We start from the raw sequence: 287,649 nt of genomic DNA on the forward strand, positions 1-287,649 counted from the left end.
CCTCAAAAGCATTTGATTTATCTGAAATATATAATCAGAGGTGTGTTTCAAAGTTTGTTTTGTTTTCCACCTTCCTTTCTCTCCAGAAACACTTTCACCATCTCCCACTGGCCTAAGCGCATTGGATTCAGTAGTTTATTTCTTCATTCAGTAATAGTCCTAAAGAGAGCCACTCATTCTGTGTTTTCTGATGGCAAGGACTCCCAAGAGATTGATTTTTCAAATATACACTAAATGAAGCAGGCATGATGACGGTATAAAGGTGTGAAGTGAGAGCTTTTAGAAAGGTGCGAATCATTGTCCGGCTCCAACTACACCATTGAGATATTGGTGTAACTACACTCTTCCCTGGGGATTAACACATTTTGGTGCATTAAAAGCTGTAATGACAACACCCTCAAAAGAAAGTGGTAGTGTCTAAATGTGCTGAACATGACAGAATTACCAGAGCAAAACTGACATACAAAAATATAAGCTAATTTATACAAAAAAAAGCTATTTATGAGTTCTCGCAATTATTATTATTATTATTATTTTCTTTTTGCAATTGTGAGCTTGTACCAATCCTAAAATTCTAAATGTTTCAGTTTTGTGAGAATGTCTCAGAATTGTGAGAAAAAGTTTGAATTGTGCACTAAAAAGTCACAAATAGTTTAGCACTTTGTCCTACTATTAACATTTAATTCTGTAGCTATCAATTCTGAATGTCACTGCATGTGACTTTCATCTAAATTACTATTTAAATTAAAATGACTCTTTTCTTAAGTCAGCAAACCCAGACAAGTCTGTCTATTTTCTACATTATCTCTAAGTTTTTTCACAAAAACCATGTACATCTAGAGGTTAATTCAAATGAAATTTCCAAATGCTAAACCAGTGAAAAAGTGCTTTTCCCTCAAGAGAGCCCAAATTCTCTTACATAAGACAACATTGGCATGTTTTTGAAGCAGGGCACAATTCTTTGCTGCCTGTTTATTGAAACGGTCTGAGCTTAGCCTGAATCAGTAAGATTAGTATTGATCCTTGCGAGGCAGAGTGGCAGTTAACTAAGAGTGGTCTGACTTGCCTGAAGACTAACTGCACTTTTATCATCGCTGGACAAACCTCAAGAGCAACTCACAGACAATGTGTTTCATCTAAGCCTAATTAATGATTGTTTGCTTCATTTACAAGGCTTTGCATAAGCAAGCTCTTCTTTAATTACACCAAGTGATCAATGCAGGAACCAGAAGAGGCCTGACAAGACCAGCACCTGCTAACGATTGTCATGTCATGCTGCTCGCTGTATTCTCTAGTCTATATCTTGTTCATTAAATGAATAACTATGAATATTATGAAGTCAAGCCAGTTCATTGCAGCAGTCTGAACAAAGCATAAAATGGCTAAAAATAAAAAATGCCCTGAATTTTTTAACTTGTGCAATATCATATTTAACAGAGAGGTGCTGAACCTTTAATACTGTTGTCGCTGCCCTAATATTTGTTTCACTTCCAAATGCTTGAAAATTGGTTTGAACTTTACACATTTAAACAGGAGGTGAACACATGCATGCACAATAAGGTCATTCACTTCTGGTCTATTTCCAAAGCAATAGTAAAGCCATTTTTTTGTGATTACAGAGATTAAATCTCTGAATAAATGTGTTTTGGCCGTTTCATCAGAGTTGGTCTTATGGGAGAATTATGAGTGTCTAAGAGGGCCTTCAAACGGCATGCTTGCTGTACAAAATCGTCATGTTCTCTTCTAATGGAATTTCACAGTATTAAATGAACTCATTTCCCACTGCAGCCTGAGAACGCAGAGGAGCGGCATACATGCCCACTGGATTTATTGTTATTTGGTCATGCACACTTTTTCCGCTCTCTTTGGTCTTTTTTTTATCCCTTCTCTTCATCTACAGTATTTTCTGTCTTCCTTGAACTATATCTCGAGACACTAGTGAGCCAGAATGCCTGAGCTGTTGTAACTGTTCCTCTTATCATGTTAATATGATCAAATAATGCTATAGGTTTAAAAAAAAAAAAAAGTCGTCTGGTCTGGTAACAAAAGGTTGTAGGCTCAAACCCCAATAAATGTATAATATTTACAGGGTGGGTTTCAATGATTTGCTATAATACATAAATAATATTTATTATAAATAATAAATAAAATATTATATATATATATAAAAACACATACACACAACATACATTATGAAAACATATATCGAGATGGATAAAAAAAAAAAAGAAGTCAGATAAATGAGGTTAGCAGTGTTTTCTTTACCCTCAGCAATGTGGCTGGCAGGATTACACGAATATCATCCTCCCAGAGTTAGCTTGGGAACACCATATAAAGATACCAGACATCTGAAACATTCACAGGGACTCTGGATCCCCTCGGGTAACCTCACCTGATGGAATAATAGGTTGCGATGAGAAAAGTCACGGCTGCATAAGAGCAAATGAAGATAATGCCAGGGGAAAATTATTCTTTGGGAGAGCAGTAATCTCCATCTCAAATGCTGGGTTTTACCATGCGGAGAGCCAAAAGAAAAGTGGCTCCATCCAAGCCTGTGCTGCAATCCAGAATCTATGATATTGCACAACAGAAGAGCCAAATTGGAGGGGGAAAATGTAATGTGATTTCCCATTAGCAGATTAAAATGTCTTTTGAGGCTGCCGTTGCTCTTAAATCTATAGCTACACTTAAACCACAGCATCTCAACCCAACCTAAAAACGTCTGGAAAATGCCATACGAATGTGGTTTCCTTTTCCTCTGTGATGCAGATGGTTTAAAAGTGATTTTCCCATGTAAACACCACCCTCTCTGAAACACAATATGTATTTTTAAATAAGGATGATTTAAAAAGAAAAATAATAATACAATGTTACAAAGTACATTGGACACTGTCATTAATGCACTAAGAACAATACTATACAATGGATTTAAAGGAATAGTCAACGTTAAAAAATGGAAAATTTGCTGAAAATTGGGGGGGGGGGGGGGGTTGATTTCAGCAAAAAAGCACAGCAAGCAGCATCAAAGTTCATATGGTTTGAGTGCTTTTTGAAGCTTTGCAGATTCAATTGTATATTGATATTCTCTGAATTTTTTTTTTTTTGAATATGTGCATATTTAAATTCAGTGCATTTGTGATGGGTTACAAATCAAGGACCATCAACATTTGGAATTATACATTATAGTCATATCAGCAGAACATTTACAATGATGTTTCTCAAGAGTCTTTAAAGTTTATTTAAGGTGGATATTCTTAAATATTGTGGTTCTCACTGTTATACAATTCTAGAAAAATTATCTTAGGTAAAATAAGATAGCTTGTGATTTATAGAGTTGTCTGCTGCTTAAGGGTTTAGTTTTAGAAACAATAGAGCATAGGTCACACAATGTGGAGAACCATAAAATAATAGAGTTTAGTTAAATGGGGAAAACAGAGTATTGTATAAAGTTCACTCAATGGTCATATTTTATTATCTCTAAGTGATTAGCTAATTAGCTATCCGAAAACAAACCAAAGAACACACCTAAGGCTGAACTTCTACTTCTCCGGTCACCTTACAGCAGCGCTGAGCATCTTTTTGTACCCACTTGAGGTTTCAGACCTATTACCAGGGTGATTACATTTGGCAGCTCCAGCCTCAGCTTTTTGATCAAGATGGATGGAATTTTTTTTATTTATTCTGGGCAGACACAGGCTTAACGTTGGCTCTGGGTTTGCCCACAGAGGTCGAGTCTAATTAAGAGATGGAAAGAAAGTGATAAGGAAAAAGCAGCAATTGTCCTTTTCTGACTCAGCAGAGAAAGATGGAGAGAAACTTCTGGCTCATCAAGAGAAGGAAAGACAAAGCAGACAAGGAGGGATTGAGACAAAAGTACATAATTGAAGTGAATATGATAGCTGTAGCAATAGTAGTATCATTTCATCAAAAAGCACATTTATTAAAACACAAACCAAATAAACTAAAATGTGTAATTCACATTAAGATTCAACTAAATTAATAAACTGAAAAAAGAATGCACAAAATGTCATACTGACTACATATAAAGGTTAATTTTAATAGAATTTCCACTGCTTCATCTCATCTAGAGCTCATCTAAAGCGCAAAGTGTCACATTATACTTCAGAAATCATTCCAATAAAATAAAAATTTACTAAATATATACAGAGAGAGAGAGAGAGAGAGAGTGTTACTTCCATCATTTTGGGCCTCACCCTTCAGCTCAGCTAATGCTAACCAAGGCAATTTTCCTGACATGACACACAATAACACATCAGATAAAAGGATAACACAACAGATATTGTAAAGAGCAAATATCAAGGGGACAGAAAAAATGTAATAATGCACTTACACAATTTGAGTGCATCCCATCCACAGAAATTATTCATTACAAGTTTGCACGGTTCCTGGAAACACACTATAGCTGCAATTGGAGCCTGACAGGATTAACTGCGGACACAGTAAATGACACATTATTGTGGATGGTGAAGCTGGGATTCAGCATTTTAGTTTCAGCTGTGAGCTGAGCAGAGAATGACGTGGAAGAGACTTGAGCAGATAACGTCCATCATCTGATGCAGCTAAAATCTGCTCTCTAGCCTGAGGGCATTAGTGTGGTGGGGTTTGGACTTCCTGACTGCTGGCTGTTGCCTTCAGGCTGGGGGAAGTGAGGGCTTTTCTGTGGTGCTCTGCTCCTGTGGCCCTTCGACTGGGGTCTAACCTGAAAAAGCTGGCCTGGGAGGAAAGAACAGGGTGTAATTGATCCAAAACTTGCCCTCTGGATTAAAAAAAAAACAAAAAAAAAAACGACTTGCTGTGATGTACTCTTTAACGTCTGATGCAGGTCTAGCTTACAACATTTATCCCATTACAAGCTCTTGATTGTACTGCATACCATGCATTCAGATAAAACCACTTATATGTCAAATGTAATTGTTATTATTACTATTTTTATTTGTAGACTGCCCAAGCTCTGCTATGCATTTCATTTACATTTACACATATTCAAACTTCATACATTGTGATCAGATCAGCATGATCAATGTCAATGCAATTTTTATTTTAAATGTTTAAATATGGTGTCATGGAGCATTTTCAGTAAATATTGACTTAAATTCAAGGTCACACAGGATCATCATTTGAGTTTGAATGATCTATAGAATCAGGGATATTATTTTTAAACCTAAAAACTTAGCACTTAAAACATTGACTGAAATACTGTATAATATTTCAGGACGCTGACAGGGCAGCATTCCTTATTTTCATTTACTTTATATTTAAAGTATTAAAAATAACTAAAACAAAATAAACCTAAACTAAACTAGAACATTATAATAACAAAAATAATAAAGACATTACAAAAAAAAGACAACACCACAACAAAATAACTAATGGAAAAATAAAACAGAAAATATATAAATAAAATCTAATATTTCAAAATATTAAAACCATAAGTGTATAAATGATACTAAAATAAACAATTTATCTGTACAGAACTGAGAAGCGTTAACGTTATTCAAACTTTTCTCTGTTGTGTTCCACATAAAAATATGTTTTCATTCACTGATTAATTAATTCAGTGTGACTCAAATTTGACACAATAAAACACAAGATAAAAATGGAAACCCACAAACAAACACAAAAAATAAAAACACTCCCATTTATTGATCTGGCATGACATATAAACCACAGTTTCACTCAAAAAAAAAAAAAGTCCCAAAATAAATAACTTATATTCTTTATGTTATTCTGTAACTGCTGTATTAAAATGTTTGATATGTTCGAAAATCGAAAGGAATGTAAAATGAAGACTTTCCATAAAATTCCGCATAGACGTGATGTGCACATGGCAGCTGTGCACATGCAAAAGTCTGAGATGCTGCATGACACAAACCTACTTACAGTACTGTGAAAAATATAATTTGGTTACTTTAAAAGAAACTAAACGTGCATGAAGCATTTGCTCACACATACTGATCACATGACTAATTAATCACATGATCAGTCAACTTTCATGACAATGGCTGTTAAGTGTGGCTGCCTGTTAAGTAAAAAAAAGAAGACTTTTACTTTCAGCTCCTATTAAAAACAGTCCATGATCAACCCACAATGCACTTGGCAGTGTGTTGAGTTCAGTACAGAGGGCGTAATGGCTTGGTTACGGCTCTCAGGTTGTGTTGGGTAGGCAGTTGAGGAGGTAACAGACCCATCTGGCCAGCGCGGAGCTGCGGAGCCACTGCACAAGTTCATACAGATCTATCTGACACAGAGACCAACCCTCAGACAGAGAGATCTGCAGTCGCCTGGTCCGAGATTTGGTTTTACTCCTCTTGTGTCTAAAAGAAAGGCACAGAAACACAGAGAAAGATAAGAAAGACTAAGATCCAGTAGACGATAGGTGAGATTACACTGGTTAAAGTAAATGATTCAGATTGTGTTGGCTCAGGCTTCGTGGTATAATTGAGGACTTTAGAAAGACCACACTAGGTCATGTAATATTAACAGTGTGTGTGTGTGTGTGTGTGTGTGTGTGTATGTGTGTGTGTGAGAGAGAGAGAGAGCAGTGTCAAGGCCGTAGTAAGTGGGATGTCCTTGGGGGGAAAACAATGACTCCTCCACTCTCCTGAATGCATCTCACAATGTCACGGCGAACAGCTTTGAACTGACAAACAGTAAGTGAAAATCGCATTAATTTCCTTACACGTTCCTTTGGGGAAAAAAAAGACGAGGTGAGTGAGAAATAAGAAAAGGGCAATGGTGAAATGCGGTCTAATTTCTGAGTATTCAAACTGTACAAATCTTTTTGAGGTGGACAAGTTTGACTTTTCATACAATAGGTGCAGTGTCAGGTTGGAGATGTCACGCTGATATCATTTCCACTATGTGACAGGAGCACAGCGACAGCATGAACAGAATACAGGCTGAAAACAGAAAGCAGGGACTGATGGGAACCCAGGAGTCAGTCATGAATCGACACCCGTCCTATTTGGCCAGAAATCTTGCAAAAATGTCAACAGTAACTTGTTGCATGCTCGGCACACAGGGTCTAAAGGTTTTTGCCAGACCTGCCAAATCTAGAAGAATTGAGCTGAGAAAATGTTACACAAAATATTTCTTACTAGTCATAGATTTAGTATTATTTAATAAATATTCATATAATACACACACACACACACACACACACACTCTTAAGTTGCAGGTTTTTACAAAATGTAATGAATTGCACAACTAATCAAAAGTTTCAAGTCAGTAAGATTTTTTTTAAGCTTTTTGCTGCAAAAGGCTGCATTATTTGAGTATAAATACACTAAAACTATAGCCTGTTCCCACCTTGGGATTAAAAAAAATAGTAAATGCAGTCTTTTATCTCACATTTCTGCAACCCCCCCTGAATTTCCCCTTTGCAATTCTAAAATATAAACTCAGAAATGTGAGATATACTCATAATTCTGAGATAGAGTCAGAATCACAATTAGGGCTGGGCGATATATCGAACGATATGATCATGCACATTTAGTCAGTAAATCTGGTTCCATGATTACCGCTAAATCACCAGCACCTGCTTTCAAATGGAGTGGCATTTAATAGACAGAGCCGAAGATCACTGACAAGCTACGCAGTATTGCGTTTATTATTGCAAAGGAATCACCTTTGATAATGAACGCGATATCGCGTAGCTTGTCAGTCATCTACGGCTCTGTCTATTAAGTGCTACTCCATTTGAAAGCAGGTGCTGGTGATTTAGCGGTAATCATGGAACCAGATTTACTGACTAGACTTGCATGATCATATCGTTAGATATATCACCCAGCCCTAATCACAATTACCCTTTTTTATTTAATGGCAGTAACTGAACTGTAAACTCAGAATTAAAAGAAAAAGTCAGCATTATAAAATATCAACTCACAATTATGAGAAATGTCAGAAATGTGTGATAAAAAGTCACAATTTATTTTACTCCATGGTGGAAACAAACTTCCAATAATAAAAAATGTAATAATGTGAAATATAATTACAATGTAACCCTGCTTTCTATTTTACATTTTTTAAAATGTCACTTATTCTTCTGATGGCAAAGCCGAGTATGCATGTATATATTTCTATTTATTCATGTATTTTATTATTATGATTTTTTTTTTCGTAAACAGACATTCTTTTTTTTTCAGGATTCTATTATGAGTGTAAAGTATAAACAGCATTTATTTGAAATGTAAATCTTTTACAACATTATAATGTCCCTACTTTTACTTTTTATCAACTTGATCCATCCTTCCTTGTATTAATCTTTTTCTAAAAAAGATCTTACTGACCCCAAACGTTTGAATAGTAGTGCAATGTAAGTAATTCCATAGCCAAATTTCACATGTGGCTCTATAGTTAATTTTAGATCCTGCAAGTATATATTTATAGTATTACTTGGTGAATCTTGTGAATTATCATATTTAATATATCAAAATGAGATATAGTGGATGTTGTCACAGCTGAGCGGGAGATGAATTATTAACCCTGCTCAGCGAGAGGCCTTTCAGTTTGTCTGTCCCTGCCAGCAGACAGAGAATGACAGAAAGAGTGAACCCAGCATGCACCTCCAGTCCTCCTCATTTCTCATTACCATGGATGTGCCCGAAACCTGAAAACGACTACTTTCACAGGATGCAGAGGCATTAATGCACATTTAAAACTGATATATCATAACATCCTCCCTTCATCGGCTGGATTTTCGAGAGCTGCATAAATGCTTCTTCACTGGGTACGATATCCAGCAATCCTATGTGGGCGGCTCAGTGGTTGGTAGAAAGAATAAAAACAGAGTCTGATGGAGGGGTTGTAAAAACTTAACATCAATCATCTAAACCTAGAAATAAGTCTTGAGTTGTCTTAAACTATTTGCTTGGTTATGGCTAAAGCTCACTCGAAGTTGCATTGATATTATGTCAGAATTACAGCAATTATAGAACCGCAAATCAGAGATTTTCCTTCTGTTCAAATACTCTTTCTTGGAAAGTATTTATTTCTAGGGAAGCGATCACAATGCCAAAGTACATCGCAAATAGATTTTTACAAAAAAAAAATCCTTTCAAGTGGGTCACTGTTTACTTAAAAAAAAAAAAAAAAAAAATTGGAAGCAAGCAAATTCTGAGCTTAAAATAACTTTAAATAAGAATGCCAAAAATCATTAAATTATATGTTTAAAAGATTGTTAATGCACATATAGTAGTTAGAATTGTCATTAAACTGTCATTTATATTTTAATAAACATGCAATACAGATATGTTAATCAATATACAGGCTAATAGTTGGAATTATTAAAAGTAAGATATTACAAAATGTCACTCGAAATGCTAAATTTAGGACTTTTGTGAATTGTAATTGTGAATTCTGTATTAAAGTTGTTGGACAGAGTGGCTTACTGCATATTACCCATCACCAAATGCATGCACTGATTAAAAAAAGGTTAATCAGACATGCAAAAGGACAAGAAAAGATGCTTTTTTTCTTTCTAATTTTCTCCAGACACCTTTAAGTATTTTGAAAAGCGTAGGGACACCTCCAGAACCGTGATCACATGGATTGCATTAGTCACTTGTACAGTTAGGCTGAATATAATACTTAACAGTGTGAGGCTACAGAATGACTGCTAATGTCACTTTGCTTTCATGGGGAGACTTAAGAAAAAATATCCTCATTTATTCATGACGTTATTTCACAGTGTCTGTTTCAAAGAAAAGTGAGTGGGTTGTGTAGACTACAAAGAAAGAACAAGACTCGTGTTTCTGTTCTTTAAAGGAATAGTTCATTTAAAAATTTTAATTCTGTCATTACTTACTCATCTTCATATCGTTCCAAACAATAACGCTGTTAGTTTTATCTGCGAGACAAGTTTAAGTCATTTTATAGAGAGTTCATAGTCAGCAGAGCTCCAAAAAATGATAAAAACACCATAAAAGCACTGTTTTCCAAGCTATCTGATAGATTTTTAGCAAGCAATTTTTGAATTCTGGATGCAGACACAGGTTAGATGCAAGCTTGTTTTATTTTTACTTTTTTATGAAGAAAAAAAAACATAAAAAAAAAAAAAAAAAAATATATATATATATATATATATATATATATATATATATATATATTTTTTTTTTTTTTTTTTTTTTTTTTTTAATCTTTATTTCAAGCTTTTCAGTGATATTGTTGTATGACAAGTCTTGGAAAGCAATTGTCTACTTTTGTGATCCACAAAAAAACAAAAACAAAAGCCTTACAGGTCTAAGGTTGAGTAAATTATGGCAGAATTTTCATTTTTGGATGAACTATTCCTACAGCTTTAAAATCCTAACTCGTCGTAATAGATGATACTGCAAACATTTCAGCTCACATCAAACTAAATCAGTGTGTGATGGTCCAGTTACTTCTCTAGGTCTGTCTTTCTCTTTTTGCTGTTTCTGTGAGCACAGCAATTGGTAATGGATTTTAGATTCTGCATTCTGCACTTTGCTGCCATTTGGTTTTAATAAAGAGGCGCTGAGGCAGATGACATTGAGTTTCATGTCTGGGTGCTTCTTTCTTTCTGTATCGCGCTGAAATCCTTTACGAGCAGACGTGAGTGTCTTTGCGCTGACAAACGTCAGGAGCCCTCCTTCAAATCTGAACGATTTTCTCCTCCAATCATCGTGTTCTTCATTAGAATGGTGAGAATAAATCAATATGATCACCGCTCAATGCTGTGGAAAGTACAATGTAGTACAATATAGTGACATTCCTTTCAGGGTGGGGGAGGCTGGACCGAGGGGCTGTGTGTCTAGAGTGCATTTAAATGCTCTGTGAGGTCCCACAGAGTCCGCTTAAATGAACGAGAGTTCCTGCGGCGCATGGGATAGTGTCTGTGGGTTACTGGTGTGAGAGAGATGACACTGTCTTTGAGCATTGAGATTACATCAGGGACTTGAGCTCCACAGCAGATCATGCAGAGATGAGCCAATGAGAGCCCACTGAACAGAGAGAATGAGGCATTTAAGAGCAGACACACTCCTAATGTGTGGGAACCGGTTCGTTCGGCTGCTGAAACTCTAACCTTGTGACTATTCAAGAAATGTGGCATTGAATATGGCAGAACCTTACTATTGTAGAGAAGAGACTTAAAAGAAAGAAAGGATTAATATATCTGTGAATAGTTCATTTGCAAAATGATTTTTTTTTGTCATTGTGCATTCCAATTTATCTTAATCAAACTGCAGTAAGATTATTTTGATTAGGTTAAAAAAATAACAAAAAATACAGATAACTAACACACAAAAAACATGATAATAATAAAAAACATGATTTTTTCTGCTTTTGCAAATAAACTCCTCTATAAATTTAATTTATATTATTAATATTTAAAATCAGTATTAAATAATTATTAGACAACATTTATTTGAAGAAAAAAATGCAATATGACATTTTATAAGTATAATTATGATTTAAAATAACAATTATAAAATTCATTTAAAAATAAAAAAAACTAATTCTTGAGATGTTAAAACTAAGTTTTCAAAATCATTACATTCTTTAATCTATCTATCTATCTATCTATCTATCTATCTATCTATCTATCTATCTATCTATCTATCTATACAGGGTTTCCCATACATTCATTAATTTGTGGCGGCCCGCCACAGTATCAACGCTGACCGCCACGGATTGATTCAGATTTTTCAACTATTTAATATGGGTACAATTGTATTTTATTGTAGAGCTGCGCGCTGCTTGCTCCCTCCCTCTCACAAACTGACAACAGAGGCACGCACGACTAGCCCCTCCTCTTCGAACACGATCTGTATCAAAACATGAGCATGCGTTAGTTAGAGGACGGATTGTTGCCGGTGCTTAAAGCTTATTCCCCCAGCGAAGATTCCAGAATCAATCTTCGATCAAGAGTTGAATGGTTAGTAATGAACAATGTTGCTCAACATAACTCTGAGAAGTTAGTCTATGTTAAGCGCTGTCGCGTTTCCATTACAGATTCACGCAAAACTTTTGTGTTTTTTTTCTAAATATCGATAAACAACTATTGCGATATGACGGCGTTTCCATTAACCGATGTTATGCGACTAAAACGTCATTCTTTTCCTCTTGCGATCAGTCATTCCAAAAATCATGGCAACGGACGTTGGTAGGTTTATATATATCACAGCCACCAGACTAGACATTATATTATTATTATCTCCAGGTTCAGGTTGGTGTGTGTTGGTGTTTGTCCACCTCAATCTCCAGGTTTGTGTGTGTGTGTCAGAGTCTGTGTGTGTCCACCTCCAGGTCCAGTTTGGTGTGTGTGTGACCCTGTGTGTGTCTGAGTCTGTGTGTGTGAGTCTTTTTGAATGTTGAGTGTGTGAGCCTGTGTTTGAGTGTGTCAGTAAGTTTGTGAGTTTGAGTGTGTCTGTGTGTGTGTGTGTGTTTCCATCTCCAGGTCCAGGTTTGTGTGTGTGTGAGCAAAATTTGCAACAAGAAGTCTGTGGAACAGTCATAGCATAGAAAGTGTAGCAATGGCATAGCAATGTAGCAATAGCAATGTCTTTAAAGGGAAAGTTCACCCAAAAATGAAAATTCTATCATCGTTTACTCACCCTCAAGTTGTTCCAAACCTGTATGAGTTTCTTTGTTCTGCTGAACACAAAGGAAGATATTTGGAAGAATGTTTGTAACCAGACAGATGTCGGTCCGCATTGACTACCATAGTATATATTTTTTCCTACTATGGAAGTCAATGGGGACCGAGATCTGTTTGATTCTGTCATTCTTCCAAATATCTTCCTTTGTGTTCAACAGAACAAAGAAACAAAAAATACAGGTTTGGAACAACTTGAGGGTGAATAAATGATGATAGAATTTTAATTTTTGGGTGAACTATCCCTTTGAGGTATCTGGCACTAAGTGTTGGCAATGGAAATGTGTACTTGTCACTAAAAATATGATATATTTAGATCTATCTATCTATCTATCTATCTATCTATCTATCTATCTATCTATCTATCTTATCTTGAGAAATGAAATGGCAACCACTTTATTGTCGCTGATGTCTTACCTGGCAATGGCACGAGTACAGCAGCGGGACATATTGATGAAGGAGCTGGAGCTGGCTCTAGTCTGCAGGATAGTCTCGATGCCTCTCAGCAGGTCGTTGGTTTTCAGAAGCAGCAGCATCTGTCGGGGAACCCGGTTCAGCAGCTCACTGATCTGAGGGAGGTACAGCGCTGCATTCGTTTGGATCTCCACATCCTGGGAGGCAAAACAAAACAGTGTTATTAGAAGGTTACACTATTTTAAGAGTATATTAATTTGATTATACTGAACAGAATGAACAGGATATTCTTAAAAAATGTGCCTTGATGAAAGTCACTCAAAGGGTTTTGTAATATTTAAATAAATAATGAGAGAATTTTATTTTGGTGCTAGTCTTTTAAGTAGACTACATAAGAGATGATCTCTAGCCTTGCTTTTCTAAAGGTATGCCCACCTAAATAAGTTATTAAAATATTCAGTATTAGGGGGCAGAGTGCAGAGAAGTGTGTGTGTGTGTGTGTGTGTGTGTGTGTGTGTGTGTGTGTGTGTGTGTGTGTGAGAGAGAGAGAGAGAGAGAGAGAGAGAGAGAGAGAGAGAGAGAGAGAGAGAGAGAGAGAGAGAGAGAGAAAGCAGGGTGCAGGGAAATGGAGTAGCTTATTTCACAGACAACTGAGAAACTAAGTGCTTGAAACTGCGACTGTGAAGATTAGCTATTTTGGCTCTGTCACTTCGGCAACATCAGCCCCCGAGTTGCTACTCCCGGCAAATTTTTATTAGTAATCAGGCATGAAGACCTCCCTTCCTTCTCCTGCTCGACTGGAAAAATAAGATTCCACAAGATGTTAACAGTAGCCACATTTAAGTCCAGTCTGTAAGCAGATCCTTATACATGTGCAGTCTCTGACTAAGCAGTATGCTGTAATTTACCTTACTCGATGCATTATATATATATATATATATATATATATCAAATAAATGCCACTTTAGTGAGCATAATAAAACGTAAAAAAATATTTTCAAAAAATTGACCACAGATGTAATATATGTATATAAAATGGCACATGCTACATGGAAAATAGCTGAAAATGAATAATAATGGACAACTCAACATACACACTGACAGTACAGACAAAAATTATTTACTGTTATGAAAATCTGTGGACTCTAGTTCAGCTGAGGTTTGATAACAGCGTTAATTTGCATTAACAGCTATTAATTCCACTGTCCAGCAGACCAAGTGATTAAAAAACACAATTAACAATCACAAACCTCGATTAAGGCAATTAAACTTCATTTAGTCTTTGCAAAAGCACAAGCCTATAGTACCACAAAATTACAACTTTGTAGGACAAGAAGCACAAAGAGCTGTATGACTGCAAGATTTGATTTAGATTTACCCAGAATGCAAAATATGCTTCATTTTAAAAGGCCCAGTGACATAAATTCCAATAATGTCTCACTTTAATTTCAAGAGCCTATGAGCAAAAACCAAAAGTGATACTTTGTTGTATGAATCGGCATCCCAGTGGTTAAATATCTTGACTAGTAACTAAATGGCTGCATGTTGAAACCCCACAAGAACCCGGGGTTGTTCCAGATAATGTTCTTTTGAAACATGTTTGAAGTCTCTATAAACCAAGATGATAGGGTTACACTACATATGGGTTGTGATGGCACTGAAGTATTTTTTGCTCTCGGCTGTGCTGGGGTGTGGTGTGAAGAGCAGCCGAGATGAATGTGACAGTAGGTGGGTTCGACTGAACATTTCAGACACCCTGTGTCCTGTCCTGAAATAACCCCACTTCTCAGAGTATACACATACTCGAAAGAATCACAAGGATGGAAGGGACCAACTACCTGAGAGGGCCCTATTTTAATGATTTAAATGCAAAGTGTAAAGCGCACAGCGCAGGTGCACTCAGGGCGTGTCCGAATCCACTTTTGCTATTTTAGCAATGGAAAAATGGTCCATGCGCTGGGGCGCATTTTTGAAATGGGTTGTCCCTGTTCTCTTAATGAGTAATGGGCGTAACGTTCAATTCACCAATAAGAGTGTCATCTCCTATTCCCTTTAAGAGAAAGATGCGATTGCGCCAGGGCGGATTGCTATTTACATGGCAGAATTTGTTGGCGGAAAAGTTTGAATGCTTCTCAAGCGAAGGAACCTATTAGCTCGTGCGTGAGCAGATCATTTTCGGGACAAGCAGGAATCCACAAAAGCTCAGTGCGATGAGTCAGTTAATATATATGTGTGTGTATTGGCACGATTGTTCAATTAATTAAGCCAATTTCATTCATCATTATAAGCAGTAATATGCTGAATTGCAAATAGGTAGCCTAATTCTAATACACGCAATGACTATCCATCATTACATTTTTATATTTATGTAGCCTACACAATAATATTCTTTTACATTGTAATCCTTTTGTTTTTAATATTTGGCATGTTTGTGTGATGCGCATCCCTGTGTGTAATAAGCCAACACACACTGTGGACCCGCCCAGAGGCGCATTTTTCTACCAACGCGCTCTTTAAATAACCAAAAAAAATATTGCGCCATTGACTTTAGACCAGGTTAGAGTTGGTCTATGGCGCAGTCTATTTTCAGCTCCTTAAAATAGCAATGTGCCAGCGATGCGCCTGAACACACCTCTTTTTTAGACCAGCACGCCCATGGGCGCACAAATGGGCGCAAACGCAAAAATGCGAATGTTGCCAGACTGAAACTAGCAAACAAACTTGCGCTGCGCCTTGCGCCGTGTGTATGATAGGGCCCTTAGTGTTCTTCAAAATTAGATCATACTACCAATATATAATAATAACGTATTATATTAAGATCCAATTGTTAATGCAAGCAGCCCCTGATGGTATCACATGGGCGTGGCTCCCAAGTTGGCATCGACCTGGTTGTATCTGGCTCTATTTTACCTCAGGGCTAATCAATCCTGAGAGGGCCAGGAGCCAAGAGACATGTCTGGGGCCTGCAGAGACCCATGAAGACCCCCAGCAGTCCAGGACCCACAACAAGCTGCTGCAACAGCCAGGACAGGTGTAGAGCTGCCTCAATGCCAAACGCATGTCTCTGGAATAATGGAAGTGTACCAGCAAGATGAGAAAACAGGCCCAGAGGAACAGAATAATCAAGACATAATAAAGGATAGATAACACATAAAATCCACCCAGACCAAATACAGAATCAAAGCTGAAAACCAAGTCATTCTGAACCATGAGTGCATTTACACATCAATGCCCATATTTATATATGAGCCTATTAGGAATGGAAATCATAATTTAATAATTTTAGTTCCTTTTAGCCAAATAAGTTTATTTCAGTAATAAATACACAAAAAGTCTTGCAAAATTTGTATTGATGCTATTGAGACAACTTAAAGGAAATGCAATAATTGGCCTTAACTACTGACTATATTAGACACCAATACTAAAACAAAAATGTGAACACTATTCATTCATTTTTATATCAAATCTTTAGCAACACAAAGCCATACAAACAATCACTCAAATAAAAATAACTCTTACAATATGTGCAGCATCACTGTAAATTGGTTTTAATTCACTCAAAAGAACCAACTCGGAGTCATATGTTCAGAAATTGGAATGCACTGATTGCACTGTATAGCTTTGATTCACTAAAACAAACCGATTCATAAGTGTCACTTGTTTGGGAATTGGGCTAAACTGTTCAGACTGTATGTTTTTTATTAACTAAAAAGATCTGTGGACTCTAGTTCAGCTGAGGTTTGACAACAGCAGTCATTTGCATTAACAGCTATTAATTCCACTGTCCAGCAGACCAAGTGATTAAAATCACAGTTCACAATTAACAATCACAAACCTCGATTAAGGCAATTAAACTTAATTTACTCTTTGCAAAAGTATAAGCTTATAGTACCACAAAGTGACAACATTGTAGGAAACAAAGCACAAAGAACTGTATGATTGCAAGTTTAGATTTAGATTTACCCAGAACGTATGTTTTGGTAACACTGATTCCCTAAAAAGAACCGATTCATAACAGACACTTGTTTGGGAACCGGACTGCACTGTTCGCACTAAATAGTTTTTGATAGACTAAAAAGAACTGGTTCCTAGAAGTCATTAATATAGGGATCATTTGGACTATACTAGCTGCACTTGATGGTTTTGAATCACTAAAGAAACCATCCCAGAGTCTATAAAGAGTCTTACCACACTAGGCAGCGCCTGCTCTGCACTGTAGATTCAGTAGCGGTTAAACACCATTTTACATTGTTTTGTCCAAACTTAATGCATGAATGAGAACCATTAATGAACACATGCTGGTCTGATAAACAACAGCAACAAGAACACTAGAACACAGAATGTTAGCTTATCATAACAGAAACTGTTTATATCTTGAAGAATATTACACAGATGATATAAACTGGTCATGCAAATATTGATTCAGACCGCTTTGGGCATAAGAAACTAATGTATTAAGTGGATATCAAGGAAAAACTGCTATGAAAGTGTATAATATAGCCTCTTTGAGAAAATAAATTGAGCATTTTTATATCAAGTAACGTGTGACATGACTCAATCTTTGGATTAAGTTCAGACGGAAGCCTGACATAAAGGTTAAATCCTTTTCTAGAAAATCAAAATGAGTGATGAAGTGCAAACTGTACAACCACAGTCTAGATACACAGCCATTGGTCAGAGAACATCTGAAAGGATTTTCATCACACATTGGCAATCACCTAAAGTAAGCAGCAAAGCAGGTCAGGGTGTCAAACATGTTCTGTTGTAAAAGGGAAGTCAATGCAAAGACAATTTCCCAAAAGAGAGTTCCCAGAAATTACTCTGGCTCCTTGGCAGGATAAAAAGTATGGTCATCCAAGTGCATTCCAGCAGCAACAGTATTTTAATAACTGATTGCTGTGCTATGACTTGAGCTTGAAAAACATGTGCAAGCTCCATTTTCCTGTCCATTTATCTGCTAATCCTTAAATCTCAATCTCTACAATTTCGTCGGAGGGGTGGGGGGGATTAGGTGCTAAATTAAGTGGATTTAAATTTGCTATCGCTTGGGTGGGATTTACAGGCGCCGGCAGCAGCAGCCGGCAGAAGTGAGGGGTTCGGATTAAAATAGGACACTGAACACTTGGTCTATGACCTCAAGCTACTGCTCCAACATCCAACCCATATGCCCCCACATCTCTCTGCATATATATCCCACCACTTGCGGCAACAATAAGACAGCGACACATGCGCTCCATCCATGTGCACACATTCTCTTTAAAGAAAGACTAACTTGACAGGCTCACTGCTTTGTTTCCTGTGGTGCAGCATAGCTGGTTATAGTCCAAGACTGACTATGTGCCTGTTCCAATGTTCCCCATCTCTGGACTGAGTCAGTTCGGATTAAAAGCCTTCTAAGAGATTGCCACCCCTCATTTTTTGGACAAATGTAAAGCCCATACCCTAGAGTTTTCTTTGAACTGTGCAGATTTTGTTCATTTTACATGCATAAATATATATATATATATATATATATATATATTAAAGAATTAATAAAAAATTACCTTTTCAACTAGCATTCTCTATTCATTTTCTATTCTTTCAACTTGTTTATTTATTTTAAAAAAATTAACCCTCTAACACTATATATATTTGGTCACACTTTATTTTAGGGTCCAATTCTCACTATTAAATAACCATTAACTATGACTTTTGCCTCAATTAACCCCTTATTTGCTGCTTATTAATAGTTTATAAGGTAGTTGTTAAGTTTAGGGTATTGGGTAGGATTATGGATGTCATGCATTATATGTACTTTATTAGCACTAATAAACAGCCAATATGTTAATAATAGACATGCTAATAAGCAAGTAGTTATTAGTGTGAATTGGACCCTATGCTAAAGTGTTACCATATTTTTTATATATATATATATATATATATATATATATATATATATATATATATATATATATATATATATATATATATATTACTATAAAACTTTCCATGACTTCTGCAGGCCTGGAAAACACCATTTAAAAATTTTCCTATATTTCCAGGTTTTTCATGACCGTGAAATGCATGGTAATTGTGTTGCGTGTGAAGTTTCACAATAATTTAGCAAATTCCAAAATCTGTCATAAAGCTTAATCTTCATGCCTTTCAACTTAAGTTGTAATTTCTTTTTAATTTTATTAGTTTAATTTACTTGAAGAGTAACTCAATGTAACATCACACATTATATTTCTTGTCCGTATTTTTCACATGCCTGATGACGCATTCTGCCTTTCAGCAGCCGGGCACAATATCTCTGCTTTCGCCTTCTGCTTTTGAAGTTAGTCTGCACATCAAAATTCAACTACAAGGCATCTCTCCACTTTAAAGACGAGGGGTAATCATGAGGTAAGTCACCCTGCTGCTCAGTTCATGCGCCATTGTCCCCTGATGACTCTTGGGTGGACGCGGTGCACTGCATAAAAGGGTCAATCGCTCTATGTGGACATGAATTGGACAAAATCAGAGACAGATTGACTGTGTTGTTCTACCAGCTCAGACAGCTGGAGAGAGACAGTCCTGATTAGCCATGCCTTTCTCTATCTCTGCCTGTTCAGTACAAGCAGAAGTTGAGAATATGGTCATGTCCTAGCGGCCCTCCCTCTGGGGATCTTGGTGAGCAGTAAGAGAAGGCCCAGGACTGCACATAACTAACCGGCCAACGGAGTCACTACCCATCAAATCAGTCAGCATTCAGGAGCATTGAGATTGATAGTCAGGCCTCAGTCGAATACTTAATGAAGAAAAATTCACAGCTGGCCCTAGGAGGAAATAAGGGAGAGGAAGTTAAAATAACAATGCAACAGTCCTTCTGCATATTCAAGAGTGCTTCAAATACACATTCCATTTCATCCCCGTGAGGAGTCAAAATCACTACATAAAAGGATTAACCGCTTAGTGCTCTCAGCTCTGCAGCTTTCTGTATCAAGGCACTGAGGAAATGGGTCAGTCTGATCAAGAGGATGGAGGGCCATTGGGAGATTTGGAGAAATGTTGGCGAAAGCCACCTTCTGATCTGAGTAAAGGCCTATATACGGCACAAATAAGCAAGAAACATGCACAAAAAGATTTTAAAACAATGCATTTCTATCAATCTTTTAAAAATATTGCAATAGGATTATCAGTTATTCAGACATTACGTTGATATTTAAGAGAGAAATAAAGGTTCTTGGCATCTAAACTTTTTCAAAAGAATGGCAAAAATCTGAAAAGTTAATAGTTTGTAAATATAATACATTAATGCATTTACATCAACTAATCAACATAGTACCAGAACTGTTTATTGTAAAGAAGTAACAAATATGCCACATAAAATTTTTTTGGCAAAATATGCAAAATGACATTTCAGAGATATATAAAAATGTAAATGTTTATTGACATTTCTAAATGCAAAACTGCATAAACACTGGGCCGCTAACATATACTAAAACTGGATGATGCAGAAACAACACATTTTTAATGACTTCAAAGTAGTAACTGTGTCTGAATGCTTTAAAGAATAGAAAAAAGAAGAAGAAATTACTTGAAAGTTTGAAGAGAGACGAGGTACTTTTCTATTTTGCAAAATGGCCCAGAGGTACAATAAATACCAAGCTGACTTGGCAAATGTGACACTGGTTTCTTGTGGCCAAATGCTGACAAAGTGCAAACAGACCTTGTTCACTTTAAAAAAATAAGATACATTTCAAAACAAAAGGCTAAACCAACAAACCTTGAAGTAAATTTGTTCCACATTGAGACAATATGCCTGAGACCTTTCAAGCATTAATACCAAGAAAAGCTATGGAAAATATCTGGGTTATGATTTGATTTAACTGTGACCATCCGACTGCACAGACCATAAAAGAAACCTCTACTGTAAATGGAATTAAAATGTCACGTCTTTACTCATCCACTGAGAACGTACGCAAGCATGATGCTTTTAATGCATGTATACGAGAGCTGCGGCTTTTAATGACGTCTGTGGGGTTAGTAGTAGTCAAGATTTATGATTTACTTCATACATGAAGGGAGGCTGGTAACTATTAAATTTTTTACACATCTAAAAATGATTTAACTGCTTAAATGCAAGCTCGCTGGATGAAGGGCTATTTAGAACTCAGCTTTCTGACAGTAAGCCACACCAGGACAACCCAACTTTCTACAGCTGTCCGCCAAATAAAAAGGCCAGAGCCACTCAGAGGAGAGCTTAAGCTCTTTCTTTTAGCTGAGTGTGTGCCCCTGTCACAAAGCCTGAGGCTCAACATTACGTACTGAAGGGTACTTCAGAAACAGAGGCCCAGACAGAAACAAGCACACTCAGGATTTTGTTTGTTTGTTTGTTTTCCCACTCTTTCTCTAAAGTGGGAAAAAAGGTGAGACTGGCAGGTCTGAAACCATGTAGGGATAGACTTTCAAAACCTTTGTTTTATAAAACCTGTTGGTTATAAAACTTTGTTAACCCTTCTGTTAACTCTGAATCTCCTCATCTCTGATGGACAAATAAAAACAACTGACCACGGGAGACCTGGACATGCTAGCATATAGGTTTATATAGCAGACAGGTCAAACACTCTCTCTCTCAACCATATGCTGCTGCGGGGCAGACATTATGAGACACGGGTCTGATCAGCAAGGACAGTGCTATGAACAGCCAAAAAAACTCTCCCTTGGGATGAACACAAAACCAATTGCACAGGAGGGAGGCTATTCGTCCTGCCCCCACAATTCATCATTCACATAAAGGGCTCTATGCAAACTGAGTATTATTAGCAGGGGTTAAGAGTCCACGCTTTCCAAAAGAAAAAGCTTAAACTTACTAACTACTACTAACTTAAACAAAGCTGTATAAAAATTTAATAAAATGTATTTTTTTAATTGTATGTAAGCCTATGTGTGTTTATACATATATATTTATATACATATATATACATATATTTATATACATATGTATATGTATATGTATATATATATATATATATATATATATATATATATATATATATATATATATGTATATATATATGTATATATATATATATATATATATATATATATATATATATATATGTATATATATATATATATATATATATATATATATATATATATATATATATATATATATATATATATATATATATATATATATATATATATATATGTGTGTATATGTATATATATGTGTGTATATGTATATATATATATATATATATATATATATATATATATATATATATATATATATATATATATATATATATATACACATACACACATATATACAGTACAGACCAAAAAAAACACCTTCTCATTCAAAGAGTTTTCTTTATTTTCATGACTATGAAAATTGTAGAGTCACACTGAAGGCATCAAGGGCTATTTGACCAAGAAGGAGAGTGATGGGGTGCTGCGCCAGATGACCTGGCCTCCACAGTCACCGGACCTGAACCCAATCGAGATGGTTTAGGGGTGAGCTGGACCGCAGACAGAAGGCAAAAGGGCCAACAAGTGCTAAACATCTCTCGGGGAACTCCTTCAAGACTGTTGGAAGACCATTTCAGGAGACTACCTCTTGAAGCTCATCAAATAATGAAGCTCACCATTAAAATAATAGTTTTCTATTTGAATATACTTAAAAAAAATAATTTATTCCTGTGATGCAAAGCTGAATTTTCAGCATCATTACTCCTGCCTTCAGTGTCACATGTAACATCCAGTCTATCACATGATCATTTAGAAATCATTCTAATATTCTGATTTATTATAAGTGTTGGAAACAGTCCTGCTGTCTAATATATTCTAATAATATATTTTCTTTACTATCACTTTTTATCAATTTAACACATCCTTGCTGAATAAAAGTATTGATTTTATTTAAAAAGAAGAAAGAGAAAAAAAATTACTGACCCCAAATTACTGACCAGTAGTGTGTATTGTTATTACAAAATATTAATATTTTAAAAACATAGCTTCTTTTTTTTTTTTTTACTTTTTATTCATCAAAGTATCCTAAAAAAGTATCACATGTTCTGACAAAATATTAAGCAGCAGAACTGTTTCCAACTTTGATAATGAATCATCATATTAGAATGATTTCTAAAGGATCATGTGATAATGATCCTAAAAATTCAGCTTTGCATCACAGAAATAAATGATAATTTAAAGTATAATAAATTTAAAAACAATTATTTTAAATTGTAATAATATATCACAATATAAATTTTTTTCTGTATTTTTGATCAAATAAATGCAGGCTTGATGAGCAGAAGAAACTTCTTTCAAAAACATTAAAAATAGTAATGTTTCCAAACTTTTGGTCTGTACTGTATATATATACATATATATACATATACATATATAATACATTTATTTTTATGAAATTACATTTTTAATCAATATGTTTATATGAAATTTAGTTTACAAAGTTTAATTTTCTTATCTATCCATTTGTACATCCTCTCTGTCTATCCGTCTTCACTTTAAGGAAAATTGTAATATTTAGCCAAGATGATAAATCTTGGCTAAATATATTTATATACAGTATTAATATAAACTATACATGTCTCATCTTCTTTCCATCTTAACAGTTACAGTTAAATACTTGAAATAAGTGATGTACATGAACATAAATTGTCAAAATAAAAACTTTTGGATTTCTTACAAAATAATAATTAATAATTATTTTGATTGACAGTTCATGCATGTATAAAGCTCATTGCCCTGACTCTCCTAACTTCTGAGCTCTATAGATGTCCTGAGCTCTAGCCACACACTAAAACTTTCAGATTTCAAGGAAACAGTAGTTTTTCAGTTGCTTTTCTCTGCTGTCAAGAACTGAAAAACACAGTCAGACAAAACAATCCATTTAAAGATGGAGAAAGAATGTCAGAAAAGACAAAGACTTTAGCACATACTAGATGAACAATGCAGGAACTTGCATTTAGGCAGTCATATCGTTTCTGAGAAGTTTAAAGGGCAAAGCTATTATGTTCAATTCCATGTTCTCAGCAACATTTGAGAGGGTCAGCTTTGTCAGCCACATTTTCCATCACATACAACTCATCGCTCATTCTACAAAATGACTGTCACACAAAGAAAAAAATAACTAAATAAAATGTGTCTTGGATATTCGAAAAGTGATCATGATATTTATTATTATTATTATTAAAATAAATTATTAAAAAATAAATATTAAAAAATCTAAATATATAATAAAAATAAACTATCTTTAGAGTTGTGATGCCAGGCAGTGTGATGCCAGGCAGACTGGTAGTGCACTCACATTCACTGCTCAAGATGCCCTCTGGGTCTTTGTTTTCACTTAGAATTCTCTGGTTCAAAGCTCAGTAGTTACTTTTCCATTTTAGCATAAACCCAATTTCAGATAACAGACCCAAAGCCAACAAAAAACTTTGATTAGGACTGAGGAGAAACCTCTGGAGACAGAGGTGTTTGCAGAGGAGGCCTCTCTTCATCCGCCGGAGGAGATCGATTTAAAGGAGATTTTTTTTTGTTTCACCTCACTAATCAAAATCGTAGGTCACCCCGACTACATTCACGCGATAAGCTTCATGTTTACGTACAGAAAAATGCTTCACTCATCACAAGGCATCTATATAAAAGTCCTTCCATGCTAGTTTTTGGTCTTGAAAGATCTTGATGTTTTGGTGGAGTAGCGTAAATGTCTTCCACTGGATCTACCTTGGCTTTAACCCCTTTTTTTTTTTTTTTTTGTTAACTCCTTCACTCATCCCTCTTCCTATGGCTCTATTCAGCCCATATCTATGATCTACAGACAGGTTATGTCTCTAGCTCTCACTTCCTCTCAATCTTTTCCATCTCTTTGCCCCTCCTTGCCGTCTTTCTCCAGAAATGTTTCAGCTCTCAATTCATCCACAAAGCGAGCATTTCACCAGCACAATGAACGTAAATTGCATTCATTTCAATTTCAGCACTAATGTTCTTGATGTTTGTTCCAGTTTCACAGCAAAACAAACAAAATGGAATACAGTTCCGTTTGGTGAATTGCAAGATTAGGATTTAGAGCATATTTGTAGCCAAGTCGTTCTGCCATCGCTGAGAGAAACTCTAGTTCATTTGGCTGAGGTCCCAAATATTATTATGCTCTGTCTAATCAGGCATGTAATTAGACCACAACAAGTATAAAATATGAAAAGAAAGACATTGAAAAATGCATGTCAGTGTCATATATGAACATGATCCTAATATTTTTAGGTAATTGCATCTATAATTTCAGCATGTGGTGTCAAAGACATGGTCTAGCTGAACCTCCTTGCATTTTTGCATGTTACACATCAGTTCTAGCACCTGTACATTTTTTATGTTTGTATGATGAGTTAAATATTAATATATGAACCTGTGTTCAGACATAACACACACACAGGCACACACACACACACAGTATATACAATCAGTATATATATATATATATATATATATATATATATATATATATATATATAAATCAAGGACTTACAGTACAGGAAGTCAAATAAAGACAGTGAATGCATAACAGCATATTGTAGGTACAACATACTGAAAAAAAAAATATATATACATGTGTAGTTAATAGGGCTGTGGTTTCTGTGGGCTGTGGGCAGTGGCAGTGCTGGGTAGCAGGTAATTGCTGAGGCAGACCTATGAGAGGCTGATGGAGAGAAAGAGAGAGAAGCCTTTTATCTGTGGAGGTCTGGCAGACGAGGAGTGCATGTTCTCTAATGAGGGGGCAGGCCCATATTGACCAGCACTCCACTTCACTTGCAACACTAATGGTGTGTGTTTATCAAAATGTTTGAGTGGTTTTGCCTTTACTGCACTTCAATTACAGAAACCTGTAGCTCCAGTTGAGTTTTTGTGCTTGTGTTTGCGTTTTCTTTTCATGTGGACTGTTGGAATGAATGTTGCTGTCGGGAGGAAAACAACAAAGCTGAACAACAGAAGTGGAGGTTTTTGATATTGATCTGGTATTGTGGTTGGTTATACAGAAAGATCTGGACATTCTTGAATGAATTTAGGTTTCTCATGATCTTAAGAATCTTTCGATCTGAAGACTAAGAATTAAATGCTTAAAATTAGTGTTGCTGTCAAACATAAATGGTGCCTATTTATAAATGTATTTTACAAAATTAAAAAGCTATCTATATATAAAGCTAACAGGAATAGCAACAATAGTACTAATAGTATATTTATTACAGAATATTATAAAATGTAAATATAACAAAAATAATCAAAAAATATTACATATATATATATAAGTACACACACACCTACATATATGCATACATACACATATGTACAGTACATACATACAGACATACATAGAGACTTACATACACACACACACACACACACACATTTGTTTTTGTGATAAATGGGGACATCCCATAGGTGTAATGGTTTTTATACTGTACAAACTGTATATTCTATCGCTCTTCACCAACCCTACACCTAACCCTCACAGGAAACTTTGTGCATTTTTACTTTCTCAAAAAAACTCATTCTGTATGATTAATAAGCGTTTTGAAAAATGTCCTCATAAGTCATAAGCCATTACATAAATGTCACAGACAAAACACACTGCATGCATCAAAGCAATGAATTTGATTAACTGACAACAAGCTGGATTCTAAAGCAGTAAATATTCCTAAGGTATTCATATTATTTTAGCATTTAATGACCACGTGTCAACCTGAATGCTGATTGGAGATTTAATGAAAGTGCATCTCTATTCAGTGTTAGAATGATAGAAAGGAGCTTCTCTGGTGCTACCGCTGGTTTCTGTAGAGACAACTGCATTAATATTGATAGCTCTGTACAAAGCAGGCTGGCTGTGAATAGGAAACACACTGCACTGGACACAGAGTGTTTAAATACTGAGGGCCCTTCAGATGGTCCGGAGGCACCTGTGATCCAGAGCTCGAAGCACTGTTACTAAAACAGACACCAGCTCACACACAAACATATGCACTTATACTTTTGAGGATTTCTCATTGACTTACGTAAGACACACCTCTGGAATAGCTGACCCTAAAAAATGAAAATCTGTTAATGACTGTTAATGATGACTCATGCTGTCAATCAAAACATCTCAGAAGCAACAGATGCCCAATAAGAATTCTGAGAAAAATGACAACAGTGGCAATACAAATATCTGAAGAAAAACATGAATGGTTGAATGCACATGGTTGAGTAATATAACAATTCAAAACTTTATAATTTATTTTGGTATCTTAAATGCTTAGTATTTCTAGACATTTGTGGAGTGCAGAAATGTCCACCCTGCTAAAACCGATGGCACGTCAGCTTCCCGTCAATCAAAATCACAGCAAGTGCTCATAACAAACATTATATACTAAAATATAAAGAAGTAATTTGGTCTCACAAAAACAACCGCTGCAAGAAAGCGGAGAAGGCTGGTTTTGTTTATTTATTTATTGTATTTTTTCCTTCATAGCTACACCAGTAAACAACTTTAAACTTATAATAATAATAACAACTCTAAACTTAACCAGAATACTGACTTAGTGTCCAGCTCTGCAGTCTAAGTGAAAAACTCAGTCAAGAATGAAAAAAGATTCCTTTCACCTGTCTGGAAAGTACTTACTGTCTATAAACACTACGAACAAAATCTGCAAGCACACTAGAATTTTCTCTGATGTGTAAGGTCCAATTCTTGCCATTAACAAACCATGACATTAACTATGATTTTTACCTCAGACTCCTAATTTGTTGCTTAATTTGTTGTAAGGTAGATGTTGAGTTTAAGTATTGGGTAGAATTAGGGATGTAAAATACAGTATATGCTTAATAAATACTAATAAACGGCCAACATAATAACAGCATGCTAATAAGCAACTCTTTAACTAGTTAGTGAGAACTGGACCCTATACTAAAGTGTTCCCACAATTTTTGTACCACAAGGTATCTTAGAACTATAATATATACTAGTGTATATACCACTTTAAAGAACCTTTTTAGAGAGGAACCTCTTCCTCTCTATCTTGTCTTCTAATCTGTCTAATAAACTTGGTACTGTGTATTATGAATATTATACGAATATGTTTTTCTTTGTTAGAAATTACAATATACAAATAAAACAAAAGCATCCACTAAATGCATAAATGTAAATGAAAGGTTTTATGGGTGATAAAGAAAATTCATTAAACCATAAATGCCAATAAGTCCTTTATTTTTAAGAGTATATTTCAATACAATCGGATCCATTATACGTGCACATGGACTAATTATTAAAATGAATACCTGGGTACATATTTTCACCTAAACCACTGGTAATGAGTTAGGACAACAGCAAAGGTAAAATAAAAATATGGCACAAAGGAAACTTTTTAAAAAGTGCATGGGCCAGTGACACCATGGGGGATTGAAATCAATCATGATTCATTCTATAAAATAGATCACAGACTTCTTTAACCTCATCTGCTAAATTAGACAATTTAAGAAAAAGACTCCAAAGCCGCAAAAATTGACAAAGGAAGCAAATTAGCAAATGTCTTGCACTGTACAGAATCGCTCGATTTCATTCTTAATATCGATAAATGTTATTAATCTTTTAGGTTTAACTATGTCACATAATAAAGTGAAAAGCTTTTTCGAAAAGATGCACCATTTACAAAATACAAAGACATAAGATATCACCAAAGGCCCAGTCGATTTGTAAATAACCCTGTGGAAGCAGTGGAGAAGCAGTCAGTGAATGGAAACAGAGTGTGAGGTCAGATGAGGCAAGTGTGAGGTGTGTGTTTGCATCTGCTCACTCTGACCTGTGTGAGGTGAGCCATGCGGACAGCTCTCCAACACTCAATAAACCTCGACTATAAATATGTTCCTGAGCATTGCTTTAGACCGGCTGAATTTCGAATTATTATTCATATTGAAAACAGATGTGCTGCTTAATTCTTATGTGGAAACCGATTTTTTTTTCTCTCAAGATAACAGCATTTAATTCAAATAGTAAATTTCAATTATTTATATATAAATAAAAAAAATCTTACTGATCCCGAACTTTTGAATGGCAGTGTACAGTTTATATATATTTATGTTCATTTATATATGAAATACTAAATAATGTCTACTTGACAAATGGTGGTGATTTTGCTCTCTCTGATTTCACGATCTGAATTAACAATAAAACCCTTGCACAAAGTATATTAAGAATTCGTTGTCTTCTCTTCTGGAACATAAAGCATGAAGCTCTGTTGTTGTAGTTTTTTTAACGCCCATTATTCTGTGCTAGCAATACAATGTGTTCTTATCTCTCCATTCTTATGCAGATGAGACAGCCTCCCTTTCTGCAAATGCCACAGCTGTACATGTGGAATCCGCCTTTATAACTGCCTGTAATTATGGCAGACCAGACTACTTCAAAACATCCTGGTAATTTTGATGATGTTGGGGGGAGGAATGGCTGCGGCTTGGAGAATCAGACGCTTTCAGAGGGCTAGGGAGAAGGGAAGAGGTACTATGCCCCGCTAAAAAAGCACACCCAACACGAGTGGCCATGGCCATAATTATCCTCGCAAAGGCTTTTGGGTAATTAATCTACAAAGAAAAGCCACCTGCAGGAAAGTGCACTCCAATGCCGCACTCTGAGATGACTGACTAAATAGGCCTAAGTGGAACGCTCCTAAAACTGATGGGCATCAGAAAACAAGTAAGCAGCAAATCAGCTAATAGTCGAGTCAAACACTGGTACTGTATCCTGTTTGGTTTTGTCAAATTAAATGGAGCAAAATAAATCAAGCTTCACATATGTATTCATGTAGATTTGAATCCAAATGGCTTACTTATATATGACTATAGAACAGAATTCATTATTCATCATTCATATATAAACACTTTATATAACTTTAGATAAATGTAAAAATGTTAACGAATAAACGTTGAATGGTTTACTTAGAGATGACTATGCATCATACATTAGAACAGAAGGAAGTATTCAGTACTATAAAAACACCAAGCTTTTATAATATTTTATACAATGATTTAAACTTTACATAATACATGTTAATAAATACAATTTAAATGGCTTAGTGATATATAGCAAGCTACAGAATTTATATTAAGAAACTGTATTAATATTTAGTACTATAGAAAGAAAAATATTATAGTTTTTTAACAGTACTTAATAGTATTTTGTAAAGAGTATTTAAGTTATAGTAACAGATTGCACTGACAAAAAGTATTTTAAAAATAAAAGATTTACATTTATATAATGTTTAAACCTTGATATGCATAGTCAACCAACAAAACAATCACATATTTTATTATTATTTATTAAACTTATATTTAAGTTTATATGAAAAACAAAATCATAATATAAAGCTTAGTGTGTATTATTTTTATACTAATACTAAACATTTCCGTTCTAATATGCATACTGAAAGCTTAATATTTACCTATTCATTATATATTAGGCCTATACTATTATGATAGCTTTAATGTGGTAACAAATAGTGTGTAAGTGAAGACTTCTCTGATATAATATGCTTGTACGGCCCAAACTCTGTTTTACGTCCCGTTAAAAAGGTTATGCAATAAAAGTATAAATAAATGTCCCTGACACCCTCCAGATGGTCAAACGTCCCCCACAGAGGACAGCTCCGGCCAGGCTCTCTCTACTATCCCTCTACTATCATCACACTGACCCAACAGCACTCCTCTGGCCACAGGGCCACCAGGCCAGCCACCTGGGCAGTTAGTTATGCAGTTTTAATGAGAGGACAGGTTAACCTTGTTCAGAAAAGTGGTTAACAGGTGTTATTGTGGCCCTTTGCCACCACTAACAATTAAATAGCACTTCAGTTTTCACATCTCTAATGTTGTTCAATATTGCCTGCAGAAGGAGGGGTGTCTTATGTTTTGACCAGTCCCTGGTATAGACCCGTTTCTGACAGGAATGGAAATGAGGTTGTGAGGGATAAAAGTACGGTGTATTCAATGGGTTGCTTTGCTGTTTAACAACATAATGATTGTTCAGCTGACAAAAAGTCTTCCTTGGGGGAAAAAAAACACTTTCAGTAAACAAAAATTCCATTTAGGCTAACAGTTTTGAAAAGTTCTGAAAATTACATGATCTAGGGTTTCTACAGATTTTATGGTGGAAACCTGAGGACCTTTTTAAAACCAAATAAAGATAATTTAAGAATTAAATGAAAGGGGGCACAATTTATCAAGTGATCTAAATGTTAATGTCTAGGAAGCAAACGATAAGTTTAATAGGAGTACTTTAAAGATTGAAAATATACCTTTCAACTGATATCCATTACTTTTTAATTCATTTTACAAAAAAAAAACAAAAAAAAAAAAAACAGACTAAATAGCTATGATCTCAACCACAGAGAAATAACTTTTACTGTACCTTCTGATCACACTGCAAAAAAAAAAGAAAAAGAAAAAAAAGTGATCCCCATTATTTTTCCTTGTGCAAATATCTAGATACATTTACTTGAAAAGCTAAAGATAACAACTATTGTTTTCATTTAAACTGATCAAAATGAAGTAAGCTTATGATTAGATCAAGAACAGATAGGGAAAATAGTTTTCATACCCCATTGACATATTTGTTCTTGATCTAAGGATTTATCTATTCATTCACGATGGGAAAACAAAAGTACTGAGAAATATATTCATTTGCAATTGCTGCAATATTTAAGGCCATGAGTTTATGAATTTAAGTCTTTCTGCTCTTATTTAATATATATCTCATATATCTCACATCAAGTAGCAACTGTTCTGGGAATAAAGCTAAAAAATACACTACCAGTCCAAAGAATGGACAAACCTTTTTTTATCCTGATCTTAAAAAATATCTAAAGCTCAAACTATTAAACTTAAGTGCTTCATATTAGTTTTATAGACAAATATGTATTATGCATATGTATAAATGGCTCTATGTATGTATTAATTGTTTTTAAAAAGGTTGCTACTTTGGTTTAGCTAAAATATAAGATCATTTTTTGGACCTCTACATAACATTTGTGTTATTTTATATGGAAAACAGTATTAATAAAGAATAAGTAGGTGTTTTAAAACTACATATCGATAGAGTGTATCAAAATACCATCAAACATGCAAAATAAATGGTATCAGTTTAGCTTAAAGATTACCTCAGACTGAGTGACAGGTGTCTGGCTGATGCCAGCGTTTACTGACGTCCAGGAGCGGGCAGTGAGGATACAAGCAAACAGAGGATAGAGATCCCCTGAGCCCAGACGCCTGCTGTAACGCTCGATGCCTTTCAAGTCTCCCTTTATCAAACTCTGCCACAGTCTGCAGTAGTCCAGCCTGAAGTCCTGGTTCAGCACCTTGGACAGAGACACAACTTGTTCTGTTTGTGTTTGTGGCATCTCTGAACAAATGCTTCTCAGTAAAAGAGTGGCAGTAGAGTTACCAAACGAAACCATACAATTAATGAATGTTCTCAAACTGGTTTCTCTAAGCCCAAAATATATTTTTACCTCTAATTTAGTGTATTGGTTGAGCTAAAATTAATGGATCGAACTAGTCAGGATGTTCAAACAATCAGAGCAATATTTTGATAACCACATTTTCACTCTTTAAGAAGGCTTTTAATCCTTGATTTGATCAAAAATACAGTAAAAAGTTTAATATTGTGAATTATTATAATTTTAAATTCCTGTTTTCTATTTTAATATTTTCAGCAGCCATTATCCTTCAGACGTCATTCTTATATACTGACTTGTCCAAACTGCCCCAAACTTCACGTTTGATAAGAATGAGAGGGCCCCTTCATCTCTGCTTTCAGCTTTAATTTCTTCTCATTATTTATTTTCAAAATGGCTGTGCTGCTTAATATTTTTGTGGAAACAAAACTTTTTTAGGATTCTTTGAGGAATAGAAAGTTCAAAGGAACAGCATTTATTTAAAATAGAAATCTTCTGTAACATTAGTCCTTACTGTCAGTTTTGATCAATTTATTGCATCCTTGCTGAATAAAAGTATTAATATCTTACTAAAACAATCTTACTGACCCCAAACTTTTGAACGGTACTGTATTTATGAACAGTCACAAAAACCATAAACTAATAATCGAAATATAGAGAACTATTAAGAGTCTTAGAAGGTTGAGTAAATGGAAACTTGTGTTTCATGAGGTTGTTAGTATTACAGAAAGACAGATTAGATTACTTGATTGCTGTTAATGTGAAATCTTGTGGGCCTCATTAACTGCTTTGGGTTAAAGGCCAGCAAATCCCTCATTGAGACAAACACAATTCACTGGAATACCACAAGGACTACATAATTTTGCCACTCCAAATAAATTAACTCAGACACAACCCATGGCTTTCAGCAAACTTAACATGACATGCCATGAATTAGCATTTTGGACCAAGAAAGTAACCAAATGTCATTGCTAGAACGGCTTTATCATATTTATCACCACATTATCTCCATGGATTTATTTAGAGCTGCCACATCTTCTGGGAATACAGAAGTTCAGTGAACTGCAGGAGAGCATATACTGGTGTGTTTGCATATCTGCTTGTAATAAGAGAGAGGTGGAAATATGCACTTCTTAAAACACACTAGCTTCGGGGCAACCTAAATGAAATGCTTTTAGTCTGCTGCGGCCTGAGTGCACAGCTGACCTGGGAGCCAGCGGGTGAATAATGGGGTGTAATATGTGATGAATTTGCTTCTACGTGGAGTCTGTGGCGGCCTCGGCCGATGTCTTACCTGATAAAGGCCATGATCGAGTAACACAATTTCCGTCTTATTGCTTTCAGGACACTTTCGCACCAGCACGTTGCCAGGGTGAGGATCGCAGTGCACGAATCCGTTGACGAATATCATCTCACTGTATATCTTGCCTAGATTCCTGGAGATCTGAGGAAAAGGAAGGAGAAAGGAGAGGAAAGTAAAGAAATATAGATATAAAAAAACTGTTTAGATACTAGATACAGGTTAGAGAACATAGATACTCATGCTGTATAGCACCTTTATGTGACAACTGGTCTTAAAAGCAAAGATTTATTTAAATACTACGTTGTTTTGTTTAATCCTATAATGCACAATATATATATATATATATATATATATATATATATATATATATATATATATATATAAATATTCAAATGGCACACTTATATTTATATACAAATGCACACTAAGTTTTACACAAACACACTATTGATTACTAATCAATAGACACATACTATTGTTTAATTTAGTGTTACTCGGTAAGCTATTTATATTAAGTAACAATACTTAAAACAAATAAATATATATATATATATATATATATATGATATACAAATAAGTAATAAGCAATATAAATTGTTTATTATATTGCAAATAAAAGCACTTTAAGTACACAAAAATAAGCACTGCTATATAATGCTTACATCTTCATGTAAAGTGAAAAATGTCTGTCATTTTTTTGTTTGTTTTAAATAACAGGCCAGGGGTAGCTTTAATTTCCTCTGATTTATAGGACTACTAAAAAAAAGTGGAGTATATAACACTGATTAAAATGATTAAAGCAATCCAAGTAATTGACCTAGAAGCATAAAAAAAGCATTGCAACTTTTCAAAATAAGAGAACAAAAAAAATTAAGAAATGGCAGAAATACAACATAGCAAAAACGTCCACTTCTATGTAGACATTTAATATTACATAAAACGTTTTCCCGAAGATTCCGTGGCCCCAACAGATGAGAAAGTATTTATTATAAAACAACCCCCGATGCAATTATTCCACCCACTCTCACTCTTTGAAGATAAGTTGTGATAAGCATCTCCCCTCAGCTGTGTTATAATGCAGAGAGCCAATGTGAAGTAGGATAAGGAAATGTCAGCATGAAGCACAAAGAATAAATCAAGCATCTATTCATACTCCCCTGGCTGGTGTCCATTTACATTTTACCCCAATAATTGGAATTCATTAATTGTTTAGCTTAATTGTTTCATTTCTCATTTATTTTCATACAGTAATTACAGGACAGCACAAATTCCTTTGCTGCCTTGCAGGAACTGGTATTTTCTTCTGGAAATGCAAATGTAGCCATTTTTTTAATTTATGCCAAAAAAAAATTCATTGGAATGTGGTGACGCATAAGGCATTTTTTTTTTTTGTTGTGAGTTGATGTATATGCTGTAGCACGATACATACTGATCATGCCCAGACAAACATGTATGTATAGGCTGCAAACACATGGCTGGGAGTTTATGAAACCTTTGTGAATTGTTGTGATTCATTGTAAATTGCTTTTCAAGATTGTGTAGCTTGCAAAAGCGGTGATCTAAATCCATTATGCAATCCAAAATGTAAAACAATGACAGTGTGGTGTGACTCAGACACCAGAGCTCCTGCTCTGAGCTGTATGAATGTCCAAACACCAAGAGGCTCTTATGAGAACAGACAGTCGTAGTCAACACTGGTGGCATATCAAAACAAAGATTGCAGATCATTAGTTAATTAAAAAGTTGCAAAAATAAAAACAGTTGTAAAACTGTTTATTCTTAAAGGGATAGTTCACCTTATATTTTAACTATCTCTTGATAAACTTCACCAAACTTCTAAATCAACAGATTAGCCCCTGTTATTTGTGTTAAGAAAAACAAAGTATCAATATTCACTAAAGTGCGTAAAGAATGCGGAAAGGTCAGACAGTCAGACACCTAAGTAACCCAAAGCTTACAATAATAATCACTATACTAAAAGCAAAGCATTCTGGGATGGCAGAGGACCCCTAAAGGCCTGATTGGGCATGCATAGACAGCAAGAGGAGTTTTAGTATGCTAATAAACACTTTAGGATGCAGCGGATGAAAAGCTCATCAACAGTGCCCTTGGAGGGAAGACGCAGACGAATATCCCCAAGGCAGGGCGCGTTGCGAAGGGTATGCAAAAGGCAGATTAAAAGGAGTTGTGTGGACCAAAGTGAACTTGATGCAAGAAAAGCGAAAGTGGGTAAGGCTGTTTAAAGGTGAAGTGAGTAGTTTTATAGGTCATTGCTTGGTGGCTTTATCTAATTGTGAACACACGATATGAAAAATGTGTAATGTCTTATATCTGTTGCTAAAAACTAACAAAAAGGTAGCAACAAATGTAGCTCTCATGTTCAGCCCATGCAAAAAAAAAAAAAAAAAACACTACAAATTTGCCAGTTTATGCCATTTGCCACTAAAAAAAGTAGAGTTGCCTACACTTTGCTGCAGTTAGAAGAACCAATCATTGTTTAAAGGTGTTCAAACTTATACATTCATATAATACAAACTTTTGGTATTTTCTGGCGGTCAAATCTCAAAAGGTCAAAAGTCTCTTATGCTCACCAAGGCCTTGCTTCTTTGACAAAAAAAAAAAAAAAACTTAATATTGTGAAATATTATTACACTCTAAAATATCAGTTTTCTAATTTAATATATTTTAAAATATAATTTATTCCTGTAATGGCAAAGGTGAATTTTCAGGAGCCATTTCTCCAACCTCCAGTGTCAATCTTGATCCTACCTGAAATCATTCTAAAATGCATATAATTTTTAAAATGTGTGAAATTATGTAAAGGTTAAACAAATAACCTTCTGCATTTAAAATGACCAGTGTCATCATTTCACTTTAAAAACAGTGCAAAAATGTAATCAATATCTCACAGAAAGAAAAACAAAATGTCAAAATGATCAATTTCATCCATTGAAGAAATAGCCAGAAAATCAGGAACCGTATAAGGTCACTGGGCCCTGTTAACCCCAAATGTTAGAGGGAGGCCATTGCTACAACAAATATTTGCCAATGATTAAAGAACGCATCAATGAAGTGAAAAATTAGCTTGCAGCATTGCAAACAAAAGTCCTATCTATCCTCCACTTCCTGTTCTCTCCATGCCTCTCTGCCGACTTTCCAGGATCCCTCTCCGCTGTCTTCTTCTGCTGGGGTAGAAGTGAGTGCATGCAGAGAATAAATCATATTTTCTGTCCCATTTCACCAAACTGATGAGTCCGTTTCCCTGGCAGCATCAGCGCGCCATCCGTGGGGAGACGACGAGGGTATAGGCTGCTCTGACAACTTCACCAGCACTGCATACCAAAGAAGCTGAGGGAAAAAAAAGGGATGCATTCCTGCCAGCGGCCAACACGTACACACACCAAATGAATGTGTGTCTGACGTGTGTTTGAAGTTTCAGCAGAAAGGGGGCTGGTGTACCGATCACACGAACATGTGGAATGACTCAGCAAAGGATTCCTTTAATGCTGGAGTCGGTGGTTTAGAAAGATGCCGTCTTCACACGTCTGCTACTATGGTGCAAAGGGGGGTTCAACCGGCCAGAGATCAGGGACGGGACAGCTTCTTTCAACAGCATGCTAAAAATAGCTAGCGGATGGAAGCATGAGACGACTCCCACCTTCCTTTTGAACTCGTTTGAAGATGTGGTTCGTGTCACAGGACACAAAGAAATCACCTGCCAGAGAAGCTCTCTTTGGGGACAGAAAGATGCAGACGACAGAGAAAGGTGCCTTTGTGCGCACGTGTTATTACCTGCGAGGCCGGCCTGAGCGGATGATGTCTACCTGAGCATTACCTGAACACAGCTTGCCTGTCGCGTCGCACTAGATTGAATTTTTTTCAGAAGGGCCGATGCAATTACTCCTACTGGGGCTCTTGACACCGAATAAAAACGCTCCATATGGACTTCTTCTGCCGGCCGAGTGAATATCGTGCCATTGTGGCACTGCAGAACGACGAGAGAGATAGAAAAACATCTGAAAGACTTTCTCTCTTTAAGTGTCTGGAAAAAAAAGAAGTGTTACAGACAATTCACACAGTGAAAGTTGTTTTTTGTCTGACACTCTTAAAAATAAAGGTTTCTTAATGGCAGGATGTTTCTATGATTAGCTTTCTACATCTTTGGAACCTTTCCATTGCACAAAATATTCTTTATAATGGAAAAAGGTTCTTCGGATAGTTTAAATGTTCTTCAAAAAATGGTTATTTTAACCATTGGTTCTTTTAAGAACTTTTAATGGAAAATTGTACTGCTGCATTGATATGAAAACCCCTTTTTATATCTTTCACATTTCTGAATGAAACCAGAGAGAGGAGTACAAATTTAGGAAAGGATTTCATTATATCCTTCAGGACTATTATAGTTTTTATCATTTGAATATTACTTTGATCAGTTTTTATTTTCTAATTTTTAACTTCGAATTTAATTTTGTTGCTAGTTTTGTATGGGTGTATAAATATTATATCTATCTATCTATCTATCTATCTATCTATCTATCTATCTATCTATCTATCTATCTACAACCCGAAATCCGGAAAAGTTGGGACGTTTTTTAAATTTTAATAAAATGAAAACTAAAGGAATTTCAAATCACATGAGCCAATATTTTATTCACAATAGAACATAGATAACGTAGCAAATGTTTAAACTGAGAAATTTTACACTTTTATCCACTTAATTAGCTCATTTAAAATTTAATGCCTGCTACAGGTCTCAAAAAAGTTGGCACGGGGGCAACAAATGGCTAAAAAAGCAAGCAGTTTTGAAAAGATTCAGCTGGGAGAACATCTAGTGATTAATTAAGTTAATTGATATCAGGTCTGTAACATGATTAGCTATAAAAGCTTTGTCTTAGAGAAGCAGAGTCTCTCAGAAGTAAAGATGGGCAGAGGCTCTCCAATCTGTGAAAGACTGCGTAAAAAAATTGTGGAAAACTTTAAAAACAATGTTCCTCAACGTCAAATTGCAAAGGCTTTGCAAATCTCATCATCTACAGTGCATAACATCATCAAAAGATTCAGAGAAACTGGAGAAATCTCTGTGCGTAAGGGACAAGGCCGGAGACCTTTATTGGATGCCGTGGTCTTCGGGCTCTCAGACGACACTGCATCACTCATCGGCATGATTGTGTCAATGACATTACTAAATGGGCCCAGGAATACTTTCAGAAACCACTGTCGGTAAACACAATCCGCCGTGCCATCAGCAGATGCCAACTAAAGCTCTATCATGCAAAAAGGAAGCCATATGTGAACATGGTCCAGAAGCGCCGTCGTGTCCTGTGGGCCAAGGCTCATTTAAAATGGACTATTTCAAAGTGGAATAGTGTTTTATGGTCAGACGAGTCCAAATTTGACATTCTTGTTGGAAATCACGGACACCATGTCCTCCGGGCTAAAGAGAAGGGAGACCTTCCAGCATGTTATCAGCGTTCAGTTCAAAAGCCAGCATCTCTGATGGTATGGGGGTGCATAAGTGCATACGGTATGGGCAGCTGGCATGTTTTGGAAGGCTCTGTGAATGCTGAAAGGTATATAAAGGTTTTAGAGCAACATATGCTTCCCTCCAAACAACGTCTATTTCAGGGAAGGCCTTGTTTATTTCAGCAGGACAATGCAAAACCACATACTGCAGCTATAACAACAGCATGGCTTCGTCGTAGAAGAGTCCGGGTGCTAACCTGGCCTGCCTGCAGTCCAGATCTTTCACCTATAGAGAACATTTGGCGCATCATTAAACGAAAAATACATCAAAGACGACCACGAACTCTTCAGCAGCTGGAAATCTATATAAGGCAAGAATGGGACCAAATTCCAACAGCAAAACTCCCGCAACATCATAGCCTCAATGCCCAGACGTCTTCAAACTGTTTTGAAAAGAAAAGGAGATACTACACCATGGTAAACATGCCCCGTCCCAACTATTTTGAGACCTGTAGCAGAAATCAAAATTGAAATGAGCTCATTTTGTGCATAAAATTGTAACTTTCTCAGTTTAAACATTTGCTATGTTATCTATGTTCTATTGTGAATAAAATATTGGCTCATGTGATTTGAAAGTCTTTTAGTTTTCATTTTATTAAAATTTAAAAAACGTCCCAACTTTTCCGGAATTCGGGTTGTATATACACGTATATTAATATATATTCAGTTTTAGGTATTTTAGTAAATCTGGTTAACAAATTGTTTTTTTTTATCACTTTTAATTTATTTTTAGTTTAAGTTAACCAATAATCTTGGTATTATAAAGTAATTTCCTAGGCAAAATTACAAGCAAATGTTTTACTTTTTCATGCAAAATTAGACCTGGAACAGGCATTAAGACAGTAAACGGTGTCAATTTTGATTTCAAGCTGACACAAGAAACAGGAGGAGGAAACCATAATGACATGAAGCTCAGATCATAGTTGGCCTAAAATGCATAGGGTATTAAAAACTGGAATGACTAACCCCAAATGACTCCTCCTGGATGACAAACCAACTATTCACCCTTGTCCCAAGTCCAACCAAAAACCCCAAACACATTCTTATCACTCACATTCTCCATCCTGGGCATCTGAGCTGATTACATCTGCTTATTTATGGAGACAATATAAAGCGAATGTCATTGGATTTAACTAAAAAAGCTGATTTATTTAAACCTTCCTGTTGTAATCTTGGCCCTGTGCTGATCAATACAGGGCAAAACAAAGAGAAAGGCTTTTAACGGAGTGCAGCACTAAATCTACTGAGCCGCTCTCTGTGGCTGGCACATGTGCGGCTGAATTGGCAGATCTGTGAGGGAGATAAGAAGGTCTGGGCTTCTGGTATAATCATTCTCTCTCTTTCACAACCCTGCAACACAACATACACAAATGTCTGTGACAAAAGCTTTTAATACCGGCAGTTCTAACTGGCCTTTCCGGAACTTATGTATTCTTCAACCTCCAGTCACCACAAGATGATGAGAACAGAAGCTTTGAGAATTTAATAAGGAGTTGGGATAGAAAACAATGCTCAGATATAACATGCATCTAGGGATGCAATAAATATTAATATGTTGGCTGATACAGTCAATAATTATTCTGTTTATTAAAATATGTAAGTAATCATAATTACACAAAAAATAAAAAAAATATAACAAAATGGATATTAATTTTGAGATTTGCTACAGAATACTTTCAACTATTTATTAAATAGCTAAAAAATTATGAAATACATTTATATTTTTTTTATTGTAAAGATGATATGAATACATGGGAAATTCTATACTAATCTGTCTGAACAACAAACTAAAACTATCGTTTTAAATGCTTCAAGTGGATTCATGGATTTACAGGCATCATGTCATGATAATATACACTATGAAACAAACAAAACTAAAATGGAAACCAATTAAAACCATTAAACAAAACATTTTCTTTATTTTAAATAAAATACATGTATAATATAATATACTTGGATTTTATTTTTAATTTAATTTTTTTATTTCTAGTTGCCAAGGCAGCATTTCCCAATTAAATAACTAAAACTGAAATATAAACCATAATTAGTCACGTATTTTATTTTATTTTTTCATTTCAAATGGCCCCTTTAAAAACAATTATATTTCAACTCTTTCTTTTTGTAGCTAAAATTTCATATTTTCTGAAGAAGGTATTGTGAGAGGTTGCTAGGTAGTTGCTTACTGGTACAAAAAAGGCAATAACAACCAAAAAAATCTAATAATAATCCCACAACATGGCCATAATAAATGCCGTACATTTATAGTCCTCTACACATTTATGACGTCTGGTCCGGTCTGATTGATCATTGTGTGTGACTATGATGGTTGAGTGTAGTTCCAGGGCTCAGTTAAAGGCCCGGGCTGAGCGTCAGGTACTGAAAGGAGTGTTTGTTTCAATCTGCAAGCATGTCATCCACTCTAAGACAAGCTGTCTTCTTTAATATCTCACCTCCGCTGCGCTTGTCAGTCGGGATTTCCTGTTAGGACGCCTCTGTTTGACCTAAATACTGACAACCGCGACGCACACATAAACGGAGCCAGAGAACGGCTCGTTCCGGCACCTTGACACTGCCTTCTGCAAAGGGAGGGGAAAAAAAGGAAAAAAGGCATGCGTTCATAATATCAATTATACACTGTATCATTATCCACAAGTCCCTTTCAGCGGGAGGATAAGCCAGTGCAGGCTTTTTGTACTGTCAGCGCCGAGCACTGTCGGCATGTAGAAACACGACTCACAGTCACCTTAAAGAGGACGAGCGGTCTGACAGGCAGAGTGCGGCGGAGCTGGAAAAAAAAGTCCTCCATTACAAGCCGCTAATGCATAACAACACAGAGCATTACTGAGAGGCCATTTACAGTCCTCCATCCCATTAATCAGTGACCAGTGGGAGAAAGAGTCACCAGCACCGCAAACAATTGATCTCAAAGGGATGCCGTCTTTCAATTATGGTAATTAATTACGTCTTTTCTATTTGTTATCTGGTGGGTTGGACAGGGGCGACAGTGAAGAGAGAGCTCAAGTGTGTTGCAGCAGGAGACGACCGCTGGAGAACCATTCTTCACTGTCACATGACAGTGTCAGTGATTGTGTTTGATTGGACGACGTCAAGCGCACACTGAAATATGGTGGAGAAATTCACAGGCTTCTTTTGTGAGGCTGTTGGTAAACAAGTGGATAGTTGTTAAGGGATAGTTCACCCACAAACCCACAAAATTCTGTCATTTACTCACCCTCATATTTTTCCAAACCAATAGGAATTTGTTTCTTCTGTTGAACACAAAAGAAGATATTTTGAAGAACGTTGGTAACCAGACAGTTGCTGGTAGCCAATGGTTTCCAAAGTATTTTTTCCATTAGTATGGAAGTCAATGGCTATCAGCAAATATCTGGTTTAGGGCTGCCACTAACAATTATTTTGGTAATCAAGAAATTGGTCAATTATTCTGATGATTAATTGAGGAATCAGATAATTATTATTAACTTGGTAAAGGCTTTGGTGCGTATTTGTGTTTGAAGATTTTGGAAAGTTTGTATTTGTATTTGCAAAATGCAATCAAGGATTTTTTTTTTTTTTTAATCAAGTACTTGAATTCAACCAAGGAATCATAACAGCCCTAATCTGGTTACCAACATTCTTCAAAATATCATCTTTTGTGCTCAGAACAAAGAAAAATTAGACATTGACTAACATAGCCTTCTCAGAGTCAGTAAAGAGTTCTTGAAAACTGTATTTATACAGTGGCCACCACATGTTAGCCTGACTACCCTCAAAGACTTCGTACTTCCGCTCAATTTCAGTTCGCTTCTGTACTCGGTCTGAGATAGCAAACCATCTCCCAGTTTTCCTCTGGCTCCACAACAGCCGGCCAATCAACGAACGGAGGGCTGGCTGAGAGCCATGACGTACAGTAGATGCTAAGCCCCGAGTTTAAGATTGTAGTTCAGGTTAGGGAAATCGAAAACGACAGTGGACATGGAGACACGGGATGCTATTCGCTCTGTTGTGGAGAATATTCCCGGCATTTGCCAACTGAAGCCCGAACAAGAAGAGACATTTTGAATGTAGGTGATGTTGTGGTCCTACTCCCGACAGGTTTTGGGAAAAGTTTAATTTATCAACTGTTACCGATCGTCAGCAAGAAACTGGGGAGGCCAAAGTCCGGCAAGGCGATAATTGTGTCCCCCTTGGTTGCTCTCATGGAGGATCAGATTAAGGAGGCAGCAAAACTCGCTCAATGGTTTTGATTTCACAGCATAGCTATGTTTACTGCAGAAGTTTGAGGCGGATAACACACATCATAACCAAACGTTATGTGATTGGCTTACGGGTACAACAATGATTTTAAACTTTAGACAAGCGCCCCCCCATGAGAAAGTAAATGCCTGTCAGTTATGCCCTTCCAGACTCTGTCAAGAAGCAAAACAAAGTAGCAGAAGTTGGTATTGCCAGGCTAACCACATGTACATCCAAACACATCATTATAAAACCCACTGCATCACTTGTCAAAGCACAAAACAAGGGCAATGTAGCACAAACTGATCCAACAGTAAGCCTTAAACACTTCTGAGGAGACAAAAAACAAACATGAAGTGGTTCCAAACAGTCAAAGATTTGGTTTGATTCAGAAGATTACAGTCTTTCACACCTTATTATTGCAGTAATGACTCTTTGAGACAAACCGAATCATTTTAGCGTGCCTCACAACAGCGTCTCTCAAAGGGGACTCAACTTCCGAGGAATATAATCGAGTTTGAGGATTTTAATAGGCGCTGGAAATGAAGGAGCAACACTTGACAAGCGGCTTCACTCCAGCGCTGGCTCTGCTCTGTGTGCCAGCTGTGCGTCTTCACCTCCTCATTACATACTTCATAATAATCACACATAAATAATATCAACACATGCGCACACACTGCCAGGCTCAGTCAGATCATAAAGAAAAGCGCACTTGTGTGAATGTAGTTTATATGATTCCGCAAAACACACCTCTTAGCAAAGTTTGTTTTTGCCAAGTTTTTATTAACTTAGAACTTATCACAGTTTACACCACCACAAATTGATTCTTTTTTTTAAGACCAATTTTTATGCACCACTGCACACTAGTTTGGACATGTTTGATTTGTCTAAAATATTCCATTGATCAAAAGAGATTACTTTTATGTCAAATAAATGCTGCTATTTTTTTTTTTTACTTTCTATTCATAAAAAAATTTAAATAAAATCCAGAAAAAATTATCACAGTTTCCACAAAATCATAAAGCAGCACAAATATTTTTAAAATGTATAATGTCTCTAGAATGCCAAATCATATTACAATGATTTCTAAAGGACATTGTGACACTGAAGACTAGTAATGGCTGCTAAAAAATTCAGCTTTATTGTCACAGGAATAAATTATATTCTGAAACACATTACAACGGAAAATAATTATTTTAAATTGTAATAATATTTCACAATATTACAGTCTTTATTGTGTTTTTGATCAAATAAACGCAGCTTGATTAGCATACAAGACTTTTAAAAACTTCACAGGCTTCTTTTGTGAGGCTGTTGGTAAACAAGTGGATAGTTGTTAAGGGATAGTTCACCCACAAATGAAAAAATTTCTAAATTTCAAACTTTTGAACGTGAGTGTATATACATTGTACATAATCTTTACTCAAAATTCACTTATAAATGACAAAAAAGCTCAAAGCCAACACAACACATGTAGGCAACACAAATTTCAGTCTCTTTCATGTGATTATTCCATCCTGTCCTGTTTCAATCCATTTTAAAAAACGAATGCCAAAATTAAAATAAAATAGAAATCATTAATGAATGAAATGAAAGTTGTGATATTTGCCAAGTATGGTAACCCATACTCGGAATTGGTGCTCTGCATTTAACCCATCCAAGTGCACACACACAGCAGTGAGAAGTGAACACACACCCGGAGCAGTGGGCAGCTATATATCCAGCACCCGGTGAGCAACTGATAGTTCAGTGCCTTGCTCAAGGGCACTTCAGCCATGTGTATTGAGGGTGGAAGAGAGCGCAGTCCATTAACTCCCTCCCCCACCTACAACTTCTGCCAGCACCGAGACTCAAACCGGTGATCTTCTGGTAACTAGTCCGGCTCTCTAACGATTAGGCCACAGCTGCCCCAGCAGAATATTATTCTGAGAGAAAGAAAGTGGGTAAAGAGAAATACAAACACTACAAATTTCTTAAGGCAAAAACAGCATCAGGGTTGATTCACCCTCCACACTCAGTCTCTCTCAGAGCAGCATGGATGCTGTAACAGATCCAGGACCTCCCTGAGACCTCATGGAGTAGAGGAGGACTCTCACAGCAGCCCAAAGGCTCATGTGGCTATTTAAAGAGCATTCAATTCTCTGTGATGTAGGAATCACTGCTAATAGAGATAATTCCTCACATAGTCTGACCCACAAGGAACGGCCAGATGGGATTTGACTTACCACACTCACAGACGCACTACAAACACACTGGTTACTAGTTTACACCCTCTTAGCTACCTGCTAATAGGTTTTTATTTACAAATACAGCCACAACCATGTCTTAATGCACAATACAAATAACATTTCTTACAATTATAATTTTTGCTGCATCTGGATTGTAAAAATAAAATAAAATAAAATAAAACATCCCGTCATTCCATGCACGTTGGCAGAACACAGAGAGAAAAGTCCATTCCAGCCATCATCAATCTTTTGATTACTTACACGCCAGCTCCCACACAGAAGCTCGCAGATGCCTGAGCCAGTTAATAATTCTATCCATTTTCAGGGGTAGACTCCATCATTTATTTTGTTCTGTATCTATCTCATCAGCTGTCTAATAACTCTCATCATCATTGGCTAATGCCAGAGCCAGCATTCGGCCCAAATAAAGCACTTGGCTACACTGTTTGCTTTATTTACTTTTGTGAGCGTTGTAAAGGCAGATCGGCAGCTAATGAGTACTGCAGGAGGAGCGGTGGAGGTTACGGAGGGCAGGAACATCCGTGATGCTGGCTAATATAGCATTGACTTTAATCATTACCGCTTATTCTGGTCGCATCTGTGAGGGAACATTCTGCATGCGGCGATTCTATAATGTACTCTCAACCTCTGAGAATATAAAGATTTTAAAGATCAGACTCGGCATATATTATGCGTGTCAGCTGCCAGGTACTCAAAGGCTGCTGCTGTCACTTGAAAAGAGTGTCAAAACATAGCTTCTGTCTGATATTATGAACCTGTGACCTCTGCGCAAGAGAGAAACAGAGTAAAAAAGGATAAAACCGGGTGATGGGGCATTTACACCATGACTGACAGCTTGAGGGGAAGTGAGGGTGTCTAGGGAGGTGAGCTGACTGATCTTCACCTCTTTAAGGTCAGTTAAAGAAGCTACAGGACTAATTTACCTTGATGGATGAAATTACTTAAAGCCACGTTATTTTGCATCACTTTACTAGGTTTCTTTAAGCTGTGCTTTTTTCAGCAAAAATAAATTACATTATAGAGAAAAAAAAACACCATCTTTCCACCCCCTCCAATATACAATCTAAGCCATCTATACACAAAATGTACATCTGATGTCCTCTATGTGAACACACAACCCTGCTCAGCACCACAATCCCTCATTCTAACATTTGTCAACATATGTTTTGGGAGCCACAAAATCCAATGACAGTATGAAATCTAACACTGATTGGAATTTCACACAGCTTATTTCCCAAAGGGTCTTTCCCTATTTGCCAGGATTTCCAACCACAAACTGAAATTTAATAGTGTTTATAAAATTAGCATGTGCCCAGTATATTATTCGAATGGATTCATTGATAAACACATGCAAACTGACAGATAATGGAAGTACAGCATCCATCAGTTAAAGCTGACATACAATGAGAATGTGTGTGTGTGTGTGTGTGTGTGTGTGTGTGTGTGTGTGTGTGTGTGTGTGTGTGTGTGTGTGTGCATTTGTGTATAATATAATATTTATTATAACTAATAAATTAAATTATAGAAACATTAATAAGAAGATACAAAAATTTGAATTTTAAAATTTCATTTTAACTGTAATACACAGAACTACAGTATTCAGTATGGTTCCACTAACATTTCACTAAAAACAAATAACTTACTAAAAACGTTTTTCTAAAATGTATTCCTTTAAAAAAAATATGTGTGTAATGTTTATTTCTAATAAATGCTACATAGTTTGATATTTTGTAATATAAAGAAAAGCTCCATATATTTAAGGGGCTACTGTATATACATAAATATTTCGTTCAAATGCATTTCTGATTCATTTCTCTGAATATAAAGTAAAGCTTTTCACGCAAAACCTTAACTGTGGGTTCGGTTTAAGGCACCAAAAATATGCTCTTCACAGTCTTCAGGTCCCGCTGCTCAAGATGCCCTTCCAGAGAGCAGACTCATTTCCTCATGCTGCCTCCAGCTCTGTTTCCCACCGGCTCTGCTAACCCCCCACAGCTCTGCAATTTCAAAATAAAGTGTCTTTTTAAGCAAGCGGGCTGTACTGCCTTTTCAACCTGTTCCAATGGAGAACGTCTCTTTAGCAAAGCCCCATTGAGCGGCCACGTGGCACGCTTGCTAATACCACGATCACTTTCATTCCCCCGAACCTCTAAAACCCTCTTAAAAGCGCTCAGATGCAGACGCGCACACGCACGCATGCACAACGCCACATTAAAACGAGAGAGGGAAAATATAAGCGGAAGCGTTCGCTAAATTGCTCCACTCCAAATGAGTCTGATGAACCGAGCCCTTTGATTGCATTTTCAAGCTCTGCATAAAATTTGTACGGCATTTTCTTTTAAAACACATCTTCATTTGCCACACTGTACCGGGAACATCAGTTAATCAGTGCCGCCCATAGCCCAGTCCGCTATCTCCAAAGAAAAAGAAAAACAGCTTGGCAGAAAAAAATAATAAATCCAAGCAGTGGTTGTGTGACACCGCGTAAAGGAAAATAAATGTTATGGCACTCGTGTGTACGTGCAAGTGCGAGTGAGAGGGGGTGTGATAAACGCTTGATGTGCCATCCACCCGCCAACCGTTCCCTCCTCCATCTTTCAAAGGTGTGCGTGCCCTTTAAGCACGGCTCGGTGGCTTATGAGACCAGTTTCAGGCCGTGTTTACCCGTCTGTCAGGCTCACTGATGCCTGGGTGTACAACGATAAGGAAAGGTTGCCGTTTAAAGCCTCAGCGAGCTTTGCAAAACAAACTGGCAGCAAATGTGCATATTAATTCAGACAGACAAAACAGATCGGAGGAAATATAATGACATAGTGACACAAACAAAGCAGGTGCTAAAATGATCCCATTTAGTCATTTAACAAAAGCCGGTGCGCTTGCACGGCTTTCAGTGGCCGTAGTCTTTCTCCGCGTTTTGAGTTTCTAACCATCTCATCATCTATCACGCTGCCCACTTTCCATATTCCGCTCTCTTCCATGGATGAGCGATGCATGAAATCTGTGAATATGATGAAGTAAGCTGCTTGTGAAATAACTGAAATAGTGAACAACAAGATGAGATATTTCAGTGAACAGGATGGAGCATCCATGTTTACACAAGATGAGATATTTCAGTGAACAGGATGGAGCATCCATGTTTACACAAAGTGTTTTGACGAGACTAGAGATGTGTATTGTAACTGTATAAATTTTAAGTGTGTATATTTGGAACATGTTTGGGTTCAGACATTGTATGGACAAAAAAAGATATTTTTTTATACGAGAAAGACATAGGTTTTGAACGGTCCCCAAAAAATTACAATATACCACAGTGTGTGTGTGTGTGTGTGTGTGTGTATATATGGTCACACTTTATTTTAGGGTCCAATTCTCACTATTAAATAACCATTAACTATGACTTTTGCCTCAATTAACTCCTTATTTGCTGCTTATTAATAGTTTATAAGGTAGTTGTTAAGTTTAGGGTATTGGGTAGGATTATGGATGTCATGCATTATATGTACTTTATAAGCACTAATAAACAGCTAATATGTTAATAATAAACAAGCTAATAAGCAACTAGTTATTAGTGTGAATTGGACCCTATACTAAAGTGTTTCCATATATATATATATATATATATATATATATATATATATTACATAACAGCTAAATAGGTGTTTTTTGTGGCAGTTAGCATGACAATGTGTTCAACAAATGTAAACAAAGCCCTGTGCAACATACCTAAGACTATTTATGAACTTAATAAAAAGAATCAATGGATGAAATATTTTTAATATTCATTAGACAACCCAAAAACAGACTTTCTTTTTTTTTGGACTGAATTTCCAGCCCAAATTTGTAAATTGTACAAGAGACTGTGTTATAAACGTTTGGAAAACGTTATATAAGATTTTGGTCAAACCACCCACCCATGAGCATTGCAATGATGAGAGCATTGCAAAATTTGTGATTTGCACTTTTTTTTTTTTTTTTACTATTTCCAGCTAGCTGACAAAGTGATAACTCTAACAAGAAAATGATAATGCATTGGCAATAGTGTTGTAAAATATCCCCATGTGAACAGACGCTGGTTTAATCTATCAATAGTCCATTAGAATTTGTTTCTCCGCTATCCCCTAGTCCTCACAAAAGTCGCATCCCTCAGTTTATTTGTCTCTCTGTCTTCCCCTGGCCCCGCATAACTACAGATTAGCTCACTCAGTAGGGCCTCCATTCTAACCGAAGCCACTGTGTGCAACTGCATTCACCCCGAGACCAGAGTCACCTTAACGAAAGCGCAAAATTAAAAAGGCGCTTGCTCTCGCGGCGAGTCCTTGTGCTGACAAAAGCGGCGGAGTAGAATAAATTGCAGCCAAGACAGAAAAACAGTCTGTGATATAAATATGAAAAAGAGCCTGATTTAATTTAGTGCTCATCTGCTAAGGGCTAGAAAAATGAAATGAAATTTGAGAGGCATAATTCATCAAACCAAGCAGCCTCCAATTCAGCGGTGTCAGAGCCTCTCGGAACAGGGCAAAGGAGAAACGTCTTCAAAGCTTCCAGAACACATGGCATCAAACGTAGCAGGGAACGTGACTGCTTCATTAGCATTCCCGAGCACTTTTCCATGCTCAAATTAACATCGGCACAGTGAAATGACTGATTAAGCAATCTTGAGTGGCGGAATTGTAACAAGTGCCGTTTGTTGGGCTGCTGTTCTGAGTGTTTCTGAGGAAGTGGTGCTCTGTTTTAGAGTTACCCAGAGATAAGGGCGTCTCTCTTACCTCGTTGACATTGATGCCGTGCTTCCTCATGTACTCTCGGTCATTGACCTGACCGCCCTCCGCAAAGTCCATGGTTAGAATACGCTTGGTGGAAAGATCCCAGTGAATCTTCGGGATCTGGCAGAAAACAAAACAAAGAATAGATTCTCAGCAAAAGTTATACACTTGCAGCAAGTCAGTCTTTACAGAAGTGGGGTAAGCTGTGCCACGCCTTATTTCAGTTGTTCTAGCCAAATTAAATATGCATCATTTTAAAGTGCCCCTATTATGCCATGCCAAACACTGTAGCTTTTTCATGTCAAGAAGACGCTGTCTTTGAGTTCCCAACATTTACTGACAACTGCTTCTCTAATCTCGCAGGATTCACAAAACGCTTGCTCTTGAAAGATGGCTCAGTACCCAGTTTATTTGGACCAGCTGGCTCCACTGTATCACAACCTGTAAGCATGATAGATAATAAATGTTTACATTTTCTATCGAGTGTTAAAAATATGGAACTATGGCAATGGGTGTATCATTTCTGACACGTGCTGTATGTATTACACCAATCACAACAGACTGGGCCATCTGACTAATCGGAGAGGAATAGGCTCATGGAAAGAAAGGGTTTAGGAAGACTGATTCTTTAAACTGCTTCAAACAAATTATATGATAATCAATGGAAAATGACCTTGCATATATTGCATGATATTTTCAAAACAATATTAGGAAAATGCCCCAATGCCATTCCCAATTTCGGACATTCAACATTTTTTAACTTCTATGAACCAGGCAAGAAAAAATGTAATATTCAGAACATTTCAAAGTAGTTGTCGTTGTATTGTATTAGCATTTGATTAGTTCAGAGTGGTTTTTAGAGCGTTGTTATGTGGCTGCTAGGGAGTTGAGTGGTTTTATGCTATGTGTTTCCTTGGGTGTTATGAACAGTTAGAGGGTTGCTATACAGTTTCTAGAGAGTTCTAAATGGTTTTAGAGTGTTGCAGTGTGGTTGATAGGGAGCAGATTATTTTTTAAGCATGGCTGTTCCTAGGGCACAGGTTTCAAACTCTGGGTTGTGAGATTTTAAAAAAATGGGTTGCCAAGATGGTTTAAGGAATATATATATATATATATATATATATATATATATATATATATATATATATAGCCGAACTGTTAATCAAAACTAGCCTCATCTTGTGTTTATTATTTTCTGTCAAAACGACTTCTTTAACCCATTTTCGATTTTCTAAGTATTTCGATTTTTTTTTTTGCACCCTCTGATTTTTAAATAGTTGTATCTCAGCCAAATATTGTCTGATCCAAAAAATGCATACATCAATGGAAAGCTTATTCATTCAGCTTTCAGAATTTGACAATTAAGACTGGTTTTGTGGTCCAGGGCCACATATTACGCACCAAAGATTTATAAGTTTGCTCAAATGTCTAAATCAGAGTATGAGTGCGAGAAGTAGTGATAATTGACTTATTAAACAGCAGTAATTATCTAAACACTGCAAAACAGTTATAGACCCTACTATGAGCGAACAAGCGTTATTAGCCTTACAAAAATTGCCAATTTGTGCCCTGGAATCACTATCTGTACTTCCAGACAATGACATAGAGAAAATACGATTCTCTGTGACGGATAATGGCAGATGCTCAGAATTAGCTATAATCTGCACATAAAGCTCAAAGCAGCAGGCTTTCTTGATGGTTTAGATGACCTTCCTTTTCCATACGAAAGTTTCCTGTTCCTGAACATCACTGCTTATCTGGTGCATCGCTCTACCAACTTGCTACTAATTAAAAACTTTCTCTAGATAATGAGGAAGATTTACTGTTTTTTTTTCCTTTGATAATTTTCTTCCACCTGATACCAAGGTCTGGCTTTTGCCACCACCTCCCGCGACACACTTTCAGTATAGTTCCTCTCCGCTCTATTTATCAAACGAACGTCAATGATAAAAAATTCCTCCGTTACCGCCACATAAACAGAGCCATTTTTCAGTTCAGTGTCTGCCTTGTGGAACAGCAAAACACTCTGAACTGTCTGCGACTCCGATGCACCGCCACTGCTGTATAATCACGCTTGTTTTACAGGGCGAGAGGCTGATGCAGAGAGCTGGGGATTTATTCCTGACATGGCGGCTTGTGCTCCGCTGTCAAACATTTTGACAGAGCTAATAGTGTGCATTAGAGGCACAAATCTGCGGGTGTAAACCCTGGCAATTCTCATTACCCTGCAGGACCAACCAGGTCTCTTTGTTATTCATTAAAAATGAAAAGGGGGACTTGCCTGGAAGCATTTGGCAATTGTTATGACAGATTATTTACCTTGCAAAGTCTTCTTGCAGGGGAGAAATGTGAGGGTAGTGTGATTCATGGCGTCTAGCCGAAACAGTGTGAAAAAGTGCAAATTGAAGTTAGTACAGTGTTTAAGTGGAACTTGTAATGTGACTTGCTTCACTTGAAAGTTGACAAAGTTCTCAGAATAAGATGTTGAAATGCCAAAAAAGTCTGAGTTTTTTGTTTTGTAGTGCTGAAGTCTGTTGAAATATAAGCTTTTACTCATTTTTCATTGCCTTCCTGCACCTTTGAAGGGCACACTACTCTTAAGAGTAGTCACTCATTCCAAATGAAAGTAAGAAACTGAATTGTTTCCTGAAGGCCGTTGACAAAGTAAAAATCATTGGTCACTTCAAGAAAGAAATTTTGCCATTTATAAACCTGTCTGGCAAGTACTCACAATTTATTTTAAAACCTAAGGCCATTTAAGACACTTAAGCCATTTAAGATCTTCGAATTTAAAAAGACCAATTGTTGCTGTACAACGAAAGACTGTTAATGGGAAAAAATATATATTTATGCCACACAGAATAACGCTGTCACAAACCTTCAAAAACGTGAATTGCTTGAGCATGTCTGCTATTTTCTCAGCATTTCGTCCCTCATTGAGGAAGTCCAGCTCTAGAGGCATGTTCTTTTTGGCTTCTTCCACCAGCCACATAAAGGCAAAGTCTGGAAACAACCAGTGGACAACCTGAAGAAGAAACTGAAAACAGACACACATTCAGTTATACTCACTGACTTTTACATTTTTTTATTTTATTTTATTTTATTCTTCTGGCCAGATGAAACTATTTCATATAACATACATGCAATGGATAAAGTACAATTAATCAAGTCAGTTGCAAAATAAACCACAAAATAATGATGCAGACTCTTGATAGGAAGAAAAAAGAAGTCTCTGGAAAGGTTATGCAAACCTTTATTACTGAAGCCCAGACTCTGAATAAGACCCGGCTGTAATAGAGTAATTATATGTGATACCAAAAAAATTGTAGGTGCATGGACAAATAGCTATTTGCAATAAAATGAATGAATAAAACTGTTGGTTGAATGATGGACTCTATTTTTTAAACACTAATGGGTGGTGAACAGGCCCCTAGACAGATCGAGCTATACATGGGCATGTGACAATGACAGAGCGTGTGAATTAGGCATCAGAAGCCAGGCATCGGCAGCCCTGCTCCCTCGGTAATTACCTCCATCACAACAATGTCCTTGGAGCTTTGGCGCTGGACCTTGGGATGTTGTACCTTCACTGCCACCGTCCTCCCATCCGGAAGTACCGCTTTGTGGACCTGAGCAAGGGAGGCGGCCCCTTGGGGCTTTTCCTCAAACTGGATGAAAAGATCGCTGAGCTGAGGAAAGAATTTTATTTAAAGGTTAGAAAACTGGAAAGAGGGAGGAACTCTATGGATACACAGAGTACATGGTATATATATATACATTTTACAATTTTACAAATCAAATGTATTGGATGGTTCTCTTTCCAACAATTCCCCCAAAAATGTGTTATACTAAATGTAAATACTGCCTACAAAGAAATTTGATATTCAAAAAGGAACAACTAATTTAATTGCCAGTTCAGTTATAACAGCGGGGGAAATTATGTTGAGCAGGGTGTAAGCAGGGCATCTTGTAAATGCAGTTGGTGAAAAATAGCATGACTGATCAGTATGCCACATTTTCCTGCGATGCCAACTGCAATGAATATTCAACACAGACACAACAGGGGCAGTGGAAGGGGATGCCAAGAGGAAGTGACAAATTTCTCGTTTGTGTGTGCACAAGAGGAGTTAACCATAAATAAATACTCCAAAAGGAATATCAAGCTGTTCTGCTCCAAAACGACACATTTCCAAATGTGTTTTCCTACTCCAAGAGAGACAAAAAGGAAGTATGTGCTGTTAAAAACAAGAGTCGGTGGATCCTTTCAACACTGAGTGCCAAGAAATTTTAGCTTTCACACAATTAACGTCACCTGGCAACCCCTACACAAACGAATGAGTGCAGCAGATGAAGGTCAACTCAAATCTGGTTGTTCTTTTTATAGAGTGGCATACTGAAACCAATGGTTACGGTTTGCACACATTTTGGGTGCATTTTGTAAATCGTGGCTTGTGGCGCTCAGTAGGTGAAATTATACAACAGAAATACCTAATTTTGTTCAATATATGCATGAATCATTTTTGTATTAGGAGACCATGCAGTTCTATATGATGAGCTTAGTGAAAGTCAAGCGGAATCAATAATAACTAATAAAGTATACTATACTACTAAATTATACACATATTTTATACTTAGAATTTTACCCAGTATTTTGTGTGCCTTTGATTTGCTGCTCAGCAATGCAAACAAAATCAACTATGAGCACTAGGCAGGTCTCGTGTTGTTAACTAAATGTACTGCTTAAGAAGCCCATCTAAAATCTGACAATATTTGAGCTGTATAAATAGCAAGTAAATCTGCATTAAAGGTCTCGTTTGTTCATTTTGAGCGCAGAAACTGCCAGCTCCAATTTGGAAGCAGCCAAATTTTAAAAACAGAATTAAGAAAATAGAGTGAGTGGCTCCAACACATCTGATGACTAAGTTAGTGGATATTATCATCATCCAGGCTGGACTTCTGCCATCTATGTCAGCTGAGCAACATGGGGCGGACTAGAGGAACCTCCAGAGAGAAAGAGAAAAGCATGATGCCAGGGTCTGCTGTCTCAGGTGAGGGACCATTGAGGAACACGCTTCTCACCTTATGCATTCACCCGGAAATTTCCCCTGCAAATGGCTGTTATCCAGCCTGTTGGCATCTGGACGGCACCCAGGATAAGTATGAGTAACATGCAAAAGAACAGAGCATGAGGTAGCTGTGAACATCACATACAGAGTTTTGCTTATCTGAATGTGTAAATTCTTTAGTGACACAACCAGTTAAAAATAGATTTTCTTTGTGTCATGATTAAGATCAGCCAGTTCCTGGAAGACATAACAACTCTAGAAATAAATGATATATAGAAACACCCCATTTCCTGAGCAGAAATGAGTACTTTACTTGTGAAAACCTCTAATTGGCTTCTATTTTAATCAAAGTAAATTACATTTACTTGAAAAAGCCAATATTTAAAATTAAAGCTTATTCTTCTGAGACCTTAAATTTCAAGGCATAGGCTATCCACCAATGTTGGCACAGACCTCCAGAAATAATCATCCATGGTACGGCAGCAAAGTTCCTTGATTATTAAGCCAGAATGAGTGTATAGTTCCTAGTCATATCGGCCTAGATAAATCGCAACTTAATTTTCCGTCAGTCTTAGTACACGATGTAACTACAGAAGAGCCAAGTTTTAAATGGAAATGACCATTTAAATGACCAAGAGTTTTGATATTTTTCCTGAGCGAGATGCTAACGGTCTAATCAGATTCAATGATCTATGCTAAGCTAAGTTAAAAGTGCTACCACCAGACCCGGAGATCAGCTGAACGGATTCAAAAACTGTAAAACTCAACTGTTTGACTCTAGGGCAGTTTGAAAATGAGCCTATTTTCAAAAAAGTAATGTGTTCCTTACTAACATAAGAAAATATACTAAAAACATGCTGATGTGTATTTTTGATGTGGTTTATGAAAGTCTAATAATGGGGTCTGAGGTGGCCTAATACTGTATGACTAATATGGTCTGTCTGAGTTTTAATTTGGTCTATCTGACTTTTCCTGCTTAAAACCTTCAAGCTTTTTAAAACTTTCAGATTAGGCATTGTCATGCAAACATCAAATTTTGTCATCACACTTCCCAACCCGAACACATTCTAATTAGTTATCATTTCTATACACTAAGTCCATAGGGCCAGGTTTTGAGGGATAAAGTCTAGCACACTTTACAGCAGTGTTAATTTCATTAACGAAGACAACGACGAAAAATATTAACGAACATTTTTTATGTGACTAAGACAAGACGTTGACGAGCTAAAAATAATATTGATGACAAAATTATGATGAAATTTATGCAGCGTTTTCGTTAACTAGACGAGACTGGATTATAATGTTATTTGACATTCAAAATGCATCCTATAGACTATTGTCTTTCAAAATGTGTGTCCCTGTCATTGGATTGCGATCGGATAAGGGTCGTTCGCATATCTAGTCAGTATAGCAGCCGCAGTGGATGGATAGACTAATAAAACGCGAATTAGTGATCTGAAACAATGGCCTCAGCACCCAACTTAAAGTTAGTGATAGGTGAAATCACGCCAATAAGAAGTGCTCTCTCTCTCACGTGCGCATGCTCCACTTCCTCAGTTCTCACATATATATAAAGTTGTATATATAAGTTGCTCCTTTTTCACTAAATGGATAGTTCACCCAAAAATGAAAATTGTCCTATTTTATTCTAGATTTTCTAAATGTATTCCTTGATTCAAATTTCTCTTAAGCTTAATTGATTTGGTCTAAAGAGAGAAGAAATAATGATTATTTTAATTTGAAAACTACATGCTACCAAAATAAATTTTGGTAACTACAGTTTGGCTAAAAGTATTGACTAAAAGTTGACAAAAATGCAATGACTTTTCATCGACTAAAACTAGGAAAGACTCAAATGACTAAAATGTGACTAAGACTATTAAGCATTTTTGTCTCAAGACTAAAACTACATCAAAAATGCCTGCCAAAATTAACACTGCTTTGCAGCTTTCCCTTTCCAAGAAAGTCATCTTAGAAAATGATAGACTGTCTGACCATCATGTAAAATATGAAAAGGCGGTTTGTTTTGTTTTTACTGTCTGGAGGCAGGTTTATCTAAAATAGCTTCTACAACAATAATAATTCATTCAAAAAACACAGTACAGCAGGTGGGTCCAAAATTGTACAGACAACACAGAAGAAATGTGCAGACTTTGTGATCATAAGATCCTGTCTGTACAACAGTAAAAAAGCACCAATTATTTTACAGACAAATCTCGGTAAACAAAATAAAATAAACAGGTTTGCTTCATAATGTCTAGTTTATGTGCTACTAAGTGCCTCAAAACATTAAAAGTCACTAAACTGATAAACTTTGACCTTTGACTTTATAGATTTAATGGATTTCAGACCTATGACTGTCCATCCTCAAATATTTACAGCAGCAGACCAGATCCCAACAATAGATTTTATACCTGCAGAGTCAAAACGTCACTTAACTTTTATGTAAACTCACATGTAATGCAATATATAGTTATTATATAGTCTGTGAACAGACTGTGGTAGAGCACCCTTATAGATACCTTATTCCAATATTAAAAATAAACACTTCATTATTAGCCTATTTATAAAACGTAACTAGCATAAGTGGTCACAAATCAGTTTTACAGGATATTATGCCAGATATTTGGCCTTCACATGTATAGCAAAACAGATTTACAGCAACACCAACAGACTCAGCAGGTGGACATGGTTGGTGTCACCCATCCAAACTCTGTTTTTTGTACACAGACAACCTGTCTGGTTAGGCTAATGTGAACCTGACCATAGCTAGTTTCTCAGAGGGACCTTCCAGCACTCCCGAGGCACTTCTCCCACATACGACCAGCACTTGCCAATGCACGAGTTATGCAACCATATCTCTGGAGAAGCTCTCATTACACCACAGCCATGCAGATTTTTTTTTTTTTTCAGAGTATGATTCGACATAGAAATGTTTAAAAAAAAATGGCTTTTTTTAATATAGATTTTTACCTCTATATTAAATTTATATTGAGATTATACACTATAGGTAGTGTATTGCTTTATAAAATGACAGTTCAACCTTCATTCTATGATGTAAAAGTCAAACAAGATTTTGCATCACACATTGGACCCCTGCTGAGTCACTTCTTTCGCATCTGTCATTCAAAGCCTGGAGAGGGCGGAGCTAGGATAGGCTCCTCCCATCCCAGCTCCATTCTTCTCACTGTGAGACAAGAAAAATGTAAGCAATTAGCTACAGCAGAGGTCAAGATGGAATCCCTAGAGAGCTGTAGTCATTAGACTAGCCTGTCTCTTGTCATATGCAATATGCTCAGCCCACAGTCCACTACAACAGCGTTCACTACAGGAGCCGCTGTATCAAACCTCAATTGTGCGGTAATTCCCTCTGGACTTGTGTTTCCAGCATTGCATGCAAAAGCACAGGTCTTGCATTTGTATTTTCATACCATTTCGCCTCACTGTCCTTTCTCATTTTTGTCATTTTGTTTTTGCCAAAGCGTTCAAGCAGTTGACCCAGTTTGTCCTTTCTGAAATGATCAGATAATCAGTTTTGTCTCTTTTTTTTTTTCGTGCGAGCTTATCTAAAGCCACAGATGACTGGGAGCACAGATCAGCCAGTGCCTGTGATGGCCTGATAGCACAGTGTGACCTCTGACCTCCCGCTGAGCAGCCGCAGCATTATTGTGCCTCACTGTAATCACAGTCAGCTGAGACTACCGCAGAGGGGATACACAAACAGAGGAGAAACCAGGTGTGAGCAGCCCTCAAAACAACTAAAGCCTACCTACTGACTGACCAATGAGGCCGTGACATTCATTCACCTGTGAACAAATTTAGATGTGCAGAACTAAATAAAATAAAAATAAATGTATAATTTGTTACATAAAATCACCAATTATCAAATAAAAATACAATACAGTTTTTACACAGCAGCTTTACAGGGATAAACAGCAAAAGAATGATTCAATGATGGAAACAGAGTTCAATTCTACTGTAAAGCAGGTCTAATAGCTCTAAAAAAATACAAAAATGTCATTAAATTAAAAATAATAAATAAAATAAACTCTTTTCTACCAGGGAATCTTGATCAATGAAGAAATTAAATTAAATTTGATTGATTGATTGATTGATTGATGTATTGATTGATTGAATGAATGAATGAATGAATGAATGAATATATATATATATATATATATATATATATATATATATATATATATATATATATATATATATATATATAATAAACATAATATTAATCCTTATTGCTTGTGGTAGGATGTTCTGGGTGACTGATTGCCATGGGGTTGCCATGAAGTTGCTACGTGGTTTTAGCCAGTTGTTGTTTCTAAAGAACTCTAGATGGTTACTAGATAGTTGCTTAGTTGACCAAGTACCAAACTATGGTTCAGTTTCCTTATTTAAATGTAAATTTATGAAATGTTCCACTCATTTATTCTACACCAGGTGAAAACCTAATTTAAGCTCTTAGAAAAGTAATAGCCTCAATCCTAGCAAACACCAGTAATAACATTTCAAAATATGCTATGTGCATTAGCTTTAAATGTAGTTTTAGCTTTAGATTTTGATAAACAACCCACCAACCACACTAAAACTAATAGCATAAGCCAAAAGATCAATCGTATTTAAATGCGAGTTTGTGAAACATTTGGAATTAAGCAGATTTCTGCATGAATACTTCCTAATAAATATAAGGGGTTTACAAATGTATATTTATGTGTGTGTCTAAAAGCTATAAACACCTTAGACATCTTAGATGGCTCAAAGATAACTCACCATGTCTGCATTTAGACACATTCAGACAACCTGCACTGAATAAAAAGAAGAGAAGCCTTGCTTTACTACAACTCACAGTATTTACTCCAGATAAATCCAATAGTTTTCTTTTGCAGAAAAGCCCAATAGCATTTTTATAACTTAGTTTTCCATTATTCTTTTAGAGAAATCCTTTCTTTGTGGACCGTTATTATAAATTCTCCAGAGAATGGTGATCTATTCTTAATTACAAAAATACAAAAACTTGTTCACCAAAATAAAATGCCAACAGGCAAGAATTCCTGTTTAAAAGCAAACTAAATACAGTTTCCAAACTTTAAAATTACCCTGAAACACATTATTGATGAAGGGGTGATTTGAACAACAACAACAAGGATTTAAAAAATAAATACATTTCAGAAAGGTTCAGAAGCTTGGGGTCGGTAAGGCTTTTTTTTTTGGGACAAAAATGAACACTTTTATTCATCAAGGATGTATTAAATTGATCAAATGACCGTAAATACATTTATAAAGTTACAAAAGATTCCTAAACCAAATAAATGTTGCTCTCTTATCTGAGAATTTTGAATAATATTGTATTATGGTTTCCACAAAAAAATATTAAGCTACACAACCATTTTTATCATTTATGATAACAAATACTTCTTAAGCATCTAATGAGCATATTAGCATTATCAAGGGTCATGTGAAACTAAAGACTGGAGTAATGGATTCATTCCTCTTCCTTCAAACTTATTCGATTGCAGATTCAAGAAAGTGTCATTTTAGTGTTACCTGTCCAAGAAGAAATGGACCTATTTACTCTGAGTTTATCATTAAACGAACTGATCGAGATACACAAGATGAAAGTCATCTCGACCCAGGACTGAATTTGTGCTCTCTGGTGTACTGGTGTACTCTAAAGAAGCACAGGGCAACATCTCGCGTTTGTCACCTTGTCTTCTCCCGCCTCCCGCTGCCACAATCCACAAATAAAGAGCAACAAACCACTTAAATTCTTCCCTTGCCATTGCCTGTACTTTTGTGAAATTATAGAGTAAGCAACAAAGGCAAAGGAGCTGTCTCCCATGCTGAGCTCCGTTGGAGACAGGGCAGGCAGAACTGTGCACGTAATTTTCTGTCCTGAAATCACTGAATGTTCCCAGGCAGGCAGAGCTGCAGATTCAGCCCTTTTCTTGAGATCTTCAGGGTCAGCATCCCAGCTCTTCAAGACAGAGAAAATGTGGGGGTCACGGACAATACCAGAGCATTTCACACGAGTGACACCCCACGATGTGTCCTACCAGCACACACACTCGGCAGTGTGTCAGACACACAGTCACTCATTAAACTGTTTTGTTCAATAAAAACATATGTTCCCTTTCGAGAGTACTCTCGTACTGCGTAAGCTAGCTTACGCTATGGGAAAAGGTCCCCTTTTCTCGAGAATATGAAGCCAAAAATTATCCTTAATTTTTAAATAATGTAAAACGCAGTGCTGCAGCACAGCAGACCTAAGCGAAGCGGCTCGCGCGCTTATTGGCTGTGCTGTGGCAACTGCAGCAACCTATGGTGAGGCGGCGGAGAGGAACGAACCAATGGGGGCGCTTCGCGCCCATTGGACGTCAGAGCGTGCCAAAATAGGCGTGGCTGGAACTATATAAGCCACCGCTTCGCCATAGGGATCAGATTTCATCTCCTTCAGCGATCTCACCTGCACTTCGCTGTCTTCTCCGGAGAAGCCTCTACACGCCGTCGAAAAGCCTCTCAGCGGGATAGCACTGCAACGCAGATCTGAGGACGTCGGCTCGTGCTTCATCTCGACGCCGCCTTCAGCACTCGCTTCCTGCTGCGCCATCCGGCGTGACTATATCCTTTATAAAGCTAGTGTGTTTGCCGCTGCATCACACTTTTTTTTCTCCAAAATTCGAGGCGTTGTTTCAAATGCCTCGGGCCTGCGCTTCCTGCCGAGGCCCTCTGCCCAGCGAGGACCGCCACATCCTCTGTGTCTCCTGCCTGGGCCGCGAGCATGCTGAGAACGCACTCTCCAAGGGCGGCTGCCCTGAGTGCGACAACATGGCTATATCGACCCTGCGGGCTCGATTAGCTCAAACCAGCCACGATGCTCCACCCGCTCCTCTTCTCTCTCAAGTGCCGCGTAAGAAACGCCGCGATCAGAGAGTGCCTGAGCACACTGCTACACGCGAGCTCACGCCGGAACACTCCCCGCGTGCCTCGCCCGCTCTCTCTCCTTCGCCTGTCCTCTTCGTGGACGAGCAGCGCCAGTCTCTGCTCACCAGCGCCCCCTTCTCCTTCGGAGCGCCTGAGGCGGAAGAGGACAGACACGACAGCCTTTCTCTCGCCGCGTCCAGTAGTGAGGAATGGTCGGGCTCCATTGCGGACCCCCCCCCCTCTACAGCCCCCAGCTGCACCGGACAACGCGCTGATATCGACGCGGAGCTTACTCGCGTGCTTACAAGGGCTGTCAGCGACCTTCAGCTCGACTGGTCTCCTCCAGACGAGCTCGCTAAAAGCAGGCTGGACGAATGGTTCTTGCAGGGGCGCCCTTCGGCCCCTCCGCAAAGAAACGCCCCCTTCTTCCCGGAAGTTCACGATGAACTCACGAAGTCGTGGAAAGCCCCATTCTCCGCACGCTTGAAAACTTCTGTCTCGTCAGCGCTCTCCTCTGTCGACGGCGCCCGAGACCATGGTTACGAGAGCCTCCCCCCTCTCGAGGAGGCAATTGCTGCACACCTCTGCCCGCCCTCATCCGCAGGATGGCGGTCGAAGCCTGTGCATCCATCCAAACCGTGCCGCACCACCTCAGCTCTCGCTGGCCGAGCATACACCTCCGCTGGTCAAGCTGCTTCGGCTCTACACACCATGGCTGTGCTGGTTTTTCAGGCCAGACTTCTCCGTAACCTGGACGAGTCTGCCCCAGATACCTATGACTTTAAAGATCTCCGCAGCGCTACTGATCTAGCCCTGCGTGCGACAAAGACCACAGCACAAGCGATCGGCCGAAGCATGGCAAGCCTCGCTGTTTTAGAGCGACACCTCTGGCTCACGCTCACGGAGATGAAAGACGCCGACAAATCCGCCTTTCTTGACTCTCCTATCTCGCCTTCCGGCCTCTTTGGCCAGTCGGTTAAGGGTTTCGCTGAACGCTTCACTGAGGCTCAGAAGACGTCACAAGCAATGAGACACTTCCTGCCGAAACGCTCTAGCTCTGCTGCGGGACGCCGTAGAAATGCGCCGCCCCCTCAGACCTCGAAGCCATCGCAGCCAGACTTACAGTCTCGCCCAGCGACCAAAACCCAGCACCGCTCTCGCTCTACGAGCCGCAAACCGCCAGAGAGACGGGGACCTCGGCCCAGGATTGTGCTGAACCCCGAGCCTCCGAAGCCCTCCTGACCTTCGTGCTGAAAAGACCGTGGTTAAGTCCCGCTGCGGCCGGACCACCACACAAGAAACCTCACATACTTCCTCCAATCCCCTCACTAAAGGCGGTTGGAGATGTCTATACTGCAGTAAACGAGCCTGTTACAATGCACGCACGCCTGCACACAAACGCTGTTTTCACGGCGACCTCAATAAAGCACAAAAAGAGCTTTTTCTATGTAGGCAGTGTGCCCACTACACAGTACGCACCCCTACATGTATACACACTCCCCCAAGTGTCACAAAAACACACTCGGGTCCCCTTTCATGCCCACCTTCCCGCTCGCGCCGGAGGTGCTCTAAATGTAGCGCGCGTGCCCACTTCTCAGTGCGCAACCCTACAAATAAGCGCTGTCACCACAGTGTCCCAAGCACAGCATACTCGAACTACTGGTCCCCTCATAACAGGCGGCCAGTGCCCGAAGCACATTCAACCCATAGCCGCACGAGCCGCTGCATGGCAGGGCATCCCCGGCATATCAAATTGGGTTTTGAATATAATAAAACGAGGTTACTCGCTCCAGTTCGCTCGCAGACCGCCGCGCTTTCGCGCCGTGGTCGAAACGAAAGTGAAAAGCGAAATGACACACGTCCTTCGCGCCGAACTGATAAACCTTCTTGCAAAAGGGGCGATAGAAACTGTCCCCCCTGCGCAGCGCGAGTCAGGCTTTTACAGCCGCTACTTCCTCGTACCAAAAAAGGATGGCGGTCTCAGACCCATCCTAGATCTCAGACGTTTGAACAAAGCGCTTATGGCGCGATCGTTCAAAATGTTAACTACCAAACAAATACTTGCTCAAATTCGCCCGAGGGATTGGTTTTTCTCAGTGGATCTGAAAGACGCTTACTTTCACATTCAAATAGCACCTCATCACAGGCCATTCTTGAGATTCGCCTTCGAGGGGCAGACTTATCAGTACATGGTTCTTCATTCGGCCTCTCCGTAGCGCCCCGTACGTTTACACGGTGCATGGATGCCGCTCTCGCACCCCTGAGAATGCGGGGAGTGCGAGTATTGAACTACCTCGACGACTGGCTAGTTTTAGCCCATTCCGAGGAACTACTGACGACACACAGATCCTGGATCCTCAGCCATTTAGAATGCCTGGGTCTCACGATCAACACTGTCAAGAGCACTCTGTCTCCCAGCCAGAGGATTTCCTTTTTGGGGATAGACATAGACTCTGTGACGTGTACAGCGCGTCTGACGTCACAGCGCGCTCTCACTATTCAGCATCTGTCGTTCAAAGCCGGGTCTCTTTACCCGGTCAAACGATTTCAAGAAATGCTAGGTCTGATGGCATCAGCCTCTGCGGTTCTCAAACTGGGCCTGCTGCGCATGCGCCCACTACAACGCTGGCTGAGAGACCGTGTTCCAGCGCGCGCCTGGATTTCCGGCCGGCGCCCTGTACGAGGGCAGGTCTGCCTCCGGCCTCTGGTCGAGCCCGGAGCGACTGTTACACATAAACTGTCTGGAGATGATAGCGGTCGAACTATCCCCGAAAGCTTTCCTCCCATTTTTAAAGGGCCACCACGTTCTGGTCAGATCAGACAGCATGTCAGTGGTGGCCTACATAAATCGCCAGGGTGGTGTCAGGTCAAAAACCTTGCACACCCTGACCGAACGTCTTCTGACATGGGCACATTACAATCTGCGCTCGCTAAAGGCAGCGCGTGTACCTGGCATCCTGAACCGGGGCCCGGACATGCTTTCCAGGGCGAATGTTCCCCCTAGGGAGTGGTCTCTTCACCCACAAACGGTTCAGTTGATGTGGAGCATCTTCGGCAGGGCAGAGGTCGACCTCTTCGCCTCAGAAGACAACGCTCATTGCCCAATATATTTTTCAAAGAGCAGGGACGCGCTGGCCCTCGATTGGCCCAGACGCCCGCTTTATGCCTTCCCACCGGTCGCGATGCTACCGCAGGTCATCGATCGGGTCAGGAAGAGCAGATGTGCTATGCTGCTAGTAGCCCCACTCTGGACGACCCAACCTTGGTTCTCCGAGCTGATGCAGCTGTCCAGTACAGCCCCATGGCCAATACCGCTGCGGAAAGATCTCCTCACGCAGCTGAAGGGCGCGCTCTGGCATCCCCACCCCGAACTTTGGGCCCTTCATGTATGGCCCCTCAACGGGTACCCGGGAACCTCCCTGAGGGAATGTTAAAGGCCATTACGGAAGCCAGAGCGCCCTCAACCAGGCGCCTTTACGCGCAGAAATGGTCAGTGTTCTCCACCTGGTGCGGGACACGGAACCTAGACCCTCACTTATGTGACGTGACGGAGATACTCTCCTTCCTACAGGAGCGTTTAGATGCGGGCAGATCCCCGTCTACGCTCAAAGTGTATGTGGCAGCCATTGAAGCTTCTCATGCTCCGGTGGCCGGCCTATCACTGGGAAAAAACGAACTGGTCATTCGTTTCCTTAAGGGAGCTCGTCGGATGAACCCTCCCCGACCCCCTTCAATCCCTTCCTGGGACCTGTCTACGGTCCTAGAGGCCTTAAAGGGCCCCCCTTTTGAACCGCTTCAGTCTGTCGATATGAAGCTTCTTTCGTTCAAAACGGCTTTTCTACTGGCTCTGGCCTCAGTCAAGCGAGTGGGGGATTTACATGCGCTATCTGTAAGCGCTGACTGTCTCGAGTTTGGGCCTAATGACTCCAGAGTCATTCTCAGACCAAGACACGGCTATGTCCCCAAGGTGCTCTCAACACCGTTCAGAGCACAGGTCATCTCGCTGTCAGCCTTTTCCTCGCAAAGCGACGAAAGCAACGCGAGCTTCATCTGCCCCGTCAGGGCTCTCAAAACCTATATTGCGCGCTCCGCCTCATTCAGGAGGTCGGACCAGCTCTTCATATGCTTTGGTGGGCGCACCCGAGGTCTCGCCACCACGAAGCAGAGCCTATCGCGATGGATAGTAGACACTATCTCGCTGGCTTACAAATCTAAAGGCCTTCACTGCCCGTTCGGCATCAGAGCCCATTCCACCCGAGGTATGGCCTCGTCATGGGCGTGGTCCTGCGGGATACCACTGGATGATATCTGTGCGGCGGCAGGCTGGGCCTCTCCGTCCACATTTATTAGATTCTATAATCTGCAAGTCCCTGCCCTGCAGGCCAGGGTACTTTCTATATAGACGTGCTAAGCCTTATCACGTCCCCCTTTTTTCGTTCCCTATATAAAGCTCACTAAGGTTGGCTGTTGGGACTGGGATTTCTCCTGCTATAAAGCCCCGGGCTCTCGCCTCGGGCTGTGACAGGTCGAAGTTCCCGAGCACGCACGGCGTTTTACATTGTGTTCCCATAGCGTAAGCTAGCTTACGCAGTACGAGAGTACTCTCGAAAGGGAACGTACTCGGTTACTAACGTAACCTCGGTTCCCTGAGATGAGGGAACGAGTACTGCGTAACCTGCCGTGCTATGTGCTCGGACCGGGTGATCGCTTCAGTCGATTTAAAACCTGATCCCTATGGCGAAGCGGTGGCTTATATAGTTCCAGCCACGCCTATTTTGGCGCGCTCTGACGTCCAATGGGCGCGAAGCGCCCCCATTGGTTCGTTCCTCTCCGCCGCCTCACCATAGGTTGCTGCAGTTGCCACAGCACAGCCAATAAGCGCGCGAGCCGCTTCGCTTAGGTCTGCTGTGCTGCAGCACTGCGTTTTACATTATTTAAAAATTAAGGATAATTTTTGGCTTCATATTCTCGAGAAAAGGGGACCTTTTCCCATAGCGTAAGCTAGCTTACGCAGTACTCGTTCCCTCATCTCAGGGAACCGAGGTTACGTTAGTAACCGAGTACGATTGCATTTGATATGTAATTTGACCCAATTTCTATTGCCTCATTCCTATCTGTATTTTAAGTCATTTTAAAGTCTATTGTTCGCTTAGGTCTATTTTTAATACCACTAAATATTATCCAATTACTCGATTAATCGTCAGAATAATCGACCAATTACTCCATTTTCAAAATAACTGTTAATGACAGCCCTAAAATGGACTTTTCAGTTCTATACAAACAGTATGTCTGTTAGAACTACACTTTACAAACAAATACATACTATTACCTACAATTACTAATGTGATCGATATATTGATAATTAATTGAGACCATGAAATACTGAATGAAATCCCAGTCACCTGATTTGAAGCCTACAATATAAAGTGAGTCACGAGGGGTCTTGTTTGCATTGTCACTATCGCAGTCTCATTCCCTTACTTCCTTAATCTTTATCTCTCTCAGGTTTCAGGGATGGGTGAAGAGCATCTTCAAGTGCTTTTTCTAAGAGGCTTCCTTAAGAGGGGCCACTGAACTGCATGCAGTTTGAGACCCCAGAGCAAAGAGTGAAAAGAGAAAAGCATAGACACAGGAGAGAATTGATTACGCCTGGTCTGGCGTTAACCACCACTGTGCCTGGCTCTCACGAATCCCATTCAACTAATTGCACAATAATTGCACACGATAAAAGACCATCTTGAAATCGAGGTCTCGCCAGAGTTACTCCACAAAAGACTTATTTTTCTTTTCACACATTCTTCTCAGAGGTACTCGTTTCAGTTTCTAAGTGAGGCGCTGTGAATAAAACATAACATATTGTGAGTGATCGCAACAGCTAATTTGCCAAACTCTCTATAGACTGCGGAAGCTCCCCAAGGAAGTTGTTACTCATTTTTCTGGCAGTCTGCAAGCTTGTGAATCTCTCGGTTGCAGGCTGAAACTCTGCTCATAACGTCTGACAGGCCTCTCATTCACATGGCGGCACTGAAACGACACCGCTGGCCCTCAGGGAGCTCACTCACGCACCCGGCATTGGGAAAAGTGACGCTCCCAAAGGCTTCCAATCACCAACCGCATATGCCATGACATACATTACCCTACTGCTGCAGCACTGACATTCCAGACTCCTTGAGGCTATTACATCTCTAGCTTCCTGCAAAGAACAACTTGCAGTAGACACGATGATTTGGAAAGGTTGCAGATGGGTGTAATTGCATGATGCAAGCAATTATAACACTCAAGCATGTCCTAAAGAGCAAGAATGCAAAGATTTTGGAAGGATCGTACGGACAGCAATAGAATCAGATGCTGGTTTAAAAAAACAATCGTGAGGGCTGAATGTTTCTGCAGCCTGAGGGCCTGCTGTGATGAATGATGACGTTTTTACAAGAAGCGTTTAAGAGCCAAATGTTTCATCTGGGAGGTTTTAAAAGCAAATGAACTCAGATCTCTAGCCCTGAGGCAACTGGCTAATTTGATGCTTGGGTCGCTGTTCATTTTTATTAATAGAAACTGTAGTGAGTATATTATTACATTGCAAATTCTAGGGGTATTAAATCAGAATAAGAAACATCCTAGAATCTTCTGCTCTTTTTTAGAAACAACATTAGTGTTATAAATAAAAACTTAATCAAATGAGATGAAGTACCTTTAATTTGCAAAATATTAAATTCACTGGATTTTCCAAATTGGAAATTGCTCATTTGTTTCTGTTAAGTTGACCTTGAGAGCTTTTATTGACCCAATAAAATGTCCAAAATGATCAGCTTAGTTTAATTCAGAAACAGTTGAAGTCAAAAGTTTACATACACCTTGCAGAATCTGCAAAATGTTAAGTATCTTACCAAAATAAGAGGGATGATACAAAATGCATGTTATTGTTTTAGTACTGACCTGAATAAGAAATTTCACATAAAATATGTTTACTTATAGTCCACAAGATAAAAAAAGGTTGAATTTATAAAAATTAAATCGTTCAAAAGTTTATATACACTTTATTCTTAAAACTGTGTTGTTACCTGAATGATCCACAGCTGTGTTTTTTTTGTTTAGTGATAGTGATAGTTGTTCATGAGTCCCTTATTTGTCCTGAACAGTTAAACTTCAGAAAACCCTTCAGGTCCCACAAATTATATTACGAACCAGTTCTGGTTGAGGTATCAGAAATATACAATGTGATCAATGCAATTCGATTCATAAAGACACAACTCTTTTGAACCAGTTCTTGTAATTAACAGTTCATGAAGATAAGTAAAAATTGATATTTTCAGCGATGCCTATATATCAAAATTAAGCATGTCACAACTCTTTACAGAACAGCTATCTGAGTAAGAGATTGTAGACACAATCATTACAAAAAAGATCAAATAAATATGAATCAGATTCCAGCTATTAAACACTGGTTCTCAAAACAAACATGCAATTCTTATCAAAATACTTGAACACAACTGAAAACAATACACTCAACATCTATGGGGATAATTGCTCTCTCTTATCAAATTGGGCACTTGTCAAAAACTTTAAAGATTCAATTCAGGCAAAACAGACAAATATTACTAGCTTTGGCACCTTTTTTCAATTCAACTCAATTTCTATTTAAAAGTAGCCAATTTTTTTTGCGTTAAAAGTGTAGTTGTGAAATGCTAATATCCACATCAGTGGTCCTTCCAATCTATAACAGTGGTCGGCCACCTCCAATAACCTTTGTATAGCACAGTATGGAGCCACATGGTACAGCGACTTCATTTACAATTCAAAGAGCTTCGTGTTCAGGAGGATGTTTCTCATCTGCATGCTTTTATGTTGTAAACAGTCATTTTGAAGACGTTTCGCAGGAATAATAAGGTTTCTTACTCAATTGCATATGTATAATCACAAGTAACATACTCTTTTTGATGATGAGTGCCATACTGTAGTGGCTATGGTGAGCTCACATTTCTCCAGCATCTCTGAGGTATAATTAAAGGGGTTCTATTATTCTTTTTCACTTTTTCTACATTAGTTAGTCTGTAATGTTGCTGTTTGAGTATAAAAAAAAGATATGCAAAGTTACAAAGCTCAAAGTCCAATTCAAAAGGAAACATTTTATTTAACAGATATCACTTTTCAAAAACAAACGACTCGTTTGGACTACAACCACTGATCTATAATATAGAACTGGATTGCTCATGACGGTATTGGTAATCCGTAGTATGCAAACGTTCCATTGAATTAATAGGAATTTGTATGATTTTAATGAGAAAACATCACCTAACAAGTCAGCGTTTATAAATATGAAGTATCTCTGTACATTATTACAATGCAAACACCCTAGGCATGTAAACGGTTATTTTTTTAAATGTCGGGAATTTCCCCTACTTATTAAAAAGCTACAATCATTACAGTAGTGAGCATCATGAACATGTTAAACATCAGACGGACACGACCTCAACACATATAACAAACGACAAAGTGTTTGTTCTGAAATCTGAATTTATTCAGAGAAATAACTGACTATATACAGTACGGATTTAAAGACAAAGCTTTTCATTTCATTATAGAGCAATATTAACAACATAATTGCATTATTAATTGTAATATATTAAAATCCATTTCTGATACTAATACGTTAATGTTTAATAATTCATGAATAATTATGTTCATAAAGAAATAAGGTATATTTTGTGTTGGATCATTACCTGTCTCATCAGTGCGCAGCAGACACACCCAGCTAAACGATTTAAATATATCGCTTATCCTGCCCCAAAAGACAACAAACACTGCAGATAACATCTGAAGTAAACATTAATTTTCAGCGGTTTGAATGTGTCTCAATGGTGCTCTCTGATGGTAGGGATTAGTAAAATGGCGGATCGAACACTTCCGGTGGCTTCACTGCCTGTTGGCAGTTTAGAATGCGATGAGCGATCCAGTCATATATATAGATCAGTGACTACAACGCATATTTTCCTGGATTTGTGATATCACAAATATCGACGAATGGGACGAGACCTGGTTGAGCTGCATTAGTGAAGGCAACAAGTGTTATCACTATGTCGGAGATGCGCTAGCTTTCCCAAGGCAGACGAACTTAGAGTGGTTACAATCATCCGGGTTTAAATAGCGCTGAAATTGATTTGAATTTGACGCAATATTTACACTGAAGCTCGGAGGCGACTATGGTAAGGGACAGGCGTGGAGTGCTGCAAATCACAACACTGACCAAACACAGCACATTTTGTATTTTAGAATATTCTGAAGTATAATGTGCTGGGACTTGTTCCATTACACCCCCAAAACAAAATCAAGACTTTGTAAAAGAGCATAATAGGATCCCTTTAAAACTTGTTGTAATAATGAAACACACAGGTTCTCCACAACAAGGCGCTGGCGGCAACAGCGAGAATATAAGGTACGCATTCTTTCTTTGCGTGAACATTTGGGCTGCATTATGCAAATCTTTCAACATCGTGATGCAGACAAAGAAGGGCATGGACTTTTATACAGAATATCTCTTTGGATTTGAGACTTTAGTCCAAAGAGAAAGGAAAAATTGAAGTTGCATCATATGACCCCTTTAAAAGTGCTTTTCACATATCACCTGGGGAGTTCTAAATCATTTCATGGATACAGTACATTTGAAACATCCTAGATCTCTTAAAGTATGATATGTCAGGTTTAAAATATGAAAAACCAAGAAATAGCATGTCAGCATGCAGCTATTGAACGGTACCATACAAGCATGCATGAAAAGTGCCGTAATTAGTCATTACTTGTGCAGTTAAGTACATAACCTCTTCTCAATCTACTTCAGAACTGAACATTGTGCCAGAAAATTCAGCCTTCCCTGAAAAAATGTAATAAGCCTAGAGCAAAAATTTAGGGTCTTTGAGGAGGCAGAGCCCTTTTGCAGGGATATTAGAAGATGCCTTTGACCTAAACACAGAAAGCTTGGAAATGACAGGCGAGCCATAGAGCGCTGTGATTGTTTAGGATGTTAATTACACCGAAAGAAGCTGTAAAACAAGCCACACGACTCTGATCCATGAATAGGGAAGTAGGCACAGCTGGGATGCTTATAATCAGAGGCAATGCGGCAAAAAAAAAAAAAGAGAGATTAGTGCTTTGGAGATTAAATATTATCTTTTCACAGCACTAAATCAACTTCTCTTGGAGACCCATACACTCACACTGACGGGTATCTCACATCACTGACCTTTTGTTTTTTTTTCATGTCACCTGCCTTCTGTTTGGTGTTTTTGATTTGACGATTTGAAGCAAACAGCCTTTGGAAATGTTAGATTATGTATGTGTAATCTCAATCATCAATCTCACTGTTCAGTAACTCTGAAATCCAGACCAAATGTGTTAAAACGGAAGAGTTCCACCAAAAATGTTTTGCAATCCTTTAATTGTCTGTATGTTGCTCCATAAAGTACCCATAGCAATCTATACAACTTCTATGCTAGATTCTTCATGATCTGATGGCTTTGTATAAGAAAAAGACCATTCAAAACTTCTCAGATACTTATTAACTGATAATCTTACATTTTTGAATATCCAAAATAGTTCCACACAAGACAGCATACAGGTTTTGAAATAGTACATCATTTTCATTTTGAACGAACTACTCATTATTCATGTCTATACCTGTACAGAAGTGGAAAAATAGGTACTAGACATTCTATACTTTAACACTGAGATCGAAATGTCAATACAAAATAATTACAAATACTCAACAAAATGCATTTTAGGGCTCATTTATAATAATATACCATAGGCACTCCCCATTTACAAGCATAATTAAATGCTGGATTTTTACTGAAAGCGTATCCCAAAAGAATATGTGGATAACTGGTATTAGAAATAATCTATAAAAGCTTAATCAGAAAAATAAACATTATACAAATCAAAAGCGATATTAGAATCAATAAACTACTACCTATGCAAATAATAAAATAAAATAAACACAACTAATAAAACAAACAAAATTAAGGCATTCTTTTCCTTTTTTCTAGTGACAAGTTACACCTAGTCTTGCAGGCCTATATTTCAACCTTTTGTAAGGTTCTGTTTGTGAAAGCGAGGTTTGGTGAAGTTGATTAAAGCTACAAATCAAGTGATCACAAATGGGGATTCTCCTCCACAATCACACATTATATAAAAAAAGCCTGTAATTTAATATTTTTTTAATGCTGCTTTCCTGCGTTATTTTTCTGTTTGGTAAAATGCATTGTGGTGTTCTCATGAAATGCACTTGCAATAAAAGATGGCATGAATCCACTTGACATGGCAAAGGTTTGTAGACAGACAAAAGCCTTCAAAACGCTTTCACAAGGGCACCATTACAGCCACTGAAGCTAATACAAAAGAAACGGTAACGGGGAACAACTTTCAACAGTCGACTGGTTTGGCATCGAACCAGTCTCACAAGAAAAAGATATGCAATCACTTTTAGCAGTGTTATGGTCCTATTCAGAGCAGAGCCAGTGTGTTGGGTGGATGAATGGCTTGCTAATGGAGCAGATATTCATGCTGAGGAGATGGAGAGATAACATTCTGCTGTGGGGCTTTTGGGAAAGAAACTCTGGTGAGTGAGATAATGCCGTGTTTATGGTAATATTTTAATCTCTTATCGTGCTAGAGGAGAAACCCAGAGGGTATTTATCAGCTTTTGAACTAACGCACCACTGCTTTATTCATTTTTATCATTTTTTTTTTTTTTAAAAAGGGAAAAAACAATTTTCCCATCTTTGTAGTGCCCTATCAAAAGTAACGAGATGATTTTTGCTCTTTCCGCTTTCATAATTGATGTGTTATTTTAATATTTCATTTTATAAATGTCAGTTTTGTGATTAGAAAAGCTACTATTTAATGTAAACGAAAAGATTATAATATTATTGGCTGAAAATTTACTTAACCTCAGACCATCCAAGATGTAGATGAGTCTTTTTCTTCATCTAACCAGATTTGGAGAAATTTAGAATTACATCACTTGCTCACCTCTGGATTCTCTACAGTGAATGGGTGCTGTCAGAATGAGAGTTCAAAAACTGATAAAAACATCACAATAATCCAACCATTTTCAAGACATTAAATTAAGCTCCTGTGAAGTGAAAAGCTGCATGTTTGTAAAAAAACAAATCCATCACAAAGATATTTTACCTTTTAAACCATCACTTCTGCCCAAACTGAGTCAATAATCCTTAATAATGCATCTTCCAGTGAAAAAGTCCACCCCCTGTTGTCCTCTCACAACAAAAAACACCAATACATTAGTTTAGAACTGTTCTGAGCGGTTTTTTCACTTGTGGTACTTGAAACATTATGGATAGAGGTATTTTAGCTGGAAGCAACAGTTTTAAGCTAAAATGTCTTAATGATAGAGTTATTTATTACAAACGTACAGTTTTTCACTTCACAAGATGTACACAACTGACGCACTGGAGTTGCTTGTGGATTTTTGTTTTTAATCAGCAGTATGAACTTTCATTCTGACTGACGGCACCCATTCACTGCAGAGTATCCATTGGTAAGCAAGTGATATAATGCTAAATTTCTCTGTTCAGATGAAGAAATACCTTCAGGCCATCCATGATAGATGAATTTGAGTATTGAGAATTTTTCCAGCAAATTGTATTTTTTTTGGATGAACTATTCCTTTAAACCTTTCAACATAAAACTCCTTAGTGATAAGTAAGGCGAAACAAACATAAGTCAATCACTTCTGCTTCTATACTGTACATTTAAAATACAAATTATATCCTATTTATAACTGCATCCTCATTAATGAACTTCAAAAATGTTTATGTTGAAAGTCTGGAAAAGTTATTGTGGTGTTTGTTTTCACAGAGAGTAAGGAACCGTCTCGAGATGCACCACAGTGTAGTGCACCACAGAGCAGTGCAGTAGGGTCTTCTCTTCAGAGCCGAGTGGACAGATTGTCGAGTCATTTCTACTGCACACTCCAGATTCACACTGTAGGACCACATATGCCACCACAAATGCTACAGTTCAGTTTCATTTTTCATTTTTTATGACTTCAAAATATACTTGCAGGCTACAAATAAACTTGGCTGTTCACTTTATGATGAAAACGCACATCAATGTACTACATTGGCTTGGTGCAAGGCTTTTGTGTTATTAAGTAGAAGAGCTGCATGTCCACTATATCTACAGTGACACAGGACAAGAGAATGAGTCCAAACAGAAACAGATGAGAGAAAACTGGCTACTATAAAATAATAATAATAATAATAATAATAATAATAATAATAATAATAATAATACAAAATAAAAAATGTTAAACAGACAACATCTTTCTACTGTGTTATCTTTTTTTGGCTGCGCGCAACATGATCAACATAGTCCAGTTCATAAATATGACTCTTATGAGCTCTTTTAACAAATTGGTCACAAAGTCTAAAAGTTATCAGTTACAATGAGTACAATAACGAATTACTCTAATTTGCCAGAGCTGTTGCTGAAAAATGGAGTCTATTATTTCTGAAATACAAAAGGCATTAAAAATTATTGTACAACCCGAATTCCAGAAAAGTTGGGACGTTTTTTAAATTTTAATAAAATGAAAACTAAAAGACTATCAAATCACATGAGCCAATATTTTATTCACAATAGAACATAGATAACATAGCAAATGTTTAAACTGAGAAAGTTGACAATTTTATGCACAAAATGAGCTCATTTCAATTTTGATTTCTGCTACAGGTCTCAAAATAGTTGGGACGGGGCATCTTTACCATGGTGTAGCATCTCCTTTTCTTTTCAAAACAGTTTGAAGACGTCTGGGCATTGAGGCTATGAGTTGCTGGAGTTTTGCTGTTGGAATTTGGTCCCATTCTTGCCTTATATAGATTTCCAGCTGCTGAAGAGTTCGTGGTCGTCTTTGATGTATTTTTCGTTTAATGATGCGCCAAATGTTCTCTATAGGTGAAAGATCTGGACTGCAGGCAGGCCAGGTTAGCACCCGGACTCTTCTACGACGAAGCCATGCTGTTGTTATAGCTGCAGTATGTGGTTTTGCATTGTCCTGCTGAAATAAACAAGGCCTTCCCTGAAATAGACGTTGTTTGGAGGGAAGCATATGTTGCTCTAAAACCTTTATATACCTTTCAGCATTCACAGAGCCTTCCAAAACATGCCAGCTGCCCATACCGTATGCACTTATGCACCCCCATACCATCAGAGATGCTGGCTTTTGAACTGAACGCTGATAACATGCTGGAAGGTCTCCCTTCTCTTTAGCCCGGAGGACACAGTGTCCGTGATTTCCAACAAGAATGTCAAATTTGGACTCGTCTGACCATAAAACACTATTCCACTTTGAAATAGTCCATTTTAAATGAGCCTTGGCCCACAGGACACGACCGCGCTTCTGGACCATGTTCACATATGGCTTCCTTTTTGCATGATAGAGCTTTAGTTGGCATCTGCTGATGGCACGGCGGATTGTGTTTACCGACAGTGGTTTCTGAAAGTATTCCTGGGCCCATTTAGTAATGTCATTGACACAATCATGCCGATGAGTGATGCAGTGTCGTCTGAGAGCCCGAAGACCACGGGCATCCAATAAAGGTCTCCGGCCTTGTCCCTTACGCACAGAGATTTCTCCAGTTTCTCTGAATCTTTTGATGATGTTATGCACTGTAGATGATGAGATTTGCAAAGCCTTTGCAATTTGATGTTGAGGAACATTGTTTTTAAAGTTTTCCACAATTTCTTTACGCAGTCTTTCACAGATTGGATAGCCTCTGCCCATCTTTACTTCTGAGAGACTCTGCTTCTCTAAGACAAAGCTTTTATAGCTAATCATGTTACAGACCTGATATCAATTAACTTAATTAATCACTAGATGTTCTCCCAGCTGAATCTTTTCAAAACTGCTTGCTTTTTTAGCCATTTGTTGCCCCCGTGCCAACTTTTTTGAGACCTGTAGCAGGCATTGAATTTTAAATGAGCTAATTAAGTGGATAAAAGTGTAAAATTTCTCAGTTTAAACATTTGCTACGTTATCTACGTTCTATTGTGAATAAAATATTGGCTCATGTGATTTGAAAGTCTTTTAGTTTTCATTTTATTAAAATTTAAAAAACGTCCCAACTTTTCCGGAATTCGGGTTGTACGAACATGCTTCCTGAACACTTCCCCACCAAAACAGGCAAACGTTGCAAACGTTGGTTGCAAAAACAGGCAGTGGTACCCAAACTCCCTCACTGCAAAATAGGGAAATATACACACATATAATATAACTACAATAACATAATTGAAACATTCATATTTGTATTGTTCATATGTGTGTGTATTGAAATACACACAAATACATAGGCATAAGTAAATCAAAGTTGAAAAAATAAACTACATACAAAAACCAATGCTTCATCTTTTTTTTTTTTTTTTGGAAAACAAAGCCTGGTCTTGGGCCAGAGTGTTGGTGTTGCTGTAAAGGGTTTGGCATGGAATGGCAGTGATTGTAAAGAACAGCCCATATGGATACAGGAAGCACTGGGACAGTCTGCACTCTGCGAGGGTGGTAACCACTGAAGCAAAGAGGGCTGAGTCTGGATATTTACAAGATCCAACAAATCACCAACACCAAAGATGTCCAGCCACCCACATGCTTCTCTACTACCATACACCAATGCCAAAAAAAGACCACATGCTCTTTTCTCAGACCCTCATGCTGATTTTTTAATTTATACATAACTGATTTTTCCTCATCCTGTGGCCTCAACCGGGTGTGCATGGATCACATTGTGACTCAATCCTCCACAAATAACAACAAACAAAAATTGGATTTACAGTAATGCAGTTGCAATGGAAGTCTAAGGGAGACTTTTTTTTTTGTTTGTTTGTTTTTTTTTTTAAGTAGGAAAAAAGTAGAAAAAAAATATTTCGTTTTTTTGTAATGATTTCTTTTTTGTCTCTTATTATTTATTATTCAAGTTTTTATGAAGAATGTTTACGTTAATGCATTTACGTTTATAATTTCAAAACTGTTTATGTTTATTGTGGTGCAATGTCTTGTCTGATTGAAAGAAAGAAAGAAAAAAAACTGAATACAAACTAAAGAAAAAGCAAAAATGAAAGAAAGAATGAAAGGAAAAGAAAAACAAAGAAAAACTAAAGAATGGACAAACATGAAAAAAGGAGAATTAACAAATAAAAACTGACAAAAGAAAAAGAGCAAAAACAAACAAAAAGAATGAAAAGAAAAATAATTACAAACGAAAGAAAAAGAAGGAAAGAAATAATGAAGAAAGAAAAGAAAAAAAGAAAGACATAATGACTGAATGAACAAATCAAAAAAAAGAAGGAAGAGTATTGGGGCTGGGTGATTAATCACAGCTGCTGCCCCAGTGAGTGTTTCGGTTCATCTTGCTACTGCAGCCTCTGCGTCTGTGCTGCTGAAACACGCCCCGTATGATGCCACACATCCAGCACATCATTAGAGGAAATGATGCACATTTACATGCTCGGCTGGCCGTTGTGTCATTGAGAATGAGGCAACAGCGGTGGCGCTTTCTGAGGGATCCACCCCCTTTCCACAGCACTGATTCCCTCGCCCGATCAAGCGCACACACTCACAGGCCACTCTTAGACTGGGACTCGCATGCCATCTGTTGTTTAATGGTCTCCTGTAATGGATCCCTGCCCCATGAGCCCAGTCTTTTCTCTAAGGGACAAGCGCAGACCTACAGGCCAGAGAGCTCACATTGCACCGGTAGATCAGAGACTCACAACCTGGCTGAAGATGAATGAGGTTACATGGTCCAAATGAGGCTACGGTTACACAGTGGACTCTGGCTGGAAACCGACAGGATTCCCATCCTGCACAGTTAACAAGAACCCTAATATATGACTTCACCATTCTGAAGGACCATCATCAACCTAGTTGAGGGTCCTTGTTTAATGTGCAGAAAATATAGTCATTATTCATATTTATTATATAATTTAAGAAACAAATACTTTTGTTTCCCGAAAAAAAAAATCTAATCACTGATTAAAATGGAAGTAAATACATTTATAATGCAACAAAAGATTTCTATTTCAAATAATACAAATACACTGTTTTAACAAAAATATTTAGCATCACAGCATCAACACTGATAATAGAATGTTTCTGAAAATAAATGTTTCTTAAGCACCAAATCAGCATATTAGAATGATTTCTGAATATTTAGGTGACACAAACGACTTGAGTAGTGGCCACTTAAATTTTAAATTAAAAAAACACTATAATTCAATTTTTTTTTTTTATATATATATATAAAAAAATATATATACACCCACACCCATACACACATATACACACACAAACAAATATAAAGATGCGTCAACAATTGACAAAGCATGTTTGAAAAAAAATTAAGATTTGAATAGTATAAGCATAATTAGGTATAAAAAGGTAAGAATAGTGACATTTTAATTAAACAAACAAATTTTACTTTTAAACAAAACTCTGTCCCCCTCAAGGGCATAGCTGAGCTAATGGTTCAGGAAGTTTGCAAAAGAATATTAGGAGAGGAGGAAAAGAGATGGGATCTATTTATACCAGGCTGACGGAGCAGTTAAGAACTTCATCTAGTAGCTCAGATGGCACAATTGCTCAACTGAGGGGGGATTTGACAAGAAGCTACGTGTCGATTAGAGATCATATTGCATGCTCCGGTGCAGAAAAAAAGTGATGATGTGACCAAACAGTGACATTAAATACAATATTGTGGAAGGGTCTTACAGATAGATCCGATCTCAACATGAACCTGTGCAGGCGAGAAGATATTTATGAAGGTGAGGTGTTTTTATATCAATGACAGCTTAAAGAGCATTTCTCTAGCAAATGACAGAAAACTAGTGTAAACCACAGACTGATACATCTGTCTTTGCTAAAATAGAGAACTGCAGTGGAGTGGTAAAAACAAATGTGGCCAACCTCTCTTGTACAGCCCACTGTCTCACAAAAGGTTAATTGAGACTCCTTTGGTTAATGAGTGGCAGGGCCTTTTTTAGGTTAACAAGCATATGGAAGCATTTAAGATCTAACCATCTCAAGTGAAATTGTGACTGGCCACGCAAGACCTAAATCTGTAGATCTAAATGTGTGGAGGTGTAAAGGCAAAAGCATATGCCTCAGCAGATGTGGATGAGAGCATTTTCATGCGAGAATATATTACACTAAATACAATCACCTACAAGAATTAACTCCATTTTGACTATAGGATAATATATAATAGGACAACGATGATAAATCATGAAACCATTAAAGTGAATTAATGGTGTTTCAAAGACAAAAATCACTATTAAGGCTGCGTTCTTGTCATATCGTAATAAAGAGATGACAATACCTAATACGTTATGTGATACATTGTCACATTGTCCAAGCCGTAGCTCTCAGAACATTCTGAGCTTCTGCAAGCACTTAACAGTTTGGCGCTAATAGTGTTGCTATAGAAACGCATAGTTTGCCTAGAAGGTCACATGTCGTCATCGCGGAATCACGATACTTACAATATGTTGTAAATGCATCTAAAATAACTCATAGTTAGGATAAAGGATTTCAAAGTTTGCCCCTTTTCTGGCATTAACATCTCAAATTGTGCATCGTGTTTCGCGATTACTTTTTTAAGTGATCACACTTATGATTTTTGTCTTGTGGGCAGTAAACTGGCAAACAAATCCCCAAAAAAGTACACTGCCAGAGAAATCCAAGTCGGGCGTTTTCTGGCATGGATTAAATCACAAAGTGCATATCTTAATGCACACCATTACTTTTCTAAGCGATCGTGCTTACAATTTTCATCTTGTGGACAATAAAACTGGCAAACAAATCCCAAAAACATACACTGCCAGAGGAGTCCAAGTCTGGCCTTTTCTGGCAGGAATATCATGTTACATTGCATTTCTTGTTGCGTTATTATTTTACTAAGTGATCATACTTACGATTTTCATTTTGTGGAAGATAGAAAAGACGATTCTATCTATATTCACTTTCACTATCATAAAAACCGGACTAGAGACTACCCCCCCCCCCCCCCCCCAAAAAAAAAAAACAAACACGAACAGAGAAATCTAGCATGAATAAGGACTCATATTCTTTGTCTTGTTGCGCAATTACTTATCTAAGCTATTGCATTTATTAATTTAGTTTACACTTTCTTACATTTATTATTAATGTTCACAACCTCCTCAATTCATACTATTATTAAGGCTCATGGTTGACAGTGCTTGTTCAAATTGTTGTGTGTGCACTCTTTCCCCCCAAAGTGAGCTAAAAACTAGGTAGTGTTGAGTAATTGGCTCCATTTTTCACCAGAATGTGATAATTACTTTTGATAAATATTTGCATAATTGAACTACTAAGTGCCTCGTCCTTTTTTCAGTCCCTCTACCCAACCCTCCCTTATACAGTGTGCTGGAGGTTAATGCTGTTCACCAGCACATAACGTTCCAGAAGGCATCTAGAAAGCCATGCAATGCAAAAGGATAATAGCTATTCTTTTGTTGTGTGCTGAGAGGTGTCATGCATTAACAAGGTCACAATAAAAGCAGAGTATCGCTATCACATGACGGGGAATTTATTACAACTTTTATGTATTTTATATAGAATATATAAATGTATATACATGTATATTCATATTAATATACAAGCTGAGTGGCTTTCTACTATGCCAAGAGAGCATAAAGCAGAGGTCTGGCTCTATTAACTGGAAATCTCATGGAACAACATTTCGGTTGCTCAGGGGCTTAAGGAAGAGTGAATTAAAGAGATAGAATGAAGGCAAGCTGAGAGGAAACCAAAACCAGTGTCTGTCTTCCTCCCCACACCTTTGCGATATCAATAATTCCTTATCTAAATGGATCCAGAGCCACCCGTAACAGCTTTTTGATTTTGTGAGACCATGCCAGGCCTCATAAATAAATATGAGGGGAGGTGGGGGAATTCTGGGATGCTGTGGTTTACCTCACGGTGCAGGAGACTCTCACTAAAAGCCCTGGCAGGGCATTGCCAACCAGTCACGGAACAGAACAGCACAACGGATACTACAGCACAGTGGCGTATGGTAGACTTGTGAAATAAGCAGCAGATTCCTTATCTGGGTTTAGGTTTTTTAGTCTACTGTAAACTTATAGATGTATATGTATATTCATTATTTCTATGTTTTAAATTCTGATGTTTACATCATTTTTAAGTTTAGTGCACTTGAAAAATCATTTACCTTGCAGCATTAACAGGAAACCAAAACTAATGATTACAAGTGAATAAATAAAACAATTTATGTAATTGATAAACAACATTATTTATTAAACTCAAATTATATCACAAATACAGAAAAACTAAATAGTAAAACTGCTACACTACATGCATACAATATATATATATATATATATATATATATATATATATATATATATATATATATATATATATATATATATATATAAATAATGTAGATAAATAATAAAATTGAAATGTCAAACAGTACTTATGGTTTTTATGCAATATCCCAAAATATAAATACATGGATGGAAACCTGGCTACTAATAGCTTAACTTTAGTGCTTTCATATTTCTATTTCTTCTTTAATTTTGCATTTTTGTTGTTTTTTCTTTCCTCCCAAATTTCCCTGAGAACACATGACTATGCTTTTCTCCTCAAAGAAACATCCCTGCTAAATCCAGATGAATAATGTTCATTAAAAACACTTGCGCTGACCTGACACAGAGCATACAGAGACGCATTATTCTTACACCACATTAGGAGTGCAAGCCGCACCTAATCTACATATCCACACACTCTCACACAGAAACGATAATGGAGTGAACGAGAGACAAAAGGAGAAAGCCAGAGAATTGGGGGGACTTTTATTGTGACACAGAGGCAGGCAGATTATTCTCCCGCCGCACTGAGCCCAACGAGCCGTGACGGCTCCATCTCCAGTTCCCGACACACAAAACAGCAACGTCTCAAATGTTTCTTACCTCATAGCACACACACACATTAAAAAACCCTAAACCTCCACAAGCCAGTCGCAACCTGGCTAGAATTACGTAATGTTGCAGTCAGTGTGGATGTCATACAACAGGCAGGGATGGGGATTGTGAGAGAGAGAAAAATAGGAGGCGGGAAGGCAGTGAAGCAAGAAGTCAGACTGATCTATTAGAGCTAATAATTACAATAATAAAACTGTAAAGATGCAGTCATCACCCTAGAGGCGTCAGGTTCAAGCATAGCCCTCTCAAGGTCAAACGATGGAGGGCAGCTCTTTAACTGTTACCTGCTCAGACTCCGGCTGAGTGATTACAGGTTTGAAATGTCCTTCTTATTCAAGGTCATTCAGCCAGAACTGGGAAGTTTTGTGACCTTGACCATACCTAAAATACTAAAACGCAACAGGATTTGCTATTGCCACAGTGTGGGAATGCATTAAAAAGACTAGATTTTTAGATGTTCAGAAGAAGAAAACTTGCTAGGTTGTTGCTTAAAGGAATAGTTCACCAATTTTAATTACTCACCCTTAAGCCATCCATCATGTACAGGAGCATGTTTCTACATCAGAACAGATTTGTAGAAATTTAGCATTACATCACTTTTTCACAAATGGATCCACTGCAGTGAATGGGTGCCGTCAAAATGAGAGTTCAAACAGAGGATAAAAACATCACAATAATCCATCCATTAGTGAGCAAGCGATGCTACATTTCTCCAAATGTGTTCCGGTAAAGAAAAAAACTCAAATAAATCTTGGATATCGTGGGAGTTAGTAAATGTTCATTTTGGGGTGAATTATTCACACCGTATGACTTGGGTACCTCCTTCAATGCAAGATTTTCTTTCTTTATTCTTAAAAATAAAGGTTCTTTATTGGCATCAATGATTTCACGAAGAACCTTTAACATCCATGGAATCTTTCCATTGCATAAAAATGTCTTTATATTAGAAAAAAGGTTCTTTAGATTATTAAAATGTTCTTCAAGAAAAGTTTCTTAAGTTAAGAAAGGTTCACTGACTGTTGACTTTTTTGGGAGAACCAAAAAAGTTTCTTCAAGAGCTTCACTGTAAAAACTCATTTTTGGAACTTTTATTTTTAAGTGAATAGTTGCTCAGGTAAAATGATATGTCTGATTGTTTTGAAAAGTAACAAAACACCTCTTCTCAAAAAGGCAGCATCATTTGAATGGCCTTGTTCCAGTGTAATGTGAGAAAACAGCCGGATGGCAACACAAAACAATAGAACACAAGCTGACAGATGATTTGAACAGGTCATCTTCAGAACAGAACAATTATCTCCACCAAAATTTAAATGCCTGTCAAAACATTTCTGAGAGGGAGCACTTTCAGGATGACTGCTCTGACGAGAGGCACACAAAAGTGCTGACAGAAGAGGACGAGGGAGACCACAGCTTCTCTCAAGTGACATTAACCCTGCTGACCCACAGTGACCGAGACAATTATTGAATAACAGCCTGTCTCACACAAGGAGCAGCATGCAATAATGACTTGAGAAAATGTGATTTGCATCATTAAAATCAAGATAAATGAATAAACCAACATTTACAATTCATTTCCAGATTATTTCCAATTGAATATTCCAGAAATATGTCATGAATGGAAAATCAAGTAAAGTAGTTGCTGAAATGCCTAACTTCCTTACATCACTCATTTAATGCATATACTTTGACAGACAGACAGAAAAACAAACCTCTTTCTCCAGGTCTTCTCGTATGACCTGCCTGATCTCATCCATACTGCTCTGAGGTGCTCTGCTGTGCAGGACCTTCAGCGTGCTGGTGTACTCCTCAGGCAGGAGGTAGTCCAGGGCCCCCAGGTGCTGCCCTACTTTAATGAAGGTGCCTCTGTTCGCACAGCACAAGTCCCGGAGCCTCTCTGCCGAACGGCTGTGAACCTGAAGAAAGAGAAACAAATGAAATTCATGAACTAGACCAATGATTTTACCAATGAAGTGCTAATTTAAATAATTTCTAGTAGCTCTCCTAATTCTTATTAAATACTCCACTACCATTCAGAAGTTTGGGGCCAGTAAATTTGTTTTTATAATGTTACAAATAATTTTTTAATTCAGTTTTTTATATTCATCAAAAATCCTGAAAAAAAGTAACAAAGTTTCTACAAAAATATTAAGCAGCACATCGGTTTTCAACACTGGTAAAAAAAAATTACAAATAAATGTTGACCACCAAATCAGCATATTAGAATGATTTCTAAAGGGGATATATCCCTTATGGCTAGTGTTACCCAAAAAAGCCACAGCAAGAAAATCTAGAAAAGACAATAACCACTGTTCATTTTAATTAGCATATTATTTCGCTTTTAATTAGAAAGGACAACATAAAGAACAACATAAAAGAAGCATATTCTGATAAGTTGCCCGAATCATTGCTACCCAAAAACACACACACACACACACACACACACACAATAGGTTCCCTCCCCATCATCTCATTTGTCTTAAATGCTGTTTAAATGGGATGTCAGTTTTTACGGGGGTCTTTGTGCGGTCCCGTCCCAACACCAGCTGGTGGAGTTGATAGTACTCTTGGAGGGACGTCCCTTTGGGACTAGAGCAAATAAACTGCTGTGAAATGAGCTCTCTTAACCCTCTCACCCTGACAAAAGACAGTTTTTGTGCTCCAAATGGGGCCGCATATGAGGCCTGTCGTCCGATTCGAATCATCCCTCAAAAGACAAAGTCCACATGCACCTAATTATACTGGGTGGGGAGTCTGTATGTGTGTGTCATCATGTGTGTGCAGGGATTATACTGGGCTTCAGTGATCCAGAACGATGTTCAGCATCAGATTAAAAAAAGAATTACAAATTATTGGTGGTCCTATTTATTTTTTTGGTGCTCACAGTCCGTATAGCTACATTTCAGTTTTGATCAATTGTTTAGGTTTATGAAAATATATGTTTGTTAGTATAGTGACAAAATAGTTCCAACAGTGATAATTATGCTTTTTTGTAGATGGAGGGGTCATGTCAGTTTGTCGCCTATGCACCACAATAACCATAAATTTTAGGTTTCCTCCACCTCCAATATTTTAGTTTAACCACAGTATATATTTTTTTCTTGAGTGCTTCCTCAGGCAACACCCCCTCAGGTCCAAAAAACTTCTTTGGATGGAGGTGATATTTCTGACAGGATGTCAAGGGGAGAGTAAACACACTTCTGTCAGGCAGGATTTGCTGTTAATCCTCACATGCAGTGGATGGGAGATTTAAAGGTTGTCCTATGGGCATTTTCTGCAGCACTGTTCTAGCTCAGTGCTGCTGCCACCGACGGCAGCCCAGGCTGGTCGGCTTTACGGCATGCACAAAACCCCATTTTCCATGCCCGAAGAAGCCAATAGGATGTGACAGCTCGGAGATAATTACGAGGGTGATGAGAAGACACTTTATTTCAGCGGATACAAAACATGTGGTTCTCGCCTTCCCAGCCCAGAGCCCAAACAGGCTTTTGATGGAAAGGATGTGTCGAGGAGAAAGGCAGGGCTAATAAGAGACGAAGGAGGCAGTAATAACAGTCATGATCTCCGCCTGCTCATCTTCAACACCTCCTATACTGGATCTGTGGAACCAATAAAGCAAAGTGGGGGAAGGCGGCATGGGAAAAGGGATAAGAAGAGGAGGTCTACCCTTTTTTAGTCTTTGCTGGCTAAAACCCCAAGGAAAGAAATCTGTGCCACCAGCCATCTTACAGTCCTGGCACTTGTAGACGCCATTGGCAGGCAGACAGACTTTCCAGCCACCCGCGGCTACTGCAATCGCATGGCCAGTCCACTAGGGGCAACCTGGGGGAACGTGTTTACAGGGAGTGAAAGGGAAGCCACACTGGGATTGGTTGATTTGCAGCTGCACTCGTGCAACGAGCCTCTGTGGCGTGCAGCTGGTCGATCCATAGCTTTTAAAGAAAAAATAAATTATTAGGATTCTTAAATTCTGTGCATTTTTACATGCTAACTTTCAAAACTGCACAGAAAAGGAAATCCAGGCAAAAAGGGACTGGTTTCTCCAGAATTATTATTTTTTTTTTCTTTATAAAAAGGGCAGCATTTACTGCAGCAATTTACTGCGAGCCAGCAGAGAGCAAAATAACACAAGAGCTCTCTTCGTATCTGATGAGGTGTCAATCTTGTCTTCCATCAAGGCAATGCTGAAGAGTCTTTTGTCACAGGAGTTGTTCAGCAAACACAAGTGTGACAGCCAATCAAGTCCTCAACGCAGCACGGGGGAGGCACAGGAGAAGCCCTCCACATGTTCAAGACAGGCAAACTCAGCAGAAAGAGCTGATTTTACGTGGGCAGAGGAGAGAGAAAGAGCTAGATATAGATGAAAAGGTCACACACATGGAAGAACAGACATGCAAAGCTTTGGCTATGAACTCTGGCAAACTAAAGGCACCTGACCAAGAAGACAACTGGAGTATTCTGGGGGTACAAAATGATCCCTGTTGGAATTTGTTGGTTATATCATTCAGTAAAGAGGTTTCAACCTTTACGACTGTAGAAATGAGCATAAACAAGGAGAAAGTGCAACACTACAACTTAAATCAAACCTATTAAACATGTTGATAACTCTTAAAGACTACTTAGAGATCATTAATCAGCAGCTATTTGGCTATTTTTAACTAAACATCATTATTTTTTAACTCAATTTAGTTTAAATTGTTTTTTATATCATTTATATTATCCCTAAAATGATGAACAAAATTGTGTCACACTTGGGTCTGTCTATTAACTAACCATTAACTATGACTTTTGCCTCAAATGAACTCCTAAAGTTCAAGTTTTAAAACTTTAAAAGAGTATTATGTATTAAAAGTTAGGTTTAAGTATCATATTAGAACTTGAAAATAATAGAACAGCAATATGAAGTATCAAAGTATCAAATATAACAAAGAATATAGCAAATGTAGCCAACGGCCTTAGGTTACATCTTTCATATATTTTCATACTGACATCGGCATAAGCATCAGTCATTAAAAAACCCATTTTGATCAACCACTAGGATCATTTGGCTGACTGGTCTGATACTATTGACATTACAAAAAAAGTACAAATAAATGCCCCCTAAGAAATAAGTCAGATGAACCTGAAACAAGCCAGATAAACTGCTTCCTTAAGACAAGTCAATTTTGAAAACTGGTTGTTCTGAATATCCCTAAGTGAACCATCACACTTCTCTTTTGGTGTGTACAGTCTGTCAACGCTGCTCTGTGGAGTCAACGAGTCCCTGTGCAATTAATACCCAAGTAGAGCAATTCCCAATTACCTCCCTATCACCTCCTCTGCTGTTCTCTTCCTCCTCCCCAAAAGCCCTTCCTCCATCCCTCTCTCTCTCTCTTCCCACAACCCTTTCATCCGTGGACAGAGCGGCACAAAGCCGGAGCTCTGACAACTCTCGTAATTGCCACAGACATTAATGACATATTTCGGCAGCAGACAGAAGCCATTAGATGGCCTTTGAAAAATGCTTTGTAGGACCATCATCAGAGCATGTTATTGCCAGGGGACTAATGGGGAGGCAGCAGAGGTTCCTCTTATGCTATCCCTGCTCTCACTGTGCACAAAACACCAAAGTATAATGATCAGTCTCACATCAAAGGAAACATGAATTAGCAATACTGTCACAAACTTGACACGCTAAGACGAACTGTTAACCTCAGCGCATCAATAAAGCAAAAGTGCCAGGTCAAATTGGCATCAAGTATAAATAAGTACAAATATATTTAAAAATCTATATTTATCAAATCATTTAAAATATCAAACTGCTAATAAAATTTTATGGAACTAAAAGTTGATTGCTCAGCATTAATAAATGCAAATACAAATAAACACATAAATGCACAAATGCATGCACAAATACATAAGATATGCATACTAAAAATAATAACTAAAATGCATTAAAAAAAAATCCATGCACAGCAAATTACAACATACAGTACACTACAAACAATCTAAAGGCTATAAGTGTGAAACAAACACTGGCATAAATATTCCAGACACTCTAATTATAGACAGAACAATATTTCTTGATCTCAAGTTCTATGAAATTCTCCTTATGTACAGTCTTTCACCGAACTGAAATTATACGTCCATTTCTTTATTATTGAACGTAGAGTAAATGTGGCACATGAAACTAGACAATTTATTTATTTTTTTATTCAAAGGTCTTGTTGTTAAAAAAGCACTTATCACAGACACAAAATAAAGCAGTACATGAGTTTATAATAATGCAATTATGCTGAATAATATTTAATACCAATCAGTTCACAAATCCATAAATAATGAAAGATAGGGGTGAACAAGGTCCAGAGAGAATATTTCTGAATAGGAAAGTATTTATGAACAAAAATTAGCTTGTAACACGTTCACAACATTACTGTAACATTTACCCTTGTAAACAAAAGTTAATTTATAAGATCTTTTTTTAAATAGGTAGCACATGTTAAGCTAACATGCTAAGCTAACAGCTTACAAAATGTTTAACATAAGGCTACATGCAAATCAACATAGAAGGCGAAAAATATATAATTTATGTTCTTTATGACAAAATTGCACATATTGCACAACCTTTACAAGATACAAGCACAATTCCTTAGACTTGAAAGTAAATCAAAACATCCCGTGTCATGTTATAATATCACCTCAGAGACTTCGGACTGATATGGTGTTACAGCTAGCTGAACCACTCTTTTTAAGTGAGCGCTTCATTGACTTTTTTCTCATATTACAAACATGTTTTGGGGGTAAAAGTGCAAATCAATGACCTCTAAAATGCTGGAATCGTGTATTACAGACCTATTGATCAAGTAACCAAAGAATCGCACCTCCTGACAGCTTTAAACCTGAAGTCAACCAAACCAGGCTTTATAAGCATAGCAGTGATAATATCAAAGCTGTGTCCACTCATTTCTCTCTCTTACTTGCTTAATAAAGTGATTTCATGTATATGAAAGGTCTACACGAAGGAAAGCCACAAAAAGATGGCTCACTCTTCTGTGATCACTGTCGTTTGAGGTGAAAAGACGTTCTGTGCACTTCCATCATTACACAGCGGCTTACCCAGTCACTCCTATTGTAAGCAAAGTGGACCGACATGCGTTCATAGAAATTGCATCTACTATTGCCAGGCAATTATTGCTTTACATTGTGACTTCATGAATAACTCTGAGGGAGCAGGCAATTTAGCGGCTGCCCAATCTCAGAAAATTCCCAGCAGTCAATAAATGCACACTAGACCATTAAAAAGCCCCTCTTATTCATCTTTCCCCCCACCTCTGCGAGCTGCACCTACTGCTGCCCATCTCAGTTTTTGAAATTGCCTGGCCAGATGGAGGGCTGTGGGGTCTGTTTGGCTAGCTCCTGGCGCTAGCAACAAATTAACATACAGTAATGAATTGCCTGAGTAGAACAGAGATGCACTTAGCCCTTTAGTGTGATGCCATCAAACAAATGGAAGTTTCTCTCATTCGTGACAGACCTAAAACAAACAAAACTTTCATGGATTACTCTGCCCTCATGATTTAAACATATGCTTTGTGCGATGTGCTGTTAAACACGAGATCATGTGTTCATCACCTCCGTTCAGTCTCAATGCAAGTGCTAGAAATATCGGCAGGGATTTTTCAACTTTGGTAAGGGCATGTCTTCCTGTCATCCGTACCTATATTTATGGCCATGCTGTGAAGCCCCTTTGCAACTTCTGAAAGGAGTCTTTTTCTGCCTGGTGGGTTTTCAATGGATTCAGATGAGCTTGCTATTATTTCAGACAAGCAACAGTGATTCTTTAGTTAAGAGGTGTAAATCCTATTTGTCTAAATCCACCAGAAGAAAGATTAGCCCTGATTAAAAGGATAAGATGAGGTCAAAGGGCAACATCTGAAATAAATACAAAGCACCTGCAGTGCTAGCAAAGGGTTTTCTTTATTAGGCTAAAGACATGCATATAAAATTTAACCACCCATTCTTTCCATATTTTATGTCCAAAATAGTGAGAGAAAACAGATTTCAGATTCTGAATCTTGGGTTTCGATTAATCATTATTAATCATTTTGCAGCCCTAATTATAACATTTTTATCACGTGCATTACGACTTTGTCCATGACTTTTTTCATATTCCTTAGAATAAAGTATTGATAATCAAAAGCATGCAACCTAAAACAGACATCATAACCTGACAGCAGCTGAGAAATATTCACAGCTACCACAGCCCTCAAGAATAGCATGCCATTAGCAGCAGATGCATTGCACTCAATTAATAAAAGCAGACATCCCAGATTACATCTGCAGCAATAGGGGTTGAATTATGCAATCCCACACTTCAATACTGAATGCTCTGTGAGCCAATATATGTGCCATATTAGCTTCCCTTTCCCATCCTATTCAGGATGTGAAACTTAATGCTGATGTGTTTATTTGTTGATTTATTAATTTATTTAGACTCAAACATTGAACAGTGCTACTCTACTTTTTCAGTTTTTGTCTCCCCACCATCAGCATCCACAGATCATGTGGGAAGTCTGAAAGATAGAAGCTAGAAGGTCAGTGAAGTGCACATTACTAACAGTGCTGCATTAAGCAATTTGAAAATCAGGAGACATGCCACAATCAGTGTGAAAGCTTGTCAGAGGCCCTTTACTTTGATTGCATTTGTTCATGAGACACATGAGCCCCTATATAGAGCCAACTATTGCTTTAAAAAAAGAGAGATAAATAATGTGATTGCGGTAAAGCACGTTAAAACATCAGTTCTGTTGCTAATCCAAAAGTTTAAGAAATCTGAACCAATTTGACTTTTAAATGCATCATTTTATCCATTGACCAATTGAATTGCAAAAAGTAACGAATGCAAAAGTAATGTCAAAAATGTCCATACTGTCTGCACATGTACAAACAAACAGTTTTCAGTGCTGGATCTGTAAAACTCCTCTGAAAACTTCATTTGAACTTGTCTCTGTTTATTACTAGCTTTGCTGTGATAAGAATGCAATTTGCATTTCAGAATATGAGAGAGACGATTATCAGAAATGAGAACTCAACAGACGAATTGAGACAGAGGCTGAAGCATGCTAATGTACTGGCCGCATATTCATTACTACAGCCATTTCATGCACTGGTGGAGCCCAAGCAGCATCTGATTTACTGTTCTCCTCGGAGAGACAGCACACTATTCCGTACCTCCTCAAATCTCCACTGCTCAGAGGAAACCTAAGACGCCATCTTTTTTTTCCCCTAATGCTGGATATCCCTTGATATAAGACCTGCAAGTAAAGAGTTTAAAAAATCTTTAAATGAGATAATGTTTGAGTGATTACAGAAACTACTCACCATTACATGTTCAAGAAAATTCCATTTGTAATTTTAATTTTAAACAGTTTTAATATTTTTCCCAGCATTTAAGGCAATGACCAGTAAACAAATAGGTACACAAAGTTCATTAATAATTGTGGAAGGAGAAATCAGATTTCAGCCAAAAAAAAAACAAGACAGCAAAGCAAAAACTAAACAAAATAAAATGTAAAAACGAAACTAAAGCAAAAGCATACAAAACTAAATCAAACAAACTTTAAAAAACTAAACTAAAACAAAAGCAAATGAAACATAACTAAAAAAAAGCACCAAACAACAAAAAAAAAACTAAACAAATACAAAATCTTTAGAAATTCTGTAGGACTTATTTACAGAGTATACGTGAAATCGGTTACTAACTCGAAAAAAAAAGAAAAAAAAAAAGATAAGTATTAAACCTATCCAAAAAAGAGAAACAACAAATAAATAAATTCACAGTATGAGGGACTGTATCTAATTCTGAAAAATGTATTTCAACATATCTGAGTAAACTGGTCTATTTTAGATATCAGCCTTAGGTTATAATCATCCGTACATTCACTGGATGTGCAAAGGTTGCCAAATATGACATTCAAGCTGGAATACAATTTCTTTACTTTTCTTTTTTCTCAATAATGCTGGTCTGTGCTAATCAGCAGCATGTCCTTCTCATTTAAAACACATGGCACTCCAAATATGCAGAAAGCAATCACAAACTTGCACAAGCGCAGAAAACCAGTAAAGTCTTAGACAAATTAGTCACGTATCAAACACGTTCAAGTATGTCTAAAAGCAGAAGTGATTGAAAAAAGTGATTATTATTATTATGATTATTATCTAGGTGGAATTCAGATCCATGAACCGTCACCATTGGGCACATTAAAAGACACTTAACCCAAAGTTACTCCAGGTGGACCTTATAATAAACATAGTATATAGCTAGTAGACAAAGCATCTGTTAAAGAATTTCTAGTGTCCAGCAATGGTGACAAAACATTTACACACTATGGAACTGTTTTGGATCATGTGATCTTTTGCCATGTGACAGTTGCATGCAATTATTACATTGATACAAGTGATACTCAGTACCACAGTGCATGGGATGTTTTCAAACTTCAGGCATCAATCACACCTTAGCAGTGTTTAAGAGGGTGAGAATCTGTTAATAAGCATCAACAGAGCTCTCAAGTAAAGCTTTTTACTAATTATTATACCCCATAACTACCCAAAACATGAAAGGAAGACTAACAACTGAAATACATTCACTTCAATCCAAGACTCATTTCCGGATGAACTATTTAGCAAACCATAATGTTAATAAATGTATTCATTTCTTTCAAAATAGAAAAAAAAAAAACTTCCTGACCCCAGACTTTTAAATGATAGTGCAGGTTACACGTTTTTTTTTTTTTTCATTTACAGTTCTATTTACATTCTGTTAAAGTTTGTAATGTAGAGCAAGACATAGTTTAGTTTTTTTATTACACTTTAAACAAAAAATTTGTTTGAGATTTAAAATTTCAAGAATGAGGAACATTTGCATGCATATTTCACCACCTTGCAAAATCTTTCCATCCACAGTGTGCTCAAAAGCTGCAAATTCTACTGGTCAGCGCAGATCATCTACCGCCAAGAAACAGTAATGGACCTTTAAAAGACTCCTGCTTTTTCACATCACGAGAGACCACCATTAATTAATGTAGAGTGAAGCTAAAAGCCAGGAACTACAATGAGTGCTTTCTCCCTCCATTGCAGCTAATTATCTGGCTTTTTTCTAAAAGCTTTGAGGTAATAAATTCCAAAAGTGTAGATGGATGTGCAGACCAGGCTTTTCTATCATCCACAGTGACTGGCAGCGTTCATATACATATAATACCACTACAGCTTCCAAATCTGCCATTTACAGTGGACCACTTATAGAAACCAACTGTCTAAATGTAAGGAGCAGATAAAGAACAGAGAGAGAGAGCGGGAACATAAGGCAATTTAGCTTTCAGCCATGTATAATTTTCATGTATGGCCCCACCATGCTTCAGTAGTCTAAAGCCCATTTGTGCACTGAAACATCCCCTGCCGCGACTCCAAACCTGTCCAGAAGAGCAAGATCACATGACAAAGCATCTAGACGTCCATTAGGGCTGCAATAAAATTGTCAAGCAGAACTACTGATGGTACGACATCCAAATTGTGATACAGATCTAAATGACCACGACAACATTATCCACCCAGAAAACTAAATTGCTATGTATGCAGGCTTATCATTACCTCTCACATTTCAAGTTTATTTGTTACTCGAGACATATACAAGAATACACTGGAATGAAATAATGTCCCTTCAGGTCTATGGTGCAATTACAAAAAGACATTTTATACATGAGAATAAAATTTTTAAGATACATGTGACTTCTTGTCATGATTTTTGAACTTACACAATGCTTCAAAACACTGGGTGTTATTTTGTGTTTTTTGTGACATTTTCCCACTATTTGACGCCATTAGCAATATGTTTTCCTCTTAGCATTTTGGTACCAACCATGTTAGGCAAAGAAGGACTGCTTATTACACTTAAAATGGCTAAACTGTGAACAAAAAATCATTTTCAAACACAAGCTGAAGTGTTATATCCCACAGTTGTAACTTAGCACTGCATAAATTTTAGCCATCCAGTGTCCAAATAAAAACTAGGCTGAGTTACCCTGCACAAAAGTTCGGGTTTGAAAAGCTCCCGTTGCTAGAATAGCGGTTACTTGACGTTGGTTTAATTGGTGGTGAATTGAGTGGTAAATTATTGGTCATTCTAACTGGTGATCAGAAAATAACATCGGAGCCAAATGACGCAGGAAGTCAGAGAAGATTAAACTCCATTCACCTTTGGCAACAAAATGATTATGCTACTGTAATTATTACTGTGCATGAGCAGTTACTTGCATCACTCTAAACTGGCAGCTGAAGGTAAAGTGTGTAATTTCTGCATTGCCAAAAGCAATTTAAAAAATAATGTTTTCAAACCATCTGCCATTGGTTCAAACAAACAGACAGCACTGCCTTAAAAACACCATCGGTTGATCCAATGTTGCTGGTCAAACACTGCAATTACAAATCAATACTGTAAATATTATTAAAATATGATATCATCCAAAAACTTCAAACTTTACCTTAAAATGTGATTTTGTAAACTAAATGGTTGAATCACCAGAAATGCATGCATGGCACCTGCGATCTGAATGCAGTTTACTCCGAAACAAGCAGATGTGTTTACCAACTGCATTTTTGAATACATCCGCATAAATACAACTATGCAGCCATTTATACAGATTGTCCACTTAGTTCTAATCAAAACAAAGTTATAATAGGTGTCAAATGTAAAGCAGGACAGGCTGGTGTATGACTGGATGACTCTCCAAGACCCCCCGAGAGCAGTGCCAATGTTAATAATGACAAAAGCCCATTAAGAAAATGAGATCACCCTCTGTGCGGTGACGACTCCCTGCCAATAGCCCATACAACAGGCCCAGGCAGAGTCACACATAAAGATGCCTATCACCTCTTTCTCCTCCCTGATGCTGTAAGAGAATAGCTTCCATGGCTCCTACTGGCCTACATGCTTACATAATAAAACAATAAAGGGATGGTTAAACCAAAATGAAAATTCTCTCATTAATTACTCATCCTAATGTCATTCCAAACCTGCAAGACCTTAAACTACACTTCTTTAACGTGGTAGTTCCATTGCTGTCTATGCAGGGTCAGAGAGATCTCAGATTTGATCAAAAATATCTATGTGTTCCGAAGATAAACGAAGGTCTTACGATTTTGGAACGACATAAAGGTGAGTAATTAATGCCAGAATTTTCATTTCTGGGTTAACTATTCCTATAAGAGTAACCAAATAACAACAAAAGAAATAAAAAATTAGATCAAATTTGATGAGCATGTACTATATTGTTAATGTATATATATATATATATATATATATATATATATATATATATATATATATATATATATATAGTATAATATTATATTATAGTAAAAACTAAAATTATTTTTGGACGAAAGATAAAAATCTAGAATTCTATTATATTTTGCTTAAAGACAAACACAGACTATATTAATGACCAGTAAGATATTTTTCATCATTAACATAATGCAAAAACATCCCATTGTCATTCATTTATCATAAATACAAGTTGTGCACATGTGACAATGCGATATGTTTTTATTGTAATTAAAAAAGGTCTTTTATTGAGCAAGGATGCATTAGATTGATAAAACAGTTAAAATAAAGGCTTATACATTTCTACAAAAAAAAAAAATATTTCAAAGAATTGCTGTTATTTTGAACTTCTATTCATCAAAGAATACTGAAAAAAATATTTCTTCAAAAAAAAAAAACAGCTTTGCCATCGCAGGAATAAACTGTAAGAAACATAAATATATATATATATTTATAATTTTTTAGAACATGTTTAAATATACTAATATTTTTTAATTGTAATACAATACTAATATTTGATCAAATAAATACAGCCTTGGTGAGCATAAGTGACATTTTAGTAGTAGTAGTAGTAGTAGTAGTAGTTTTTGCCTTTTTTTATTTGGGGATGAATTCTGACTTGGACATGCTTTTGTGAGGTTCACCCATATGTTCAATGTTTCTGCCAACACTTCACAGCACTACAGGACATGATCCTCAGCTCCCGCTCTAAAGCAATGAACTGGCTTGAAGATCTCCAAAATCCAGGACAGTTGCAGGTGATGATAAGAGCTAGAGTGTTTGGCTGTGGTTGAGCTGTAAGGGTAGAGCTGGGTATCTTGAGGGGCCACTGAAGCAGGACGCAGCAGATATCAGGGCTCTGAGCATCTGTGGGGTTCTCCAGCAGCCCGTCACCTCTATGAATACCCACCAGACCTTGAAATTTAAAGACCAAACACAAACTCATACACACCATCCCTCAAACTTCTGAGTTTCTCACACATCAGGCTAACAGTTCACACAGCTAACAATAGCCTAATATTAACAGGACAACTCCATTGAAACATCTCTAAGAATCTGAATGAAACTACTATGATGTACAAACGTGTTGGTCACATTTCTGCCAATATTTGGACATTGCTCACTGACATGACAAGATGATAGTCATGGATTCAACTGTCATGGATGGCAGCTTCCAAGCTGTTTGAAGCAATAAACTCTTACACAGCAAACCACAAACAACAAAACCCATCAGACCATAAACAGACATCAGAGTAGATGCCATTTTTACACAACATAAAAGAAAATAAGGATCTGACAGACAAAATCAAAAATCTCCCCCGTTTACTAGCCTATATATTAAGTTCTGGTTTTATATATATATATATATATAAAACCAGAACTTAATATTTTACTTAAACTTAAAGTGGTGAGCCGTTATCGCCGTTTACGTGCTGCGTTAACGCGAGACTCTTATCGGGCGATAAAAAAATATCGCCGTTAATCTATTCTCAAAATTGGGTTGGGAGCTGGGTCTATACTAAGCAAGCTATGATGACTTTCACCTGGATATTTTATATAACCGACTGGCTGAGGCCAGCCTAAAAAGATGCTCAGGACAGTTGACGGGCCACTGCTGCGCATCGTCACGAAAGCTTATCCCTTTCACGCGTTTTTAAGCCTTATCGCTTATCGATGTAAACATTAAAGCATCCAAAAACAAGACGCGGAAAAGCTGAACAGAGTAGCTTGTTACTCGCGCGCTGTGTTCGGTGCGCACGAGAGAGATCGAGAGCCACGTATCACGGACAGCGACACTGAACCGAGCTCTCTTCTGCAAAGTTCTCCTCGAAGTCCCTCTTGGACCTGAACGAACAAATACAAATCGCAGTTTGAAAAAACAAAAAGATGTGAAAGAGCCCAATTCAGTACTCGCGGTGTTCTGGTGTTCAGGGCTCACGCAGAGAAAGGCGTCTCAAAACACGTGAACATCGAATTTGCTTATTTTTGCTCTTGTGCCGACAAATACATACATAATATGTAGGGCTGCTCCGATCACGATCGGCCGATCGTTATGAGCATCTCGTCAGTAAAGCCGGTTCTCTAATCAGCGGTAAATTCCATCAGGTGCGTGATTTCACATAGAGCAGCTGTTACTACACAGAGCCATTGTTAACTGAGAGGATGCGCAAATCCACGTTCATTTCAGCGTTTATTTGCACATCTTCTCAGTTAACAACGGCTCTGTGTAGTAACAGCTGCTCTATGTGAAATAACGCACCTGAGGGAATTTACCGCTGATTAGAGAACCGCCTTTACTGACGAGACGCGCATTAACGATCGGCCGATCGTGATCGGAGCAGCCCTAAAAATATGTCAAAATATCCACCTTGGAAATTATGCTCGAAAAAACTGTCAGTTATTTCTTAAGTGAAAGTAAACAGAGTTGAGGAAAAAAATGGGATGTGTATTACATTGGATGCGTTCATCGTCTCTTAAAGTGACCGCGCCTAATTTAGCTACTGGCTGCTGTAATGTTAATCCAAGAAAATGAAAATGAAAATCACTCACTGCTCTTGACTGAATTACTTTGTAGTTTTAACAGTCAAACCAAAAATTATTCAGACACCAGATATAATCTTTGATATATATAGCAAAACTGTAGCCTAATAATGTGAGAAATGTTGAAGGTGTCTGAATAAATGTAGATTTGATTGTATATCACTATGCTTAGTAGTATAGACCCGAATGTGCAATTTTAATCTACATTAATCTAGATTAATTTCAAGATCACAGTGAGATTAAGATAGATTAAAAAAATTAATCTATGCCCACCACTAATATATATATTATTATTATTATTATTTATTTATTTTGCCAATTATTGAGCGTATGGAAGTTAATAAAAACAATTAGTTATTGATTATGAGGTGCATTTTTAGCTCTGCATTGGGAGGGCTAGAGCTTTCTGGCTTTCTGCAGCAGTAGTGTTTCCACAGCAGCTGCCAAACCTCAAGCTTAGAATGACAGCATAGTGAACATGACAGAAAAATTAAGTATTTATGTGGGCTGCTTGAATTGGGGCTGTCAGCATTCCTACAGACTCTGGCCGTGATTGAATGAAAATGTTAAACGCCTCAATTTCTCCCATCATATTCCAAGAGGGATTCCAACTTTCTTTCTTTTTTTTACCCAGGATTCCAATGTGAGAAAGCCCTGAATGATTTAAGTTATGTATACCCATATTTACATATGCCTCTCAGCAGTGCTTAATTTGTAAATTGCGAGGTCCCGGAACAAAGCGGGGTAACGGATCCGGAATGTGATTACAGGAGGAAGAGGTAACGGAACATTCGCGCAATCACATTGCTGGACCAGTTAAAGTGAATTTAAGAGCGTGCGTCAGTTGCATTTAGGGTCTGTAAGGTCATGAAAATGCCATGCAATTTTAAAACAACACTTTCCAGGCCTAAAAACGTTTTGAAAAAGTTGTGGAATTTTATTTTTCAAATCGCTGTGTAATAGTTATATTTAATCAGGTCCTACATTTCTGTGGTTTTAATTATTCTCGCAGCTTTCAAGTTTATAATGAGGTAAATCCCTGCGTTTATTCAACATAGCTTGTAGGTTTGAATAATAAAATAAATCCACACAAACAAGATTCAATCAGTCGAAACCATAAACTCTCTCGGAGCGCGCTTCACATCAGCGCATCTTGTCTGCACTTCAGCGACCTGCTGCAAGCTGCGATACAAGACTCACTCGCATATCGATCGGGACAGCTGACAGAACTGTCACTTGACTTGACTAATCGGGTAATTGTTGCATGGTCACAAAAATGTATAATTTGCACACCTTTTAAGTATTTTAAGCCATTTGGTACTCGCGCGCGCCACATTACACTATGTGCCCTCGCAGTCACATCCAAAGCTCGCGCGTATCAAGCCGCCTCGCGAGTATTAGCCTATATAAGAGTTATGTTTCGTAGTTTGTTGAGTTTAAGCAACCAAATACACACAATATGATGTCTGATGGTTGTTGACAAATAAAACAGTTTCATGGCTCTACTAAAATGAAGGGGGGGGGGGTCAAATATTTAACAACACTGCGTCGTCAGACATCAGGCTATATGAAAAACAAGCTCAAATGGAGTTAACAAGGTCTTTGGCCAGCGAATGAGGAGATCTGTGTTTTCTCCGCATCTGAAGAAAGTGGAGCGCATTATATGTTATCATCACCTTTTACAGGCTATATAACGTTTATTGTTGCTATATAGGCGATAAGTTTTTCTTGTTGTTTAGTAAACTTGGCCAATGTCTCATGATGTAAACGATCAAGCGCTAATGCACAGGATATTCAAAACGTACAAAAGTATATTGGCTAGATGGCAAAAAACTTACTTCTCCAGTCTTCAAACACACAAAGACATTAGCCTTTACAGACATAGTGTTTGAGTAAAGAAAATGCTGTACTATTCAAACAGTTATTAGTTTACCCTTGCTTTGCGAATAAGCGGAGACCTGTCTCCTGCAGGCGGTGCGTCAATCTGAGTGGAGGCGGGGGAAGTGACGAGGTGAGCTTGAGGATCCAGTGGCATAATGAAGTTTTACTGACAAGCTCTTTTAAATACTTATCATTGGTTAAATATTTGTAAAACCCTCTGATTTAAAATAATAATAACGAATTATAATAAGAAATTTGGATAATTCTTCACGGCACATATCGGTCTGCCATACTGAAACGCCACCCCTGGAGGAGGGGGATCCGCCAAAATGAGGTGCCGGATCCAGATCTGGCTTGTTCCGGCACAAATTAAGCCCTGCCTCTCAGATGTGTTTGTTCTTTTCACACTTTCACCATACTTTTTTTTATTCAGTATTAACAATACAATACAACAACTTCTGTTTATGCCAGGGTTGATACACAAAATACACTACTAAAACAGCCTAGGCATACAAGACAAACAATAACCACAAAATAAAATAGAAATAAAAATAAAACGAGACCAAATTACATAAAAGGATGCAAATTAAACATATTTAGAGAGTACAAGATCGGTCTTAATAGCCTTTCTATTTTTAAGACCTCTTACAGTGGTGTGATATTGTTTTAGCTCTGTTAAAAGGTGTTCAAAATTTGGTTTGGACTCTGCCCATTTCTTCTTATGAATATGGAATTTTCCTAAGACTAAAAACAATTGGACAAAAAAAGAAAAATCCTAATCTGTTCCACCATCTTCAAAGTAAATAAACACATCTTTTCCCCTCAACGTTTTCTTTGCTGGGTATATTCTATGTACAATTTTATAAGACACCTCCTTTATTTTATTATTTAAGAGGAACTTGAATTAACCACATTCTTTCCCATTTGATTTCTTCAAACTGAGAAGCCCAAAAGGATCTTGCTGCAGGAAGTGTTTTAGTGTGCATTAGATGTATTTGTTTGGGCATTTTTTGGTAGTGATGTCAATGTCGCCAAGAAACATTTCTTGTGTAGTCAAATAACTCAAGTCAAATTAATGCCACTTACAACAGTTGAGTTATATTTTAAAATCTGAATGATATTTCTTGGCACAGCATCAAAAACGATAGCATACTCCATTACTCCTTAGGGGAGACAGGAAATTTTGCTTTTGAAAGAAACTCGTTAGTAACTGACCTGTGTTCATGAGTTGTTCAACTAATAGAATGTTGTTATCTACCCATCTTTGGTCATATATAGATTTATTTTTATATTGAATATTCCTGTTGTTCCAAATATAACAGTTTGTTGGAGAAAAATTGTGTTTGTAGACCATTTTCCAGGCTAACAGGGCATGCTTGTGAAAGTTGGACAACTTCACAGGTAACTTCTCAATTTTAAAATCACATTTCAACAACAAGTTTAATCCTCCCAGTGAATCAAAAATCTGTTTGGGAAAGGTGTTCACTTTCAACATACTTGCATAGCAAAGACAAGCTCGACACACCAATGAGACGGCAGAGGACCTTTAGCCAGTGCTGCCATCTAGTGCATGCAATGTTAATTACAATCCAAATTACACAACAGAAACATACATTTTAACTGCCTCCTCACTCAATTCAGAAAAAAAGGCCCAATGAAAATAACTATTCTTTTATAAACCATACAGAATTAACTGATCAAATAAGGCATCCAAGTCTTCCAACATTTATGCCTCCATACACTGAAATTGTGCTCTTTATGCATTCATAACACACAATATTGAACAATATGCTATGAAAGGCAACGTTTCTTTATAGCACATCCATAAACATGCTCTTATGTAAGATTATAAAACAAGTCTAAAGGTTACATAAAGGAGAAAAAAAACTGTTTCCTTTCTGCATTTAACTCATTTTATAAAACGTACTCGGTTACTAAACGTAACCTCGGTTCTCTCTAGAAGAGCGAACGAGTACTGCGTCTTAGCTAAGACGCTACTGGAAAAGTCTCTTTTCACGAAATACTGAAGCAAAAAATTATCCTTAATTTTGTATTTTTGTAAAGCGCATTTGCAGCAGTACACAGCCATAGGCGAGACGGCTCGTTCGCTCATTGGCTTGTTCTGCGGCAACTGCACAGCCTATCGAGCGCGGGCTGATGCAACATCAGACCATCAGACCAAGGGCTTCGCGCCCTTCTTGCCACTTCCCGCCGAAACGGGTGTGGCCCAACCTATAAAAGGAGCTCGAAAAGGCTGACTCACCTGATTTATTTCATCGCCGAAGCGAACCAGAGTGAATCGTGCGCACGGCAGAGAACGCAGTACTCGTTCGCTCTTCTAGAGAGAACCGAGGTTACGTTTAGTAACCGAGTACGTTCTCTTACGAGAGCTCTCTCGTACTGCGTCTTAGCTAAGACGCTACGGGAACCCAATGTAAAACGCCGTGTGCACAGGGATCACACACCAATAAACCTGAAGCAACGCCCAGGATTTACAGTGCACAGTCACCTGAGGGACTCACAGAGAGTCCAGGACAGAAAAGGGGAAAAGCCCTCCGTCCTATATCTAGCAGCATCCGTAGATGCGGCAATATGACATCACACAGCCGAGGCAAGGCCTGACCAATGTGGCAATGCGGGTCTTACGCAATACTGCCCATATAACAGTCGGCAGCGCATAGCGCCTGTGAACTCAGAATTCCCCTCAGGGCCCTGATTCGACTATACCGACAACAGCCTTGCTTGCAAGGCGGGGACCTCCAGGTTATAGAACCTGATAAATGTAGACGGCGAGGCCCAACCTGCCGCCATACATATATCCTGCAAGGAGATCCCAGTAGACCACACCCACGACGAGGCGACGCCTCTTGTGGAGTGTGCTCTGACGCCCAACGGGCACTGAAGGCCCCTGGAAGCGTAAGCTAACGCTATGGCGTCAACTATCCATCTGGATAGAGTCTGTCTCGAAACAGCCATTCCCTTGGAACGTCCACCGAACGAGACAAACAGCTGCTCCGTCTGCCGAAAGGCAGCAGAGCGAGACACATAAGCTCTTAAAACCCTGACATTGCAAAGAAGACTCGAGTCTCCATCCTCCCCTGACACCGGCAGGGCAGACAGGGCAATAACCTGAGCCCGAAACGGTGTGTTGAGGGATTTCGGCACATAACCGTGCCTAGGTTTGAGTATGACCCTTGAGTCATTGTGCCCAAACTAAGCACGACTGGCTCACCGAGAGCGCGTGCAAATCACCCACACGCTTCACAGAAGCGAGAGCCAACAAGAATACTGTCTTGAACGACAGATGCTGAAGGCTAACCGATTGGATAGGCTCAAAAGGGGGACCCTTCAAGGCCTCCAAAACCGCCGCGAGGTCCCACATAGGGACTGACAGAGGTCTGGGAGGATTCAGCTTCCTAGCTCCTCTGAGGAACCGGATGACTAAATCGTTCCTTCCTATTGACTGACCGGACGCCGTTTCAGAAAACGCCGCGATGGCCGCCACATAAACTTTGAGCGTGGATGGGGCTCTGCCCTTATCCAACAGCTCATGTAGGAAGGAGAGGACCTCCGTCACCTCACAACTAAGGGGTGAATAACCTCGAGCTGTGCACCAGCTGGAGAACACCGACCACTTCGAAGCATACAGACATCGTGTCGACGGAGCTCTAGCCTGAGTGATGGAATTTAACACTCCCACTGCGAGATCAGCGGGTAACCGTTGAGCGCCCACACATGGAGGGACCACAACTCCGGTTGAGGGTGCCAAATCAAGCCCCTGGCCTGCGAGAGCAGGTCCCTCCTTAACCGTACCGGCCACGGGGCGACATCTGCTAACTGCATCAAATCTGGGAACCATGGTTGGTTCTTCCAAAGAGGTGCTACAAGCAGTATTGAACATCTCGTTTCTCTCACCTGTTCTATAACCTGCGGAAGGAGGGAGACGGGAGGGAACGCATAAAGCGGGCAGCACGGCCATCTCCGTGACAGCGCGCTTTCGTTCTTGGAAAAGAACGTGGGGCAGTGAGCGTTTTCGTGGGACGCAAAGAGGTCCACCTCCGCCATGCCAAATCTCTCCCACAACAGCCGGACTGTTTGCGGGTGTAGAGACCATTCGCCCGTAGGAACATTGCCTCTGGACAGCCTGTCTGGACCCAGATTCTGCAGTCCAGGCACATGCACTGCTCTCAGCGAGCGCACGTTGCGCTGAGCCCAAACCAGGAGGCGTTCCGTCAGCCTGCACAGGTTTCAGGACCCGAGACCGCCCTGGCGATTTATGTAGGATACCACGGACATGTTGTCCGCACGGACTACGACTTGGTGATCCTTGATATGGGGACAAAAGCGCGTCAGCGCGTTCTCCACTGCCAGCATTTCCAGGCAGTTGATATGATGGAGCTTTTCCCATTCTGACCATAGGCCAAAGGACGGTCTGCCTTCGAGCAGCGCTCCCCATCCCGAAGTGGAGGCGTCCGTCGACACCATTTTCACACTCGGGGAAGTCCCCAGGCTTACACCTGATCGGTACCAGCCGTTCGCTGTCCAAGGTGCTAGAGCCGCAACACAGCTCTGATCGACCTTGAAATGCAGCCGGCCAGACGCCCACGCTCTGCGCGGCACCCGAGCCTTCAGCCAGAACTGCAGGGGGCGCATGCGGAGCAACGGGCAACGGCGGCGCTCGGGTGTGCTGCGCATTTGAGGCGGGGAGCGCGCTGATCACAGCGGGCAGATCGCTCCTCCTCGACCCCGTCCCGGCGCTTAACTGACTGGGGGAAGGCTGAGCAGGTCCCGTGGGACTCGATATGTCTGCGAGTGACTGTGGGCTGCATATGCCACTTTCAACTCGCTGTCTGCCTGTGCAGAGCGTACATGCACGGGCCTCGTTTTTACAGAAGCCACGCGCCGTATGTGACATAGTGCATGTGGGCACTGGGGAGTGGGCACGTTTACTATGCGGCGCAATCGACCGATCTGTGTCGATCTTATGTGCGCGAGCCCTGTGTGCAGGGCTGTGCTTACATGTGGAGATGGGCACTGAGGAGTGGGCATCGTCACTGCATTTATAGCACAATTGGCCGTGGCCGGACGAGCGTGCACGGGTTTTGTTTTTTACAGAAACCACATGACGCGTGTGACATAGTAATTGTGGGCACTGAGGGGTGGGCACGCTTACTATGCAGTGTGCGCGATCGACTTGAGTCGCTTTTATGGGCGCAGGCCCTGTGTGCAGGGCTGTGCTTACATGTGGAGATGGGCACTGAGGAGTGGGCATCGTCACTACATTTATAGCACCATCGGCCGTGGCCGGGACACCAGAAATTACACCTTTTTCGGGAAATATCTGGGTAGCCGTGATAACGGTTTTTGTGTGCAGGCAAGCGGGCAACCGTACAGGCTTGCGCATTGCAAAAAACGCTGAAACAGTCACAATCTCTGGAACTGAAACAGCGGCGCGCTTAGGTGAGAGCCCGGCCACAGCGGAACTCGTACACCGGCGCTTCGATGAAGCAGCCATCATGTGTAGTGCCGACGCAGCGTCATGCAGCATGCGTAGATGGCTTTCCTAGGATGGCTTCGGGGCTCCCGGCCTCACCGTAATCCTCTGCCGCGGTCCCCGCGGCGCGAGCCGACGGCCGGTAGAGCGAGAACGGGGGTCTCGAGCTGCGTTGCTGAAGCTGTTGTGATAACGGCTTTTGTGTGCAGGCAAGCGGGCAACTGTGCAGGCTTGCGCATTGCAGAAAACGCTGAGACAGGTCACAATTCCTGGAACTGAAACAGCGGCGCGCTTGGGTGAGAGCTCGGCCACAGCGGAACTCGTACACCTGCGCTTCGATGAAGCAGCCATCGTTAGTAGTGCCGACGCAGCGTCACACAGCAGGCTTTAGATGGCAACACCGCTTTTGCCGCCGTCCAGCAGAGGGCGGACAAAGGTGCGTCGCTATCGCCTGTTCCACCGCGGAAGTGAGTGGTAGTTCCTGTTTTTAGCATCATCAGTGTGGAGAATGCTAGTGAGACAGACGAATGAGTTCGCGCTGAATATGGAGCGTTCCAAGCCATCGCCACCTCTTCGTGAAGCTCAGGAAGAAAACGAGGCGGGCTTTGAGAAGTACGCTCATCCGAAAGGGAAATACCATCCAGCCGGGAACGAGAGGGGGGGCGCTGGTGCAAACCACTCGCCGCCGAGACTCGTCGCGGCCAACAAGAGCATTCACCCCGGCTCCTTCTCGATGTCAGCTCGTCTGCTGGGCTTCTGAGCAGAAGGCGCGAGATCCTCGGAGCTCGCCCAGCCCTCACTGCCCGAAGCTAGCAGAGAGCGCGTGTCCTCTTCCTCCGACGCGGCCCTGAGATCGACTTCCTCGGACGACGCGCCGACAAACAGCGGGCGCTGCCCACCGGGAAGCGATGCAGGGGGGGCCGATGAAGCAGGGCGAACCGGCGAGCTCGGTTGAGCTGAAGACGGTTCCGGAATCCGCTGGAAGCGAGGCTTTTACGGCGCCTCAGCGAAGCGGAGAATGCAGGCTCAGAGAAAAAGGCCAGGCGAGTCCTCAGAGTCACCATGGCAACAGCTCGGAGACACAGATGACGTACCGGTCTCCCTCGCTGAGTGGGGCTCTGACGAGCCGCAGGAAGGCATCTTAAAAAAGACGCGAGCTCTTTTACGAGTGTGTGTCGCAGGGCGAACACACACACACACATAAAGAACAGCTTGGATATAACAGAATTGAAAGGATATAGGCGCCGGATAGCGCAGCAGGAACGGCAGTGGAAGGCGGCGATGCCAGCAGCTTCAGAATGGCTCGTCCTGCTGATGTGCTTTCTCAGACGGCGCTTGCTTCCTCCGTGATCCAGCGATGCGTGAGCTTCGCTGAAGAGATGAAAAATCAGGTGAGTCAGCCTTTTCGAGCTCCTTTTATAGGTTGGGCCACACCCGTTTCGGCGGGAAGTGGCAAGAAGGGCGCGAAGCGCCCTTATTGGTCTGATGTTGCATCAGCCCGCGCTCGATAGGCTGTGCAGTTGCCGCAGAACAAGCCAATGAGCGAACGAGCCGTCTCGCCTATGGCTGTGTACTGCTGCAAATGCGCTTTACAAAAATACAAAATTAAGGATAATTTTTTGCTTCAGTATTTCGTGAAAAGAGACTTTTCCCGTAGCGTCTTAGCTAAGACGCAGTACGAGAGAGCTCTCGTAAGAGAACCTGTTATAAAATTGTGTGTGTGTGTGTGTGTGTATTCCATATAATATAAGTCTCCACCTTAAAATACTGAATCATATAGCAACGAAATAACCCAATACTTTCCTAACCATAAAATCATATTCTAGAATTTGATACATGTGCCCAAACTAGCACAATTTATTTAATAATTAAAAATCTTCATTGAAACTTCAAAGTTATCTCTCTGGGATCCCGTTTGCTCTCCATTCCTCATTTCCTCAGTGGATGCATTTGCATGACACGTTCCAGATGTAACGTGAATCAGGCGGTGTGAATACTGCCTTAAATATGTTTACAATTCCTTCACCCTTAATGGCACAGTTGAGAAACTCCTAAAATCAACACGGTTTGTCCTCAATCTATGGACACATTCTCTCACCGCCTGCTCGTTGGATTCATTTTGAAAAGAGGAGTACAATGCAACATCTGTGTGACTTTTGGCACGCTCTCTCTCCACCATTTCCTGACAGTGAATCAGAATCTGATGGCGGCGCAATCATAATGAAATGCACCGCTCTCCTCCCGGCAGCAGCCATCAGCTCCCACATTATCTGATACCCGGCTAGAACATTTGTAGTGCTATTGAACACATCATCTGCCTGAATCTCAAGCTTGTCACAAAGTACAAGGACGCCAATTTGTTACAATGTGCCCATAATGGTAATCTAGGCAGATCGTTCCACGCAGTTACTCCATTGCCCCAGGGAGAGTTCCTGACCAGCAAAACCCATCTGAAGTCTATGTAGAAATGGCTAAGACAAAGCTGGCATGGTCAGTGTCGGGGAAGCTACTGTGAAGCTAAAGCAGCTCAACTATAGTCAAGCTAAAAAGCAGTTACCTAAAAATACTAACAAAAGATTGTCAAATAACAATCAAAAGTCAAATAACAGGACTAAAACTGCCAACAATAGACTTCAACTCCGAATTTTGCATCACAATTCCACAGATTTTGTGCATGTTTTTCGCCCAGGCTACAGCATGAAATAATGAGTTCAACAATACAACACTTGCAGATGAATGTCTCCTATTTTAATTCCTCCCTTCAACAAAACCCAGTTCCAGTGGAATCAGAACAAAAATACTTTTTCAGAACAAATATAAATAATATACACAGTAGAGCACGTCTCTAGCAATGCCAAGGTTGTGGGTTAAATTCCCAAGGAACACATGAACTGATTTAAAAAGTATACCTTGCATGCAATACAAGTCACTTTGGATAAAAGCATCTGCCAAATTCATAAATATACTGTAAATAGTCTATACAATTAAATTATGCAATTAGTTGCAATTAAAGTGACAAAATTTTGTAAAAACGACACCCATTAAAAAAAAAATTGCTTTTTAAGATAACACTTTTATAAATAATCAGATGAGACTTATGATTCTTATTGAAGACTAGTTACTGAGCCAATAAATAAACAGACCATGATAATGCATCTATAATTAAATTAAACTTACTAACTAAACTAAACTTACTTACGAAACTTACTCAATTTATTAATGTACTTGTAAAGTAGTAGTAGTAAGTAGATTTAGGGCTCAAATTAATTGGTCAATAGCTGCTTTACCAGTTAATTAATCACTGAACCATGTAAATAAACAGACTTGTTAAAATGAATCAGAAGTGTTTTGCACCAGCTCACTCTGCTATAAAGCTGTGGATGCAAAGAAATGTTGCAAAATATAGTAAGGTTGCATTTTGTAATGTTACAATGCTACTCATTAGTGAAGTGGTAACGTTCTTGAAGCATTTTAAATAATCTAAAGAACCGTTTTCAGCTATAAAGAACCTTTTGTGTGGAAAGGTTCCATAGATGTGAAAAGCTATAAGCTATAAGGTTCACAAGTTCATCCATAAGTACAAGACATCATGCTCACAATCTAATAAAAACAGTTTATAGAGCACAAGACGTCTTGTCTTGCAGTTGAAGTACCTGTGCAGCAAAAACAGGAACTTAAAGAACCTTGGCAGAATTCTCAAAACTGATTTAGCAAAGTGGAAGCTATTGGTTACTGGAACATGAAACATGGTCTAAGACTGGATAAGCTTTTACCCTGTAGCTATAGACAACAGGGGTAAGGTGAAATAAATTTGTTATGATTCCACTGGAACTGGGATGTTTTGAAGGGAAGAATTAAAATAGAAAGCAGTAATTTGCAAGTGTTATATTGTTCTGCTCATTAATTAGTCATGATGTAGCCTGGGGGAAATAAACACGCATGAAATCTGTGGGCCGGTGATGCAAAATTTGGATATTTTATATTAAGAATTATAAATAAATAAAACTCACAGCACTTTGACTCAGTCTTACTCAAAGTGCAGCTATTTTCACATGAGTGTCCATCTGGTGTGCACTCACTTTTATTGACGGCGCATTTGGTGCCACATTACAACTGATTTGGCTTTTCGGAGCCTACATCTGGCGCTCTGGCTGTTGTTTTGTATTGTTTTTCACTTTGTCTTCTTTGATGAAGACATTTTAGCTTGCTGTTTGATTTGCTCCACTTAGAGTTGAGTGACATTGGGAAAAACGCACAGAAATTTCAACTTATTCGTTCAACATATACAGTACACAGCACCCTGGAAAAACTCCTAAGTAAGAGGCCATTAAGCACACACCTTTATCCAAAGTAACATTCTCCCCTGGAATAAACATGGGATTAAGTGCCTTACTCAAGAACACAATGATGATGGTGGCTTAGGTAGGGGCCTATGATTTCCACAATGCTGAAAACACGGACAGAATCCCAGAATCCAGTTCTAAAAATGAAATTGTGTGTCTCTGTGTGAATGAATGGCACAGTTTTTTGTCTGCTACACCAATTCAAGCACGTGTGACGGTTATGGTGTTTTCAGCATCTGCCGTCTCACTATGACACTCCATGTTAACTTCATCTCCAGAGCTGCTCAAAGAGATCAATTCATGATAATTTAACCATTTCATAAAACTGTTGTGAGATACACACACACAAATGACTTTAATACAACAGGTTTGGTTTAACCTGGAGAAATTATGACTGAAATGTATTAAAGCACTTTACAGTAGAATCTAATTTCCCAATTAATAACAATAAAGTTTATTAAATAATAGTATTTAAACTTGATCCATGTCTTAATTAAAAACCATAAACCTCCAGCAATTTGCTTGTCAAAAAATTTAAAAAGGAAATTTTCAGATTTCATTTGATTAAATTTCTGAAGGTTAGTTACTTTTAAGAGATTAATTACTTAACATTTTATGCATTGATTTGATAAACATTTTTTTTATATGATTTGCAAATCATAAAACATGCCACAAAATATCTAAACTTTTACCATTCTTCATCCAAGTTTAAACCGTAAACCTCTGTTGTCTAGCACTTTGTTTGCCCAAAAAAAAATTATAATTCAATTTGATTACAGTTTAGAATATTAGAATTATTACTTAAAAAAAAAAATTATAAAAAAGGGTCCTAGTGGTCACTACATGTGGGGTTCAAACCAGCAACCTTTTGGTTACTATTCAGGATCTTAAACCACTCTGCCAAACCATCCTCCAACTGTTACAAATCAACGTTCCAAATCGTAAAGCTTTTGAAATTACTGGCTTCTCTTTTATCTCAGCAAGCTAAAGATTTGGCCGTAAAAACGGAATCGAAGAGTTAACCAAGCCTTTCATTCAGTTCCTTTAGTCCGCCCTCTCTGACATTGCAACCCCTCCCGTGCCTCCTCCTATAACGCCTGCACTTGTCAGCATGTCCATGACGATCTGATATGCATTATTCATTAGGGCTAAGTAAGCTACATTTAATTTCCAAATCAGCTGCTCACATTCCCTTTAATGATATGCTAATAGCTAAGGAGACTCAATTCCCATAGCAGCAGTCCCTCAGACTGGGAAAGTGTTTAGGATTGCATAATCGTGCCATGATAAGCGTTGCATTAGCCTTTATGTTTTCCTGTTTGCCGTGTCCTGTTCTATCTCAGTCAGCAGAGTTAGCAGTACAATTATCTCTGGAAAACATGAGGTGTGCTAGTGCACATGCATATATGTGCAGAGCTAAGTGCTTTTTATTAGCTTAAAGGTTTTAAGCTTCAGGAAAACACTCTGTACGCCAAATAGATCTTGATTTAAAGCAAATGGAAACTTGTAATTCACAGGCTAATTTACATTTCAAATGATATGGCTTTGATTTTAGCCTAACACTGTTACATAACTAGAAAACGTTGGATCTTTTATACTAGCCAGCAGAGAAGCCAGTATTCCACCACACCAAAGGTGTTTAACATATATGACTTGCTTTTCTTTCTTCAACTGATCCTTTTCTTTGGCATTAGCCTCTGGAGAGATGAGAAAGAGACTAAATTGTTTTCATTTTCACAAAGTCTTTTTTTCAATTAATTTCCAATAAAATACTAATTTAAAAAATAATATAATAAAACATTTTATTAAATAAAAAATAAATGGCATCACAAGTATATTATATAAATTCATTTAGCAGAGACACAGTTCTTTGGTATCTTAAAGACTTTATAGATTCTAAATAAGCTTTAAAGGCTGTTTGAAAATAAGCAAAATAGGGTTTTAAGTTGCTCTATTTAGTTTGATGAATATAAAATGTTCCTAATAACAAAAACAGACGAATAATAAATGTTTTCATTTAACACTTAGAAACTGTGACATTTCAGACCAAAATAAAAACTAAAAATCAACAGGGACATTCAAAAAATAAATGCACAATAGACTCTTTTTTTACAAGTACGTATTGTGCTACAAATAAAATCAAACAAGTGTCCTTTAAAATTGCTCACAGAATATATCCTGTTAAAGAAATAGAGTGTTTTCATCTGGATATAGATTACAACTGCTCTTTCTGCATTTGTAAAAAAGAGGGGTGGAACGTTGTTCAGTACTGGCTCAAAGTATGAGTATGGTAGGGGTGTCATCATGCCTCTCAACCAATGAGAGCATTTGGGGTGGGCCTAAGACTGCAGCAGCGATCACACGAAGCACTCACGACTTCATAAGTGGGAAATAGGAAGTTTCCGATAGCATGTGAAGATAGCAGAGAAGTCCTCTCGCTCAGCACAGTGGAGTGCTTCATTTTGTTATTTTTGTGGTTGATTATTTTGAGTCGTTTGGGACACGGTAACAAACGGCCCTCTCACAATATATTGCTTTACAGATCTATCACTTCTGCTGCTCAGAAAGGTTTACTATTCTTTCTAAACAAATTAGATTAATTAAATACTAATATATATATATATATATACACACCCAGTACAGACCAAAAGTTTGGACACACCGTCTCATTCAAAGAGTTTTCTTTATTTTCATGACTATGAAAATTGTAGATTCACACTGAAGGCATCAAGGGCTATTTTACCAAGAAGGACAGTGATGGGGTGCTGCGCCAGATGACCTGGCCTCCACAGTCACCGGACCTTAACCCAATCCAGATGGTTTAGGGGTGAGCTGGACCGCAGACAGAAGGCAAAAGGACCAACAAGTGCTAAGCATCCCTCGGGGAACTCCTTCAAGACTGTTGGAAAACCATTTCAGGTGACTACCTCTTGAAGCTCATCAAGAGAATGCCAAGAGTGTGCAAAGCAGTAATCAAAGCTAAAGGTGGCTACTTTGAAGAACCTAGAATATGACATATTTTCAGTTGTTTCACACTTTTTTGTTATGTATATAATTCCATACACATGTGTTAATGCATAGTTTTGATGCCTTCAGTTTGAATCTACAATTTTCATAGTCATGAAAATAAAGAAAACTCTTTAAATGAGAAAGGGGTGTCCAAACTTTTGGTCTGTACTGTATATATATATATGTATGATGTGGAGAAGTAGAAGTTCTAGGACTGCACATTATATTTCTTCGACATCTTACATTTTCAAGGTTAAAGCAAAGACAAGCAAGGTGTTAATATAGTGTTAACAATTGCATCTACAGTACATTTATTCCAGTCAGCAGTTTCCAAACTTACTAGTCCTTCTAACTTTCATAACGGCAGAAACAAAGTTCCTGAAAGGCGACAGCAACCTGGGGTTTTCACTCAGAGCTAGGGAAATGAATATATGGCTCATCCATATGTTCAGTTTTCCCGGCTGCAGCAAACCTATGAACTGATGAGCACAGCATTGTTCCTCCATGTGTGCAATCCACTTCTGCGTCCTTCATTTTCACTCTATTTCCCAAAAGTAATTTCATTAGTTCAGATCTGGAGATGATAAATGGCACCTGTTGCACTTCGCACGATAATTATAAACAGTTTTAGAAAGTAAATGCCTAAAACCCCTTGTTACTACTGTCGTCTGATGTAAATGTTTGCGACAAATGGGAGATGCCGTTGATTTATTATTTTAATGCACCAAGCATGGAAAGGGGTCTTCCCATCCTCAAGTGACCTTTAATGACAACTAACCAAGTCGATGGAACTGCAAGCCGCAATTTCAAGCTGAATCATAGAGAAAATCAAGACCAATGATGTTCACAAAATCAATTTTATGCTAACTTCAAACCCTGGCTCATTTGCATGTCCATAACAGCCGTCTTCCTGGCTGCAATGAAAATACAGTATCGGTGCAACCTAAAAAACGATGATAAATTAGACGTCTAAGAGCACGCCTCAAAAATCTTGAAAATCTCAGATGACCTTCAGCGAGCACCTGCACATTAATCATCCAGTGATACGGCCAGCATTTCACATTTTCAATCTTTCTTACACGCCTGTGATCTATTACATCATCGCAATAAACATGATAGTCTAAGTTGGTGGCAGAGCAGAGAGACTCGTGGGTAGAATGTGGCATAACAGGTGGCCACATCAATAGGGTTGCGAGTCTAAACACACATGCCGCATAAAACGGTTTGGTTATAGAGGTGCACATTTATGGACTCGCCGTAAACAGTTCACTCCTTCAGGAAAAGAAAAACATTATTATTATAGCACCTCGGCCGCATTCTGTTTAGAGTGGGTGCTTTTGATTTTGTTAAGGTCTCTGCCAACAAACACTCCAGGCTTGTTTTTCTCTCCAATACTACAAGCCAAGATGCTGACTTACTTGGAACAACAACCTGTGTGAGGAACAGATTAATCATTTAGACAAGGAGGAAGGGAACGGTTCTAGAGTGAAAGTGAAAAGAAGGGAAGTGGGAAAAGACTGCTTTCTCACATCAACATGTGAGTCTTTTCCCTTAAAAGAATGAGCCAATCCAAATTCCATTTTTCCCACAATCAGATTAATGTCAATCCTCTTTCTTGCTGCTCACCCGGTCAGGAAGTCTCAGCTACATCAACAGGGTGCCACTGCTGAGTTTTTTTTTTTTAACGTTCAAGGAAAGATCATAGAATCCGACCCAAAGCAGACCCCCATAATCCTGTTTTTTGTGAGTAACTGGACCCCCGGGGCCAGCTGGAGATCGGGTTTGAGAACTAAAAATCACAGTTACCTTATCAATGTAGTCTTTAGCAAAGATAAAAAGATGACAATGAGAGAAAATCTCCACTGATGTCCCTTCTGCTTCCGTGAGCTATAGCTGCTCTAAACCTGTAATCAGTTTCAGACCCCGGTAGCGATCTGCTTCAGCAGGAGGGTCATGAGGAGGACGTTTCAGCTTCTCTGGGGGAAGTCGTGTGGAATAAGCCCTCGCTGAAGTCTAATCTGCTGTGCAAATGCTCTGTGAGGTCTGGTGAAGGACTTTGAGACATCTGCAAACGATCACACTTATTCACAAACATAAACAAATGTACAAAAATGCACATACGCAAACAAAATACCAACAACAGAAAATGAACCTGTAAACAAACAGTAACTTCATACTATTGCTCAGACAAACTCCCTGGGGAATAGAGGATGATGCTCAGTCATCCTTATATAAGTGAAAAATGGGGGGAAATGGTTTAGAACAGTGATCCGCCTTTTGCCAAACAGACCACTAAAAAAAAATCTAGTTTGAACATCTGGCTATGATATTAACAAGGCCATAGTACCTTAACCAGGGGCCTCAATAAAAGAGCAAATAATATATGCATATAATTTGCAAATTATATGCACTATATGCACATGCTCAGTACTACCAACACAATGCTGATAACAGAAATAACTGACTTCACTAATTTAACTGACGTTAGTTGAACCAAAATGTAGTTTAAAAAAAATATAGGGGGGAAAAGAAGAAAAGAAAATTTCAAATTTCATTTGTACTGTAGCTTTCTGTTCATATTCAAATCAACTTATAAATAAAAAATGAAATGGTAATTTCAAGCACAAATTTGTTTAACTGCATTTTAATAATTACTTTTAGCATAGTTTTTTTTTTTTTTCAAAAATGGGTCCTGACCCAACAGTTTAGGACCACTCATTCTGACTCAGCAGATTCTGACACATTTCAACACTTTATATCTGTGATATTCACACAATGATTCACATCATCTCCTCAGAATGTTCGGAGGGTAATCGATCAGCCAAGATGGGACACATATCCTCTCCTCAACGAAGACCCCACACAGGGTAGGAGATCATACAGCTAGACTATTTTCTGAGCAGTGGGTAGAAAAAGTGCATTTTACAGCAGAGCCTCTCAGCATCAGGGAAAACAGATTACCTCCGTTTGTGCTCCGATGCACGTCTGACAGCGGCAGCGCCTGGTACACCTGCCCTCCGACTTAGAGTGCATTCATTATTCAGCATCGCTAGAGCTCTGCATGCCACCGGTGTTGTCGTCTAAAACTGCAGGCATCCATGTGCCGTAATCAAAGCAGGACGGAGAGCAGCTTGTCTCGCTGCGATATCCTGCAGTTTCTACATGATAGTTTTTGAGAAACTGGGGGGGGGGGGGCTCTAGTTTCCAGATTCACCTAAATTTTTTGCGGTTTACCTAAACTTGCTAGTTCGGACATACACGCCCTCCAGAAGCTTGCGTTCTGCAAATGAACGACGCCTCATGGTGCCATCCCAAAGAGACACAAAATCACTCTCACTCTCATGTGCACTGAGCTAGACTGACACTTGTCACAGCATTTGTATATTGTTGCTCTCTCGTTGGTCTGATTGCTTCTGCTAAATGACTAAATGTAAATGGTTTAGGTACTATGACTGCTGCTGGTAGTCATTTTAAACTACAACGGCAAAGTGTAAATAAATATTAATAATAATAATAATAAAAACATTACATTTAATTTATAATTGAGTTAATCTGTTACTTTACTTAATAAATATAATAATTATAAATATAATAAATTAAATACAATATAAATATTAAATGTTTAAATAACTTAAATTAAGAAAGTGTATGCAATGCAGCATTGTATGAGACCAATACAATGATGAAATAATGCTGAGAAACTCCTCTCTGCGAGTCAGCATGGATTTATACATAACATTTATTGACTGAATTAATGTCTATCATTAAAAACATTTGTCAGCTGAAACAAATTATCAAATGCAACTTTAATTTGTTTTAAATTAAGTTTTAATGAACCGCGTACATGTACCAACTCTTCAAATTGTTACTCTTCAAAAAGAAAGAAAATGTAAATGGCATCTGCAACTAAAAATGATTTATAAGGTGAAACAAATCAGGCAAGGCACTGCAGGCTGGAGTTTGGGTGCCACCGATGTTCTCCGGTGGTCTTTCCAAAAGCAGATAACAGATGTAATCTCTACACTGCTGGGCTCCTTTCAATAGATCCACATTGACATTGCAGGGGAAAAAGTGTTTTTCCTTACTATTCATAGAATACATTATCAGGAGACATCAGCTGTGGGTTAAAAGGGCCAAAAGCATCTATTTAAGAAACACCAACTGTGGACCCAGTGATTTCTCGCTCCCCAGGAACTCTTTCTAAGTAGTCCATTTTGTCACCTTTGACTGCTAATTATGTGTCAGCACAGTGGGAGAAATGGGGAAATGCATGTGAATATAATGCAATATCCAACAGCAAAGATTATATGACGTAAGAAGCATAGGAATGTCAGATCTATAAGTCTTAGACTGGATAAGCCAAACTGTGATATTTAGCGTAGAAGACAATAGCTCATGGACTCAACGGTCAAAGCACATTTTATTTAACAGACCAAACTAATTGCTGCAGACTGTCAGCATTTAGGCTTGAATTCAATGATAGGGAAATAATCATTGTTCTAAGTTGATGATTTGGTGCTAAAGAAGCATTTCTTATGATTATGAATCTTGAAAACAATTGTGTTGTTCAGTTGAATGTGTCCTTGCTGAGTAAAACGATTTATTAAAAAATTTCAGCTGTAACAATCGTGTTGATGTGGTTAGTACAGGGGAAGGCAAGTTCGGTCCTAGAGAGCCGCAGTCCTGCAGAGTTCAGCTCCAACCCTGAAAAAAACCTTTACCTACCTGTAGCCTTAGTAATCTTGAAGACGTTGATGAGCTTGTTCAGGTGTGTTTGATTAGGGTTGAAGCTGAACTCTGCAGAACTGCGGCTCTCTAGGACCGAACTTGCCTACCCCTGGGTTAGTATAACGTGCAAAAAGTAAAACTGTCTAGAATCTCAGCAATCATTACGTCACAGAAAAGTGAGTAATGATTTAATGGCTGAGATGGAAAGCACTTGGTAGGCACAAGGAGCAGGTGGTCTGGTCTGCAGAGAGCAGAGGCACAGTTAACTGCGTGGAACGCCCCTCATTACATGAGTCACACGCTGTGGCCATTACAGAGCCGCAACACCTGGGAGCTCCCCCATGATCCCTTGCACTGTTCTCATGGAGCAATGAGACATGCTCGTCTTTCTGCTAAACATCCACTGCCTCCCAAAAACCTTAGAGCTGAAACATGAAAAAGCGCACATGTAGTGATACCAAATTATGAGTATGTTTCATTCCACTCTCTAGTTCCGAGTAATTTGAATTAGTATATTATGAACATGAACCACTACCTTGTAGTGGACCTTGATCCACTAAACACTGAGACACTGATGATTCAACTACCTGCAACATGATTATGAGCTTATGCATTGAAATGTAGCTGGTATTTTTTAATACAAATAAAAAGCTATCTGTCTGGTATAACTTATTACAAAGTAAAGTGCAAAAAAAAATGGTTTGAACAATTTCAAATCAGTTCAAACTGTGTTTGAATCAGCACTCCACAATTATTAAAATGCATAATTAAAAGTGATATTGTGTACCACATTACAGTGATGACACTTTATTTTAAGTGACATTCAGCCAAGTATGGTGACCTATACTCAGAATTCGTGCTCTGCATTTAACCCATCCAAAGTGCACACACGCAGCAGTGAATACACACACACCGTGAACACACACCCAGAGCAGTGGGCAGCCATTTATGCTGCGGCACCCGGGGAGCAGTTGGGGGTTCGGTGCCTTGCGCAAGGACACCTCAGTCGTGGTATTGCCGCCCTCAGACTTGAACCCACACACTGGGGTTAGAAGTCAAACTCTCTAACCACTAGGCCACGACTTCCCCATGACTTTTTTAAGGTCTCCTTGTTATATGTTACATGCACTTACTATTATAATACCAATAATTTATGCATAATTACATGCAAGTAACCCTAACCACAAAGTAAGCTAATGTAGTTAATTAATATTACTCAGTATGATTACTCATGTATAATTAATAACACTCTAACAAGGAAAGGACACCTTAAAATGAAGTGTAACTGTTACATTAATTAATTGAAATAAATACTATGGCACTAAATGATTACAATATTTAATTACTATGGTTTTGTCATGGTACACCAAGGTACTGCAAAATATACAATAGTTTTGCCAACAATGTGCTATAGTAAATGTGCAGAACATGGTATAGCATCATGTCCAGAAAACATGGTAATATCACAGTAAATTAAACATTCCCCAAAAAACAAAGATGTTTAGGTGTTCACTCACTGTTTAAAAGACTGTTAATTTGTACAAATGTCCAGAATGCAGAAAAACAGTAACTGGGAAAAATCAAAGCAAGAATGATCCGAAAACAACCTGAGCCCACTGAACTGAATCGCCTAGTGAGAGAATAATTAGAAGGCAAATCTCTCCTCTATATTAAATCAAGGGCCTGCATTAATTCTAATCAGCGTGTGTAGCCAGGCTTGACTGCGGGCCCCGAGGGGGAAAGAGAACAGCACCCTATCCTTTGCACCCGGGCAATGCAGAGAGTGCATCTGGCTCTGACCCTGCTCTTCAGGGTTCAGCGCTTCCCTCCAGCGGCTGCCATCAGCGCTCAGACTCACACACACACAGGTGAGAGACTGCAACCTTTCCCTGCTCCAGCTGTTTAACTGTACCTGATGGAGCTGTTCAAACGGCCTTTATACACAGGGGTAGAATTATTGCCTGGCATTTGCAGCTCTGATTCTACAAACAGCAAAGCAGATTGTTTAGGGTGTTTTAAGATGTTTTGAAAGCCTGATCAATGCATCAATAATGAGATTGCATGTTGATTATTGACTTACATGCCATCATATTACTTTAAGTAATGTGTTGGCTTGGATGACATTTAATAAAATACAATTGCTTATCAAAGTGCATGTAATTTAAGATTACATAAACACACGCAAAATGCAGAAGTAAAAATCGATGTCATTATATACCCATACCCATATATATATATATATATTAGGGCTGGGATAAACGATTATTTTTTAAACGATTAATCTAGCGATTATTTTTTTTTTTTCGATGCATCGATTAATCTAACGATTAATTTTTTTTTAGACCGATTCGATTACGATTATCTCCCCATTAATTGACTACTAACAATTTATACATGTTGATTTACATATCTGAATGAAAAAAACATGAATTCCTTAAAATTACAAAACAAAAGACTGACTAAGAATGCATTACTTTGCACTTGTATAGAGATAGCATTCAATAAAACCTTGAAGCCTTGAAAACACATAGCTTACTGAAACAAGCTTACTGAACACATAGGGTCTAGCTTACTGAAAAAAAGTTCTTCTTTCAGATGAAAATAACAACAACTTGATGTCTAGTATTAAATAAAAAAGTTCACCCAAAATACTTGTTTAGAGCAATTGAAAGAATACAGTAACCAATGTAAACTTGAGGGCTTTAAGCTAATACAGAGTGGTTTTCCAGAAAAAAAAAAAATTAACAGTGGGAGCCAGCAGCCTGTCATGGAGAAAAAAAATCTAGGAATGCTCCACATGAAACTTTGGCGTTCCGCCCTTTTTCTATCGTGTCTAATGATTTTGGTTATATGCATGAGGGAGAGGGAGAGAGAGAGAGAGCGAGAGAGAGAGGGGGAGAGAGAGAGAGAGAGAGAGAGAGAGAGAGAGAGAGAGCGCAAGACAGCGCTCGTGTAGTTTGAAGACTGTGAGTGCGCGAGCGCGCGTGAAACTTTGGTGTTTTTCTACCGTGTTTAATGATTTTGATTAATATGCACGAGGGAGAGAGAGAGCAAGAAGCGCTCGTGTTGTTTGAAGACTGTGAGTGCGCGCGCAGCCGGGGCTCTCTCTCGTACGCGCCCTGTCAGGCGCAGCACAGTCATTCTATTCTACATCACTCACCGATCAAATAAGGCTTTGACAGCCACCAAAAAAAAAAGATCAATGCAGAAAAACCCCTGGATTGGTTATATAACATTGGACAGAATGTTGATCCGGCCATCGCGTATATTCAGCGCACATAAGGTAAACGTTTTGCAAACGTTTTTTAGAGAAATAAAAACAGGTCGACGAATCGATGCGCATATTTTGCGTCGATGTATTTTTGCGTCGACGTCATCGATGACCTCGACGCGTTGTCCCAGCCCTAATATATATATATATATATATATATATATATATATATATATAACCATTTATGATTGTACAGGCCTTTTCTGGACCTATTGGCAGCAAACTATGCGGCTGACAGAAGCAGCACATATTTAATGCACTCTATGGCAAAAGTGCTCATTCATCTCTATGAAAATTATTTTACAGGACCACAATATACCTTTCTTGAAATTAAGATTTAAGAAAAATGTCTATGTCAGAGCCCAGGGACCACTACTTTTCTGGCTACACTCCACCTTCCTCTAAAAGAAGTGCAGAAGCCCAAAATAAATGAAATAAAAATGAAAAATGTCCACACAGCAGATATTCCTAGATATAAGCTATCACCATTGAGACAAAAATTTTTTACCTTTGATTTGACAGCCCAGTACTCTTCTGTCCCATACTGTACATCTCTGAGAGTGGTGAGGTAGTCATAACTGATGACAGCTGTCTGAAAACATTCATTTCAGAGACAAAGAACAAAACTATGAATAAAGATCTGCAGAATAGAGATAGAACAATAATATTAAAATACTCAATTTATTCAAAATTATTATTAAAACATTAATTAATTAAATTAATAATTGATTAAAAAGGCCAGTTCAAACTGTCAATGCATGACTCTAAAATACTGTGAAAATATCAACGGTTAAAAAAATACTCTTAAAAGTAAATAAAAGTGTGTAGCATGTTAAAGTGATATGTCAGATGGTAAAATCTTATTTAAATATGATTTCAGTACTATGGTACTAAATGATTACCATGTTTATTTACTATGGAATTAACATGGTACTTTCAAAGAACTGCAAAAGATATAACAGTTTTACCATGGTACATTCCAAAGAAAAAGAAGAAAACTGTGAATAAATATTTGCACACGCATTTAATTGAAGTAACCCAACTTCTTGTCCAAGCTCTTGTTCTCTCCAGACTGGACTATTGTAATGCTCTCCTGGCGGGCCTTCCTGCATGTACTGTCAAGCCTCTGCAATTGATCCAGAATGCAGCAGCGAGGGTTGTCTTCAATGAGCCAAAAAAAGCTCACGTTACTCCTCTCCTCATCAGGTTACACTGGCTACCAGTAGCTGCTCGCATCAAATTCAAGGTACTGATGCTAGCCTACAAGACGACCACTGGCACGGCACCAACTTACCTAAACTCATTGGTTAAATCTTATGTGCCCTCCAGAAGTTTGCGCTCTGCAAGTGATCGACGCCTTGTGGTACCATCCCAAAGAAGTTCAAAATCACTCTCACGGACCTTTTCCTGGACTGTGCCCAGCTGGTGGAATGACCTCCCAATCTCAATTCGTACAGCTGAGTCTTTACTCATTTTCAAGAAACAGCTAAAGACTCACCTTTTTCGCCTGCACTTAACCAACTAACACTAGCACTTTTCCTTTTCTTGTCTTTTAATAAAAATAAAAAAAAACACCTACCTATGCGTTCTATACTAGACTAACTGAGACTTGTCATGGCACTTGTATACTGTTGTTGTTCTCTTGTTGACCTGACTGCTTCTATTGTTCTCATTTGTAAGTCGCTTTGGATAAAAGCGTCTGCTAAATGATTAAATGTAAATGTAAATGTAAATTTAAAATATGCTGTATTTGCAATTTAATTGAGATATTTCTAAGTAATTTACTTACTGTGATTCAAGCACAAGTATTACAAATATTTAATATTAAATTTATATTTAATTCTTTAATATAAAGTAATATTTATTATTCAAATGTTTTTTTTAAATGGATTAAAACTTTAATGAATTCAAGAAAAAAAAATCATATTTACTGTTGCAGCTGCCCTCCCAAATCTGACGATGCTGAGATCATTGAAGTCCACATTTTTGCTGTACAAGTAGAATCCTGATGATGCGAACACTGCAGTGGCTACAGAAGACACCTTCAGCAGTCGAACAGCCATGTGAGGAGCTGCAAAAACAGAGATCCATCACCATCATCACTGAGCAGCTGCCTCTGTAGTAAGTACTGTATATTCAAAACATCAGCCAAAAAAAAAAAAAAAAAACTAAAAAAAAAGACTTTAAAATCAAGCTTAGACTTTGATAACTAATTATTTCTTTTCTCCTATTTTACATTAAGTTTGCAAATATCAATTAAATCATTAATTATTTTATAGAATTATTTTCAAAAATAATACATAGTAATCAACACACAGTAATCACTTATACCGGCAAAGAATGGGCGTGACACCTAGGTTGTTGCGTCATTGGTTTTGACCATGTGAGATGGCCATTAAAACTAATAAATGAACCGGATTACACAATTAAAGAAATATTACATTATTTATCAATTTTATGAATGAAACACCACCACTACACATTTTAACAAAGGAAATCGAAGCACGAGCGAACCCGTTTCATTCATAACATCAGTCGGCGTAGTGAAAAAGACGCGGTCAGCTGGTCACAAATAACGTTCGTTACACAAGCGCTTGCGTAACACACAGAGAGAGTGTAACAAAATAACCGCCACCGTTTTATTGCATGTTGTCTGAGTAAATAACTGTGGTCATGGGTGTATTTTCAGAGAATCACAATAAGCTGATTGATTTACTGTACCTTCATTGACTCACGCTGTCATGCACTATCCGGTGTCGTCGCTTTGTGACCTTTCAACTCTGGCGTCCCTGTTGACAACGCAACGTGCGTGGCGCGCAATGCATCATGGTCATTGTGGTTTATGATTATATTCAGACAATAGTTGAAAAATGCCTGTGCCATTAAAAAATTTAATCAACCTTAATTATTAAATATTACAAGATATTAATCTATTTTCAAGCGTGTGAGAAACCAAAACTGCAGTGATTTATTTTACTGCACAAAGACATTCTCATGATTGAAAGTTAATTTAAACATTTTCAGATAAGTACCACAAGATTAAATTATGGTAAGTGGATGTAAGTACAAAAATTAATTACCATATCCAATTTTTAATCAAATTATTTAACTGAGCAGATGTTCACAGCAATAAAACGCAAAATGATTTCAACCACATTCTTCTTACAGGGAACCTCAGGAAACAGATATATTTCAAAACATAATATAGGCTTACGCTGTCTCTTTCAGGTGAAGAGGACAGGGTAATGATGGAGCGTGACAAGATTTAATATGACATGAGTTTGGACAGATAATGTGACCGGAACATTAGCAATGTCCTTCTAGATGCAGCCTTGAAAAAACTCTAAATAAATTAACAACGCTGATTAAACATTTCATGCATTTGCATAACCTAAACTTTACATAAAACAGTTATCACTCTTCTATTACATGTAAAAAAAATAGCTCTTACGGGTCTATTAAAGTAAAAACATGTATCAACAAGTAAAAGCAGTTTACTTTAAATAAAAAGTCCAACATATTAAGAATACTTTAAACTTGAAGATTAGCTTACCCGTGGAGAAGAAACTCCACAAATTATATATATAGGTCAAACCCAAATAGATTAATTTCATCAGATTCTTCCATTTTGTAAAGACTCTGCCAATGTATACCCTTTTTTTTACTCCATTGTCTGTCTCTATGTGTATTTTGGCAAGTCTTTGATTTTTCTTCTTTTGTGGATTTAGTGGTGGGTCACGTAACCCCTTCAAATTTAGCTTGCACTTCAAGAAATTTTCATTTCTTTATACAAACCAGACAACAAACACATTCTGTCCCGTCCCGTTACATCAGCTGTGCCTCAAACTGTCGTCACTGGCTGCGCAAATAATATATATGTTGAAAGACTGGTAGGACATCCTATCATTGCATGTGGACCGAATGCAATGATTGGACAAACATTTTATGGTCTTAAGGCCTCCACAGAAGATTGATATTTTTAATTTAGATAATTTTAACTATTGATTGCATTCAGGATGTGAGGAGGCTTTACCCCATTATCACAAAAATGTTCCTGAGAAAGAAAAAATAAATTAATTAATTAAAAAAAATTTTGGGAAAAGCCAAAATGCTCCAGTACATACAACAAATAAATGCTTTATAAAAGTTTTATAAGACAAAAAAGCACCGGACAATACAATGACACTCATTATATTTTGGCTTCTGAAAAACAAATAAGCCCAGTGAAGACACATCCACAATAAATACAATTCTGTGTTACTGAAGACATTTTGACGCTTGAAATCAGATCATTTCTGACGTCTTCTTCAGATGTCTTCTGCTTCTTTGTTTGATTTTCTTCCATAAAACGGCTTTCTGTTTTTTTGGACCTGAAGCTGCATTAAAAGAAAAATAGAAAATGATATTTTCGATGCAGATGTCCAAAAAAAAGCTCTAGAGACATCTATGGCTTCTTAGTTCCTAAATAGACACTCACCTTTGCACCTTCAATGATGTGAGGATCCTTTTGTATTGCATTCTGCAGTCCTTCCTCTGTAGTGAACCCTATCCAGCAAAAGCCCCTATGAAAACCAGTCTCTTTATCCTGTTATACAAGGCAGAAATCATCTCAGCACTACAGCCTTTTAACAAGATGAATTATCTTAGTGCATTCTAAGACCCTATACTTACAAATGGCAGTAGACACTTCTTCACCTGGCCAAACTGCCCAAAATATTCTTTAATTTCCCCTGAAACCGTGCAATAACACACATTAGACAATTATTTGTTGTAAGTGCAAACCATTATATTCCATACTATTAAAGATGCTTCGGAGTTAAGGATAATGACATTTAATTTACGTGCATGCTTAATGTTAATTTAATCCGATGTTAAATCATTGATTAAATGTCATCCTTTACTCACTCGTTGCGACGGTCCATGGTACTTTTGACACAAACACTTCAAACACCTTCTTGCCTGCTGCTGTCGCCGCCATGTTTCGTCCTTGCGAATGAATGAAGCGGTGACCCCGACCACGTGACCGGAAGAAAAAATATTTATTCCATTAATCCATGCAATTTACAAACTTAAAATAGTGTATTACGATATTTATGTTCATACGATTTTATGTTCATAATTGTTAATTTGTTTGCATTATATAATTAATATGTCTAAATCAAATCGAAGATTGGTTACGTTGACGTCAGAAGTAGAAAGGTCACAAGATCACGGCAAAGATGGCAGCCTCCATAGTGGAGCATGGAGAAGATGCTTTTAGAAAATTGTTCAAGTTTTACAAGAGGCGAAGTCCTCCTCCAGACTTCAGTGACGTGCTTAATTTCTCCAAACCTTTTAATGACAAGGCGAGTCATTCAGTTTTGACGAATATTTCCGTATTTGTTTACTTTATGACGCTATCAAGTCTTTACTAAAATGTATAGTATTATTATTGATATGAATAAGTTATTAGAACATTTGATTATCTGTATTTATTAACTAATCTATGTGCAGTAATTATTAAACCAGATGAATATTGCCATAATCGTGTTTTATGACGTCTTTACTTAACTGTGTGTATTGTTGTTATTTTTTTACCCGTTGGTATAATATTTTATGACTTAGATTTATTAACTAATTTGACTCTGTGAACTATGTTTATTTGCTAATTCTGGTATCAAATGTAATATAAGATGCATACAGAACTCGGCACAAATTCAGTTTTGGCCTTTAGTTATCAAAATTGTCTGCTTTGCTAGGTTTTTGCCTGTGAACTTAACTCCACTTCTGTAAGCGAGGAAGATGTTTCCAAAGCTGGTCTTCAGCCGGTAAAAGACTGGAGGGCATTTGGTCTTCATGGATATCCAGGTATGCTTTAGATAGGCTGGTGACAGTTTCAAATAAACAATCTGTATGTTCTCCAGAATGTACAGAATTATATTGATTTAATTTATATTCTATGTGATTCTGTCACTATATGAGAAAACAGAACACTGTATAAAACATGTTGCTACTTGACATGTTGGTATGGGAATCTTCCTTGTTTTCATTTTTACTTTTGATGAGGTTAAATTAATTATATTGTCACTGTTGGAATGCAGGGTTTATCTTTATATCCAACCCATTCCTGCCGGGTTCTCAGCAGTACTGGGTAAAGCAGGGTTTGAAGATCTATCCACAGAAACCCAACGTGTGTAACCTGGATATGCATATGTCACCTGTGGAGACTGAAAACATCTGGGAAAAAAGTATAGATGTTATTCGGTAAGTTTCTGCCTTGCATTGGCAACTTAGTAGAATATAATTATATTGCATATTATTTCTGTGCATTTAGGCATTTTTTTTAGAATAAAACATGTTTTATATATATATATATATATATATATATATATATATATATATATATATATATATATATATATATATATATATATATAGAATATGTGTGTGTGTGTATATGTGTGTGTATTTTGAGTGTCTTGAGCATTTTCCATCCTTGTTAGATGCTTTCCTTGTGGCTAGGTCTGTTGTAATTGTACTGGGACCTAGATGGTAGATTTGAGCATTTGCAGTTTGTTAGATCCTCTTTATCTCAAAACATTTGTGTAAATGGTTTGTGATTTGAGCATTTGCAGTTTGTTATATCCTCTTTATCTCAAAACATTTGTGTAAATGGTTTGTGGTCCTGCACTACACCTGTCCTGATCCATCTCGCACTGTTCCTTATCTGAATGAGTCTGTGCATTATTACAGGAGGAAAGGCTGTGGGAAAAGAGAGCCCAAAACTCTGCTAGAAAAACTGCGCTGGGTAACACTGGGTTACCACTATGATTGGAACTCCAAGGTATGACATTAACTCTCTAATGTGCTTTTTACGTGCTTTAGCTGTACATCTAACATTACATTTCATTTTATTTTATTTATATAATGTCACTTTATCAGTAAGTACAACCATGTAACAATGAAGTTAAAGAATCCTGTAAAAATGTGTCACAGTTTCCACAATAAGCATATTAGAATGTTTTCTGATGGATCATGACACTGAAGAACATTTCTATCAAATAAAAACAGCCTTGGTCGGCATAAAACATTAAAAATATACATTTTAAGGGTAGTGTACAGTTTTATAATTAGGCTAAACGTTACCAAATACCAGTTATACTCTTATCATACTTTTATTAAATTATTATTGTTAGTATATTTACTTATTTTTAATGCATGTCTTTTTTATTTATTCATTTATTTTATTTACTGTTTATCCTGGAGAGAGAAAGATAGGGTGAAAACATAGTCCTGGATCTTTTTGCCATTATTTGAACTTTTCAGGACATTTCATCTCTAATTGTACAGGCCTGATGTCTGCCTGTCTCGTTTATATGCTAATTACATAAAAGTGTTTAGTCTTCTGTCCTATTAAATCAGTCAGGAGGTGTACACCGGATTCATTAGCTTTGATGCTAGTTTGACACCGCCGAATGTCTGACGGCAATCTGTGAATTTTAAGCAGACACTCTTTCCTTTTCCCTTTAAGTAGAACTGAAGGCTGAGGCATTCACCCCACTCGGATCAGACGCGTAGGCCACTAATTCAGCTCTTTGGATAGGCTTGTGTTCATATGATTGACCATTGATTACACTTTTGTACTGTCAGTGACCCACTGCGAAAGCCACAGAGGAGAAAGAACGCTGCAAAAGCTCTTTTAACAATTATGTCAATCATGATGTTAGTCATATTTGCATTTTGCCACAATGACAAAACATCAATTTGTTTTTTAAATTTATGATTAAAGGGCATCAACTTATTTATGCAGTGGAATAAACAGAAAAGGTAAATGTGTGTTTTTTTTTTTTCAGTTTATATCTCATAGTTCAGACGTTTCTTCTCACTATTCTGAGTTTATTGTCGAAAAAAAATCTGAAATGTGAAATATAAAGAGAAAGTAATGTATTTTTTAAATTCTGTTTCATAAAAAAGCTTCCATACATCAGGGTGGTATGGCCTACTGTGTATTGATCTAGATTAGCTATTGTGCCCTTGAGCAAGGAATTTAACCCTAGCTTACCCTTACTGTAAGTCACTTTGAATAAAAGCCACTGCTAAATGACTACCTAAAATAAAAGGCTTACTCCTATAATAAAATGTCATTAACTCCATTGTATGAAGCATACAATTATGCCGTACTTTCGTTCTGCAGACTTACTCTCCAGACCACTACACTCCCTTCCCCAAGGAACTTCACTCGCTTTCTCACAAAGTGGCAGCAGCCTGTGGCTTTCCTGGTTTCAATGCAGAGGCGGGCATTCTCAACTACTACCGATCTGATTCCTCGCTTGGAATCCATGTTGACGAATCAGAGCTCGACCATACCCGACCTTTGTTGTCTTTCAGGTGATGAATATATATTGCTCAAATTTGAACTCCATTTACCGACTTATATTAATACTTATGAGTGTGGAAATCATGGGATTGATTACAGTTTAATATTTTGTGCTTCAAATTAAGACAAAAAGCTTAGAACTAGTACATCACTCTGAAGAAGAAAAAATGTGTGTTATGCCACCATTCAAATGTTTGCAGTCAAAGATTTTTTTTTTTGAATAAATTAATAGGTTTATTCCGAAAGTACGCATTATTTTGATCAAAAGCGGCAATATAAATGCTTTTCCTTTGAACTTTCTATTCATCAGAATAATATGGAAAATATTATATTTTTGCTTACATTTTGAAATGTATTAAAATGAAAAAAAAAAACAATTTATTGTAATTTCAATATATTACTGTTACTTTATATTTAATCAAACAAATGTAATCTTGTTGAGCATAAGATACTTTTTTTTCAAACTTTTGAATGTTAGTGCATGTATTTTATTATTTCTGTTCTGCTATATAGAACGTTGAAATGCTGTAGTAATAAATGCGTATTAACTCAAAGTGAGTATGAATTAAACTGTGATTTCAACATTTAAAGTTCAAACTTTATTTCATTTGATTTCAAATTAATTTGAGCAGCACCTTTTTTGGCCATGATTCTTTAACTGATCCAATTCTAAAAGTCAGGATGGACTGGATATATATATATATATATATATATATATATATATATATATATATATATATATATATATATATATATATATATATATATAAATTCTGAATGTCTGTGAATATTGACAGCACAGTTTAATTCATACCCATTATTTGTAGTGTTTGAATAGCGATTCCCAGAAAATAATGGTCATTATGACCTGATAGTGATGTCATTGTGCATTAATACAATCTTTCTGATGAAACTCGAAGGCTGCATTGGTGAATGGAGATATACTTAATTTTAAGATATACTTAATATTAATTAAAAACAAAAGTGCATGTAGCATCTTTTCCATACAGGATAAGTATAATTTTGCTCTTTGATGTTAGTTTTGGGCAGACTGCTGTTTTCCTGTTGGGCGGGACTAAGAGGGAAGACCGGCCCACAGCCATGTTCATGAACAGCGGTGATGTAATGGTGATGTCAGGACCCAGTCGCCTACTGTATCACGCCGTACCCTGCATCGTCCCCACCCCCGCTGGAGACGTGCTGCCACCCTGCCTGAGCCAGAGACTAGAGACGGGGGACTATGACATCATCCAAAGCGTGTCAGAAGAGGATTGGAACGTTTGCTCCTGGTACTTGCAGACGTCTCGGGTAAATGTGACCGTTCGACAAGTACTTGCTTCTGGTCAGACCTTTCCAAGTTCACAGGTGTCACATTTGTCAATGGACAGCTGTGAGAAATCAGAGGAAGGAACTCAAAAAAATAAGAAGAGGAAAAGCGAATCAGGCTATGAGCGTGACACCTAACGTGCCTGTTTTGAATGTCATCCAAGTTTTATTTATGTAACATGCACCCGGTATTAAAAATTGTACATATAATTACAAATAAATGCATTATTGTGATCACTTCCCTTATAATGACTCTTCGTTCCAGAGCAGGTGTTGCAAAAACGCAATTACTTATGCGTCAAGTCAACTCGGCTTAAAGTGTAGTACTAAATTTTACCCTGTCATGACCAGCTTCACACACAATACTTCTCAGTCTACAGAATGGCGGTAACATTCAGTCCGGTCTGTTGTGAGTAGTGACAGTTTGCCAGGCGCAGGTCTGTTGATTTAAGGCTGGTTGCCATGTTTGCTCACTCAGGGCTGTAACACTAAACAGAGCTGACCTTCAGAGGAAAACCAGGGAGACGGCGTATAATCTTTTTAATCTGGTCAAGCGGTGTCACGACATGTCAAAGCCAGTGTGAGATTGCCTGTGACAAGTTCCCCGAGGGACCCAGGTTGACACTGCCATTGTGACTGAAAACACTGGGGCTGGCATTACCATGGTGATATAATATTTCTGCCACTGCGTCTGCCTCCTGTGAAACGCTATCAAAAGTTCATGTCTGCATGTGAGATTGTAAGATTAATGTTTCTGGTCTTTTACATGCTGTAAAAACAAATGCTAGGCAGCGTTTATTGGTCTGTCTTTTTTTTGTACTGAGGTGCTGTCAAGGGGGATGTTAGTTGTCACCTGGTCTGCTACATCCAGAGGCTGTGGTGGGTGGTGTTATGATGGAACATTCCTGAAAACATGGTAATACTATGGTATTTTGGTATATGAAAGTGACGTGACACAACCAAGTATGGTGACCCATACTCAGAATTTGTGCTCTGCATTTAACCCATCCAAAGTGCACAAACACAGCAGTGAACACAGCACACACACACACACCGTGAACACACACCCAGAGGCAGTGGGCAGCCATTTATGCAGTGGCGCCCGGGGAGCAGTTGGGGGTTTGGTGCCTTGCTCGAGGGCACCTCAGTCGTGGTATTGCCAGCCCGAGACTCGAACCCACAACCCTAGGGTTAGGAGTCAAACTCTCTAGCCACTAGGCATAAAGGGTATATAGGCTACTGAATGAGTACAATATTATCGTACACCAAAAATAAATACTGTGGTATGGTTCAAATACTTTGGTATTAACACACTATGTCCAAATAAATGTGATTTCACCATAGTATAATTTCTAAAACAACATAAGACTATTGTGATTTATGGGCTACCATGGTTCCTGTATCATATTTATTTATTTATACCAAAAAAAATAAAAACATACTATGGTTATTTGATCCATACAAAAAGAGGTGTTAATAATCGAAATATTTTGTGGTACTGAAGTTCTTATTTTTTATATAATACTTTCAAGAATATAATCAGTGTAATAAAGTCTTATCCTTAAACTTAAAAATATTTAATTAAACAAAAGTAAATATCAAACATTTGGGGTAAGCAAGGTTTTGCTTAGATTTTTCGTTTAAAGAAATTAATATAATTTTAGAAATTGCCTATTTTTTTTCAGCAAGGACTTTTGAGATTGATCAAACATGACTGTAAAGATATTTTACAGTCTATTTATATTTTGTAACATATATATTTATAATGTTACAAAACAGCACAACTGTTTTCAGCATTAATAATACCAAATCAGCAATTATACAGAATCAAGTGACATTGAAGACTAGGCTAATGGCTGCTGAAAATTTAGCTTTGCATTACAGGAATAAATTAGGTTTACAGTCTTTACACAGTATTTCTGTTTTTACTGTATTTGTCAAATAAAAACTTCTCTCAAAAGGATCCTAAACTTTAGAATGGTAATATAGATCTACATCTTTCATTAATCCCTGAAAGTAGCTTACACCATGTTTACCATCCTGCTGTTTTGCTCTGCAAGTCTATTTCAGGTCTTTAAAGCGATAAACAGAATTCCTTTAATATTAATCCAACTGTCCTTCTGAGACCCCGGAACTGTCTTGTGTGATTAGAGCGCTGTATTAATTACCTCCTGTTTTTGCTTATTGTATAACTGCGGGAGGCAGCATGGAATAAGAAGTAATTGGTTTTCGCGAGGCGGTACACCGGCCCTTTAAGAAAGCCATACAAACAAACACTTTACAAACTCCTTTAACCAAATCAACTGTCGCTTACCGCTGAGACGTGATTGTGATTATCCTATTTTTGGGTTCACTCAAGTTCCTGTATAATTACGTCAAAGGGGAATGTATTTCAATTCAATTGTCTGAAACTGAATTTCTCCCTGCTCGTTAGCTAAAGCTGCGTGTTCTATGAGTGCCCAATAAGTGAAATTCTCAAGTTTCCTAAAATAAGTCAAAAGGACAGTGAACATAACATTACGTAAAATGCTATTAAACGCCCACAACTCCGGAGAAGCATCAAGTACTGTATGTAGAAACAGCTAGTGAAGATGAGGAGGTTTTCCTCTTCTAGCACCTCCACGCACGCCAAACGGCTTGGTACCACACTAGGTACCAAAGCAAGCAAGGCCCTGCCCATCTCAGATAAAATTAGACGCTGTCAGGATGATGTATGTAGTCATATAATTTTTATTGGTGCCACTTTATCTGCTCTTCCTGCTGGCACCGTGTTTCTGTCCTGATGTTGCCCTCCCGTTTTCCCATTACTCTGCCATTACCAGTCACTGACAGGAGTGCGAGAACCGATCGGCCCTCGATCCACGGCTCTGTCTTAAATCAGCTGAAAGAACGAGCGCGTGGTGCGTTACTTTGCGTTAAGTCTGTCACACATCCGTCACCGAAGGAGATGAAGCATTGCATTACATTACAATCTACTCCATTAGCATGAAAAAATGTATCTATTGACGGTAGAAGATTGTGTGTGGTAAAATACAGTTGAGTGTGGTCAAATAATTTGCAGGTAGCCCATGTGTGGGTATGTGTAATATTATATTTATATGTATATTTGTATTTAAAATTATAATAATCTATAGAAAATATCATTATAATAAAAATGTAAATTATATAAAATATTAATATATGTAATATTTTTTGTACAAAAATTTGTGTGTGTGTAAAATATTTATATAGTCTATATATATATATATATATATATAGAGAGAGAGAGAGAGAGAGAGAGAGAGATAGATAGTATACTACAGTATATATTAAGAATTAATTACATATACATAGTATATGTAATTAATTCTTAATATATACTGTAGTCAACATTTGAAGTGGATCAAAAAATGTTCAACAAAGTTGTCCTAAGACAAGAATGGGTATTATTTTTGTTTGAGTACAAGGTTTTGATCCACTTCAGATGTTGATAACTATATATATATATATATTTTATATAAATTAATATATTTATATAACATTTTTATATAATACAATTTTAATATAGTAATACATAAGGCTGTATAAAAATATTTATATTTTATGAATATTAGACAATGGATGTGTATTTATAGTTGTTGTTATTATTATTATTATTATTTAGTTATTTCTATTTTGTTCAAATAACATGTCCTGAACTTACACTTACTTGCTTATTTATTTATCTATTTAAATTTGTTTACTTTTTTGTTTGTGGTGGTGGTAGTGCAGTATGGTGGGTAAAAGTGACTTGGTATTACTTTGTGGTACCACCACAGTCCTCTTTTTTTTTTAGGGGCAACACAATCACATCTTTCTAGGTGCTAGTATCGAGTAAAACGATTTGTCCTCAAGACAAAGAGAAAATGTGGTTTTACCTTCAAAAGCCCTCATTTTGTGGGCTAATTAAGCAACATTAGCTTTGCAAATTGGGGCAAAATTGCATTTGCCGTGTCATTTTTATAATCACTTCCATTACCAATAATTACTGCAGCAGTCGCATTGAGATGCAGGACAGTGGCTCTGGAAACAGTCCTGCACCCTCATTCTCTTAGCAAAACACTCCCCCTAGTGCCTCCATCCACGATCATTTAAACAAAATCAACACTGAGCACAACTGTCAGACCTGTACTCCTTCTGAACTTGATTTCATATTATCCTTTCATTTGAATGAAGTTGTTGAGTTTCTCACCTTCAAAAATTGACTGCAATGTGTGTGTGATCTTGTCTACCCTTTACTGACTGCTGGTTTGGGGTTTCCACACCATTAGCATGCTTAGCTTTTGCCCTTCCTTTATGGTTTAAGGAGCACCCAGAGCTTGTTAGGACAGCTGCTTGTAGTCCTGTGAGGTGAGCTGGTCAGAGACAAGATTTCACCATTGTGGTTAGTCAGAAACGACTGCGCCAGAATACCAAGTGTCTGATCAAATGGAAGTGGGATTTAAGACATTCTATTCTACAAAGTGAAACACTTTGCAGCCTGTTTATTCATTAGCTATTCATTAGTGGCAGAATTAGATGCTGAATGCACAATTCATTCAAACTTAAATTCTTCAATTAAGAAGGCAATGAAAATTGAAATGGTTCTGTCAATTTGTATGATGGTTTATAGTTTTATGGGTGCAAATGTGTGCTGATTTTAACAGTGGTGTGAGAAGTTGGTATTGTTATCCTGTTATTTACGTTTTCTGCATATTTGTCACACGAATGATTCAGATCATCAAACACGTTTTAATATTACACAAAGATAACCCAAGTAAATAAAAAATGAAGTTTTAAAATAATGATTTCATTTATTAAGGAAAAAAAAGCTGTCCAAACCTGCCTGGCACTATATGAAAAAAATAATTGCCCCCTAAATCTAATAACTGGTTGTGCCAACCTTTGCAGCAACAACTGCAATCAAGCATTTGTGATAACTGGAAATGAGTCTTTCACGTCGCTGTGGAGGAATTTTGGCCCACTTTTCTTTGCAGGATTGTTTTAATTCAGCAACATTGGAGAGTTTGAGCATGAATGAACTGTTTAAGGTCATGCCATCTTTGTGTAATGGGGAAAAACCTTTTCACGGCACTGTATACTGTATGTGTTTGTATTTATATATATATATATATATATATATATATATATATAAATACAGTGTATTTTTTATTGTTTTGTTCGGCTACAAGCATGTGTATATCTTTTTTTTCTTTCTTTTTTTTGCAGTTTACAGAATTGAACTGAAACAGAAGTAAAATAAACCGTTTAAGTTTTCAGACACCTCATACTCAACCGAGTGCTTGAAATGTCACTGAGTGCTACTTTCCAACACAATTTAAACCTTTCAAAGTTCACTCTATTCAATGGCCTGTACATTCTGTGGATTTGATTCTTTAGTGGTTTTTTTTCTTCTTCTGTGATTGTGTTGAAAATGACAGATGAGTTGTCTCACAGTTTTGTCTCATCTCACAAACTCCAGTCGTGCCCAAGTAACTCTGTGAGCTCCGCGCTTGTGCTGTCTCATGAGCGACGCTGATGGCTGTAGCTACAAGACATGTTTCTCTTTTTTTTTTTCCCGCCTCCCCAAACAACACAACGATAATGTCAAAGTACAAAGATGAATAAACCCAAACTCTGAGTGCTGAGGCAGAGGGGCCCATAAATACAGTTTTTCTTATGTATAAATCACAGCTTGCCTCTAGTGTATCTTATAGAGTTGTTTTGTGAAACTATCATCGGTGAAGATGTTTGATACTTGGTGCTGTGGCACAGTGGTATATTTTTCAGCATGTGAGCAGCTGTGCTCAAGAGAGCGCTGGTTTGAATCTGACCCATGTCACATACTGTTCTTGTTCCCCTTTCTCTCTCTCTCTTCCTGTGTGTCTCAGTGATGAGGCAAAAACCCATAAAAGGTTGAGTAAATTGTTGATGAGCTGTTAATTCTATAAGATTTTTAGGGATGCTGTTTATGCAGAACTTTATCGCCATGATGCTAGGGTGTTGCTATGTGGTTGCTAGGCTATTCTGTCTCATAAACCAGTGAAACTAGTAATGTTGTGAAATATTATTCACATTTAAATGAACCATTTTCTAGTTGAATATATTTCACAATGTAATTTATTCCTGTGATGGGAAAGCTAAATGTTCAGCATTATTACTCCAGTTTTCACTGTCACATGATCCTTCAGAAATCATTCTATTATGCAGATTAGGTGCTTAAGGAACATTTCTTATTATTAACAATACAAAGTTGTGCTGCAGTTGTACTGCTTAATATTTTATGGAATCCATGATGAAAAAAATTCAGGATTCTGTAATGAATACAATATAAAAAAAATCATTTATTTGAAATAGAAATCTTGAAACAATGTAATATCTTTACTGTAACTTTTGATCAATATATTGCATCCTTGCTGAATAAAAGTAAACAATTTTACCAAATAAAAGTAAATAAATATAGTACCGAGCATAATGATCCAAAATCCTGCTTCACATAACTAAGTTTTTTTTTTCTTAGAATTAATAATATAAAAAAACACTGTTGTGTGTGTGTGTGTGTGTGTGTGTGTGTGTGTGTGTGTTTGTGTGTGTGTGTGTGTGTGTGTGTGTGAAATATATACATATAGGCAAAATAGTATATTTTTTATATTGTTTACAGTATATTTTATATATATATATATATATATACATACTATATAACCATATATTGGTTATCAACTTCTCAGTATCTGTATTTTATGCAGTGCATACAGTATAAACTGCATATCCAGCCTTCGACTGTATATTCGCCAGTTTTTGAGAAAATAAATTGTGTTTTTTATCTCAGCAATGGTTGTTATTACAGGAGACATTGTAGAGGTCAGCAGTCAAATTGCTTTCTTTTTCTCAGTGTGTCTCACTGTCTTCCTTTCTCCGTCTCTTCTATATCTCTCATTCGTTCTGTCATAAAAATCACAGATCAGGTGAGCAAATGTTCAGACACACTGAGGAGTACCAGCTGCCGTTGTTATGGTGATGTGTGCTTTCAGCAGGCAGAGCCCCTGGCTTCCCGGTGTGTTGATTATGGCCCATTATGTTATTTGCGCAGACATTGTTTTTAATCGGCCTGCACCCGTTGCCATGGTAATGTGGATGGGGCAATGATTTCGAGGAGCTGGGGTCTCACAGCTCGCTGCTGTTTCATACGCTGTTTGTTTACCGGTCACATATTTTGATGTTGTGGTCAGCAGTGAGGCGTGAGGTGAGGTGTATTGGACTTGCACCTGTGTGTGTGTGTGTGTGTGTGTGTGTGTGTGTATGTCCGCTCTTGCTCTCAGTGCAAAGGTAGCCATTAACATCAAAGCTCCAGTTGGTCAAATGTACTGCATTCTATTCGTGTTTGAGGGAAGTCACCTTAACCAACCTCAAAAATTCAGTTTGCTCAGATTTGAGTCATCTTGGAGTACTACAGAATGTGAATATGTTAATCATTCAGTATCATGGATACTGTCACAAAAAGAACCATGGTCCTACCATGGCTTGTATCATATTAAACACCATGGTATTCATGATATTTACACAGTATCCCAACCACCAAATAAGTCCGAAAAGCATTATGGTGTTACTGTATTTTATTTTATTTTTTTTACCCATAGCAATGTCATGTAATTTACAAAGAAGGAAAAAAACGAAACAAAAAACATAGTACCTTGATGATATCATAGCTTCTGGACATGTTCTGAAAAAAAAATTTAATGTACATTTACACCGTTTTCAAACCTACACATATGACCCAAGAAACATGGTGTTACCAAGTTTTTAACATACCATGGTCCTAAAGTTTATGTACCAAGGTATTTACTCCAAGGTATTTCCTAAAATACCACAGTACTACAATGGTTAATTTAAATGCTCTTTATATTCTCTGTCTCTGTCTCCCTCTTTTCCTTTTGGCAGCCTGTAATTTTTCTTTTTCAATCACACTGGCTCCCATGGCAACTCTATCTGCTGAGTAGCCAAGCTCTGTGAAATTGTCCCAGGGCCCCTGTAATTGGGTCCAGGTTAGACGCAGAGAGTAATGTAGTTCTCCAGGAACATTATAGATGCTTACTGTATACAGCGTGGATGGCAGTGTTAGCTTTGATGTGACTACAGTATGTTACCTTTCACATTATTTTGGTCATAACAGCTCTTTTGATAAAAGGCTTTAAAATAAAGAACAAAGGGTTTGTATTTACACAACCACGTGATAGGAAACATATGTTATGTATGGAAAGATAAGCTGTTTGGATCATCTATTAAGAGATGAAGAAGCAGCTTGTTTTTTGGTTTAGAAATTAGTCATCATAATGACTAATATTTTGCACTTCAATAAATCTAGTTATTTTAGATGTTATCACATGAAGCACATTTTCAAGTTAACATTTTTAGAATGTTAAGAATTTTATACAATACGTTTTGCTCCATTGGCTTATAAATATGTATTTATAAAACAAAGAAGCTGTGAAAAAGCGATAAATCTTTAATTTTATTTATTTATTGTCATTTTAATAGTATTTTGTAGTTTAAATGAAAATACAAATATCTTTACGCATTTGCATTATCTTTTAAAATAGCCTCATATTTACCCATGCACTGATTAGAAAGCAGTTTTGAATGCTGTGGTCCATTAGCGTCCCCTAAAGGCTATTGGAAAGAGAAATCTAAGCAGATGCTCTTGCTGGGCTTGATTGTGCCCTGAAGACAACCAGCTTAAGCAAAAACATGTTTACACACACGCTTCTGAATCTGATAGTCAGGGAACACTGTGGAAGAACTAAACACTTTAATCAGATAAGATACTGTCATCATCTGTGATTTGCTCTACACAATAACACCAGTTGGCATTTCCATCCAAAACTAGGCCCAAAATATGTTACTGCATAATATTTATGATAATTAACTATTTTCTGTAAACACCATTGCATAAAGGTTAAAAATAATTTGCTGCTGGAAGAAACGTGTTATCATCATGCAGAAAGAAAGAAATTATAATATCTAAAATTTCAACACCAATGAAAATGTTTCCCCAATTTACTGAATTTCAAGCATCATTCCTCCTTTTAAAATAAATAACACTTGGTGGGTTTACTGCAAAAAAATATTTTCTTAATTAATGTTATTCTGTTGTTTATGGAATACATTTAAATTACCTGAAAACAAGATACATTTACTGAAAAAGCATAATAAGAGAATTTCTGATGATATTTTTGAATCAAATTTTCATTTTTCTTGCTCCATTATAAAATATTTTTTCCATTACATATTTTTGTTAGATATATTTTAAGAATTTTGTACATATATTTTTTTTTTACTGAAAATATGCTGTAATTTTGTTGTGTGTGTAATGTAATAATATATGCATATATAATAATATATGCATATACTGTACAGTATGTGCACAAAATAATTATTCCAACTTTTACAACAATATTTCAAACATTCATATATGAAAAATAGTAAATAAATAAGTTAGCATATATATATATATATATACTTATTTACTTATTTTTACTTATTTGGATTTGTTTTTACAGAGCCCACAGAGTGATCATCTGATACAGGAAGAGAGAAGTTCCCTTTCAAATGTTCTAAAGCAAACAGGAAAGCCAGAGGAAATGAAAGCTGGAAAGTATGTGTTGGGGAATCCAAAACACTTCCAGCAGTTCAGCAGCGGCTCCAGTGTTGTGCTGGCTAAAGCTATTCCAGCTTTTCCTTCCTGTAACAAGAAAAGAAGATCTGGAGGTTGGGAGAGAGGAGAATCCAATTGGATGAGCTCGACTGTTGATGATCCTTCATTTCTGCCTTTTCAGTTCAGTGAATTCTCTGTTTGGTGTAATAGGTTCCGGAACGTGGTTTGTAATGTAGGCCTTTTTTCTGGTGTCACGTGTGTTATCCCAGAGTGGCAGTGAGGGGGTTGATAACGGGGGTTTTCCACGTGTACTGAATACTCATCATCCATATGACATGTTTCTGGCATTCAACATCATCGTGCGGAACAGCCTATCTCCATATTTATGTAACAGGGATATGGAGCTACACACGACATAAATCAACAGCCAACATCTTTAGGGGCCAAATTATTATTAGTGCTTGCCAAATCAAACATACATGAGATTAGGGATTTAAACAAACCCTAAATCCAAAGCATTAAACTTAAGGTGTATAATTTGCCCTGCCTCACGAATCATACTTCAAATTGTGCAGCTAATTGAAAAGTTGCTGGTAAAATGGAAACATCCCCTAATATTTATATAAATATAAAATGTATAATATATTACACGAATCATGCTTCAATTTGCTGTGTGTACTTTTCCGGTAAAGGGATATTTTTAATATAATATAATATAAATGAGGAAAGTATAGCATAATCATTTATATTATTTATAATCGTTTGATATTTTTTATTTTTAAGTATTATATATATATATATATATATATATATATATATATATATATATATATATATATATATATATATATATATACACAGTACAGACCAAAAGTTTGGAAACATTACTATTTTTAATGTTTTTGAAAGAAGTTTCTTCTGCTCATCAAGCCTGCATTTATTTGATCAAAAATACAGAAAAAAAAAATAATATTGTGAAAAATAATTGTTTTTAAATTTATTATACTTTAAATTATCATTTATTTCTGTGATGCAAAGCTGAATTTTTAGGATCATTATCACATGATCCTTTAGAAATCATTCTAATATGATGATTAATTATCAAAGTTGGAAACAGTTCTGCTGCTTAATATTTTTTCAGAACATGTGATACTTTTTTAGGATACTTTGATGAATAAAAAGTAAAAAAAAAAAGAAGCTATGTTTTTAAAATATAAATATTTTGTAATAACAATACACACTACTGGTCAGTAATTTGGGGTCAGTAATTTTTTTTTCTCTTTCTTCTTTTTAAATAAAATCAATACTTTTATTCAGCAAGGATGTGTTAAATTGATAAAAAGTGATAGTAAAGAAAATATATTATTAGAATTTTTTTTTTATTTTGAATAAATGCAGTTCTTTTTAACCTTTTACTCATCAAATATATTAGACAGCAGAACTGTTTCCAACACTCATAATAAATCAGAATATTAGAATGATTTCTAAATGATCATGTGATAGACTGGATGTTACATGTGACACTGAAGACTGGAGTAATGATGCTGAAAATTCAGCTTTGCATCACAGGAATAAATTATTTGTTTAAAGTATATTCAAATAGAAAACTATCATTTTAAGTTGTAATAATATTTCACAATGTTACTGTTTTTTCTGTATTTTTGATCAAATAAATGCAGGCTTGATGAGCAGAAGAAACTTCTTTCAAAAACATTAAAAATAGTAATATTTCCAAACTTTTGGTCTGTAATATATATATATATATATATATATATTATTATTATTTTTTTTTCATATATGGGTCTATACATAAATATAAAGGAACTTGCTTTGAGAAATAATGTAAATACACACCCATGCATGTATATATTTAAGAAAAATATTTTACATTTATATGTCAAATGTTTTTATATATAAATTATATGAATATAAATATATACATGTAAATATTTTCTAAATATATAGGCTACTATATGAGTGTGTATTTATATGTACATAATAAATATACTATATATCATTTGTAAGTTCCTTTGGATGAAAGCATCTGCTAAATGACTGAATGTAAATGTATGTAAATATACAGTACACACACACATATAAAAGTAAAAACTTATTTTGGATGTGATTAATCTCAAAAAATCATTTGACAGCACTAATATATATATATATATATATATATATATATATATATATATATATATAATTTATTATTATATTTTACATTTGAAAAATACATTTACTTAAGCTATGTTGTTTACAGTGTATAACATTTGTTTGTAAAATAAATATATTTTTTGTCCATATGGGACTACTGATATCTATGATTTACAATCGTTAGAATAAAACAATAAAATTTACAATTTTATTTAACAATCCCAAGAACTTCCTCATACACAAAATGAGCCTGAGATAGGCTTAGTTTTCTACGTCAGATGTACCTGACGTGAGACGAACGTATTGAAGGGTGACCTCAGTTATACAGTATACCACTCTATGAATGACACAGCAGCTGGATTGATGAGTTATTATGGGCAGTGACAGGTGATAAACCTGAAGTCGTTCATATAAATGTGGGAAGTTTCAGACAGAAACACGATTTTGATCTCCTCATCTGCACTGCGACGTGTCTTTAAGAAAATGGCTACCTTTACTCAGTATCCCTCTCTCCCTTTCTCTCTCCCACTCACTTTTCAACTCCAATGCATTCGGAGCCAGTAGCAAACATGAATCTAAGCAGGCGGAGAGAGATATAGAACACTGTGGTACCCCTGCCTGCCTCTGCAACCCACCTCCTCAGAACCGCTTTATTCCCATCAGCTGCATTCCTCTTATCACTCCCTTCCAGATGCACGTCGGGCAAGAGGCTCCATAATTAGGTGGCGAGATCTCGGTCTCCGATCACTTTGGTACGTTATCAGCGCTGACACCAATCTCCTTGAGTGACATTCTACCCAAACGGTTATATAAACCACAGTCCAGGATCAGTGTGTGAAAAGTCAATGCAGTAAGAAGATGAAGTGGGGGAAAACAAGCGTTTAGAGCTTTTAAAGGATTGGGGCAACTGCTTTTCTACAGTTCTTTTCATTACTGTTTCTTTTTTTCTTAATTAAACACAGAGCAGCTTCTGTGGAGAAGAAGGGAGAGCAGAGATAAAGGGCTTGTGTATAATGTTTCTGGCACAGATTTCTTGGTGGGGCTGTAGAAATCCTAGTCTGCCTGGAAGAGGAGAGTCAAGATAGCATGTATGCTAAAACAGAAGAACATAAGAGAGGATCTGGATAAAACTGATTTGTGTAACAAAAAACAGCAATCCACTCTATGTATTTATTTTTAAATAAAGTCACTTTTTCTTCATATTTAACATCATATTGTGAGAAACAAGTGACTCACAACTGCAATAAAATAAAATTGCAGTTGTGAGATATTATGTCATATTTGAGAAATAAAGTCAGTTTAACACACATACACACACACAAACGCATGCATGTATATATTTAAGAAAAATATGTATCATTTTATGTATAAAATATGTTATGTTTATATATTAAATTTATTAGTTTATTAGTTTATTAGTTTATATTGTAAATTAGTTTATATATAATATAAAATATAATAGTATAACTATATAAATCTATATACATGTTAATATTTCCAAATATATATTGTATGCGAGTGTGTGTATTTATATATACATAATAAATAAACACAGTACACATATATATATATTATACATATACATACATACATACATACATGCATATAAACAGAAACTTTTATTTGGATGCGATTAATTGCGATTAATTGTTTGACAGCACTTATATATATATAAAGAGAAAGAGAGAGAGAGAGAGAGAACATTATTTATTTTATTAGTTAAAAAAATACGATATATGAGCATAATTTTTCTATTACCTGCAACGCAATGGTCAGTTTCTGAAAAAAGTACAAAATAAAATGTCTATAAAAATAAAATAGGTGTATAAAAATAAAATATAAATAAAATGTATAGAAAATAAAATGGGTTTATATATATACACATACACACACACATTTGTTTTTTTATACATATTTTATTTTTTTATTTTTTTTAGAAACTGATCATTATGCTGCAGGTAACAGATAAAATACACTCATATAATATAATGTTTTGTACACAAATGTTTATCAGTTAATCAGAGATCTCACTACATATTCATAAGACTGGGGGCATCAAAAGTAATCATTCAGGAAAAAAAGTATCTGTCGACTCCTAATATGAATATTTGAAGCACTGCGTCCCACTCAATGTCAATGGTGCTCACAGCCCTGCCTGTTGTTCATTGAACCTCACAGATGTTTTATCGCAGAGTAATGACTTCAGTGCATGATCCAGTTAGACTATCCCTGAGGCTTTTTTACTGAACATCATATTTTCCCTGATATTTAACTCTTCATGTCATAGCCCTTGTATCACTCCCTTGCAGGGGTTAACATCTTCTACAGTTTTGTTTTGAACAGAAAATAGCTGTTATTGTTTAATGAGTGAAGACAATACAACCTTACTTGCTTATGCAGCAATATATTGTGTTTATATTCATTCATTTAAATGATTATTCATTTTAGATTATTTAAGTTCAAAGTGACATTGACATTGTGTGGAAAACAGAGGGAAGGGCCTTTTAAAGAATCATTTATGTCTTAAGTGTAGTTGGGCGAGGGCGTTCCCGAGCTTTTCTGTCTGCAGAAGACACAGGGTGTAGTCTGAGATGTGCAATGCGCTGATTTGGACAAAATTCCTATAGTTCCTACCTCAAACTACAAGACTGGTGATATAAGAGAGACACCAACTGGCCCACAGTGTTTACTCCACTCTATAGCAGAGTGATATACTGTGTCAAGTTGCTTTGGATAAAACCATCTGCTTAATGTAATAAGTGTAAATGCAATAAAAATGTCTCTAGAGGATGATATTCTTAAATTAAATTAAATGTAAAATTAAATTAAATAAAAAAATGTTTATATAATAATAAATATTCTTGTATGAAGAACGTATGAAAAACTGATTTAAAGATATAAAAGTCCAGTAACACAAATGTCTGTTTTCTCTAACAGTGATGTTGTGTGTTGTACTGTGCTTGTAAATCAGTATAATTTTGTGAAAGTGATTTATAATTATAATTGGTATTAAAATGATAATACTTACCCCTATGCACGGTGAAGTAGCTTGATAGTAATATTTGTAAAAGTGTATGTTAAAAGAGGAAATACATGGATGCAATCGTGGATGTGTTAATCTTGTCACGCTCTTCTTCCTGCTTTTGTTTGCCTGAATTTAAAACCGAGCCCAAAGCTATTATCTTAGATTGTTCACATTTTATAATTAATCTGATATCATTTGCAGCTGCGAGCATCAGACAAAAATCCGAGTTATGCAGGGCCAGACAGGTGAAACACAGAAATGTTACCAGAGTTCACACAAAGGAGTACCAGAGATTTCTCCCAGTAGCAGCAGGAGCGAGCGGAGGACCACGCCCTTTGCTCCACAAACCACGCCCGGTTTCTCAACTCTGCGTTCTGATTGGTGGGCGCGACTAACGGGGAGTTAATTTCCGGTATGCGGAGGCTGGAGTTTCAGGTTTGTCGCTTATGGGTTTCGGGGTAGCGGTGACGCGCGTCGCCCTGATCACCGACTCATTTCCATCTTTTCGTCTTCATGCATTAGATTGTATGAGTTTAGCCTTAGATAAGTATGACTGAGAGCGCAGGGAATAAAAATGAGGATTGTCATGCAGCGAATGGTGTGAAACCAGGAAGAAATGGCATGGTGAAGAACCATCATCACCATCATCAGTATCAAAAGCAGGAGAAGGTGAGGCCAGATCATGCATTGAGATCATTGAGTCCTGCATTGCTAATATTTCATATCTGCTTGTGCAATATGCTGCACGATGAAAATGATTTTGTGTGGTAACACACAGCAGCTCTTCTTAAGACTGTGTGTGCCAGGATTGTGTTCAGTTAGTGCATGACAAGCGGTTTATGGCATGATCACATGTGATAAAGTAAAGTTTGACAGCCAGATGAGATGTAGACTTTCTCCTGAAAATATCCTTTTATGAGCCCTGGCCATAATGATGTGGCTATTGGGATATTTTCATAAGTAAAAACTCGTCTGAATAAACTGTGCTTGTTGCACCAGAAAGTTAATGTGCAACCTCATGCTGGATTTGCATTAATATAAGTCAAATGCATTGAAAATGGCAGGTCAAGATATTAGTGTCTTAATATTAATAACTATTTTTGGACTTTTAAATATAAACCAGCTTTGAGAAACAGGATAAAAATTCACTGGACACAAAATGTGACAACTAGCCCCCTTCTCCAAAAAATAGTTATATTCCCTAATATATATTTATATTCATATATACCGGTATTTATATGTTTTACGTTTTAGGACAACTTTGATGAAAGGTTTTGATCCACTTCAAATGTTGACTACTGTGCATCATCATTTATAATCTGTATGTAGATGTAGTTTATGTGAATATTTTCATTTATATATGGAAAGGTATATTAGTATATTTTATTTAAAGTTATAGAAAATAGATCTATAGATTGATCAAAAAAGCCTTATATAGGAAATCAAATTCTATTTTTTTGCATATTATAATAATATGGGTTTTAGTAACACATTTTAATTTGTATCCCTATTTGAAAAATTTTAATATTCAAACATTATTAATATTAACATCTATATTTTATTTAATTTATGTTTATAGATAATAAATCTATCAATGGATCGTATATCTAAATAGGCAAATGCAGTGAGGAAGTCAAGTCAAGATCTTGATCTCATGCCAGTGTCTTGTGCGGGTGATTTTAAGCAACTCATGTTTCAAGTTAAAGCTCTAGGAATTTCTGTCATGTGCCTCCTGTACTGTAAGTGTTCTGAGTGCGAAATTAGTCAGCTTCATTTATTCCAAGATATCCTGTGCTTTGTTATTGTCACAGCTTCTTTGTTTATCCAACTAATCTGTCTTGTAGAGCCCTATCAGCTCTTTCTGCTTCTGCTCTGATTAACTCTCCATTGTAATGTTCAGCAACTGCTTACAAAGGTATATCACACACATCTAAGTTTTGAAAAGCTTTTATCATACATAGTCTTTGCCTGGAAGGTGCTTTCAGCCTTGCTTCTGAATGCAAAGTTGTGCTGCTGTCTTGGAGCTGCTGGCAGCTCACGTGGATGTCAGTGTTGCTAGACTCCGTGGTATTTGTTAGTGGAGCATGACTAGTCACATGTGCCTGCAAATCACAGGGTTTTGAATGAACTGCTTCGTCTGTTTGGTCCTGAAACATGTGCATGATCCTTTGGTCACCATGAGTAACAGAGTTTTTAACAATAAGAGGTCAAACTTTGAAACTGTTCAAGTTAATCTGACTTTTGCTGAGTGTCCATGAATAAAGCTTGCCACTGTTTCTGTACTAAACTGTTAAAGTAACCAAAAGGAATCTGTTGTTTCTGCAAGTTTTACACGTCTTGTAATCAGTAACCACAATGTGATGGTACCATGACTTCAGTGATTTAATGGGTATTGCTTTACAGGTTTACCACGCTGCATGCAATGGAGAACTTTACAGCAGGCCGTTCATCGAGTCCTTTGAGGAGACTCCCATGCTGGTCGCCGTGCTCACGTACATGGGCTACGGCATCCTCACGATCTTTGGATATCTGCGGGATTTCATGAGGGAGTGGAAAATAGAAAAATGCCACATAGCCAGAGAAAGGGAGGAGCAGAAGGTAAACATTGTCATGTGTGCATAGTAGAAAAAAGCATCAAAAGTTAAAAAGTTTTTTTTTTTTTTTTTTTGGAAATTAGTACTTTTATTCATCGGGAAAGAAATACATTTTAAAATATATTTAAATAGGATTTTTTTATTATTATTATTATTATTATATTTTACAATATTACTGTTTTTAGTGAAGTTTTGATTTAATAAATGCAGCCTTGGTTAGCATAAGAGACTTCTTTCAAAGACATAAATGTCACTGGCCTCAAACATTTGAACGGTACTAGTGTACTAATTTTAATGTAAAAAGGAAACTTTTTATTATAAATAAAGTGGTTTATTGTAAAATTTCCTGGCAGTTTCATGGAACATTTTTAAAGATTAAATTACAAACATTAGAAATGAAGCAGTTTTAAAATTATGAATGCCTTGAAAAATTGTGTAATTTCCGTAAAGCATTATGGTAATTTATTGGTGTAAGTTTGGGAGGAAGAGGTTATTTTGTCAGAGGAAGGATATTGTGCAGTTTACCGTTATTGTAAAGTACTTTAGGTTACTGAAAGGTTGAGCTTTGTTTTTCTACACGCCTTTTATGAATGTTATTCTTCCAGAAATATTGGATCCAAGTCAACTTAGTTACCCAAATGTAATGAGCTGTTTCCAGGTAGTAAAAAAAAAAATCAAGTATGTGAATCTGTTCTTTTTTCTTTCTTTCTTTTTTGTTTGTCCAGGACTTCGTTCCACTTTATCAAGACTTTGAGAATTTCTACACTAGGAATTTATACATGAGGATTCGGGACAGCTGGAACAGGCCCATTTGCAGTGTTCCAGGGGCTACGTTTGACCTTGTTGAGCGCAGTTCCAATGATTACAACTGGACCTTTGAGTAAGTAGGCCGACTTGGACCTGAACAGGAAAAAAACACCACGTCTTTGACTGTTTTACCTCCCAAGACGAGAGCTGCATCAATCTAATGATTATAATATCAAGGTCACTTTCAAGCCAATGTACAATAAGCTTTCAAAAGGAGGGCTGCTAGCGAAAGGACTTGATTGTATCCTGAAATATGAGGTTACAGAGGTTGCATGAGATTTACAATCCATTCTAGGGTCGTCAGGGATTAGTTTTGGCTCAAAAGAACTCTTATACAAGTGTATTGTGCTCTTTCAGGTACACTGGGCGAGTGGTGAAGGATGTGATAAACCTTGGCTCGTATAATTATCTGGGCTTCGCAGAGAACACAGGCGCCTGTGCGACAGCTGCAGGAGAGGTGACGGTGAAACTTGGAGTGGGCGTGGCCAGCACTAGACAGGAAATGGGTGAGCGCTTATTAGTACTTACTGTTGCTTTTTGGGAAATATTTGGACGTAAATGTCCATAAGGCACATTTAAGCATTATACATTGGCATGCAACTCATTCCATGTACCATTTAGCATATTTGTGTTTAAAATTGTGATACACAGAATAGTGGAATGTAAAAATGTTTTTTTTTTTTTAATACGTTTTTAACTTTTTCGAGATAATTTTACAGGATAAACTGTGTAACAGCTGAAGCGAAGCATGCTAATCAAATAACTTTGGCTACATGTTTATATAATATAAGAAAAATATTGGGAAAGCTGTCAGGCCGTCTCCAACATTGGCAGCATATTTTGTATGACAGATTATCGAAAAACAAGAAAGATTTAGGACGGGAGCAGGGTTGCCAGGTCCCAAAACCCGCCCAAGTGCTATTCAGAACTAGATCAAAACTTACTGGGTGGCCCCATGGGGTAAATACAAGGTCACTTTAACCCGCGGACATGAAAAACAAGCTGGTGTTAAAGTAAACAAACTCCACTAGAAAACCGTGGACTTGGCAACACTGGACGGGAGGCTTGGTTTTGTCTAATGCTTGTTGATTAGATTTAGGCAGATCAGTTGAATACTAGCTTCCTGTTGACTATAAGAAAGGGGCAGGTTTTAAGTGGACTAAACAAGTAGTTTTCACTGTAGTTTTCACTGAACAGTTCAGTTATGACATTTTGATTAAGATTTGTTTTGTGAAACAAGTGAAACATATAACATAAATGAATTGTTCACCAAATGATCGATAATATGCGTCTAGGAAATAGACTGAATTTTGATTTAATTTCATGCTGTCTTTGAATCTAGTTATTTTATGGGCTTATGTGGGAGCTTTCTAGGATGACTTTACTTTCGAAATAAACACAGGTGTTGCTTCTCTAGCTGCTGTTTATAGTAAGTCAGTGTTTGCATGCATTAGTTGATTTATTTGTGTGATTTGCATAGGCAACCTCGACAGGCACGAAGAGTTGGAGAAACTGGCGGCGTCATTCCTGGGAGTGGAGTCGGCTATGGCTTTCGGCATGGGGTTTGCAACCAACTCCATGAACATTCCTGCAATAGCTGGCAAGGTTTGAAACACTAGACCATTTGGTTTCCTCACTATCTCTCTTCTGCTTTGCCAGCTCCTCTGTCCCTATCTCATGATGTGATGAACCACCTAGACACCTCCTAAAATTCATAGGAGTGTCAGCACAGACGGATCCCGCCTTGACCTGTCAGTGCTTGTTTAATTAATACATAAGTTTCTGGTGTGTGAATGTTTTTCTTTGTTGGTTTAAGCACAGTGGGTGGATATGTCATATTTTATCACCAGATTACTGTAATGGTAGAAATAGACAACCGGTTCTAACTCAAACAGTTTGTGTAGCTTACACAATAGAATGCACTTGATAATCGCCACAGGAAACATGCGCTTAGCTGCAAGTGCACCACAGAGATTTCCCAACCTTGCTTCCTGTTGCAGGCCAAGAGAGGTCTAGTGATTTGTCACTAAAATGCCTGACTTTCCAGATTTGCATGATCTAAACTGATTTCAAAATATGCGTATTATTGTGAAAGTCGCACATTACAAAAGCAAGAAGCAGTAAAAAAGCTTTTTTTAAAAGGCATTTTTTTAAAAGCTAATTAAAAAAGTATGAATTTTTATATACACTACTATTCAAATAACTTAGTCAGTAAGTGCGTGCTTTTATTAAGCAAGGATGTATTACATTTTGTATTTCAATTTCAAATGAATCCTGTTCTTCAAAAATTAAATAAAAAAAATATTAAGCATCGCACCTGTTTTCAGCTATGATAATAATAATAAATGTTACTTGAGCACCAAATCATCATATTAAAATGATTTCTGAAAGATCTGTCAAAATGAAGAATGGAGTAACCGCTGCTTTAGGAATAAGTTACATTTTAAAAAATTTAACAATTATTTTTGATTAAATAAATGCATTTTCTGACAGTGACCTGACTAGGTTTGTTCTGTTTGCAGGGATGTCTGATTCTCAGTGATGAGTTGAACCATGCCTCTCTGGTACTGGGAGCCCGACTGTCTGGCTCCACCATCCGGGTCTTTAAACACAATAGTGAGTTTACACTGACAGGCACATAACTTATCTTATCATATCATCTCATCTCCTTATCTGTATGTCTTAACACCCTCAGTCCTTGTTCACAGATGTTAACAGCACAAAGGTAAAGAATGAATATTTGGTGCAGCTCAAATGCACACAAAGCATGACGCTGCAACTACTTGAGTGGAAGATTGACAGACCTTGACCCATGTTAAAACCTGATTTGTATTCTGGATGGTTTTTGGACTTGTTTCTGAATGCCATTTCGGTTAATTTCCAGTCAAACACCATGAATGCAAATTTTATCACTGGAAAGGTCAGCTCTCCATCACATTTTAGCTGTGTTATTCTAAATTAATCATTTAAATTGGCAATTTGGACAGATGACTGTCAGTTATTAATAAATGAGCTTGTAAATTAATAAAGTAACTTGAGGTGAATAGGTAATGGTCCTTGAAACCCTTGAGTCAGATTGGGGAAACTTCATCATGCACTCTGATTGTTTATTACTTAATTGCTTAAAGCAGCTCTTGCACTGACACTTTGTATTGAATTTATGTGCTGTGGTTCCTTAAATTATGGCCAAGGACACATGGAACATTTTACTACACTATGACCCCGGAATACCACATAGTTTTCATATGGCTGATGAAAGAAAACCACTTCATCGGTAGCTTGTCGCCAATATAATGTAATCTCTGTTTTTTATGAATAAAGCCTTACACAAATGTAAAAAAGTCTTTGTGTCAAATGTAGTTATTTTACTCTGGGCTTAACATTTTATTTGTGTAAATGCAGATATGCAGAGCCTGGAGAAGTTGCTCAGAGACTCTATCGTTCATGGTCAGCCTAGAACACATCGACCCTGGAAGAAAATCCTCATTCTTGTGGAGGGCATCTACAGGTGATTAAACTCTCTTGTTTATCTCAAATTTATATCATTATTGCAAATGTGCATTCTGTACTGCTGTGGCTTTCTCGAGTGTGGAATATGTTATCACATGTACATTCTTGACAGTTTTAACGATTAGATTAATTGTCACACAAAGCAAAGTTTAATGTACTCTGACTGGTTATTTACTCAGTATGGAGGGCTCAATTATACGGCTGCCAGAAGTTATAGCCCTGAAAAAGAAGTACAAGGCTTATCTTTATCTGGATGAGGCTCACAGTATCGGGGCATTAGGACCCAACGGTCGAGGGGTGGTGGAGTATTTTGGATTGGACCCCAAAGATGTAGACGTCATGATGGGCACCTTCACAAAGAGCTTCGGAGCTGCTGGTGGATACATAGGAGGGAGGAAGGTATAAAGTTTAAATGCCAATTTATAAATGTTACGAATAGCAGAAGTCCAAACAAGTCGTGCTCTGCATTTAACCCATCCAAAGTGCACACACACACCGTGAACACACACCCGGAGCAGTAGGCAGCCATTTATGCTGCAGCACCCAGAGAGCAGTAGTTGGGGGTTCGGTGCCTTGCTCAAGGACACCTCAGTCGTGGTATTGCCGGCCCGAGACTCGAACCCACAACCTTAGGGTTAGGAGTCAAACTCTCTAACCACTAGGCCACAACTTAACTTTCCAGTTATTAATAAATGAGCTTGTTAATTGATAAAGTAACTTGAGTAAAAGTAACTTTAGCAGCACATTGTGTGTGCACTTTGGATGCAACATTGTCAAATAATAAAACTGCGAATAAATCAAGGTTCCTTACTGATCAGTTCATGTTCAGTGTGTCCAGATACATATTAACAGGTGTCCACCTTTGTATAAAAATGGAGGTTTTTTAATTTATTTATTTATAAATCTGTTATGATCACCAAGACTGCATTTATTAAAAATGTCTTAAAATACAGTAATAAAACTATATATTATATTATTATAATGTGGTTTTAATGTGTGACAATTTTAAATAACATATTTACTGTCACTTTTGATCAATTTAATGCATCCTTGATGAATATATATATATATATATATATAGGTGTGTGTGTGTATATAAATGCACACACATACAGTATGTATTTTGAAAATATGTACATGTGTATATTTGTTCATATAATTTTTTATAAATATATAAGCATTTGTGTGTATTTATATATACATAATAAATATACACAGTACACAAATTACGTAAGCAAACTTTTATTTTGGATGTGATTAATTGTTTGACAGCACTAATATATATATATATTTTTAACACACTAAATTTGGAATGATAGTGTATAATTTTCTTACAGACATTTATAAAACTCAGTTGTTTAACTGATATATAAAGCCAACATTTTGCATTTTGTCATTATGAAACATTTTTCACTTTTTATGCTTTAGGATTTAATAGACTACTTACGAACTCACTCTCACAGTGCAGTTTACGCCACCTCTATGTCGCTTCCTGTCGTGGAGCAAATCATCACTTCTATGAAGTGCATTATGGGGAAGGATGGAACAACAATAGGTGAGTTTTCCTTTATTTTACCTACTTTATTTTTCTTTGTATTTTTTTTTTATTTACAGAATCGGAGGCACCCAAACATATTATTATTTACTTTCCCTCATGCTGTTCCAAAACCATGTTATTTTATTTCATCCATAGAACTCAAAATAAGAAATACTGAATAATATTGTGGCTTTTTTTGTCCAGATGAGTGTGAACCGAAACCTTTAAGCTTTTTTTTTTACTTTTAAGGAAAAAAAGTTTTACATGGCTTGTGTACATGTCTCATGAAGCCATACAATAACTTTGTGTGATGAAGAGATAAATTATGCAATCACATGTGTTTGGAATAACATGAGAGCGAGTAAATGGACAGAATTTAAAAAAAAAAATTCAAGCAAGTAAATAATCAACTGTGTGTTGTTGAGTGCACCACGAGGTGGCAGGATTGACCCAAAAACAGATGATCAGCTTGCAAGGATGTACTATGGATGGTCTTCAGCATTTTGAAGCTGCTTTACATTACTGTATATGTAACTGTATTTACCTGCCAGATGCTTTTATTTATTATTATTATTTTTTTTTTACTTGCATATTGCAGCAGATAATTCAGGTGGCATAGATATAGATCAAGATGCCAAACATTTCAAGTAAGAATGCTGTGTCACGAAGTCACGAGATGAAGGTGTTAGGCAAAATCAGCCTGTGTGTGTGTGTGTGTGTGTGTGTGTGTGTGTGTTTCATCTGGCAATCAGTCGTACAGTAAACACAGTCACATCTTCCTCCATATGTTATTTCCTGTTTTCATCTGCACATCATTCACTGAAAAGCGTCCCTTTACTTTGTCAACTCCATTGTTCTTTTCTTTGATTTTTGGCTGTTTTATTTCACTGTGAAAATACAATCTTTATGTTTGTTTGCTCTGTGCGCTGTGGATTAACTTGGCTCAGAAACTGAAATAAGTGTTTCACAAGGATCACTTTGAAGTGGGACGAAAGGGGGGTGGGGGGGATCTGTCGACTTGAGATTTTTCTTCATACAATTTCCCAGCGCTCATGAAATGAGACTGATTAGTTCAACAGCTGTACACAGATTCCGTCCAGGTAAAATATTTAGCTCTGAGTTTAAATGTGTTAACAATTACCCATGTAACTAGTGTGATCTGGCCCTTTGGTTAGACCCACCAAACTGCCTGTTTTCCCCCTGCCACTCAATCAACGCTGGCAGCTACAACAAACAGGCTCTACCGGTCCGCCGGGGCCAGGTGAAGTTCTCAATATGACTAATATGAGTATTACTTTGCTTGGCTAAGGGCTATTTTCATCTCCTTACAAAGACTTATTGTTTCCATCATCCTTCAATATGTCTCTTGAGAACATCTTGCTGTCTCCCAGAGAGTTTTCTCTTCTCTTTCACCTGCTAATGGACTTCCTGACTTTCAACAGCATCTCACACTGATGCAAAAAAAAAGATCTTAAACTCTTGACCTATGATACTAAACTCTTGACCTAAGATATGCGATGATCCAGCTCTGGTTTGGCATTAATAAGGTGCTTTTTATATATAATTATTTCTATTTTCAAGACAAAATGCAATTAATTATAGAGTGGCATTGTCTTTTCTTTTCAGTATTTCAGTCTCTCCCAAAACCAATCGAGAACAGGCTAGAAAATTATTATTACAAAGTTATGACCATTAAAAATTCTAAATAAAAATAAGAACATATAAATATATAATTAATATATAACTACGTTGTTTTTAAACCAAAAAAACAGTCATATAACATTCTTTACATGCACACAAATTCACTTTTTTATCTAGGACTACAAAGAATTGCTATGCAAAAGTATTTGAGTAGAAATGGGGCTTTTAGATGCACGCAGTAATAACAGGTTACTGATTAACCGATGACATTTATGTATATTAACTGCTGATATTGAAGCATCTAAGAGTTAGAACAAAGGTGGACCTGAACAATCAGTGTGTTTGTGTCCGATTGGGTTTGTTGGGGGTTGATGCTCAAAGAAAACTAATCAAGCAAAGGTCAACTGGGAGACATCCTGTATATCCTCATGGGAACTGAAACTCCTTCGTCCCTGCTTTCTTTGGTCCTTTCATTCTCCGATTATGGATCCAACTCCACATATCCACACTTGATCTGCTCTGTTTTACGCACATGTTTGATTTAAAGCCTGCAGCACTGTATTGATCTGACAAGTGACTTCAGTGTGAACAAATTGCCTCCAGCACTCATTTACTGCCAGGTTTACGATTTATATTCTTTCATAAAGTTTCATTTCACTTCTGTTGTTGCAAAACAAAGATTTCCATCCCACTTTTCAAGCTTTTGGAATATTAAACTGTTTCAGTGGTTCTTGAAGGCAGTTTGACACCTACTTTTATGTGCCAAGTTTGCTTTGGATGTTCACTGTACTTGGGTAATTTTAGTCAGTGTAGCCGATTTCATCATCAGGATGACCATTATGTAGAGTTTGTTTCATTATATAGTTTTCATTTCATTGAGTGGCTTGTTAGCATTTCTCCTCCATGCACACTGCATACACACACACACACACAGTATATATATATTTTTTTTTCATTAAAAATATCTTAAAATCCTTAAAACAAGATCAGTTTAGCTACAAAAGCAACACTGTCTATAATATTCAGACTTGTTTTGTGAAAGTGTATCTTTAATATTTAATACAATTGTCCATCCAATTGTCCCTTATATTCAAAGTACAGTCTATTAAAAAAACTCTTAAAATTACTTGAAGCAACAATGCATAAAATGTTAGCTTGTTTTAAGGATTGTTAGACATTTTTGCTGGAAAAAAAGCCAATTAAAAACTCAGAGAGTCATTTTTTTCTTTTCGTATTTTCAGCATTTTCAATTAATTTATTTTTTCTGAATACAGATGCAGATGCTTTCACAGTCTAGTGGTTTCACAGTCCGACGTGTCCTTGGCCCGAAGGGAAATAGTTTTCTTTTGATCAGATCTGGCTTTCAAACCATCCAAAACTCCTGGCGTCCCCACACAAACAAGCAGATAAGAAATATTCCTGGCCTTGCTCGTTCTCTATGGAAGGCATTTTCTGCCAAATTTAAATAAATAAATGAAATGATTAAAATTAAAACCAGATTAACTATTTCATTACAGAAAACTGTACGCAAAATATGTGACAAAATTGAGAATGAAATTAAATGATTTCATTTTCACGGTGACATACCTGTCAAATTGAAAAATAAAATGCAATTGCTGATTTCACATTTCATTTTCAATACAGTCTCGAGGCAAGATTGCCAATATTAAAATGAAAAGCAAACGTGAAAAAGAAACTACACAAAGTTTTTACAAAGCTCTTTATTAACGCTCACGCAATAATAGTGACACAATTCAAATTTAAATGTAAATTTTACTTGTCATTTTAATTCCTCATTTATTTCACTGCTTTCATTTTCGTTTTCATTTTCAAAGACAACCTGCATGCAAATTATATGTTAATGAGTGGGTGTGGCTTATTCAAGTAACGGCACTAGAGACAAAAGTCTCGTGTGCACAGTGTTGGGAAGGTTACTTTGGAAATGTAATAGGTTACAGATTACAAGTTACCCTATTTAAAATGTAATAGTAGTGTAACTTTTTTAATTACTTTAATAAAGTAATGTAACTAATTACTTTTGAGTACATTTTGATTACTTTTATAAATTTCTAATGAATGTTAATTTGCAACTGTTAATCATCTTTAACCATTTTACACCATGCAGGTTTAACCTTACAGTAGTGCTCAATACTGTCAGACTTTCACCATCCTTCATCACTTGAATTAAGATGATCAAATTTGAACACATCCACCACACAATCAGACTTTACTTAGAGATTGATCTGAAGTTCAAAGCAGATTTAAAATCAAAATAAATAGTTTATAGATACTGTTTTTGAAACCAAATCTTTGCATAACTACTGGCATCTAACTGCATCTAACAATGGTTTGGGGAAAAATAGTTAATAAAAAAATAAAAGCATATACATCAACTCAAATACGGTTATCTAATAAGCATGTGTCCTATTTAGTGTACTAAACTCCTGAAACATTGGTGTCTTTTTGAAACACTGCTGTCTCTTTGTATATGATATGATGATAGTTTCTCAAAATAAGTAAAAAATGCTCATGAAGTGACTATTCTAGAGATTAATTTCCATGAGGGGCGGACTGGGAAAAAAATAGGCTGGGAAATCTCACACTCATACACCCACAACCCATTCTGAAACATGGACAACCCTATTTTTTTTTGGACCTGACATCAAAAAGATTTGAATCCTTAGGTTGGGAGACTTGCAACGTAATCAAGAGTTCTCTCCTAAACTGCACATTCACTTCCATTATCCACCCATCTCTCTCATGACTTTAATACTGAAGATTTTTATTTGACTTTTACCATGTTTTGTAAGTGCAATTTTGTTTATTTGGCAAATGAATTACCACTTGTATTTATTTTTACTACAAATTCCATAGTTAAACCACGGTTAGTGCCATACCATAGGCTACATTAATTTTCCTAAGGGTTGTGTTCTTGTATCCACTAGCTCCCCCTAAACCTATGATAAAATATGATGATTTGTCTGCTAACTTACTACTGTAACATTACAAAAGATAATAATGACGTCGTTTATACAGTATTTTGAGTGATTGCGAGCAATGTGCTGCTGCTACTTGACTAAGTAAACAAAGACAAAACTACATTAGCATATTTACAGATGAAACTGACCTGCACCTGAAACCTGAACAGAAGTGTCGCTTCTCTGCTCCAGCTGTGCGCTTACACAGTTCACTCCGGTCTCTCTCTCTCGCATTGATTACTCGGAGTCTGATCCAAACCGTTCGGCGGAGGCGCGGAGAGCGCGCGAGCCCAACAACCATTGCCAGTCACGACTAACCGATCCATGATTTATTAGAGATTTAATTATGGAATGGCGGATTCGGAAATAATCGCTTTAGTATATTCGGCTTGCAATTATACAATAACAATATTAAATAAAGTAGAAGGCCAAATCGTCTGCCAGGCCACCGGGAATAGTCCCGGTTCTCCCGATGTCCAGTCAGCGCCTGATTTCCACAGACAGGCAGAACGTGCAGGATTCATATTCAGTCTTTTTGCGGTTTAATATTCACAGACATCAGTCCATATCGGGTTTTGATTCAAGTGTACTGACCTACTTTTGATTTATTCGTCCAAAATGTGGCATATTCCGTCCGCGTTATAGGCTGAATTCCATTTTTTATTACTCGATTCTACGAATGTGTTTTCCGTGTCTCGGAGATTATGGGCCATATGTCTTAGTGCAATTTGGGAAAGAAATAAGCTGTATGTGGATGTGTGTAAATATTCAAATGTAATCCTCTTTGTAATCGTTACAATTTTCATAAGTAACTGTAATTTAATTACTCATTTTTTCTTAGTAACTGTAACTGATTACTGTTACATTTATTTTGTAATTAAATTACGTAACGCCGTTACATGTAACTAGTTACTCCCCACAATGGTGGTTGAAACAATGTGTGAAACGACATTAAAATGTAAATATATTGTAATCGAGACATGGCGAATCTGTTAGTGAACTTTTGCGGGAAGCTGCTGCAGCATTAGAACGTGGAAGAAACAACCAGCCTGACCAGCATGCGTCAAACCCTCGACCCACTGCAGTTCCTCGGCCTGAGCCTCTGGTTTTAATTTTAATTTTAATCATTTCATTTATTTATTTAAATTTGGCAGAAAATGCCTTCCATAGTTCTCAAGGGAAAATGTGTAAAAAATGTGAGAATTTGAAAGATTTTGCCTCGTAAATCACAGTAGTTACCCAGGCTGGCATTTTTAACTTTCTGTGGTGTGTGGAGCACCTGATCTCATTGTTAAGCCAAACACAGGCAGACTTGACAAACACTGGACATTCATCTCTGTCTCGAGGTGTTGACTTGCTCTGTGAGAGAGGGCAGATACACATGTTTTAGGTGTAAGAATGTGTTTACCCACTCCCTCGTTAGAGCAGGGTAATGGATTGTTATTCCAGATGTTGTAATGTGCTTCTGTTTCTTTGACAATCCCATTGTTGTGCAGACCTACTCTAGCATCCATCAATGACTAGAGCTGCAACATCTAATTATTACCGAAAAGGTGAAGAGTGGATATTATTTTTGATATATAGACATTGGTCATGGTAGCATCATATTTAATTTTTGACAGAAATTTAAATAAGGCCGTGAGGGATAGCATACAGCGAATTGTATAACGTGTTAATTATTTGACTTTTTTTTTTTTTTGCTTTTAGGGAAACATATGTATTTATGTATGATTTCAAATGTAATTGAAGTCCTGCATGTAAAGCAAGTAACGATATTTTAAAAAACAATGACTTTTATTAGATATTCATTACCGTTTAAAAGTTTGGTGTCTGTAAGACTTCTTTTTTTAATGTTTATGAAAGATGTTTCTTAAACTCATGAATGCTGCATTTATTTGATCAAAAGTAGAGTAAAAACAGTAATATTCAAATGTACTGTTATCTATTTTATTGTCAGTTTAAATCTCTTGAAGCATTCGGCCAATCACAACGCACTGGATAGCTGGCCAATCAGAGCACACCTCGCTTTTCAAGATGATGAGCTTTGTAAAAATAGACTCATTTCAGAAAGGCGGGGGATAGAGGAGAAACAATAAAGTACAGTATGTGGAAAATAATGTGTTTTTTGAACCTTAAACCGCATAAACACATTTCATTACACCAAATACCGTATTTAAATGCAAAAGAGAATTGTCTCATGGGTCCTCTAGTGTTCGGGGCTCTGGACTGCAGCCCATGTTGCCTATTAGGATAACCCTGCCTTCGATTAATTTAATGTGTCCTTGCTAAATAAAAGTTTTAGTTTCTACAAAAAAAAACAAAAAAAAATTCTAACTGACCCCAAATTTGAATGCTAGTGTAAATGTATAACGTCTCTTGAATTCACAGGAAAAGTGATGTTACTAATCAGAGGAATGAATGTGGATGACTGTGAAATGAATCAACCCATAAACGGGTGTAAAATCCCCCGTTCACTTTCCGCTGACTTGGACTTCAGCATCAGGACAGCTGCTAGCTAGTGAGCGCCTATGCAGCCCATGAATGATTGAGGCCACAGATTTGATCCTGGAAGGAGCTGCGTTGCTTCCTGTTGCCCTTCTCCAGAGAGGTCCTCGTAAGGGGCACAGAGGTTTTCGGCACGCCCTCAACTCCTGGTGCTTTCACTTATCTCCTCCCTTCTGATGAAAAGGAAGTGAGGAGGAACTGGCGTTTCAAAAAAGGGAAACGGTCCCCACATCTGGAAGCTCTTTTGGTCCCTTTCGCTGCCTCTCTCCCTCCAGATCCTCCAGCTTCGGGTCTGGAAGAAGTTAGCGGGGGTGTGCATTGTGAAACTAGCTGTTGAAAAGGTACCCCAGAAAGATTTACTTTGGAGACTCGTGCTCCACCTCGTTGCTCTCACCCTCCCCCAAGGCCCTACGGCTCTGGCTCGCTATCTCAGTGGCCCAGTGTTGGGCAGCTTGAACTTCCGCTAATGGCTATTGCTTTCAGATGCTCATTTTCATAGAGTTGTTCACCTGAGCTGTTAGCGCAGCTGATCAATTCTCTGTTGACGTTCATTAGAACCTCTACCGGTTCCTTTAATTGTTAGGGCTGTCAAACATAATAACCTCGATTTAATTCCTCATCCTCCTGAGCGATTCAGTTTCTTTCATTTACTCCTGGAATGTGTTAATTTTGGGCATCAACTAGATGAAGCATTTTAACAGCTTCTAAACAGAAAGAATAAGGTTTAGCATTGAATAAATTGCTCCAAATTTATAAATGCACACGTCAGTTAAAAAGGTTTTTGAAAGAAGTCTTTTATGCTCACCAAGATTGCATTTATTAAAAATGCAGTAAAACACAGTAATTATATTTAAATATTACTACAGTTAAGCTGTTTGTATTTGAATATATTTTAAAATGTAGTGTATTCCTATGATGGCAAAGCTGAATTTTCAGCAGCCATTACTCCAATCTTCAGTGTTACATGAGCCTTCAGAAATCATAATCTAATATGCAGATTTGGCGCTTTGGAGAAACATTTCATATAAATTGAAAACAGATGTGCTGCTTAATATTTTTATTTTGAAAATGGTGAAAGATCTTTACAGGATTATAAAAAAAACACATTGAAAGAAAATAATTGACAGAAATCTTTTGAAACATTCTAAATGTATTTTCTGTTTTATTTTTTAACAAATTAAATGTATCCTTCCGGTTTTACCTTTTTTTTCAATCTTACCGACCCCAAACTTTTGAACAGTACTGTTTTTTCTTTATCGAACATTAGTGTTTAACATTGATTGCAATATAAAATAATTGGAATTGAATTGGAATAATGAGACTCAAACAGCTGCATGATTTATCCAAACTACTAGAATATTGACATGATATTAATGACATCAATCTTCTCTGGAACACAAAATAAAATGTTTTAGAAAATACATTTGGAAAGTGTTTTCTTGCCCATGTTGGTCAGTGTTGTCCAGTGTAGTTTAGGATCCAAATGACTTACATTGTATGGACAAAAAGAGTTGAAACATTCTTCAAAATGTCTTATTTGGTGTCCTACAGAAGAAAGTAAGTCATAAAGGTTTGGAACGACAAGAGGGTGACTAAATGATGACAGAATTAAAATTTTGGGTGAACCAGGTAGTGCTGAAAGATTTGATCTGAACATTTAGAGAACCACTGCCATGGTTTGTAGTGCTACTTTAGTTGGGCAAGGAACCAAAATCACCAGAAATGTAACTGGGCTTCCAGTGTGTTTAACGTTACACATTGGCCAGGCTTTGTTTCCTTAACACAGAGCAGCTGACCCGGTCATGACTTGTGGAACCTGCTTTATCTGTCAATGGCCAATTTACATAGGGGGATTGAGGAAGGAGTCCAGTTTCACAACCAGTCAAGTCTCCTTTCACAAGGGCTCATCAGATGGAACCTCAGTAGCCCCGTCATATAGACAAGGGCAAAACTGTTCAACCTTGGGGTCCCTTCTTTCTTTATGACCCATGTTTTGCAAAACCCCTAAAAAGCAGAATATTACAAGGCCAGACAGAATGTCAAGTCATAACAGTACAGCAACTTTTCAGGACCTTCTCGTTTTGTCACCCTGCAGGCATGACAAGTATGACAATTGCTAGATTTGTGGCATCTAGATGACACCGGGGTGAGACATAGTCACAGTGCAGGAAATTCCTCTCTTCTAGCTTTTAGCATGCATGGAATGTTTGACGAAGCAGAACCAAGGCTTTCAGAAACATAAGACCTTTAGCGTGGCTCTCAGATCACTGCGGTGGATTGAGTGTTTTAAGAGCTCCATTGACGTGGATCGCTAAGCAATCCTCCCCCAGGGAACATACATCCTGCTTAAAGAGGGAGCTGCTGAAAAATCAAGTCACTAATTTTCCTGTTTTTGTCAGGATTATAGGAACCATGATTGTTTGCAGTGTTATTCTCATTGCTGTATTCTCCTTCCATTCATACAGTGGATTGGTACAGTCTACTGTAACCTGCAGCACCAGGGGTTTTGTTTAGCCATCTGATTCAAATCTTTCTGCAATTAGACATCAATCTTTCATGGATCTGATACTTTTTTTCTGCGTACGAAGGGCATGTGTCTTGGTGATATGATGGGGGAAAGTTAAAATGTGGTATAAAATCAGCAGGTATTAAATGTTTCTTCTTGAACAGTTTTTAGATCTACTGATCATGAAGGTTTAAGTATAAAGTTTATAGCTCAGGTGGTCGACTTTTGTAGTATCTGAAGTAATGAGTTTTGTGGCTTGGTGAATTTTAATTGTCTGATCGCATGAAAGGCTGTGGAAAAAGATGCAGAGTGCCAGATGACAGAATCCATTTTTTTTTCTGAAAACTTGAGTTTAATGGTTTGGGTGTGTTTCTTGGTTTCAGGCCGTTCACGTATCCAGCGGTTGGCTGAAAACACAGTCTATTTCCGTAGGAGACTGCGGGAGATGGGATTCATCATCTATGGCAATAATGACTCACCTGTGGTACCCATGATGCTCTACATGCCCGCCAAAATAGGGTTTGTATTTTTTTCTCTCTCCCTTTTCAATCTCTCAGCATACTCATTCATGATAATATTCTACAGATTAAAGTAATAATTCACACAAAAATCCCATATATTGGCACTTTGTTCAGTGAAACACAAAATTAGAAAATTTAAATAATTTCTGACTCCACATTTTCCTAAAATGGAAGTACATATTATGTAGTGACACCTGTTAAGCTTTAAAATGCTCATAAATAATTCTATATTGCAAGTGTTTCAAAGCCTTATGATGCAGCTCTGAAAAAACTAATAAAATATATGATTTGACTTGAGTCAATGATTTGAATTCAAGCCTGTTCCTCAGATTTCCAAAGTTAAAGAATATAGCTAGTTTTGCTGCTAGTGCTTTATTCGTCGTTTAAAGCATTCTTCCTTTGTGTTCCAGTGTCCTTTCAGTATTATTTATATGCTATTATTGCATTTATTCATATTTTGTATTGGCTTATATTTGTATATTTTCAGTTTAATTTTTAATGCACTTTTTAGATTATTTGAAGATACTTTTTTTTAAATCTTGCAACTCATAATTATAAGAACATTAATGGTGTTTTTGGTTTACATTTCTGTAGCAAAAACATTTAATTATAGGTTAGTATTTTCTGCAATTTTGTCATTTTAATTTTTACCAAATATTTTTCAGTTTTATCAATAGATTTCAGTTTTAGCTTCAATAACTTGGTTTTAGTTTCAAAACCTTGGTTTCAGTTATCTGCCAGGACATTTCAAAAGTACTTTTTTTTTCTTTTCTTTTCTTTTTTCTTTTTTTTTTATATCCACATACTGGTTGAGGTTAAATAAGGGTGAATGAATAATGACTGAATTTTCACTTGTAGGTGAAGTGATACTCTGGAAGACTAATAAGGGTTCAGGTCTATAAACATCCAAATAGATTATACTCATTATAGATTCATAATAGTGCCTCATAATAGAACAAAAACAAGCACATGGGAAAGCTTAGTTTGGAAAGAACTTCTTAAATGTTTTCATGAAAATTGATGAGGTTGTGTCTGTGTTTCCAGGGCGTTTGGTCGGGAGATGTTGAAGAGAAACATTGGAGTAGTGGTGGTGGGCTTCCCAGCCACACCGATCATAGAGTCCAGAGCCCGCTTCTGTATCTCTGCGGCCCACACCAAGGAAATGCTGGACAGGGTAACTACTCGTTTTCTTGCCACAGCGAGTACATCTAATAATTTAGTTCACTTCAAAGCAGCATTGTACCCTTTTTACTAGGCTTTGTTTCCCATGCCATAAATTTTTGTGTTTACAACGGAAATATGACTTAATGGAAAAAACTATGAGCCTTCGTGATGTTAAAGTTGAAGTACAGAGTCCCATAGGGTGAGTTTTGTTGAAATGTTCTTTACATTTCAAGAAGGAAGACTTTCAACAGGAATTAGACCTGAAACGTCTGTCGTCTCTGTATGTCAAGTTCAAACCCCTGTCCATCAATCTTCTGAAATATAGTACTTCAAACTTGATACAACTTTTATGTTTGAAAATAATCACTGTCTAAGGAATTCCAGGCTCCTCCTTAAACTGTCCTGCACTATAAATTAATGCAGGTCTCGACTGAGGCCGCCGTTGAGGGGTTTACATAAGCAGCGCCTGCCACAGGGGTCTGCACTGGCAGCAGATCAAAGAGCATCTTAATCTGCCTCCCCAAGGACACTTTGATTTAACTATGGTGAAAAGCACACCGGCCGTCAGCCCCCCTTCCCCCCTTCCCCGTGCTTAAGAAAACACTGTGCACTTTGATGTGACCAGTTATCACGTCAACACATTTTTCAGTGTCCTTCTGACATGTTTTCTTGCATTTCTTCCATTGCTGAATAGCTGAGATTGTACAAAGTGCATAACAACGGTTTTATGAAAAAATCATCACAATATATTTTTGTCACCCTTTGATGATTATTTAGTGTATATATATAATTATTCTGTTCTTTTCTATTCGGTGTCTTTCTGAAATATTTTATTGTGTTTTTTCCAGAATGACTAAGATTGTACAAAGTGCACAAGAAAAGTGTTTAGAGCTGGCCAGTTTTGTAGCTTTTTGGTGTGTGTGTGTGTGTGTGTGTGTGTGTGTGTGTGTGTGTGTGTATGTATGTATGTATATATATATATATATATACTGTATATATATATATATATATATATATATATATATATATATATATATATATATATATATATATATATATATATATATATATATACTGTATATATATATATATATACACACACACACACACACACACACACACATACATTTACATTTTATATTTAGTCATTTAGCAGATGCTTTAATTCATATTATCATTCTTTTTTTCTCCTTCCTTCTGACATATTTTCTAGCATTTCTTCCATTGATTAATGACTAAGATTGTACAAATAACATTACAAAAATATAAAGATTTTAGGGCTTGAAAAAATGTTTCAATATATTTTGTAGCCTTTTGGTGAAATGTAGTATATATCTTAATTCATGTATTTATCCTCTTTTTATATTAATTTATTTTACTTTGTCTGCTTATTTTTAAAAATAAATAAATCAAAGAAACCATCATTTAAACCTGATAGACATTTTTGACAAGAAGATTTGTTAAAGAAATTCTTAATGTAAATAGTAAAATTATAGTAATAAATAATAGTAAAAATCTATTTTTAAAGTATTAACATTGTTTTTTGACCGATGAACACACAAAAGACTATTTAAATGGCATTTAAATACAACCCGAATTCCGGAAAAGTTGGGACGTTTTTTAAATTTGAATAAAATGAAAACTAAAAGACTTTCAAATCACATGAGCCAATATTTTATTCACAATAGAACATAGATAACATAGCAAATGTTTAAACTGAGAAAGTTTACAATTTTATGCACAAAATGAGCTCATTTCTATTTTGATTTCTGCTACAGGTCTCAAAATAGTTGGGACGGGGCATGTTTACCATGGTGTAGCATCTCCTTTTCTTTTCAAAACAGTTTGAAGACGTCTGGGCATTGAGGCTATGAGTTGCTGGAGTTTTGCTGTTGGAATTTGGTCCCATTCTTGCCTTATATAGATTTCCAGCTGCTGAAGAGTTCGTGGTCGTCTTTGATGTATTTTTCGTTTAATGATGCGCCAAATGTTCTCTATAGGTGAAAGATCTGGACTGCAGGCAGGCCAGGTTAGCACCCGGACTCTTCTAAGACGAAGCCATGCTGTTGTTATAGCTGCAGTATGTGGTTTTGCATTGTCCTGCTGAAATAAACAAGGCCTTCCCTGAAATAGACGTTGTTTGGAGGGAAGCATATGTTGCTCTAAAACCTTTATATACCTTTCAGCATTCACAGAGCCTTCCAAAACATGCAAGCTGCCCATACCGTATGCACTTATGCACCCCCATACCATCAGAGATGCTGGCTTTTGAACTGAACGCTGATAACATGCTGAAAGGTCTCCCTCCTCTTTAGCCCGGAGGACACGGCGTCCGTGATTTCCAACAAGAATGTCAAATTTGGACTCGTCTGACCATAAAACACTATTCCACTTTGAAATAGTCCATTTTAAATGAGCCTTGGCCCACAGGACACGACCGCGCTTCTGGACCATGTTCACATATGGCTTCCTTTTTGCATGATAGAGCTTTAGTTGGCATCTGCTGATGGCACGGCGGATTGTGTTTACCGACAGTGGTTTCTGAAAGTATTCCTGGGCCCATTTAGTAATGTCATTGACACAATCATGCCGATGAGTGATGCAGTGTCGTCTGAGAGCCCGAAGACCACGGGCATCCAATAAAGGTCTCCGGCCTTGTCCCTTACGCACAGAGATTTCTCCAGTTTCTCTGAATCTTTTGATGATGTTATGCACTGTAGATGATGAGATTTGCAAAGCCTTTGCAATTTGACGTTGAGGAACATTGTTTTTAATGTTTTCCACAATTTTTTTACGCAGTCTTTCACAGATTGGAGAGCCTCTGCCCATCTTTACTTCTGAGAGACTCTGCTTCTCTAAGACAAAGCTTTTATAGCTAATCATGTTACAGACCTGATATCAATTAACTTAATTAATCACTAGATGTTCTCCCAGCTGAATCTTTTCAAAACTGCTTGCTTTTTTAGCTATTTGTTGCCCCCGTGCCAACTTTTTTGAGACCTGTAGCAGGCATTAAATTTTAAATGAGCTAATTAAGTGGATAAAAGTGTAAAATTTCTCAGTTTAAACATTTGCTACGTTATCTATGTTCTATTGTGAATAAAATATTGGCTCATGTGATTTGAAATTCCTTTAGTTTTCATTTTATTAAAATTTAAAAAACGTCCCAACTTTTCCGGAATTCGGGTTTTATTAATATTCAATTGTTTTATCTATATACACAAAATAACTGTATTTATCAACATATTTGGCTGAAACATTGTAATATGTGAAAGATGTCAAGCATAGACTTGAACATTTTTAAGTGTTGATTCAAATGATTCACTGAATCAAAGTTTGAATCAGTTCACTGAACATACCAAATCTAAGCAGTTTTTTACAGTGTTGCTCAATTATTCATGAATGTGTCATGAATATAGAATATATTGGTCCGCCCTAGTGCATCTAGACTTAAATGTCTTTGAAAATTAACAAGTTTCCTTAATAATTGACATTTTGTGCGTTTCATAGTAACTTGAACCAGAAATCTGTATGAAATCAATTGCAGTATAAATAATGCAACTAGCATTGCCATGACTATATTATATCAAACTTCTAATGTTCTGCATGGTAGGTGGCAGCTGCTTCTCAGCATTAGCATGTTATGACTTACATGTGTAACCATGAAAGTAATGGAGCATGATGATTGTTTTCAGGCGCTGGATGTGATCAGTGAAGTAGGCGATCTGCTGCAGCTGAAGTATTCGAGGCACAAAGTTCTTCCCTCGTTGGACTGGCCCTTTGACGAGACCACATATGAGGAGAACGAATAGTGACATGCTTCCTATCTGAACCAAATGTGCACTGCTCATCTTCTGCTCTCCGAAAGAAAGCAGCGAACCACTTAATAAATATAACTTTTTTTAAACTTAGGTATATCATCTTTATCTTAACACATTAAGCTCTGAACAACAACAAAACACTGATGCTTTTCGAAAAAAATGCTTTTTGTCTCTCCCCAGTTTCACCTCAGTTTTGTCTTGACGTGAGGTTTGGGGTCTGTTTTTAACTCTTTGTGGCATTCGTTTAAGGAAATTAATACTTAGATTTTTCTCTGCCAGCCAAAGGAAGCTTTGAGCTGCTTGTGTACTTGCTAAAGCCATTATGTCACTGCAGCCTTCAAAACCGTTTTTGTGTACAAAAACCTTTGAGACATTTTTTTCCCCCTAGTAAGTGAGAACAGACTGGCAGCGAGCCGATAATTCTGAGGATCCTGACCTATGAAAGAATTAAAGGTTCTTCTTATTGCATTGTCAGTACATTCACTTTGTTACCTATATCAAACTCCAAAATCTCCACAACTTGGCTGTCTAGTTGTTTTTGTTTCCACAAATTTTGACTTGTGGCCAGCTCTGGTGTCTTGCTTCGGATATTTGTTTTTTCATTGAGATACAAATCGCGGAGGGCAATGTTGGTTATGTCTGAGGGAAGTCTATGTAGAAACAAGCATATTTATCAAATTTTCACCTCTGAGAAAACTTGGATTCTGATTATATGCATTACCTCTAAAGCTGCAGCGCAAGTTGTGCGTTATGATTCCAAAACCTTGTAGAAACTTTACATTTTAAAAGAATCGTTCCCCTGAAAATGAAAATGTGGTGAGAGTTTACTCGCTTTCAGGCCATCCGAGATGTAGATTTTGTTTGTTTCTTTATCAAAATTTAGGATGCCACTTACTTGCCAATGAATCCTCTACATTTAACGGGTGCCATCAGAATAAGAGTCCAAACAGCTGATAAAATTATCAGCTTCACTTCCAGCTAATATATGTGTCCTCTGTTCATAAAAATGTTTCATTTAGTGAAAAGGTTCATCCCCTGTTGTCCTTTCACGTCAAAATCCACCAACATACTTGTTTAGAACTGTTTTGGACTTTTTGTTTAAAAGCCGCTTGATCTGTGTATATTTTTCTCCTGATTCAGAGGAAGTTACTTTTTTACTGGAGAAAGCAATATTATGGATAGAGGACTCATATTTGAAGTTAAATATATTACAAACATGCAGCTTTTCGATGCACAAGACATCAATTGATGATCTGGAGAAATGTTTATTACTTGTGGATTCTTTTGATGTTTTTAGCATTTATTTGCACACTCATTCTGACGGCACCCATTCACTGCAGAGGATAAGTTGATGAGCAAGTGATGTAATGCTAAATTTTTCCAATTCTGTTCTGATGAATAAACTCATCTACATCTTGGATAGCATTAGGATGAGTAAATGTAATTTCTCCTTTACATGCAACTACTTTAATATTGACTTATTAGTGTATGAGTGCAATGCCATGAATAACTAATAAGTTTGCTCTCTCGCAAGAGTTTTCATTGTGTGGTTGTATACGCTTTCCTCAATATTGATTTAAAGTTCATTGTCTTATGATTTCCAACATCTTTAAACCACTTTTCAGCCTTCATGAAAGGAGATTTATGTTATGTTTGTTTCTTTAATGTAAATATTTATTTATTATTCATGTTTCATATCTTTTATTGTTTGGAGAAGTGTACTTTAATCGTCAACAGCAGCTCCAGATATCCTCATACAGTATATGCACATGCATGATGTGCATGCTCTCAGTGCACATACTACTGATGAGTCTTTTTATATCATTTTAATATTCCCAGCAAAGCATGTGGGATGTAATCACTGAATCTGCTGTTTTATGATGCTTTAAAGGTGCTGAAATGTACTCTCTTTATTCTGTTCTGTGGCTTCTGTTACATTCTCCCATGTATTTAATTTAGTACAAGTCTTTTACAACATCAACATCCGGGGAAATTTCTTTTTAACCATTTTTATTTAAACCGGTGTTTCTTTATATGCAACCAGAAGAGAAACTACACAGATTAAGAGATGTTTAAAAAAAGCAAAAGATGGAAACAATCAGAATGTTACTTTTGAATCAAAGTACACTGTGGGCTTCATCAGGTCAGGAGTTGTTCCACTCCTCTAAGAAAATTAAATTACTATGACTAAATGTATTATTAGTCTTTTGTGTTCTTTTCTCACTTTACATTTTGCACATTTTTATGCTGTCCCGACTTGCTTCACAATTAAATTATATTGCTAATCCAGTGGCTGCTAGATTACAAATGTGATAGTTCTGAATTAATACCACAGAGGACTTCATATAAATGACCACATCGGGGAAACATATTGCGAAACATATTGCACATATCAAGCTTCTTGGAACTCTTTGTTGGCAAATCCTCCATTTATACAATTCACAAAATAAATAAATATATTATTTATTTTTTTAAATGGGTAAGTCACCTTTATGTATGTATACATAAATGTTTATATAAATGGTTGGTAACATTATTTATCCCTTATGCTCAAGCCTACATTAATTTGTTCACAAATATAATAAAAACAATAATATTGTGAAATATTATTACAATTCAAAACTAATTTATGGTTTATTATATTTTCAAAAGAATGTGAAAACCATGATGCATTTTTCCCAGGATATTTTTAAAGGATCACAGAATTGATTTTAAACAGAAATATTTTGTAATAAATGTTATACACTTTAATGCATCCTTGCTGAATAAAAGTTTTATTTTTTATTTTTCTAAATAGTCTTACTGGAACTAAAAATGTTAAAGTTAGTGTTCCCTACAAATTCTCAAATAAACAATAAATATGTATATATATATTTATAAATAATATGGACCAAACATAAAGCCTTAAATAATCCAAAACCTTACTCATCAGTGGTTCTTGTGTAGATATTACACAAAACGCAGCTCCAGCTTTCATGCTTCATTCATTTATTCTTTCATTCAGTCAGTCAGTCAGTCAGTCAGAGTGGGGTTTAGGAACCCCTCCTCCAGAGACGTCACACAAGCGGAGGGAGATGAATGTCACATCAAGCTTGTGAATTATTGAGGGCACTTCACCACAGTACCTGCGTGAGGTGTAGACTTCTATGAGCATGAGCACATCATATACATCTGCATTTACGCCTGGTGAGGATACGAGCGCTGCGTTGATCTTCTTCGCGTCTTGGACCTTCAGTTGCTCAGTGCGCACTGCGCTCCGGGAGACGCGTGTTTGAGGAGCTATCCACCACAGAATCACACTCAGACAAGACTGTTCTTTATATATTTCCACTGGATAGAGGCAAACTCACGGCACATGGAAGATCACCTGAAGAACTCTGAGGGGGATATTTAAGTTTGGGAACTGCTGAAATGGGTTTGGGGACCAAGAACATCTCAGAGTCAGAAGATATGAGGGACACGCGGACATGAGGGTTGTTCTGCTGCTCACTGAGAATTTGCTTTATGTGTTTAATGCCTAATGCATTGCTGACGTTTTAGATGGATTGTTTTTATATGAGGGATGGGCATACTTATAAAGAGAGAGACATAAAACAAAAGAACCTTGGAACTGAAGAGAGTTGAGTGCCGTTCACAGGAACTCATCAAAAGTGGTGCACGATAGCAAAATCATAATAAAAACTATCCTTATTATTATTATTATTATTATTTTTACGAAGTCATGCTGATTCGAAGCCAAGCTTTACGGTGGGCAGTTTTCTTGACACTTTGTCTTCTGTTGGTGAGGGGCTTCCCTGCAAAAAGACGAAGAGCAAATCACATCAAGAGCAAGAATGAAACATCTCTAGAGGTATGAATTCATCAATAATTAATGATTAATTCGCTTTTTTTTTTTTGTATAAACAAACAAACAACAAAAAAAAAACAATGTTATTTTACAGCAACAGAAGAATTTATATCTAAATTAATAACATATATTTGTCAGAAAATCCCAAATAAATGCTAATGACATTTTGGGATGAAACATAACTTTTAGACCACAAACGGTCAAACAGTTCATTTGCAATCACTGATGTGCGACAGAAATTAACGATGTCACCTGATCGGGTTTTTTAACCAATAGGAATGACTGGAGTTTCCAATAACTATCCAAATAACTCACATCCAATAACTATACCATACAGTCAAAGAAATGTGTGTGTTATCTATATTTCTAAAGGCTATATTTTAACTGAAATGAGAACCGTTTTCTCAAGATAAAATTATCCTGTTTTAAAAGGCTAAGTTTATGTATTCCAATATTTGTTGGCCAAAACAGTGATTTGATATTCATTGTGACAACTAGCCCCGGTCACTATGGCGTGCAGAACTATGCATTGCATAACACAATGAGATTAAATGAGTTTTCAAAGAGCAGCAAGTGTCAGGCAGGTATGAATCTTTTTATATAATATCATATCAAATCATATCATATCCTATCATCTCCAGAAAGAACCAGGATAAAGTTTATTAGAGGTCAAACCACACTGAAAATACAGTTTCCAGATAAACTTAAAGTGTGCTTAGTGCCTGGAATGGCGGGGTGGTTAATTTGACCCATCTGTTAAATGATAAACCACAGTTTAATGTTCATTCTGGGTATTTAATTCTTTAATTTCTCCTTCAGCAGAGAAGTGAGGTCACACTGAATGCAGGCTGAGACTTTTTTTTCATGGATCAGCTTTATGAAGTGTTAATGCAGAGAGGAAATGCAAACTTACCCCAGGCAGCCTTTTAATAGTCATTTCCTCTCTGAAAAGAATTTCGAACACAAGTCCACTATCCTAGACGTAAAACTAAGGCCTCTTTTGCATGTGCACATGAATCAATCAATATAATAGATACTCGACTCACATTGTACAACTAGAGCAGGGGGTTATGAACACATCTTGCTCAAGGGTGAGAAGATCTGACAGAAAGCAAACTGGTAAACGGCAAGACTCGGGTTATACAAGACTGTCTTTGTGCACTGTGTGAAAACGTAATGTCTCTTCTACCTTTAAGCCAATTGGGAAAGATGTTTTTATTAAAGTAGCCTCCGGGGTTGAGGCAGACATGGAAGGGCCACTGTTTCTGAAGTCTTTGCTTCACACAAAAACTGACACTTACTAATCAATATGCCACGCTCAGAGAAATCTCGTAGAAGTTCAGTGGCCTTGGTGCTATAATTGATAAGCCTGATAAGCTCAGTGCTCTTCCTCTCCTCAAGCCCAAGCAGACACCAATTCCACAAATGGCGCCAAATTCTTGAGCCCCACTTGGAAGTTCATGTTGGAGTTTCATAGCATTGTGCCGTATGACTCGTATGACGTGCAGAAAGCTCTCAGATGTCCAGTGCTCTAATTGAGGTTAAGTTGAAACTGTAAACCATAATCTGTTTTAAAGTATATTGCAAATGCCTTGGTAGATGCTGTGAAAGCTATATTCAGAATTTAATGAAGAAACACCAGATAATATTTCACAAAAACCACCAGAACACACACATGCAGCTTGAAAGTAGAAATAGATTTAATAACGTGCTTGCATGTTGCTGAGTACAACAATTTTTTAGATCTTGGCCCTACAAAACATGTTGTGCAGTACAGAGATCTGATTATAAACATCTGAAGCTCGTAAAAGAAAAGATATGTATCCAATCTGCTTTTTTTTAGTTAATAACATCAATACAGTTGGTATCAAGATGTACAGTACCACTGGTACATTTGGTACAAGTTGGTTATCAAGTGTCAACAGGAATTCTAGGGGGATGTGATCTTTGAGGCTTACATGAGGCTAATGAAGAGTTTTTGACACAAGCCATCTGAGAGATGCCAGACGTGGAATATATCCATCTACACGCTTTACCCTTGAGCTTCACTTGCTGCACACAAAAGTATTTTGTATGGAAACTCATTTCTGCCCTTGATAAAAAACAGGTACATGTGAGTAAAGTTTTAAACAAGAAATATTCATTCAGATTTTAAGATATAAAGGCATAACTTAAAAAAAATGCATCCCATTTGCTTTCTTTCGGTCAAAAGTAATGCTTAGTGAGGGTGTTGGGGAAATCAGACTTAATGTATCATGTGCTTTTTGACTCTTCAGCTTCGGTGCCCTGATGCCCTGTGGTGGCAACTCGGCTCCCGTATATTCAGCTGAAAGCATCCCCAGGTCTCTGTGTCCATCCATATGGCACGTCCTATAAAACACAACAACTGTTTGTGAGGAGAGGAGATAACACATGGTACACTGATGCTGTTGAGGCATGCCAAGAGAATCAGATTGTAACATGGTGGTATGCTGCTGGAAGAAAAATATAGAGAAAGAACAACATAAAGGCATGATGACAATGATCGTCTCTGCTAGGATCTGGGCAGGATTCCATCCTTACCATGTCACTCTTCTCACAAGTGGCCTTGCTGTTTTGCCTCCTCTGTTTCTGTTGGCCCCCTTTGTGGAGAGTCAGGAATTCTGGCTCTATGAACTTAGTTGTTGCGAACTGCTTTGTGGCACAGGAAAGTATTCTTTAAAATGTCTTCTCGTATTAACCTGTTGCACTCATTGTGAAATCACAGCAATCTTTTTCGTCTCAGCTGGTGGGTAAGCAGTTTCACCAATGTGAAGAAAGTGATTAATACAAACTGCAACGCTGAGTGAGGAGCTTATCTTGGCGTGACTTTTTCTCAGAGGTTTGATCATAGAATGATTGATGGGAATAATATGAAAGATCTCTGGAAGGCCCACAAAGTGAGGAAACACTCGAGACCCTTCATAGCGCTCACTAAAGGCAGGCAGTGAAAATTCTGTGGATGGTAACATCTCACTGGTTTTCACACGGCTGTAAAAAATAGACAGTAGTTCCCAACTGCACTCCGACTGTGCAATTCCTAGCTGACACATTCACTCTGTTCCAAATCCTAAGTTCATGTTTACTCTCTTCTAAAGGCCCTTTAAATGAGACATGAATATTTGGCAGAATAAAGATTTCAAACAAGAGCATGATTTTAAATAGTAATTGCTATGGAAAATTCACACAGATAACCATGTACTTGGGTTTCTCCATTCAATGATGAAAACTTTACGTGGTAACCAATAAGATTTCAGCTTTGGGTCAAGTATCAGTGGTTTTTAATGGCAAGATACAGCCAGTCAAACTCCAAATGTTCAAGACGGGGAGTAAAATGGTTAGTACAATCATTTCTACAACAAAACTTAGTTGACAATGTTTAGGCAATGTTAAAGTAGCCTACACGTAGTCATAATAAAAACCAGTCAGTAAATAAATGAATGTAAGTCTCATAAAAGTCAAGTAACATACACAGAGTTGTGTAGTAGTAATTGTCATTTTGTGTGAAAGGATTTAAGATTCTTAGTTTATTTCAAATCAGGCATTTTGGTAAAATGGCTTGCAGTTTAGTGAGTCAATAAACTAGTAGCCTAACAGCTCTGAATGATTCAGTGACTGTAAAAGAATCAGTTCACAGTCATTTGTTCAGGTTTGACATCAGGACCACTGAAGCGCAAGAACTGTTGACGACGTTTTGGACGCATACCAAGCTTTACTTTCGCGACAGAATTTTAAAGCTGCAATCCGTAAATCATTTTGGTTAAACATTATCCAAAATCGATATTTGAGCAAGTACATAACCATCCTGTGTTCAAAACTATTGCCTTACTTTAGCCTATTTCACAACGGTTAGATTATAATAATTAGGGATGTGTCGATACAAGGACATCGGTTCAGAACGGTTCACTGGGCAAATTCCAAATCGAATGGACACCGATGGACATCAAAAAAAAAAAATATACATTTTATATTTTATAAAGTTTTATATATATTAGCTTTTATATAGTATATAGCATATTTTATATTATATATTTTAACTTTTTAAAATATAAAATGTATGTTTATTTGCAACAGTTATGCTAACAACCATAAAAATACATTTATTAAAGTAAAACAGCGACATCTGTGTTGTCACAGGAATATGCCAGCTGAAGATAATGAGAAAATTATGTTGTTCGCTATCTCAAGTGCATTTTAAACGACTACATAAATGGCACGCACGTGCCCTGTTCTCTCCAAAGTCCACACTCCAAGGGAATATGGATGATCACTTCCATTTGGAATTTTCCCCCGTGAACCGTTCTGAATCGATACTCATATTGGCACATCCCTAATAATGTTTTCTGATTTGAGTGGTATAGGTAGGTTTTTGCACAAAATTCCAGCGTGCATGCATTATGTCATGTCTGTAAACTTCATGTCATGTCTGTAAATGTCATGCTTTTATCCTCAATTGGTCAGAACAATTGTGGCAGACGTGTTAATTACTTGTTCAGATGAAAAAATAAGGTGAAAATTCTTATTTGGGTCATATGTTACAAGGCATGTTGTGAAGTACAGTAAATATCCACTCCGGTGCGGTGACTGACTGCCAAACATACTCCTCAAAATATTTGATTAATCTGCGTGGAGCCGTGCCAACACACAACCCACACAAGGAAGATGATCCCGCTAACAGCTGCAATTGCAGATTTCAAACAGAGATGGTGACAAAGAGGCAGAATTTATGGATTGCAGCTTTAAATAATTTCCACACATTTTATTATATGACATATGGTGACTTCTTCAGTTTGTAGCTGTGCTTCTGAAACAGCGTTCGATCGTGTCGGGAGACGTATTTTCATCTATCAAACGTTAACTCTGTCCTGAACAAATTTCAATGGAAATTTTTAAATACTGAATTGAAATAGAAAATACTTTCGTTTGGACATTAATAATTGTGTACCAATCATTAAAGAAGCATCCATTCCATCCCTCCTCCCCACCCCCAGTAATGATGAACTTCATTAGAGCGCAATGGTGAAGTTTATCGTCTGGAGCAGAGGACATCTGTTTTGCCTGTGGGAGAGACACAAGCAGTGAAGTGAGACAAGGCAGGCCACGCATGATCAGTAGAGAGAGGCTTTGATCAGACAGACCCAACTCGCCTCTCTCCTCTTCTGCGTCAGAAGAGAACATTGGGACCATCAAACCAAGTCTCTAGATGAAGAAGAGCAGGAATGCATGTTGAAATGCATCATGTTGAATGCATCAAGGTGATTTGAATCTGTGAGGATCTGAGATGGAGATTTAAAAATAATGGAGTTATGAAAGTGACATGACATACAGCCAAGTATGGTGACCCATACTCAGAATTCATGCTCTGCTTTTAACCCATCCAAAGTGCACTCACACAGAGCAGTGCACACTGTGAACACACACCCAGAGCAGTGGGCAGCCATTTATGCTGCGGCACCCAGGGAGCAGTTGGGGGTTCAATGCCTTGCTCAAGGGCACCTAAGTCATGGTATTGATGGTGGAGAGAGAACTGTACATGCACTCCCCCCACCTACAATTCCTGCCAGCCTGAGACTCGAACTCACAACCTTTCAATTGCAAGTCCGACTCTCTAACCATTAGGCCATGACTTCCCCAAAGTAGTATATAGTGTTGGTTATAGAGAATGCTTGCAGACTGATGTGGCCTTGATGAGGACATATGTGTCTCTTGCTTTCTGATTTATGCTTGTGTATGTTGCTGTTCCTTTGAAGTCTCTGGTGGCTTATAGACAGGGCCTCCACAAAAACTCTTTGAAGCGCAGCATGACCCAAAATGTAAAGTCTAAACTGAGTTTCATCTGAGTTTCATCTGGTGCTGTTTGCATGTTGGAGAGTGCATGCAGCTACAGTAAAGACAACATGAACATTTATACTATTTACTTACAACATTTAAATGAACTCAGTCTTGTTCTTCTCAATTGATCAGTGTACATTCTTTTAAAGAAAAAATAATATATATATATATAAATCTTAAAGAAACAACATAAAGACAGTATTTATTTTTAATATTTGCATATTATTTAGACTGCTACTATTTAAGGTCAATTTTGGGAATATTAATTAGTCTGCTGATGTGGCTTGAAGAAATCAAGTCATTCATTAATTATTGATAATAAAATAATTATCATAGTAATATCTTATCTTTACTCAAAAAAATAAATAATAATAAAAAAATAAAAATAAAAAGAAATACTTGGAAATCACTAGATTTTTTTTAAGGTCACCATCATCTGCCTCAGTCTTGAGGCTTGTTGACATGATAAGTAGCAAACTGCAAATTGCTTTAGAGTATTGTCATAGCTTGTGGACAACAGGAAGCCTTTCTTTGTACCGCAACAGACTGTATGTCTCCATAGTAAAGTAAACCAGATGAAAGAGATACATATCCCTTAATGTGTAATCATTAACCTGCATGCACTGTCCCGACTCCTGAGTCTTCCTCCAGGAATTTACAGTCCCTCTCCATCCGTTGAACGCAGCATTACCCGTAATGTCAAACAGCTGTCAAGAGAGTGAGCCATGATGTTTGTCTGCTGTCTGTTTTGTTATGTTGCTAATGGTAACCCAGTGAAGCATCAATTGACAGATATGCAGCATGGAAATCAAAGAACTCAAAGATTGCTTTTTGTATATACGAAACCTTAAAAGAGACTGACAGAGTCTTCCAAATGTCTGGGAAACAGGCTTTTCCTGGATCATTAAAGCAAAAGAAGGCTCTTAAATTATTGCCATGATTTCTACTAATGCTGTTCCAAAATCCACCTGATATGCTGTCATGCGTTAGACATTTCACTCCAGATGGCTTTATTTGAAACCCAGACATATTTTTTCATATGGGCCATAAGGTCACAGCTGTATAGATTTGATATGGTGTTAAACTAAGACAGATCCTCCAACCATCTTTACATGCATGACGAAATTTCTCAGAAGTATTTATCTTTGAGTCTTTCTGGGGGCTTTATACCTAAGGAATCCTTGCACTTTCATCTAAATAAAGCTGGTTAGATCACCAGATGTTCCTTTCATAGGATACTATGTGTGCACTTTCCAGGTCAGAGGTCACGGTGACTCCAAAGATGTCAGACAGTCACTGCAGGACATTCAACGGCAGAACCAATTGAGGAGTGAGCCGCCTTTGACTCGCCGTCATAAGAGGAGATGGTCACAGATTCGCTCAGAGGGAGTCCTTCCCAAACCTGCTCCAGAGGAAGAAGAAGAACCATTCATTTTAGACCTGAAGAACTTCCCGGACCTGGCCAACGCAGACCTGGGCTCCCAGAACCCAAACATTCAAGTAAGAGCAGGCCCAGTCTCACCTTATTGTCATTTTGATTGCTTCAGAATCATGTTTCATTCTGTATATACATGCTTTTAAAGAAGTAATACAGTGTTTACAGGCTCTTGGACCACAAGAAAATGAGGTAAATGAACTGAATCAGTCATTTTGTGTCTTGGGTCTTGGGTTTCTTTCATTGTGTATCAGTATATCTTGGCATTAGTTCTTCTATAGACAGTTGTTAATATTATGAGGGTAGTTTGTTATTCCAGATATGTTTAACATCTCACCGTTCCCAAAACCTTGTCATTTCTTTCCTTAGGGTGAACTAAATCATTGTATAATGAGTTGGGTAATGGATTGATTTTACTTGGCAATAGTTTGTGGAGGATGTAATTAACCTATGCACTCATTGTTTCACTGTTATTGCTGCTGTGATTGCAGTTGGGACTTCAGGTTTCTGCGCTGTTGCTAGTCATGTCACAGCTGCTTCTAAACCGGAGAGGCCTCTTAAATTACCCCAAGCAAGACCTTTATTCTGGTGTAGCTCATTTCAGCCATGCTGCTCAAACTCCTGCACAGTGTACCAAAATGAAATCCAGAGAAAATCCAAAAGGTGAAAGGCCACAGTATTATTTTAACAGGCTCTTTTAATGCTCCCTCCAAGAGCAGATCCCAATCTTTAAATGTTTTTACAACACCAGTAAAGAAGGGATTTTTATATTTTTAGTACTGTTATGAAATTGATGTGTGTAAGTGGACTTGAGAGGAAACGAGGTTAGACTTCAGGGAAAAAATACACAGGAGATCCCTGGTAAGCAAACTGACCTTTATAATAGGGAAAATTCAAGAGTCTTCCAAGTGGGACAGGTCCATCTTCCATACTTTTCAGAAAAAGCTATTTTGTTTTAATGTCTCTCCAATATGTTTGCTGCCAATGTAAATGTATGAGTTACTGCCTTTAGCAGGTAATGTGGTGAACGTTATGATTTTAAGATGTCAGTTTGAACTGAACACTTTCTTACATCTGGTATATCTCATGTTATCTTCTTTTTCCATGACTCATTCCTAGTGTCAACAAATTTGATAAGACCTTGACAAAGAAATGCATTAGAGATTTCTTAAACACCTATGTTGCCATTAAACTTAAATTTGCCATTTAATGGACCTCCAGTGATCTAAACCATGGATCTTTTTTGTCTTCAATGGTGACGTCTTGTGTTCTTTTGACGTAGAATTCAGTCATGATGATTAGTTCAAGGAGGAGGTGGAGGCCGACTGTTGTAAACAGTGCAGTTACAGTAGCATAATCGCTTGCTCTAAACTGCTCCATGTCTTTATAAACAGCTGCAGCAGCCATCAGATTGTTACGCTGTAAGGGAAATAAACAACCAGTCCTTTGTTTTGGCCTGCTGGAACACTTGCTATCGTTTTCAGGTCTGCCTGACTTCGGGCACTACGAGCCCAAGCATGCAAAGAACCAATCTGTCACCTCAAAACATCCTTTGAAATAAACAAACAAGAGAATAGAGAAAATTTTCAATATCCTTTGAACATACTTAAAATGCACGGCTCTAAAAAAGCACAGTGCTCAAGGGGGCGGTTAAGTAACCTTTTAAATGTCTGCGCAATTAAACCCAATATGTTATGTGTTCAGTTAAACTTATACAGTACTGTTTGGGGTCATTTAGTTTTTTAGTGTTTTTGAAAAACGTCACCAAGGTTGCATTTATTTGCTTAAGAAGGAAACATTATTACATTATTAAAATAACAATTTTTTTCCATTTTGTATGTATTTGAAAATTTAATATATTAGATGGAAAGGCTGAATTTTCTGCATCATTACTAGACTTCAGTGTCACATGATACTTCAGATATCATTCTAATGTTATAATTTTGTGCTAGGAACATTTTTTATTATCGATGTTTAAAACCGTTATGCTGTTATGCTTTAACTTCTATGCAGTTATGCTTTAAAACAGTTATTTTTGTGGAAATTGTGATAATGTTTTTTCTCCCAGGATTCTTTGACGAATAGAAAGTGAAGCTGAAAAATACATTTTCTGTGTTCTAAACACTTAAGATCAATTGAATGTAACCTTAAAAGGAAATCTCTATGATCTATGTATTATATATATATATATATATATATATATATATGTATATATATATATATATATATATATATATATATATAGTATTTAATCTAATTTGTTTAGAAAGCATAGTCAGACTTGGTGTTTGTCAAAATGGTTTCTAGCTGGTCCAAACTTGCCTCCAAGCCTGTCTAGAAGGTTGAACCTGGCTAGCTGGACTTGGTCAGGCTTGTTTGGGCTGGTTGTCCATCTTGAACTGGTTATCATGTTCCAAACACCAGACAAAACTAAGGTTTTGTAGAACTACAACTTTCTGATATGCATTTTCTGTAGATTAACATACCAACTTATATCTCTCTACTAGGTTACCATTGAGGTTGTGGACAACCCACAGATGGAGATTGAGATGGACCTCGCCAAGGAGAGCAGGAATGACTGGTCCTTGAGCTCAGAAGAGTGGCCAGGCCATAAAAAGCTCTTCTGGCCGCTGTTCTGGGAATACCATGACTCCAGTCAAGAGGGTCCTGGACAAGGCAGTATGGAGGAGAACGGAGAGGACCTCAGTTATGAGGGAGAAGATTCCCTGTTGAGTGGTGTGGGTGCAGACTGGAACAAACGATGGAAGGACTGGGACTCCATGGACAATTACGGTAAGCATGAGTAGTTTTCGCCAGTGAGAGTTTAGACGCATCCCCGTTGCTGTGCAAAAGTGAAGAAACATCCTAATAATTGACCTGAATTAAACTGTATTGATGTTTTTTTTTTTCAAACTGTGTAACTGGAAACCCTGAGTTTTTAGTTTTCGTTTTTCTTCAGCCTTGTTATCGGAAGTATCAGCGCTCGTATAGGGGCTTCTTGGAAAGCCGGGGCACAAATGCCTAGCTGATTTCCTCAGCAATGCGGGCCCCAGCCTGCTCTTTAGGTCTTGACATTATGATTTATGCTTTAAGGGTTGCACTTAAGAACTGCTAAATAAACATGCCATTTCTGTCGCCACTTCCAGAGACTTTCTCTTGATGCCTATCAGTGGTAAACAGTGTAAGGTGACCCGGTGCTGCGTGTCCTAATAGATTATCACAACATTAGTTGTGGTACACATGTAATCTCACCACCAGACTGCTTTTTTGTCAGTTAGGCAGATCATTAACTCAAAATGTTTAGATACAGGGAAAACTGTAGTGCTGAAATATAATTTTAATGAGATTTTTATCCTTAAATGGCAGAACACAACCTATCATCAAGTGCTCTGAACCTTTTCAAAGTATGTGGTGAAGAAAAGATCACAGTGAAAGTATTGAATAAGGGAATTCAAGAGGAAACTCAATGCTATGTCTGGTTCACGTTAGTGACACTGGGCTTGAGCATCAGCTTTGTGTGTCCGCTTTGAAGCTGACACTAATACTCTGAAAACGTGGCTATTTGAAACCTAGGCCCTGACGCTTGCTAAGAGCAGCGTTGGGTCTCTTTGCTAGCTAAACAGCTAATATTTGTGTTCAATTAGACAGTAGACTGAAAGAAGGGCTAGCATGTTAGGGCTGATAAAGAAAGCATTTGCTGTGTTTTAATCTCATGACTGGCGCTTCGCTGTGATTCACACGGCCTAGCCCTTTGAGTCCTCTGGAATTCATGGCAGTTCTCAGGCCTTGGAATGAAAGGGTTTTTTGCCTTTGTTTTGTCTGTCGTTTCCATTTTTCCACACCAAAGTTGTATTAACTGCCTGAGGAAATTGTTAAAACATTCAGTCACTCTTTTATGTGTGAGACATTTACAAATTGGCTAACAACATCAAATTGCTGGGAAGTATGATATTTTACTCAAAGCTGTTTTGGGTCATTTTTCTGCCTCTATGAATGAAATAATGACTGTTTCCAAGCAGGTACTGTTTAGACCCAAGTCATGAGATTACTTCTGTTCACTAGTTAAAAAATCTTAATTAAAAAATGTTTCTTAAGCACCAAATCAGCACATTAGGTTTCTGAAGCATTAGGTGACATTTGAAAATATATTAAAATATATGAGTTAAATCTTATTTATTTAACAAATAATATATATTTATATATATATAGATAATTATATCATTTATATATTATAATAGATTTAAATTGTACCGTATTTGTGATCAAAGAAATGCAGCCATGATAAGGATAAAATCTTTCAAAAATATATCAGTTTTTTTTGGTATTGTGTGTTACAGTATATGTTTTCAATATGTTTTATTTTAAGTGATGAAGTTAAGCAACACTGTGTTTTATAAGTATCCCTTTAATCTTAGCTAAAACTGTGTTGTGTTTGGTTTTTATATTGGTGCATATACATAAAATCATTAATGTCATTCTTCTTAGTGTTTATTAAGTGGAAAACCTGCAGTAAACCTGTCTTGATTATTTTTATCAGCCCTGCTTACTATACTAATACTAGTTTCTGCATAGTAATAAGGGATAGCAAAAAGTTTGAACATAAAAGCTTCACAAATATAAGCACTCATTGGATTGTTATTGGGAGTTTAAATTATGCTGCAGCGGCTTTAAAACCAGAATCTACTTTTATCCTTTAAACAGCTTTATTTCACAAGGGCATTTCTCTTCTCCATCTGTCATTGACTTTCAGGGTGATCCTCCATTGAGGTTGTGTTCCACCGTGTTCTGTCAGTTTCATTAGAGAGAAAGTGCATTGGTGGTGTGTGGTCAAATCCAACACCCAGCCGAAAAAGAAGCAACTGCAGCTAGCTTGCTGCGGTTGTGTCAGCAGTAGAGCCTCTGAGGATGTGGGTATGAAACCGAACTGGCTTCTCTCTGTTGCCCCAGTGGATCCCCAGCTCTAAAATAGCCCTAATGAGTGTACTTAGAGTAGGAGTGTGTTGTGTACAAACAAGCTTAAATGGAAAACAGGGATGGGCGAATGAGCCGCATTATTAATGATGTGGTCTGCTGTAGAGGAGTACAGAAATTAAGCGCTTTTCTGCAATTATGGTGAGCCACAGAATTACAGGCAGGCCTGGTTCGGCAACAGCTCAGTAGAATGTTATAGCTTTAGGTCGTTTTTTCCCTCTCTACTACCCTAATGAAAATTATTTACCACAGTTTTACTATAGTAACTTATTACAATTCCTATGGTATTTTAGTTGAAAAAAGTTCTCTGGTAGCAAATATAAGTAGATCCAGTGTGTGTGGTCTAGATTGCACATGTTGCTTTTATGGGAAATGAATCAATTTTTTTTTAAGTTGTAGTCATATAATTTCTAAACATACACTATCCTTTACATATATGGGGTCAGTAAGATTTTAATTTTTTTTTAAAAGAAGGCTCTTATGCACACAAAGGTTGTATTTATTTGATAAAATACAGTAATATTCATAAGTATTATCACAATTTAAAATAACTTTTTATTTTAATATATTTGACATTTAAATGTATTCCCGTGATGGCAAAGCTGATAATTTTATTATAAATAAAATTATTTATTAGCTATTATTATTGCGGTTAATTATAATTAAAGTTTTTGCCGTATGATATTTTTATGGAACTGCTAGAAGCAACATTTTTGTGAATTTTTTTTAAGCATAAATTGAACAAAATGTTGTGCCGTTTATGCTTAAACCAGGAAACCATGGAAAAAGACAAAAAAACTTATTTTGAGACATGTTCTCTGGAAAAAAATTCTTATTTTACACAATTTTGTGTCTAAAATTACACTTTTTTTAATGGGAAAACACCCAATAAATACCAATTAAATTAAACAATCAAACAATTTGAAATAACCTTCGTAAGTGGGTATATCATCAGTGTTTTCTGTGACAGTACGAGTGGGCGTCTTCGTCATCAGAATTTGGACTCTGAATTAGCAACAACACTTGGTAACCAACAACAATGCAGCAAAAATACATCAGCAAAGAAACAGTGCACTTATTTCTCTCCCAATCTTCTCTCTCTCTCTCTCTCCATCACTACCGCCATGGAGTGCTCTGAAACTTTAATCTCTTTAGCATGGTGGTGGAAAGAGAGCATTGTTGGAAAGCGTCTAAGCTATTAGACCTTGCCTTCCTGCTGAAGTGTTTGTATTGGCTCAGTTCTCACAGCTGTAAGCGGCCGACTTTGCCTCTGACATATTTATTACCAAAAAAAAAAAGCAAATGTGGGGCCTGCCAGGAGAGCCCACATTTTGTTCATTAGAGAGATTATATTTTACAAAGAAATACGCAATATTCATTTAGTTGCGCATTATTAGCTTTCTTAGACAAACAACAGAGAGATGCACTAACCATCTTAGTTGTTTTTGGATTTCTTTCTTTTTCAAACCAAGTGTGTTGGACACTACACAGAGTTCAGATGCAAGCAGACTGAAGTTGAACGGTGAAGATTTCACTTTCAGAAGCTTGTTATATAGAGTAAAGAAATTCCTTTAGCATTATTCTCAACTCATTTGTGGTCTGACCTGCATTGCATAACATTCCCACATGCTGTGTGAGGAATTCATTAGCCTCAATTTATAGGTCATCCTTTTTATCACAGAATTCCTACACTCATTCATTTTTCATCTACAGAATATGAGGAGGAAGAATGGAGTGACTGGTCACCATGCAGCGTCACCTGTGGACACGGGAATCAAAAGAGGATTCGTTCATGTGGCTACGCCTGCACTGCTACAGAATCACGGACATGTGATTTAGAGCGTTGTCCCGGTGAGACTGTCAGTACTGTCACTTAAACTCAGGCCTATGCAACCCCACAGTGCACTTCACTACTCACTATTGATCTTGATCTTAATTCTATCCGGCTCCTAATTATGCTCATAGTGATGGAAAACTTCTCTAATGCCTCTCATTCATCTCTGTCAGGCATGCAGAAGTCGAACAAACACCAGGGACCAGACTCGTGTTAGAAAAGGAGCAGTCTGGCCTTCTGTGTGTGTACTGTATACACTATGAAACCGCTCTTTGAGAGCAGCAGGCGTTTACTTGGCTTCAGTATGACAGCTCAATGAGGGCTTTCAGTTTAAAGGCCCCTGATACAGGGCGGTCAGCAACCTGCCATGCACAAACAGCCAATACAGACAAAATCAGTTCACTTAAAAACTCAAACACACCATGAGAGACTTTACAGTGCTAAATCTACATAAACACCATATAACAACTTAATTTTAACATTCTGAGCTGCTGAAAATAACAGTTATTGGATAATAGGAGAAATATTTTTAGAAGCCCTCTAAAATATAAATATATATATATATTTATATATATATATATATATATATATATATATTATTTTTATTTTTTTCCAGGAATAAATTGGTAATTGAAAAAAAATTCTGTTTGATACATTGCTAAATATACACAGCTAATTTTGAATGGCAAAATAAAAATATGTTTTTTTATTATTTTTTTGCAGACAGATGATTTAGTTTTGAGAGCAGGGGATAAAAATGCATACATCAGCTCCCTTGATCTGGACCAGTTTAAACTGGTTATTGTTGCTGGCAGATCAGCTTAACTATAAATATATAATTTTTTTCTTTATATTACATCTACAGATGACATAATTCCTCTGACAGAACCGACTCCTCATGAAGTAGCAAACAGCACAGAGCTTCTTGGTACAGGTTGGTTGTTGTTGTTTTTTTAATGTATTTCTGTGGTGTGGTCATTCAGCAATTCAGTGGTCTGGTGCTGCCGTTTTCATTTTTATATGTGGTTAGGGTGACCAAATGTCCTTTTTTCCAGCAATGTTCTGGTTTGGAGTTTAAACATTTTTGGGTTTTGTCTTCCTACTGATGTGCTCTCTAAAGTCTTCATACAGTATGTGTATGCGTATTTGCATTGTTTTAACTGTTCGCTGTGGATCCCACCTTTTCCCACACAGTGACTAGTCAATTATTAACCATGCCTGCACACAATTGGTCAAACTACTTTTCAGTCAGCACTTTCTGCAAGTATGAAAACAAGAGAGAGAAAGTGAGAAAAGCCAAAATCTAGACATTTCAGGCATTTCAGAAAAAAAGAAGGTGGAATTTGCATAACATGTGTCCAGAAAACCATTACAGTACCAAGTTACACTGTTCAAAAACTGATAGGACAAAGGTAACTTTTGATACTTTTTTGTAACTGTGTAACTAATGCCATTTATATTACATCTGCAACATTATACTGGACTACTGAATCTCTTAATAAAGGGTTCAGTTAATTGCCTTTCAAGCTGCTAGTGTTTTGTCTTTTATTAGTTGAAATGTTTATTGATTTGTTTTAGCTTTCATTTAACTTAACGTCTAGTTCAAAACCCATTTAATCAGCGTGGTTGTAGAAACTTCTCCTCTGAGACTGCAACAGGAGGAACTCTGTGGGAGTCCTGTTAGACTGTAAAAGATCTGACGTTCTAATTTTTCACAAATGCTCCACGGAGAGTGTTACTGAGACCACAAAGTAAAGAGTCCTCTTCCAAAACTCCCACTATTTGCTTTGGAGTTTTTTGTTGGTCTCTTACTTTTGGCATTGAACACTAAATGTAACAGCTCTTTTCATTTAACCGCAATAATAATGAAAGTGGTTTAAAAACATAACAGGATAAAGTGTTTTTTTTTTTTATCTCTTCACAATGGAACAAAAATGTTAATAACAGCTATGTTTCAGCATGACTGCTTCCTGCAGCACATATTTTTATCTATCTTTATGTTTTGGCAGCAGACCGAGACAACCCCCAAAGCGTGTTAGGCCATGGTTCTCAATATGACCGTATTTTCTTTTGGCATTAAATAATTAAATATATACATTTTTTAAGTTATTAACAAAAGTTATATCTAAAAGTATTTTGTAAAAATTAAAGAATAATAATTTTTCCCCCACAAATAAATTGATCTCATTACCTTGTAGATGTTGACAGCTGTGAGAAGTGGCTAAATTGCAAGAACGACTTCCTCCAGAAATACCTACACCAGGTCCTGACCGAATTACCCAACTGCCCTTGCGTCTACCCATCCGAGGTGGTCTACAGCGCTGTCAACATTTTCGATAGGAAGTTGCAAAAGACCTATCGCTGGAGAGATGCCAGCAGCCCCAAGGAGAGGCTGGACATCTACAAGCCCTCTGCAAAGTTCTGCGTTCGCTCGATGCTCTCCTTCGACAGCACCACGTTGGCTGCACAGCATTGCTGCTACGACGACCACATGAAGCTCATCACTCGAGGCAAAGGGGCCGGAGCCCCAAACCTCATCAGTACCGAGTTCTCCCCGGAGCTTCATTACAAAGTGGACATTCTTCCATGGATCCTGTGTAAAGGAGACTGGAGCCGTTTTCATTCGGTTCGGCCTCCCAATAATGGTTTACAGTGTGTAGAGAACCCGCAGGAAGACGTCTACATGAATGAACTTGAGGAGGCCAGGGAGTACTGATCCAGATCATGGATTTCACATCAAATCAACCAGTGTTTGCTTAATTCTGCAGAGTCCTGTGGTACAGTATGGGCATCTCACTAGTCTTGAAGTCAATAAAAGCCTGCTCCTTTCGGATTGGGCAACTCTTTCACAGATCTAGACTATTTAGTGCTCTAGAACTCTAGAGAGATTCTTCTGGAAACTAAAGCTTAGATACTGTCACAAACTGGTCCACACTACAGCTCAACTGCAACAACCCTGGTTTAACATGTTGGTCCAATGCCCAGATTGGAAGATCGTGATGCAACTGTCTGTCTTCAGTGATGTTACGTACATGCTCCAAACAAAGTTCAGTAAAAGTTCTTCAATGGCATTCTCTGGAACAAGTTGACTGTATTTTCATTGGAAACATGTTAGTTTTTTTTAAGTGTCCTCAAAGACTCTGGTCCACCATTAAAGGAATTCCAGTAAAGCTGCTAGAATTGTGAGATATGCAAAAATGCAACAGAATGCCGATTTTGTTGTCTTTAGACCTGAAGCTCAATCCTGGCCTCGCTCCAGTCTGTGCGAGATCAGTCCAAACAAATCAAACACAAGCCGCACCACTTGCAAACCGATTCAACAAATTTCTGAGAAAAGTTCTTCTCTTTAGAATTTGTATATTGTTTCTCCCAAATATACACTGACCTTGTGTCATGAATAGATTATTATGCAGAATCATTTGGCCTTTGACCTATACCTTTTTGCTGAGAAATAAATTAAGGAATCCGAGAAGTGAAAGGGAAATTTTTTTTGAACTTGCCTTTGAGAAGGCGTCCCTAAGCAATGGGAAACTTGTTTTTTTTTAAATCTGCAGTATAACTGGATGCCATTCTCTTTTCTTTTTTGCCTTTTAAAACAACTCAGCTTTGTACTGAATGCAATATGAGATAGCTGCCTAACACCAGTGCAAGGGGACTGTTGGAGCTTGGTTGATGGAATGAAGTCTTTCTCTTAAAGTGAGGTGAGGGAAACACTTGTCGTAAACTAACATCTCTTTAAATACAATGGCTCTTTCAATGTCTCGGTTCATCCTTGAGTCCCAATCAAAGCCTAGAGGCTTGCATGGGATGTAGTTTGAAGGACCTACGCCGCCCTTTTCAGCACAAGTGTTATCATGATCTTTTTGCTAGATTTGACATGGAATGCTGGAGATTTGATTTCTAAATCAAACAAATCAAAAATCAAAAAAAGCTGACAGACGACTGTTCCATGTAGCAATAAACATCCACCTTTGATAATATCATATACTGAAATCTAAGTTCAGACTTTTTACTAGATAAATTAAAAAGAGTACATTATGTTGCATGGATTACTGCTGCAGATGCGCATTGAGTGATGTTGAACCTGTAACTAAAAGGTCCTTGGTTTAAATCCCATGTTAGTTACAACAAGGTAAAGACTTCTGAGGCTCTTCAATATAGCTGTGATTCTGAGCAAGGAACTTTTGATACAAAATAATTTATGGTTCATGGTTCATCTTAAGATCTAAATTCCTCTAGAGTTTAGTTATATCTCTAAATAAAATTGAAAAGAATAATCAAGGTATTTGCATTTGCTTGAAAAATACAGACAGGTTGAAAGTAACATTAAACTCTGCAGGAGAAGATCTCCAAATGTAGGAATGAGCCAAGTGCACAATAGCATTGCTTATGATCCCTGTCAGATCTAAGCAAAACCGTGAAGATGTTTTCACTGAGATAACAATAAATGCCAGCCATGAAAATGTCATTCAGTTCAGCTGTGAAAATGTTGGAAGCATTCAAATATCCTGCTCTTAGTGATAGTGTATTTACAATAAATATTACAGACATGGATTTTATGATCTTTGTGGTATGTGCATGGGTTCTGTCCAACCTAGGCTCATTAGAAATACGTGCCTCTTCCTACATTTTTGCCAAACTTAAAAAATGTATTTAAGTTCTTTGCAGTTTCCAGCTGAAATGAACAATGGTGGCAGTAAAACACCAATAACTTTTATTCCTTTTCACACAAATGATGATTATTATGAGAGGCAGATTATCGATATGAGCTTGATTCCTTACAGAATAATGTGTCATAATGACCTAAAACACTTCTACCATAGCAAATGATTTGTAAATGAATATATTTTGATATTTGAATCACATAATCAGCACCATTTGTATGGCTTTTTAATGTAGTAAACTTGCTTGGTTGCTTACCTGGTACTGCATTGAAATTGCAATGTGGAGGGTCCTGGCACAAGTCATGAATATACCAAAATGGCATGGTTGGTTCAGAAAACGTGTTTTTATCTTACAGTTGCTTTTGTTAACACTATTGGTTAGGTTTAGGGTTTAGGTTATGTGTTGTTTAACCTATATTGCCAATTGCCATACATTTCATTTCCAAACTGCCACAATATGTATCAAAACAACACCCAAGGCAATAAAATGTTGACAAATGTACACTGTTTGATGCCACTCGATGGACATTTCGTTTTGAAGGTTTAGTGAGAAACAATGCAATATTTTGCAGAAATATCACCACTGTTTGTCCAAGATTTCACCTTTCAGAGCTTCAAAAAGAAAGGCACTTTATTTAAATATTGATATTGGAATATTCATGTGTATATATAATCATATATTGAATATTGAATTCAATTTAATGACTTTATAAAAAATGCTATTGTAAAGGGACAAATGCTGTTGTTTAAGGATATTGTATGTAATGTTAAATTTTGGCATGTCATTTTTTACTTCAGATTTATCGTTGTACAGTATTTATTGCTTTAGATTTTGTAACTCATTGCTATGAAGTGGATAATCAAATAATTCTCTGCACTATATGAAACTGAGTTATTTGTCTCAAAGGGGATTTCTGGTCTGTGAAAAGGAAAGTGCCATACCACACACCGTTCTACTTCAATAATGCTTCTAATGTCATATTTCTTTGTATTAAACACTCAGTGACCAGATATAATAAAGGTAACTTTGATAATGTCATGTGTGCTTGAACTGAATTACTGTCCTGGGTATAAAGTTTAGTTAAAGATTTTTTTTATTTTTTATTTTTCTTTTTTTGAGTATATGAATTTGTTGAAACTAATAGCATGGGAATTACATTCATAACAATTAACAGTCCCTCAATAAATGAGCAACATATGTTTTAAAAATACTTTATTGTACTGTTTTAAAGTTTTTATACCGAACATAATGTTAATTTGAAATCCAGAACTATCATCTCGATTTTGGTCAACCCACACCCTTCTTAAAAGCTGTCTTATTTTAATTAATAACCTCAAAAATGAAGTGTAAAATGGTTGCACATCTTATAAAGGTTTTAAATAGCACAAAAACATGAAGAGCGGACAGCTGTCAAAGCAAACGGACACTAGCATTTTCAGTTTGAGCATGATGATGGACTTAGCAGTAGATTTGTGTTCTCATTTTCCACTGGATATTAGGTTGCTTTTAACACATGTGCTGCCTGCTTTTCTCAATTACCAATTAAGAGGAAGAACATTTTGTTTTTGGATGAAAACAGGAATTAGCTTTAAGTCTAGCTAATGCAAAATGAATTGGACAACTGGCATAGTATCATGTCTATATAAGAACTACACTTATCGGGTAACAAAGCTGAGAAAACATCGAAGCCCTGAAGGTTTTTTTTTGCAGTGCTTATCATTAAATAGCAATCTTGCTATGTAACAGCCATCTGCTGCACTAATAATCTAATTGCCTTCATGTTAAGCATTGCTTGAGTGCTTCAGCCAGGACACAACCTGAACCAAGTCCAAGTCAGGTGCTGCAATGGAGGTCATTAATATTTTCCCCTCCCCTTCTCGCTTTTGGGAGCCCACTTAGTGGATTTCCTCAGCGGTTATGTCTGATCTGCCTCAGATGCATTTTTTTTCTGACATCAGTGACTGATTCCCTTTTCCTCTTCCTTCAAAATTTGTGGCACATTTAAAAGTAAGATGGGACCAAAAGTTTAGTACAGTAATCTGTCCACAATGCGGAAAATGTGGGAACATTAATTGGAACAAATGTTGAATTGAACACCTTCACATATTCTTGAGAAAATAATATACTAGAATTTATTCTTTAGTAAGTAAAAAAAGAATTAAGTAAGTCAGAATTGCTTTAAACGTTTAAAAAAGCAATAAACCATCAGCTAGAGTTAGTGGAAACAGTGTTTTATTGTAGGTGTAATATTTTCAATTACATACTAAAAAGGCGTTTGAAGTCCTATGAAGTGAACATGGCACCCTCTGGATCTCCCACAGCTCTCGTCCTAATGTTTCTTTTCTATCAGTGGAAATAACAAGCAGAAATTACATTCGCTACAGAGTTAAAACAGGATATTTATTAGAGGTCAGCCCTCCATGGCTCCCACAGTGAACTCAAAGCTTGGCGGCTTGGAACTGGGTGCAGGGAGTCAGGCAAAGATAACTGTACCTGTATTTGGGGTTGTTTGCACAGAAAACACCCTCCTCCCAGAGAACCCCAGGAGGCCAGATGGACGCCTGCTCTTTGTCCCTCAAAATGAGAGGAAACAAAAATAAATAGAGGAGTGAATGGTCACAGGACGTTGCTCAAACATAAAGAACAGGCTCTAAAGACAGACAACCAAATTGGGATATTTCATGTACGATATGGCCTTTGCTCTTGCCCATACATTATGAATAATTAGGAGGTCTATTTCCAAGCATATGTCTTCTCAATGTACTGCAAACCATTAATGCATTAGGAAGAATAATTACCAGTGATCACATAATGGGGAAATGGTTTAGGGATTCATGAAACAGATTCATTTAAGTGTACTTCAGTTTTACATTTACAAAATATATACACTACCAGTTAAAATATATATCTTGGATTTTTTTCTGTAACTAAACCTTAAATATAGGACCTATAGGACCTCCAGTTCTTGTTTTTGCATGTATTGTTTGTGATGAATGTACAGTAGCAAAATAAGGGTGACATTTTTTAGTTTTATGATGACGTTTATGTCAATGAAAACTGTAGTAAATGCTGCTGAATGTCAGGGCAAAAGCAGCACTGCAAGCATTGGTGAATGAGAGCAACATTTGAGAGGGGCTTGTTTTACAACTACTCTTGGGGCTATAAATAAGGGAGAGAGAGATCCAAAACAGACCTGAGAAAAGCGAGTCCATATGGGTGCTGGTGGAATGGGCTGTGATGAGCCAAGATCAAAGCCTCCTGCTCTGACTGAGTACAGCTCGCAGCACAAACCCTGTACTGCACCAGATTCGAGCAAATAGAGAAGTCTGTGTTCTGCTATTGCTTGATTCTATCCCACTTTATTATAAAGCAATCAGTTATATTCATATTTCTTACTGCAATGAGTAAGGTAAAAGTATTTTTATCAAAGTTAGGCTACATCAGTTTAGTGGTCCTAAATGATGCAAGCATCGCAATAATTTCCCATTTACTATTCAAACTGACTCCAAATCCTTTCACAGAAGTCACTTTCAAACCAAGCAGCTTTCTGTTGTTCAACGTGGCGAGTCCACGTGACCAAATCAAACCTGTTACGAAATCTACATGGGAAAATATAAATATATAGCCAAATACATATTTAATGCTGTTTATACCTTTGTTTTAAGGCATAATTGCTTAAGTTTTGTCACCCCTTCATTGCTGTGCACTTTTTTCTGCACTGTGGCTGATTTGTAGATTGTTCACACAAAAAACATCTCTGTATTTTCGCTCCATTTTGCCTATTTCCCCATTCATTTTCTATGGCGGTCATTTATTCTTTGCCTATTCCCATTTATTTTATGTAGCGGTCATTACGCTCTCTCTCTCTCTCTCTCTCTCTCTCTATCCTTTGGTAATATATATTTATCTGACTCATAACTCACACAAACAAGGCAAAATACACATCTGTTGAATAGAAAATGAACAGCCACTATTAATCAACTTTCATAGCCTTATGCACTACACTGGTTTGCTGGGTGTGAAATGTTCCAGCCATTAGCACATTGCTGTTTGTTTGCATTACAGCCACTTCCCAGAACTGATATAATTTATTCCCTGGCATGCTGGGTAGGTTCCAGGAGCGCTCTGAGTCTGAAACTTCAGATCAAATGAATGACATGTGCCTGAAAGCTGTGCTCTGTTACATCCACAGAATGTCGCTGCATGAAAAGTCTGTGCTTTAGTAGTGAAGCATAAGACCACCAAATTTGTGACATGGCATTAGAAAAACAGGAACACAAGCCACATTTAACACCTGATGTGAAGAGAGCATGAGCAATGGTGCGTCATTGCTAATTCATCACCAATTAGCTTTCAAAAGGCTCGATCCAAATATGATTTGAGAGAACTGCCTGCTGGTGGACATCTGCATGGTGGCCTAAAGCACATTACTAATTCAACACATTACTAATTCAGAGGGAACCGGGGCTTAATGGACAAGGAAATGCAGCCAAACATATATAGACCACATTGAAGTCCTTGGAAAAGATGAGGAATCACCAGCAGATGTGTAGACCATCGAGGGAAAGTGAGTAAAGGGAAAACCATAGGGTTAATTGCATCAAGATTTTTTATATGTCATAGTATGTCATGATGGACGTCTGATTCAAGCTAGAACCTTGTTTATAATTCTAATGTTTTGATAATGCTTAAATAGACTGTGTACTTTAGATTTATATTTAACTATGAAACCTAATAATTTGACATTTCAAAATTAGGTCTTTCTTGATTGTGCCTCCCACCTGTCAAGGGGACGCTTCCCTTTTTTTTTTTTCAGAGCCGTTAGCTTATAGTGGTGCATTAGCCAGCTCTTGAAAGAAGAGCTACTGTATGTGTATGGATGGCATAGGCACAGGTCCGCTGCCAGTGTGTGGTGGTTAACACCATGTTTACTCTTCCAGACCAACAGGAATCCCAGAATTCCTTAGTGCTTCCTGCAGGGGAGCCACAAATGCCCATAAGCAGTCTATACCGGCCACCAGGTCTCTGTCCCCTACAAAAAGAGCAGTGTCCGTGCATATTTGTGCATGTACTTTATTTCCAAAAATCCTCACAAATCAGGCTTATATGGCTGATACATGCATGAAAAGCCTTCATGCTCCCAGATTGCTGGATTAAAACCAAGAATGTCTGTAAAGTCTGTAGAAAGCTATATACATGTATATTTATGATGTGATTTAAAATGCCATCTTTGCTCATAGACAAAGTATTTTTCATTTTAATTTATTTGATTAATATTTATTAATTTTGCACCACAGCATGCACTTTATTAGTGACTATCCTTTGTTGTGGAGGCTGCAGATTTTAAACAAATAAATAAATAAATAAAATCAGCCCAGTATAATTATGTATATATAAAATGAAGTATGTATGTAAACCCTGTAAAAAGCATTAACATTTACATTTATCACAGGCAAAATATTATTATTTTATTTTATATTATATATTTTTTCATATAAATAAATACAATTCAATGGATATACGTATGTATCAGTGAATGTTAAAGAAGAAAGTTTTTGCAGCAAGATGGTGTAGTTACAAAATCTACCAGAAAGGGCAAACATAGTTAGAGCAAATTTATGAAGAATTGCAGCTCAGCAACTCAGTATGCAGAAAAAAAAGTAAATTATTGTAATGTCGTCTCTCTGTGGATTCTTCCACGGGCACAAATAAAACGAATAACAGAGACCAGTGATGTCAGCCTTGATTATCTGCAATTGTTGCTTTACACTAGTTTTTGCTCCACTGTTGTCATTTCCTACTCCTTTTTTAACATCATTCTATCAAATAAAAAACACAGGATGTGACCCCAAGAGCTCAAGTATGAATTTAAATGTATGATAGATTGGTATATTGGCCAGACCAGTTAATCAAAAACATTCCTCGGCCTTGTATCAGTTCCAAAAACTACTGACAGCCTTTTCAACATGTTCTTAATGGTTTTATATAAATACATATTATGTAAAACAATTGTTTTACTTGAATTCAGCAATTCAGTATTTATTTATTTAGTTTAAATAGCAATTGTTAGTTTTAAAAGATCAACCTTTCTACAACCAGCACATTTTACCACTCACCAACTTACTGAAATGACCAATATTTCCAATTTGTAAAACAACCGTGAATTGCAGTCCTTTCTGTTCTAAACCCACAGTAACTGCTGGCCACCCAGACTTTTGTAAGAACCCCTTGTTTTCCGCCCAGATCCTGATGTCTTAGAGACAATTCACAAAATCCCAGAGTGGCCCATCGGAGCGGCTGGAACTCAACCTCTCGGGGTCAGTCTATTGTTTGCTGCACATTTGGTTCTTCATAAAACCTCTACCAGGAGATGTTATCACTCACTTGGGGAGGGTGTTTCAGCTATTTCCATTCACAGAGCACAATAGCAGAAGATAACTCACCTGGTACGAATGCTATCGATGGCCGTAAAGCCAGTTCTTTCATTGTTCAATAGGAGAGTTAACCAAATGTTTGCTGCCGGCTCTCTACGTATGGCGCCACACTTGCAGAGCTCCAGGCTCCTTATGACTGTTTATTTTCTTTTACGGATGCTTTCTAGACCTGTGTTTAGCAAGCTTTTACAGCCTCCGAAGGGGGCCTTGATCCATGGTGCTTCAGACTTGAATCTGACCACTCGAAAAAGTGTGAGTAGCTCTTGAGAACTGAAAAGAGTGCTTTTTCAATCAACCAGAAAGCTTACTCATGCTGAACAATATTATGCAGAGTGAGTTTTTGTGCTGGTGACTGGCTGGTTTAGGCCTTTCGTGGATAAATAAATATGGCACTAAAACTGCCAGTAGGTGGCAGCAAGTCCCTGTCCTAATGCATGATTCATTTAATCGGTCGGTCAAAACAGATGATTCCTTTAGAAATGAAGCAAGAGATATGCTGTATTTGAAACTGCCCAATTCACTATTCCCTACATTAGTCCACTTATATAGTCCAGTTGAAGGAGTGAATGAAAATGAGTGAGGGGGTTCGGACACTCGTTGTGATGCATGGGATTGAATGTCCACATCCACTATGGTTTCGGACAGCACTACAAATAGCTGTCCCCTCAAATGTGCCCTGTTTAATGGTGCGATTTCAGACACAGCCACAGTCTTTATCAATGGATCATGGCTTCATCACACAGTGAGTGCTTTTGAACACCTATGAGGTGCCTCGGTTTGTTCTTGCGTGAATGACATACTTGATAATGTCAGCTCACATTGTTTGCAAGTTCCATCATCAAGAGAGTTTAATGGAACTTGCAACCATAGTTATAGCTAAGGATGCTTTTGGGAAACGCACCCCTGGGTAGTCTCAAATCAAAGTGGTTGCTGAGGTGTTCTGATAAGTTTCTACGTGGTTGCTGAGGTGCTCATGGTGGTGGCTATGTGGCTGAGCAATAATAATAACGATGTCCTTAAGGTAAAATTTTGGTTAAACACTTTTAAGCCCATCAAGGATTATAATTTATTACTTTTTTATGGTCAGACTGTATCTTTGCCAGCTATGCAATGTTAACCTGCTGTTAACTTGGGGGAGGGGCTGGGTTCGAGCCCCAGATTGAGTGTTGGGGCAGTAGCCGCTTGGGCTCCAGGTCTCTGGAGGGGGCAGGTCCTCAGGAAGGCCCCAAACTGTGAGTAAACAGCTGTATGCAGGATCGCTTGGTGGTCTGGAGCCAGCCACAGACCCTTAACTCCCACTCACTGACCCGTTTGTGTCAGTCTCCCCCGTCCTATTAATAGTATAAATATTACTAAAACTAGTCAGTAAAAACTGGTGCTACAGTCTGCTATTGAGGTGGATGTTCTAATTCAATAATTCAATTGTTATCATTTTAATTCAAGTGAAGAAGGATTTTGAAAGCGTGACAGTAATCAGTGTTGAGTACTACTAAGGAAATGGGATTTGTTCAGGTTCAGCGCTCCACTTAAAGCTTGCAAGAGGAAAGCACTCACTAGTATCCCATTAATTGAACATAATGTCATTATTATACATTTGTCCAACTGCAAACAATAAACAATATACAGTTAAGTTTGTATAGTCCATAAATCAAGAAGAAAGAAAAGGGAAAAAGAAAATCCATATAAATGAATAAATAAACGTAATTTTTAAATAAATAAATAAAATGATTGTAGTGCAACACTGCCATCTATTGTCATTACATGGTCGCTCTCACTACATAAATATCTTTTCTTAAATTAATTCACTTACAATGCCGGTAGGTGTCACTATAACATCACATTTAATTAATTAGAAGTAGCACAGAAGGTCTAGCCCTTTTTAATAAAAAGCCTTCTCCCTCTTTCTATCTAGTTTTGATTACACATATACACCCATGTTTTAATAACCATTACAATGTAGTGACTACTTTAGACACCTGCATGTCCAGAGAAAACTACTAAAATGCTATTCACCGCTCCTTTACTTCTTTGTGTAACCTGAGACCTGCTCTGTACATGACGTGTTTCTGGAGGCAGAGAGCTAAATTACTTTTCAGAGGGATGCCAGATTTGTAAAGGAAGTTGGCAGAGATAGGCTGGCACTACCTACGTGATTGAATGCTCAGCATATCAATGACCTTGTTCAAAGCAGAGCTGGAATTCAGCACACAAACACACCATTATTGCAATGAGAACAATGTCATCTACCCACATTTGTATAACAGCTTATTTAGCTCCTGTTTGGATGAAGATTTTAAGAGCAGACATTCTCAGTGTTTTTTTTTTAGAACAAAACCCTGATATGAAACTTTAAATAACAATTATAATTAAGCTAACAATTATGCTTAAATTTAACTCATGAGTACTTTTGTTCACATTTTCATATGATAAATTGAGTTATTCTGTTAATAGGAAGTATGATATAAAATGTATATTTGTCATAAAATCTGAAGAAAATAAAAGATCAGGCCCCAGCGAGGATCGAACTCGCGACCCCTGGTTTACAAGACCAGTGCTCTAACCACTGAGCTATGGAGCCAACTTGCCATTAGCTTTCTAGCTAATGGCTAATAACTGTAAAAATACGCAGTGAACTTACGAAAGCCAATTTTTTACATTTTTTATATTTTTACAATATATTTGTCTTGTATTTCATTATATGTCTATATATTTTAATGTCGAATTTAGATACAAATGTTTAGCAAACGAGCCCCTACTTTGCTCAACGACTCAACAACCAAATGAATTTGCTACGAAAGATATGTAACAACTAACGCTACTTTACAGAAGGTTATCGTTAAGAAACAATATTAAAAGTTGTTAGCTGTATCTACAAAATAGACTAGACTAGAATGGCAACTTGTTATGTGTGCCCTATTCACAACATAGCACTAGCTGAATTTTTTGTGATCACTTTTTGAAGTGATTGTACAAGATGGTAATATTGGTACTTTGACAGATTATTAAATGAATACCATATTCATAATACTATGGTATTTAAAATATAAATACTATAATATAACATATAATAGCGTAATATATTAAAAATATACAAAGCAACTTATCCGAGATTTGCTCAAAAATGAAAATGTTGTCATCATTTACTCACCCTCAAGTTGTTTCAAACCTGTGAGTTTATTTCTTCTGCTGAACACAAAAGAAGTTATCTCGAAGAATGTGGATAACCAAACAGTTGACAGTAGACATAGTTTTTTTTTTCAATGGCAACTATTTTCTTTTTTGGGAGAACTATATCCTTTAAGTTGTAAAAGTGCAATGTTTTTCTCATGTTTTGTGTTGTTGTAAAATAATCACAAAAACGTCATATTTCACATTTATTTGTGACTGCAGGATGGTAAATTAACTGTTACAAAAGTTATGCAATTACGTAACTCATTGGATAATAAAAAACTTCATTGATTCAGATTAAATGAAACATCCACATAGGTCTATGAATTTGAGCATCAAACCATGAACATGAATGCTTTGTTATGATAAAAATTAAACTGAAATATCACATTTTATTATAGTCCATATGTCTTCTGTATTGCAGTTGGTAAAGTTGAGGTAGACCTATGTGCTACGACTAATAACAAAAAGCTAGTTTCAGAACTTTTCACTCCAGGCCTGATTTTCCACATATCACTCCTGCGTCTTCGTAGTGAGCACAGTTGTGTGTACCAATCCCAGCATGCTGACAGTCCAAGAGAGTTTCCTCAGTCCCCTCACACTGCACATCATCCAGAATAATCTTCAGGTTCGTCCCCTCTCCAAACTCAGCGTGCTTGGCAGCCTTTAGTGCATGGTGGAACCCCAGCTGCCGACAAACCACTATGGCATTCTTGGTGTTCCAGAGATCATCACAAACAGTCCCCCATTCCCCATTAGCGTATACTTCCACCCTTCCCCGATCCCCCCGACCCTCTTCATCCCCGACCAATCTCACTGCTCCGTTCTTGTGCTTGCTCTTCCTGCGTCTACCCTTCCTCTGTCTGGATGTCCTGATGGGCTTGGGTGTAGTTGGGGTGAATGGTGTGGGGGTGATCTGCTCGTCCTGCTCTCTAAAGATGTCCAGCATTTCTTGAAGCCAGTCTTTTGAGCCAGTGTCAGGAGGTTCCTCTGGATTTGAGAGTCTGGGATGCTTTGTTGGAACATGGACTCTTATTAGGGCTGTGAAAAAAGGTATTTTTAAAATCAATCACATTGTCATAGAGTGCAGCAGGAATGCGTTATTCCTGTGGCATTATGTTTCAAATTTGGCGTAACATGAAATAATGTATTTTGAGCATATCTTCATGGCAAAAACATGTTTTAGATGTACAAATTTTCTACATCTCTTTTTAAAGGCAGCCAACTTACTTTCCTTTGGCTCGAATGGTATAAGATTGCTCCTAACACGAACTGAAAGAGGCTCATGATGACATTTTCCTGGGGGTGCACGTCTGTAATAAAGCAGGGAGAGATTTTATTTCTTTAAATTAATATTCTGGGTTCAGTTTACATAATTTGTAGCCTAATAATGTTGTTTAGCACAGAATTTATTTCAACTTGTCTCTTGTCAGAAGTACAAATCCAGGTTATGTAGTAAATGGGGGCCAATTTTTGGAGGATTTATAAACAGTTGTGAAGCTTAGAATTTTATAAACGCACTTATTCTGTTAAAACTTTGTTTTATTTGAGCTTTAAAGTACGTCTTGACATTTTAACTGTTGTTTTAGGTGTTACGTTGTCACATTGCAGCTGTAAATGTGGTGACATAACAGAAAAGTTACAGTTTTCAAGAAATCTAAAGTAAATTGTCAGACTTAAATCATGTTAATATGCATATATTTTATGTCATGTGACTATACTTTTAAAACAATGAATGTTTTAACATTTACAGATTGGCCCCTTTCGCTTCATTTGTAAGTGTTTCACTGTTACCCAGATTTTTTATTTTCTTCTCTTTTTTCTTTCTTTCTAAGTAATGGAGGAACAAGTCAAAATAAGTGTAGTACTTGGCCATGTTTGATTTTCTCTACGTCAGAGAGTGAGAGATAGATTACAGCTGTACGTATTGCTGCCAACACAGCCTTTTCATCTTTTGAGAGTAAAGTCTGTTAAGAGGCAACACAAGCTGATCTTTGCACACCATGAGACTACCTTGTGAATCATAAAAAATAAATACCTTGAAGGATCGGCAATCTTGTACACAACACCTGTTGGAGATGTTGCACTTGGTATTTCGGTGGACATAAAATAGAGTTCACCTGGTCACAGGAAAAAACAAGTTGAGTCACATTAAATATTGATCAAATTACCATACATTTCTAAATAGGTTTTTTATTCACTAGGAGGCGCTAGTATACTTTTTGCAGCATATAAGGCATTGAAAAGGAATATATATAGCCTTTCTGGGTACATACCTGCTTCATCCTCTGCAAACGATATGATGTATGGATAGTAATTGTTAATGAGCCCCGGAAATGAACAAGTCAGACCCACACCCATGCAAACCTCACTGTATTCCCAATTGTGTGTGTTTCTGTTTTCCTTTAAACTCATCAGGCGTCTGTGAAAAATACATAGAGCACATGTTTGTCATTTTGAAAAAAATCCAATTAGTAATGACCTTAACTAGTATCATAACAGCACATACACTAATGTTCAGTAATATTGTGAAATATTATTACAATATGTTTTCTTTTTTCAAATGTAGTTTATCCCTGGCAAAAATGAAATTTTGAACATGTTTGATCATTTGATCATAATGTCTTCAAAACATTGAGCCGTAGTGTACATACATACATTTCACTACTTACCCACTCATGAAGTCTCCAAATATGTACATGCCATTTAAATTAGGATTTTCACAACCTCTGTAAACATATCCACCTGTGACAGATTTACCCATTTTGTGTGGATATGCGTAAATCGGAAGAACATCATCTAGAAGTAAAAGAGTTTATAATGTAAAATAATTAATGGGTTGAAAAATACTTTTTCAAGCATCAAGAAATTTAAAAAAGCCTGACATTGGGAGCATCTATATTCCCACCTAAGGAGCTGTTGGCACAGAGTTTTTTGTCATAACAAGAAAAGCCCTCTTTTGCTCTCCAGCCATAATTCTGGCCCTTCTCCACAATGTCTACTTCCTCATACTTATTCTGGCCCACATCCCCACAGAAGATTCGTCCTTTTCCTTCCTTGGTGTTCGGATCTCCTCTGTCTACCGAGCACCTCCACATGTTCCTCACCCCGTAGGCAAACACCTCTGGACGAGCATTGGGTTCATGCACAAAAGGATTGTCTGGTGGGATTCTATACAGTGGCCCCTTTTCGTTGTCATCTACATCAATGCGCAGAACCTTTCCCAAAAGGGCAGATCTAGTGGTAACATATAGATAAGAGATGGAAAATTATTATAGAAAATCTGTCTTTCTTGTACTAAACTGAATTAATAAATTGATGTTGTACAGAACAAATTACTTGTTCTGTGCATTTCCGAATTTCCCAAATGGATCTCCTGCCATTCCGCCATCCCCAGTAAAGATGTATAAGTATCCATCATCAGCGAAGAGAAGCTGTCCACCGTTGTGATTAGAAGCAGGTTCATCTATCTCCAAAATTATTCTGAGGGGACGTGAAAACACAGGGAGTATTGGACACTCTAAACTCAGTATGTATGCATAGGGTCAAAGAAAAACTGCTCACCTCTCTGAACGATGGTCAACCACGTTCATATCCGTAGAGGAGATACGGAACTCACTGATACGGATTCTCTCGTCAAAGCCCACCTCAACAGAGTAGTAAACATAGAGCTTCCCGTTGTATTTAAAGTTGGGGTGAAAGGTGAGTCCCAAAAAGCCTCTTTCATCACCTTCCCATGGAGATGTCAGCACAGCCTTTGTGATGTTCAGAAATGGCTTTTCCAGCTTCGATCGATCTGGAAGGTATACCCAGACCAGGCCAACTTGTTCAGCAATGAAAAACCTGTGCGTGCCATCATTGGCGTGAACCATGGCAAGAGGATTTCTGAGTCCATTGGCAACCTCCTCCAAACACAGCTGCAAGCAGCCTTCAGAGTCTGCTGCGGTGCGGCCCAGATTTTTGGTCAATCGTTCATTGCTCAGCAGATGAGGATAGCAGTAATCCGGGTCATCCAGCTCAAGGTACTGACAAAGTCTGTGCTGATCATGCTGAAGTTCTGACAGACGTGGATCGTCAGACAACAAGGTAAGAAAGGATTTGCACTTGGAATGGAATTGAGAGCAGTAGTCCGGGCAGAGTCCAGGAATGGTCCGTAACGGTGTGCTGGGGTCTTCGGCATCAAAAAGGTGAGCAGCATATGGTGAGCATTCCTGAAGAACAGAAACAGGAAAAGTGAGGGATTATAACTGAATCACGATGGCCTCAAGCAATGGATCTGACAAGTCATGTCTGCTACTCTGAGAAACCACAACAAGTTAACTACTTCAAAAGTCCCTATGTGAACCTTGGTCGCTAGCATTTGCCAGACCGTTTTGACTGTCGCAAAGTTTTTTTAGTGATCGTGGATGTGTTCAATTAGTAGACAGTAAAGACATTTAAAGATAACATATTATTTTTATTATGTTATTTTTGAACATTCTTTTTATAAAGGAACCATGACAAAAGTGGTTGATTTCCACAGATTTTTTTTTTTTACATTATTTTTTAATTTATTACAGGCATATTATAAGCCTATGAAGTCTTTTCTGTTTTAGCTACGCTATTATGTTCATTTAAATGACTGTGCATGCATATGTGGATTTTAAGTATTTGCTAATTCAGTTTTGTTCATATTGGCCAAACGCTGTTCCTCGTGATTAGCCTACTAATGACGTCATTTGGCCTTTCACCAAACAACCGTGTTTCAACGCCTGGCAGGCAGACTGTTGGACACCATCGTTTACAATTTATGGCTGCAAAATGCGGTACGTGTTGAGAGGCGAATGTGGTTCGAGTAGCCTACATTTACCAGCAACAAGAAGAACAAAAAATGTCAAATTTGTAACAAAAAAGTTAACCAAACTTAGCCTACCTGACAGAGCAGATCCTGGACGTACGCTGCACAGTTGGAATACCCGTAATAATCGAAGTTATCCATTATCCGATAGTATTTTGCCATCAGCTCTTGGTCTCTGGCATAGTCACAGCAGCCGAAGTATTTATACATTTGACAGAACTCAAGTTCTTGTTGAGGCTGAAAGGGAGGTTTAAAATCCAAACACTGCGGATGCAGGAACGCAGGTGCGATCCAAAACGCCAACAAACAAAACAAAATAAACGGAGATGGCCATATACGACCGAAAACATCGCAAAAGTACCACATAGCGCTCAAATCCTGGCGCCCAACTTCAGATACATGGAAGTTAAAGTTGTGCAATGGCGAGGATACTCAGTGTGTGTCCTCACTGACTTGTGTAGTCTAATCGTGCACTTTGCTCTGATTTTAATCATCAACCATTTCCAAACAAGTTCACGTCTTATTTACTGTGTAGCGACTAAACTCTAATCGCAGATCTGTTGGAACTGTATCATACTAAACCAACTCCTCCATGTTTGAGTTACGAGACGTGTCTGACATCCTGAGCAGATGTGAGACACACACACACACACACACACACACACACACACACACACACACACAGGTCCAGACCGCAATTCTCCGACTGTAACTCATGTCTGCCATGTCTACGTGTGTTATGCTGGAGTTTACCATAGAAACGATAAAAAAAAAAAAAAAAAAAACAGTTTAATATTTAGTTTTAACCCGTTAAACAGACATTTAGCTCATACTTAACATTTAAGTAATCTTAACAGAACGTTAAAATATGTTTCAAATGTGTTCTTGCTGGAGTGGAATGGAACAAATCAGCTTTCTGGAAAGTGTCTGCTTTTATCAAATTTGAATTATATTTGTGTATTGAGCTTTCATGTCAGGTCAGATTAACACTGAGATTTGTTTGAAGAGTAAAATAATAGATTAATTTAACAATTGTTGTTATTTTATACAGAAACCAAACAGAAAGTCAGTCTCAACAAATTTGGATTAAAGTGTGAGCACTGGCCTACAATGTGCGGAAACAGAACAATAAGCTTTGTAACCATCTGTTCTTGCTGTTATGCAATCATAGTTTACCAGTAGCCTAATATTTCAAACACTTGGATCCCCTCACTTTGTACTCATGTTCTGTTGAAATAAGCTTTACTTCCTTGCTGTTTGGTGTAATAAAGTCTGCTATTGTTTTATGTATAAAAATAAAAAATTCTAAATCTTTTTGTCTGCCCTAATTAAAAGTATACAAGTATAGTTAAACAGTTCTATGACTAGCTACTTATAACGTTTTCAGAAAGATGGTAGCTATACAGGATAGTAACACTTTTGTTCTGTTCTGAGATAGTGTGACCCCAAGTATGCAGAAAATACAGATGCGAAAAGATGATTGTATTTAATTTTTATATCTGAGTGAACATGCAAAAAACATGAAGCTTCAGTCTCACTTTCCTGTATTGATTAAAGGTTTTAAGTCTCTGAATGACATTTTACCCCCTGAATTGGAAACATTTCAGAAACAAAAATAGCAGTTAAGTAGCTGGATGCTGGTTAATGTGCAGTGTGTCTGTTTCTACTATGGAATCAGAACATGTAAAATAGTAGCCTATTCCCATTTCTAAAGAATAGAGATAGGTGGTGATATTGTGTGTTGGTGTCCACAGTTTATTTGTTGCATAGAATTGCATTGTGTAGGTTTGTGAAATGTTTTAATTTGTAATATTTTCTGGAGGGTAAGTTCCAGCCATAATATTTGTTTTTGTAAGAATCTCTCAGCAGATATTCGGCGATTCCAGCTAATTAATGAATGTCTGATAATAATATGCCATAATAATAATTATCATAATAATTACAGATGCGAGTGCTGAGTAATTTTAGCCACAAGATGGCGATGTTCACACAAGAATCTTAAGTTAATTACTAATGTAGATTTAAGTGGGACATTCTTTTTAAAGGCTTAAGTGATTGCAGATCACTTAATATTTAAATTACTCATGCATGCATTCATTCATTCACATTACAGGACGTATTAACATATGAATAGGCCATTTTCTGAGTTTGCTGTATTCTTTAATATCCTCTGGAATGGTCCTAATGCTTCATTGTTTAAAAATAGGTCAAAAAATGTTATCAGAAAGTTATAATTAACGAAATGAAGCCTCATTTGAATGCTCGCTGAAAGCTTGGTGGCTATTTTTGTAACTACATTCACATGAAAATTATGAACTGCTTTTGGAAGCAGAATATTAGGCTACTGATTCCCTATTGGCTGAAACATGCCTACCACACTTTTGCTTGTTTTCAACCCTATCATTTGTCATTCACACATCTCAAGTGATGCAATCAAGCACTTGGTAGTGCTATAAATACCACTTCAATTCATTTCTTTCTTTCTTTCTTTCTTTCTTTCTTTCTTTCTTTCTTTCTTTCTTTCTTTCTTTCTTTCTTTCTTTTCAATTTTCAGAAACAACCAAACAAGATCTTCAGTGTAAAAATAATGTTTCGGTGCAGTCTTTGTCTAATGTTATTCCACTGTTATGTTCCCATTTTATTCAAAATATATTTTCTATAATAGTTTTTAAAGTATTATATACTCATTTTTACCGTATACATATCTACCAGGACAAAAACGTGAAATTTGAAAGCAGTTCTAAGGTGAATTTCAAGTCGTCCCACGCCCCCTGTAGGAAGAGGTAGTGACATTATCAGGCAATGTATGTATAAAGCGTCGCGTACAGCGCTGACGTCACAGAACGCTGAGCTGAAGCGCTACTGCAGGCGCATTTTCTCCCCATTCATCTATCTGCCTCAGACGGAGAGTCACATCACTGGGCACGGTGTCAGAAAGAGGAGATTCCAGCTGAAATAAATATGAAATAACAACAGAAGGGGAATTCATATCTAAAGCGTCGTATTGTTTCCTTATCTGGGTCAGCTACGTGAGTTTTTTCGTTAACATAGTTCGGCTTAAAAAACTGGGTTCATTTTAATTATGAGTTTAATATTACTCGTTATGTTTTCGCAAAGGAATGATTAAAAAAACCGTGACCAGATCTCTCGCGTCAGACCACTTTTAACAACAGGAATATGGCAAAAAATATTATAGACGTCCAAAGGGATGATTTAAGTAAGGTATCGGATGAAGAACTGCTTAAATGTAGCAAAGATGAGCTGCTTAGGAGACTCCGGAAAGTGGATAGTGAAAAGATTAACTTGATGGTGGAACACGGGAACATGATGAAGGACGTCAACCGTAGATTACAAGTGCATCTCCACGAAATCCGGAGCTTGAAGGAGGTCAATCAGAAACTGCAAGAAGACAACCAGGAGCTTCGAGAACTGTGCTGTTTCTTGGATGATGATCGGCAGAAAGGGAAGAAGCTGTCCAGGGAATGGCAGAGATTTGGCAGGTACACTGCCAGTGTTATGTTGAAGGAGGTTGGTATATTCCAGCAAAAACTGAAAGACCTAGAAACCAACCAGGAGAGTGTGATGAAAGAGAATGTGGAGCTGAAGGAGATCATCCTCATGTTAGATGATGAGAGGAATGGAGCCGGATCCAGGAGCTCCATAGACAGCCAATCCAGTCTGACCAATCTGAACGGAGGTTCTGCTACTGTGAGGGATGTTGGAGACGGGAGCAGTACCTCTAGCACGGGCAGTGCTGGGAGCCCTGATCACCACCACAGCCATATTCACAAACCTTCAGAGGGAAAGATCATGTCTATCAGGAGGTCTATGGATGATCTTTTAACCAACCCTCTTCTCAGAAGCATACCGAATGGGCTCAATGGTGAGTTTGGGCACTTGAATTTATAGTTTAGTGGAAAGCATCCCACATTTCTCAAAAATGATGGTTATTAAGCAGATCCTGTGCATGAAGAAAGTTTTTTTCCCCCTGAAAGTAATACAAAAAAGAAATAAAAACAAGCAAAACATTCTCTGTAAATCAAGAATTTGAAATAGTGAAAGTAATTTATATTTCATGACTTATTTAAGAAAATCTACTTTTCTTAAATGTATGTTCTTAACAGTTATCACTTTTGACAGATGACTTACAAAACATGCCTAACATACTTTTCTGGTGCCCTTTTAACATTGAAAGTTTTATGCCATTGTGTGCATTGGTATCCGAATATAGAAAAAGATGTTCATCATTTTGCTGAATTACATGCAGAGGTTGAGACTTCTATTGGTTTCCAGGGAAACACTGATTATACCGGCAGTTCTGGCTTCTTCAGGTTTTCTTTGTGACAGAATAATTGTTAACAATAATTGCTTGAGCCCATGAAGTCAGGTCTAATGTGGGTTTAATACTATCTTGGCCAGTTATGTCAATGCTTCAATACTTCATACTTCATTCAGGAAACAGGCATTTCATGCACAAATGGCTGAGAAACTCATTTCTGGTTGAAAGTTATGTACATTGATCTTTAGAATCAGTCTGTAAGTTCTCCAGTCTTCAGTGTTACGTTTTCCTTCAGAAATCATTCTAATATTTTTGTAAATACTATTATTTTTGAAAACAATGGTTAGTATTTTTGTGGAAACCGTGATACATGTGAATATTACTGACCCCAAACGGTAGTGTCTAATTCAAATAATACAAATATTTGGGGGGATAAAACACATGCATTGCTGTCATTGTTTTAGTCAGAGGATATTACAGAGATTTTTCCTTTCTGTTTTTGACTTTCTGTTCTGTTTTTAATGCCACTAACCTGTAACGCTATAGAGGGTGTGTATCTGTTCAAGTGCCTGAAGGTGCCATTACGTCGTGTACTTTGTGTGTTGTTTACTTTTGATTTGCATGCATGGACTGTCTGATACCAGATGATCTGGCGTCATGTCACATTTTGCTGTTCTGTCATGTACTGGTTACATTGTTTTTAGTTTTAATCACATGTCCCAGTGCAGCTTGGTTTATTCCTTTTAATTCATGGCTACTTATATGCTGCTTTCCCCTGTTCAGCCTCTCAGTGAGTTCTACTCAGAGGAAATTGAGGGTTGATAATATTTGTATAATTTTCACGTTTAGCAGATGTTTATATCTTCAAAGCCTTACTAATGAGGAATGCTACCATGCAATTTAATACAAATTGTCAAAATCTCTAGGTACAAGGTAGAATCTGTGCATCTGCCAAGAACATGAATGTATTGTAATAAAAGTGCACATTTGACACATTCACTCAGCAGGCCAGGTCTATTCCATCAGCAAGATTCACTCTAACAGTAGGGTTCTTAACTTGTTACCGCCACATGACAGGAGATTGATGACAAGCTTACCTCTAGTGTGGCACGTCATAGCTGTAGCAGAAAAATGTCTGTTATTTACTGCTGATAGTGTCAGCTGGAAGAGCCTGGCATTGATAAGAATGCTTTTTTTATAGTGATTTAGACATTCTCGAAAGTGTTTTTGATGTGAGTAGACATTTGAAATTATTTTTTTAAATAAAAATTTGATATATTTTAATATTCATTGTTATAGAACATTGGGTTTCTTGCTTCTGCTATTTATTTCAGACCTTCATAAGCTGTTAGACAGAGACCTTGTCTTGTTTGTCACCTGACCAGCGCATACCAGGCAGTTTTCATCTGATTATTCAGTGATCCTCAGTTTGTCTCCACCCCCAACCTTTCTCCCATCATGACATGCCATACACTCTTAAAAATAAAGAAGCTTAAAATGTTCTTCACAGCCATGCATGTATTAGAAGAACCGTTTTTGGTTCTACAATGAAACATTTAGTCAAAGGTTCTTTAAATAAGCATTTCTTTCTTACCTTTATAGAAGGTAAGAAACATTCCATTTATGGAATGTACATTCCTTAAATGAGTTTCCAAAGCAACCCCTAAGACTTGGGTTTAAATCCATAATTTAATCATTTAAATAATAATTAGTGTTTTTGTGAGCCTTGAAACTACTTTGAAAACAGCAACCACATAGCAACAACCTGCATCATGTTGGGAAGTCCATAGACAAGCAGAATTTCGTTTTCTTTAGAAAATGTTCAGAAATGTTGTAACCCTGTTTTCCTTTGTAATATAGTCAATGGGGAACTGCAGTGCATTCTTAGAACTATAGTAGCATTGTATTTAAGCTTGTGTTCAGTCATGGTGGGAGATTAGACTGGCCGGCGTTCTCTTTCCCAGGCTTCACCCCCCGATGAGTTAATCTGAGCCACAGGTTGCATCTCTCCTTGTTTACAATACTCAAAACAACCAGCTTGGACTGCCAACCAACCAGAAGAACATTCCTGCTCCCCATACCACATAGACAGAACTTGCAGAATTCCTATTTCTTTCCTGCGTGACTTGCATCAAAACAGAAAACCTGTGTGAAACTTCTCTACTGTATAGTATGAAAAGATGTATGTTTTTCTTTTTAAAAGAAAAAAAATTCACCTATTTTTAGTGCAATATCTGTTCACCCAACTTTCATCTGTGCAACATAACAGAAGGTGTTTTGAACAATGTTGGTAACCAAACAGTTTTGGTTTCCATTGACTTCCATTGGGGGAAAAACTGAGACATTTCTCAAAATATCTTTTGTTAAGAATAAGAAAGTCACACAGGTTTGGAGAAACAGGTTAAATGAAGGTTAATGATGAAAGATTTTTTTTTTTTTTTTTTTTACTTTTGGTTGACCTGTCTCTTTAAGTGTAATATTACATTTTTACAATCATTTTATAGATAAACCCTCCTGACACCTGTCTTTGAGGTCACATAGCTGTCTCTTTAAGGGGTAAAAGTGGTTCTATCCTGCACTGAAAAGCCTCTGGCCCCCCAGCAATCCACCAATGGACTGAAGGTTTAGTGGTTGGGGTCGAGATTCTGTTTCAGAGTTCAGATAACACTCCTCCCTGACTCTTCCCACGGCTGGAGTGAAAGGACCTTCAGTTGCTCCCATTCAAGACCCTCCATCAGGCCTTTAGAGCCCTTCTGCGCCACTCAAAGGTACAGATGTCTGGCTTGTCATAAAACGGATCCCAATTTACGAGTGAAGCTTTCAGTCTAGAGGGGTCACCCCTTTGAAAAAAAGCCCCTGGTTTACTTGTGTTTGATTGAATGTGAATTGGATTAAGAATTATTGTCTTAGTATTCATTGACATTTCAGTTAGCTGGATAGCTCACAGTTCTTTACCAATGATGGAAACTCATGAATTCCCTCAAGTAATCTGGGAGATAATTCAATTGTTCTCCTGGGAATGGCAAATACTGGATTACACGGCAGCGATGTTTAATTCCCCATGTCGGTTCTTGTTTAGTCATGCTCTCAGGTGGTAACCAAACAGTAAAGATCAAAGCAATACTAGTTAAAAGGTGTTTTTTGCATCAGACCCAGTGGCAACTCAGTGTGCTTCCTGGTTGAGGATGTCTTGAGCTGTTAATACAAGGCATTGTTCTTTAAAAACAAACAGTGATTGAAAGCACCTCCCCAACTTCTCAGACTTGTCGGAGAGGATCGTTGGTTCTGCTGAATCTGAAGTTTACTGTGTTATTGCTTGTTCCCTGCTGCTTGTCTTTGCCTCATAAAGAAAATACCATTATAATATTATGAAGTATTCAAGTCCCTGTGAGGCGGTTTTGCCAAAGAAAGCTTTAAATGGGCTTGTAATTGGGCTGTCCCAATTGACCGTGAATTAGAAAGATGGTGGAGATGTGGAAAAGAGCCTTGTTTTCTCTCACAGAACCTTATTGATAATCTTTAGGTGTGGAGAATCCTCTCAATAAACTTCTTAAACAGATTCACAAGTTACTGAACGTAATCACACCTAACTTCTATGATGCTCCAGTCTTGGGCACATTGCCAAATGTCAAAGCTGACTTGGTTGTTCCTGGAAAGGGCCACCTGTTTTCCTTTCAGAAGGAAACTGAAAGGGTTAGAGATAACTGGGGAGTTTTTTGAATAATATTTTAGAGGATTTCAATTGAGAAATGTCAGAAGTCTGTTGATGTATACAGAATTTGCCCTTAATAGAAACTTGTAGGTATTGTCAATCTACAATAGTTTATGTACATTCAAACATCATGTGTAAAAGTGCATTGTGGTGGACTTGATAGTCATGAGATCAAGTCATGAGATACACGAGAACAAATTATTATTCAGTGTCGTTGACATCACTTTGGTGTAAAGCATATAATTTGACCATATTTAAAGTTATGTTGACTGTATTTTCAATGAACCAGGGATGTAGTTGTTAAGAAAAAAAATGTTTTTGTTAATTGAAATAAATCTGAAATAGCAAAAACTTTAAATAGCCTATTAGATGAATAAATTTGAATGTCACCTTGGTGAAATTGAAGTACTATAAAATTACAAAAATTAAAATGAAATTAAAAAAGAAATAAATCTAAATAACAGATAACAGATGGTTTAAAAACGTAAATCTGAGAGAACTGAATCTTTAATGATGATTTTAGTTGTTGTTTTCCCAAAATGCCTTAGAATGTTTGGCTACTGTGCCCATCCTATACATGCTTTGTAGTACAAAAATGAAGCATCTCAAATGAGTTTTCTTTTCTGAGATATCGTCACTTTTGTGTATTTACAAAGTTGGCTGTCCAGAGTTTCTACATTCCATGACAACAATAGTGGAAGTTTCACATTGTTACTGAATGAATACTGCTGAAGGGGCGGGGGATCTGCGTTTAACTGTTCAATTCTCTTGTACTCTTGATGCTCATAAGGAAGAAATGCAGTCAGCTGTGGTTGGTGAACTGGTTAACCCTGTCAGAGAGCTGAACAGATGTAAGGTAATGAAGTCACCACTGAATAAATAAATGTACACATGCCTACACAAGCCTGAAATTTCTGCCCACTGAAGCAGAAGAATGTCCAGATTGAATTAATTAACCAGCCATACGAAAAAAAATTGGTTTTGTTTTGTATAACATTCTACCTCAGTTCTTTCTTTTCTGCTCTCCTCCTCTCTTTTACCCTGAGGAAAATATGAAGGCAGTAGATGGAAAGGGGGTCACCGCACGGGTGGTGATCTCCATAGCAACAGTAATTATCAGTTGGTTGATTGATCCTTTGGAGCTAGATGGGGGCAGCACTGTTTGTATTCAGTGATATAGTGGATCAGGAGACTAGAGGGCACCTGGGGTGAGATGACTGAGAAGAAGTATGTTTGGGTTTCTGGACCACATGAAGGGAATGCAATCAGCATGTGATGTTTGTGGAGGATTTTGAGGGGCTGTTTTCTCATATTTATTGGATTTAGAGGGATGGATGATGAAAATTCGGCAATCATCTACTTGCACTCATATCTAGGAAGCTCTTTACCATATAGCAAAACTGGAATTTGGCCAGCTCCAGAAACTTCATTCATGTTCGAATAGATGATCACTTTAAAATCTTTGGGGTAATTGTCCATTTAAGGAATGGATTATCAAACTTTTTGATGCAGTTGACCCACAAAATATGTTAATTGATTTTCTTTCTAAAATATAAAGGTAGGTATATTATCATGCAGAATCACAAATTTATACTGTGAAAAATAATAATTTAATTTAAATTATTATCTGAAAAAATAGTTTATATTAAGTTTACACTGGAGTTATTTCTACCCACCATTAAGCCCCGTTCACACCAAGAACGATAACTATAAAGATAACTATAAAGTTAACGATATTAGCGTCCACACCAGCGAACGATATCGTCTGTTTATTCTGAGCGCATGTGCGTCTGCCGCTTTAAATCCTCGAGCTCCTTATAGCAGGATGGATTCTGATTGGATGTCAATGTTTGTATCGTTCATCAGCTGGAAAAAAAATCGGTCTGAAAATGATTCCAACGATACCGTTTCTCTATGCCTTTATCGTTATAGTTGTAGTGTGGACTCCATTCTTGGACTCTCTGTGGACTGCTATTCTTTAATATTGAGAACGATTTTTAGAACTATATCTTTATAGTTATCGTGCTTGGTGTGAACGGGCCTTTAGGTTTAGGCCTTACATTTGTATACATCTGAAGAGAGAGAGAGAAAAAAAAACTATGCCTGTTGATACTCGATAGAATATATTAATATTGATTTAATTTAGAATTTCCTACCAGCCTTTAGGTAGCATTTAATTTTCAAAAAATGCTAATAATGCCTTATTTTAGCAACTTTTTAGGGTTAGGTTTTTTTTGGGTTTATTTTATCATTTTATTTATTATCTCTGACTTTAAAGTATCAGCTTTAGACATCACGCCCACGTACTGTTGGCTAAATGTCTGATGCATATGGGACACAAAAGTGGAAACACTTCAGGAATGTTGAAGTCGTTATCGGATTGGTTGAATTCTACAGGATTTCCGCGAGACGTGTGTGTCACGCTCTTTAACGTTCCACTTGGAAACAAAGATACCATGGCGCCAAACCCCCTCACGAAAGAAGAAAGCTGCTGTGTTTAAAACTGTGATGCCGAGCACTTATCAGCTAAACGCTGAATTTTCAAAAGAATGTGAAATATTTAAAGTTTGTGGCATAGAATCTTTAAAATATGTCTAAGAGTTTTACACACCGGTCTTTTATTATTGCGACATTTCCACGCCTCGAAATGTGACGATGACTGAAACTAACTGTGATTGGTTGTTGGACATGTCGGTCAAACGGCCTCATGGGCGGGCCTTGGCCAATAAAAGCTGCCATGAATTCCAGACCTTCAGCCTGAAGGTCTGGCTACGCGAGACTACTGACTTTATGGAAGGATATTCCAGACAATTTTTTCAGACAATCCAGGAATTGCAAATTGTATTTTCAATTGAGTTTTCCATATGTGGAAGCATAAATTGTGACATAATCCAAATGCCAAAGTCTTGCATTAACTTTTGTGTTTTTCGCTTTTGCAAACGCACAGTGACAGCCAAATTTCAAACAGAAAATAAGGTATAATTACTATTTCTAGTGCTTGTCTTTCTCTGTAATGCATATGTGAATTGTTGTTCCTTGAATGGGACCACTTTTTCATGGCAGCTCTGAAATGGGTCAGTGTTTCCAGAGTGCTGCCCGGGTCCTAAAGTACTTGTTGATGTCAAAGGGAAGGTCAGCTTTCAGCTCCATTGCACAGATCTTGTTGATTCAGGTTCCTTGTCTTGGCATGCTACCTCCGGAGGAAACTAGCCAAGCATGAATAATTCTGGTCGGATGAGACTTTTATTGCTGAATTATTTTTCTTTGGATTATGGTTTCCCAATAGTTTGATATTCCAGTGACTTATGTGGAGTTTTCTTCCTGAACTATATGTCTCATTGTAGAAGTCATGGCATAGTGGTTAGAGAGTTTGGGGAAGTAATGGGGACTGTCTAGGGGAAGTCATAGCCTAGTGGTTAGAGAGTTTGATTCCTAACCCTAAGTTTGTTGGTTTGAGTCTTGGGTCGGCAATACCATGACTTAGGTGCCCTTGAGCAAGGCACCAAACCCACATTTGCTCCCTGGGCGCCGGAGCATAAATGGCTGCCCACTGCTCTGTGTGTTTGTTCACTGCTGTGTGTGTGCACTTTGGATGGGTTAAATGCAGAGCATGAATTCTGAGTATGGGTCACCATACTTGGCTGTATGTCACTTTCACTTCACTGCACTTAGAATGTAGGGTTGCAGTTTTATTAGTTTCTCTTCATACATTTTTTTTTACAATCAATAACAAATTTGTTTGTGTAGAAAAGCAGGTGTTTAATTTAATAGCTTCTTTTTACACACATATTTTCTTTTGTGCTTGTTAACAATTTTGCAGATCACATCTTCAGTTTTGAACCACTCTGGAGAGTTATTTGGATGGATCTTTTTTTTTCATGCTGTCCCTCTACTCTAGACACAGGGGGAATGGGGCAGGACCCCTGTCTCTGTCTAGAGGGGGTGTGAGGTTGGCGCCCTTGGTTCGCTTGAGCCATCTGTCCGACGGTATTGTTCAGCATACAAAGGGGAAAGAGTCCTTCAAACACCACAAGTTAATAGCCATAACGTGATTCTGCTCAGTCATGAGAGCATCTTCTAATTCTGGAGCATCTCTGTTTCCTGTTTTTTCATTCCTGCGCCTTTTTACTTTCTTTTTTATTCCATTGACATGTTTGCAGTCAACTATCTAAACTGATTCTCAACCCTCTCTGAGGGAAGACCTTAGAGAAACAGGGGAATCTTTCCTTCTGCACTTCTGTTAAGACAAACTTGTGAGAACATGAAGTCGGGTGACATCAGTGTTATCAGAGTATTTGCTCTAGAAGATATTTCAATGGCATGTTCATGAATTGTCAAATGGGTTTAATGTGCCATTGTTGTGCAACAAGTGAAGCGAATTAGTACTTAATACTTGATTTCCTGAATTTTGTGAGACATGCAGTTGTCCTTAGCACTGCATTTGTGGTACTACTTGCACTTCATAGTATAAACGTTGTTCCATAAACTACATTTGAACCTTTTTTGAAGAAAGTTTGGGTGCTGCATGACTCTGCACAACTTGCCACTGAGATAAGTCACACTATTTGAGGTTTCTTTGATTGAACAAGTTGCACACTGAAGTTAAATTGTTAGGGTCGGGGGTTAGAAAGCACTGTTAAACATGCAGTGTAGCTTGAAAATCCCACTAAATGTACTTTTCGAAAGAGTGGGTTTTTTCAGTGCCCTCAAACTGTCAGATCTGTCCTCTGAGATGTCTTTGTAGTTTGCCAGATGAAGTGTATTTGGAAATCAATGTTTTCAGCACACATGTCCTTGAGGATGCTTTAACAAACGTTGATTTCCATGACTAAACATGGTACAACAGAGTTGAAATAGCGTGATCTTTTTGAAGTTCATCCATTGGTTAAGAGGCTGTAATTTCTCACATGCCAGATTGAATTACAGATCATCACCTTGAGGGGGAAACTTTAGACTTCATGGGAGAGAAATTAGCACATATATACATTGCCTGTATGATATACTTGTCTTTGTTATACCAGTTTTTGTTGTAGTGAAGTAGTATATATAAACAGGTCACTCTTGCCTCTAATGTGCAGTAGATTTCCCCCAAAACATGGTTTATAGCCTAGATGCCATAGTCAAACTCTCATCTTGACTGCTTTCAGTATCATTGACCCCTTACATTCAATAGAAAAATGGTGTTTATACTTTTTTACATGAACTATAAAGACCCACGTTTAGAGATGACTCAAATTAATAGTTCACACACAAATGGAAAAATTGCTCAATATTTTTTTCACCCACATGCCATCCAGTATGTTTAAGTGTATGAATTTGATTCCTCATTTGGGAGAGTGACATGACATTCAGCCAAGTATGGAGACCCATACTCAGAATTCGTATGCATTTCCTGAGCATTTAACCAATCCAAAGTGAAAACACACAGAGCAGTGAACACACACACACACACACAGTGAACACTCACCCCGGGGGCCTTGCTCAAGGGCACCTAAGTCGTGTTATTGCCGGCCCGAGATTCGAACCCACAACCCTAGGGTTAGGAGTCAATCTCTCTAACCACTAAGTCACGACTTCCCCTTTTTGGGGGGACATTTTTGGAGAAATTTAGCATTACATCAGACACTCACCAATGGATGTTCTGCAGTGAATGGGTGCCATTAAAAGTAGAGTTCGAACAGCTGATACAACCTTGACAATAATCCACAAGTAATCCACATGACTCTGGTCCATTTATTAATGCCTTGTAGAGTGAAAAGTGACGTGTTTGTAAGAATCCATTTTTTAAACTTCAAACAATTGCATCTAGCCAAAATGATTCCATTATCCATAATAAATGCTTCCTCCAATGAAAAAGTCCATCCCTCCTAACATATTTGTATAGAACTGTTTTTGCTTGTAATCGGTCCTTGATCTTTGCAGATTTTTCTCCTGAATCAGATAAGACAACTTTTCACTGGAGAAAGCACTATTATTTGTTATTATTATTATTATTATTATTATTACATTTTTTTAGCATCACAAGACGTTAATTGTTGGTCTGTAGTCATGTGGATTACTTGTCAGTTATTGTGGTGTTTTTCTCACTTGTTTGAACTGATGAAGAATGTTTCTTCTGATGAAGAAACAAGCTCATATACATTTGGATGGCCTAAGAGTGAATAGATTTTCAGCAAATTTCTTTTTTTTTTGGGAACTATTTCTTTAAACATCTTCTCTCAGTTGATTCCCTTACCTATTTAGAGAGTTTTAAAACACACACCCTACTTCCAATACACGAAATGCTTAAAGACATACAAGTATACGAAAAAAATCCATATCATATGATCTGTATGCTGTTTTGAGATTCCTCCTTCATCATGGGTGGATCTGTTTGCCCAATAATCATATGCTTACTCAGGATAAGATGTGCAATCAAACAGTGAGTCATGTGTACAGCATAGAGATCATGCACAAAACTGAGTTTCTGGGTAAAAGAAAATTTGAATAAGAAAATACTAGAATAATACTGTTTCCTCTTCTGGTATTGGAGTTGCACTGCAGTCTGGGCATGCGGAATGTGTGTGTGCTGAGAAAAAGAAGGAAAGAGAAAGCTCATTTGGCAGAAACTGGAGGTGTAATACTAAAGCACTGGCAGGCCCTTTAGTCAAACACTGGGGCTTGTTGCTAGGATACATTCTTATCAATACCACGGTATGCCATCTATCTTCCCACATGTTTCTCGGAGTGCACCCGCTTATTCACTGCTCTATTTTTGAATCAAGCCAAGTCTGCAGCAAGCTGGGAGACCCCAAACCTCTGTGTTGACTTTTAATGTTGACGAAATGGCCCTTGCATTCTGAAGAAATGTACTTTGTTTTTTTATTTTTATAAAAAAATAATTTATTCTGGAATGTGTAATTATTCCAGTTTTTTTTCTGTTGTTTGTTGCAACCATTTTTTAGTCATAATAATGTATTTGCAAGATCTTTTTCTCTCTAATTACGGTTTCTTTTCTTTTTTTCCTTTTTCTCTGCATTGCAGAGCAGAAACAAAACAGATTCATCAGATCACTGTTAGTTGGGCTGAACTTTGCTCATGTCTGCATATTTTTAGAGGGCGTGTGTTCAGTCATTTCAGTCTGTATTAAGATTGTTCTTTTATCATGTGTAATATATCCAGACAGATGTAGTATATAATTGAGGTTTATTTGTCATTAAGTCGTTGATTTGAAGGCAAGCAAACAAAACGATTGCATAGTTCCTTAAATGCACAGCTTATGTATTGCATAGTTACATATGCAAACAAATGGGTTTCTTTATCTTTACCTTTGTAAACCATTTCCTTTGTGTGATGATGGACAAGACAAAAGAGAACTATGCATTGGTAAGCAGAAAGTTGATAAAGTACTACCTCAAAAACTCCTTAAGGAATGCAGTACTCTATGTGCATAGTGTGCAAAACCTGCATGACAAATTGCACATGCCAAAATGTGCATCCCATAATAATGTGCAATCCCACAATTCACTGTTAAATTTGAGCTTCAGTTTTCAGAAAGACAAATGAACCATAAGTGTTATCAGTCTTTCATTGATTGAAGTCAGAAATTAATTAAAATTTAATTTTATGCAAAATTGTCAGTGGAAAATATAGATGTTTTTTTTTTTACCCATTATAACTATTGTTTTATGTGTTTTGCTTTTTAAATATTTTGAATGTGTAAATTTATAGATTTAAAAATGTATATTTTTAAATTTAAACAACTGTTTTATTTTTATTTATATATTTATTTGTTTGTTTGTTGGTATGTACTTTAGTATTTAAAAAAAACTCTTAAGTAGAAAATGTGAATATCTTTTTAAAAATGTCAGTTAAACCAATTATCCATCGGTCTCTTGTAACATTGCAACAAAATGTTTATTGTTGCAAACTAGTGTTTCACATTCTATTTTTAAAACCACTAGTAAGCAATGCATTAGGATTGCATTCTGAGCATGGCAGTTGTGATCTTCTCCATTCACAGTCATGGTAAGTGAGGTGTCAGCAGATCCTCTCATGGCTCCTCCCCAGAGTGCTGTCTGGAGACATGCTCTGCTTTTCCTTCACCGCCATTAAGTGCTTTACTCCCCGGTGTCATTTTAAAGCCTGTAGATAAGAGATAAAATAACCATATGACCAGATAAGCACATAATGTGACATTGGCGTGAGCACATTTATTGCTGTGTATTTCCAGCGTCACTGGCAAAACTCGTGGGGACAATTACCTGGCAGTAAACACACACTGAGCAATCATTCTTCATCGAGAGAACACACAGCGTGGTTCACTCTTATGAGTTCAGTAAACCAAACAGATGACCCCTGGGCAATTTACACCTCTTTAAAAAGACAAACATCAAGTTCCAAATGGATAGAGGGCAATAGAGCAGACAGGGGGAAATGTAGTGAGAGAGCGAGCATATGCCCCTCTGCTAATCTACAGATTTCTGCTCTAAGATGATTACAGCTTTCAGAGCCAGCTTGAAAAAACACAGTCGGCAAAATGGCTATAGTCCATCCAAAATGAATTAGTAACTGCATTTAAAGCGAATTCTGCACCCCCTACAGGGTAAAACTCATTAATTAGACACTCACCAGTGGGTTGTTCCGCATTACAGGGCCAAACAGTAAAGGAATCTTTAAAAAGCTGTTTTTATTATTGTTTCTTGCCTTAATTGTATTGCTGGCTGTTATTCAGCTGCTTTCTTAATGGACTGTGAAGATTGATTTGCATTTTCTAACAGTGGGATCAAGTATAAAATAATACATTCAAATGTGAACATTTTGTCAGTATTTACTCACCCATATGCTGTTGTTGTTGTTTTTTTATGGGGAATTCAAAAGGAGAATAATTAAAGTATTTTATCTAATTTTTCTAACAACAAAAAGTGCACAATAAAAGCATTTGGAGAGAGTAAAGGCTTAAATCTGTAGCCTGTTTCAAACAAACAATCATATGGCTTTAGACTTTTATGATGTTTTTGGTCCTTTTTAGCTTGAGAACTGTTCAATAGCTTGAAAAGATTGATTAAATTTCACTTTTGTGTTTAACAGAAAAACTAAATAGCATAAAGTGTGAAACAATATGAGAATGATTTATTTGAGAATGAGTAAGTTATTTTGGGGTGAACTGTTCATTTTAGAAGAGACTTATTTTGTTGCCCCCAATTATTGGTGTGCTCACTTCTTCCTGGAGTGTTTGTATTTATGAGTTTAATTGCATTCAAGGCACTTTTGTTGGAGCAAAATGGCGATGTACCTTCTATAAAATATTATTTCCATTTTACCACTTATTTTATAAAATGACGACTAAAGAATGTGCATCGGGTGTATTTTTATTAAATTCATACAAATGCTTTAATTGTACAATTCTATCATAGTTTTTACACACAATTTAGCTAGTTTTATTGTAAATAAAAAAATAATAATTTAAACAAATGTACTGTCAATACAGATACTGCATCTATTTTCCACCATGCATCCACCATGTTTTTTCACTTATCGCTTATAGAAAGTTCAGAGTTTCCCAAAAATAGCAATAACGACTTTGCTGTGATAACTTTCTGATATATTATGATGTTTTACCCTATATAGGGCACCGAAAATTGGGCAAATGGCTTTCTGAATTGGCAATTATCTTGTCATATGTAAATTGAGTTTTATTTCCAAATGAAAAATACTAATTAAGATTAGATTCAGTTCACTAGAGCAGTAACAGCCAATACAAAAATTGCCACTGCTCTGTTAAGGTGTTGTTATGCGGTTGCTAGGGTGCTTTGGCTGAGTGGTTGCTCTGGTGTTCTAGATGTTTACTAGGCTGATCCAATCTTATTGAGCCCACTGTATTTCACAGAAATATGCCAAGTTCTGTCATGAAACTCTAGATGGCGTTCTTAACAAAAATTGAAGATATTTACCACGTTAAACTACTTGATATAAGCTGATTGGTTATGTTGCATACGCAGCCAATGAGCTTACTGCTTTACATTTACTGGTTACTGGTTACCCTTTACTAGAGCAGTTTGCAGCGCTCTTTCAGAGTTCCTCTGAAACCCTCCACCTTCCCTAGCTCCACCTGTATTGATCTGCTACGAGTTATTGTATAGGTTATTTGTGCAGCAGCAGAATGTCTTAAATACTGAACACACTGTGTATCGTATGTCTTTGCAGTAGCAAAGTTCCTGTACTTGCTTTTGATTGAGCAACAGCAGCAGCAATTCAGCAGCAGTGTAGCAGATCTATTCTGCCAAAACTAAATGCATTAACATTGTCATATCCATTACCATGTTAAAATCTTCAGAGAGTATGATAGAAATGGTGTTTTGTCCACTAGATACAGCTTTCTCACCCATGAGAATGTGAATGTGAATATTCACAAATCTGATCACCTCTCCTCAACAAGCTGCATGATTTGAGGTATAATTTAATGCAGCACAATTTGTTCAAATTGTTTGTTTTGGCTAGCAGTTTGTTCAAATATACCTCAATAGGCACAGGAAGATTCCACTGTTTATGAAAACTATCAGAAAAAAAGGCACAAAAGCAGTCAGAAGGGCAATATCCTTTTAGAAGAAACTAATATGTATCATTAAGGTACTAAAATGTGTATTTCAGTGCAAATATGTAACTTCAGTGCACTAAAATACACATTTTAGATGTAAAAATGGGAAAGGTGTACCGTTTGACAGGATCCTGTCCCAGTGACAGCTTCTTTGTTTTTGTTTTCTTTCATTCATTAAGAATGCGTGGGCTGTCGTGTGTCACTGTTGCATCCTGGTTCTCAACTGAGCATTGTGGGATGTGTCTTGCTCATGAGGGTCGTGTTGTGGTTGCCAAGGCAGTGTGCATGATGTTTGTGTAAGTGGCAGGGGGCACAACTGACTCTGGTCGTTGCCACCTTATTACACCCCTGCTCTGATTGACATTGACAGTGGTGTTTCTGCACGAGGCTGTGTGCACAAGGGCACATGCATGCTCTTACTCTCTTTCCCTCCCTGTTCTTCCTCAGTCTGTCTCCTTCTCTCTTTTCTTTCCCATCTTTACTCCGCCTCTGGCTGTTTAGGCTGCGGACCCCATTGAGGATACAGGAAAAGCATTTGCTGACATTCAGATATGCCCGTGGGCTGCATCATGTAAGCACACTCTCCATCAGTGACACATGCTGTGCTCTGCAGCACATGAAGCCTTCTGGTGTTTCCTTCAGCATGATATGTCATTGTCTGAATGGTATTTTTATATTTGTGGCTTGACATAGAGCTATTGTTTTGAAGACGGTTTATGTGAATGAAGATGGTATGAGTGAGTCACAATGGTTTTTGATGAATAAGACAGTTTTAATGTTTACTTTTCCCATCTTTTATTTCCTTCTTCCTGGAATTGTCTTGATAGTGATATGCAACCTTAAATCTTCAGTGAAATTGCAGATATTTAAAATCTACTCTTTGGGAATTTTACAAGGAATAACATTTCGGCACTGTTCTAAAACCTAAGCTGCCTATATAGGCCGTAGAGATCAAGGCATCTCACTAACCAAAATGAAACCTTACAGTATAATTAGAGGACCTGACATGAATTAGACAACTGATCCAGAGGCTAATGTTGCTTAGTAAATGCAAATGCTACATTGCAAGCATAAAATTACATAGCACACCAAAACACTGAGTAAAATATAATTTTTATTGATGTTTTTGATGATGAAAAATACTATATTATATTATAAAAAAACATACAGCCGATGCCAATAACTTGGAAAGAAAGTGGGCCGATAACCGATATAAAGCGGATATAATTGTTTAAATTTCTTTATTGATATTTAAGAAATGTTAAATAATTTGACAATGGATTAAAAAATAAATGTTTTAAAAAATAAAATTTCAATTTCAAAATTTCAAACAAGACAGTGAACAAATGCATAAAGCGCAGCATTATTTGAAATCATGAGTTTAAAATTTAAAGCATTCAGTTCACACGGACCGTCCGACAGTTACACAGAGAACACGCGATCATGCTGGATAGAAATGCAAAATTACAAATTTAGCAGACACTTTTATCCAAAGCAACTTACAATGAATTCAGGCTAACAATTTTCTCCTAACATGTGTTCCCTGGGATTCAAACCCCCAACCTTGTGCTTGCTAACGCAATGCTCTACCACTTGAGCTACAGGAACACAATGCAAATGCACACTTCACAAGAAGTTTGCAAGGTTTGTGTTATTAAATGTTCTTTAGTCATTCAAGATTTGTTTAAATTATATAAATTCATATTTGCTTAATGTTAACATCAAATGAGAACGTATTATAATGTTTGCCTATTACTAATAATATAAATGCAATCATTATAATACTTTTGTATACATTAATACAAAATATATAATCATCTGATTATTACACAGACTTCTATCTGAATTAAGACATTAGACAGAACTGTTAATGACGATGGCGAACAACAGGGAGAATGTAAGCTGTGTGCTCAGGCAATGCCATTCTTAGCGCCGTCAAAATAAAAGTCCCGCCTCTAACACATCGGCCAAGCAGCAAAATATATCGGGCAATGCCGATGTTTGCAAAATGCCTAATATCAGCTGATATATCAGCCTTGGCGATATATCGGTCGAACACTAATCTTAATTATATAATCTAAATCTAAATAAATAAAAATCTTACTGTCCTCAAACTTTTGACAAAATTATTACATTAATATTTACAATTTTTCCTAGTTTGTCTGCCATCTTGGATGTTTTTTTTCTTTTTTTTTCTCACTTAACTTGTCTCAATGAATTCTGGAGAGTATATGTGATGCTGCTTCACAATTAAGGTGAGACACTGCAGGCAAAAACACTGTTTTTTCAAGCACCCGTCAATTTTGAGATTTTGGGCTTTTTGGTTTTTCATAAAGTGCTTTTTCAAACTAGTGGAAGGAAAACATCCAAAAGACACTGTTAAGTGTTTCTTTTATAGCACTTTATCTGTATGTGTCAATAGATTTCAATTACAATACATATTTTTAAAGGCCGTTTTCTAAAAATGAGTTTTTTCTTCAACACTGAGCCATAAATCTCCACTTCAGTAGCACTTACACACACCAAACTTGACATTTTTATTCCTGTCTATATTCTGAAGGTTCTTACAGAGGGATTTGTTCATATATATTTTCCTTGATTATATACAACATTTTATTCCCCCCAAAATTGTGAAAAGATATTGTTTTCTGGCTGTTCAAAGTATTTTCTGAATTATGGAGTGACAAAAAAAGATAACCAGAATTCCCTCTGTAAAAACATTTGACTCTAATATGTCAAAAAAATTAAACAAAAAATTTGAAACAGACTTCATCTAGTGTTCAGATTTTTGTACTAGACATTTATGCAAATTAGCACATATTTCATTAAATAATGCATCATTTGCATATTTAAACATAACATTTTTGAAAACTTGTAATACAAAAAACGTTTGCAATAATCAATGTAATCAATCAACTGGGTAAGTAAGGTGATAACTATTAATTATTTTTTTTGCCCTATTCACCTGCAGTGTCTCGCCTTAAAAAATAAGTATTACATAAGAGTAAGTTAAAATAAGCTTCAAAATAAGTATCACATCTATAATGCCTCGGTAGGCAGCTTTGAAACAGAGCGCATATTATTTTAGCAACCAGGAAGATGACAGTCTGCATGAAAACCTACATAATATTTGTCGGCGAGTGAGTGATACGATGTGCTTTGGCATGAGTATTAATCTGGACATGCCTTCACTCTGCATTCAACGCCCTGTAGTTTAATCACTGTCATTGCTGCTCACGTCAGAAGAGTCTGTGTATTTGCCCTGACAGCAGTGCTGCAGACATGTCCACAGTGGCAGGACAGGAGCCTGTTTCATAACACAGTTAATGAGTGAAATCAGCACATCTCATGATTGTTAATGTGTGAGCTGCACTCCCTGCTGAGCTTGCTTAATCTGAACTGGATACCTGCGCCAGAGCTTCCTGTCTATCAGTGCCAAGGAAGCAGACTGTTTAATTCTATAGTTGTAATCGGCAATTGCTTTAAAGAGGGAGTCGCTCTTGACTTTGTTGTAATTTGGTCAGCCTCATTGATGAGAGAAACATTATATTTTTTATTATGAGCCCTTTGAATAGTGTTTTTGCAGAATCTTGTGTCATTTATGGTTGGATAATCTGATGGAGCGGACATGAGTCATCAGTAGTTTGTCGGACCTGAAGGGACACTGTATCTCTGAATAATGCTGAACTCTTATCTAGACACTGTTGGGAACTGATTCCAAGATGTCTGCAAACTGTCAGATTGTCATTTTAAGGAACACACACAGCAGCTTCCAAACATATTTGTACACTTATCACGCTTTAAATCACACTTTAAAATACCTGAATGTCATTGCAGTCACATTCAGACATTGTATGTGACCCTGGACCACAAAACCAGACTTAAGTGTTTTTTATAAATGAATAAATAAGCTTTCCATTGATGTATGGTTTATAAGGATAGGACAATATTTGGTTGAGATACAACTATTTGAAAATCTGGAATCTAAGAGTGCAAAAAAATAAAAAATACTTAGAAAATCACCTTTAAAGTTGTCCAAATGAAGTTCTTAGCTATGCATATTACTAAACAAAAATGAAGTTTTAATATATTTACAGTAGGAAATTTACAAAATATCTTCATGGTACATGATTTTGACTTAATATCCTAATGATTTTTGGCTTAAAAGAAAAATCAATCATTTTGACCCACACTATGTTTTTTATGGCTATTGCTAAAAATATACCCCAGCGACTTTCTTTTCAGTGGTCCAGGGTCACATATATAAAATATCATATATGTAATGCTAAATATATAATGATATATATATATATATATATATATATATATATATATATATATATATATATATACTGTATGAAGAGTTTGGATGCAAAAGCCTCCTTTTTATTTATTTTAGATTTATATATTTTTATTTTAAATGTATATAAATTATTTAAAAATACTCTACAGCTTTGATTTTCTCAGCACTGTCTTCTGTTATTGCTATTTAGTGGCATTTTCATGTTTAATAAAGGAGGCTATGTATGCAGTTTTTTTATTTTTTGTTTATTTGTTTGTTTATTTTTGGATTTTATGCCTTGTATCATAACCTTCTCAGCACTGTCTTCTGTTATTGCTATTTAGTGGCATTTTCATGTTTAATAAAGGAGGCTATGCAGTTTTTTTATTTTTTGTTTGTTTATTTGTTTGTTTATTTTTGGATATTATGCCTTGTATCATAACCTTAAAATTAGAAAAAATTTTTTTGCCTGTTTTAATTTGTTCATTTGAGTTATAAAAATCAATTTTAATAATCTATAATGTTATTTTATATAATGTTATTTTTATTTCTATTTTATATTTAAATAAATTGTTACTCAAAATACTGTTCAGAACAGTGTCTAGACATTTTTGGCTTCATATTTTAAATAGTGCGATTTAGTTAACAAAGCTTTAGCTTTTCTGTTTCTCATTTCAGTACATACATTCTCAAATACTTTTTGATGATATGAAATTTTATGATTTTCATCTTCATAATTATGTCAAGTCATCTCTCATATGAATAATTTCATATTTTCTATGCTTAACATTATTATGAGAAAGTGTGTAGCAATTGTTACCTGAGAAACGTATTCTCTTGCTAGAGGGCATGGATGTTCTGGTTGCGGGGTGAACTGTATCCAGGCCTCTTTGAATATCAACCCGCTTCAGGTTTCATGCGGAAATAAGATGACCACAGCGGTGTGGAACAATGCCTCACTGTCTTGCTAGCCCCACTTCCACATCTTGCAGTAATTGAAATCATTCCTGGGCCTCTGTCCTACCAAAGCTTATTTCCCCGTGCTGCTCTGGGACTTGTACACCAGGATGGTGGGAGGGGTGTACAGTTGTTTTTGTAGCATGTTACTTTATGTATGAGTCGAATGTGGGGTCAACTGGAAAAGCTAATGAGCTTTTTATTGATTCCAGCAGTCAACCTGCCTGGGTGGCTGTGTGCAAATCAAGAAACTGCAAAAGTTGGCACTGAAAATGTCTTGTCCACACCCTTACTGTAATATCTTCAGTTTTTCCAGACATCAGAAGACTAAGATTATGTAAGTTATGTAACCAGTGTGTGCTGGAGATCAAAGTCCTCCGAGTAATTCGCCTCTTAGGTCCATTCGGTCATTGCAAGCGAATGTTTGTCCAATCTGTAATGAACGTATGCTTTGTTTTTTTCTCGGCCTTATTGGCAGTAATGTCTATATGGTAACTAGTGTTGTTTTTGGCAGCCTGTTTTAATTTTAGTTTTAGTTTAGTCTATGTGTGAAGCTGTCATTTTAGTTTTTATTAGTTTTAGTCAGGTTCATACTCTTTTTAGTCTAGTCAAGTTTCAGTTTTTTTTTTTTGTTTTGATCAACGAAAATGGAGAGACATTTTAGCATAGTTTTTATTTTGTAAAGCACATTTAGTCTTGTTTTTATTTGTCAACAGTATTGCATTATACATTTAATTATAGTCATCATCACATGACCAGCCTTTACATTGTGTCTTGTTTTGTTTTCGTCACATAATAAGGGTTCGTTGACAAAGATATTTACTCATAATTTTCGTTGACGAAGCAACACTAATGGTAACATTAATTCTGTAGAAACTCTTGTGAGAATTTATTGGCTGCTACCAAATGGATAGGGTGAAACCTGCAGAATGGAGGTTACTACAGTATCCAAATGATTTGGACAGTTATCTCGATTAATTTTTGGGACTTTTTTACTTATTTTTATAGGAAGGTTGAGTGTAGACAGGGAGTGTGACCCAGGTTTGACTTGATCCTGGGTTCCTTTTCCTGAGCCACAGATTCAAATTCAAATTTCTCATATGAGCATCCTAACTGCTAACCACTACTGAATTGAATGACTTAGGTTTAAATACTACTAATAATAATACATTTTATTTGTAATGCGCTTTTTTTAAACCCAAAGCGCTACAGTAATAAAGTAATAAATAAAATAAAACAAAACACCAAAAGCAATACAACAATTCATTAGAGAAAGACAGTCTTGAATAAATGTGACTTAATCAACTTTTTAAAATCACCCAACGTTGGTGCATTTCTGACGTGCGGAGGAAGAACATTCCATAGCTTAGGGGCTTTATATGAAAAGGCTCTTTCCCCCATGGTCTTTAGCTTACATGATGGCTGGTGAAGTGAAAGAGAGTTAGTAGAGCGAAGAGAGCGTGATGGAATATAAGGACTGATGAGATCACAAAGATACTCAGGTGCAGTCCCATGAAGTGCCTTGTATGTTAAAAAAAGAATTTTAAAATCAATTCTCGCATTTACGGGAAGCCAGTGTAATTGTGAAAGAACCGGTGTAATGTGTTCACGAGGAGAAGTACAAGTGAGCACACGAGCGGCAGAATTTTGTATATACTGAAGCTTGCTCAACGATTTAGCTGGAAGGCCAGAGAACAAGGCATTACAATAATCTAACCTAGTTGTTATGAAGGCATGTATAAGCCTTTCTGTGTCTGCAAAAGAGAGAAAAGGTCTAAGTCGAGCTATGTTTCTCAGGTGGAAAAATGCAGTTTTAGAGATGTGTTTTATTTGTGCTTCAAATGATAGTTGTGGATCAAAAATGACACCAAGATTTCGCACCTGTGAAGTGGGGATTACCGTACTGGAATCAACAATCAAACTGATCTGCTCTGCCTTACGAGTAGCTGCCACTGTACCAATATGCATCAGTTCAGTTTTGGAGCCATTCAGCTTCAGGAAGTTGTTACGCATCCAGATACTGATCTCTGCTAAACAACCACGCAAAGCTATTAATGAGCAATGGACATCAGGACTAGTGGTGATGTAAATCTGCGAATCATCCGCATAGCAGTGATACCCAAGACCATGTTTCCTGAAGAGAAGAAGACACTTGACAGATGAAAAATGATTATGAAAAAAAATAAAAATAAAAATATGAAAAATGCACAAAAATATATTTTCAAATTTTATGTGAAATATAATTTTTCCAAAACATGTTTTAGTCCGAAACTTTGAGACAATTTTGTGTTCCGAATATGAGGTTGATATTAAAAAAAAAGAGCTTTTAGTAATATTTTGTTTGGGCGCAGTACCAAACGGTTCCACTAGATGAACGGTTTCTCATTCATATTTGTTTGTTTACATTTTAAGTGGCACAACCTTTACCAAGTTTCATACCATTTTGATTAAGTAAAACAAACAAACAAATGAACCAAAGAAAAAAAGACTATCCACCAGAGTTACATTTTTCAGGTGGGTTGTTTTTTAAAATTTTATTTTATTTTATTTTAGCCTATTTGATTTTTCCAAGTGCTGACATGTAAAACTGAAAACAGTTATTTATTTACTTATTTTTACCAGTTATGCTGAGTTTAATTTTTATTTTCAATTAACAGAAAATGTTTTAATTGAATTCTCATTAATGCTAAAAACACTGACCACGTCTCTCGTGGACAGACTCGACAGAGAGACTAAAAACATGGCATTACAAGTGGGTCACTACTATGACACGATCAGATAAGACAGAGGGAGACTTTCTCTGAGGCTATTCCACATCACAGTGTCTCTCCAATTAAGTAAAGCGCACACTGAGATGAAGCCAGCACGATAACAGATACTGTAGATTTGGCATTACCGTCAACACGTGTTTCTCTAGGTTTCTGTAAAGGCACAGTAGGACAGCTTGTTAGAGTTGAATGTTAAGTTGCGTGCTCTATTGGAGAGCCTACAGCGCTTGTGCACTGAGAGGCAGACGCTGTGCAGCAGAGAATGTCTAATTGAGCAGAGATTGCTAAAGGTGGGCGACGCTCTCACGACCGTCCCTAACTTTGTGTTGCTTGTCTGACAACCCAGGGACGTTTATTTTTGTCCTTTTTGAATGTGACTACGTATGTGTTCCTTTCATAACCCCCTTTCGTTTTTCCACTGTCAACAATTGAAAGCTTGTGCAGTTCTCTATTAATTCTCTACACGGATAATGGCTGTATTCAGATCTGGGCGTATGCCTCATTTCTGTGGGTTACCCAACAAAACATTACAGAGGGGTGTAGAAAACTATTTTTCTCGCATGTTCAAAGAGTTCCTGCTGCATTGCAGCCCTGCAGAGATAAAAGACTCTCTTGCTGTTAATGGAACGCCGCTCCGGTCAGCGGTGGGGAATGCCAGAGGTGGGTTGAGTCGGGGGTTATGTACATGGCAGAACCGGTCAGGCTTTGTAGACAGCCTCGCTAATCAGCTTGGCTGTGTGTCAGGTGATCAGATGTACTGTAGTTAGATTATGGGGTCACAAGGATTGGCAAAGAGGATTACCGAAGCAGGACCTCTGCCTACCACTATGGTTCTGGTGGGCACATAAACATGTCTATCCCAGAGTTATTAAAATTAAATTATCTTTCAAATCGCCATCTTCATGCATGTGTCAGAGATGAATAAAAAACAAATGCAGTGATTGGTTTGGTGCTCCTCATTAAGGGATCATCAAGAGTATCAAGAGGCTGCAGTGACACCTGGTGGTGATAACGGTCTTGATTATTACTTTCACTTTGATGAAACATACAAAATGGCAGGGAAAGCATAAGATGATTGATTGGAAAATGAGAATTGGTCATGGTTTATTAGTTCTGGGTTCAAAGGGCATAAGAGACAAACCTTTGAATCGCATTTCAAAGGTTCGGGCAGCCCATCCTTGACTGATGTTTTTAACATCTTTATGAAGTGTATAAGTGATAGTGAGCAGAAACGTGTGCGACAGAGCTCAAACTAGTTTATGTGAAAATATAGTTCCGTTCAGAAGTTTGGAGTCTGTCTCTCATGCTGCATTAACTTGATCAGAAATACACAAAATAGTATTTTTTTACTAAATATATGTAGAATTTAAAATAGCTTCAGTAGTAATCATTCTAATATACTGCTCATGAAACTTTATTGTTAAAAAACAGCTTAATATTTTTAGTGGAAATAATACAGTTTTCTTTGATGAATAGAAAATTCAAAACACATTTCTGTAATATTATGCATGTTTTTACTATAATTTTTTTTTATCAGTTTAATGCATCCTTGTTAATGTCTTTAAAAACTTTCAAATCTTACAGACTCCAGACTTCTAATATGTAGTGTATAAAATACAATTTTAAATTAAATAAAATTTAATTTTAGGTAACTTTTACCAATAAAAATGTTTAAAGGATAAATGTTTCATTATTCAATTTTATTATTTTAATTGTTGTGAAATGTAAATCATTTAATATGGTGCTATATAAAATGTTATTTTAAGCCAGGCTTTAAAACTCTTTTGTTCTAAACTGGAGGTCCCTATTCTGTCACCAAGGGGCCCCTTGGTCTTTCAGAGAAAATGAAAGCCAGAAAATCCTTGATGATTCATTCTGCTGTCACTGAAGGCCTCAGTTACCTTTATCTGTCCAATCACACAATCCTTACTTAGTTCCTCTGTGACACACACTCTGTGTGTGTTTGTGTACGTGAGCGTGTGCATACTTTGAAACAACTAATCTCTTCAGTCTTCACTCCTGAATGGTGCCAATGCATGTCACCCACATCACCCTCATGACGTCTGTCTTCTGGAATTTGTAATACTTAGATATTTGTAGTAAAAAAAAAATACAAGATTCAAATACAAAAAAAATTCTAAATATGTACCATATGACTCTCTTGAACACTTGATTCTGATTGGTCAATTGTTGCATTCGACAAGCAAATATATTTGCATAATGACAACTAAATTGTATTATTGTTTTATAATTGTTTTATTTTATTCCCAGGCTGCATTATCTTGTTTTTTTTCTCACATAAAAATATTTTAATTTATTTATATTTTTAGTTGATACAAGACATTTCTGTTTTGTGTCTGGGTCCTGATCACCTTGTATGGGTTTATTTTGCGATATTGGCCAGATGCATACAATACATCATTGGATTTAGATATTTTAGTATGTTTAGAAGCACCTCTTGGTCTCTTTCAGGAGGGCTTTGACTACGCAAGGGATATTTGAGGATTTTCAATACAAAATTATGACACAGACATGCTTCTTTTTGCATCTACTCAGGCCGCCGGCCATCACCAAAAGGTCATGAAAGGCATGCTGGGAATTCAATTCAGCATACACACAAGACCCAAAAAACTTTATATATATATATATATATATATATATATATATATATATATATATATATATATATATATATATACATATATCCTGACTGACTTGGTTTTACTCCACAGACATGAAATCCGTTTGTTTACCCTTGCTTCTAGTTCCTTTGACGTCTGATTCCGTTGGATACAAAGGTCAGATGGCTTAAATGAAGCAGCTTGTGTGTGTCAAAGGCAGTGTAGATTTCCTGATTTGAGATTTCTGCTTTGTCTAAATGAGCTTTTAAAAGTATAAGCCTTTATGTGATCATGTAGAATGTGAACTGTACAAAACGTTTGTCTTTCAGCGTCTTTCTTTTGCTTTGACAGATGTCTTTTATTTAACTCATAGCCACAGTGCATTCTGGGATATGGTATTGTATGTCAGTGCCTAATAGAAAGCAGCACTATTTCAACATGACTCAGATTCCGGGATTACTAAATCACTTTTAGGGAGTTTTCACGGTAAAATGGTTTTCATAACATAAGAAATTATGTTTGGAGAAACTTGAGTAAGGCCAAAAAAAATCACACAGGCTGTAAAAATAGGGGCCACACAGGAACTGTTGATCATCTTGACTCTATTAACGGTCTTGATCACAAAGGATTGAATTGAATTGAATTGCAAATTAGAGGAATACATATATATATATATATATGCATTCCTCTCTCTCTCTCTCTCTCTCTCTCTCTCTCTGTATATATATATATATATATATTTTTTATAATATATATAAAAATGTTACCTACCCAAACTTTTATTATAGTTCATGTGATGTGCTATATACAAAAATGCCAGTTTCCAAATTTTCTAATTAGTTTTCCCCACTATTCTTTGTGCAGATTCATCTTCAAGCTACATCCGCCAACTTGAGACTAAAGTCCGGATTTTAGAGGATGACAACAAGCAATTGTTATCCCAGGTAAGAGTCTAGACCTTAAACTCTGCTGGTAATGTGATAGTAAGGTAAATGCCATGAAAACCTAAAGCATCCTTCCTAGTTCAGAATCCAGGTGTAAACCAATCATAACAGGGCCATTTTCATATAGAAATATACATATTAATACGTCAGCCAGTAGAAATCTAAGGGACAAAGAGTGTGAAAAGTGGAATTGTGATGAATTATGGACTGGTATTTCACCAGAAGTAACAATTTAAATTTAAAACACCTTTTATTTGATGGATTTTTTTTACAGTCATGTAACTTTTCACATTTCACAAGACATTCATTGATAGATTGGAGTTGTGTGGATTATTTGTGGAATATTGTGATGTTTTAATCAGCTGTTTGGACTCTCATTCTGACGGCACCCATTCACTGTAGAGAATCCGTTGGTGAGCAAGTGATGTAATGACAAATTTCTCCAAATCTGTTCTGATGCAGAAACAAACTCATTTTCATTTTGGATGGTCTGAGTACATTTTCATTTGTGGGTGAACTGTTCCTTTAATGAATGTCATTGCACTAAGACTTAACATGTAGAACTCTGGCTGAATCTCAAAGCTTTGATGCTGAAATGGGACTCTGATTTCATATTATGACACTGTCAGAGCTTTGAACAAAAGGCCCTGGATCTCGGCAGTTATATGAGACTTAAGATACAGATCTGTCACTAACAATTTTCTCTTTCAGACGGTCTTCATCTCCCATTTTCTAAGCCCAGATTTATAGTCAAAGATAGCACATCCATCTCAATATATGTAGACGGCACAGGCAACTAGTTGGTGTCAGTTTAATTGCATACACTCATCTCTGATATTCTAATGCTTCTTCATATTGTTCATTCTCTTAAGATGGATGAAGCCTCATTTTCCTGTTATTGCCTCCATTGATAACTCAATTCTTTGAGGAAAGATAGCTCAGAATATGCAAGTATTGTGTACTCTGTTCTGGGTATTATATATATACTGATTATATTATACTGATCAAAGCCATTCTTTCTGTTACTTTAGGAAATATGACAAAGATCTCATTCATTGGGTCAAACCTGTGTTCAATTATTCATGTTCAGTAGAACATTGAATTGAAGGTTCAAAATGAAAACAGGTGTTTGAAATAGAAATCTTTACTGTCACTTTTGATCAGTGTAATGCAGAATAAATGCAATGTCTTGTTGAGCGTGTGTGTGTATGTTGCATCCTTGCATACACACACACACACACACACACACACACACTTACACACACACACACACACACACACACACACAAATAAGATTTCTTATCATTTGAGACCCTTCAGTACAATCAGGTGTTGCATGGCACTGTTTTCTTGACGGAACTCGTATTAGCACACACAGACAATTACGCAACGTATACACATCAACATTGCTGAAAAGTTTTGTAACAACCCTTTTCCCTTGAAAAAGTTCATAACCTCGATTAAGCTCCAGTAATCCCTTTGTGCGCTGTTTGCACACAACAGCCATCAACTTAAGGGACAACAAAGCCAAAATGGGGATAATCACACACAGATGCTTTTACTATGCAGGAAATGAATTCATTCTTTATTGTGAAGAGAGATTTTCATTAGTTTTCTGTTTTAGAAAGGTATGAATGTAGGAAAGGCCATTCAATTTGACAAGGTTTCTCTTGTTTAGAAGGTATTTCATGGCTGTGACATTCAAATATGCAGCGGTAAGAGTTTTTAGACAGGTGCCTTTTGGCTAAATTTCTTAGGTCATTATTTATGAAGCGTGACTGGCGTTACCTCTCCATTCCAGAGGAATGGAAATATAAGGAATACTAAGGAAATATCACGTACTATCCTCTATCTATTTTTCATTCGCAAACATTTTTGCAAGGGTTTTGTTATCATTCTTGAGGACAGCACATCCTGCTACATTACAAATGCTGTTTCTTCAGGTTTATACCCATAATGATAGTTTAGATCTTTATTTTTAAGTCATATTGAGTGCATTTCGCAAATGCATATAGATGAGCCCGATTTATGTTCTTCAGATAAAAACAATAAGATTTGCAGTACTGTCAGTTTTAAGTGTTTAAATGTTGTCTTGATGAACACTGAAGACCAGAGGAGATGGTAAGATGAGGTCAGGCAGCAGCTGTATTTATAAACACTGTGGCTGTGTTAATATGGGTCCCTCAGCGACTGTCCGGCCCATGCCAAAAATCTGGAGTAAAGCAAGTGGAAGTAAATCTGTCTGGACAGTTTCTGTGTTGGCAGTATATGACCACTCATTATTATAAATTAAGTCATATTAACAACTCAGAGGCTTATAATAATTAGCTGATGTTTGATGAAGTTATCAGCATCAGCAACTGAATCACTGAATCAGTATGATATGGTATGTTATACTGGCCTATAATGGTTACCACTAGACATTAACCAACAACCAACTAGTGTTCAGAGAGACTAGAGGGTTAAAAGGTTTGATACTTTACTATCTTGTAATCACACACCCAGTCTTGGATCTTTCTACTGTCACAGATGGAGATACACTTTTTTAAAATAAACTCACTTATTGAATTTATATTTTAGTTCATGATGTATATCATATTTAGTTCATCATATACATTTTTGTTTGCTATGCATGTACAAATTCTAATAGGTTTATGAGATTTTAGAAAAACACATAATCTGACATTTCCTGCAGTAATCATCCACATATCATAAATACATTCTCTTGCTTTTATTCCTTTTAGCAAGGCAATCTTTGGCATCTATTAAAATGATATATTCCTACTTATACGGATATGACTGGACATAGATGAATTTCTCATATCTCTACATAAATATAGGTCTTCTACTGTAAAATGACTACTCTTCTAAAGTTTGGGGTTTGTATGATTTTTCAGTGTTTTTGAAAGTCTCTTGGCTGTATATATTTGATAAAAAAAATACAGTAAAAACAGTAATATAGTGAAATATTATTTCAACTGAAATATATATATATATATATATATATATATATATATATATATATATTTTTTACTGGCCCTTTTGATTTTAATTAAGTATTCATTTAAAAAAAGATTACTTATCCCAAACATTTAAACAAAAGTGTACAGTACTGTACATTTGATCCTTTTTTTTGTTTCCCCTTTTATCTAGGGAACTGGAACATTTTTGGGTCTGATTTTTCTGTTAATCCTTCTAATTATCGCAAATAATCTGTGTTTGACACATTTCTGCTTCTCTCCACAGCAGGGGAGCACGGGAGATCTGAAGACACTTCGGAAAGGGCTTTCTCCGTATCACTCAGAGTCCCAGCTCTCCTCGCCATCCCAGTTTCAGGACACCTTACAGAATGTACGTATCCCACTGATTCAATCTGACATGACCTCATTATTTTGCATCAGAGCCAAAACTTAAATCACATTTGAGCTTAAAAAGATTGCTCATGTTGAGCCGATTTGGAGATTTGACAACAATTAGCTGTTGCAATGGTTTAAGGATTCTGCATTGCTCTTTTTTGATGCAGATGAGAATTGACCCGTGCCAAGGAGCTTAAAACATCAGCCTGAATGACAGAGAAATGTATATCAATACGAATATGAGTTGTTCAATGGCTATTAAACCTTTTCAGGTAATAGACAATTCAGCACAAAAATTGTGGACCACCTATATGTAGAACAAGTATTTACCAGTTTGTTGTGTACACTCTTCATACAGTACAGTTTAATATAATAGTCTATCCTGAAATTATTTTTCCAGATTTAAATTTTGAAATAAACCACACTGATTGCTAATGAACTAAATACAACAACTGTTGCAGAACAGTCAGTTGCTTTATATTGAAATAAGAGAACAGAAACACTATTAAAAATGAAAGTTATCAGAATCAGTTGTTTATTATGAGTTGAAACTTTTGAACGATAGTGTATTTTGTATTTGTATCAGAACCGTTTAATTAGTTTAATATGCATGATGCAGCACAGAAAAAAAGAAAGATGCTGTTCTCGTAGGTCATTTCCTGTGGATTGGATGAGGTTTGTTGTGCTCTGATCTCTGCTGGAGACTGTCTCCGTACTGATCCGTTCCTTGTTTTAGATATCCTTTCTAACCGTAAAATGACCTTATAGGAGCAATTCAGCCAACCCTAGTTTAACATTTCCCATGACAAAGCCCACAATGCTGTACGAGATGAAGCTGAATGCTGTTAAATATGTTCTGTCCTTAAAAGTTATTTTATTATTCCTCTCTTCTCCTGAGATATCATTATCATCATCATCATCATTCCCCTCCACTCATGTCCTCAAAAAAGGTCATCTGCGATCCTGGTGCTTCAGCTAATCAGTGCACTCATCAGCTCTGACAGGCCAAAACAGCACAGCTGCTCCACTTTAATATGAGGGACAGCTTCCACAGAAAGGAGAAATCAATTAGAGAGTGGTGTGGGTCTTGTCCTCAGAGGCTGCTGCAGCCCTGTCTGCGAGCTCATGGCTTCATTATCATGGCTTTGAACTTTCGCTTTAATCACGGGGGGAGATGACACTAAATAATGCAGTGGCAAGCTGCTGAAACAATAATCAGGTTCGTAGAAGCAAACAGATCGGTTGCTGTAGTTAGCAGTTACCTGAAGAGAGGTAATCAGAGCAGATCGTGCTGTTTTAGAGTTGCTTAACACTGTTAAAATGTAGTGTGGAAATACTATGATTTTTGAAAGCGTCTACTAAATGACTAAATGTAAATGTATACTATACACAATACCATTTAAAAGTTTGGGGTCAGTATTAGATCAAAAGTTCAGTAAAAACATTTTTTCTATTTTAATCTATTTTAAAATATATATTTTTTTCCTTTGATGCTAAAGCTGAATTTTCAAGCGCCATCATTTTTTCAGTGTCCCATGATCCTTTAGAATCATTTTATTGATTTAGTGCTCAAGAAACATTTATTATTATCAGTGTTGAAAACAGTTGTGCTGCTTTATATTTTTTCTGATGCGTTCTTGCCAGGACACAGAAAATTTTAAAAGAACAGCATTTATTTGATACAGCAGACTTTTGTAACATTATCAAAGTTTTTACTGTCACTTTTGATCAATTAAATGCATTCTTGCTGAATAAAAATATTAATTTCTGTAAAAAAATTAATAATTCTTACTGGCCCCATATTTTTGCACTTTTAAGTATCTTTTAAAGTTTTGATGTCACACATTTTTTTAATTTTCCTTTTTTTTTAATGGCAGTATAACTTATAACTTATATCTATAGCATCTACATGTTAATGTCTTCTTTATTGAAATGTGCTGCATACATCAGAGAAAGGTTGTATGCAGAGCAGTATTCATTTGGTGTAATCATTGGATTTGTTTAATCCAGGATATAGTCTGTGATTCGTCTGTTTATGATCAATGCATTTCGCAGATTAAACAGATGATAGATAAATGGTGGGAGTTTATAGAGGCTTTAGTGAGGATCTTCAGAACATCTAATATTATTGGACTTGGATTTGATAGGCCTATAGAAATATGATGAAATTGCTGTATCTAGTCCTCTGCTCTGTTTGTGACAGCGCTAGGCACACTAGCCAATAAAACAGATGTTCCTCATGGCAAGGCATCAAAACTGGGCTCCAAACAAATGCGATGATCACTTATTTTATGTTAATGCCTGGAGATGCCACTTGCTTCTTAATGGATTATTTTGAGTAATCGATAATCTGAATAAATTGTGTTTTAGGTCAACAGAATAAAGGCTGTTCTATAGCTTCCTGAGCCTATTTCTGCATATTGGAATGTAAATAGAATGTAACTGTGCCTGTGTGTTAGAATATAATGTTGCACTGAATAACTTCTAATAAAGAAAACATATGCACACCCTTTTGAACCTTCAGATTACAGATTTTCAAATAGTTGTATCTCGGCCAAATATTGTCATATCCTAACAAACCATACATCCATGGAAAGCTCATTTATTCAGATGATGTATACATCTTAATTTAGAAAAATTGACACTTAAGACTGGTTTTGTGGTCCAGGGTCACATATGAGACTGAATTGTAAGGCCTTGAATAGATATTGGCATTTGCTTTTAGAAAAATCCATATTAGAGCACTGCTTGGTTTTTACTGGCAGATGAATCCATGCAGAATGAATCGTGGGACTCCTGGGCTTCTCTAATCAGGCTGCAGGCTGATGCATGACAGTGACCTTTGGTTCGGGATGTACTCGGTTCAGTCCTAGGGTAAAGTCCCCATGGCTCTAGCCCTTAATAAACCTGCTGGCAACTGCAAGTGAACATCACAGTTCTGTTCTCCCAGGCCTAAAGCGAGCTGCAGTTTCCATCCAGGGGTCCTCTCCCGACCCCAGTGCTGAAATGCCAGCTCAATTGTTGTGGATTTAACGCTAGACTGGGACTCAAAGGGCTGTCTAAACAGGGGCTCACCAGACCCCGTGCACTGAAAGAACTCTTTGTTGATGTGTACCCATGAAGGGGTCCAAGCAGAGATGAGTTATAATGAGATGCTTTAACCCATTTCGAGCCTGAGTTGACTCAGAGAAATAGCTATGGCTTGAATCACTTCTGGTTATCGTTGAGAGTAGTTTGAGTGATTTTTGACCGTGATGAATGTGTGTCCATCTGTCTACAGGGGCCTGCGCGGATGCCAGGAGATGATCTGTCGCCCCCCATCACAGGATACCTGCCAGCTGCACAGAAACCAGAAGCTGTTGTCCATGCCATGAAAGTAAGATTCTGTTGAACATATTGCAAAATCAAGTCATTCTAAGTTGTCCTTACATCTACTTTCTTGTTTTCTTTGTTATACCTCAATGTCTATCAGTAAAAAGTGTGGGGGGGGGATAATTCGACAGAAATTAGATCAAGTTTCATGGTAAAAACTTCTCATGGTTTCTCACTTCTCACTCATAGGATTTAGAATCAAAACCATCAGTTATTAATGTGAGTGTCCTTGTTACTTGTTATAGTAATACTGCCACCTAGAGGATTTTCTGTGATTTGTTGAATCTCTGATGTTTAAAAAGAGATGACCAGAAAAATATTTTGAATGAGCTTTTTACCTTTTCATTTTAATTTGTATTAGTAATTTAGCTATTTTATAACTATTTTATTAATTGTATCTATCTATCTATCTATCTATCTATCTATCTATCTATCTATCTATCTATCTATCTATCTGTCCAATTTTATTTCAGTTTTAAAAATTTTAGTACTTCAGCAATATATAACTATATGTAACTATTCATATAAATTAAATATAACTATTTAAGAAATTATAAAAAAACGAATAAAGTGTAATAATACTATTACATTTTAAAATTTACATTAAATTATATTAAATTAAAATAAAATTATTTTATAGTACACTTAAAAATACAATGCTAATGTTTAAATGTAAAACTTTTTTTATTTATTTATGAATTTTCATTTCATACCTTAAATTAACACAAACAGTGCCTTAAGAGTTGCACTCATAATAACTATGATTGGTGGTTTGTTCAAGTCAGTTAAGTCTGAGCCATAGTAATAGTGCTGCTTGATTTATCGAGCATCTCTGTTCATTTGCTGTGTAGGTATTAGAAGTCCATGAGAACCTAGACAGGAAGATCCCGGAGGACTACGAGGAGGATCTCAGTGAGAAAGAGAAAGCCATTGTCAGAGAGATGTGTAATGTGAGTACTTAGAAACATCTCCCATCTGCCCACCCCGAACCCCAGCTTACTTGCCTCTTGGCCCTTTAATAAAACCCTGTTAACAGAAAGGGGCTGTAAGTTTGTGCTCCCTTTCCCATGTGTTTGTTGTCCTGCTGCTTTGTATGATTACATCGGCTTTGATTGAGGACACTGTTTCAATGTTGCACAACAGAGACCCATTTTCAAACCACTTTAATGAGAGGCCTTTGCAAAAGTCCTTGGAGTGTTTATTGCACAGTTTTCCGTGCAATTAAAATAACTTAACACTGGAACAATGCAGGTTTATCAACTCCCTGAAGAGCCCCTGAAATCTGGGACCTGTGTTCTGTTCCTGCATGGAGAACCTCAGATAGCACAAGGGTTTCTTTCTTTCTGATCGTAATTAGTCCCTAGTCCCACCCAACCAACCAGCCCCCTTTTTAGAAGCTCATTCTGTATGATTAGTCATTGCTTAATTTGGGAATTCTTCACTTTATTATATACAAATAGATAATAATAATAATAATAATAACAATAATATATATTGCCTTGTATAACTATTCCCTAACAATGTAATATTCTCAAAAAGTTGTAACAGAACTAAATTTTTTGGGCTTTTCTCAACTATAGGAATATTATATTCTCGCTAAGAAGTCTTTTACATTTTTTTTTTCATCTAAATTAGTTTTTATGTATTCAGATTGTGTGTGTGTGTAAATATATTTTTTTAAGTTTTAAAAATAAGTTTGAATTAATTTTCTAAAGTTTTAATTTAATTTAGACATTTTTTCTTCATATATATGTGTCGGTTTATTAGGTGTATTTGTTGTATATTAATAAATAATCAATCAATTAAATCAATGATTTACATTTAATTTAAACATTTATTTTATCTATTTTTTTTTCATAAAGATTTTAGCTGGTTTACTATGTACTATTATTAAGCTTTTACAATTAAAACATATTTAGAATGAGAAAAACATACACACATTATTTATATAATGACATTGTAGCTTAGACGTTCTGTTAAGAAGTTTGTCTCCAGAACCCAAATCATCATTATCATTACACACGATATCAAAAATCCATACCATCACACATTATATTACCACATCTTTATTCCAGAACATGCTGCATGATAGCACTGAAGGAATAGTTTGAGGACATTTTTTAATTTTACAAGACTTCGTATAGTCAAAAGATTCACCCAACTGTGTGTTTGGTTTGTGTGTTCAGGTGGTGTGGCGTAAGCTCGGTGATGCAGCAGGATCCAAACCCTCCATCCGCCAACATCTCTCTGGGAACCAGTTCAAAGGCCCTTTGTAGCTTCCATGTCAATGACCAGCAGGGCCTCGAACAAACAAACAAATCTGTGAATATGACAGGAGGAACAGACAGAACGGGGCAACTTCGGGAAACCACACAAAGAGCTTTGCTTCTACTGCCAGCTCCTTTCAGCCCATGCCATTCAGTTGAGATATTTCAAACCTATTACTTATGATGCCCTGTGGTAGTTTAACATATAATGGACTCACAATTAGCACAAGCTAAATAATTACTCTATTTATGTGCACACCATCCAAGAAGGCAGCTTAATGGATTCATTTCTCGTTCCAGATAAGGAATGAAAGCACACAGCGCTTACGCAGATAAATTCTCCATGGAGATACTCTTACAAGATAGATCCTCTCCGCTTTCAGCTAAAAAGCTTTGTGATTTTGGCATAAGACCACTCCATATTATTTTTTTTACCTTTTACACTACCGTTCAAAAGTTTGGGTTGTATGTTTTTTAAAGTAGTCGCTTATGATCGGCAAGGCTGCATTTATTTGCTGCTACATACAGTGAAAGTAACATTGTAATAATACAATCATATAGTGAAATATTATTACATTTTAAAATAGCTGTTCTGTTTTAAAATGTAGTATATTCCTGCGACGGCAAAGCTGGATTTTAAGCAGGTGTTACTCCAGTCTTCAGTGTCACATGATCCTTCAGAAATGATCCTAATATGCTGATTTGACGTTCAAGAAACATTTCTTATAATTATCAATGTTGAAAACAGTTGTGGAATTTGAAACCATCAATGAATAGAAAGTTCAAAAGAACGGTGATTATTCACAATAGAAATCTTTTATTTTCTGCTACATTTAATGCATCCTTGCTGAATAAAAGTATTATTTAAAAAATATATGAATCTTACTGACCCCAAACTTTCAAACAGTTGTTGTATATATATTTTTGACTTTAGCCACTCCTATCACATCAGATGTGACAGACTGTTATCATTACACTTAAACTCAAACATTACTTATATATGTACCAGCCACAAGTTCTATTCATTCATCAGTGTTAATTATGGACCATTAACATAACTGAAAAACAAAACATAACAGTAAACCTTTTAATAACAAACAAATAAAGTCTTTATTTCAGGTAGTTCATGAATGACATATTTTCTCAGGTTCCCAGAAATACATATTCTAAAATAATACTGTATACTTTATTTTGAATAAATTCTATTACCTGGAAATATTCAAAGGATATATGCAGGTCAGCTCACGAGTTTAAGCATTTAATTATTATTAATATTTTTTTAATAAATGCCAGCTCATCTCAAAGCATATTACTTTAAGTTCCAAACTGACAAGTTAATGAAGCTGCTTTCTGTGACTCCATTTGTATTTAAACAAATGAAAGCAGATTGTAGAATCCTATTGTAGTGAATGGGTGCCGTCAGAATGAGAGTCATTGCAATGGGGTAAAGTTAAAATGCCTTAAAAATGGATTTGTTTCTTACAAACAATCAATGTTTTACTTTACAGTATCATGTGAATTAAGATGTTTTGATCAGCTGTTTGAACTCTCATTCTGACGGCACCCATTCAGTCCCAAGTCATGTGATGCAAAATTTCTCCAAATCTTTTCCAGTGAAGAAAGAAGCAAATACATATACACCTTGGATGGCCTGGTTGTGAGTTAATTTTCAGCTATTTTTATTTAATTTTTTTGGCTGAACTATTCCTTTAAATCTGTTTTAGGTCTACAAATTAAGTTCTGTATGAAAAGAACTGGAACTGAATTTCAGGTTCTAGAAACCGAATAGGTGCAATAGAGAAACTCTGTGCTGGATGAATGCAAGTATGGAAGTGATGCGTGTTTTCTGTTAAGCCTGAGGTTTCATCAGTACACTATTTCAAAAAGCATTTTAATGTCATAATCTGCGATTGGAGCATGTAAAGTACCTCAGCCAGTCACACTTTCCATTATTCCTTTTCCAAAGCTTAACATTTCTGCTTAAACTGAATGAAATCAGAACATGCAGTAAGTGTTGATGAAAACTGGATCAGTTGTAAGGTTTGCATTATTAATAAGCTTCTTTTGCTGAATTTTGTTCTAAAGTGTCTAATTCTGCTCCATAGGCCTAGTTCATTAGACCCGAGTCAGGCAACAGCTTTTTTGTGCTTATTGTACATGATATATAGTGAAGTCTTAAGTAAATGAGAAAGCAGTAAATGAGATGTCTCTTGAGTTTTATGTATTATAATGCAGATTCATTATCCGTTTACACAAGAACTGTCTCAAAAGATGCTTGCTGCATTCCCACAAAAGCTCTTTTTTTAAAACCAGTAACCCAACAAGCCATAATTTTGTATTGTTTGTTTAAATTAAAGCTATTTTGAGAATTGCCGAAATCCCTCTGTCGATCTAGTTATTTTTGTATTAAAGTTGTATGGATATTTCATTGAAATTGTATATTTATGAGAGCACTTTTATAGTGCTAGACTGAAATCACATTCGTATTGGATGTTTTTTTTTCACACTGGGTGCAGCAGGTGGCTTTTAGCAATATGTTTTTTTTTTTTTGTCTGATGTTTATGCGAACAAAATGAGCAGCAAACATTTGAATAAGTAAAGAAAATAGTTGCATATTTTTATGAAAAGGATACGTTATGAATTTGGGTCAGCAAAACAGTGTGTGCTGTTAACAACACAGTAATATTGTCTCTTCTATGCTGTGAAGTGTTTCATGTGAACACAATACCTAAATCATTTGTGTTGAACTACACGCATACATTAAAACTATTTTTGAAATCCAAGTAAAAGTGTCCTTTATAAACAGATCTAGAAAACACAACTACTGACTTTTTGTATTCGTTCAGTTTAAAGCACAAAAAAAAAATCTGAAATGCTGATATTTTCCTATTTTCTTTTCAAATGCACTGCTTCTTTTGTGAATAAGGATTTGATGTTTGAATCTTTCATAAGATTCAATGTTCTGTGTAACTCATCTGTATGTGAAACAAGTGAAGTTGTATATTCTAGGACATACAATACATTGTAAATAACTACTATTATTGTAGAATACCTGTAACGAGCATGCGTTTATATATTTTTAATAAGCTGTATGTATAGCTGAGAATGGACCTGTATTTTAGCTAATAAAAATTCTGAATAAATTGCAAATAACCCTCTTGTAGATTTAAAATAAAACCGAATCCTTCTCTTTGTATAGTCTCATTTCCTTTTTGAATTGTATAAAATGAGCAGCAGAAAAAAGGGCAGAGTCTGCCATCTACTGGAGGTTTGCTGGAGTTTCAGTAATGTTAACGCATTGAATGACTTGAGTTTTTGTCTTTTCCAGCAAATGATCAGAGAAATTGTGTTTAGCCTTCCGAATATGTTATTTCCCAACCATAGAAGGTCAAACTAAATTTTGTATGAGCTTAATTCATTCTATACGAGGTAATTTACGTAAAAATGTTTTCCTACATGCTCACAATTTGTATAAAGAAAAAAAAAAAAAAAAAGTATATATATATATATATATAAATGTATGAAGTAAAAGAGATAAGTGGAATAAAAATACGAATTGTCGATTTATTACATTATTAACTATTATTAAACAGATTATAAATCACATTAAAGCACATTATAAATTATAAATGGTTTACAACAATGTTATAGCTATGCGTTACGTATTACATGTTGTTGCTGTGATTGACAGTTTCCTCCGCGAATCTCGTTGCGCAGACTTTATCCTTTTATGGTCACTTTATGAACCCAAAGTAAACTTCCAATCACAAGGCACACAAGCCTTTTCTGTTTGTGTAGACAAACCAACCTTGTAAATCTGACCGTACGGATCTACTACTCTCGCGACCAGTAAAGTCACTGCAAACGGGTACCGCCTTAACGCGAACCAATAGATGCGTACAGTTTAGCGACATTAAATATATTTACACTTTAACCAATCATCTCACACGTATGCAGTTACGCGTGGAACATTACCTAATTACAATGCGCTTCTGTACAAGTTTAAGGCGGGAGAAACGGAACAATGGGCCAATCCGCTTTTTGAAAATTGTAATAGGGCGTGGCTTTGCCTCTGAAGTAAGTTAGGTTTTACCAGCAGAGCGACTAGCTGTAGCTGAAGAGGATTGTATTCCAGGTTGACAGGAGGATCCGTGCAGTCAATTGGAAGGTACTTTTTCTGTTCAGTCTGATTAAATAATGTTTTCAAACGTGCACGAGGTGTTTATGATAGTCAACATCATATAATAAGCCACATCCCTTCAAATACGTCGCAGATGTACGCTATAAAGCGTTTGTAATACAACAAATTGCGAAATACAAGCATGCTTGTTATTAACGCATTGACTGTGTCTCAAAATATTGTGAGCAGCCTACCTAGGCAGCATATCTGGTCGTCGCAGGCGTACTTAAAGCGTCCAGTACGCTCCCCAAAATGTTGTTGAACGTTTAAAATGCTGTATGAACGTTTCAAATGTGTCTGTGATGCCCTAAAATGATATTAATGCAGTCAACTAACCAGGTTTTAAGACACTTGGCCCATTGACGGACAGATAGATGAATGGATGGATATAACGTTACATATGAATGAATGAATGAATGAATGAATGAATGAATGAATTGTATGTTTCTTAATGCATTTGGATAATTCATGATCTCTAGACCCCCCAGTGTTTAAAATGAAGACTGACATGCAGTGCAATAGTGTGTAATGTGAAGCAGGTGATCTACTGGTGGGTTTGAATGAATGCATTGGGCCAAGCTGAGTTATTTTAAGGCATCAATTTGCTTCTATCATTATCTAATATACTGATCTCGTATTTTGATTTTAATATGTACAGTTTATGTGGTTTGTTGTATGTCTTTTGCTATCTAATGGTGTCAGCCATTGCTGCTTGTTCTTTTGTGGTTTCGATCTTAAGTAGCTTACTTTTAAGTGTTTCAATCCAATTTGCAGTTTTGGGCCCATCATTGTTTAGTAAACAGTTGGCTTGGGGTATTTGATGGACATATCCATTGTCGAAATATTGGCGGCTTATGTATTCTTCTCCGAGAAACAGCATTTTAAATAAATAAAATAGTCCAAATCATGTTTTTTCTAAAAAAGCTTTCAAGACATATGGTTAACTATATGCTGTTGTGCGTTGCCCAAATTTGTACAGTTAGAGCAGCCAGACCGTTTTTGAAATATGGGAACAGCTGCCATAGGAGTCGTTATTTAATTTAACAGCATGGAAGTTTTATGTTAATGACACAAGTTTGTAGTATTTGATGAGTTTCATGTAAGCCACATGTTCAGTGTTTACAAGGAAGTACCTGATTTAGTGCCCTTTGGGTCACTGTAGCCATCCATATAATCCCTCACAGAGACCATTAACCTTTCTTGGCAGTAATTCTAGATTATTTGGACGTGAAACGTTCATATTTCTACCATTTTGTTATGAATATACTGTACCTAATCCACTGGACCTAAATATTTATAAGAGGTGTAAAGTCAGTACTTCGCAGACTATTGGCTCATTTATTGTACAGCCTTTTTGGGTTGCATGAAGCTGATATGAAACCTGGTCATGTTGTATCTTGAATTTTGCTAAAAAATGTACTGTAATTAAATATAATCACATTTAATTTGTTTTTTTTTTCATTTTCTTGCTTTCAACTTGCTATTATTACAGCCATCCTCTCTCCCAGACCAGCAAGATGGGTAAAAAGAGCCGAGTGAAGACCCAGAAATCAGGGACCGGGGCCACAGCTGCGGTTTCTCCGAAAGAGATGATGAATTTAATCTCTGAACTGCTGCAGAGTGAGTATAAAGCATTCTTTATGGCTGCATTCTTGTTCTAATATACTGTTGGATGAATTACTCTCATGAGGAACAAAACTGTGCATCACTGATACACAAAAGGCTTTTGTAATTATCTCATAATCCCATTATATGATTGTTATAATATTTGTTATAAAGTATTTTGGCAAAAAAAGTATGCAGCTGGATACTGAAAATTCAGCCTCTTTAGTTAGAATGGTTTCTTTATGTATAAGAAAATCTATTTAGTATTTAATAATCTGAAGCTTTTATCCGAATGGTGCTCAAGGGTATGGTGGTATTTCATGGAATCATTTGGTTATGAGTCCAAATTTGTAGCGACTGTGTCGAACAGCTCTTCGAATTTGTGTGTCTCATTTTAGGGAGGACATGCACTTCAAAAATGAAAAATTTGCCGAAAAGTAGTTTTTTTGTTGAGAAATTTAGCATTACATCGCTTGATCACCAATGGATCCTCTGCGGTGAATGGGTGCCGTCAGAATCCAAGTTCAAACAGCTGATAAAAACATAATAATCTGCAAAAAGTGTGTATTTGTAAGAAAAATATCCATTTCATTCATTCATTCATTTAATTTCATTTCACAAGATGTTAATTGATGGATTGGAGTCATGTGGATTACTTGTAGGTTGCTTTTTTTTTTTAGCTGTTAGTTATTCTGATGGCACCCATTCACTACACAGGATCCGTTAGTGAGCACGTGATCCGATTAATGCAAAATTTCTCTGAATCTGTTCTGATTCTGATGTAGAAATAAACTCATCTACATCTTTGATGGCCTGAGTAACTTTTCAGCAAACATTCATTTATTTTTGGTGAACCATTTCTTTATCATGGCGGAATAAGCTGTTTCCCCTATAGTCAATCATTGTGTTTTGTTAATCTGAGGGTAAGTGATTGTTAAATATAAACTTACTGGAATGCTTTTCTTTTCTTTTCCCTATTCAGAGTGTAGCAGCGCTGCTCCCTCTCCTGGGAAAGAGTGGGAGGAATATGTTCAGATCCGAGCTCTGGTGGAGAAGATCCGTAAGAAACAGAAAGGTACACAGTTGCTTCTTATTAATATGATTTAGCAGTTTTAAAGCTTTTACTTAGCATGGTTTGCCTCGTGATTTGCCATTGGCCATTTTTAAGGAGTTAAGTATTAAACTGTCCTAGTTTCTAGAATAAAGAGGCTGGGAAAAAAGCGGATGGTGTGGAGCACCCAGATGCAAAATGAATTCTGTCATTTACTTGTGCTTATGACTTTTTTTTTTCTGGGTAAATGATACATTTTCCAGAATGTTTTTGAAGATCTTTTCCCACACAATGCAAGTGAATAGAGAAGGTCCTGTAAATCTTCAGACCTGTCAAAAAAGAACAATAAAAGTCATCAATATGGCTCATGAACTTTTTTTTCGATTCTTTTCAAGCCAAATGAAAGCTTGGCCATTTGTTTTTGGCCTGTTGATTTTGCTATTAAAAATGTTTCGGAACAACTTAAGGGTGAATAAATTGCTTTTTTTGGTTCTTTTAAGAGAAACATAAGAATATGAGAAGTTAGCACAGAAGATGGTATGTTACACATTTCTTTATCTGATAGGATGACTAATATGCTCATACACAGTAAGCTATTGTACTGTGGCAGACACAGAAATATATTCGGTTACAGTGATGTTATGACTTGAGTGAGATCCGATCACATTATTTAATAAAATACTCAGTGGGAGTCTCAGAGATGTGCATTAGAACACATAAATATCCATTAGAATAAATGTTAGACAGCACATTATGCAGCAGGATATACAAGAGTAATAGGTAGCACTGTCTAGGTCCACTTGTGTGGTTTTACAGTAACATTATACAGTAGAGTTCCGTTGAATAATGGAAATCATTACAGAGAAAACTTCTCACGCTGATGTTCAGTATACATACAATAGCTAAATCAGCTTATGTTGGGATTGTATTATTTCCTCAGGGGTGTCAGTATCATTCGAGGGAACTAGGGAGGACTTTTTCTCCGAGCTGATGGCCTGGGCTGCAGAATGCGGGGCTTCTTGTGACTGTTTTGAGATCTCCAACTTCGCAGATGAAGGATATGGCCTGAAGGCTGCCAGAGATATCAAGGTTGGTTTCTTTCTCGGCTAGCCCTGGGATCGTTTGATGGTAAAATGGATAAAAGTCTGTTTTAGTTAGACTTTTAGATTATTTTAGTTATATGGTATGTCGGATACATCTTGGTTTATTGTTTTTATAAGTTCTGTTCCTGCAGTGCCTTTGTCTCTAAATGGGCTGTTCCTAGCCAAAATAAGCTGCAGTATGAACCAGATCTCATGCTGGTACTCTTTCTGGCATTAAACACTTGTGTATTATCAAGATTCAGTCCGTTGTGTGACATGCTGGCTTTTTGTGCCACCTACACCTACAGCAACTCATCTTATATATTGGTTGTAGATACAGGAGATGGTAATTATTTGTGTGGTCCTTCTTGATGGTCAGTGACCAAGTGGTAATTACAGTTGTGTATATGTATTTGTCATAGCTGTTTTCACCATCGTCCTTGTTAATGCTTTAGAAGGGAAAAACAAAGAGGTTATTGATCACTGCACATCTTTACCTTCAGACTTGATTGAGTCAATGTTCAGATGGTTTTGAATGGCTGCTACAGTTATCTTCTTTGACGTTTTCAGTTGCTTTTGCTAACTGCTAGTTATAAAATGCATTTTTTAGATGCCATTTAAAAAAATTGTAATTTGAATGTGTCCCGTAAGGACTAGCCCTGTAATTAAACAAAATTTGTATGTAAAGTTTTCTGTCCATTTTAGGGAGAGGAGCTGTTCCTGTGGATCCCTCGAAAAATGCTGATGACTGTAGAATCTGCCAAGAACTCTGTCCTTGGTGAGTTTGCATAGTTGTAGCAATGTCAGTCTTTTACCTCAAACTCTGACAATGGCATGTCACATCTCTCCCACAGAGCAAAAGGAGACAACATTTATATAAAATGTTACTTTATTGTTCTAGGAATGTTAAATACAACTTTTAGCTCTGTTGACAGCATCTGTGACATGTTGATTACCACAGACAATTTATTAGACTTTTTAATTTTTAATTTTTTAATGTTTTGTTTTCAGCTTTATTTAAATTACTAAAAAATTATTTTTGATAGTTTTAGTTAATAACACTGGTTTCTTAACTGTCTGCACAATGGTATATTTTGAAAATGGTACCAACTGTACAATGGCTTACATGACCTGATACGAACTCCTTTAATTCTGTGGTTCCTGGTTGCAGTCTTAGGCTTTCAAACATAACGAAGCTTTCAGCTCAATTACACAGGTCCAAATCAAAACCTAGTGTGATAGCAAAAGTAAAAAGCACCGTAGTTGTGTCTAGAAAACGTTAAAGAAGACTTCATTCCTAAATTCACCTTTTATTCACAGGGCCGCTGTACAGTCAGGACCGGATCCTTCAGGCCATGGGCAATGTGACTCTGGCTCTACACTTGCTGTGTGAACGGGCCAATCCCAGCTCACCTTGGCTGCCCTACATCAAGACCCTGCCTGCTGATTATGACACACCCCTGTACTTTGAAGAGGAGGAAGTGCGCCACCTGCTGGCTACACAAGCCATACAGGACGTACTCAGTCAATACAAAAACACAGCGCGGCAGTATGCCTACTTCTACAAAGTCATCCATGTAAGTCACACAGATTCTCTCTTAATTGTTGCCGTATATGTACCGAACCTTCTTCAGTAGACTCATAGAGCTGCGCTCATATGTATGGCAGTTTTGATGGGTGTGCCAGTGCGGTGACTGATATGCCTATCTGTGTCTCATACATGGACTTGCAACCGTTTGAGTGCAGGGCTCTTATAGCAATCAGCGCCACAACTTATTCAGACTCTCTAGCCACATGAATAGCTGTCCTTTACACTGCTGTCTGCTGAGGTGAGGAAATCCAGTTTTAAAAGGATCCCTGCCATTGAAGGCACATTGGAGATGGGTAAAAGGAGCTTTATAATGCCCTCTTGCACCCAATTTCAGGGCCCCTGATAAGCTGCCATTGACATGGCTCAGAGATGGTGCCACAGTGGCAATCTTTGGCCAGCAGGGGGAGATGTTTACCCCTTAATGTAGTGTTCAAAGCAAAACATAAATGTGCATGAATTAGTTTACATGCACATGCAAAATTGTTAGATTATGGTGTTAGAAAAGACTGATGCCAAATGTTTTTTTGCTCTGTTTTAATAAGGAACAATAGAAATGTACTTTTAGACTATAATATCTTCTTGTCAATTCAAAAGACATCTGCTTGTTTCCACAATTCAAACTAAACTGTAATCAGAAATATTGAGTTTTGTTCTTAAATAAGTCCAGTGAAATATCTGCTTAATATTCAGTGGTAGCCTAACCTCTTTTAAGTTTTCAAACACATGTTCTTTTCACTTTGGTTACAAAAGGTCCATTATATGACCATAAAATGTAATTTCAGTGTTTTGATGAAAATCTTAAATATGCAGATTGAATGACACATTGAGCTGGCAGTTCGTTTCAATGGGACCGTAATCTGTCCAATAAATTTTATCCCATTTCTTGGACCTCCTCTTGGCTATTAAGGATGCAATAATATGCTCTTCCAGTCCTCCACAATTTTCATTCAAAATCTCTGCCGGTACATTTGGTTTCTTTCATTAGATGACTGTCAATTAGGGAAAAGAAACTAATATTTCACATTACTGTCAAGATAAGGCATCAAATATTCATGCAAATAGTTAATGTATTTGTCATTTTGTCTGCAAATCTGCTGACATTTTCTTTATTAAATGTTTTCTAGTTTATAAAAGGGGGTTGGAGTGTAATTAGGAGCAGTATTATTGTTCCTCGCACTCTGTTAATAACTTTAATTCAGTGTATTTATAACGTTTTCAATACTGTGACTGAGACGAATAACAGGAAACACAATAAACCGGAATATATGCATCTGTTACTTTAAGCTGTTGGCATCAGTCATTAAAAGTTGATCAATTTGCATATGCAGTGAACGTTTTATTGTCCATTAGGTGGCAGAAGTGAGTTAAGCTTCTAAAGATGCTAGTCTAAATGAACCGCTACTTCCTATGAAATGGACTTGGTTAAAGTTTGTATTGCTAAAATAAAGCTGGAGGACCTTATGAGTTATTGGTGTAATGAATTACACACTGGTCGCACTTTTTAATGAACAAAGATTCATTCTGCGTGGATTTGAGTAGGAATACAGAGTAAAATGAACATGTAACTTTTTTTTTTTGTTGTTGTTGCACATCTAAAGCTCTGTATTTTTTTTTCTAGAGAGGTTCAGTTGAGGGGGAGGGTTGTCTTGCTGGTCCTTTGGTGAGTGTCCTGTCCGCTCCTCTCCTCTCCTCTCGGCTCTTCAGGTTGGGAGCCAGTGTCACTGTAATGACTACTGTCAATGTCAGCCTCTCTTCTGAGGCGGCCGCAGATGACCGGGCTGGAAAATTAGCTTGTCGCATTGGCTTTGAATTGAATTGACCTGATTGTACCTTCCACACATGACTGACAACCCCATACCCCCCCCAGCCCCTCCCCTTTGCTGCTTTATCTGGTCCCTGCCTCCCCCCTCCTCCCGGCTTCTCCTCGGGAAGAACTGAGAAAGCAAGGCCCTTCACCTGCTGGAATTGAGGAGCTTTTTATATATATATTTGCCTGCGTGAAGAGGGATATGCTGTTGTCAATGCCAGGTGCCCTCCGAGGAGTATCAGAGCACCTCCCGCGTCCGTGGGCGACCAATGATAGCCAAGCTTTCCTCGCTAGGGCTGGATGTGTGCGTGTGTGTGGGGGAAGTGAACCTCATAAGGTGACCCCAGAATGCAGCGAATGCAAAGTAACCTTGGTGTGCTGCATCTGCCGCTGTTGATGAGAAATGAATAGTGTCCCAGTGGTATGCTCTCATTCCACCCCCTCTCTCTGCACCTGGGAAGATATCTGTCTGACCTTCCTGATGCAGCTCGGAAAATGAGGGAGAGTTTGCGACGTTGAACGACGACGTCCGTTTCATAATTTTTATGTACAAAGTCGAATGTTGAAACAGTCGACGTAACGGAAGTAAGCCTAAAATCAATCCCGTTTGAACCTCAGCATGCATACGGATGACGAGCTCTCTAATGTCGGCCAGTGCGGCGGATGGGGTGCTTGGGGATCTTGTCTCCAGAAAGACTTCCTGGAGGCCACCGGCCAATTAGCCGCGTTTCCCGCCGTCCTCGTTAAGGAGAGCAGGCGCTCGTGGTGGGAGCTTTTGTTTTCTAATTGATTTACAGGGCCGTTCCCCCCTCGTCTCTCTTTGAGCCGCGGTGCCATTGTGGCACATGATGAATTACCTCTCTCTGGTGATGCTAATGCATCACAAGCTGAACCTGCAGCGGTGCAGCTGCCCTTTATCTCCAAAAACTACACCTCATCAAATGTGCCGTCTAAAACTCCCTCTGTTTCCTCTCGAACTACCTCTGTATGTGCACACACCCTACATTTTTCCAGACTAGAGGTCTTATCCTAACCCACAGTGCTCTGAGGGATAGGCAGACCTCTTCATGGCCTTTCTGCAGCCAAGTTTGCCCTTCCCCCTGAGGTTTATCACTCTGTTCAACTAATTATTGCCTTAATTGAATCTATTAAGGTACTCGGGCACTCGAGTATTCAGCTCTCAGATGGCTATCATTAATGACACTTTAACCCCTTTTCAGGTGGCCTATAATGGTTACCGATGCTCAAAGATGTTTTTTTCCTGTCTTTGTGTAGCTGGCCTCAGCACATCTTCCTACAGGAAGTTTGGAGAAAAAATTTGAGGCTCTCTGGAGATTTGCCCTATTACTTCCGTCAAAACCTGTAATATGCCCCCCCCCCATCCTTACATGAACCACTTCCCTTCATCTGCAGCGTGAGGCTCAAACCAAGTCACTGAATTCTTACTCGTTTGCTTTACCCAATGCTTATCTTTTAATGGTTGTCCATCATCCTACATGAGCGCTGCTACCAAGTCAGCCTGTTGCCAGAATTGGGGTTAAAATGAAAGGAAGTGGACAGGCTTTGCTCTGTTATTATATCGTGCTTTATGAATTCACAGCTGAACTGTAGACCTTCATCCACCTGAGTGTGTTAGACCTTTACTTGGTTGCTCACAGTGGAGGCAGCTGAAGTACAAGTTTCTATGCTCTGCTGTAGGGCTACAACAATGTCAAAACTGGACTGTACTCTACCGAAACACTGAGTCCCAGGAAAAGATATAATGTGGCCACATGGCATCACTGTTTTCACCCCATATGTGTGGGTTCTAGAGCAGAGAGAGGGAATACAGGGCAAAAATTAGCATCAGGGAAGTTGATTAATAGGGAGAGAGACGTGGAAGGTAAAAGTTAACCACTACTTCTGAGCGCTTGCATTTCATGCTTCTATTCCTCAGTTTGCAAACTTAATGGTGCAACTTGGTTGACAGAAGGAGTTTGTGCCCCCTTTCCAGTAAGGGAAAGTAAGTCTCTGAGACATCTGTGAAGGAGCACATTACTTGGAAACCTTCACATTGTTTGAAAGGATCATTCAAAAAAAAAACAAAAAAAAAACTTTTTCTTGTTGTCATTCCGAACCTGTATGACTTTTTTTTTGTCATGGAACACAAAAGATGTTTTGCAGTGTTCATTCTGATCTTTTCCAAACAACGAAAGCTTGTAGCATGAATTTAAAAGGACCACAAAAGAAGTCTTCTTATGTCATGCAATGATGAGAAACATTAGGTTACAATTTATATTACTATTGACTGATTTTCTTTTTTCTTTTTCTTTTTTTGTACCGTTCAAGCTTAATAAGTCTCGATTGGTTACTGCAGGGACCCCCACCCCCTTTTGTATATATAATATATATGTGTGTGTGTGTGTGTGTGTGTATGTATGTGTGTGTGTATATATATATATATATATATATATATATATGTATATGTATATGTATATGTATATGTGTGTGTGTGTGTGTATGTATGTATATGTATGAGTGTGTTAATATTTTAATAATTTAACAAAATGTTCACATTTACGGTTCTTTGTTTTGGTTAATAAAATATTTCATTTTGTTTCATTTTAAAAAAAAAACTATTATTATTTTTAATCATTTAATTATCAGCTTGGTCAAGCCATGGTCAGACGTTTGCAATTTGAGTATTTCATTTTCAAACATATGTTGGATGTTGATTTAACATTTACTGTAACAGTTTATAATTGTTGAACAGAATCTTTAAAAAACAGCATCTTACAGTTGAAAACTCTCATATTGCAGTTTTTTTTTATTATTAAGGAAGTTATTTCAGATCTGTAAGTGATTTGTCATTTGAAGTCTGCCAAGTTCACTTTTTCTTTTATGTTGTTTTGGTTCCAGTGTCTGTTGGGCAATTTTATCACTCGTTCTGTGTGATGGACTGATCACCTGAGTCGTGATTATGATATTCGAGCACAAGCTTTTTGATGTATTGTGTTATATACATATCAGCACCATTACGGTTTGCACGGTACCTCATTGTGCAGTACAGTGCTTCATTTCACAGGACAAACGCCACACACACAGCCGTGAGAGCACCTGTGGGGGAAAAGAATATCCTTCACTCTCAGCTTCATACCTACGTCTATTTTTATGGCTCATTTTGCATGTTCAGGAGGGTGCTACGGGCCGGCTGAATTAGACCCTGGCATTCTTTGCTCCCTACTTTTTTTTTTTCTTCCACGGGATTGTAGGGTTTTTTTTTTTTTTTTTTTTCTCCATGACACCCGCTGCAAATGAGCCCTTGGAGGGAGCGAGTCTGTGGCTTTAAATGTAGATTTCTGTGGCACCAGTGGCTCTCTGTCACACAAATTGATGAAGCAGATTTATGACGGCTGCTGGGCACAACAAATTAAGTTGACAGTGATGTATGGGGGGCTAATGCCACCATGATCCTTGCATAGCACCACTGGACGCTCTCTGCCTGGCTACACTCTTGTTAGGATCTGTTAGGGAGCCACATAATGAAATTCCACTGACTGATTTGTGTTTTTTTTTTTTTTTTCTTGCTCTCTCTTTCTTTCCTCCTTTCTCCGTCTACCTCCATATCTCCTTCTGTCTTGTCCTTTACTCTCTTTTCTCCTTTTCCTTCCCTCCACTCTCTGTGTTCTTCATCTTCAATTCCCAGACTCATCCGAACGCCAGCAAACTGCCCTTGAAAGATGCTTTTACCTTTGACGACTACAGGTTGGTTGAAATGTCCTACCATATTAAAAAAGTGGAACTTCTCTTCCCTGCTGAGGTTCAAAAAAAGAAAAGAGAAGGAAGACGAGCCGTAGGTTGGTTGTAGGGCTACGCAATGGCCTTTAAAAATGAGGCGTTTGTTCTCATTGTTCTTTCATTAGCACCAAATTATCTGTGAAGGAATAATTTATCATTGGTCCCCTTTCATCTTCAGATTGTTGAATATGATGCAAGTCTGTGCTCCCGTTGGGTAATGTGTGAAGAGACTGGAATAGCGTCTTGTCACAGCTAATGTTGTCTTCGGTGGACTTCATGAAGTTTCCTTTAATAAATTATGTCCAGATTATTTAGACTGGATAAGACCCTTTTTTTTTTCAGAACCAATCAGATCTAAGGTCATTCTATTGCCTAAATATGCAGACTATTAAAGCAGCTATTTTCTGTACTTATAAAAAATAAAAAAAAATAATAATAATTTCTCCGAAATTCACTTGTAATGTAATAAGATAGTTTTATGACAATTTTCAACCCTTGCTTTGGCTTTAAGAATTAAACAAGCCATTTTTACTCCTTACATTTAATAATTGTAATATGCAAATAAATGAAATGTATCATTTGCTGAACATTCTAGTTAATAGATGTTGAGGGTGTTGATGTAATGCCATGTGGATTTGAATGATCTGTTTTTGCAGATTAGTGTCTATATTTTCTGGGTGGACTGGGAAGGGAATTTTGTTTTGGGTGTACATTAGACTCATGAAGATTTCAAAAGAGCAACAGAAATCCTGTTTTCCATTATATTTCCCTTTAACATCTTCAGAAATTTTAGTAGATCAAATGCAAAGACAATACTTTGAAATGATCCAGAAATGATCCATTATTTCAACCAGTTTTTTGTCTGTTACAAATATTGAATCAGTTCTGAATGTGTAATGAAGCAATGCTATTTGTATATCAGGTGGGCAGTGTCCTCTGTGATGACCCGTCAGAACCAGATTCCCACAGCAGATGGAAGTCGGGTCACACTGGCCCTCATCCCTCTCTGGGACATGTGTAACCATACCAATGGCCTGGTGAGTTTGCAGCGCTGCTTCAAAATGAATACCAAGCTCCCCATCAAAAATAATTTATTGCAACCAATTCAGTTTAACCATTCTTCTATAAATTCCTGCATGACATGGATGTTTACAGCGCTTTCACTTGTACTGCAGTCTTGGAAGTACAGAAAAAAAAAGAAAAAATTACTTTTAAGGAATGCAAGAGCATCTAATGTGATTTTTTTTCGGTAGATTATGCCATCATCCCAAGGGATCTTTTGTATTTATTTGGATAATTTGTCTTTGATTGCGCTTTATAGCTCTTGCCACCGAGCAATATATCGCCTCTGTTCATATGATTCTGTAATGCACTTATATCCTAAAACAAAGTTTTATTTCCAATTATCATGTGCATTGAAATTCACGGTCATTAAAATGTGTAATGAAATGGGTTTTCTGGTAATCCCATGGTTAAGGTTTAATAAAAACATATTGTATGTGTTGCAGCGGTGTTTTTCGGACAATTTACTCAGTTTATTTGATTTAGTTGCTTTCTGAAGATTTTAAGAGATTTAATAGTGAAGGATTGTATTTGTTAGTGTTATTTTAATAGGTTGACACTATAACTTTGAATAAGTGGCGTTTATTTGTTGGATTTGCCCTGTTGTTTTGATTTATTTATTCACAGAAATATTTCATAAACTAAACTTGTAGTTGTAATCCTTAAATGTTTATAATTGCCATTTTAATGTGCTAATTATATTTTTAATTTTATGTTAAAGTAACAAAAAAGTTTGGGCTGACCGGGCTGAAGTTTGGGGTGTCCCAAATGTTTCAATCACTCATCTTGTAAAATATACCTCAGGCGTATAAGTTCCTCAAATATGAACAAAACCTGCTCTGTTCTAGATTACTACTGGCTACAATCTAGAGGATGACCGATGCGAATGTGTGGCTCTCAAAGACTACAAAGAGGGTGAACAGGTGAGACTTACAGCACTAGCACAGCAGCTCAACCATCTTAAGATCACAATTAGGGTAGCAGAATATCTCCAACATAATCAGCATGTGGATTTCGTGCTATGCTCTGTCCACCTAATGCACTTGTACATTTTCAATTTCTATTCGCGCATTTTCACCTCAGTGCTATTGCTGTATGCTTGTGCTTCTGTGATGCATTTATCAGCCAGTGGCCATTGTGGAGGCCTGGGGGTAATATCAGAGTGGAGGCATTCAGATCCAGCCATGGGGAGAGCGGATATGCGGGGCACACAGGGACAGGCCAGGTATACACCCTCAGCCCCCCATCTCCAGAATGTGAATTATTTGATAAGATTCGCAGAGACAGCCAGTGGAAGAAGAAAGAGAGTGCGGGGGCCGGTGTGTGGGACTCGGACAAGTGTTGGGGGGAGTAGGGGGGGGGGGCGTTTCTGGAGCGTTGCTCCGTTCAGAGCTGTTTGATCCCTGATTCCTGCTGCTGATTTTGCACTCAATGTGGAGAGGCTGAGATCAGAATTGAACTGTGCTTTTCTCACCCCCTCTCTTTCTCTCCAGCACTATGTTTTATCTCTCTCTTTCACACACTCTTTGCACGGCACTATCTGTAAATGTTGCGGATGTACTGTTTAGCGGAAGACGTGACCAGTAGTATGGGAAGGAAGTTTTCAGGGCTAAATTGCCACTGGATAATATCACATCCGTTCCCATAGACCTGGTTATCCATGAGTCCATGAAATAAAGGGCAGTGTATTACTGTAGTAATGTGTCGTAGTTATGCCAAAGGTTTTCCGGTTTCTCTACCCTCAGATCTACATATTCTATGGTACAAGATCCAATGCAGAGTTTGTGATCCACAATGGTTTCTTCTTTGAGGACAACGCACATGACCGCGTGAAGATTAAGCTGGGTGTGAGCAAGAGCGAGCGTTTGTATGCCATGAAGGCCGAGGTTCTGGCTCGTGCTGGGATTCCTGCGTGAGTATCCTGTACAGGAATGACAAACCACATGAAGCACGTCGAGTCAGATGTCTGTTTTTCTTTTGTAGCTTTTCTTTTTTTTTCTTCTTTATTTCTGTAGTGTTCAGTCAAGTTTGAACCAATTAGACCTCATAATCTTTATTGTTTTAATTTATGTTTTGCTTATAATAACAATGACAAAGAGCCGCTCTTCATAGCACTACTTGAGCTACAATGTCCTCAATAATTATTTGCTTTAGATAAGGCATGAAAATGTGTCATCATATGATTATAACCAAGTGAATAGGAAGTTTGAATAGCCATGTAATAATAACTTTACTTGGAGAACCGCTATATGATTTAAAAAAAAGAAATAATAATTTTTTGTTATTTTATTATTTTATTTTTAGTATTATTATTGATCGATAGATGATATCGATTTTATTTATTTTGTAATGTATATTGTATTTGTTTTTAGAGGGTGACAGTAATTCTGGAGGGGGGTTCACATGTAATTTGTTTTTTCTTTTTCTCTGTAGCTGTTATCTTTAATGTGTAAGGTTTTCTCAAGTTAACATCCCTTTCAATCCCCCCAGTAGAGTCATACTGCTGCAGGAATCATCATCCAGGTGTAACAGAATTACAGTGCTGTAATACCTCTTCTGTTGTGGCATAATACTCTCAGTGAATTTTCTGTCACACAGATCAATATCCTTTAAGTCTCCAAAACAAAATCCACATAGGCCAATATGAAATTACCTTTTGATTCAGGTCATAGCCGAGATGCTCCTTTTCATCCCACTCTAAGTCAGACAGGAAGAGGCCATAGATATGCTCCAGTAATTAAACGGTAAATTATAAATGATTGAGCGTGTTTTTAAAAATGCATCAAGTTCAGTGGCCTCTCATCGCTTCAGATCAATCAGTTGTCATGCGACGGGGAGCAGCGCCGTGGTCTTGTGCAGGCAGGAGGCTTCCATTAGCACCTGCCTGTTCCGCTGGAGTTAATTGGGGTTTAATTTGAGAGAAGTGGGGGGGGAGTCTGTTGAAGTAACACCCTGTTTTGAACCCTCTCCGGTTCTTCTGCACCTCAGGTCCAGTGTCTTTGCCCTGCACTGCAGCGAGCCGCCCATATCGTCTCAGCTCCTGGCCTTCCTGCGTGTCTTCTGCATGACTGAAGGTAAGAATCTTTGTTTGTCCCGATACCTTGACGTCTGGCACTAAGGTACACCTGTGGGCCATAAAACAGGAAATGAGATGCCATATTTCATATCACATTCTTACATTAAACTAGTCAGGACAACAAAGCCTAAACAAGTGTCCCTCGGGTGTCTAATTGGTCAAGACAGTGCAGCAGATGTGTGGAAGGACTGATCCAGAGTGAGTGAAATATTAATAAGCATCTATGTAGGAGAAGTTTTTGTCATAAATCCCATAAAGCAAGGCCATGTCCTCTGGCAAGACCTCTTAAGTCTGAGCTGATACATTATTCAGAATTTTTATGTAAATTTTTAAACGAAGCGAAGCCCCTGTGCTGGGGGCTTCTATTTTACTAGTGTGACAGAATTCAGCGGTGTGCACGAGCAAAGTACTCGTTCGGCAAGCCCTTTCATCTCGTTAGCAGCCGTGTAATCATACCTTACATAATCGCCGCAGATCAGACCTGCTGGCTCACTAGCATGGCAGATTACTCCCTTAAGCAGAGAGGTGTGCATTTCTGATTGCAGAGGAACTCAGGGACTACCTGGTGGGCGATCACGCTATCAACAAGATCTTCACCCTGGGCAATGCTGAATTCCCTGTCAGCTGGGAGAACGAAATCAAGTTGTGGACCTTCCTGGAAACACGGGCTGCGCTGCTTCTCAAAACCTACAAGACCACCTCAGAGGTGCTGGAATAATGGCAAACAATCTTTGAACTTTCACACAGATTTTATAAAACCTCTTTTGAGGTTTAAAAGTTTAGTTGCAATGGGACAAAGGTAGCAACATTCTTTTATTTGCTGCTCAAGTAATATTTTTATTATTATTTTAAAAACAGCTGTGCTGCTTAATATCTTTTGGGGTTTTTAGACAATTAAAGTTCAAAAGAACAGCATGTATTTGAAAAAGAAATATATATTTTTTTTAACATAAATGCATTTACCCATCTAAATGAGGACATTGCATAGACTTCTATTGTTTTTACATATAAAAACATTAAACATTTTGCAACTTTAATTAAACATTTTGCAACTTTACCATAATCGTAACAAAAGAGTCCCACTTTTTTTTCTGTGAATACAAAATATGCTATATAGTTCTGTACACACAGTCAAACCAGAAATTATTCAGACACCAGATATGTATTTTTTTATTTTTGTTTTTACTAGTGGGTGCAGGACAATTTAGTTCATTTATGTAAGTGAGGATAAAATAAAACAAAGGAAACAATGACATATTATATACAAAAATTCTTCATTCAGAGGACTACCAGTAAAATTGCTAAAAATTTGTGACCAAAAATTATTCAGACACTTTGAACTGACCATGTTTTTCTTAAAGGGTTATTCCACCCCAAAATGAAAATTTTGTCATCAATCACTTACCCACATGTCGTTCCAAACCCGTAAAAGCTCTGTTTGTCTTCAGAACACAATTAAAGATATTTTGTTTTGAGACTGTCCCATAGATTGCCAAGTAAATAACAGTGTCAAGGTCCATAAAAGGTATGGAGTGGAGTTGGCAGTTGGAATATTCTGACGACGACTTTTCATCCCTTTTTATGGACCTTGACACTGTTATTTACTTGGCAGTCAATGGGACAGTCTCAAGCCTCCAGGTTTTCCAGGTTCCAGGTTTTCATCCAAAATATCAAGTGAAATTTGAAAGTGTTTTTCAAAGATGAATAAAGCTTTTATGGGTTTGGAACGACATGGGGGTAAGTGATTAATGACACTATTTTCATTTTAGGGTGGAGTATCCCTTTAAGTGTTTTTCTTTCATTGGTAATGCAAACTTTTTAGACCACAGACTGAACATAATGTACCATTGCTTGGTGATTGGTTGACATAAATTGGTTTTATATAATTGTGTACTTAAATTTAACAGCTGACAGCTATTCAACCTAATTCATTACATACCTTTCTATAGAAGTTATCTGACATTAGCAAGATGAATTTGTCCTGACACAGTTTAACTCGGAAGTTCCTGTTGTATTTCATTGCCGTTTGCTAAACTATAGCTAATAAAGTGTGATAATGTGAGAAATGTTATAATGAAGGGGTCTGAATAAATTTTTGGTTTGACTGTATATACACGCACTCAAAAATAAGTTTTTGTTCACATAATATGAGTGTATACTGTTTATTTATGTGTATATATAAATACACACTCATACAGTATATATTTTGAAAAGATTTACATTTGTAATTTTATATAATTCATATTATATATAATTTATTTAATATTCAAACATTATTATTTTTTCTTAAATATATACAGGCATGTGTGTTTTCATAGGTAATAAATATACACCGTACACACACCTATATTATGTAAACAAAAACGTTAATTTTGGATGCGATTAATCGCGATTAATCATTTGACAGCACTAAATATGTGTATGAATAGCATATTCTATATTCATGCATATTATATTTGTGCATGCACACTTTGCGTATTTGTATGAAAACATTGAGCCAAAATGTGGAATTTAGAATGAAACTTTGTTTCTTAAAACAGTAACTGCAGATAGTTTTGTCAAACTGGTTTTGTTATCAAGCCATTTTTTGTTTAAAATCTCTGTTGTTGTGATGTTCAGGAGGACCGCTCCATGCTGGAGAAGCCTGACCTGTCCCTGCACTCCCGCACTGCTATAAAGCTACGGCTGGCAGAGAAAGAGATTCTCGAGCGTGCAGTGTCCTGCGGTCGAGCCAAGCGCCTGCACTTCCAGAAGCAGCTAGATGAAGGAGCCCCGCTGCCTCTGTACGAAGAAAGCGACATCGCCCTTTTGGAGAATGCAGATGCTAAACTCCCCATAATCCTGCGCAAATTGGAAGAAGACGACGAGCGTGTTCAGGAGGAGATGAACCTGGCTCAAATCAAGCCGGACGCTTCCTGCCTGGACTCCTCCAAGACGCCCGTTCTTAATGGCCAGTGTAAAGATCTCAATGGTACTCAAGAGGATCCTCCAGGAGGTGATGCGTTGGGGAAAGAGAGTAAGGTTGAGAAGCAAGACCCGAGTACCATACGAACTGAAGGTGAATCAAAAGATGGTGACAAATAGTCATAACCAGCGTACAGTGGCAATCTTAGTTCCTGCTATTTATTTATTTTCGTTTAAGAGACTCACAAATAGGAGCAAAAGCTTTCTAAACTAAAGTAGTGGATTTCAGTTTAATCATTTTTTTGTTTTGTTTATTAAATGCTATGAGCTAGCTCCAGCTATAAGAAGCCTGTTGTTTGTTTTGATTTTATTTTGTTGGAGTTTTTATCAGTGCCAGATTTGGTTTCTTTTGTATTAGCTTCGCTCGTTCTGCCAATTAAAGGTAGTAACAAGGTGAGGAAGTAACCAATCAGATTGACTCCCATCTAGATGAAGGCTTTCTCGGACTTAACTAAATGAAAGAAAAAAATATATGACTTTAACATGGTAACGTTGCCAAGGATGTTTCTGTTTAGTCATCTAAAATGCTGACTGGGAATTTTACTTCTCTTTAACCAGCCGTTGCTGTAGATCATGCCAGTAATGTGCTTTACGTTTAGTGCTGCCTGACAATCATTACTCTTATGTTCTGACATCGATCTGTAAAGAGATCATCACTGCCTCGCTGCACGCTAGTTACTTTACTCGCATAAAAAGTAAGGTTACTGAAAGACGTCAGTCCCAAAAAAGTATCGATTTTCATGCACTTCAGAGAACAGTAAGTGCATTCTCAGAGTGAGCGTTAGTTTTGGTTTTTGGTGACCATGCTCTGAATGTAATTCAAGGTTTGTGTGTTAAAGCTATACTCTCTATTTTTTTTTTTTTTAATCCTTCTATGCTTATGAAACACTTTGCAGTTAAAGGACATTGAGACTATGATCTCTGAGGACTAACTTCTCTCATACAGTATGTGATCTTTGGGAAATCTATTTTTGTTTTCCTTATTTTTATGCAAGTATTCTCTGCACCACCAAAATGTTCTCTCGCATTCGTCATGCAACTGTTTTGGTCCTCTTTAAGCCATAACAAATGTCATTTAGTTGGATTGCAGATACAGAAACACTGATCCAGGATGAAGATGTGCATCACCCACAAGGTCAGCTTTTAAATAACAAAACATTGGGGACTATTAATTAAAGAAATATTTCACCCAAAAATGAGAAATCTGCCATTATTTACTCACCCTAATGTTGCTACAGATATCTCTATTGTTATAAATTTATTTAGCACTGTAGTCTAAGTCTTTTAAAAGCTATATGATACAGTTTGGTCAGTTATTTACCCAAAGCTTAGCAATTATTTACTGATAATCTTGCGTCTCTTTCTCATACGAAACTATCATATGACTTTGAATATAGATTTTTTTGTTTTTAAAAAAAGCTTTTCAGCACAGCTTTTGGTCAATACGAACTGTCAAAGAGATGCATAATAATTATTCATATAATAATATTTTATAAAGAAATAACATAATATATAGGGAATAATATGAGGATAGGTAAATAATTAACATTTTTCGGTGAAATAATTATTCATTTCTAGAGCTGTGTTCCTCTACCCAGTCAAGTAATGACTTATATTAGGTGATGAGAAATTAATCAAAATATCAGAATACGCCCCAAATGTTTTGTTATACTTTTGAAGTTGTGTACATGGAAATGGAAGTGACATTTTAGTTCAAGTGTTCTGCCCAACTAAACAGCACTGTTCAATATACTGTTTAGAATGGTTTATGATGTTGAAAGATGATGAGTGTATGGAAGCCTGTCACTTGTTCTTGCTGCTTCTGTATATAGATTTATAGCTTTGGAAAGCTAACAGCTTTAATACACTTATTCTCAAATCTTTAATGTGATCTAGCCATACAGAAAATACACAGTGGATTGCACTGACTCCCAGTATTTCAGTACAACTGTATAGGTAAGAACCATTAGAGTCTGCCTACAATGACAAGTCCAAGATTAAAGTTCTGTGCATTTTTCACCTGAATCAAATAAGGTGGAGTGCTTTTCTTCAAATCTTTGACCTGTCTATCTGTCTTTAAGAGGGCCTTTTTAAAAAAAATAAAAAAAATCCCCATTAGGAGACGTAAGGGCACTCGTCCATTGTCCTTTCATTCTTCGTTTCATTTGCAGGGAGAAAAAAAAAGGTTTTATTTAATGTATTTTTTCATTCTTTGCCCCCCAAGCCCCATTACAAATTTATAAAAGAAACATTATCTTGAATCATTTAATTCGGGGCAATTAAATTTTGAAATTCCACATTCATTATTCATTGGCTTCAAGATAAAACCCCTTTAATCCTTGAATAGATTATTATAATGGGCTATAGTGTGGGCAGTGGTAAACTCGTGCAGCCCTGCACATGTCCGGTATTGTTAGTATTCCTCATGTCAGGGCTGAGAGCAGGAGTGCATGGAGCTCCCTTTGGCCTGGGACCATGCCACCAAAGTAATTCTGCCTATGAATAATAAACAGCGCTTCTATTAATATAGAATGCCGTCAGACGGAGGATCCATTGTCATGCAAGTATTTACCAATACATGTGCTGTACTTGAGAGAGGGGGGCTATCTTCGAAGGTTGCGGGGTCACATTTCCATGCACGTTAAGTGGTCGAGTTCCTAACCACTGTGCTCTTAGAAATAAATGTTCCATAAAGGGATTTTCAGCTCGCTTCCATACAAGTTGTATGGGTCTTTAGAAAACCATCTACAATGTGATCCAGAACCTGAGACTGTTAGTGGAAGTTGGTTTTGCATTTTAACAAAATTTGCATTTGTTGAAATAAACTTACGAATGTATTTGGTTTGTTTCTCTTTTTGCTTTATAGGGACAATAACACTCTAGCTGCATTAACTCCACAAGTTTGTGTAAAATCAGATGATAATGTTCTCCATTATTTAAAAATGATCCAAAGAGCATATTGTGCTTCAATGCAAGATAGAAGAACTAACTGTCTGTACAAAGTGTCACGATTTTACTTTCTTTTAAACTATATTTCTAGGTATAAATGCTAAAAAGCAGCCTTAGACTTTTGTTCTTTTGGCGATTCATAGTACCCGTGAGTGCTTCAGTTATTCAATGAGATGTAGAATAACTAAAATATAACTATAATATTCCAAAAAATAAAAACTTTAAATCTCAGAAATATCTATTTAGTAACTCAACCAATATTCAGCAAACATGTATTTTGAGAAGAAAGGTTTATTTATTTATTTATTTATTTTTGTCATAGGTCTCGAGTCCATCCTGTCATATATTCATGGTCTTGATTTTACTTGACTGTCCAGCTTAACCTACTCGGGTCTTGAAATGTAATGGAGCGTGTCTCCATTACAACACTGTCTTCAAACAACCAGTGAACCTTTTATTTTTTTTTAAAGATGCCCCTTCAGTTTTAGATTCTGTCTTATGCCTCTCACCACGTAATGCAAAGTGGGAAAGCGGTCTTGTGAATGCTTTCTGCTTGTATTCAGATCTGTCTTTTAAGCTATTCAGGTCTTCTGATGCTGACCCAGTGTCTGCGTGTTGAGAAGAGCATCTTTGCATTTAGTTCACACATTGTCTGCCTTGAATCGAGGATTTTTGGTATCTTGTACTTTTCTACCCATGGGAAGACCCTCTTTGTATTTTAACCGCTAAGCAACCCTTGCAAACAGTTTGGTGTATGAGACATTATGTGGTCGGAAACGGTCTCCAGTTGAGGCAAAGGCCTCGCAGGTGAGAGAAAGCAATTTTGTTCTTGTATGAGAATACTTCAGCATGCATGACTTCCGGTCTGTGGTTTCTCAACTTGGGTTTAGTTAAAATGACACATGGCTGGAAAGTGTTAACGGTCATATTTATAAAGTGCCCTTGAACAATCACAGAGAAACTGTCTAGTGTTCTCCCACCCTTTAAAGTGATCAGTGTTATGTTTTCTTCTGAAGTGAAGTGTAACTTAATGTAGTAGCTGTGGCTTCCTCTGTCCATGCTACCCTTTGTATGTCAAACAAGTGTGTGTTTATATATATATGAGGGTTTTAGGGCGGCAGTGTTTATATTGTCTTAGTAATTTTTATAGATGCAGCTCAATTTAAATGTCTAATGTCTGTTGCCCCCCAGCAACACATCTACCTACTTTGAAGTACGAGCTTCGTTTTTCAAGTGTCTGAACTCTATATTACAGGCCACTTCAGAGATAAGGGTGACAGCTTTAACGTCAACATAACTCTGTTCACAAAAGCAGTTGGGAAAGGACTTGATTTTATCTAATGGGAATTTATTTTTATTTTTTTTAATACGTTGAATAATAAGAGGACTGGGTGATTTTAGCAGAAAAGGTGCTAAAACAAATTTTTGCATTATGATAAATTTATTTTTATTTTTTAAGCTTACTAATAAATTCACAGTTCACTGTTAGAATATAATGTATATTAAAGTCACCAAATAAAAATTTGCATTTTTGTGGCATTTATTATCATGTATTTAAAAAATATATATATAAAAATAGTATGGCTAAATAGTCTGCCTTGGCAGGATTGTTGTTCCTTACCTAAACCACACCAATTGAACCAATTGCTTTGCTTATTTAAAGTTATCTGTGCACGTTACTTAGTTTTAATTGAAAATTGACCTTTAACATTAGTATTTCTTTGAAAAACTGAAAAATTTATCTGAAAAAACACTTGAGGCTAAGATGACTGCCAAAGCATTCTTTCCTTTGAGCAAGTGTGCCCTTAAAGCAGAAGTGGTTCTCGTAATGGAAGTAGCTATTCATAATTGACGAGGAAGGACTGAAGGTCTGGGGAAGAGCCATCAGGACTGGTCTGGTGTGACCAGCCCACACCACTTACGACCTCTGCTCTTTATGGAACTGACATGTGGATGGAAGAGCGGTTGAGTTCATGAAGAAAAGTGTGATGAATATTTGGTGGTGGGTATGCACTTATTTTCTTAAGTGACGTAGTTTCGATGCTTCCACTTGCTGAAGCCCTGAATATGCTGTTTAAGATTTTAATAGCTGCACTGATACCAATATTAGTGTCTTTTTTCTTCTTAGTTAACATATGCAATATGGTACCCTGTGGTCACACTGAAACTCGGCTAGGAGTTGAGTTATGAGCCAGTGTCTGGTTCACCATCTGTTAGGGCTGCTTTAAATCAAACTTTTAAAAGCACTTGTTTGTGAGATGCTTGGGTAAATATTTGCTGGACCAAAAACAGCTAATTAAAAGTCTTTCCTTCTTGCCATCACATACACAAGCACACGCAGGCGGCTCGCCCAAAACAGGCCCTTTGCTCTACACTGGCCCCAAACGTCCTGCTTGAAAGTAGTAGAAGTTCAAGCTGATTTCATATTCCTTTTCAGCAAGCAATATTTAATTTTTAATCCCATTTAAGCCAACTGGAAATAGTATTTTGCAACAGTGAAACCACGGCATGTATAATTGATGTCTTGTCTTAGCTAATGCAGTGGGAATGTTTAGCAGCCGAAGGAGGGAGAGAGTGATGCATTGAGGAGCCCCTGGGCACCGGTGGAGGCCGCTCCGCTATCCAGACGGAGAAAATGGGCCCGTGCTGCAGATCTTCTCGCAAATGCAAATGGCATGCTGATAAGAAGCCATAAATCCATTGTGTGTGACATTCCTGTGTTCCTGGAGCGCTCATCTGTGACACGCATACTCGAACTGACCTCTCATTGCCGGAACAGAGCAGGGGCCCCACCAGACACAATGGTTATATATCTGGATAGGCGGATGTCATTACATGCAATTCTACTGTACTCAATGAAAAAGTCCAGACAGCGAAGAACATTGATTTGGTCTATAATGCAAATGTAAAATATTGTTGTGCATTGTGAGTGAAGGAAATTCACAGATCTACCGAAATAAGAAAGGTGGACCCAACAAATACCATTTCAAAATGATTTAATTGGTATAAATACAATAATATTTTAAAATGAATAAAAAAATACTTAATTGGGCTCAACTTTGCAAACGACTGGTCATTAATTCACACATTCATTAACTGTTTAAAAAAAACTGTTTTATGAAGTGAGACTGCTGCGATGTGATTTAATAAGAATTAAACAAGTTAAAACATTACATATTTTGCATGTGCGAGTTCTTCACACATTGAACAACCAAAAGGACATATTTTAAGCGTTTAACTTGTAACAGCATATAAAAAAACATGGTGCTTATAACACAGGATGCTTAAACATGTCAAGACGCATAGAAAGTTTAAATAGGTCCGTCTAGCGCAGTGAACTTTCCCCTTAAGGTTCGTTCCCATCAAGAATGATAAATATATAATCGTTCATACCAACAGACAATAACATATCAGAGCTTGATGCAGTTTATAGCATGACATTTGCCATTTTAAATACTTGAGCGCTTTAAATTGGGTGGATTATGATTGTCTGTTAATGTTTTTATTGTTATTTTTTTTTTCTGAAAATGATTCCAGTGAATATTGTTCATCTGTGTCATTGTTATAGGTGTGGTGATGCATTTTATGCTACATAAAGAACCTTTAACACCCAACTTTACATTGCATAAACTTTTTTTTTTAAGTGGAGAAAAAGGTTTTTATGCTTCTCAACATTTTCAATAAGGAGAAAAATGGTTCTTTAGAGGAGCTTTTGAGGAGCTTAAAATTTTATTTTTATGAACCTTTATTTTGTAGCATATACCTTTTTTATCTAAAGAACCCCATTTCCATAACATTCTGTGTGATGGAAAAGTTTCATGAATTTGGAACTTTAAATAACCTTTGACATTAATAACCCTTTTTTCCAAAAGTGTACTCCTCATATGTATCATTTTATGGCAGAAATTGGCTAGTAAGAGTAGTATGCTAATATGCATTTCGGAATTGTGTGAAATGCTAAATCCTGTTAATTTAAAAAAAAAAGATATATATATATGAATAAGGTATAGTTAAATTGTAAAATTACACTTTACAAATCTTGATAGTTCATATCCATTTGTCTATACAGATATATCTTGACTACATCTGCAACTTGCGGCCTGTGGAAGGTCTCTCTTATCTGTCTCGTTTCTTCCTGCGGCTAGTGAATCTTCACCTGCCTTCAGTAATAGGGTACTGTAGGACCATGCCCCAGAAACACAAAGGGGGAGAGAGGGGAGAGCCTGACCGACCGTACCACAGCTCGGCCATCCCCACAGAGTTGTTAATTCTCCTCGCCCTGTACCGGCACGAATGAGGGAAACATCATTCTCTATTCTCCCAGGTCAGAGTGGGAACAATTAAGTGTAGAGGGCGCGGGGAGTGCGCGGCGAGCCGGCCGACAGTTGATGAATGTGTGGGCAGGCTGCAAGTGACAATATGCAGACAAGCGAGATCATTTGCAAATGGATGCAGGGAGACACCGTGAGGGAGCGAGAGAGACGCAGTGGCACGGGGCAGAACAGGGGGGAGGGTTTAACCCTTTGCGTGTGTCTCTCTCAAGGAGAAAGGAGGCAAAACAGGACCAGTCCAGAAAATATCAATACGCTTGTCCGGCAATTTATTGAGGGTGTGAAATTCGATATGCACTCTTAGACTTGTGATGTATCTCTTAAGGTGCAGAGAGCAAGTAAAATAAATGAGGTGGTCATGGACTGGTCAGGTTATTGGGCAAAATATATATATATTGTTTTTGCACCACAACATGGATCATGTTAATTTTGCACCTTTCATTGTAAAAAGGTATTTTGTGGAAATCCATATCAAAACACTGAAATACAACTGTGGTAACTTAAAAAAAGACTCTTGTTTAAAGAATATCTTGTACCAAATTAACTTTACAACCATAATAAAAATAAAAAAGGTTTTTGCACTTTTTGAAGTATGTGTGGTACTTGTCTTATAAAAGACTGATTTAGCATCTAGTTAAGCAAACTATGTGATTTCTAGACTGTTCAGGGCATTTGCTAGGATGTTCAGTACTCACAAACTTGATTTTTACGTTTGCAGGGAAAAGTACTACTCATTTTTATGGGAAAAAGTGGGACTTTGCAAAAGTTTCCACCATGATTGCTAAGATGTTTTGATTGGTTAGCATGCTGCTATGTTGCTGTTAATTTGTTTTGGGTGGTTACTAAGGTATGCTATATGGTTGTTAGGATGTTATATTGATAAACTAGATTTTAATTTTTTCTGAAGAATTTGAGTAGAACTTCGTTGAAAATTTTTTATTGATGTGATTCTATAGTGGTTAGCGTTGTTGCTTTGTTGTTGTTTATATGCTTTTGTGTGGTTGCTAAGGTGTTCAGTGCTTACAAACTTTTTACATTTATACGGTCAAATGCTAGTCACGTTATCTTCAGAAAAAGTAATCAACATGATTCTGCATTAGTTAACATTTATTATTGTTCTGGGTGTTTGCATATCTCTAGATATGATGTGAGTCCCTCATTAAATCTATTTTTCTTTTTTTCTTTTTTCTTTTTTTTACATTTTTCTAAGATAATACTTGTCCATTTAAAAGCTGTTGACATGATTCTGCAGTGGTTAGGGTGTTGCTTTGTTGTTAATGTGTTTTGGGTGGCTGCTAAGACATACTAGTTGTTTGCTAGAATATCCAGTACCCACAAACTGGATTTTTACATTCGCACGGACAAGTACTACTCACATTACCTTCAGTACAAGTCACCAACATTATTCAGAAGTGGTTGATGTTGTTGCTGATAAAGTGTTCAAGGTGTTTGCTAAAGTGTTTAGATGTAAGTTTATGAAATTGTTTATTTCTTTGTTTTATCACCTGCAGGTCAAAATCATAGGTATTTCACTTGGAAAGGCAATGGCACACCTCTACTCAACAAAACAGCTGTAGCACACAAACAGTAGAGCATATTTTTGTCTGAGTTTTAAGGGCAACACAGGCTAATCTAGACATGTGGCAAGCAAGAGAAGTTACCACAAACTTATTCTCAAACTTGCATATATTATTTGTACGTGCGGTCAAAGCAGTCAAGCGATGACCCGTCTTTCTCTTAAGTGCTTATGTTGATGGGCAAAATAATGATTTGAATCAAATCAAAGTCCATTACTCCAACAGTGATGGAAAAAGCAGCAGCGCTATCCAGTGTAATCTCACATTAATCATGCTCTCTCCTGATATGTTAATCCGACTGCATCTATATTTAATGCCGGGAAGACGTTCCCCTTGATACATCACTGAAGAGCTGTGGTAAATAGAGTGCAGTAGGGGTGTCAGAATATCCACACGGTTGACTCCTTGTGTGCTCCGAGCTCCGCTAATGAAAAAGAAAAGCCCTGCACGTTACAGGGAAATGAGGCAGTACTGAATGACTACAGACAGTCTTCAGCCCAGTCAAAGATGAAGCTCTACCCTTTATTCATCTATCTTTTCATCTACCACCCCCTCCTTTTGTTTCTTTGTATACCTTCATAGAGAAGACACTCTGTCTATCATGACAGAACCCTTCCCCCATGCAGTGACATTGGGCAATCAAACGAGGCTAGGTTTTTGTATGTATATTCATGCAGTGTGCATGTTGCGATCTCCATGTTAGGGTCTATGCACTGTAAGGCACCCGTCCTAGTGGTTTCCTCACCTCTCTGTGTCTTAATTGACCTCCAGGTGGAAAATGAGCTGTGGACAGCTGACTCCACGCCTTCACTTACCGATCTGACATGTAGATCAATCACGGTGTTGATCGTAATACCCTTAACAAGGTGTGTCTGGGACTCAAAGGACATGTCAGACCATATAATGTCCCAGTTGTACTATTTGTGTCCTTTTACTGCAGTGCAGGTCCATGTTCACCTCATTATCTGATTTGGATAGCGCTAATGTAAGCAGGTATATGCAGTCCACCATGCAAAACAAACACACCAGGTCTTGTATGAAGATATGTAAGCAATGTCAAATATTTATAAGGAAGTAAGCCAGCTTACTGTGTTGCAAAACAGGCAAACAGTAGAAGAATTACAAGCTAAAATAAATTGTCCATGCAAGTGTCCTCCGGTGCTTTATGCTGATCAGAAAGTTGATGATTCAGAATTCATTTCATCTATACATACCTTGTGGGCACCTCTTGCTCCCGACTGCTGGTAACAAAGTTAAGAAATATTACAAATCAGCACTGAATTTATTATTATTATGTGATGTTCCCAGAAAACCAAGTATCCTTTTAAACAAAGTAGTGCCCTGTTTAAGCTCTGTTTAAGAATTTATTTATTAACACTATTGTTTAAGAGTTTGTGGTTAAAAAAAAAAAGGAATTAACACTTTTATTTAGCGAGGATGCATTAAATTGATCAAAAGTTAGACAGTAATTACAACATATGTTTAATTTAAATAAACACAGTTGTTAACCATCTTTTCATCAGAGAAGCAGCACAACTGTTTTCAAGGTTAAAAATAAGAAATATTTCTTTAGCACCAAATTAGCATATTAGAATGACTTTTGTATTATCATGTGACACTGTTTTGCCATCACATTAATACATTTTAAATGTTACAATTTGAAAATTGAAAACATTAATGTTAGTATGATAGTAATATTTCACAATATTCATGTTTTTACTGTATTTAGGATAAAATATATGCATCCAAATATTTGAAAGACAGTTTATGGTTTTATACATTATAATATGTATGTAATGGGGAAGTCGTGGCCTAGTGGTAAGAGAGTTTGACTCCTAACTCTAAGGTTGTGGGTTCGAGTCATGGGCTGGCAATACCACAACTGAGGTGCCCTTGATTAAGGCACTTAAATGGCTGCCCACTTCTCCGGGTGTGTGTTCATGGTGTGTGTGTGTTCACTGCTGTGTGTGTGCACTTGGGTTAAATGCAGAGCATGAATTCTGAGTATCTTTTCATTTTCATATAACAGAATGTATGCTATTACAGCAGAAGTCTTCAACAAACATTCAAGTAAGTTAAGTACAGACAAACGATCTTACAAGCCAAACAACAAAGCACAAAGTGTAACTTTAAGCAAGTACTATACATTTTAGTTTTTACCATGGCCATTGATATATATTTAATGTTATATTTAGTTGGTTCTTTGTTTATAGCATCCTTATTAAATTAATAATTCAGCTAGATAACAGGAAAGAAAAAGATCAGAAGCTAACATTAGCAAGGCTGCTAAGAGTGGGTCTAAGTCTGAGAGTGGGGCCAAATACATCAAATATCAAAAGGTCAAATGAGTTTATCAGAGTTTATTTTTTAGCGTTCCAGTAAGAACCACTGAAACACCCTTTTGGCAGTGTATCAATCCATTAAAACGTAGTTCATATTTTTTTTCTATTACTTTAATCAGATGCAACAAAAGAACATTTGGTCAAACATCAGTGATCGGCTCCACAGTTTTAATTCCTGTCATTGTTTGGAACTCCTCGTCTGTATATTCAAACAAATGTGTCTTTATTAAAGAAAATTATGTGATGAGAGCACCACATTTGTCCCACTGAATCATGTCGAAGTGGGAAAAATTAATCAATGTGAAATCAAATTAGACTGGGACAAACTAATATGACATTTCATTTTTATGAATAATTACTGCTTCAAAAAGTCCCCCACGGCCTCCCCTGAAGGAGATCAAACTTTTAATGCTCTTAAAATTGTCTGCCATAATTTATTTATGGCATTTTATATACTTTGTTGCCTCAAGATCCCTTGAAAATACTTCATTGTATCTGGTGCAGCTTTCCCATAATAGAATTCTGGCTCGTGTCGCACCGAAAGTGATAGAGAGCGTGTTGTGTTGTTTTCACTGGGTACATTTCTGTAATAAAAGAATTACATTTCTTTGCTGGGGAAAATGAATTTTGTCTTTTGTGAGATCAATATGTGAGTGCACGAAGAAACATAAGGAGAAGAGAAAGAGAAAATGAATGTCTTGCTACTGGTATGTGGCTTTGAGGACCTTGACTTGTCTCTGGAGAAAATATGCACTAAAAAATCATGCTCTCTTTCAGGTGGACACTGTGACCACTAGACCAGCATGTCCTCTGAGACCTAACAACATGCAACCTGGTGTTTCTCACTTCCACCATTTTCTTCAGCTGTTCATTCACATACTTAACCCTTATGTATCATTCTATGCCCATTTTGTCATATGTGTCTAATGCAAACAGATTCTAGTCATGTAAGGATCTTTTCTGTTAGAGCTAGGGCATGTAGTTTTCAGCCTTCAGTCTAATATGATTGGCTGGCATGCAAACAATTTACAGTTTCAGAGGTCATACAAGGCTATTTCAATCAGTGCTTCAGAGGAAGAAATAACACATTTTCATGGCATTTCATTTTTTGTGTTTATTGTACTTATACTGCATTCCAGACAGCTGAGACTTGTTGTGAAAGTGCATGACATACAGCCAAGTATGGTGACCCATACTCAGAATTCGTGTTCTGCATTTAACCCATCCAAAGTGCACACACACAAAAGTGAACACACAACCAGAGCAGTTGGCAGCCATTTATGCTGCGGGGCCTGGGGAGCAGTTGGGGTTTGGTGCCTTGATCAAGAGCACCTCAGTCGTGGTGTTGCACCCACAACCTTAGGGTTAGGAGTCAAACTCTCTAACCAATAGGCCACGACTAGTACTAATTGTATACTGTTATATTATATTTTTATGTTTTTTAGTTTCATTTTAATTAGTAATTTTGTTATGTGACTTGTCATTTTTATTTCTTTTCTCTTGTTATAATTATATTTAGCTAAATTGTTAAACTTATAGTAATTTTGGTACTTACTTGAAGTTTTCCATCTAATATTTATATTTTATTTAAATTAAGAAAACTATTTTAATAGACAAAAACAATAATACGGTAAAGGTCGAGAATTAGTTGCATTTGTATTATCATTATTGATGATGATAATGATAGTGATGATAATGATAATAAGAATCCTTATTAAAAAAAAATGCATTTGTCTCAAATTAGAACAGATGTGAATGTGGCTCATCACAATTTTTTTTTTAAATCAAATTCCACTCCTAAACACCTTTAAAACCAAATTGTCACTGGTCACTTTAAATGTTTGTTTTCAGTCTAATTGGACAATTTGGTGCTAAAATATGTTTTAATGTGGACCAGGCTTTATGCTGATGGTCAAAAATCTGGTTAGGCTACAGCTGCAGTATCCGACTCTCCTTCACCTTTCCTGACCCCCTGTAGTCGAACACTCTGACCCTGCAGAGGAGCGCCAGTCCCTGAGGTGTGACTTCAGCTCCACTGGCCCTCTTCTCATCGGGTCTGCCTTAACGCTGAACTCTCTCCCCTCTTCCTCTGCATTCCTCTTCCACAGACATTCGTCCTGACAGTGGGACGAGTTGGCCAGCTGGAAAGCCAGTGTGCCACAAGCCATCTCGTCTAACTCTCCTTGGTACGTCCACCTGAGCGGCCAGCTCATGTCAGCCAGGGCCCCTCGCCCCCTTCACTGGTCAGCCGGCTCACCAGGTCCTCCGTTTCTAGGTCAGGGTGGCGGGAAAGTGGCTGTGATGCAGATATGGTCAGACACTAAAGCATCTCCCATTTTCTGCAAGCGGACTGTGAAAAGTGCAGCTCACCGGTGCGGTGTGAAAAATCATAGTTGATCAAAGGTGAATGTGGCATCTCTTCTAGCTCAAGGAGAAGAAGTGGGGCAGGACACAAGATCTTTCTTAATGGATTTTCACAGGAAGACCAGAGTCTGACCGCACTGCAGAGTGTCACGCATCGAAAAGCTCTCAGTACTTTACATTCTTTTTCATTTTATGCCATGAAGGAATAGTTCACCAAAAATGTGAAATTCTGTCTTCATTAACGTTCTTTTACAGTATACAATGCATCCCTAATACGATTCTGTGTTGGGACAATGTTGCTTCATTAAAAATACCACAGGCTATGTTACATTACTGGTTTTTATGAAAAGTTACATCAACTTCTGTCTGACTGACTCATGCTTTACTCCTGAGTGGAAATGCACTCAATTCATAGGGACTGCTTTAATGGAAGTACTTTAATGGCTACATGCTTTTCTTTTTTTTTTTTTTTTGAGCGAACTATTATAATAATGGGTAAAATGATAGCCGACAGGTCGATCCGCAAAAAACGAAGCCTTGGAGACCAGCAGTTTGCGTCGTCTCTGAACTTGCATATAGTCGTCGCTGCGAAGTACCACACAGCAGGAACAAACCTCTAGAGAATAATCACAATAGAACTGTGCGTGTCTGCTGTTTACAGAATCAATTTCTGCAAGCGCTTGTTATAATGAGTTGAATTGTTATTAGTAAAGCATAATTACATTAAAATTGATACAGGCTCTCGGCAGCATGAGCCTTCGATGGTAATTCTCTCTATTCTTTGCTGATAGGGCACAACGCCTGTTGACATAGCAGTGCTCATTACTGCTTGATTAAAGACTTGTACTTTAACAGGAATTAGGCTCCTGAACTGTACACAGATACTCTTCATCTATTATTCAGTAGGCAATTAATATTTAATTGTGCTTTCATATTGGTGGAATGGCAACCTTTTAAATGTGACTGTGCTACCTCGACTGTTGTTAATTAAAGTGAGTGGTGCTAAGCACACACACCAGCAGGAGTTATGAACAGAACTGGCATTAGGCGGGCTGGAGCAATCATACAATGGGGTTGTTAGAGCTCTGTACAGGACTGATTGCTCGTTGCCTTTGCAAATAGCTCTATAATACCTAAACGATACAAGACAGGAGTGCATATTTGAGTTAAAAGATGATTATTGCTCTTCGACTTCTTACTTATTGTTTCTCATGCAACAGAGCACAATGGCTCATCATTTTCACCATTATGAAGCATTAGACCAGAGGAGGGCAGTAGTGGGTAGTTAATGAGTCAAATCCTCCTGTAATTAATGAAGGAGCCCAGCTCAATTTGGATCTAAAGACTGAAAAAGCTGAAACAAATAGTGCATGCATTTATGAACATGAAGAAATCAAAGCACTTACCAACTGGTTTGTAAATCCTTATTTTTGGGCAACCGAACACTTTGATATCTATCTATCTATCTATCTATCTATCTATCTATCTATCTATCTATCTATCTATCTATCTATCTATCTATCTATCTATCTATCTATCTATCTATCTATCTATCTATCTATTACATCTATCTATGTAAATCAGGTAAATCACTCTCACAATTTTAACAGATCTTCATCTGTGTCAGCTAGGTAGATGATGTTAGCTTGATGACATTTTTACATCAGAAAAAAAAAAACTTTTGCAGATTGTTGGAACATAAAAATGGAAGCATAAGTGACATTACCATCAATGGAACTCTGGAATTCTCTCGTTCCAGAAAGCTTACCCCTAGACCAGCAAATCATTATATTGTTACTGCCCACTACTTTTTAAAACAAAGTGACATCCATTTAACCAATTACATAAACAATCAAAAGGAAAATCTATTTGGGATAAAAAGTGTGTGAACTGGAGTGTGAAAAGACATCACACAGTTGTTGCTGTGAGTGCTGTGCACTGTATTGTGTATTCCACCTTTTGGACTAGTGTAGCATGTAGTGTGCTGATGAGCCATTGATTTTAATTCCAGATAGAGGCAGATTGAACTGATAATCACAATTCTGTCCCAACTAATTTATCAGTCACCTCTGCATAATTAAGGGCAAGCACTGTATTGATAAGGGATTAAAGCGTACTCGGATACAAGGCAGTACATTTCCTCTAAAGAACGCATCAGATGAGACACACCCTCTGTGGTCGCTATCAAACCTTATTAGGCTAAAAAGGTCAATTTTTCCATTCCTGAAATATCTTTTCTCATTTTTCCTTGTTTATAGTTAGAACTTGATTTTTTGGCTGGAACATTTTATTGACCAGTCAGCATCCAGTACCATAAATAATCATTCGTCTTTTATTCAAGATCTACTTGTATGGCTTTTCTCTTTTTCTCATTCTTCCCAGTGTATTGTGGCGTAGTCTGGCTATTGGCTGAAGGGGCTGACATTGAGATGGTAGATATCGCTCAATGACGGAGAGGCCGTTTGCTGCTGATCCTGGGGTGATGAATCACACGACCGGAAAGAGATGAGCTCGAAGCGCCGAGGAGAGAAATGTGAAACAAGAAGATAGTCGGCGAGAGGCCAAAATTAAGGCCCTGTCGAGACAGCAATGCAGGGCTGGCAGAGGGGGACATGGCCGGCCTGCGAGGACCCCGTGTCGAGCCTGCAGGAGGGAGCGAAGTGTGATAAGGGAAGGTAGGACTTAATCTTCTAAAGTGCTGATGGTGCTGGATGGAGAAGACTACGGCTGGAACTGGCGCTTTCAAAAAAGAACGCCATTATTCACCATCAGAGTGCAAGGCCTGCGAAGATTGTGCGTCTGTGTGTGCGTCTAAGAGATAGTGTGTGCGCAAAGACCTATTTGTGTAAAGTATGTATAGTGTCCCTCGAAATGCTGATTCCCGATAACAAGTCACGGCGACAAACAAATACAGCAGGTTCAGCCTGTGGGGTCACTGTGTGTGTGTGTGTGTGTGTGTGAGACGTGGATTAACTCTGTCCATCGCTTACAGTCATGGTGTTAAAGAATCTGCATCGCTGCTATTAACATTATGAGCAGACCAAAACTGATTCAATTTCAAAAACACAATTTGCATTATAAAAGTTACATTTTGATTGGATGAGCCATATTAAAAGCGGTCTGATATACGCACATCTGTGATGCAGATTAACTAAATTATATATTAGTGTATCTAATTGGCTTCAAACCAAAAAAAAAAAACTTTTAAAACTTGACTTTGCTAAGGGTGTGATTTGGGGGTCTGCCAATAATTTGAGGGAAAGGAAAAAGCTTGTACATAAATATATTTTTAAGGCTTTCAAAGTCAATGTATTTATTAAATATGTTTAACACAACTTTATTTTTAGCATATTTGATGCCATTTGGCATTCTCTGATTTTTTTCAGGTGAGAAAATTTATTTTCAATTTATTTTGAATTTCATTATGTTCAGTGTATTTATTTATTTTTAAACTATTTATAAATTAATATTCTATATTAATTTCCAAATCAATAAATACAATCTGAAAATGAATGATAAATTACAATTATTTTTTTATAATTTATTTGGAAATGATTTATCAAGGTATTTATTTATTTATTCATTTATATATTTATACATCTTTTACTCAAACAGTAGGTACACTTTTAACTTGCAAAGTAAATATTCTCAAAATAATATTTTAATAATTTAAGCATAGTGACAATATAAAACACTATTATTTTATTTTAGATTTTGGTAAACTTTAAACTTTTTTTTAAAAATGGTTGGTTTTTCAATTCAGTTTTGTTCTACTGACTTTACACTTCACTGAATTATTTATTGAATGTTGGCATCTTTATTCATTTTGCTGTTGCTTTCATTTTATAAAAGAAATTTACTAGTTACGGACACGGTTAAGCTTTATGTTGTGCTTAACTCTGGAAAAATCACTGCAATGCATTACCTGTGGTGCCTTACTGCTTTATTAATTCACCTGGCAGGTATGTGGCAAAGCAGTTTCTTAGTCATTCCTGCACGCATGATAGCAAGGCAACTGGATTGCCATCGTTCTCTTGTACCCTGACACTTCAAAAATGGCAGCGTGAGCGTTGCTTATGATTGCATCATTGCAACATGCCCACAAGAAAACAATGAGAACTAATTTGTGCCATCATTTTTGTATTTTGCAGCAGTAGTGCTTGCTCTTCTTGTTGAAAGCGTGTCAGGCCTTTTGATATGGTACAGCCCCGAACAATCCCGCCAGCTCTCGGTGGGAGGACATGCGCGTACGTAATCCCACACATACATTTGTCATCGCTGGATGTAAATGAGCCCCGTATTTACAGCTAGAGCAGCGTTATCGGTGTGAACCGGGAATGACTTATATGTAAAGACGGCAGGAGATGGTGACTGTACTATTCATCACTGCAAAGACACACACACCTCACGGTCACTTGACCAGCACTGACTAGAGACAGTGTAGAGACAATATGGGCCATTAAAACATACTAGATTTGATGATTGACAGCTTTATGCCACAAATACCTCAGTGATGAAATGTGGGTGAACGTGCAGGAAAAGGGATGCTGAGCAAAACTCTGTAGTCAGCCATGAAGCTGATGGATAAAGACGAGATCTTCTTTACATTTCGTCTGTTTAATCCCTGTGGTCCCCTCAAATACCAGCTCTTCCTTCCTGTTGTGGTTTTAAGTCGACAGGCCAGCACTCTACCACCTCTGCTAAAAGTTTTTTTGCAAAGCGTGTTGGGAACTAGATGATCGACCCATTTGTGGAGCTCTTTGAGTTGCATTAAGAGGCTGGGTACAGTGTGTCCCTGTTCATCTACTTAGACTCCTCGATGGGCCGCCACTCCTGCACTCCTCTGCAGATTTAGAGAAGCGGCAGCGGCCAACCGGCAGCTGTAAACGATGTCAGCCCAGAGTGAAAGAGAGCCGTTTCTCTAAACAAAAGCAGGCGATTAGATAACCACCTAGGGGATGGATAACCAGGGGGCTGGGACTAAAAAGGTAGCTAATTGTTGTGAATGTGCGCCTTTGGCAACGTTCAACTTTCCGATCTGATGCCAGGATTTGCAGGCCCCGCGTTCTCTCTCGGGAGCGGTGGAATCAAGCCTTTGTCCGGCTGCCAAGCAAACCGATTTAGTCACACTCTGTTGCCATTTTTCTTTTCAAACAGTCGTGTTTTACCCCCTGGCCTTGCTCACTGGGTGCTGGAAAAGTGCAGGGGATGCGTTGTCCCAACAGGGGTTGGTGATAGGAGACGTCCTGGAAGGCCCTGGGCAGAAACAAACCTGTTTGGATTCATTTGCAGGCCTGAGTTTAAAGCCGCCCACATGATGGCTACCAGGCTTTGAGCTGAGTGATGACAGAAGGCTGAGATGTGATTTATCAGACAGTCTTATCGCTCAC

At 37.3% G+C, this 287,649-nt stretch overlaps 8 protein-coding genes and 1 non-coding gene across 11 annotated transcripts; 5 read left to right on the forward strand and 4 right to left on the reverse strand.

Annotated features, from left to right (window-relative positions):
• Positions 1-5,640: 5,640 nt before the first annotated feature.
• Positions 5,641-125,043, reverse strand: LOC132112572 (aarF domain-containing protein kinase 1-like). The gene is made up of 11 exons (XM_059520111.1): positions 124,954-125,043; positions 124,164-124,303; positions 122,741-122,824; positions 85,321-85,524; positions 54,116-54,274; positions 53,464-53,622; positions 50,589-50,705; positions 33,806-33,955; positions 32,215-32,412; positions 13,055-13,248; positions 5,641-6,335 (listed from the first exon to the last, which is right to left on the reverse strand). Exons 2-11 carry the CDS (start codon positions 124,293-124,295, stop codon positions 6,167-6,169), a joined length of 1,566 nt encoding a protein of 521 aa, XP_059376094.1. The 5' UTR covers positions 124,296-124,303; positions 124,954-125,043; the 3' UTR covers positions 5,641-6,166.
• Positions 125,044-126,357: 1,314 nt separating this feature from the next.
• On the reverse strand, positions 126,358-127,245 carry LOC132112574 (SRA stem-loop-interacting RNA-binding protein, mitochondrial-like). Its single transcript, XM_059520113.1, has 4 exons — positions 127,138-127,245; positions 126,904-126,962; positions 126,710-126,817; positions 126,358-126,608 (listed from the first exon to the last, which is right to left on the reverse strand). The coding sequence occupies exons 1-4, from the start codon at positions 127,208-127,210 to the stop codon at positions 126,540-126,542; spliced, it is 309 nt and encodes a 102-aa protein (XP_059376096.1). The 5' UTR covers positions 127,211-127,245; the 3' UTR covers positions 126,358-126,539.
• A 181-nt stretch (positions 127,246-127,426) lies between these two features.
• alkbh1 (alkB homolog 1, histone H2A dioxygenase) lies at positions 127,427-132,151 on the forward strand. Its single transcript, XM_059520112.1, has 6 exons — positions 127,427-127,607; positions 127,971-128,079; positions 128,313-128,475; positions 128,965-129,055; positions 130,406-130,599; positions 131,629-132,151. Exons 1-6 carry the CDS (start codon positions 127,452-127,454, stop codon positions 132,050-132,052), a joined length of 1,137 nt encoding a protein of 378 aa, XP_059376095.1. The 5' UTR covers positions 127,427-127,451; the 3' UTR covers positions 132,053-132,151.
• Positions 132,152-147,171: 15,020 nt separating this feature from the next.
• Positions 147,172-172,522, forward strand: sptlc2a (serine palmitoyltransferase, long chain base subunit 2a). Its single transcript, XM_059520114.1, has 12 exons — positions 147,172-147,411; positions 149,146-149,340; positions 150,062-150,216; positions 150,501-150,649; positions 151,624-151,748; positions 152,666-152,759; positions 153,546-153,651; positions 153,833-154,052; positions 155,082-155,208; positions 165,204-165,339; positions 166,386-166,515; positions 170,201-172,522. The coding sequence occupies exons 1-12, from the start codon at positions 147,292-147,294 to the stop codon at positions 170,315-170,317; spliced, it is 1,674 nt and encodes a 557-aa protein (XP_059376097.1). The 5' UTR covers positions 147,172-147,291; the 3' UTR covers positions 170,318-172,522.
• Positions 172,523-173,403: 881 nt separating this feature from the next.
• On the forward strand, positions 173,404-192,163 carry ism2a (isthmin 2a). The gene is made up of 6 exons (XM_059520115.1): positions 173,404-174,176; positions 181,281-181,523; positions 183,966-184,251; positions 188,143-188,280; positions 189,129-189,197; positions 190,462-192,163. The coding sequence occupies exons 1-6, from the start codon at positions 174,048-174,050 to the stop codon at positions 190,977-190,979; spliced, it is 1,383 nt and encodes a 460-aa protein (XP_059376098.1). The 5' UTR covers positions 173,404-174,047; the 3' UTR covers positions 190,980-192,163.
• A 9,704-nt stretch (positions 192,164-201,867) lies between these two features.
• Positions 201,868-201,940, reverse strand: trnat-ugu (transfer RNA threonine (anticodon UGU)). Its single transcript has one exon. It is a non-coding gene; the product is annotated as a tRNA-Thr (tRNA).
• Positions 201,941-202,727: 787 nt separating this feature from the next.
• hhipl1 (HHIP-like 1) lies at positions 202,728-207,972 on the reverse strand. The gene is made up of 9 exons (XM_059520116.1): positions 207,443-207,972; positions 206,095-206,741; positions 205,870-206,013; positions 205,439-205,767; positions 205,203-205,329; positions 204,807-204,952; positions 204,569-204,650; positions 203,761-203,843; positions 202,728-203,571 (listed from the first exon to the last, which is right to left on the reverse strand). Exons 1-9 carry the CDS (start codon positions 207,731-207,733, stop codon positions 203,018-203,020), a joined length of 2,403 nt encoding a protein of 800 aa, XP_059376099.1. The 5' UTR covers positions 207,734-207,972; the 3' UTR covers positions 202,728-203,017.
• Positions 207,973-210,242: 2,270 nt separating this feature from the next.
• Positions 210,243-247,783, forward strand: ccdc85ca (coiled-coil domain containing 85C, a). Of its 3 annotated transcripts, XR_009424990.1 has the most exons (7): positions 210,244-211,250; positions 237,427-237,506; positions 240,753-240,857; positions 244,143-244,238; positions 245,086-245,184; positions 246,421-247,165; positions 247,250-247,783. XR_009424990.1 is itself a non-coding variant. In XM_059520117.1 (6 exons), the coding sequence occupies exons 1-6, from the start codon at positions 210,545-210,547 to the stop codon at positions 246,508-246,510; spliced, it is 1,176 nt and encodes a 391-aa protein (XP_059376100.1). In that variant the 5' UTR covers positions 210,244-210,544; the 3' UTR covers positions 246,511-247,783. The 3 variants fall into 3 exon arrangements, 2 of the variants coding, with proteins under 2 accessions (XP_059376101.1, XP_059376100.1); XM_059520117.1 differs by having other exon boundaries at positions 246,421-247,783; XM_059520118.1 differs by lacking the exon at positions 240,753-240,857 and having other exon boundaries at positions 210,243-211,250; positions 246,421-247,783.
• A 2,755-nt stretch (positions 247,784-250,538) lies between these two features.
• Positions 250,539-268,983, forward strand: setd3 (SET domain containing 3, actin histidine methyltransferase). Its single transcript, XM_059520119.1, has 13 exons — positions 250,539-250,669; positions 252,174-252,301; positions 253,269-253,361; positions 254,278-254,426; positions 255,125-255,197; positions 255,740-255,996; positions 261,503-261,561; positions 262,517-262,631; positions 263,505-263,579; positions 264,402-264,568; positions 265,645-265,730; positions 266,278-266,438; positions 268,352-268,983. Exons 2-13 carry the CDS (start codon positions 252,199-252,201, stop codon positions 268,814-268,816), a joined length of 1,803 nt encoding a protein of 600 aa, XP_059376102.1. The 5' UTR covers positions 250,539-250,669; positions 252,174-252,198; the 3' UTR covers positions 268,817-268,983.
• Positions 268,984-287,649: the final 18,666 nt, after the last annotated feature.

The sequence above is a fragment of the Carassius carassius genome, chromosome 32, assembly GCF_963082965.1.
Source record: "Carassius carassius chromosome 32, fCarCar2.1, whole genome shotgun sequence".
NCBI lineage: Eukaryota > Metazoa > Chordata > Actinopteri > Cypriniformes > Cyprinidae > Carassius > Carassius carassius.

What these genes read in the sequence shown, in the direction of transcription:
- ccdc85ca (XM_059520117.1), top strand. Translation starts at nt 210,545, where the DNA reads ATGGCAAAAAATATTATAGACGTCCAAAGGGATGATTTAAGTAAGGTA. An exon ending in CATACCGAATGGGCTCAATG is followed by an intron (nt 211,251 to 237,426) that starts GTGAGTTTGGGC and finishes TTCTTTGTGCAG; the next exon opens with ATTCATCTTCAAGCTACATC. An exon ending in TTCAGGACACCTTACAGAAT is followed by an intron (nt 240,858 to 244,142) that starts GTACGTATCCCA and finishes ATCTGTCTACAG; the next exon opens with GGGCCTGCGCGGATGCCAGG.
- sptlc2a (XM_059520114.1), top strand. Translation starts at nt 147,292, where the DNA reads ATGACTGAGAGCGCAGGGAATAAAAATGAGGATTGTCATGCAGCGAAT. An exon ending in TTCCTGCAATAGCTGGCAAG is followed by an intron (nt 151,749 to 152,665) that starts GTTTGAAACACT and finishes TTCTGTTTGCAG; the next exon opens with GGATGTCTGATTCTCAGTGA. An exon ending in GAAGGATGGAACAACAATAG is followed by an intron (nt 155,209 to 165,203) that starts GTGAGTTTTCCT and finishes TCTTGGTTTCAG; the next exon opens with GCCGTTCACGTATCCAGCGG.
- hhipl1 (XM_059520116.1), bottom strand. Translation starts at nt 207,733, where the DNA reads ATGTGGTACTTTTGCGATGTTTTCGGTCGTATATGGCCATCTCCGTTT. An exon ending in GTTGACCATCGTTCAGAGAG is followed by an intron (nt 206,014 to 206,094) that starts GTGAGCAGTTTT and finishes ACGTCCCCTCAG; the next exon opens with AATAATTTTGGAGATAGATG. An exon ending in CTGTGCCAACAGCTCCTTAG is followed by an intron (nt 205,330 to 205,438) that starts GTGGGAATATAG and finishes TTTTACTTCTAG; the next exon opens with ATGATGTTCTTCCGATTTAC.
- ism2a (XM_059520115.1), top strand. Translation starts at nt 174,048, where the DNA reads ATGCTGATTCGAAGCCAAGCTTTACGGTGGGCAGTTTTCTTGACACTT. An exon ending in AGAATGAAACATCTCTAGAG is followed by an intron (nt 174,177 to 181,280) that starts GTATGAATTCAT and finishes TGCACTTTCCAG; the next exon opens with GTCAGAGGTCACGGTGACTC. An exon ending in GGACTCCATGGACAATTACG is followed by an intron (nt 184,252 to 188,142) that starts GTAAGCATGAGT and finishes TTTCATCTACAG; the next exon opens with AATATGAGGAGGAAGAATGG.
- LOC132112572 (XM_059520111.1), bottom strand. Translation starts at nt 124,295, where the DNA reads ATGGCTGTTCGACTGCTGAAGGTGTCTTCTGTAGCCACTGCAGTGTTC. An exon ending in AGGACATTGTTGTGATGGAG is followed by an intron (nt 53,623 to 54,115) that starts GTAATTACCGAG and finishes GTCTGTTTTCAG; the next exon opens with TTTCTTCTTCAGGTTGTCCA. An exon ending in CACCTGTCACTCAGTCTGAG is followed by an intron (nt 13,249 to 32,214) that starts GTAATCTTTAAG and finishes TTTGCCTCCCAG; the next exon opens with GATGTGGAGATCCAAACGAA.
- LOC132112574 (XM_059520113.1), bottom strand. Translation starts at nt 127,210, where the DNA reads ATGGCGGCGACAGCAGCAGGCAAGAAGGTGTTTGAAGTGTTTGTGTCA. An exon ending in AGAAGTGTCTACTGCCATTT is followed by an intron (nt 126,818 to 126,903) that starts GTAAGTATAGGG and finishes CTTGTATAACAG; the next exon opens with GATAAAGAGACTGGTTTTCA. An exon ending in ACATCATTGAAGGTGCAAAG is followed by an intron (nt 126,609 to 126,709) that starts GTGAGTGTCTAT and finishes CTTTTAATGCAG; the next exon opens with CTTCAGGTCCAAAAAAACAG.
- alkbh1 (XM_059520112.1), top strand. Translation starts at nt 127,452, where the DNA reads ATGGCAGCCTCCATAGTGGAGCATGGAGAAGATGCTTTTAGAAAATTG. An exon ending in CAGTTTTGACGAATATTTCC is followed by an intron (nt 127,608 to 127,970) that starts GTATTTGTTTAC and finishes CTGCTTTGCTAG; the next exon opens with GTTTTTGCCTGTGAACTTAA. An exon ending in CGACCTTTGTTGTCTTTCAG is followed by an intron (nt 130,600 to 131,628) that starts GTGATGAATATA and finishes CTTTGATGTTAG; the next exon opens with TTTTGGGCAGACTGCTGTTT.
- setd3 (XM_059520119.1), top strand. Translation starts at nt 252,199, where the DNA reads ATGGGTAAAAAGAGCCGAGTGAAGACCCAGAAATCAGGGACCGGGGCC. An exon ending in GCTCGTGCTGGGATTCCTGC is followed by an intron (nt 264,569 to 265,644) that starts GTGAGTATCCTG and finishes TCTGCACCTCAG; the next exon opens with GTCCAGTGTCTTTGCCCTGC. An exon ending in CCTACAAGACCACCTCAGAG is followed by an intron (nt 266,439 to 268,351) that starts GTGCTGGAATAA and finishes TGTGATGTTCAG; the next exon opens with GAGGACCGCTCCATGCTGGA.